Source organism: Podarcis filfolensis (assembly GCF_964270895.1).
Source record: "Podarcis filfolensis genome assembly, chromosome: 13".
Taxonomy (NCBI): Eukaryota; Metazoa; Chordata; class Lepidosauria; order Squamata; family Lacertidae; genus Podarcis; species Podarcis filfolensis.
In genome coordinates, this window is record NC_139615.1 from 1,664,336 (window position 1) to 1,942,801 (window position 278,466).

Consider the following 278,466-nt stretch of genomic DNA (forward strand, 5'->3'; position numbering starts at 1 on the left):
TATTCCAGCCCCCTACAATGCAGGGAGAAGTCCAGCCTTTCACCTGCCCTGGGTTTCCTTAACAAGCCATCCCTTTTCCTAGGGGACTCTGGGGATTGGAGTACGAGGGTCTTCTCAGGACTCTCAGCTGTCCTTAAGGAACTACAACTCCCAGGATTCCTTGGGTGTGGGCGGGGGGGAGGGGGCAGCGTCTTCTTAAAGGGGCCTGAGGCTGGTCCAGGTGGGGCCCTTAGGATTGAGGAGGAGGGAGGGTCAAAGGTCGCAAAGGCCTGCATCAGCCTTGAGGTCACAGAAGGAGCCCTCCCCCATCCCTCCTCTTGCTGTCCTGGCCCCCAGCCTGGGGGCAGGCAGCCCCCACCCATGGTGCCCTGGGCCACCCTGGCCCTGGTGGGCATGAACCTCGCCCTCTTCTGGCACCCTCTCCATCCCCCCGGGGCTGCCTGCCTGAGCGTGAGGACGGTGTGGGACCGGGGCCAGTGGCAGAGGCTCTTCTTGGCCCCCTTCCACCACCTGGGACCCGCCCACCTCCTCATGAACATGGCCACGCTCCTGTGGCTGGGCCACGGGGTGGAGCAGGAGGTGGGCAGCCTGCGGACGGGGGTCCTGCTCCTGGCCTTGGCCCTCGTCGGGGGGCTTTTCCACCTGGCGCTCAACACCCTCCTGGCCGCACTGACGGGGAACCTGTGGTACAGAGAGCACTGCGCCGTCGGCTTCTCAGGTGAGCTGGCTCTCCCATCCCCAACGCGCTGCCCCCGGGGCTCTCCATCTCGCTCGGAGTCATAGGGCTGCGAGAGTCGGAGGGGACCCCCAAAGCTCATCTAGTCCAACCCCCCATGAAATTTTAGAGTTGGGATTTCCGGGCGTTTTCTAGCCACCCCTCCGCAATGCAGAGATCACAGCTGCAAAAACCTCTGGCGGGTTATCACCCCATCTCTTCTGGAAAAGCTCCTGCAAATTTCAGACGTGGGATTTTTAAGAGTTGGGAAGGGCCCTCCAAAGGCCATCTAGTCCAACCCGCCCCGTGCTGCAATGCTGAACCGTCTCTGTGAAAGGGCCTGTGTCCAGAGGCAGAGGTTAGATGCTCCTTTGACGTGGCTCCTCCACCTTCTCCCTCCTTCCAAGCTGCAGGGGTCCTCTTCTCGCTGGAAGCCATGGGCCGGCAAGTGGAATCCGTCCCTGTGGCCACGATGTCCAGCGGGTTCACGGTCACGACCAGGTGGCTCTGCGTCTTGGAATGCCTCCTCCTGGCCATCCTTTATCCCAGGTAAGCCCTGGATGCGAGTCAGGGAAGGGGGAAGAAACCCAAGCAGCAGGGAGCCGACATTCCCGCCCCAAGCGGGAGGTAGAAGATTCCCTCCCCCTCTTCTGAGGTCGTTCCAACACTCCAGACACGCTCAGAGGCACTCTTGTCATCGCCGCTTTCCATTTCCTCTGCTCGCTTAGGGCAGAATCCCAGCACGGAGGTCGCATAGTTAAACTGTGGAACTCTCCGCTGCAGGAAAAGCAGAGAAGCCACCTTTGGTCTTTACCCAGCTGCGGCTGCAGAATTCTCCTTAAGATTTAAAAAAACAGGCCATCTGGCCACCTGCCAGGGGTTCTTGAGCTGTGGTCCCTGCATTGCAGGCAGTGGGTTGGGCTAGATGACCGCAAGGGGACCCCTTCCGACTCTATGGTTTTATGATTCTGTGATGAGCTTGTGCCGTGAGCTCTTCCCGCTAGAAGCAGCTTGAGTCACAGGAGGGAGAGGCTGAGTCAGAGTGTGTGTGTGTGTTCTCCTGCAGGTGCAAGGCTGGCACAATACTTTTTGCAGCCTGGGGCAAACAGCGAGGTGCAGAATAACTGAGGGAACCACCAGCTGGCGACTGGACAGACCCCCAGGGCTTAGTGCAGGTGGGGCAGGGGCATGGGGCACAGCTCGTCCTCATAGAACTGTAGAGTCGGAAGGGACCCCCTGAGGTCATCCAGCCCAACCCGCTGCAAAGCAGGAATCTCAGCTAGATCACACACATGACAGGTGGACACCCTACCTTTTGCTTAAAAGCCTCCAAGGAAGCCACCCACCTCTTGTGGGTCCCTGTTCCGCTTTTGAACGGCTCTTATGGTCAGGTGGTTCTTCCTGGCGTTTAGTCAGAATCTCGACGCTGTGAGTTCGAGTCCTACCCTCCAGGGCAGCGGAAAACAAGCTCGCTCTGCCTTCTATGTGAAGGCCAGGTCAGGGTCGGTACTGTATGCTCAAGCCGCTTTGCCCCAGTGAGAAACCTGGCTTCTGAATTCTGGCCCAGCTGGATGTTTCTGAACAGCCTCTGGGGCAGCCCCACGGATCCTGTGTTGCAGTAATAATAATAATAATTTATTATTTATACCCCGCCCATCTGGCTGGGTTTCCCCAGCCACTCTGGGCGGCTTCCAACGAAACACTAAAATACAATAACCTATTAAACATTAAAAGCTTCCCTAAGCAGGGCTGCCTTCAGGTGTCTTCTAAAAGTTTGGTAGTTATTTTTCTCTTTCACATCTGGTGGGAGGGCATTCCACAGGCGTGCGCCACCACCGAGAAGGCCCTGTGCCTGGTTCCCTGTAACCTCACTTCTCGCAATGAGAGAACTGCCAGAAGGCCCTCAGAGCTGGACCTCAGTGTCCGGGCAGAACGATGGGGGTGGAGATGCTCCTTCGGGTATCCTGGGCCTTTGAAGCCGTTTAGGGCTTTCAAGGTCAGCACCAACACTTTGAATTGTGCTCGGAAATGTCCTGGGAGCCAATGCAGGTCTCTCAGGACCGGTGTTATATGGTCTTGGCGGCTGCTCCCAGTCACCAGTCTAGCCTAATCTAACCTTGAGGTTATATGTCCACTTCTCCATCCTCCAGGAGTTCTCTCACCGGCCACGTCTCTGGGATACTGGCTGGGTTGGCCCTCTCCGCCGTCCCTCTGAACTAGGGCAGTGACTGAAGATGTGAGCCTCTGGAGGAAGACCACCACCCACCACCCGCAGGAGCCGTCGGCGCCAGCCCCCCACCCACCATCTCAATAAAGCTGCCCTCCCTCTCTCCCTTCTTCCTCAAGTGATTCCTGAATCCAGCAGCATCTAGCAGGTTCATAAAGGGTGATGCTGACTCAGCCAGAGCTGTCCGAGGGCCACGTTGGCAACCTGCCAGGGGCCGCATGGTGGCAATAAGCGCCCAGAGCGGGTCAACCATTGTCAATCTCCCTTCTGCGCCAATAGGAGGCGGGCCAGCAGTGCAAACCTTTGAGAGGTTCCCCCACCTCCCTCTTTCTCTATTCTGCGTTGCAGGGGGTTGGGATGGATGACCCCTAGGGGTCCCTTGTGGCTCATGCAGGTGAGCAGAAAGCGCCCAAGGGGAGGGCGAGGCCAACAAGGGGTGGGAGCCTGGGGAGGTGCAGCCCAAAGGCAACATTTGCCCCCGCGCCAGGTCTCCCCCACCCTCTATGATGCAAAGCCTGCCTCAGGCAGGGAAGAGAGTGCCTTTTGCTATGAGGTTCCAGTTTCCAGGGCTAAAATCCACTGCTGAAAATAGGTTCAGACCCTCGGCTTGTAGTGATGCCCAAATTGTGACCGTGGAGATATCTGGTTTCAAGATATCTGCCAGGCCCCTCCTTGCAATTTTAGCAGGTCGGCAGAAGAGCTGATTCACTGCATTTATATCCCTCCTTAGGGACGCAGGTGGCACTGTGGGTTAAACCACAGAGCCTAGGACTTGCCGATCAGAAGGTCGGCGGTTCGAATCCCCACAACGGGGTGAGCTCCCGTTGTTCAGTCCCAGCTCCTGCCAACCTAGCAGTTCAAAAGCACGTCAAAGTGCAAGTAGATAAATAGGTACTGCTCCAGCGGGAAGGTAAACGGTGCTTCTGTGCGCTGCTCTGGTTCGCCAGAAGCGGCTTAATCCTGCTGGCCACATGACCCGGAAGTGGTACGCCGGCTCCCTTGGCCAAGAAAGCGAGATGAGCGCCGCAACCCCCGAGTCGTCCGCGAATGGACCTAATGGTCAGGGGTCCCTTTACCCAGTGGCGTAGCGTGGGTTGTCAGCACCCGGGGCAAGGCAAGTAATTTGCGCCCCCTAACCCGTGGATTTGCGCCCCCTAACCCATGGATTTGCCCTAACCCCAGATGTTGCGCCCGGTGCGGCCCGCCCCCCCTGCACCCCCCACGCTACGCCACTGCCTTTACCCTCATCCCTCCTTTCTCTCCAAGGCGGCCACCCTCCTCCTAATTTCTAGAATAACCCTGCGAGGAAGGTGAAGAGGCTGTGACTGACTCCAAGGTCACCTGGGGAGCTTAAAGATTGAGTGGGGATTCGAATCCTGACCTCCCAGGTCCTAGTCTGACACTCCAACCTAGTGTTTCCCTAACTTGGGTCTCCATCTGTTTCTGGACTACAACTCCCATCCTCCCCTAGCTGGCAGGACCAGCGGTCAGGGATGATGGGAGCTGTAGTCCAAAAACAGCCGGAGACCCGACATTTGGGAAACTTTGCTCTAACCACTTCACCACATTGCCTTCCTCGCGTTCTCCTGCTATGGGGCAGCTTTATCAATTAAGCCAGGGGGAAGCAAAATGCCGTTTAGAGAAGCATCTGAAATGTTTCCCTCGAAGCTTGAACTGGATGGACGTTTTAACTGCTTTGAGACCTTTTTCTTTAAAATATAAAGCAGCAGAGAAATGAAAAAATTAGCAATTATAATAAATTTCAACGGGGGAGAAAAAGTGGTGCCGTTGCGGCGATCATAACCCAGGTTTAAGGTGCCATTTGGCAATGTGGTTATAATATAGCTGAGTTTCTAACGCTGCCACTGGCCCACTTAGCACTACCTGCTCGGACTGGCAGCCACAGCTCTCCAGGATCTCTCTCAACCCTTCCTGGACGCTTCCAGAAACCACCTCTGAGCGAAGGCCTTAGATTTAAGGCTTGCTTTCTTGTTGGGAATGCCTTTGGAGACCGAGACGCAGCCCGCTCCGATCTCTTGGCGACGCTTCTCCAGGATTCAGAGCCCACGAACCCAGAGGCCCCAATCCAGCCGCTTCCAGGCCTGCAACCCGAGAGGCAGGCGTTTGCCGAAAGAAGACCAGGGACCACCATGTTTGTTTTTCAAATAGATTTTTCCCCCTTCCCCATATAGATATCTATAGACATTTTGAGTGCAACAAGTTCTGCGCTTATTATATATTTCGTGAGTATATATAGATATATATCTTTTAAAAACGTAGTCCATACTTTTGTTGAAAATATAAACTCCAGTCTTCCTTAAGGGGGTGGGGGAACGAGTCCGTTCTGTTCCCAGGAGGGGCAATCGAAGGGTTACCCCAAAGAAAGGAAAAAGCCCCGGAGGGCGGCGTAGGGAGCCTGGGATAGGTAGAATACTTGTGCGCGGGAAGGGATTGTGGCCTTTGAAGGAGCCTTGGGTTGAAAGTGTGCGGGCGAAGGAGGAAGCGCGGAGGTGGGAGCCGGGCGGACGGGTGCGAAGAAGTAAAAGAGCTACAGCACACTGAAGGAAGCACAACGAGAGCTGCTGCCATTCGCTTAGCAAAGCCGTAGTTTTCCCTGCTCCCAGGTATCGAGATCCAGCCAGCACATTCCCCAACCCATTTCTGCATTCAGCCAAACAGAATTAAGGAAACTTAACGCTTTGGTCAGATTTCCTGAGACCACGAAAAAGGAGTGGGGGAGAGAGGGGAAGGGACTTGCTTTCGAAAGATGCATAAAACCCCCTTTTGAAATGTTGGGACTCTGCAGGCACTGTCTGACCAGGTGAGGCTGGTGGAAGACCTCCGGGGGGGGGGGCTGGAAAGGCAGCTTTCTGGGGCCCCCCAGGGCGGGAAATGTGGACGTTGGAGGGTTTTTTGGCAGAGACACGGCTCTGAGTCAGCTGGGAGGGGAAATGACAGCTCTCCTGTCTGCCCCCTGCACTTCTCGGATGTTGGGGGGCTGCTCAGAGACCCTTGCCAAGGCTTTCCCAGATGGCTCCCCCGACCCAGCAAGGCAATGCACATTGGCAAAGCACACAGCCGGAAGTGGGGGACCCAAGCGAGGACTGACTGCAAAGTCTGGGTTGCCAAACTTTGGGTTTTGCACGACAGCGCAGACCTCCAAGCCTGGGGAGGGGGCCCAGACCTGTTCCAAAAGAGCCCCAGACCGTACACACTGCCTCTGTCTTTCTTCCAAGCCTCTGGACTTGATTCTGGGGCTCCGGCATTGCAGCCTGGAGCCTCCGTTGCTCTAGACACGCTTCGTCTGCTCACCAGCGGGCAGGTGTGTTTGTCGGCGACCCTGACCGCGTCTCCCTGCCGCCTCGTCTAGTGCAATAAAATGATGAGAGGAAGAGGAATCCTGTCTGCCTTTGGGGCAGCTTCACCCTAGAGGAGAAGGGGGCCTGAAGCCTCCCCACGGCGGCTGGCAAGGGGGCCCGAAAGAAGCCAGAGAGACTTGGAAGGGGGATGCAGACTGGTCTGTGCAGAGCCTGAATATCCTCCTCTTCTCCCCACCTTGGCAATCCCAGACACCCCTGCAACAAGGGCTGCTGGGAAGCTGGTGGGAGGGGTGGCCAAGGAGGAAGCAGTTGACTCACAGGGGCTCCTGGACTTCCTGTTTACCCAGCATGCACACCCACCTCTAGGTACTGAGCTTCCCCAGCATCGCTCAGAACTGCTTGCCGCCCCCCTCCCCAAATCTTCTCCCCAGCAAGCATCACTGCCCTGGTTTCCAGCCAGCTAACCCAGCTCCCTGGCAAGTCACATCGTGCGCTGCTTTCTGGAGGGAGAGGCCATAGGTTCCCCCCCCAAAAAAACCTTCTGAAAAGCACTTAAGCGCCCACCCCCAGTCCAGGGGGCGGGAAGAGTAAAGTGCCCAAGTGGCAAAGACACTCTCTCCTATATGACACACATACACACACACACTCGAGGTGAGTCGGGGGTCTCCGGCGGTCTGTCGTCTAGCCAGCGCTATAAGAAAGGGTTGGTGGGGGGGTGTTTCGCCAGGGAGAAAGGGCCAGCAGGCGAGGAGGCCATCGGGGTCTGTGGGAGACAGAGACAGAGAGGTGGGTGAGTGGGGGGGACGGGGATGGGGGGAGAGAAGGATCAACACAGAGAGAGAGACACACACAAACACCCCAGTCAACTGAACGGAAAGTTCATCTTGAAATATCCAAAGATTCTGTAAGCTAGGGAGGGAAAGCCTATTTATTCCACTGCCACCCAAACAGAGGAAAACACTATAAAAAAATTCCTTCCAGTAGCACCTTGGAGACCAACTAAGTTTGTTGTTGGTATGAGCTTTCGTGTGTATCTGAAGAAGTGTGCATGCACACGAAAGTTCATACCAATAACAATATTAGCTGGTCTCTAAGGTGCTACTGGAAGGAATTTTTTTATTTTGTTTCGACTACGGCAGACCAACCTACAGCTACCTACCTGTAAAAGGAAAACACTGTTTTCCTTGAGTTATTATCAAGAACGTAAGGGCTCCCCTGTCTGTTCCAGGATCCTGTTCCCACAGTGGCCAACCAGCTGCCTCTTCTGGGAAACCCAGAACCAGGATCCGAGCACAAGAGCAACCCTCTCACCTCCTGGGGTTTCTAGCAAATCGGTTTCAGAAGCATTGCTGGGGTTAAAAAGGCAACCGTAGTGACATCTGCCTTTAAAGCCTCCTGCTGGAGGGAGTTCTGCAGTTTAGCGATCAGCTAGAAGGACTTTCTTTCTCCTGCCCTGGATGCCCTCCAGTTAGGAGAGAGGGAGGAAAAAATTTCTCTATCCGCTTTTCCCGTGCTATGCGGAACTTTGAACGCCTTCCTTGCCTTTCCCTCTGAACTGAAAAGTCCCGAACGCTGCAACTTTTCTACGTAGAGAGCCTGTTCCCACCCCGGCCCCTCAAACTGAGGAGAAACCATTGCTTTCTTTGATTAATATCAAGATCACGTGAGCGTCACCTGCCTTTGTACTGGAGCCTTCACGGATGCACACACACACACAGAGATCTAGGGTGTGGAAGGGTGATCGCAAGAGATGGGGAACTGGCAAGCGGGAGAGGTTGGAGGGCTGGAAGAGGAGGGGGAAGGAGAGGGGTGGGAGTTTCCTTACCACAAAAGGGTTGGTGGAGATCCCAACAGGCTGCCCAAGGGGTCTCTGCGCAGCTTTGGCAACAGAAAATCCACTGAACGGGGACCCTGAGGCAGGAGAGACACACAGAGAGAGTGAGTGAGTGTTGAGATGACTTTTGCCGTAATGAGATGAAACTGAAATACTTTCTTGTCACTTGTACAACTTGTATGCAGTGAGATTACATAAGCACCCCCCACTCAGCTCTCTTATTCTTAATTCCCCTCGTTTACTGACGCACACACACCAAACCCGAAAGTCAGTTGCCCTGTAGTTATCTTTTCATTCAGCAGCCTAACAGCCCAGGATAGAAGCTGTTCTTTACCCTGTTGGGTGCAACTAATCCTGCTTCTATATCTTCTGCCCGAGGGCAGGAGATCAAGAAAGTGCCGGCCAAGGTGTGAATCATCCCTGAGAATTTTCCTCACTCTCCTGAGGCAACCTTCTTCCGCTATTTCATCCAGCAGATTCATGGGACAGCCCATAATATCTTGTGCTGTATTCACCACCCTCTGTAGGCACTTCCTATCTGTTGATGTCAAACCAGCGTACCAGGGGCAGGTTCAAGCCCTGGTCTCTCCCAGGTCCTGGCCTGACACTCTAACTGCTATAGACCGCCGCTGGCTCTCTTAAGAGAGTCTGGAGATCAAAGAGGCATGTGCACGGTTCTCTCTGTCCTCATTTAACTCCCAGAGAAACAACCCTGCGAGGGAGGCTAGGCTGAGAGGCAGTGACTGGCCCCAGACCAGGCAAGCCAGCCCTCTGCTTGAGACATATTTACACTCTGCTTCAAATCCTGTGGGAAGCTTTTGCGCTATGTGCTGATTTCAGGGGGCCCCTCTCTGCTGTGCTGGTAAAGGTAAAGGTACCCCTGACCGTAAGGTCCAGTTGCAGACGACTCTGGGGTTGCGGCGCTCATCTCACTCTATAGGCCAAGGGAGCCGGCGTTTGTCCGCAGACAGCTTCTGGGTCACGTGGCCAGCGTGACTAAGCCGCTTCTGGCGAAACCAGAGCAGCGCACGGAAACGCCGTTGACCTTCCCGCTGGAGCAGTACCTATTTATCTACTTGCACTTTGACGTGCTTTCGAACTGCTAGGTTGGCAGGAGCTGGGACTGAACAACGGGAGCTCACCCCATCGCGGGGATTCGATCCGCCGACCTTCTGATCGGCAAGCCCTAGGCTCTGTGGTTTAGACCACAGCGCCACCCGCGTGCTGGTGGAAGGGGCTTAATCGGGGTCACCGAGGTCCTTTCCCCAAAGCATTCTCTTCTTCTCCCATGAGCCCCATGGGGAAAAGGGGCAATGAGCTATGTGGGGACCCTCGACGGCCTTCCTCTAGCCTCGAGAGGTTTTGGCCACGCATGCAGAGCCCGTCAACCTGCCCATCACAACCCCAACGAGGGATAGGACCTTGACTGTCGTTTATTATTTTTTTTCTATAAAGATGAGGCTCAGGCTGCTGAATTCCACAGTGCCTCAAATGTGAAAGCCCGCAGTTTCTCTGAGTGAGTGTGCAATGGCATGTCTACTTCTGGACCGAGTGCCCCCCCCCCCCGCAAAGAAAAGCACCTCTTACCGCCATTCTGCTGCTGACTGAGCATTGCTTGGGTCTGGAACAGAGGCGGTTGCTGGTGCTGCAGTGGGGAGGCGAAGACGCTGGAGAGGGGGGAGGTGGAGAAGCTGCTGGGGGATCCCACCACGAAGGCCCCTGCAAGAAGAGAGAGAGCCAGAGTAATGAGGAAGGGGCAGGAATAACCTGAGGATGGGGGACGCCTGGCTTGACGGCTGCACATGTGAAAAGGATGCAGCGGGTCTTAGGGGGCCACAAGCTTATCAACACGAGCCAGCAGTGTGAGGCAGCAGCAAAAAAGGCTATTGCTATTCTCGGCCGCATCCACAAAAGTCTAGTGTCCAGATCGAGGGAAGGAATAGCACTGTTCCATTCCGCCTTGGTCAGACCACACCTGTCCAGTTCTGGGTGCCACAATTTAAGAAGGGTATTTTGCAGAGGAGGGCAACCAAGGTCAGGGGCCTGGAAACTGGAGGGTGTTGGGGATGCCTGGAAAAGACTGAGGAGAGAGGGTAGCCATCTTCAAACATCTGAAAGATGGAGCGAGCTTGTTTTCCGCTGCTCCACAGCGCAGGACCCAAACCGGCTGGGCTAGATGGGTCCTTGGCCTGACCCAGAACGCTCTTCCAGCTGTGTTCTATCTCCACATGTCAAAGGAGGTATTTCTCTGAATACCGGCTGCTGGGAACTGTGGGTGGGGAGAGCACTGTTGCACCCAGGTGCCGCTTGGCAGCTTCCTCCCGCAAGTATATTTACACAAAGGTGCCTTTTGCTACTCTCTTAAAGCCACCAAAGGGTCGGGTGCTGCCAACTGGGTTGCAGGGAGCAACGGGAGATGCCTGCCTTGCCAGAGGATGGGCTAGATGCGCTTTGGGGGTCCCTTCCAACGCTACGATTCTATGAGTCCTGCAGGGCAGAAGGCGGCTTACAAAACCAGCCCCTACTCCTCCTTTGCCCGACTCGCTGTCTCTCTGGCCGCCCTCCCGCCTCCACTTGAATGATAAGAACCACAGGACTGTAGAGTTGGAAGGGACTATGAGGATGTTGACATTTCCACTGCACCTTAAAGAGCAGGCGTGTGGAACTGTTGCGTGTCACGTGTCTGTTTACATTGATTGAAACGTCCGTTGTGAGTAGCTTTTGCTTTTCCTGTTCTCTCTGAGACGACAAGAGAGACGACACGTTTGTCCTGATTTATGATTAATAAATCTGTAGTTGTAGCATGCTTCCGCAAGCCTCACGCCTATTCTGTGTGTGCAATTCCATCTGCTGACAGTGTGCCCTGGCTCAGAAGCCTGGGTCCATACTTCACAGAGCAGCAAGCTCGGGAAGCGTGGTGTGCACGGCATATTTGTGGGGTATGAAAAAAGGTGTAGACAGAGTGCCACCATTCTCCTAAGAAAGAGGAGATGTGTGCTGAAGACTTGCGTCCAGTACGCAGATCTGAAAGGGCCACAAAGGGCAAACCTCCAAAGAGGTGTGCTGATGAGTTGGCTAAAACAGCAGTAGCTGCTGTTAGTAGCTCAGAGTAGCTGTGGGAACCTTCAAGCTCAGAAGCCCGGATTGCTGATTTACGTCGGAGCAGAGGTGATGGTCTTCGCAGCGGGACGGCTGGAAGGAGGCGACAACAGAGGGCCCTCTAGCCCAAGCCCCTGCAATGCAGGAATCTCCCCCCACCCCCCAAAAAACGGGGCTCAAATCTATGACCCCCAAGAGTCTCAAGGAGGCAGGGAAGGGCTTACCTGGGCCCATGCCATTGGTCTGGAAGGGGTTGGTGGAAGGCAGAGTGGGCTGAGCAACGGCAGAGGTGGCGAAAGGATTGGTGCAGGCTGGACGTCAGAGAGAGAGAGACAGAAAGCGCCCCGAGTTATACCACAGATGAAGCAACTGGCCTCTGCTACACCCCAAGAACGTGCCAGGGGTCCTCAGACTTTGCCATAGTAACTGAAGACTTGTGCCTAGAAACCTGCCCCTCCCTCTAAGACACGCACCGCTCCCCAAAATTTCACCATCCACCATTTTACTTCCTCATTGGATGACACACATGCACAGGCCTCGCTATGTGGGAACAATCAGTTCCTGCTCAACAGTATTTATTCAACAAGGAGAGAAACGCATGTCAAACACAGTTTTCTAGGACGAGGGGCTGACGAGAGGGGAGGAGGCGATTTTATGATGGATGCAGTTGTATAAAATATAATAATAATAATAATAATAATAATAATAATAATAATAATAATATATTTATACGCTGCCCATCTGGCTGGGTTTCCCCAGCCACTCTGGGCAGCTTCCAACAAAATATTAAAATACAGTAGTCCATCAAACATTAAAAGCTTCCCTAAAGTTGTGCATCTGACTCTCTGTATGCCTGCCTGTGTCTATCTGACTCTCATGTGACTCTCTCTCTCTATGTAACATTACGGTACAAATCCTTGGGATGGGGTACTGATTAGGGCAATTAGCCAAGTGCTGCGGACCCCCCGTTTTTCAAAAGCCAAGCGGCGCCACCAGACCCTCCAGTGTGTCCCAGTGCAAAACCAGGGCTCTGCCATCTCCCGGGCTGTGCATCCCTGCAAGTCATGTGACCAGCGTGAGAGCATGGCGCCCCGAAACAGGTGTTTTTTGGGCGCTGTAATCTCACACTCTTTTGGGCACCAGACAGCTGACAGGTATGTGTCACAGATCCCCGGTTGGGTTACGCAGATACCAACTGGGAACCACTGGTTTAGAGGGTTCTTTTGGTGGGGTTTGTTGCTGCTCTCGATATTAACGTTTTGTAGATTTGTTTTTAGATCTTATTATGACTTACGTGAAAATCGTTCCGTTTGGCTGTTTATGACTGCTTTTGTTATATTTGTAATTATGTAAATCTTTCCGTGTTGCGAACCACCTTGAGTTTGGCTTTAACAGCGGAAATGTGGCCTACAATTAAAACGATGACAATCTTTCATGTGTGGGTAACTGAAGGTTCACACAGCAGCACCTGAGTGCATTCTCTTTCCCGTTTAGTTCTTAGCTTATCTGTATTGTTTTCGTATGGATTTATGTTCTGTATATATTATGATTCGTTCTATTTATTATTGTTCGTTTGGTGTGATGCAAGACACTTTGATCACCGCCATGGGAAAAGTGGCCTACAAATAATTTGAAGATGACGACAGCAGCAACCATCAGAACCGAGAGGACGAAGGCAAACTACTTACCCCCATAGGCCGTGGCTGGGCTGGGCGGGGGCAGAACAGGTGACTGGCTCAGGGCCCCAAAGACACTGGCAGAGAGAGGGGGAAGAGGAGGAAGCAGGTAAGTACAAGGCTCTCTGGGAGATGCACCCAGAGGCCACTTAGACTCACAAACACACCCACACCCACACACACCCATTGGCCAAAGGCAGAAATGTCCACAGACCCACCAGCCCCAAACCAGTCGATCCAGAGGGAAACACAGTACCTGCTTGGGACTCCGCCCACTCTGAAGGCCCCACCCATGTCTGGAATGCCCACTCCTGGTTGGCTAGCCGGGGAGGCGGGGAAACCGCCCATGTGGGTTCCACCTGCAAGGAAGAATATTAATTAATATGGGTTTGTTTGGGAGTTATTGGTTTGTGTTTCTTTGTTCTTGTTTTAATCGTGTGTTTTGTGCTTTTATGTTGTATTTTTATGCTGTGAACTGCCCTGAGATCTGCTGGTGAAGAAAGATATACAAAATTAATAGAATTTTTAATTTTCTCTCTCCCCCCCCCCTTTCTGCCATTTTCCCAGACCAGGACTTGAGCTGGTGTACGCAAATTAAAACATAGCAAGTAAAATACAAAAAGCTAAAAGCATATAATATGTAATAGCTTAGTTACATTTTAAACTATCTTTTACCGTATTTTTTGCTCTATAAGACGCACTTTTTCCCTCCTAAAAAGTAAGGGGAAACGTGCGTGCATCTTATGGAGCGCATGCAGGCTTCGCAGCTATCCCAGAAGCCAGAACAGCGAGAGGGATCAATGCACAGCACTCCCTCTTGCTGTTCTAGATTCTGGCTTAGCCCCTAGGTCCCTTCCCCCACCTCCCGGAAAAGCCCCCAAGAAAAAAGGTCCCTTTCACGAGCCGCGTGGAGCATGTGTGCGGCTCTTGGGGGCTTTCCCCCCCAAAGAGGGAGAAGGGCAGCCTGTCAGTGATGGGCTGCCCTTCTCCCTCCTCGGGGAAAAGCCTGCAAGCGCCGCACACACGCTCCATGCAGCTCGTGAAAGGGAGCGCTGAGCAGAGCCTGGGATACATACAGGCTCTGCTCAGCGCTCCCTTTAAAGAATATTTTTTTTCTTGCATTCCCCCTCTAAAAACTAGGTGCGTCTTATGGAGCGAAAAATACGGTATATGTTTTCAGCTTTAATGCAACAGAATCAAAGCAATGCAAAAACAAATCTGTTAAAATGCAGGTAGTAGAAAAAATCTGTCAGTTCCCAAAGGCCTGTGGGAGTAAAACAGTCTCCGCCTGCCGACGAAAGGGGAACGAGGAGGAATAAAACATTGCGAGGATAAAATAGGGGGGTGAGGAACTATAGGGGAGGCGGAATATAAACGGAATGAACAACATAGTAGTACTTACGGGGCATGTTACCCGCTGCCATGGGCTGGCTCTGGAAAGGGCTGTGGCTGGCGGCTAACGCGTCCCCAAAGGTCACTCCAGCAGGACTTCCACCAAAGGCATCGAAACTGGTGAAGGCGGCCTGAGCTGGCACCTGGCCTGAGAGAGAAAGCGCAAGAGGGATTATTTAGCCGCAGTGTTGTGCATGGGTTAAGTTCCTTCTCTGGCCTGTCCTGAATCTACCGCCGATGGATTTCTTCCCGCATCGCAGGGGCCTCCAACCCTCCAAGTCTAGGGCTCTGACCTCCTCAAGCAAATCTGAGGGCATTAGGAGAAAAGGGAGAACGTTCTTATAGAATCGTAAGCGCTGGAAGGGACCCCGAGGGTCATCCAGTCCAACCCCTTGGCAAGGCGGGAATACTCCCCCCCCATCACACCTTCTTCACCCCTCTTTTGTAATACCATAGGAAAGCAATTAGAGCCTGTTGGATCTGCCCAGTGACCCAGCTACTGCAGAATCATGTTCTCACCAACTCGCCAGGTTTGTAAGCACACCCTGCGTCTTAGCGGTCCGTTGTCTAAATCAGGGTTTCCCAAACTTGCCAAAGAGAAAAACAACTACCAGACTTTTAGAAGACATCTGAAGGCAGCCCTGTTTAGGGAAGCTTTTAATGTTTAATAGGCTATTGTATTTTAATATTCTGTCGGAAGCCGCCCAGAGTGGCTGGGGAAACCCAGCCAGATGGGCGGGGTATAAATAATAAATTATTATTATTATTGGCTCTCTGGCTGTTTTTGGACTACAACTCCCATCATCTCTGACCACTGGTCCTGGTACCGAGGGATGATGGGAGTTGTAGTCCAAAACAAACAAACAAACACAGCCAGAGACTGTTTGGGAAACCCTGCTCTAAGTCAAGGAGCCGAAAGCCAGTGTTTTCGTTTTTCTTTCCCCATGGTGGAAAAGGCAGCTCCCCCAACTCCCTGGTTGCTTGGGATCCCGCCCCTCCCCCGATACCCATTTTGAAGCCTCCTCAGTTAACACACTCCCTCCAGATCAAAACTGCCCAGCCAGACACACCCACCCTCTCTCTGGTGTGATAAGGAGGCACAAGAAGTTACTCACTCCCAAAAGCAGGGAAGGCTGTGAAGGCAGGTCCAGGCTGAGGGGCAGCAAAGGGGTCTCCCCCAATGTCGGCCAAGAGGTCCATACTGGCTTTCTTGGCTGGCTGGGGGCCCTGCGGCTGGCTCCTGTCTGCAATCTGGAAAAAGGAAAGCCGGTCAGAATGAAAGGCTGGGATTCTGTCCAGGAAGAGATCCCCCCCCCCCCCCGCGAGAGCCTGGCATGAACCACAAATGCACTCTGAAGCAAGTTGTGGCCCACTGAGGTGCTAAGGGAGAATACTGTGTCCTGGGCTGTATATTGTTGGAACATAAGGAGATAGCTTTATGTGGCATTTGCACGCAGAAAATACACAGCGGCTAGGAGAAGAGGGCGTCGCAAAGGTCTCCCTGGCACGCCATGCTTATTTTGAACTTGAGCAAAGCTTCAAACTTGAGCAAAGTTTCAGAATCTACTGATTCTGTGGGGCAGGATGGATTGTTGGTTGTTGACAGGCACTAGGTGAAAATGTTCCTCTCTAACCAGACCTTTGGCAGTATATGGCCTTTTAAACTGGGGCGAGGGAGCAGTGTTGCTTTTGTCTGTTATAATATTATGCAGTTCTGTGTTTGATATTGTAAACCACCCTGCTATCTTCAGATGAAGGGCAGAATAGAAATTTAACCATCATCATAATCATCAGTGGCCGTTAGCACTGCTCTGCCTCTGCAGCTCCTTCTGAATACCAGTCGCTGGGAACTGCAAGAGGGGAGAGGACTCTTGTGCTTGGGTCCTGTTTGCAGGTTGGTCACTGTGAGAACACGATGCTAGACTAGATGGGCTCCCTTTTGCCTGACCCAGCAGGCTCTTCTTATAATAATAAATAATAAATAAATTTTATTTATACCCTGTCCTCCCCAGCCAAGACCGGGCTCAGGGCAGCTAACACCACATATAAAACAATTGATAGAAATACAACTTAAAAAACAAGATTAAAATACAACATTAAAATGCAGCCTCATTTCAGCAGAAACGCAAAAACTTTTTAGGGGATGAAAATGCCAAGTCTTCACCAAGGCCAACTATCCAGACTGGTCCTATGTGGGCCAGAAAAAAGCCAGGGAAGTCCCCTAACAGGAGTTCCATCACAGAAGGAGAAAGGAAAAAATAAACAGGGGGAGGGGATCAAGTTAATTCCAAGCCAAAGGCCGGGCGGAACAACTCTGTCTTACAGGCCCTGCGGAAAGAAATCAGATCCCGCAGGGCCCTGGTCTCATGAGGCAGAGCGTTCCACCAGGCCAGAGCCAGTGCTGAAAAGGCCCTGGCTCTGGCTGAGGCTAATCTGACTTGCTGGCCACCCGTCTCCTGTGGGAGGGAGTTCCATAGATTAACAGGGCACTGCATGGCAGTCTTTCACCCGCCCTGAATCTCCCAGCATTCAGCTTCAGTTCTGGTGCTATGACGAGAGAGGGAGGAAAACGTTCCTCTATCCGCTTTCTCCAGCCCAATCTTCATCTTATAACCCTCTGTCATGTCAACACTGTGGCTAGCCGCTAGCTGCCACAGAGAGCCTTATCCTCCGTGAATTTCTGGTTTCTCACTGTTCCTTGCTCGTCTTTTCTCCAAATTACACAAGCCCCAAACACTGCAAACTACAGCCCCCTGCCCCCTGCCCTGCTACTCCCCAACAGCTGCCAGAAACCTGATATCAGAGCTTGTGAAATAGGGTAGGGGCCTAGCCTGGGCTGGCCAGTGAATGGAAATAATTTCTGAGCGACTTAGTCGAGCCAGAAGGATGCCCGATACTCCCAACCTGGCTAGGCTTGGCTGCTGTAGGCATCGCCCCCGAGTCTCCCAGCAGCGTCTTCACTTCCACCGTGGAGCTTTGGGATGTCAGCGAGGGCAGGCTTTTGGCTTGCTCCGGGGAGATGTACCTGCAGGGGAAAGCCAGAGGAGAAGATAGACCACCGCCCGGGATAATCTCCCCACCCTCTCATCCCTTGGGTGGGTGAAAAGTCAACATTTCGCCTTTGGAGTAAGACGTGGAAATAAACAGCCCACACCAGTTTGCAGAATTTCATCTGAGTCCTTTACCACCCAGTAAGCTCCTGGGATTTGAGCTCCCCCTGAAGGACAGGCTCCTGTCATTCTCACCATCTCTTCTTCTCATATTTCTCCTGCAGAAACTCCTTCACTTTCTGAGGGTCCTGGGAATCTGGCAGCAGAGACGTCCGCGAGTCAAAGGTGCCCAACCAGATCTTCCGACAGGCCTGGGGTGGGGAGGGGGCCCAGAATTATTTACTTCGTAAGATTTATACACTGCTTGCTTGTAAGAGAAGGGGCAACTCAAAGAGGTATACAGAGAGAAACAACAGAATCATCAAGAAAAGCTACTATATAATTAAAAAAAAAAATAAACTAAAAGGGGATTAAAACACAAATCGACCAGGCAGGCTTGCCTAAACAAGAATGCTGTTTAGCAGGAGCTGGAAAAGTACGGGGAAGCCGCCTGCCTGATGTCAATAGGCAGGGATTTCCAAAGTTTAGGTACTGCCGCACTAAAAGATACGGGTTCTTATCAACGCATATGAGGAATAAGCTGCAATTCAGAACTCTGGAGGTTCTTTGGGAAGTGAGTACAGCAGGAGAGGACTATCACCTGTCCCCTCTCTGAAACCTCCCTTGTGCCTTCCGTTGGCCTCCTCAGTCACCAAACCGAGCTCGCCACCTTGCTATTATAAATTGTCTTATATATACGGTACTTATGAGAAAGCAGGACGCAACTGCCACGAAGGCCCCAGGTGGCCCCCGACTCACCTCGTTCCCACGGGTCTGGAGGTACTGCACCTCGCTCTCCGTGAAGGTCGTCATGGAGATCGACTTGACCCGGTGTGGGGGGTTCAGGCCACGGCTGCATTAGAGTGGGGAGAAGAAGCACAGAACTGTAGACCCCTCGCAAGGGTCATCTAGTCAAACCTGCCGCAATGCAGGAATCACAGCAAAGAGAAAAGCACCTGCTGATTATAGCCACTGAGTAGATACTCTCTAGGGGAGAGCAGGAGAAACCAGGCCTTTGAGTTGAGCAAACTGTGTGTGCTTTTGCAAGAGAGACACCTTGGTGAAGAGAGTGATGTTGACAGCTCTCTGAGCTGCCAGGAGTGCTGTGCATCCTGAGCTGCAGAATCCAGGAGAGGCCTGGGCCCTCAGGGAAGAGAGCCTAGATGTCGACTCTGCCCCAGTGGGCTCCTCATGGCCCTGTCCTCTAGCGCTCTGACCTGCTGAGGCAAGGATTATCTCTGCCCGTGGCAGTTAATTATTAAGAGGGTGGGAAATGAAATATCCAGAATGCCACGGAGGAGGAACTGTGAAGCCCATGTGGGGAGAACTTCCTCAGGGAGCAGACCTGGGTTAGGGATCTGGGGAACCTCGGTGGGGCAGGGGGGAGAGAAATTAAGGACTCATATCACCACGATTTAAGAACACAATCTGGCCCATCTAGCCCAACATCCTGTTCTCACAGAGGCCAACCAGATGCCCATGATGGGAAAATCTGCAAGCAGGATTCAAACACAAGAGCATCTCTCCCTTTCCTGTGCTTTCCAGCAACTGGTGTTCAGAAGCATTGCTACCTCTGACCATCCAGTAGCCATCGAAAGCCCTCTCCTGCTCCATGAATTTGCCCAATGCTCTTTTAAAGCCATCCAGGTTGTTGGCCATCACCACCTCCGGTGGGAGGGAGTTCCACAGTTCAACTATGCTCTGTGTGAAGACAGACTTCCAGTTATCTGTCCTGAATCTTCCAGCATTCGGCTTCATTGGAAGCCCACGAGTACCAGCGTCGTGAGAGAGGGAGAAAAGCTTTTCTCTATGCCAGGCATAATTCTACACACTTCTGCCATGTCGCCTTTTACTCGCCAGGTTGACAACGGCTGGCTTAAAAGTATTCCACAGATTTCCTTTTTTTCCACCCTCCCTCTCATGTCAGCCATACCCCACCATCCAGGGCAACAACCTGAGTTTCTATTTACTTTGGTCAAAAGGTGTTTAACCTGCCTTTCCGCTCAAAGGGGAGCTTATGAAACTCTTATTTGTTTTAGCGAAGAGATGCCTCTGCCTCCCACTGGCTAGCGAAGGCCAAAGAGCACGGCCAGCATCGGGGAGCGGCCCAGGATGCATTGCGCCGTCTTGCAGCAACCAACCCCACATTATCCCAGAGGTCCTTCTGCACCCCACACAAAGCGCAAACAAGGCCTCTTCCAAATCGCTGGTGCCTTCTGCCTGTTTCGTCATCCGCCACCCTCCTTTTAATTGTGTGCAGTTTCTAAAATTTTACTTGCTGCTTTATAACTCCCGCAGTTTGCCGAGGGTCGCAAATGGGCAGAGATGCTGTTGCGCTCAAGTCCTGGTTGTGGGCTTCTTCCATTCGTTTGGGACATCTGGTTGGCCACTGTGGGAACAGGATGCTGCCCTAGAGGAGCCACTGCACTCCTCCTGCAAGACTCTCTCACATCCTAAGCCTCCAGATGATTTTGCCAGGTGGTCTCATGTACGTCACAGAGATGGATGGCACATCCAAAGGTCATCTAGCCTTCAGTCAACCTGGAGCCCCTCAGCCGTTTTGGATTACAGCCCCCAACCCTCGGCCAAGGCTGGCTGTGGGGCTGATATTATTATTTATATTATTTATATTATTTATTAAATTTGTATACCGCCCTTCATCTGTAGATCTGAAGATCGAAACACATAATAAAAACAAGGGCAACAACACAAACAAACCAGTACGTTTCCAAGCACAATTCAAAGTGTTGGTGCTGACCTTGAAAGCCCTAAACGGCCTCAAAGGCCCAGTAGACCTGAAGGAGCATCTCCACCCCCATCGTCCAGCCCGGACACTGAGGTCCAGCTCCGAGGGCCTTCTGGCGGTTCCCTCCCTGCGGGAAGCGAGGTTGCAGGGAACCAGGCACAGGGCCTTCTCAGTGGTGGCGCCCGCCTTCTCATCAGATGTCAAGGAAATAAACAACTATCTGACTTTTAGATGACATCTGAAGGCGGCCCTGCTGAGGGAAGCTTTTAATGTCTGACGCTGTATTGTTTTTAATATTCGGTTGGAAGCCGCCCAGAGTGGCTGCGGAAACCCAGCCAGATAGGCGGGATATAAACAATAAATTATTGTTATATTATTATACCCATTAACCCCTTCCCCGTTGGGGTCCCTGACGCAGATGGAGGGCGCCAGGTTGAGGAAGGGTCTCCGATGCCCCGCCCTTGGGCCCGCCCCCAGGAGGCATTCCGCGTGGAACTAGCCCCGCCCCCGCGCATAGCGGCGTGGCCCCGCCCCCGGCCTCGCGCATAGCGGCGTGGCCCCGCCCCCCGCCGCACTCACAGCGCCCCCGAGCAGGCGGTGCAGACGTAGCTGCCGATGGTGATGTCCACGTAGGTGACGCCTCGCTGGCCGCACTCGAAGCAGAGGCGGCTGGCCGGCTCGGAGCTGACCAGCTCCCTCACCCGGCGGGACCAGACCTCGGCCTCCGAGTCCCGCGGGGAGCTGGGCTTCCTCGCCCCGGACGCCGCCATCCGGGCGCGCACCTCAGCCGCCTCGCTCCCTGTCAGCGCCGCCGCCGCGCATGCGCCCTGCCGACCCCCGCCGCGCACGGCGCATGCTCCGCTCTCCCCCGGCTGGGGCTTCCCCCCGCCCCGCCCCGCCCTCTCCCGGCGACCTTTCGATCCCGCCCCTTTCGTCCTCGCCGCCGCCGCCGCCGCCCCCTGAACCGCTACGCGCAGGCGCGCCGGGAAGCTCGCCACCTCGCGTCGTCTGCGCGTGCTCCGGCTTCCCAAGCCGAGGGAGGCGCTGAACCCGCGCGGGGCGGAAGGGGGCTTCACTTGCTTTCAGTGCGCAGGCGCACCGTCTCCTTCCACTTCGCCGACGGTGGCCTGGTTTTTTCCCCCCCTCTGGAAACGCATGCGCAAATTGTTCCCGCCTTTTTCCCCCTCGCCAAGCGTCTCCTTTGCCCGAGGACGGGCGCTGCGAGAATTTCCCGCCCAAAAGGCCACGTGACCCCCCTCAGGTTTTACCTCAGAATTCAGTTTCGCCCGTCTTACGACTGAAGTTTTCTGCTCAACGTTTCCAGTTCTGCCGTTTAATTTAATTTATTTAAGAAAGTTGATGCATCCTTTGATTAAAAATAACAGATATTAGCAAAGCCGGTTAAAAAAAGAGAACTATTTAAAACATTTCCCCCCCCCCATGCATATAAAGCTAGGATTAAGGTAATAATAGCCTGATGGTAACACATGTCTATGATATCTGGGCAGGTTTGCCTGAAAAAAATGTATTTTAGCAGGTGCCCAAAAGAGGGCAGCCTGATGTCAATAGGCAGGGAGTTCCAAAGTGCCTATTTGCTGGATTTCCAAAGCTGCTGGATTTCTTACCAATGTGGCACCTGTAGCTGCCATTTTCTACCATAAAAATAATAGCCATGATTAAGGGCACGGCTGCTGGATCAGACCAGATGATGGGACAGGAGCAAGGCAAACACAAAGAATATAAAATAAAATAATAGGGTGAGCAGAAGGAAAACCAGGCTGATCCCCCCCACCCCCAATAGCTTGCAGAAAATGTCAAATGATTGAGCAAAGCAGGGAACCGAGAGCTTGCCCAAAGCATAAAAAGGAAAAGAAGGAAGTTAAACCGGGCAATCACTAAACAACAGGAAATTCCTGATAAAGTTTGTTTTAGAAGGGGAGCAACCGAAGCAGAAACCACAAGCTCTGTAGGAAATACCCTAGGAGAAAGACTGTGTGTACACACACACACACACACACACACACATATTTCTAATGGGGTATTTCCTACAGATATATATAGTACTGCATATTTACACATTTTCAGAGAGAGAAGTAGAAAATCTGATGTCAGGCGAATGAGCAAAATGGAAAGCAACCCAGAAAAACAGAGGAAAATGAAGCCCATTTGTGATGGATTTTAAAATTAATTCCGGTGTCCTTTCAAAGCAGGGCTGCCTGGTCCGACTGAGCCCAGGGGCCACATTCACCCATGACTAAACCATCTGGAGGCCACGTAGCAGTGTGGCCACCCATTAAATTGTCAATGTAATGCATAGCTGTCAACTTGCAGATTTGAAAATAAGGGACCAGCAGCCTTGAAAATAAGGGACCAGCAGCCAAAATAAGGGACCTGCAGCCTCCCCTGTTCCAGGCACTCCAGTCTTCCTGTCCTCCTGCAGTCTGGTCAAACTTACGCTGGTAGCTTCAAAAACACTGTCCACCCAACTTTGTAACCAGAGGTTCAGCTGAATAGAATCTGAATCACATGCACCACAAAGCCTATGCAGCCTCAACTTAAGATGGCTCCCCGGCCTGGCTTTGCACTGCAAAGTTTGCAGCAGCACGTGCAACAAAATGGCGTCCAGCATTCAAAAAACCCCTCAGCTTGCATTAACTAGCCACACACAAGGCATGCACGCTCCGCTCCCCAGTCGTTCTTAGACTTCTTATTGGGTGAACAACACAGCCAAGCAACACAAATGGAGCCTCCCTTGTCCCTGGCTGGCGGGGAGGGAGGGAGAGGAGCTGCTTCCTTTGAAATTTAAGGGACACGATTTAAGGGACATCCATCAATAAGGGACAGCGGCGGGACATGGCACTGGAATAAGGGACTGTCCCTTCAAATAAGGGACACTTGACAGCTATGATGTAATGAGCAGGGAGGAAGGGAGGGATTTGTATTTCTGTCATGGCGCTGGGCTGGGCAGGGAGGTTTAACCTTTTTTTGCACATCCCACCACTGTGTTGATATGTTATATACTCTCTCTGTCACCGCTAACAAAATTGGGGGATCTCAGATGGTTAGGAATTTGCGAAGGAACGGGTTCAAATCATGTCCCTGGCATGCAGGTCCTCCAGCCATTTTTCTTTTCTTTTCAAGGGGCTTTCCAGGAATGGCAGAACTGATAACACTTGAACGACGTACCCATTTTATAGCTTGCAAGACCAGCCACATTTTACTGCCCCAACTGATTCCACTGCATCCCAGCAGCCTTTGTGAGCTTAGAGGTAAAAAAAATTTGTGGGGGACACACACCTCCCATGTTATTTTGCTGTCTTCCCTTTAAAAAACATGTTGCCCTGAGCAACAGACAATCCACTTTTAATCGTTTGTTTTATTTATTTGTTTCATTAAAAAATTATAGACTCCTTGGCTGTTAAGGGAAAAACTCAAAGTGGTTTACAAAAAGTTAAAACATTGAAAGCCATATTTAAAAAAACACTGAAAGTTAAAAGCCCAAAGAGAATAGACTAACCAGGCATGTCCAAAGTCCGTTTCGGGGGCCTAATCTGACCCACCGGTTGGTTTAATCTGGCCCTTGTAACAGTTTATTTCCTGGGGTAAAATCCTAAAGAACCCTTAACAACTTCAATCCTAAAAGAAGCTAAACAACTTTGGTTGGCCCTCACGCATGTTCACTTCATCAAATCTGGCCCTCTTTGGAAAAAGTTTGGACACCACAAATTAAAACTCATGCAAGCTTTCTACACAACTGGGTAAAGGTAAAGGGACCCCTGACCATTAGGTCCAGTTGTGACCGACTCTGGGGTTGCGGCACTCATCTCGCTTTACTGGCCGAGGGAGCCGGCGCATAGCTTCCGGGTCATGTGGCCAGCATGACTAAGCCTCTTCTGGCGAACCAGAGCAGCGCACGGAAACGCCACTTACCTTCCCGCCGGAGTGGTACCTATTTATCTACTTGCACTTTGATGTGCTTTCGAACTGCTAGGTTGGCAGGAGCAGGGACCGAACAATGGGCACTCACCCTGTTGCGGGGATTCGAACCATCGACCTTCTGATCGGCAAGCCCTAGGCTCTGTGGTTTAACCCACAGCACCACCCACACAACTGGGTAAACTTGTCTAAATTAAGAATGTATTCAGGTGCCAAAAAGAACAGTGAGGGTGCCTATCTGATATCAATAGGAAGGGAGTTCCAAAGTGTTGGTGCTGCTACACTAAAGTTCTTACAGATGTGGTGGGGGCATTATGTGAAACTTGTAAAAGTGCCAATTTTGCCCAGGCTTGCATCATGCAGAGGTCTCTTCGGTGCTGCTAGCACAGCAGTTTGACTTCCCCCCCGGAGGCGCTTTCCATTGTCTCTTGAGACAGACAGATGCCAACAACAACAAAACCTCTAAACTTTATTAGCACGATGCACATGTTAAAAAAACAATAAAATCCCTACCTGTGTGACTGCAGTCTAAAAGGCACGACCACAAATGTGATGGGAAAGTATGGGGAGGGAAGAGGAAGGTAGCAAATTCAGGTACCGGTTCTTACAAGTTGCAAAGTTCTTAATTTCCACAGGAGGAGCTGTGTGACTCTTTTCCAGCCAAAACAACAAACGGTCTTGCAGAATCTTAAAAGACTGGTACACATTTCTTATGGCATAAGGTTTTTTTTTTTTTTTTGGACCAGAGTCCACTTCATCAGGTTCATCCTGAGTCATAGGTACATAAACCATATGGTTTTGCTGCAGGGTGGGGGTGGTAAAAAGTGAGGTCAGAGGAAAAAGAAATGTGGGGAGACTGCAGGCAGTGATAATCTCATACTTAGCAGTGGTAATTCACAAAACAGTTCTTGATCCTGGCACCGACAAGCCAATTACCACAAAGAGTGTGCTAAAAATCCTTTGACTTGGATAGCCCTGAAACACTTGATCTACCCAGCGCTTTCACAGAGCTTCAGTCTCCCTCTGAAGTTGTTTTGCTGCAGGACGGCTATTTGACGGTCATTTATCCAGTGTCCTGGCAGGTTGAAATGTTCCCCCATTGGCTTCTGGATGTCGTCATTTCTGGTGGCGGGGTGTGTGTGTCTGCTTCTTATTTTGTGTGGCTTGTTTCTGCTATGCAGAAGGGCATTGCTGAGGGGTGATAGGAATCACCTCGGAAAGATGAGCAGGTGAATTAAGCCCTGATGCTGTGGATGGCGTTCCTAGGGCCTCCGACAGGGAAGGTGTGGGGATGGCATCTGGGCCTGATTCAAGGGCTGCCCCCTGGATCTGGATCTCCCCTTGGGGAGGGGGCTGCCTGTGAGCCAATACGGGCCTCCCACCCAAGGACCCATTTGAATGCAATCAATTCAGGAAAAGGTGGAGCCAAACACTCTACATTTAACGCACATGGCTTCCCCAAAGAACCCTGAGAAGTGTAGTTTGTTAAGGATGCTGGGAACTATAGCTCTGCGTGGGGTAAACTACATTTCCCAGGATTCCTTGGGGGAAAGCCTTGCACTTCCAATAGAACGATAAAATCGTAGGGTTAGAAGGGACCCAAGGGGTCATCTGATCCAACCCCTACAATGCAGGAATCATAGATAAATCTTCTTCTTCTTTGGCGATCACTTGTAGCCGAGTAAGATTGTCTTCCATGAACACGGTCATATCAGCAAGGCCGTAAGTGACTGTGGAGGCCAATTCTAGATCCACAGGTGTGGTGTGGATGTGACCTTAGTGCCTCAGATTAGCTTGGCTGTCCCATATCTCTCCCCATCTCTGCTCCTGGCAGGTGGGCTCTTTCCTCTAGCCTTTGATAGGTTGATATGTTCTGTTTTGCGGGACCCACCCTGTTCTTTGGATTTATGCTGTTCTGTTCCATTCGGAGCCGGTTTGTTTGTTTTATAATTATAATAGCTTTATCTGTTTTTCAGTCTGTATGCTGTAATGTTGTTATCTGCCCTTACAGTGAAGGTTGGGTAAGAAATGTTGTAAATAAATAAATAACCTGTGAGTGCATCTGCCAGGAATTAAGCACATTCAGATATTGTTAAGCTGAAGAACTGTGCGCCCTCCCCGGCTGAGCGGCTCTTAGGTCTGGGCTATGGAGTTTTATTACTTTAAAAATAACTGAACAACTGTGAGATGTGAGAGATTCTTTGAATGCCGTCAGGGGGTGGTTACTTTCACTGGTGTTTCCCCACCCCCTCAATTTCCTAGGAGCCTTAATAAGAGAGTTGCTTAATGGATATTTGCAGCTTGACCTACTGGTAAGCTGTATGCATGTTTAACATACATATTTATAACATACATACTTGGGCAGGAATAGCCAGCTGCACAAAGATGGGAGACACCTGGCTTGCCAGTAGTCCGTGCGAAAAGGATCTAGGGGTCAGTAGACCACAAGCTTAACATGAGTCGACAGTGTGATGCAGTGGGAGTAGCTAATTCTGTTAGACTGAATAAACAAAAGTCAAGTGTCCAGATCAAGGGAAGGAATAGTTCTGCTCTATTCTGCCTTGGTCAGACCACACCTGGAGTCCTGTGTCCAGTTCTGGGTGCCACAATTTAAGAAGGGTGTTGATAAGTTGGAACGGGTGCAGAGGAGGGCGACCAAGGGTCTGGAAACCAAGCCTTAGGAGGAACAGTTGAAGGAGTTGGGGATGTTTAGCCTGGAAAAGAGACTGAGAGGAGATACGATAGCCAGATATCTCAAGAGCTGTCACATGGAAGATGGAGCAAGCTTGTTTTCTCCTACTCCAGAAGGGAGGACCCGAACCAATGGCTTCGAGTTACAAAAAGGGAGATTCTGACTAAACATCGTGAAGAACTTTCTGACAGCAAGAGCTGTTCTGCGGTGGAATGGGGACTCCCTCAGGAAGTTGAGGAGTCTCCACGCTTGGAGAGCTTTAAAAGAGGCTTAGACAAATTCATGGAGGAGGAGAGAGCTATTGATGGCTGCTAGCTGCAATAGCTATTGCTCTGTCTGTATAGTCAGAGGCAGGGATGCTTCCATGTACAGTACCAGTTGCTGGAAACCACAGGAGGGAAGAAAGTGCTCATGTGCTTGAATCCTGCTTACAACTTTTTAATCACTGTGAGAATATCGGCCACTGTCCGGCAGGCTCTTCTCATGTTCTTAAATGAACTGTTAATTGTTGGTTATTAATTTTCCTAGTGCTGCATTGCTATGATATCTGCTTTATTATGTTCTAACTACAGCATTACTTCTGTAGTTACTGTAGTTAGACTTGTGATTTTTGTGTGAGCCACTTTGAGCACATATTTGCTTGTGGCCAATGTGGTATGCAAATAATTAGACAATGATTTTTAAAGCCAGTCTTGTGAATTTGGGAAACGGTGTGTGCACTAGGGTGGAGGCATGGAATGGGTTTGATTTCAGATTGCTATTCTTTTTGCTGACCAGCGGGCAGCCCCGTGTTTGTATGAGAATGAGCTTGTGGGGTTTATATTTTGTTGTTGTTTCCTCCTTCATTAAAAATACAGCTTGTTTTCAGAAGCCAGGCTGTTTGCAGCTTTCTCATAACCAAAAGGAAGTAGGCGGCAGTGAGGAACTGTTTAGCTCTTCACACTTTGCTGCTGCGAATAAATTTCCCAGCCCCTAAACCTCCTGGAGGAATTCACAGCAGTGGTGGCAGCAGCGAAGACACCTCCGGGCTGCCCATGCAGAACCTGACACCACCTTGGCACATGCTGGTCATATGTTACCCCAGACCTATTTCCCCAGAAGTTGCTTCTCTTAAGTTTTCTTGTCCACTTTGTCGTTGTGGAAATTTCAGCTTCACGGTCTTTCTGCGGAAAAGGCTTCATAACTTTTAGTGCTGTCAGAAATCGAGGCATCTTGGGGCAGGTGAGCAGAGTGTTTGTGAGGTGCAGACTCAGGGTTCAGGTTAGGGCACTGGGCTACCACGATTGGAGCAGGGGCCCATTCGACTGAAACAGCTTAAAATAGCACATATTTCCCCAGCTTTCCATTAAAAATAACAAGGGCCCCTAACAGATAGTTCAGTCTAGTTCTGTGTCTGTCCCCCAGGTGTTTACCCCTGTGAGGATTAATGGCCTGTAGCAACTCACATTCAGATCCAACATGCCCTGGTGGGCTCTGTTGGGCAGAGTAAGGTAGTTGCCCAAGCAGATGATTTTGGGTGCCATGAAAGGGAAGCAGGTTGCCAGTTGTTTTAATTCATTGCTAGGTGTGCTTTTACTCCGAGGGAGAGATGTTGGTGGGACTTTCAGCCTCAGGTGGACAAAAGTAGCCAGCCTTGGGAACTGCATTCTGTGCCACCATCAGTGCTTTTCTTATAGGAAAAAAAGGTGTCAGTACAGTGGTACCTTGGGTTAAGAACTTAATTCGTTCCGGAGGTCCATTCTTAACCTGAAACTGTTCTTAACCTGAAGCACCACTTTAGCTAATGGGGCCTCCCGCTGCTGCCGCGCCACCGGAGCACGATTTCTGTTCTCATCCTGAAGCAAAGTTCTTAACCCAAGACACTATTTCTGGGTTAGCGGAGTCTGTAACCTGAAGCGTCTGTAACCTGAAGCGTATGTAACCTGAGGTACCACTGTACTCCCCATGAAGTTGTTACAGTAACTGCCACACTTTTAAACAGTGTGTTTCTACTGGGGGGGAAAGGTGCCTGTACTGCGTACCCTTGAGTGCCCCCAGAAAGACAGAAAAAGCACTGGCCGTCATCCAGCCAGTACTGGCCCCTGAAGACACTGTTGGATGAGGCAAGCATGCCCCTGAAACTTGTGGTTTTATTGCTTTTTAGAAGACCTGTTTTAATTGCTATGCTTTTTAGCTCTTTGCTTTATTGTCTGTTTTAATTAAGGCTGCTTGAATGTTAATGTGTGTTTTTAATTATGGTTGTATGCCACTTAGAAGCTGTTCTGGCACACGAGCAGTACAGTGGTACCTTGGTTCTCAAACATCTTGGTACTCAAACAACTTGGACCCCAAACACTGCAAACCCGGAAGTAAGTGTTCCGGTTTGCGAACTTTTTTCAGAAGTTGAACATGCTCCGTTTTGAGTGCTACACTTCCGATTGAAGTGCCACACTTCTATTTTGAGTGCCGCGCTTCCATTTGGAGTGTTACACTGACAATTTGAGTGCCACGCTTCCATTTGGAGTGTTTCGCTGAGGTGAGGTCTGTCTGTTTTTGCTATTTATTTTGCATTTTCGTGGCTCTTTTTTTTTTTTTTGAGACTGTGTGGAACCCAGTTCAGCTACTGATTGATTGATTGATTGATTGATTGTGTGACTGCAGTACATTGTTTATTGCTTTAATTTTATGGATTCATGGTCTCGTTAGATAGTAAAATTCATGTCAAATGGCTGTTTTAGCGGTTGTTTTTAAAAGTCTGGAACGGATTAATCCATTTTGCATTACTTTCTATGGGAAAGCACACCTTGGTTTTGGAACACTTTGCTTTTGGAACAGACTTCCAGAACGGATTAAGTTTGAGAACGAAGGTACCACTTATATAAATTAATTAATAATAAATGCACCTTGTCGTGGTATGGTGGTGGCAGCCGGGATGTGGTGGTAGAGCGGGGAGAGACATCATTTGCTGTTCAGCCTCAGGAGCTGAAATTTCTCAGGCAAGCCCTGCCATTTCCCCCGTCCCCTCCTCTTTTTCACTGTGCTGATTTTTAACTGGCAAGCTTTTGAAAATATTTTAAAATGAATGAATAAACAAACAAACAACAACAACAACTCACCCCCATGCTTCATGCTTTGCAAAGACTAAACTCTTCCTGATTTATTAATGCAGCACGTGCAGATGAGGGTGGGTGGGTGGGCAGGCAGCGCCTCTGTGTAGCTGCTCTGGGGTGAGGCTGGGGGAAGCGGCTGCGTGTGTGGATGTGACTCAGAGAGCTCCTTGATGTGAGGCGGGGATGTGCGGGCATCAAGCTCTCCTGCTGAGTGAAATCTCCCACTCCCTTGTCTTCGCCCTTGCCTTCCCCGCCCTGCTTTTTGATATTCGTCAGGAGGCTGCCTGTGGAGGAAGGAGTCATGCCAACCTCAGCGCCGCCACGCAGTGTTCTTGTGATTAGAGGCAACAAATTGTTCTGTGCATGCTCCATGTGAGAAAACACTCCTCATAGTGAGCAACCTGCCTTGGCAGGTCGGATGGCCAGCAGCTGACACAACCTCAGGTGTTCTGAGACTGGACCGTCTCTCCCTTGGGATGGGGTGTGCTAGTCATTTGGGTGGGAGGGGTTCCTGCAAGTAGTGGAGCCAGAAAGGTCCTTTGTTGTTTAGTCATTTAGTCGTGTCCGACTCTTCGTGACCCCCTGGACCAGAGCACGCCAGGCACTCCAGTCTTCCACTGCCTCCCACAGTTTGGTCAAACACATGCTGGTAGCTTCAAGAACACTGTCCAACCATCTCGTCCTCTGTCGTCCCCTTCTCCTTGTGCCCTCCATCTTTCCCAACATCAGGGTCTTTTCCAGGGAGTCTTTTCTTCTGATGAGGTGGCCAAAGTATTGGAGCCTCAGCTTCAGGATCTGTCCTTCCAGTGAGCACTCAGGGCTGATTTCCTTCAAAATGGAGAGCTTTGATCTTCTTGCAGTCCATGGGACTCTCAAGAGTCTCCTCCAGCACCATAACTCAAAAACATCAATTCTTTGGCACACAGACGTACTGTTGGAGGCAGTAAATGCCTCCACATTCCAGCTGCTGGGAGTCGCTAGTGGGGAAGATCACTGCTGTTATCCTCAGTTCGTTCTTCCAACAGACACTGTGAGCATAGGATAGAACCTTTGGCTCAATCCAGCAGCCAGGCTCTTCTTAGGTTTTATGCTTACCATCACAGCCTTCAGACCTGCTCTAACCATGACACATCAATCATAGCTTGGGGGGGGGGGGAATGTGCCAAGCAGAACTGATTCATGGACGCATGGTGCCTTTTGCATTAGTTTAACTTTGTAAATAAAGGGGCCATGGTTCAGAGATGACTGGTTTCCTGCAGTTGCTGAAAAGGTGTGTTGCTGTCATTGACTGAGTACAGTGCTAACAGCAAGCTCTAGAGGCAGAGGTTCCAGCAGAGTAGAGAGGGGGGTGACAGGAGGAAAGAGGAATTAGGGTGAGATCATCTTCTGAGGCCCTCCTTCGTGTGCCTCCTCATTGAGAGGTCTGGAGGGTGGCAATACGAGAACTTCCCCAGGGAAGTTCACCTTTAGGCGCCAAGCAAAAGCATTCCTTTTTAACCAGGCCGTTGGTTGATTTGATTGACATCCTATGCCCTTTTAAAATGTGGTGTGTTTTTTTGGGGGGGGTGTCATTGGGTTGTTGTTTTTATTTTGATTATATATTTTGTGATATACCACAATTCAAAAGCATCAATTCTTTGGTGATCAGCCTTCTTTTAGTTAATAGAAGACCACTCTTGTGTCCCCTCTTAATGGTTTAAGGCTTAACCTCCTCTTCTCAACTCCCTAGGACTGCGGCACAACCCTCCAGGTGTGATGTGACCAGCCTTGAATAGGTTGGAACTATTAACTATTTAAGAAAGGATGAGGAAGAAAAACGCTTCCTTCCCTCCCTGCGACTCCCCCCCCTCCCTTTCTGGTTCCTAGTGAGATCTTAACACCAGCAGCATTTCATCCAGGGCTGTCTTTGTCTTCCTCCCCTCCTCCCCTTTCTCCCCCCACCTTCGAGGAAGAGCTTTCCACGTTCCATGCTGAGCAGGCAAATATGAAAATGAGCAGCCAGTTATTAACATTGTCAGGGGATAAGAGAGATCAGCATCTCATTCTGCTTGGCTGTGAATCTAGGCAGGCTGCTAGGCCCAGAAACCCTTTCCCAGGGCCAAGTCTTAAGTCCTGGCGCATGTGAAATAAGACCAAGAGTGTCTTCTGAGCGTGTTCGTAGCATTTTCCCCCCATCACCAAGCAACTGCAGCCTGTCTCCTCACATCTTGGATTTATCGGACAGGGTTTGCACAGCCAAACAGGGCAGATTCCAGGACAGCTCAAATGTCCCAGCAGCACCCCCCACCCACCCACCCACCTTTTTAGAAATTAAACTCATCAAGTACCTTGTTCTACCTGGAAGAGTAAAGGTGGTCTCTTGGCACTAGGAGAAAGGGGCTGTGGGCTCTTTTGGCGGCTTTCACAAGATGAACTAATGGTCAACAGAGTTTGAGTGACGGCCACCAACATGGATTGCTTTAAAAGAGGATTAGACAAATTAATGGAGGAGAATAAGGCCATTGATGGCTACTATCCACAGTGGCTAGGTCCTTGGAGGTAGTATCGCCTCTGAAGGTCAGTTGCTGGCAGTCGCAAGAAGGGAGAGTGCTTGCACACTCAGGTCCTGCTTACGGGCTTCCCTTTGGGGCACCTGGCTGACCACTGCGAGGAGAGTATGCTGGACTAGATCCCCCCCCCCTTTGGCCAGACCAAGCAGGTCCATTCTTATGTCTGCATGAAGGCGTATCTATACCTCAGACCTGAGCCATGACTGTTAAAGAGGAACAATCTTATAGTCTACTTAGCGTTGATACAACTAATATGAATCGGCAGCTTCCTAATATGAACCACACCTAACAAAAATCAGGTTTGGGGGCTTTTACAGAGAGCTGGGAGGTTTAGGGTTAACTTCTAGAAAAGCATGCCACAGGCTTGATGTCCTTTCCCTTGCAATTGCCTTGGTGTCCAACTTCCAAGCCTGTTGTGGAGAAAATGCAGCCTGCCTCTTGCCATTTCACAAAACTACCTTCGCCAAACTGGGGCATCAAAGAAGCAGACAATATTTCAAGATTGGTTCTGGAGTTCAGAAAATGGGGGAGCCTCCAATTTGCTCACACCACCTTTTAAAGGGACGTGGGTGGCGCTGTGGGTTAAACCACAGAGCCTAGGACTTGCTGTTTAGAAGGTCAGTGGTTCGAATCCCCGCGATGGGGTGAGCTCCCGTTGCTCGGTCCCTGCTCCTGCCCACCTAGCAGTTCGAAAGCACGTCAAAGTGCAAGTAGATAAATAGGTACCGCTCTGGCAGGAAGGTAAATGGTGTTTCCGTGCGCTGCTCTGGTTCGCCAGAAGCGGCTTAGTCCTGCTGGCCACATGACCCGGAAGCTGTACGCCGGCTCCCTTGGCCAATAAAGCAAGATGAGCGCCGCAACTCCAGAGTCAGTCACGACTGGACCTAATGGTCAGGGCTCCCTTTACCTTTATCTTAACAGCCTGTCTTGGGTGGGGTTGACTCTGAAACATGGAGTGAGGGGTGGAATGTCAGATTAAACCAGTGGTAGGCAAACTAAGGCCCGGGGGCCGGATCTGGCCCAACTGCCTTCTAAATCCAGCCGGCGGACGATCCGGGAATCAGCGTGTTTTTACATGAGTAGAATGTGTCCTTTTATTTAAAATGCATCTCTGGGTTATTTGTGGGGCACAGGAATTTGTTCATATTTCCCCCCCCCCCCAAAAAAATATAGTCCGGCCGCCCACAAGGTCTGAGGGACAGTGGACCGGCCCCCTGCTGAAAAAGTTTGCTGACCCCTGGGTTAAACCTTTTAACCAACTTCTTTTGAAAAACCAAACAGCCCTGCTTAAATCAGGAGATAAAATGTTAGTTAACTTGCATAATTCATTATCACGAGATGTGAAGATGGCCACTAAACGTAGGCTGCTTTAGAAAAGGACTGTGTGAAATGTTTGTAGAGGAGGAGAGGTCTGGCCAAAGGTTAATAACAGACATTGGACAGACCTCTCTAGCTAAACTGGTCTAGAGGCAATCTCTACCTCTTCATATCAGGTACATGGGGATGAAGAAAACTGTGTTCCCCCCCTTGGAGGCTATAGAGGAAGAGGCATAGCTAGGCTCTCTTGTACCCTCGGCAAGGAGCTGTATTGGAACACACACACACTGTCCCTTGTGCCCTTGCCACGGGCTCCTAGTCGCTCCAAACCAGAGTAGAGAGGCGCGTTTTTCGCACCTCCCTGGGCCTGGGCCGTTGGCGGGGGCCAACCTAACCAACCCCTGGGTACGCCCCTGTATAGAGGCAACAATCTGGCGGCTGGCTACTGTCTAGGCTAGATGAAACTTGGTTTGATGCTGCACAGCCAATTCCTACAAGAGGTAAAGATTTGCAGGTGCCTCCTCTAAAAAACAGTGCTCTCGAAGCTACTAACGTGAGTTTGACCAAACTGCAGGAGGCAGTGGAAGACAGGAGTGCCTGGCGTGCTCTGGTCCAGGGGGTCACGAAGAGTCGGACACGTCTAAATGACTAAACAACCACCTCTAAAATATCTGTTAATATTATTTCCTCAGGTGCTTGCAAGCAGGGCTATTCCCGTGAACTTAGCCAGGATTTTGTGGGGGGAGGGCAGGACTTTTTGGGAGGGCAGAACTGACGTGATCGGTCAGTTGGTTAAGTATTTCTATTGTTTTACTTGATCTGGGGGGCAGCTGTCCCCCGCCCCAGTTATGCCCATGGCTATTCCTGTCCATGGCAGTTGTGCTTCAACAGAAGCAGGTCCTTTAAGGTGGCTAAGAGGATGAATCCGTATGAACCACCAGGAAGCTGGCGCCAATCTTTCTACAGCACTTTTCCATGGAAGTTTGTTGGGTCTTGTGCAGCCCCGTCCAAAGCAGAAAAACAAATCCATTTGAATCAATGCAGTTTTGCAATGATGCCCGGGGGTTCCTGTGCATTGCTGAAATCTTTACCGTAACAGAAGATGTCAATAAAAATTGGGACAGGGGTGCACAGATTGGCAAATTCTTTGCTGCAAAACACTGAATTGGTAGCAGATAATTTCCTGTAAATATATATATATATTTTAAAAGGAAAACCCGGCATTGAGTGCAAGAAACTAGTCCTCAGAAGAGCAACCCAGCGTGACAGTTTTATTTTCTTTCCATCATTTTTTAAATATATAAATACCCTCCCATGAATCCCCAGCATAAATATTTTTGCAAAGCAGTTTCATCATCTTGCTACGCTAGACAATCTTGTGAAATATTTAAATCGGGAGGGTTAAGAACATAAAACCCAGGACTCCCAACTGGGTTCCCTCCCCCCAGCCCTACAGTGGTGCTGTATACTTCCCTTCTCCCCCCTCCCCAGTTTGTAACCCTAGTTTCTAATTCATGCCAGCGCCTCAACCGGTCCAGCCGTGTCTTGCGGACGCTAACAGGAAATTGTGGCTAATGGATTTACACTTAGTTGGAAGAAGACATGAGAGAAAGGATGAGTTCAGTGGTGCTGAGATGGATATGAAGAAGACTTGCACCCCCTCCCATAACCCAACTAGGTTGGCAAAGATGAGATTTTAAACACACCAACTAAAAATACTTGTATAGACATCGTTTCAGTTCAACCTACAGACCTCTCCAGCTGAGGTTTCCCATCAAAGCACTGACTGCAGAAAGAGAAGTCATAATCAGTGAGGATATGTTTTGATGCCAGGCAAAGGGAAGGATATGGAAGGGGACACTTATGGGACTGGGAGTAAGAGATGGCGTTTGCGGAGAGGATGAGGCAGGCGGGGAAGTGGCCAGGGGGAACGTGGACCACTACAAGGATGAGCATGATATTGCTTTGACAAAATCCCGCACTGGCCTAGGCTGCTTCCAGACAATGCGTTTATTGAGCATTCATTCACACCAATTTGCTTGCAGGGCAGTTAGGCAGCGCTGCATTGAAGCAAGGGCTTTCCTTATCGCAAGAGGACGGAAAGCGCCCTTCGCGACAGTCTGGAAGCGCTCTTCGTGATCTACATCCGTGTGAGTTTAAAAGGGTTACCAAGTGAATTGGGGGTTGGGGATGGGGGGACAGGCTGGGCAACACTGGCTGGTCTTCTGGAGCACCCCCCCACAATGAGCTCTGTTGACTAGGGGGAAAGTGGGCAATGTCTAAATAACTTTATCCCTGCCCTCCCCCCCCCCCCAACATGAGGTGTTCAATGCATGTCACACTTAGCGTATTATGATGTCTGGCACTAGTTTACATCACGTTCTTTACCCTGTGTTTAACCTGCTATGAATAAAGCCCACAGAGTTCTTGAGTCCTCCAGTGCCCAGAGAGGGCCAGAATCTTCTTGCCACAGCAAGGAGCTAATGTTGAGCTGAGGATGGAGATTCACCCCTCTTAAAAAACGTCAAGAGAGGACGAAAGGCATCAAGGCAGTTCCGCCCAGCTGTGTTTTTCCCATCAGCACTCTTTGAATTGTGGCAGAATCGTCGTACAGTCATTTGAACCTAAGCCAAGTCCTAAGGATATGCTGTTTCCATTGTGGAATCTTCTCCAGGCCCTCTCAGACTTTCCACTTTGCTTTTATTGGCAGGAAAAATTAATCAGCCTAAAGGAATTCTTTAAGTAGACTTTAACTGAGTAGAATCAGTGGGAGATGAGAGGCTGGGCAAGGTCCGTTTTCACGTCTTGGAGTCTCTAAAATCAACCCAACCTGCTGGATGTGGAAAGTATCGGAAATGAAAAAGGGGGAGATAGGAGTACACTATCGCAGGTCACATCTGTAACTATTAAACGTTTTTGCTACTTGAGAAAACATTAGATTTGGGGTTTTTTTGGTGGGGTATGGGGAGATCTGAAGAAGTGCATTTTCCACCAAAAGTCTGTTCCTTTTTCTCAGATCTAATGGATCAGAAAGCTGTGTTTTTATAATTCCACTGCCAGGCTGGAAGTGGCTTGATTTTGCTTGTTTTATTTCATTTTCATAGGCGAATGGGGGCGGGGGGGTCATACCTTTTTAAAAAAAAAAGAGAGCTGAGAACTGACAACAGACAAGAGTCTCCATGTGTGTAGAGAGACAAGGCTCAGCTCTGTGATTTATTTAGCTTTGCTATGAAATTTTTTTTAACCTATCCCTGGCCTAAATAATTGTGTAAAAATACCAGGTAAAATATTACAGGCTTGTCAAAGGTCATGACAACCCAAAGCATCAGGGTGGAACAAGATGGCACCTTCGCTCCTTTCTCTCTCCTTGCTCTCTCTCATTCTCATTTCAGGGGGTTGGACTAGATGACCCTTGGGGTCCCTTCCAACTCTCCCATTCCACGATTCTCTCTCTCTCTCTTTCTCTCCAGAAACTGGCTAACCAAAAAAACTCAGCACAGCAGGTTTGGGAGCTCAGCCACTCTCTCCCCTCCCTCTTTCCTCCTAAATTGTTCAGGAAAAGCAGGAGAAATTTCAGGCACCTCTAGTCAGCCCCCACCCACCCCACCCAATGTGAAGTTGCAGCCCTCCCTCCCTCCCTCCCCCCCCAAAACATCCACTCCCAAGTGGCATTTTCAGAGATGGAAGGGGAAAAACCGTGCGAGCGATTGGAAGTGCGCCTGGCACTTTTAACCACATCATCTTTTGGCAAAAGGAGGAAGCGGCTATCTTTTCGCCCGACACACACGCAACCACAGCACGGCTACACCTGCCGCTCCCCGCCCTCCCCCCCCCCGCCCACAACCTCCTAAGAAAGGCGAGTGTTGGTGTCTTAGATGTCAGTCAGTTGGCATAGATGCAGCTGGCTCTGGCGTGGGGAGGTGGGGGCAGCTGTTCCAAACAGGCAACCTGTTGCTTGGCTCTGATATGCAGCTGCCTCTGTGGTGTGGCTGTGGCCATTGATGCAGGGGTTCCTCAGAGGGAGGCAACAGCAGCGGCAGCGGCGGTGGCGGTGGCGGTAGCTGGCTATCCACCAGGATGGGTGTGTCTTGCCTGGCGTTTCCAGCATCCATCCCTATCTCTTTTCCATCCGTGATATCGCCAAGGAGAAATCCCCCTCTCCTTCGCCAAAAGTCATAGCTCAGCAGGGAGCTCGCCCCCAGGCAGCCCAGGCAGTCTCTGGTTAGTCCCAGGCCAGAAGGGCCCCCCGGGGCAGGCAGGGCACCATGCTGCCAGCAGTCAGCCCTGCAACGACGACGACGATGTGTTCAGCTCGGCCAGCACAAGGCACAGGTTCCTTGGGGCTCAGCCCCCACTCACTGTCATATGGCCGTGTCCCACAGCACCGTCTGCTGGCGGCGGCAGGGCGGCGTCCCGGACTTGCGGTTCTCCGTGTTCCTCCGCCAGCTGGGCAGGATGGGCATGCTCTCCTGCTTGCACAGGCTGCGCTCGGGGCGGTGCCGTGCTTTGATCTCCTTGCAGACGCACCGCTTGCGCTCAATGACCTCCAGCAGCTTCCCGTCCCTCTCGCGGGAGCTCTGGGGGGCCCCCGACGCTGGCAGCTGTGCGTGCTGCAAGGCCTGCAAGGGGGAAAGGGGGTTGGGAGGACATTGTCATTGGAGGTGTCCAATTGGAGGTGTCATTTGCCAACCTGGGGCCTGCCAGGTGTCTTGAGCTATCCCATTAGCCCCACCCGGCTGTAGTCCCATCAGACCACGAGATTTAGTTTGAAGTGATCTGGGGAGCAGCAGGTTGGCAAAGGCTGCTCTAACACACAAGCAGTTAGATCTGTCGCCCTACCCAAATATCCTCTGGAGCGGGGCGGGGACCTAGAACAGATCAGCAAGGAGAGGAGGAGAGGAAGTTCCTCTGCGCAGCCGAAAATATTTGCACTAATGGAAGCACTTCACTCCACGTCCCCTCCTGTCTAAAAATAAACCTTGACGGCTTCCTTTTGGGGGCATCTGTTTGGCCACCCTGAGAATAGGATGCTGGACTAGACTGGCGCTCACCCTGCTCTGATCCGGCTGATGCGGGGCTCTTCTGATGTTCTAACAGACGGGATCCCTATTATTATTATTATTATTAATATTATTATTACTAGTACAGTGGTGCCTCGCAAGACGAAAAGAATCCGTTCTGCGAGTCTCTTCGTCTAGCGGTTTTTTCGTCTTGCGAAGCAAGCCCATTGACGGATTAGCGGATTAGCGCTATTAGCGGCTTTTAGCGGCTTATCGGCTTAGCGGATAAGCGGCTTAGCGGCTTAGAAAAAGGCGGGGGGGGGGGGAGGAAAAAACCCCCCGCAGGAACTCGCAAGACATTTTCGTCTTGCGAAGCAAGCCCATAGGAGATTCGTTTTGCGAAGCAACTCAAAAAACGGAAAACTCTTTCGTCTAGCGGGTTTTCCGTCTTGCGAGGCATTCGTCTTGCGGGGCACCACTGTAGTAGTAGTAGTAGTATACTGTCCTATACCTGAAGGTCTCAGGGTGGTTCACAAGATAAAATCACAATACAAAGTTAAAGGACCTCAAGTAGCAGAGCTGGGAGCCTTGGTGAGATGATGATGATGATGATGATGATGATGATGATGATAATAATAATAATAATAATAATAATAATAATAATAATAATAATAAATTTATTTATATCCCGCCCTCCCCAGCCGAATCCGGGCTCAGGGTGGCTAACAACAATAAAATAGTACAACATTCTAAAATCATTTCATTATAAAATTAATTCAACTCAAATTGATGGCAACCATTAGGCTAAAGTTCTGTGAAGATTGCCAAAGGAGGGAGTCAGGCTGTGCCCGGACCAAAGGCCTGGTGGAACAGCTCTGTCTTGCAGGCCCTGCGGAAAGATGTCAAGTCCCATAGGGCCTTGGTCTCTTGTGGGAGAGCGTTCCACCAGATTGGAGCCACAGCCAAAATAGCCCTGATGGATAGATAGATAGATTATGAGCCCGCCTTGGCATGTCAGCTGCCCATGTCCTGCTGAAATTTGTAGTGTTGGTGGAGCAGCAGAGCAAGGGGGAAACCTCATAAGCGGAGTGGGATGCTTTTCTATCTCTTTACATCCTGCACCTCCTTTTTTAGCCTACGAATTATTATTATTTTGTTGCGTTCCTCGTGAAAGCGACTCAAAGCAACTTACAGAAACAATAGAATCACTCAGACCAATTACAATGAGCACAACCAAGAAAAAAACACAAAAAAAAACACCACCCTGATACAGATAACAGGTGGGTCCTGCCCCACAAAGAGGCGACAAATACCCCAAACCCTTCCAATTAAGTGCCAAAAGCCCAGGTAGGAAGGACAGGTTTTTTGGCACCTAAACATAGACAAAAAAGGGCGCCACGCATGCCTCCTTGGAGAGCATTCCACAAGTAGGGAGCCGCTGTTGAAAAGGCTGTTCTCTTGTCGCCACCCTCTGGACCCCACATGGCTCATGGGGAAGGGCCTGAGGTGACAATGGCTGGGTCTGGGTCAGTCCATGTCGCAACAGTTTGCGTCTTACGTTACTCCTATGCACACCAAAACAGCGCAAGTAATTTTGCAGCTATTTGTTTCCCCCGCAAAATCTGGGAAAGGAGACGCATTTATAAAACTAAGTGTCATTGCTATTTGTTAATATTCATTTGTTGCTTTCCTCAAGAAAATGACCCAAAGTGTATTTACAAGCACAATGAGAAACTCTAACCAATCAGCACAACCCATAAAAACTTTATAAACCATCACTGTACGAATAACGGGCAGATCTTACTGATGCTGATCCTCTAAAAGAGGCTGCAGATACTCTCTAAATCCTTCAAATTAAGGGCCAAAAATCTGAGATAAAAGGGAAAGGTTTTGGCCAGCCCTAAAAAATGAAGATGGCGCCACCCGGTGTCCCCCAGGACCTGATCTCCTGCTGCCATGCCCCCCGTGGCCCTGATACAACAGGCTTCCTCTCTGTCTTCAGAGAAACGCAGGTGTGCGCACACACACACACAGAATCCCTCGGTCTAAGCCACTAGGCCCCAATCCTTTCCAACCACTCAACCCCCACCCCACCGGCCTTCACTTCCAACATACCAGGCTGGCTGGGTCCCGAGCGTGGCTGCACGGTCTCTGTGCGTGAATCACGGCATGTCGGACGCCAGAAGTGGATGCCGAGCGGCCCAGAAGGTAGCCCCCTGTGAAATCTGGGGTGTGCGAGGGGAGAGCAGGAAACAGACCATTGAGCAATGGGACCCCCTACTAAGCACTCCCTCCCCCCTATCATGGCTGGCCCCCGATGTCGCCTGTCTTTCTCTCTAAGAGGAGGCGTGCCAGGAACGTGTCTGAAAGGGAGGAACAGCCTTGTACACTGAATAAAGCAGAAATAATGAAGTCTCCCTCTTCCTTCCTTGGGGAATGTCTGTAGCTCAGCGAGAGAGCACCTGCTTTGCATGCAGAAGGTCCCAAGTTCAAGCGCCGATGGCCTCTCTAGGTAGGGCTGGCAGAGACTCCCTGCTTGAAACCTGGACAAGCCCCTCTCAGTCATTGTAGACAGTACCGGGTTGGTGGACCAATGGTCACACAGTGTGAGGTAGCATCCTCTGTTCCCCCTCAACCCCAACAGCAAAGCAGGATTTCAGGGGAAATGAGGGACCCTCGGGAATAGCCCCCAGCAGAAAAGAGCCTGGCATGATGAACAAGTGAACAAACATCTCTCTCTGTGTGTGTGTTTTCCTCTCTCTCTCTCTCTCTCTCTTCCTCTCTCTCCTCTGCATCCTGCACTTGCTTGCTGCAGTCTGTCCTCATTTGAAGGTCACCTGCTCCTTTCTTTTGCAGCTGCATCGCATACAAGTTCTGCAGCCAAAACGAGGCAGAGAACAAAGAGAGATCCCTCACAACCCCCACCCCGCAAAAGCAAGGCTGTGCCCTGCAAGCCCCCCGCCCCCCGGCAACGGCAGCCTCACCTCCATTACGATGACAGGCAGGGAAGGTCTGGCAGGGAATGGGCAGATTTGTCCTCCCCGCTGGCATCTTGGCAGCCAGGCCCTCTGGCCCCGGGGCGCGGACAGGGATGCCCGACTGCAGGACCACCGGCGGCTGGTGGGCCTTCTCTTCCTTTTCCATTTTCGGTGGAGCGCCATCCCCACTGTCCCATCCTTGGGGGCCTTCTGCAGCCTCTGAAAAGTCAGGGAAAGAAGAGCTCAAGGAGGGAGGCAGGAACGGGCACAAGGAGGTGGGAAAGCCCCCGCGTACACTCACACCTGCCAGACAGGGTCAGCCAGCGCAGGAGGGCGGTAGGCCTGGATAATGTGCATCCCCAGGGACCAGTGGAGCCTCAGGACTCAGCTTTGGGAAGGTTGGGCAGGGAGACATGCCGCCACAACCCCAAACTCTCTGGATCGGCTTCTTGTTAGACGGGAAGCCTCGTTCATTCTGCAAGTGGTTGGAGAAAGGGTCCCCTCGGGAGGAAACCCGCCCTCTCCCAGTGCTGGCAGCTGGGCCCAAAAGGGATGAAAAAACTCAGCCACACTCCCCAATAGAAGGGCAGCCCCTCCAAGCTCTTCCTCACCATGCTCCTCCTCACTGGTTTAGTGCCAGCCTGCGGGTGACCCCAGGCCAAAGGCAGCATTTTCCCCAGGAGAGAAGCTTCATCAGCCTTCGTCCTCCCAACCCCTAGAATACCAGCCAGAATTGTCTCCCTGCCCCCCCCTGCCCCGCCCAAGGGTTGGTGCCTCTGGACCACACTCACTCTCCGGCTCTTTCCCCTTCTGGCTGGCGTAGCCCATCCTCCTCTGCAGGACCCATCCAAAGGGCTCCTCCTCTCCCAACGGGGGCCGGCCGCACTCCTCGCTGGACAGGACGTGGGAGCAGGCGATGCTGGTGAATGCCCGGTCCTGCAGCTGGATCTTGACCGCCGATGAAGCCTTGGCGCCCACATTCTTAACGCTCTCGTATGCCGGCGGGCGCTTCATGCCCACGCAGGGCGCAGGGTAAGTCCAGACCATGCCCAGGGGCGGAGGGTCGGGCAGCGTGCATGCCCGCTGTACCTGCTTGCAGGACGGCACGGTGGACGGGCGGGCGCACAGCAGGCCGTGCAGCACCGAGATCTCCTTCTCCGTCTTCTGCTCGGCCGGAGCGGAGTGCGTGGTGACCTTGACCGCCGAGTACACCATGGTGTAGGAAACAGCCGGCTTCTCTTTCACCGGCAGCATGGAGGGGACGGAGGCGGCGGGCAGCACTGGTGCTGGGGCCTGCTTGGCCGGCGGGCAGATCATGCTGTGGGAGTTGGGGAGCTCCTTCTCTGCTTTGCTCTGGCCTGCGGGCTGTGGAGGGAGCGGCGTGGAGTGGCTGCGGGCACGGCCAGAGGGCCCCAGGGCGGCGCTCTCACCGCTCCGTGGGTGGTGGTGTTGGTGGTGGTGATGACTGGGGACCTGTGGGGTCATGGGGGCGGAGGGCGCCTCCTTGCTGTGGCAGGGGACGGGCAGCTTGGAGCCGTCCTGACCTGTGGGTTTGTACCCCTTCTTCCCCTGAGGGAATGCCAGCAGTGGGGGGCGATGCTGCAGGAGATTGGGGAAGGGCGGAGGGATCTCGCAGGGGGACGTCTTGGCGCCTGGCGGTGGCGCTGCTGCCTTGGCAGCCTCCCGCTTCACAGGGTGGTGGCGCGGGGAGGCCGGGGCCCCATTGGGGCGGGACTCCCCCCCACCTTCTTCAGGGAGCGGGTATTTCATCTCCTCATAAATGGCTTCGCTCTCGTCAGAGTCCTCGTCGGCTGTGGGGGGCGCTTGGGATGGGAGGCCGGGCCCCCGGAAAATGTCCCCGACCATTTCGATGTACACGGGCTCGTCTTCCTCGGCGTCGGAGCCCTTTGCCTGGCTGTGGGAGAAGGCGCGGCCGTAGCGCTGCATTGCCCCGGCCGCAGCGGGGCCTGGAAGTCGACCTGAATACGTCTCGTCGAACGAGACAGATAAGTGGGTGTTGGGGCTGCGTTTTGGCTTCTGCGGGGGAACCTTGCGCCCCGATTCTCGGCTCTCTGCGCTTGACTTATGGGAAGCTGGTGGAGAAAAGTAACAGCGAAGGAGGGAAAAGGGCATGTGTTAAAAGCAAGACAAATGGTGGCCGGATAAGGAGGCAGGGGGCTCAGCTCCAGGACCCACGTGCAATACTCCAGTTGCGTACACACCGTACATCGAAAACATCTGCCAAAGAATCCAGGGAATGGTAGTTTACTCCTCACGGAGCTACAATTCCCAGCACGCTTTACAAGCTACAGCTCCCAGGATTCTCTGGGGGATGCCATGTGCTGCAAAAGGAAGAGAGGTGGCGTCCGGTTTGCAAACTGAGCTGCTGCTGGATCTCCAAGGTCATTCTTTCTCTGGGAATGATGGGCAGCTGCCCAGGCTGCCTTAAGAAATGCAGGGGGGGCACCCAGTCCCCCTGGTGCTTCTCCCAGGGGCCCCCCACTAGCGCTGGACGATATCAGCTTTTCAACATCGCGGTGTACCACCAGCGAAGGCAATAACCTGCGCTGTTGAAAAAACAAGCTGCCTTGGCCTCTGTCCACGAGGTACCTGGTGAAACTGCCCCAGCTCTCACCTTGGGGTCTGAGGCAGGTTCACCCAGGCGCTCGCAGGCTGGGACAACGCAGCTTGTCTGCATCCCCCCCCCCCCCCCCCGTTGAGACAGCTCACAACAAAAGACCAGGCCCAAGGCCCAGCTAGTTCAGCATCCTGTTCTCAGAAGCAGGACCTGAGTGTGACAGCGATTCTTCCTTCCTGAAGTTCACAGCATCCGTACTCAGAGGCGCGAAGCCTCCTATGGTGGTGGAAGTCATAATTAGAAGAGCCTGCTGGATCAGGCCAACGGCTGGAAAACCAGCAGGCAAGACCGGAGCATTGCTTCTTCCAGCTGTGAAGACATAGCAGAGCCATTGTGGCTAGAAGCCATGGATAGCCCTCTCCTCTTCCATGGATTTGTCCCGGCCTCTTTTAAAGCCATCCCAGTCGGTGGCCACCCCTGCCTCCTCTGGCAGGGAGTTCCAAAGTTTACACGCTTTGGCGGGGAGACGGGACACTTTCTTTTATCTGTCCTAAATCTTCCAACATGCATCTTCATTGGGTGTTACGAGAGAGCGAGGAAAACTTTTCTCTGTCCGCTTTCTCCATGCTAGGCATCATTTTATAATCTTCTATCATATCCTCTCTTCCTCACCTTTTCCTTGCCTCAAAGGAAGTCCCTCCATCCCCTCCATTGTTTTCTGTGTTCATTTTCTGAACCTTTTCCAATTCTATTGAGGTGAGGCAATGGGGTCCCTCGCTTTGTCTTCTGCTTGGGTAACCCTGGCTGCCGTGTTTTCTTCCCACCATGTCCCCCCCCCCCCACTGCTGGCTGGTTTTGTAAGTCCAGCAGGCAGCTTGCGCCCCAGGGGTGGCAAGTCAGGCTGGCCTGCTTCTCCAAACAACACGGCCCCACCACCCCAAATGCCACCCTGGGCCCCCCGGCGCATTCTGGCTCTGCTTCCTAGGGCAGCCCCGCCCCCCTCCTTACTTCCTCTCTTGCTCCCCGCCGGCTCCAGGGCGGACTTGGCCTCGGCGCTGAGCTTGGTGCTGGGGTGGCGCTTGGGCTTGGCTGGCGGCTTCCGGGATCCTGCGGCTGCATCCCCTGAGCTGTTGTCCACGCTGCCCACCGAGTGGCAGGAGAGGGAGCGGGGCGCCATGCTGCTGGCGCAGGGGTGCGGGGCATGCTCCTGCGAGGCTGGCATGGTCATGAACCCCATTCTGAAGTGGCGGCGGAAAGAGGCCACGTCCCGCACCTTCCCCACGCTGGGCTCCTTGGCCGAACTGCGGAGGAAGAAGCGGAGAGGGGTGAGGACAAAGCCACCGAGCCCTCAAGTTCCTGAACGGGTGGTTGGGAGGGAAACACACACACACACATCCTCATCTGCACCAGGGCTTACAGTATTTTTTGCTCTATAAGACTCACTTTTTCCCTCCTAAAAAGTAAGGGGAAATGTGTGTGCGTCTTATGGAGCGAATGCAGGCTGCGCAGCTACCCCAGAAGCCAGAACAGCAAGAGGGATTGCTGCTTTCACTGCGCAGCAATCCCTCATGCTGTTCTGGCTTCTGAGATTCAGAATATTTTTTTTCTTGTTTTCCTCCTCCAAAAACTAGGTGCGTCTTGTGGTCTGGTGCGTCTTATAGAGCAAAAAATACGGTATTTATTTCACAAAATTTTATACACCACTTGATTGGGGCGGGGGAACTAACCACCTCAAAGAGGTTTATGAAGAAAAAGAGAAAACAACGATATTATCTGCAATAGCAATGTAAGGCTTTCAAAAAGTTAAAATGTCAGTAGACTAGTAATTCTAGTCTTGAAGTAATCCATGTTATTGATGCAATAAGAGCGCATTGGAGGTGGATTTATCCTGAACTGTGCCCACACATCATTCTGCTTTATTAGCTTTATTAGCTGCGATGCTTCTCCCAATGTTACTGTGTTTTTGCCATATGGACGGGGCAAGTCCTGTAGCAACAAAACTCAGACAAAAAATAATAAACCGGGACGTTTTAGGCGTAAATAGTTAATAAGATTCCAATGGGAACTCATGGAGCTTGCATCGGTTGGAAATGAAACTATCATAAGAGAGTCAGGGTCGGCCTCACCAAAGTCAAACACCTTGGCCACATCAAAACCGAATGTCTGTCCTGAAAGTTTTGCAGACGCCAACCGTATTGTTATTCCTAGTTTATTTTTATGGACAAAAATGCCCCCAAAGTGGGACTTCTGATAATTGTTTATAATGCAAGCACGAGGACAAACCATCACACATCCACAATAAAAGTGAGATGGGGGTGGAGGGCAGATTTGGTGTCATGTGGCAGTTTTGCAAATGAGGAGGGAGATTGTCACAGCTCTGGCTTGAAGCTGCAAGGCTGCCCCCTCCTCAGTTGGCCCCACACCCACCATAAGCTTCTGTTCTTCTGGGGTTTGCCTTAAGCAACACCTTGTGGCGCCTAGCTGACCTTAGAAGAACCCTTCCCCTCAGGGTACCTGCAAGGGAAGCCACCTGACTGCTTCTTTGTGAAAGAGATTGCTAGATAATAGCCCAGAATGGCCCTTAATGGGAGCTAATTGGGAGGAGAAAGTTGTGCAGAAACTTGCACATCTCTGTGTAGGAGAGAGAAACAAACAGCTGTTGGCAGTTCGAAGGGGCAAGAAGGCAGCTCATGCAGAAGATCTAGGTCGGGTCACCTCAGGAGAAGAGAAGACTCCCTGGAAAAGCCCCTGATGTTGGGAAAGATGGAGGGCACAAGGAGAAGGGGACGACAGAGGACGAGATGGTGGGACAGTGTTCTCGAAGCGACCAGCATGAGTTTGACCAAACTGCAGGAGGCAGTGGAAGACAGGAGTGCCTGGCATGCTCGGGTCCAGGGGGTCACGAAGAGTTGGACACGACTAAAGGACTAAACAACAACACCAAGGAGGGGGCAGACATGGTCTCCAAGGAATGTGCTGCAGTCGGGAGCAACAGAGGCAATGCCTTCCTCGGAGACCAGATCTGCTGCCCTGTGGATCCTGCTGCCTGAGGCGGTCACCTCCCCCTGAAGTTTCCAGCAACTAGCATCCCTAAGCATTGCTGTCTCCAACTTTGTAGGCAGAGCGCAGCCATCAGGGCTAATAGCCATTGATAGCCGTATCCTTCTTGAATTTGTCTAATCCTCTTTTAAAGCCATCTGGGTGGGTGGCCACCCCTGACTCTTTCTCTGAACAGAAAGGGCCTGCCGTGTTTCCTCACAGGGGGGAACACCTGCTCCCTTTGCCTCCACTGACGCTCTCCACTTCTCTGACAGGCCAGGCTCCAACAGAGGCTCATGCTCGCTCCACTAAAGGAAGCCGAACCCTAGGAAGTGCCGTGCGTTGACATTCTCACTGCTGGGAAGCCCGGGGGGGGGGTGTCAGTGTGTGTGACCCCACCCTTGCTAGCACAGATGTTTTGGGCTGCAGTTCCCATCAGACAGCTGTGCTACCGAGGGCGGACGGGAGTTGTAGTTTAAAACACCTGGCGATCTTCAAGTGGGTCAAAGCTGTGTTAAGAACTGAACTTCTCATTACTGAAGAATACGATGCCCCCAAAGTCTATGATTCCCTCCCCGCATTCTTCCAAAAGGGTGTCCCCGTTTGCACAAAGAGCCTCTTCTCTCTCCTGCGACCCCAACCCCTTTTCCATTTTAAAAAGAAATCCGATCACCCACTGTGATCAGGACTGTCTCTCAGTTAACTGAGGCATCCAGGGGGTGATCTGAGCCCCTTGGTTTCTGGAATGAGGGCTGGGATGGAGCGTAAGAAGAGCCTGCTGGATCAGGCCAAAGGGGGTCCCATCCAGTCCAGTTCTCACAGCCAGGTGCCTCTTCTGGGAAGCTCACGGCAAACAGGACCTGAGTGCAGCAGCACTCTGCCCACTTGTGATTCCCAGCAAGTGCTATTCAAACGCGTAACTGCTTCTGATAGTTTTGGGTGGGTGGGTGAGAGAACATAGCTGTTGTGGCTAGTAACCAGTGGCCACCTCCCCTTCCTCCATGAATTTGTCTGATCCTCTTGTAGGCCCACCCAATCTGGTGGCCATCACTACAACTTGTGAGAGGCAAAAAAGAGAGCTTTATATCCATGGTATCCATGCATTAATATATACACACCTCTTGTCGTTTATACACCCTTATCCCCCCCCCTAAATATAAAACCCCCAAATGCTGCAACCTTTCCACAAAGTGAAGGATGTTCTAGAGAGGACCTGAGCACAACTCCACCCCTGATTTCCAGCAAATGATACACAGAGTGGAGAGAGAGCAACCAGGGCTGTCATTCCCTCCCCAACCCTGCCTCCATGTACCACATTTTATTTTTTTTAAAAGGCATTTCCCCCTATCTTCCCCTCCCCCCTGCACAGCAACATACACATCACACTTGCCGGCAGCAGAGAAATGTGCTGCAGTGTGTCAGCTGCAGCTGGCAGAGAGCCAAGGGCTGGGAGTGGCTTCTCCCAAACGCCCCTTCATCCCCGATGAGCAGCCCCTTCCCGCAGGCCCCTTCCTCCCTCCCTCTCTCTGTCTCTCTGTGTCTTGGCACAGTGGCAGAGAGAAGACAGGAGAGAAGACAGGGCACGTGCCAACAGCAGATGCTGGGCGAGTAAACAAACCCTCAGCTGCTCCCTGGTTTTCGGAGACGGAGAGACGTTGGCTGAGGCCCAGCCAGTCTGGCATCGCCAGATCCCACCCTCCAGTCATCACACCAGATCTGGGTGAGACGGAGGAAGGAGCAAGTGCCTGCCTGCAGCAATCTCCACAGCCAAGCAAGAAAGGAGCTGGCCAGGCGAGGCAAGAGAGAGAGGGAAGAGCGTATCTCATGCCCATCTGCCTTTGCCCCCCCCCCCCCCCGCTTCCCGAATGGTCCCCTCTTATCTGCTCACTCCACAGACTGCCTTCCTGCATCCTGCCCATCTCCTAAGTTAGTTTTCTTCGCCAACAAGGTGTGCTCTAGATGCTTTGGACTACAACTTCCACCAGCCCCCAGCTGGCATGGTTGGCCAAAGCTGCCTTGAGCCCGTAGCCTAAGACAGCTAGGTCAGCCGCAACGTTTGGCCCAGCCGCAGGCCTTTCCCTACATTGTTAGTGCACAGTTATTACAGCGGCTGCACCAGTACCAGAGGAAGACAGGCCAGACGGAGAATGATTCGCAGGGTACCTTCAGTTGGGACCATTTTTGTTTCGGGAAGGAAGCTAGCAGGCCACTGAACTGCAAGGAATTGGTCTCCAGGGCAGGGTCCCTTAAGAATTCTGTGCAACTGCAAAACTTGCTGCCTTAAGCCACTGCTCCAGGAAGCTTAGTCTCTTCTGTGCTGACTCCCAGATTCAGATTGGGATGGGGACCATCTGCATGCCAAATAGGTGCCATTCACACCTTTCCAGCTGGTCCAATAATGCTCCTGTTGCCCCCAAACCACTTGGGGCTTTGCCTTTCGAAGACCCCTACGCAACCCAACACCTCCCACCCCCTGCTCACCGCCATTCAGCTTTCCCCCCTCCACACCCACCCGCCCATTGACATCGCATCACGATTCCTCCTCCTCACGATGCGCCACCCTCCTCCTTCCTCAGCCACCCTCCTCCTGACTTCCTTCTGGCCACACCTCTCCCAGCCTCCCGCTGGCAGACCTTCAGCATCTCCTCTCTTTCTCTTCCCTGGTTTTGTTCGCTGGAGTGAAGGGTCCTGGGTACCAAAAGTATGAGGATGCAGCAGGATGCTGGCGGATGGCCCAGCAGTTTCCATGGAAACTGCGTCTGGGTGACCTGCAGGAGCCAGGCAACATCAGCCTGCTGGTGCCTTTAACCCTTCACTTCCTGCGAACCAGGGGAGGGGGGAAACAATCCCCACCCCAAGCAGGTTTCATTATCTCTGTTTGGGACAAGTGGGAGTGAGGCAGCTGCGAGGGTAGCTGTGGAGGGGGGCCTCTTGGAGAATGCATCTGGAGGCCAGGCTGAGCACTCACAGCCACCTCAACAAACTGAAGAAGAGGGCAGATCAAAATGGGAATTCAGGAAGGTCAAACAAGCTGAAGGTGGGGGAAGAGGGGCAGAATGGAGTGGGACTCAGGGTTTGATGGCTTGGCTGGTGCACAGGGCAGGACTTGGGCGGGGTTAGGCTGAGCCTGATCCAAGACGACAAGAGAAGAGGATGAGTAAGAGCTCACCCTCTGAAAAAAGTTACAACAACACAAATCCTAGGCAGAGGCAGCCTTATCCCCTCGCCCAGGTGTTCAGCAGCTGGCATCTTTGGGCATTTGCCAGAGCTCCAGCAGGACTTGCTGGTGCCAACACCTGCTCCGGACCCTCCCCACCAGGTGGCAGAAAGCTACAAGCTGCTAACCTCATTTCCCACAAAGCAATGGGGCATCACTTCATTGGGCGCTCCAAGGCATTCTGGGAAATTCTGAATGGCAGCTGGAGGAGCAGCATCAATGAGTGAGCCTGCTGGAGGGGGACAGATCATGGGCCATGCTCAGAACTTCTGAATTACGCAAGCAAGGGAGCAGGATCTTCAGTGAGTTTGTGGGGACAGACCCAGGACAGCGGAGAGCTTTTCCTTCAGGATTGCCTGCCCTGCGAGAGAAGGGTGGGAAAGATTTCCTCACTGAGGCACCTTCCAACCATGGGATTTTGTGCCGGCTTCCTTTGCTAACAGCAGCCTCCCCATCACACTGGTGGCAGAAACCTAGCGTGGATGAATGGTGAAGACCGGAAAGAGAAGATGTCGGAAGCTGAAGAGGCAACAGAGGTTAGTAAGCAGGAAGAGGCTGTGGCAGAGAGAAGTCCAGACTCAGTGGCAGAAGCTGAAGCAGGAGAGGAGCAGGGCCAGGAGACAGGTAGGGCAGGCTGCTGAAGAAGCCAGGGCGTCTCCACCTCCTGCTGTGACCAGCTTCCCTGCCCCCTGGTCTCCCAGAACCAGGAGAGGTATGAAGAGGATGGAGCAAAGCGAGACAAGATGAAGGAGCCTTAGATTGCTTGGGAAGGAAGAAGGGAAGAAGGGGACTTAGAGAGTTGCGGGAAGGCAACTGCCTCATAGACAGCATCTTAAAAAGCAGAGACATCACCTTGCCAACAAAGGTTCATATAATTCATGCTATGGTTTTCCCAGTAGTGATGTATGGAAGTGAGAGCTGGAACATAAAGAAGGCTGATCGCCGAAGAATGGATGCTTTTGAATTCTGGTGCTGGAGGAGACTCTTGAGAGTCCCATGGACTGCAAGAAGATCCAACCTCTCCATTCTGAAGGAAATCAGCCCTGAGTGCTCACTGGAAGGACAGATCCTGAAGCTGAGGCTCCAAGACTTTGGCCACCTCAGGAGAAGAGAAGACTCCCTGGAAAAGACCCTGATGTTGGGAAAGATGGAGGGCACAAGGAGAAGGGGACGACAGAGGACGAGATGGTGGGACAGTGTTCTCGAAGCTACCAGCATGAGTTTGACCAAACTGCGGGAGGCAGTGGAAGACAGGAGGGCCTGGCATGCTCTGGTCCAGGGGGTCACGAAGAGTCGCACATGACTAAACAACAACAACAACAACAACAACAACAACTGCCTCATTTGGGGGTAAGACCTACTGGGAAGAGTTGCTGTGCTCACTGGGCCTGAGCTGTTTTGTTTCTTTCAATAAAGAGTTACCGTAACTTCACTGACACCTTGAGAGTTATTGCTGGCCTTCTCCCGACACCCAGCCCGATTCAGGAAGAAGAGGAGGAAGTACGTAGTCAAACTATGGAATTTGTTTTCAGAAGGTGCAGAGATGGCCATCAACTCTGGACTGTGAAGGGGTGAGACTTTGAATGGAGGCTGTGACTGGCCACTACTAGCTGCTATGATGAGTACCTAGGAAGATAGGGAGCTGCCTTATTCCGAGTCAGAACATGAGCGCATCTTGTTCAAAAATTGTCCATGCTGACTAACGGAGGCTCTCCAGATTCCAGAATGGGGTGTCTTCTGGCCCTACCTGGAGATGCCATTAGGAGCAGGACCTGGGACCTTCTGCACGCAGAACAGCTGCTCTCCCCACTGAGCTATGGACTCTGTTACCTCCGGGATCAAAATTAGCATGCCTCTGGATGTGAAATTGCTGGGGAGTAACACCAGGCCTTTGCTCTTGCCTGTGGGGTTCCCAGAAGAGGCAGCTGGTTAAACTGCAGTGGAAAACGGGAGGTTGGACTAGATTAGTCCCCAGTGGCTACACACATTCTTCTGCTCTGAACCACTGTGGGTTGCTGAGTTTTGGAAAACACACAGTGGTGAACCGAAGACCTTGGTGAAACAAAACATGGGCAAAATTCACCGTTTTCTGTTAGAGCCAAAGCTGGCTGAGATGAAATTGCTTGATGTCACACCCCACCACTCGGGTCCAGGTTTGGAAGGGACATCTGAACCCACAGATTCAAGTTGCAAGAAAGGAGAGGCCAACCGAAAGTTAGGAAGAACTTTGGTGGTAGAGCTTTGGTGGTAAGAGCCATTCGACCGTGAACGGACTCCTTTGGAAAGTGGTGGGCTCTCCTTCGCTGGAGGTTGTCAAACACAGTTTGAACATCAGGGATTCTTTTGCTGACTAGATGAGCTTTGGTGGAACTCTGCAAATTCTATGATTTTGTGACAGCCACTGAGAAAAGCAGGCAATAGCGTGGCCTTAGGCTTAGAGGTACTGTGGAATACAACCTGAGTTCAGATCCCACCTTGGACACGGGCCCAACATGTCATCTGTCACCGCACTCCCTCCCAAAAAAACAAACCCCTCAGCACCTTGCCTGTAAAATGGGACCAGCAGCGGCCCACCTCACAGGGCTGCTGTGGGAGCAAACATGTTCAGGACTGCGCAGTGCTTTGCAACAGGAAGGACTGCATAAATGTTTTCTCTTCAAAATGGCAGAAAGGTTGCCTGTCCGTAAAAGTCAGCTGCCATGTCAAAACTGTTCTTGTGAATCATCCGTCTGGAGCAGAAATCAAAGCCCCTCCAAGGAACTGTTTTTGCTGATGCTCCCTTGAGTCACGCAGTCGCAGGCTGAAGCCAGCAAAGGCTTGATTTGACCCGGAACTCAGCGAGCTTTAGCCCCAGGACCTGTTTTCCAGTGTCTAACAAGTGAGAATTAAAATTCCGTTGTACATATGCAGAGCGCTCTTCCCTCAACCAGCCTCCTCCTCTCACTGTATGCGCAAGGAATTCTAGGCGAGGCAGCACCTCTCGTGGAAGCCGCCCATCTTACCCACCAACATACAAGGGGGATAGAGTCACAGGACAGAGAAAGCCCTTCTTTATGCATCACATATTTAAACTATGGAACTCACTGCCACAGGAGACAGGGATGGCTACCGACTTGGATGCCTTATCATGTACAGACACTTCAGGTTACAGACTCCGCTAACACAGAAATAGTACCTCAGGTTAAGAACTTTGCTTCACGATGAGAACAGAAATTGTGCGGTGGCAGCGGGAGGCCCCATTAGCTAAAGTGGTACATACTTTACCAACTGCACTGGCTCCCGGTGGAGTACAGGGTCAGGTTTAAGGTGCTGGCTTTGACCTTTAAAGCCCTATGCGGCCTAGGACCCTCGTACCTACGGGTCTGCCTCTCCTGGTATGCCCCGCGGAGGACCTTAAGGTCCACAAATGACAACATTTTGGAGGTCTTGTGCCTCAAGGAGGTTAGATTGGTCTCAACTAGGGCCAGGGCCTTTTCAGTACTGGCCCCGACTTGGTGGAAAGCTCTGTCACAAGAGACTAGGGCCCTGTGGGACTTGACATCTTTCCGCAAGGGCCTGCAACACAGAGCTGTTCTGCCTGGCCTTTGGTTTGGACTCAGTCTGACCCTTATGTTTCCCTCCCCTTATGGTTTTGATGAGGCTGCATTTTAAATTGCATTTTAACCTGTATTTTAAATCCCCCCCCCATTATTTTTTTACTGTCAGAGTCGCCCTGAGCCTGGCTCTGACCGCGGAGGGCGGGGTATAAATAAAATTTATTATTATTATTTTATTTTTATTATTATTATTACCTCAGGTTAAGAACAGTTTCAGGTTAAGAACAGACCTCCGGAACGAATTAAGTTCTTAACCCGAGGCACCACTGTCCTCTGTGTTTTCATACTGTATTTTTATGTTGTGTGAACCACCCTGAGACCTATGGGTGAAGGGCGGTATACAAATTTAACAGATAAATAGGAGAGGATTAGACAAATTCACGGAGGTGGAGAGGACCATTGATGGCTTCTAGCTGGAGGCAGCGATGCTCCAGAATACAAGTTGCTGGAAACTGCAGGAGAGGAGAGTTGCTCTTGTGTTCGAATCCTGCTTCTGGGTTTCCCGTAATGGGCACCTGCCTGGCCACTGTGAGAACAGGATGCTGGACTAGGTGGGCCGTGGGCCTGATCCAACAGGCTGCTCTTATGTGGCGAGGACAGGCTCCCACTGCCCGGCACTTCCTGGGTCCTGCCTGAGCCACTGAGCCTGAGATCTCACAGACAATCTGCCCCTCCAAATAATAGCCGATCATTAGAGCAGCTTTTCTGCATCAGATGGGGAAGTCAGGCTTTCATTCACCATCCCACCATTCAGCGAATGCGGCCTGCCCCCCCCCCTCCACCCCAGATTATCTGAGGATAACCTGGGCTTTTTAAACGCCTGTGAAAAACACCAGGGGCTATATATAGAGCACTTAGTCCAGGCAGGGAAACTTCCACCAGGGCACGCGGATTAGGGCCAGAGGGGAGAACATCTGCCAAGAGAGAGCGGGGCGTCTCAAAAATAATGTGTAGGGGAGACAAACCAAGGGGCTTTAAGGCCAGGTGGCTGGCGCTTGGGAAAACCGGTCAAGGGCAGCAAGACGTCACCAGGCACTGGTGGGTTCCAGGAACAGTGAAGTCGTTGCAGGGAATCACTCTCTAAGCCAGGGGTCAGCAACGTGCGGCCCATGGGCCAGATGCAGCCCACAAAGGGCATTTTTACCAGCCCACAAGCCGCCCCTGAACCGAGCTGCCTGCTTGGCAAGTCCCCCATGCGCTGCACTAAATCAGCACAGCGTGGTGTGGGGACTCGCTGAGCGGCACTGGAAATCGCATCTGCGCATGTCCAGACGCCAAAAATTGCTTCTGCGCAGGTGTGATTTTCAGCATCTGGGCATGTGCAAAAGCGATTTTCGGCACCACGGACATGCACAGACGCAATTTCTGGCGTCGCGCTGCACCAGTCCGGCCCACGGACGATCTCCGTGGGAGTGATCCGGCCCATGGCCGTTAAACCTTGCCGACCCCTGCTCTAAGCTCTTTCCTCTCCATAGAATCATAGAATTGTAGAGTTGGAAGGGGCACCAAGGGTCATCTAGTCCAACCCCCCACAACGCACGATGAGCAGCTTATTATGTATCTCTTATTAAAAGCCTCCAGTGAAGGAGAGTCCACCACTTGCGATGGGAGTCCGTTCCACTATTGAACGGCTCTTACTACCAGAAAGTTCTTCCTAACATTTGGTCGGAATCTCCTTGCAGTTTGAATCCATTTGTTCGGTTCCTGCCCCGCAGACCAGCAGGAAACAAGATTGCTCCTTCTTCCAGGGGAGAGGCTTTCAGATATTTGAAGATGGCCAACCTGTCATCTCTTAGTCTCCTCTTCTCCAGGCTTAACATCCCCAACTCCCTCAAAATCATCATCTTGATGGTCCTCCTCCACAGTTTAACCCACAAGCCCCCTGCTTCTTGACGATCTCACGCCTCTGCTATGTGGGAATGTTCAGGGCATGCAGGGGAAATCTGCCCCAGCCCAGAAGGAAACAGGAAGCTTACCTGCTGGCTGGACAAACATTCCTCCCCATGTGTAAACATGTTCACTCTAGGAAGGTTGTACTTGTGTTTCACATCCCACATGCTACCCCTCTCCTTGAATCAGCTTTCCTCAACTTGGTGCCCTCCAGGTGTTTTGGCCTACAACTCCCATCAGCCCCAGCCAGCATGGCCGTGTGATGTTGAGGCTGATAGATGTTGTAATCCAAAAATGTCTGGAGGGCACCAGGTTGGGGAAGACCAGGCTAGCCTGTTTCATTGAGCGAAGAGCATGCTTGAAAAACGCCTGGGAGCACTGAAGGAAAAAGAAGGATTTGGAATTGGGAAGAGGTTCTCAATACGATGCTGCCTTATCCATTTAGTTCAGTATTGCCTACACTGGCTGGCAGCCTCTCTCCATGGTTTGAGATGAGGGCCATTTCCAGCCTAACCTGAAGATGTCATCAGGGATGAAACCTGGGACCTTCTGCATGCCAAGTAGATGCTCTCTGCCTAAGCAAAGGCCCTTCCCTTTATTCAAGGTTCTGCAGCAATCAAGGAAAAGCAGACAACTTATTTCTCCCCTCACTGTTCTGCTATACATCACCATAACAGCGTTGGGAATGAAGATAAGCAAGGTATGATCTCAGGACCTGGGTGGCTAGACCAAACACACCGCAAGAAAAACAGCCAATGCACAAGTAAGCTTTGCATGAGGTCAAATACAAGACCATTACAAGATTGGAACTGGCATATCAAGAGGCCAGCTGCTGTTATTTTCAAACCGGACTTGTAAAAGAGAACCAAAGGAAAAACCACAACATTAAGCGGCGACAACAGTATCCAAACAGGCCTTGCCAGTCATCTGAGGAAAACGGAAATAAAAGCCATCGTCGCAGCACCACTCCACAAAAATAGCAGCCTCAACTTTGCAGGTGACTGAGACATTTAAAAGCACACCAAGTTTCTCTTGGGTTTATTCTGGGCCTGGCTCAAAGCAAGGCATTCTGGGCTTTGGTCCTTTTGTGTTTTGAATCTATTTGGCCTGCAGCCCTCAAAACCTGCCTGTCCACAACATCCTTTAGAGGCCCACTTCAGATCCAAGCTAGTTCCAAGACAGAATCCTGCTTGCCTGAAATGATCTCCCAGCTGTTGAGAAAGATTCTCAGGGGCTGGGCCCTGCCAGGTCTCCAGCTGAAGGGAGTTCCAGTGGTGCCGGGCGGCTACCCAGGTCCCTCCGAGTGTGCCCTTTGCTGCCCAGCACTGGTGGGTGAACTCCAGGACAACCTTTGTATGGACCCCTGCCGAACGCTATACCCCCCATTGCCTTTTCGGCGCCTGCGGAGCACATCAGGGCCCAGCGCCTCCACCCCTTGCCTACCTCTTCTTGGGCTCGTCGTCCTTGCTCTGTTTCCACTCCACCTTGCTCTTGCGGTACAGAAGGTTCATTTCGTTGCGCAGCTGCTCCCGGGGGTGGCACGTCTGGCTCAGGGCCCCGTAGGCCCAGCGGCCACGATCCTCAATGAACTGCAGAAACACGGAGATCAAAGCTTCCTGGGGGCCTGCATTCATCTTCCGGTGGCTGGCAGGCGGTGGGGAGGGGGTGCCCAGAAAGGGGGGGCTCTGCTGAGGGAGAGAGACTATATTAGGGGGAGGGGGGCAGGTAGAAAGGTGTTCCTGCATGAGTGTGTGTGGATCCACCCGTCTCAGGGCTCAGGCCCAGCACGCATTCATGAGCGAAGGAATGTTGGAAGCTGGCTTACGCCGAGCTGAGTGTGTCTGCACTGGTTGGCAGCAGTGATTCTCCGGTGTTTCAGAGGCAGGGAGTCTTACCGTTCAGTAATGCTAGAGAGCGCCTTGCTGACCACTAGCCGACAAACATCTCTTTTTGCTGGGGGGCAACTGTCTCCATTTGTGGCCCAGTCCTTATGGAGATCTGGGCTTGGCTTTAGGGGATGCCACAGTCCAGATGTACCCCAGACCAGTGGCGTAGCGTGGGGGGTGCAGGGGGGGCCAGCCGCACCGGGCGCAACATCTGGGGGTTAGGGCAAATCCGCGGGTTAGGGGGCGCAAATCCGCGGGTTAGGGGGCTCAAATTACTTGCCTTGCCCCGGGTGCTGACAACCCACGCTACGCCACTGCCCCAGACCCTCCTTGGGGATGCCTGTGGGCTTCAGCGGCCCAACGCAAGTGGGGGGGGGCAGCTCTGAGAAGGGCCAGACCCAGAGAGTCTCAGCCCCCCCCCCCGCAGAGGCGGCCCAGAGCTCAGACTCCTGGGTCCCCTCTCAGGCCCCAGATTTTGCTGATGGGACACTTCTGCCTGCTGTGGGGTGCCGAAGAGAGATCAGCTCGGGGCTCATCCAGACTGGTGAGAGCAGGCAAGCAAGGGAGACCCCTATCGGGCGGGGTATGCGTCACACCCCACGACCAGCGCCCCCCCCCCACAAAGCGATGGCTAAGTACCTGCTGGGCTGGAGCCGCCGGCGCCCCTTGCGGAGGGGGCTATCTGGGAGGGCAGCCGGGGCAGGCTGGCTGGGGCATGTCCTCCGCCCGCGGCATGGATCAGGCCCCTGCTTCGGCGCCGGGGGGGCGCCCCTCCATGCGGCCTCGGGCCTCGCTTGCCGGCCGGCCGGGAGGGAGGGAAGGCGGGATGCTGGTCGCGGCTGCTGGGGCCCAAAAAGAGAGAGCGAGAGAGAGAGAAAGGCCTTAGAGGAGGCGACGCGGCGGTGGCGGCGGAGGGGGGGGTCTCTCTGCTTCCCAGCTCCCCCCTCCAAGCCAGACCTCGCCCATTCCCTCCCGCCGCCCCAATCCTCCGCAGGCCCCTCGCCTCCCGGGGCCGACCTGCCTGGGCTAGGAGGGCACCTGCGCCCGCCGCATCCCTGCGCGCTTGGCCCAGCCCAGCCTCATCCCGTTGCCGCGGCGACGGAGATGGGGAGGACCACGCCGGGATCGCGGGCGGGCGGGCGGGGAGGGGGGCGCAGGCAGGCAGGCAGGCAGGCGCGGCTCTGGGGCTGGGGTGGGGGGCTCTCCCTCTCCTCGCCGCCGCCGCCGCCGCTCACCTGGCCTCAGGGCTGCTCCGTCCTCCCCATCGCGGCTCCGGCTGACGCAGCGTCGCGGCGGCGGCGGCGGATCCCTCCGCCCAGCAGCAGCAGCAGCAGCAGCAGCCCGAGAGCGAGCCAGCCAGCCAGCCAGCCGGGGAGCGCGCCCGGCGCGCGGGGTGGGAGGGGGGAAGAGGGAGGGAGATGGCGGGACCCCCACCCCTCGGAGAGAGGGCAGAGCTGCGCGCCTGCGGGGAGGGTGGAGCGCGCAGGGGGTCGGGCGCAGGCGGCCTGGGCGCCCCTCTCGGCCCCGGCAGGTTGGGAAGGGAAACGGGGCGCGCCCTTTTCGCAGCCTCCAGCGCGGACGGAGGCCCCGCCTGCCACGCCCGAGCTGGATACGGCGCCAGGGACACCCGCCGCTTGCCTCGCCCCGCGTGCGCGCCTTCCAAGCGAAGGGCAAGATCAAGGCGCCAGCCCTCATCGAGGAAGACCGGGACGAGGAGAGGCTGCAGCCCGTATCCAACTCAGGCTGCTGGATCGGGCCGGACCAGGCGGAGGTGGGGGTACCTTGAGGGCAAGGTCGGGCTCCCACCGCGGATCCCGGCTCATCTTTGCGCCGGGAACCCAAGCGAGCGCCCACATCCATCCTGTGCCTGAGGGACGTCGGGAGCAGCTTTAGACTGACTCCAGCCTGCTCAGCATTGCCAGCGCCGGCACGGACTGGCAGCAGCAGCTCTCCAGGGTTTGGGGAGGGCGTTCCCAGCTGTACCCAGAGACGCCTTCGGAGACTGGGCATGGGCGCCTCTCCTCCAGAAGCGTGTAGCTTGTGATCTAGGATCCCGGGAAGCTCCTTTGTTATACTGAGTCAAAACAGGGGTCCATCTACTTTAGTATCGCCTACACTGACTGGCAGCAGCGGCTCCCCGGAGTTTCAGGCAGGGAAGCCTCTCCCGACCCTCCTTGGAGATGCCATCCAGGACTGAACCTGCGGCCTTCTGCGTGCCAAACAGGGACTCTACCGCTGAGCTATGGCCCTTCCCCAGTTGAGATCCCTGGCCCATCTAGTTTGGTATTGTCTACACTGAGCGGCAGCGGCAGCTCTCTTCGGGTTTCAGGCAGGAAAAGCCTCTCGCAGCCCATCCTGGAGATCGAACCGCCAGGGGCTGAGCTTTCTGCATGCCAAGCAGGCACCCTACCCTTCCCCTTGCTTTCCACAGCCATTCAGACTCTGCACGGTCGAAATGGGGCTTTCTAGAGGCCGTTATCCCGGAGCGGGGCTGTCCATCTATTCTGCTGAGGCTCTTAGCCTGGGACAAGGATTTATTTGAAGAAGGTTCGGCCTTCCCCCAGAAATCTGCACGTGCCACTCTGGTCTTGTGAACGCGCTGACCCGGAAAGTCTTTGCAAAAAAAAAGGTGGGGGCCAAGCCGAGTCTGACCTGGATTTATAGTTGGGTGTCTGCGGATTTAACAGGGACAGGCAAAGTGTCTGAAAAAGGCGGGCGCAAATAATTGAATAGGTGGAGGAGACGACTGCCTTGCAGACCCAGAAATTCTTACCCCAGAACCTGTTTCTGAGCACCTCGCTAAACGATTCCGCTGAGCATGTACAGAGTGCCTCTCCCTCTTCGTGCGTAGGCCTGCAGCTAAGACTCGCCCATGCGCCTCCCTTTCCAGAAAGCGAAGCAAGGCCCCCCTAGACGGCTTGTTCCTTGCCTGATCCTGCACCCGGGTCCACTCCGCAGCAATCAGCACTGGCCGAGGGGAGAGCGCCCCGTCCCTTCGCAAAGCGGCGCTGCTTCCACCTGCTGGCCGCTCGAGCACCTGCAGCCACGTCCGGCCCGGCCGCCCGCTTTGACAATGGCGGCGCTCTTCCGCCAGGTGGCAGCAGCGCCCTATCTCCCAGGACCTATAGCATCGTGTCTCAGGTGGTGATGCTGGGGGGCTGATGGGAGTTGTAGTCCAAAACATCTGGAAAGCGCCGGGTTGGATGAAGAAGGCTGCCTATTGCTCAAGAGCCCTTCCTAGGGGGGCAGATTTCTCCAGGGGGGTGCGCTGCTTCTTACCCTACACCCCACGGTGCCCTTCGCAGTCTCAATTCCAAGATCTAGGGTGTGTCTTGGGGGCGGACGACTGTTCTCCTGCTCGCTCCAGTCTCTCTACGTGGGAACCTCTCATCTCCTCCCCGTCCCCCGCAGAATGGCGCTTGCCCCCCCTACCCCCTATCAGGTGGCAGGTCCTGTTCCCAGGGAGATAATCCCCCGTTTCCGATCCCCCCTGAGCCTTTAATCGCGTTACTTTCTCCGGGTTGTTACGGATTAGCCTCCCAGCACCTCCCAAGCTCACTTTCCTTTGCCAGGAGTTTTGCGGGTTGGGGTGGGGGACTCTCCAGCCCCACTCCATCTCTGAGCTAGGGGGTCCCCCGAGGTCGAGGGTCCATTCAGGTCTTGCAGAGCTGAGCTGGTCCCTCATCAAGCCTAAGGCCTCCAAGTCCAGGCTGAAGGATGCCTTGCAGGGCTGGCAATGGGGCCGAGGGAAGAATCGGCCCCACAAAAGGCCTGCCAGGTGGCCTAGAAAGGGATCAGGGAGGGGGTGGGTTTTGTAGAGCCCCAAACAGGGAGCCCCGATTCTATGAAGCTGGCGCCCTCCAGATGCAGCAGGGCTGTTTGAGGCAGTCTAAAACTCCCCAGAGCCCAGTCCTGGTGGGGGCACCTGAGGTCAGGGCCAGTCTCAAACCAGCGTTTCTTTCTCAGAGAGGCCACGCAAATGTGTCTGTCCCCCCCCCCCCCCAAGCCTGCAAGGGAAGGAGACAAAGGGAGGCTCCATCAATGTGCAGTGCTCCTCTCCAACCCACAGACTTTGGGGAGGGTCTCTGGACGTGCCCCACTGCCAGCCTTGCACTTTGCAGACTTGCTGGTCCGTTGGAGGTTCAAAAGCTCGGTGCGTTTGCTTCGTCTCCTAGTCTTGGGGACATGATGGATGCCCTGGCGGTTTGTCCCAGCTCTCCACAGGATCTGGTTATTCGGAATGGAGGAAGAGGCACTCCGTGTATGCTCAGAGGCACAGTGAAGACTCTCTTGCTTTATTCACGTGTTCCCTTGAGCCAAAGATTTTTTTTTTAAAAAAAAAAAATAATAATCCAGGGTGGTTTCCCTATGCCTTTCCCTGGGCCAGTCTCTCCATAACGCACAAGTTGTGCTGAAGGCGGAGCAACAGAGTGCTTGGGTCAACCACAGCCCTTAGGCTAGCGCAGGGAAAGCTCAGCACTGGAACTCGTAGAATCACAGAATTGTAGGGCAGGAAGGGACCCCAAGGCCATCTAGCCCAACCCCCTGCAATGCAGGAATAACAAAGAAGATACTGTCCTGGAGCATGTGCAAAGTGCCTTTCCATCACTGATGAGACAACACGCTTCTGGGAATCAGCAGGACCCTTCCAGGTCAGGCCCCTACCCCAGCATTTTAGAAATGAGGCACTTACTGGGAAATCTGTGCACTTACTGGCTCCAACTGTGAGAACGGCTCACTTATTTATTGCATTTCTATCTCCTCCCCCCCCCAAAAAAAGAGCTCAAAGTGGGTCTTCCCCTTTTCCTCATCCCACAACAGCCCTGCTGAGAGGCAGTGATTGGCTCCCAGGGTCACACCTAGAGGGTTTCCTGGCTACCCAGCGGAGAATTTGAACCCTTGTCTCTCCCAGGTTCTAGCTGCTGCGCCACAATATCTCTTGGGGAAAGGCCAGCGGAAAAGGCTCCTCTTCCGTGGTGGCTCCTTTGTTTATTTCATTCATGGATTGCTCTCCATGGGGCATTCCAGAACGACTGACAGTAGTATCTATACACCTATATAGACCTATGTAGATATAAAACAGTTACGTATACAAGAATAGCTTAAGCAGTTGTACAGATAACTGTTAAAAAATAAAATTGAATGTTGCCCACCCACCCACAAAAAGCGATGCTGGAGGAAGCCCCCGTGGAAGCCCAAAGGTATGAGCCATTGTCGTGACGATTCACTGGGGAGGGGTACCCAAAAAAACCCCAGCACTCTGCACATGTTCACCAGTCAGCGAGCCTAACAGCCGCAGAGGATCAGCCCAAAGGCCTAGCTAGTCCAACGCCCCGTTTCAAAGTCCGACACCCCCCCCTTTTTCGCCCTTTCTGGGCGACGCCCGAGTGTTAAACCCGCCTGGGTAAGCCCCGTCCGTGCGCAAGGGAGAGGACCTATTGCGCATCCGCCTCGCCTCGCCCGATCCAGGTGCGCCGGACTACAACCCCCATCAACCCCCAGCCAGCGCTGTCTGGGGGCGGATGGGAGTTGTAGTCCGCCGCCCCTGGAGCTGGGGAGGTCCGCCCAGGAGGGAGACCCCTCCGAAAGCTCCCGAGCGCGCCCCGCGAATCCGCCCCCAGCGCAGCCATCCATCCGAGCGCAGCGCGGGGCACCCAAGGAGGAGTTGGGGGGGGGGAGGATCCGGCGGCGGAGGGGTTAAGGCAGCTCTTGGCCGGCCCCCAGCTATTGTGGGGCGGGGGGGGGCGTGTGCAGGCAGTCAGCTGGTTGGGAGGGGGCCGGACTTCCTGGTGCTGGGGCTTGTCAACAGGCGGAGAGGAAGGCAGGCAGGCAGGCGGGCGAGGGAGGCTGGGCACGCTAGGCAGACGGGGAGCCGCCGCCGCCGCCGCCTCTGCGATCGGGGAGGGCTGCCCACCCACCCGCAAAAAGCAAGGAGCCCGGGGGGGGGCAAACGCCGGGCAACTTTGCTCCTCCGCGCAGCAGGCTCTCCGTTCCTGCAGAAGTGGCCCCTAACGCGCCCCGGGCCCTTGCGGGCACCCCTGGAAGACCGCCAGGATGCGCCAGCGCCTGAGCAGCGCCCTGGCCCCCTAGCCCCCCAGGAGGGAGCCGGGAGCCCCGCCAGCAACCATGCGGGATCGCCCAGCGGCTGCAAGCGCTCGTCCTTAGGCCCCGGCGGGCCACCCCACGCCCAGCCGCGCCGGATGCTGGCATGCGCCTGGCTTGGCCCCCGTGCCTTCTGCCTGGTGGTGCCCCCGAGACTCGACCCCCCTGGCGTCGTCGGTGAGTCTGGCCTGGCCATGGCCCTGGGCTGGTACTGACCACCCCGACGACGGCAAGGCTGGCTGCTTGACCTGGAGAAGCTGCGCTGCTCCTCTGCCCTCCGCGCCCGCTTTCCTCGGGACCATGAGCGGCGGGAAGAAGAAGAGCGGCTTCCAGATCACCAGCGTCACCTCGGATTACGAGCAGCAGAAGGAGGGGGGCTCGTCCCCAGGAGGGGAGGCCAAGGGCCCCTCCAGCCCCAAGGTGTCCCGGGGCGGTGAGGAAGCCGACCCCCTCGAGGACGACGGTGGAGCCTCTGTGCCCAAGAACGGGCCCTCGGCCTTGGGCTCCCCAGGGGTGGCCCCAGCCTTCCAGGGCCCGGCTGGGGGGGCCGCCTCCCGCTTCCGGGTGGTGAAGCTGGACCAAGGTTCGGGAGAGCCCTACAAGAGGGGCCGCTGGACTTGCCGGGACTTCTACGAGCAGGAGGCGGACTACCACCTGACGGGGCGCCTGGCGGAGTCGGGGAGGCACCCCCAGTCCCTGGACTCCCGGCTGGAGGTGGCCGGGCTCCTGGCCAGGCCCCCCAGCCCCTTCAGCCCCCAGCCCCAGCGCCGAGGGGGCTACCTGCAGTCGCAGCTGGTGCTCCCCTCGCCCGGGCACTCTGGCCACCAGGCCCGCTCGCTGGGAGGAGGCTTGCCCGTGCTCATCCGCCCCATCAGGACTCCCCCCAGCCCCGTGGCACCCCGCAGCCCCCTGGTGGCTCTGGAGACCCGCCCGCCAGCTCCCGGCGAAGGCGGCAGGGAAGCTGGCGAAGCGGGCCCCTTGCCCGGCACCATCCCATCCTTGATGGTGGAGGAGCACCTGCTGCCCAAGAGCGTCGCCCAGCTCCTCCCAAGGGGGACAGAGGAGCGGCGCAAGGTGAGAGGCGTTGGCCAGCTGTGGTGGGCATTGTGGGTGCGGGGAGGACGAGGCTCCTGAGTTTGTGTGTGTCTCCATACGCTGGGGCCAATTGGGGACACAGTCAATTTCAGCTGAGCCTAAAGAGGATGGATTTAGGCCTGGGAAAGCCCCCAAGCTCACCTGGACCTTACAGGGTGCTCGCTCTGTGTGTATGTGTGTTTTCTTTGCCCTGCGGAACTCCTCGCTTCTTGAAATTATACATTGCATGTACCAGTTCTCTCTTCCTTTCACCTTCCTGGCTGGCAGCGCTAAAAACCTTTCAGTTCCACAAATCAGGGGTGGAGGAACGGGGGCCTGGGCAAGACTGGCACCCCACAGCGCTTCTGTGGCTCAGCAAGGATTTCATCCCAGGTCGTAGAATCTCCTCCCCACAGCACTTCGGCCACAGGTCCTCTCTATCCTGGTTCTCCAGCCTCTGGATATAGCTGCCCTTTCGTGACCGAGGTGCATGATGGGAGAATCTCTTGGCGGGGCCTGGGTGGCCCCATTGGTCTGTTCTGGGGGTGTGATGGGTGGGAGTGGGTGACCAGACTTTGGCAGCCGGATCCTATCCAGCCAAGCAGGACTTGGGGGTCCGCAAGCCAGTCCCACCTTTCCCACCCCCGTCAGAACAACGAGCCGTGGATTTATTTTGTTGAGGGCTGAGCAGGAAGATAGGAGCCGGACGCCTGGGTCCTTCTGGAGCAAGGTCCCCAGGAACGCGCAGGCCGAGGGGCAGGAGGGCCTCTTCTCCCCACACCATCCTCTTCACTCCACCCCCTGCCCCTCTACCAGCCTCCTTCCTCTCTTCCTAGAAATCCCTCTCTGTTCCTTCCAGCCAGGGCACACAGGGCCTCTTGTTTTCTGCCTCATCCGCCCTGACGCTCATTGGAATAAACCCCCAGTGACCCTCCGCAGCCGTGGGGAGGGGTGTGGGTCTCTCACCACTCACTTAACCACCAGGCTCGGGGAGGGGGGTGTTGGCTTTCCCCAAGTCTGCAGGCCAGCGGAAGGCCTTCCAGCTCTGGTGCCTGCTAGAGGTGGGGTGGGTTGGGGGCAGCAGCTGTGGGTCAAGCTCACATTCTCTCTCTCCCTCCCCACTCTCCCTGCCTCACAGGTCTTGCCCAGAGAGTCCCGCTCTCGCCCATCCTCCCCGGCTCCCCCGCTCTTCCGAGATGCCAGCCCCTGCCGCAGGACCTCCGACCCCTTTGGCGCTGGCCGCTTCAGCCTGGCGCGGTCCATGTTTGGCATGGGGGGCGCCCAGGACAGCGACGACGACAGGTGAGGCATGGGGTGGGACGCCCGGGTTTTGTCTGTGTGTGTGTGTGTGTGTGTGGAGGGGGGAATTCTAAAAACCACAGAACTGCAGAGTTGGGCCCTAGAGTCATCTAGTCCACCCCCCAAGTGATGCAGGAATCACATCCAAGGCGAATTATTATTAATATTAATTTATTGCCTTCACCCTAAGGTCCCAGGGTGGGTTACACCATCAAAACACTGTTTTTTTATTTGAAAAGTGGAACAACTTTAAAGGCTGATTGGCCCAGTCTGGGAGGTATGGGGGCATTGTGCAAATAACAGCCCCTCTTCTCACCCCCCCTTGTCTTTCTCTGGATGTGTGTTGACATGTGGGGGTGAAGGGGGTGCTGGCAGGTTCATAGGAAAGGTAATGCCCCCCCAAGAACTCAAGGGAAGGCTGAGCAAGGAGTAGCTCCACCAATGGATAATGGCCTAATTTCTTAATTTCTGAGAGGGTGGAGACTGAGGGGCCAAAGGCCTTTTCCCCTCCAGGGTGGGGGAGGGAGGGAGCTGCACTCCGCATATGCTCAGAGGCACCACAGCCTATGTGACCGGGCCGAGCCTTGGCAAAGCTTGCCTGGGTTCCTTGGTCATAGCTGTCTTGGCCGGGGGGGGGGGGCGGGGAGAAAGTGTTCAGACTTGGGCAAGAGGAAGGAAATGGGGGGGCGGTTAGGACTCCACGCTCTCCCTCCTCCCTCCAGCAGCCTCCCGCTGTGAGCGGAACAATTTGTACGAAGCAGCCACATCTGTATCTGGTTGCGTCGTTGCAATATTCATTTGCTCCGCGACAGGCCGCCTGCGGAGGCTTCGGGACAGGCGTCTCGGAGGGAGGGGAAGCTGCGGTGCACCCTGCAGCGGAAATTCAGGGGCGGCTCAAAGGGGTGTTTCCACGGGCGCTGAGGACTAGGAACGTGCTTTGAAACGTGGGGAGGTGAAACCTTGAAAACTGAGGTCAGGTGGCCACCTGCCAGTCATTTTCTGGCTGCGATTCCTGCATTGCAGGGGGCAGGCCTGGGCAACCGCCGGGGTCCCTTCGTTTTACAAAAAAGGGAACCTGGGTGGGTTCCAGGCCTTCTGCTCTCCCAGGCAGGTGAGATTCTCCGCACTTCCCTGCCGCTGGGCTATTTCCGTCTCGGCCCTGGGAGTTTGCCAGCCCCTGCAGTGGGCACGGACGGATCTATTTCAAGTGTGACCCTCCATGACCCTCTGCCAGCTCTGCCCAGTTCCACTCTGCTGCCAAACGCCGTCTCCTCTCCAAGCCGAGGTGGGGGGAACACCTCTGCCCTTGTTGCCCCCCAACCGCATCATTTGGCAGGCTGGCCAAAGGCCATGGAAAGCCTCCCATTGCCATGGCTGGGGCCCCCATGCTCTCTGGCTCATGCTGGCACCCCAGAACCACGTGCCACGGCCGTCCCTCCTTCTGCACACATCCAAGCATGCATGGCATTTTTATTTATTTTTAAAAATGTAGCAGGTGGGCTTGCAGCCGCAGCAGGCAGTCCAGGGACCAGAAGCAGGCCTGGGAGGGCAGGGCGGGCAGAAAATGCTGTGCATTTCCTCCTCCCTCCCTCCCAGAAGGGAGGAGATGTCTCCAAACGGGGATGAGAGCATTGGCCCGGAAGAAATAGCAGCCGTGCACTGATGCATTGATCCCACATGGGGAGCCAAGGGTTGCCCCGTGGGGGTGGGGGGCAAGAGCAAAGCAACGAGCCCTCACACCCAGGGGCAGGGGGGCAAGTCAGTCCAAAGTCTCCTCCTGAGCAGGACCCCCAAGCCCTCTGTCCCCTGGCTCCCACACAGGCACATAAGAAAAGCCCTGCAGAATCAGGCCGATAGCCCACCTCGCCCAGCGTCCTGTTCCCACAGCAGCCAACCAGATGCCCCTGAAGAAAACCCACAAGTGGGATTTGAACACAAGAGCCACTCTCTTCTTCTTGTGGCTCCCAGTTCAGAAGCATGGCTTTTCCTGACTGGAAGCTGAGCATAAACACCCTGGCTGGCTAGCTAGCATGTGTGTGTGTGTGTATTTTCAAGGTACATTTAATAATAATAATAATAAATTTTATTTATACCCTGCCCTCCCCAGCCAGGACCGGGCTCAGAATGGCTAACACCAAATATAAAAACAATTGATTAGAATACAGCTTAAAAAAAACAAAATTAAAATACAACAATTAAAACATTGAAATGCAGCCTCATTTCAGTGGAACTTAATCAAAAACTTTTTGGGGGGTAGATTTAAAAACCCTCTTTCCCGCAAAGGACGCCAGGGCAGATTCTTCCCACACCGCCCTCTGTTTATCTCCACAGCAACTCTCCAAGGCGAGTTGGGCCACGTTTGCACCAAACGTTTAAAGTGCTGTGATGCCCCCTTACCCCCTCCCCACAAAAACAGATTCTGGGATTTGTTAAGGGTGCTGAGACCTTCCCCAGGGTGGTTTAAAAGTCAGTCTCCCTTCCCAGGGAACTCTGGGAACTGCCTGTTTAAAGCCGCACCGTGGTGCTTTAAAGATATGAACCAGACAGACAGGACAGACCAGGAGGCTGTGTCTGTGTGGGGATTTGAATCTGGGTCCCTGCCACTTTCAACCGCACAGACCCATCTGCAGCCTCCTCCCTGCTCCTGCAAGCAGGCTGGCTGTTCAGGTCCCACATGGGCAAAAGCCTGAATACAGGCGCATGCTTATTTTCACACTGACGGCCTGTGGCTTCCCCACCACCACCGCATACCTACAGCATCTCCAGCGGAGGGGAGAGGTGTTTGCCTTTTAACACCTTGCAAACCGAGAGCCTGAGCTGCGGAAGCAAGTGCAGATTGCCCTGCATGGTGCCCGCACTTCTCTCCCTCCCGGCGGTGGGAGAGGCTGGGCCAAAGCCACAGCGAGGAGGAGGAGGAGGAGGAGGCTGGTTTCAGCCAGCACCCACCACATTCCTCCCCGGATTTGGCTCTGCTATTCTTAGCCCTGTTTATGCAAGGGCTACCTTGGAGGGGTGCGGGAGGACTCCGTGGAGAGGGGGTGCTGGAGGGCAGCCAGAGGGTGGAGTTAGGGGCAGCGTGGCATTCAGAGCGGGATGCCCCCTTCTGCAGGACAGCCCCGAAATGTGGGGGAAGTTGGCACAGTTGCTACAACCCAGCAGGAGAGGAAGAGACAGGAATAAGGAATAAATCCTTTTGAGGTGTTGGGAGAAGGTGGAGGAGGAGGGTCCAAGGACCTGGTGAGGAGGAGAAGGAGGAGGAGGCCTGGGCTGAGGCGCATGTGAGGCGTCCAGGAAGGAGCGGGTGCAAATCGGAGCAGGCCCCTGTTCCTTCCTGCCCAGCTGGTGCGAACGTGCCCCTGGGCCAAGGAGGTTCCTTCTCCCTGTCACTTCCGAAACCTGCAAGACGGGTTCTTGTGATCACACAGGTTCATGCCCCGCTGACCCCCACCCCACCCCAAACGGTGCCCAGGTCTGGGGTTAACCCATGGGTTGCTGGGCACCCCCTCTCTCCGTTTTTGCCAGGGGTTCGCCAAACTCAACGCCCTCGGGATATCTAGGGCTGCAACTTCCCTCAGCCGCCAGCCAGCTGGAGGGCGGTAGGTTGGCAAAGCACCCGGTAGGCACGGCATCCGCCAGGCTTTTGCAGAGAGCGGTGATTTAGGGGAGAATGAAACCCCACCAAAGCTTTGGACTTCAACAGAGATCTTGGGCTGCGCTCCCAACACGGTTACCGGGGCAGGTTTTTTGGGGAAGGAGGCCTTCCTCAAGTTAGACTCAGCAGGGGTCAGCAACCTTTTTCAGCCGTGGTCCCTCAGACCGTGTGGGGGGCCGGACTATATTTTGAAGAGAAAAAAAAAGAACGAATTCCTATGCCCCACAAATAACCCAGAGATGCATTTTAAATAAAAGCACACATTCTACTCATGTAAAAACACCAGGCAGATGCCACAAATCACCCAGAGGTGCGTTTTAAATAAAAGGGCACATTCTATTCATGTAAAAACACACTGATTCCCAGACCGTCTGTGGGCTGGATTGAGAAGGCGATAGGGCCGCATCCAGCCCACAGGCCTTAGGTTGCCCTACCCCTGAGCCATAGGGTCCATGAAAAGAGGGCAGACCCCACAGCTCAAGAGCAGGCACCCACCCTGCAGAAGAAAGAAGCACCATTTGCAGCAGAACCACAGAATAGCAGAGCTGGAAGGGACCCTAAAGGACATCCAGCCCAACCCCTGGCAATTCAGGAATCGCAGTGAAAGGAGCCCTAACAGATAAGCATCCAACCTCTGCTAAAAAACCTCCAAGGAAGGTGCGTCTGCCACCCCCTGAGGGGTCCGTTCTGCTGTCAAACGGCTTTGACCCTCAGACAGCTCTTTCTAACAGCTTCTGGTCTGCCTCATCCCCAAGACTCGGGGCAGCCGCAGTGGAACACCCAACTTCCTCCCCATTCCCCTGTGCTTTATTTCAGACTCTGTACATGTTTATTCCTGTTTTAAAGCTTAACCGAGCTAGAACGTTTTTTTTTGGGGGGGTGTTAATTAGATTTGGGCAAATCTCCAAAGCAAAGGGAGCGGCAGAGTTTGGGGGGCAGGCAGTGCCCTCTCTGCCTGCTCCACCCCACACCCCACTTGTACACCCGGAGGGCGCAGCTGGCTACCTCCTTGCCCCAGCGAGGGTGGCGTGGGTGGGAAAGCACTGCAGGCCTGCCTTTGGACTCCCACGATCGGCCGGTGGGAGGGGAGGGAAGGAGGTAGGAGGGAGGCCAAGGTCACCCTGCCCTTGCCTCGCAAGGGAGGGTCAGTAGGCTTCCTCTTTGAGCAGGCTTGGGGAAGGGGAACCCAAGTCTCTGTGTCTGACGTCTGGTCTCAGAATCCAAGAACTGTAGCGTTGGAAGGGACACCGCAGGGTTATCTAGTCCAACCCCACCAAAAAGCAGGAATTGCAGCTAAAGAGTTTGAACTGATTTTGTAATGAAATGATTTTAGAATGTTGTATCATTTTACTGTTGTTAGCCGCTCTGAGCCCAGCTTCGGCTGGGGAGGGCGGAATATAAATAAAATTTTATTATTATTATTGTAAGAAGCCCTGGCAGGTGGCCGTGCGGCCTCCGCTTTACAAACCTCCAACGAAGGAGAGTCCATTGCCTCCTGAGGTCATAGAATTAGAAGGGACCCCTCACTGCAATCTAGTCCAACCTCTCCGCATCGCAGGATTTCCCAGCACAAAGCCACCGCCGCAAGCGCCCTACGGACAATCCTGGGTCCCATTTTTTCTCTCCCCTTCACCGCAAGTAGCCCCGAAGTCCCTATGCACACATGTATGTGTGTGTCTGCACATACACACACACACACACCTTCCTTCTTTCCTCCCCCCCCCCTCCAAGGCTGGGCTGGACTCCGGAGCTCCCCCCGCCCCGCCCCCCGCTGAGGAGCGCCTGGTGCTGCGTTATGTAATGCCTTTGGGCTCCGGTCCCAGTTTCCATGGCGACGTCCCCACACCCCCTGGCATTCCCCCCCCCCCGGACCGGATTGGCATAAACAGAGGGTGGCAGGTTTATAAAGGCCCCTTTGTGAGTCCACCCTCCCTGCTGCATCACAGCCAAGAACAAGGCAAGGGTGAAGGGAAGGTGGACTTTTGGGGGGGGGGCAAAGCAAACAGCATTGATCTTGCTGTTCCCCTTCCAGGGTGGGTGGGGGGCCATCTGATTTGAGGGCGCTCCTCAAGGCACAAGTCCTCTGTGTGTGGGTTTGCGGAAAGGGGGGAGAGTGGAGAATGGTGCAGCTGATGTCCCTGGCTGTCATTGATGGGGCGTGGGGAGGAGAAATAAAGGAATAAACACACACACACACACACAGCCACATGGCCTTGGCCAATGGGAGTGAATGAGAGGGGGCCCGAGCGCCAGGCACAGAGATGGCTATTTATGCCCGGCCAGGGAGCACCGCTGGGCATCGCTGCCCAGGGAGCCCATCCCAGCGGTTCAGCGCCTCCTGCTGCAGCCACCACCCAGCCCCCTCACTCCGCCCAGGACTCCTGGGTTCCTGCCGCAGCGCTTCTAGACAGAAGACCACCACCAGCTTGTGCAGGATCTGGGAGCGGAAGAGGACCTTAGCGAGGAGGGATCTGGGCCAGGGGTCAAAGGGCGCCTGAGGACTCTGGCGGCCCAGAAGTGCAGGACCTTCCCCGACCGCCAGCACCCGGAAGACCCGAGGAGGGAGCCGTTATGGCGCTGGACTCCCTGGGGGTGTCTGTCAAGTCCAGGGTGAGCGCCTTTGAGGTGCAGCAGGAGCCCCAGGGCTGCAGGTGCTGCATGCTCCCCGATTCGAGGGACCCCCGGCGCCCCCGGCAGCGGGGCTGCACCTCCCCGGCCCACTCCAGGGACCTGTCCCCTGCGAAGCCAAGAGAGACCCCCAAGGGACGCAGGAAGCTGAACGGACGGAAGAAAGAGGTGGACAAGACCCTCGTCTCCCTCCTGCTTGTCCTCCACAGGTAGTAGAGGGGGCAGATTTCAGGGGTGGGAGTTTGAGGCAAGCATGGGGGTGTTTTGGGGGGGGCATTAATGGTTGGGCAGGGGTATTGAGGCTAAGGAGGGAGTGTGGGGTCAAGGGCATCAGAGGACAACTGTGGGTGGGTCAGGGAGAACCTCAAAACCCTGTTCCGCCGCAAACCTGTTTACTGCATGGCCTTGGAGCAATCTCTCTCCCTGGTCTACCTTGCAGGGTTCCTGGGAGGATAGAGGAGGGATGGGGGAGCTCTCAGGTGCAAGGATCTGAGTGGAAAAATGCAGACGAGCTTGTTGTGTGTGCCAAGAGGAGTGTTCGATTAGCAACAGGTATGGGGAACCTGGGAATCTCCCGCCATTTTTGGACTCCCAGTTCCCAGCTGCCCGATAGCCAGGGATCATGGTGGTAGAGCTCCATGTTAGTCACCTCTGGAGTAGGGGAAAGGCAAGGGAGCTCCCTGGAGCCCTTGACTGGCCACGGGTGCAAGTGGAGCCCTGTGTTGATGGGGAGCTTGGTCTAGTCCTGCCAGGAAACCCTGGGCTGACATTTCAGGAGAGCAAAGCGGTCCAAGCTGGGAGCGTTAAGGCAAGGGTTCCTCTGCAGAGAAAAGCAACTGCTTTCAAATATCTCTTATTGTATTAGTTTCTTTGGGAAAGTTTAAATCTGTTTTAGAAACTTTTTTTTGCTTTTTTATTATTAAGAAAAGGTGCATCTGTTTTGCTGCCCTGGGCTCCTTGGGGGAAGAAGGGCAATCCCTCAATCAGAAAAACAACCCCTCAAACCCACCCGGGTGTGCCCAGAATTAGGGTGCTTATTTTGCAGCATGTCACGACTAAACTGGTAGGGCTCAAATGGGTCTGGAGACACACAGCCTCCCAAGACAGAAGCCTTTCCCTGCTAACCCTCCTCCACCCGTCCCCCAGGTGCAGTTGTCCTCACTGGCAGGTGAAAGGTGCGCTGGTCTCGCTTCAAGTCTCGTTCTCGTTACCACTTAATTATTACAAGCATCACAAGGCATGTGTTTTTTGGGGGTAAAGAATTAGGTGTTGTTGTCTGGGGATGGCGCCTAGCAAGGTCTTGTTTAAGAGATATTTGTGGCTGTGTGACAATACCATTCAATCTCACTGGAAGCGCAGTCCCCCACCCAGCAAGAATTTTGGACACTGTAAGGTTATCCCCCCACCCCCAGTTACAATCCCTAGCGATTCCTGCATTGCTTTCGGCGCCTTCCAATTCTGCTGTTCTATGATTCCACAATTCTACAGCGCCCAGAATACTTTGAGGGGGGAAATGCGCTTTGGAAGTATAGTTTTTATGCCGTCCCTGTGTTGCAAAGGAGAGAGGCGAACTCAAAGGGAGCTGAGCATGCGATGCAGCAGCAAAAATAGCTAACACAATTCCACTGGAGTCTGGTGTCCAGATCGACCCCACCTAGAGTCCTGTGTCCAGTTCTGGACGCCACAATTTAAGAGGGATATTGACAAGCGGGAAGGTGTGCAGAGGATAAAGACCAAGGTGATCAAGCGTCTGGAAACCAACCCTTAACGAGGAATGGTTGAGGGAGTTGGGTATGTTTAGCTTGGGAAGGAAGAGACTGAGAGGGAATGTGAGGACCAAATATTTAAAGGGCTCCCACATGGAAGAGGGAGCAAGCTTGCTTTCTGCTGCCCCAGAGGGAAAGACGCGAACCAATTGATTGAAGTTGCAAGAAAGGGGATTCCAAAGAAACATTAGGAAGAATTTTCTAGTGTGGTCTTCAGCTGTACAGTGGTACCTCGGGTTAAGTACTTAATTCAGTCCGGAGGTCTGTACTTAACCTGAAACTGTTCTTAACCTGAAGCACCGCTTTAGCTAATGGGGCCTCCGGCTGCTGCCACACCGCCAGAGCACAATTTATGTTCTTATCCTTAACCAAAGTTCTTAACCTGAAGCACTATTTCTGGCTTAGTGGAGTGTGTAACCTGAAGCGTATGTAACCTGAAGCGTATGTAACCCGAGGTACCACTGTAGTTCCTGCTTTGCAGGGGGTTGGACTAGATGACCCTGGGGCATATCTTCCAACTCTACAATTCTACAAGTAGGAAAGCCTTGTGAGAACTGAAGTGGTGGAGACTGGCTAAAGAGTGTGTGTGTGTGTGTGTGTGTGTGCGTTGTCTGTCTTGCCTCTTGATCCACCTGTCCGTCTCTTCCTCACAGCGGAACCAACAGCAGCATGATCGCCATAGACAACAAGATTGAACAAGCCATGGTGAGTCAAAGGTGTGGGGGAAATGTGGCAGGCCCCCGCTCCAGGCTGGGACTGTGGCCCTGCTGAGCTCTGCCCAGCCTCTGAAGCCCTCTACACATGGGCAGGAAAGGGTCGTAGGGAGTGAAGAGATGAGCGTCCCTCCCTCCTTCTCGGAAAAAAAAAAAGCAAGGGTCCAGCCAAACTGGCCCACAAAATATGCATTTTATTTAATCTATTTGTTCATACCTGAGCGGCTTACGTTCAGATGTGACTTTAACCCTGGGTTCCCCATCCCTTCTCCTCATTTTGTGCTATTTGCTGCTTCCGTAGAAGCTGCTCCTCACCAAAGTTGCCCACGTAAAAAAATAAAACAGCGGACAATGGTACCCACGGAAAACTGGCGGGAGTGCTTTAAAAGCGGAGCAGGCGTCACATTCGGATTTTCTGAGGGCAGGAAAACTCCAGGTTTAGCAGGGGAGTGTTTGGGACAGCAGCTGTTTCCGGTGAACGCTGCATAGATAAGGTGGGAATTAAAGCGTATAGTTAAGTTATGGAACTCCCTGCCACAGGAGGCAGTTACAGGCGCCAATTTGGATGGCTATAAAGAGGATGGGATAAATCCATGGGGGAGGAGAGGGCTATTGATGGCTGTGAGCCAGGATGGCTTCGCCCTACTTCCTGAGTTGGAGGCAGCGATGCTTCTGAATACCAATGGCTGGAAACCACAGGAGGTTTGCTTGAATCCTGTTTTGGGGCTCCCCATTTGGAAACCTGGCAGGCCACTGTGAGAACAGGATGCCGGACTAGGTGGGCCACTGGTGTGATGCAGCAGGCGCCTCTTATGTTCTTAACAGCCTCTAGGTACTCCTCTGCAAAGGGAGGGTTGCTGTGAGGGCAATGCATGGATCTTTACATGCTGGAGGGTCCCTGTTTCAATCCTCAGCAGCTTCAGGTAGGGCTGAAATCCTGAAGGGCAAGTGTTGCTGAGCTAGCTGGACCAGACAGTCTGGTCTGGGAGGAGGAGGCCGCAAAATCAGAATTAAGAATCAGTTGAGGCACAGGGTTTCTGTGGTTGTGTGTGTGTGGAGGCAGCAACTCTTCGGCTGCGACTCCTTTGTTGCAGGAGTTTTGGCCTATAGCAGGCATGTCCAACCTGACGATCGCGATCTACTGGTCAGTCGCGGGTGCCTTCCAGGCCGATCTTTGGTTGAATTGAAAAACGAACTCAGAAATCGCAGGCTCTTGGGAGTTGGACGTGCCTGGCCTATATGATCTTTAGGGGGGGACTGTAGAACTCTACCGTTCTATGACCTCAGAAGGCAGTGGACTCTCTTTCATTGGAGGTTTAAAAGCAGAGGTGGGCAGGGGGCATCTTTCAGGGATTAAAGGTAAAGGGACCCCTGACCATTAGGTCCAGTCGTGGCCGACTCTGTGGTTGTGGCGCTCATCTCGCTTTCCTGGCCGAGGGAGCCGGCGTACAGCTTCCGGGTCATGCGGCCAGCAGGACTAAGCCGCTTCTGGCGAACCAGAGCAGCGCACAGAAACGCCGTTTACCTTCCCGCCGGAGCGGTACCTATTTATCTACTTGCACTGGTGTGCTTTTGAGCTGCTAGGTTGGCAGGAGCAGGAACCGATCAACAGGAGCTCACCCTGTCGCAGGGATTCAAATCGCCGACCTTCTGATTGGCAAGTCCTGGGCTCTGTGGTTTAACCCACAGCGCCACCCGCGTCCCCTTTCAGGGATTAATTGGCTGCAATACTGCAGAACTGTTGGTTACCGAAGCTGGGGAGGATTTTAGAAAAGACGCTGGGGAGATAAACGGCTTCTTTCAGAGCCTGTGGGAGGGAGTTCCACAGTTGACGTGCTGCATGAACTACATTACAAACGCTACGATCCTGTGCGTGGAGGCTTCCACATGCCTGACGGTGTCCCTGGCCTCTCTCTCTCTCTCTCTGTGTGTGTGCCCCACTCCTCTCTAGGACCTGGTGAAAAGCCACCTGATGTTTGCTGTGCGGGAGGAGGTGGAGATCCTGCGGGAGCAGATCAAGGAGCTGTCGGACCGCAATGCCTTGTTGGAGCAGGAGAACGCCCTCCTACGCTCCCTGGCCAGCGCAGAGCAGCTCAGCCGCTTCCAGGCCCAGCTCCACGCCAACGCCAAGCCTCCTTCCGGCGGTGCCGCGTGACCCTGGGCCAGCAGGAGGGGGCTGGACTTGGACCTTGAGGGGTGTGTGTGTTTGCGTGTTTTGGGAGGGGGCACTCACTAATGGATTTCCCGCAGATGTGAAACGTGGGTGGGGGGGCACTAGCATTGCTGGAAGGGGTGTGTGTGTGTGCGCGTGTGTGGAGCCAGCCTTTTGGGGTGCGGGGTTGGGGTGGGGGGGAGAAAGGGGGCCTACTAACACAGCATGTGCCTTTTCGGGGGTGGAATCAGGACTTGGTTTTACCCCCCCAGCTCTGGGAGTGGGGGGACCTTTTTTTTTGTGCAAAGACACGATTTACCGGCTGCGGAGGGGGACTGCCAGGTTGGTGGGCTGGGGCGGGGGCTTTTGGGGAGGGAAGCCGCTCACAGACTTGGGAGTGATTCCCGCCTGCCCCTTATGGGCCTGACTTAACGCCCCTTGGCCAAATCCCATTGCAGTTGCCCCATTGGAATGGGGAACGGGATGGGGTGTGGGGCCGGAGACACGATTGGGGGCGAGGGGTGCAGGCCAGGTTGGGTTGGGTGCGGGGGGCGGATGGAGCTGGCAATAAATTTTCTATTAAGGACACTTTTGCAGTATTTCAGGTTATTAAAGTACAAGACTGCTAATGTCACTCTGTGTGGCGTGTGGATCTCTGGGCTCAAGGGGGTAGGGGCTGGGGGTTCAGTTCGGAGGGGAAATGCTTTGTCGGTGTTTGATACAAATGTCGAAAGCAGCTACAAGAAGGGTGGTAGAGGCATCACAGGACATTTATAGAATCACAGTGAAATTGGAAAAGGGACCCCCCCTCCCAAGGGTCATTAGTCCAGCCCCCTGCAATGCAGGAAGCGAAGCTAAAGAAGCCCTGGCAGATGGCTGTCCGACCTCTGCTTAGAAACCGCCAATGCGCTCCTCCCACCACCTGGCAAACACACACACACACACACACTGGCCACATTCCCTGGCTGCCCCACCAGGCCTCTGCAGTCCATCCCGCAGTAACCCCCATCCCCAAGATTGCACAATGAGGTAAAGATGCTTGCTGACCTTAGCAACCTCCGAGTGGCTCTGGTAAGCGAGTCAAGCCCTACTTAAAATCCAGGGAGGAATCCCCTTCCTGCCCCCCTCTTAACTCAAAAGAATTTCCTCCTACACCCAAAAAACCCACACACAAGCACAAACTGTCCCCTGAGCATAAGGAACCTTACTTGCCCTCTAGGCACCAAGCGTCCCCCTTCCCCTTTGAAGGAAGCAGGTGGAACCGGCCGTGAGCTTCCCAAAATCTGCAGCTGTTTCTATTATTTATTTTACTGCGTTTGTATCCCACCTTTCCTGCCAAAGGAGCTCAAGGTGGTGTACATAGTTCTCCCCCTTCCTCACTTAATCCCCGCAACAGCCCTGGGAGGTAGGCTAGGCTGAGAGGAGGCAAGGACTGGCCCAGGGTCACCCAGTGAGTTTCATGGCCACCAAATGGGTTTCCCCCCCCCAACCCTGGTCTCTCCCAGGTCTTAGCCCCCCGCTCTTAACCAGCGGCTCCGGTCGCACCCAGGGAAACGCTGGATGCGAGAGGGAGCCTGGCGTGAGCAGCGGCAGCAGTAGAGGGGCACGTGCCACGCAGGCGGAGTGACAAGGGCTATTGTTCTTCCCCGGCCCCTCTCCCCCTTCCTGCGCAGGATCATCGTGTTCCCACAGGGCATGGGACAAACAGCAGCACTGAGCGACGCACAGTTGCTGGGATGAAAAGCACCTTGTTTGTTGTGTCGTGGGCCAGCCCAGTCTGGAAGCATTAGGCAACCCCCCCCACACACACACTGCTGCAATAAAAGCACCCGCCTCACACTTCTTGCAAGAAGCCGAGCAGAGTTGCGATCTGGCACCAACCTCCCGCCAGCTGCTGCTGCTGCACCACCACCTTGGGGTAATTTTCCAGCAGGAGGAAAGAGTATTGCTCCTGTGCCCTAATCCTGCTTGCTGTTTTCCCACAGGCAACAGTTCAGCCACAGGATGCTGGACCAGACGAGCCACTGGCCTGATCCGGCAAGGCTCTTCTCATGTGCTAAATCTTATTTATTCAGTAGGTTTTTAGCCGACCTTTTCCCCACTCCGCTCACAACTCTACGTGATAAGGTTAGGCCAAGAGCGATACAGACTAGCTGTCGGGGGGGGGGGGGCACACCCAGTGAGTTTCACAGCCGAGTCAGGTGCTAGTCTGACACTCTCTAACCACTGTACACCACCACCACCAGCCCTCCCGAGTGAGAACATCATAGTCTGCACGTCATAGGACATCAAAAACTACTTATGGCATTCTCCAAGGAGCTCAAGGTGCCATGTAGATGGTTCTCCTCCTTCCTCATTTACAACAGCCCTGTGAGGAAGGTCAGGCTGAGAGAGAAAATTTTAATTTTCGTATGCATTACTTTAAAGTAATGAAGATTTTTCTTGTTCTATCTTTTTGTAAACTGCATTGAGGTTTGTTTGCCTCTTTTTTTTTACAATCAAGCGCTCTATAAAACCTATTAAATAAATAAATAAGCCCCCCCCCCAATAAAAAATATTAAAGCACTGGTTGATGCTTTTGAATTCTGGTGCTGGAGGAGACTCTTGAGAGTCCCATGGACTGCAAGAAGATCCAACCTCTCCATTCTGAAGGAAATCAGCCCTGAGTGCTCACTGGAAGGACAGATCCTGAAACTGAGGCTCCAATACTTTGGCCACCTCATGAGAAGAGAAGACTCCCTGGAAAAGACCCTGATGTTGGGAAAGATGGAGGGCACAAGGAGAAGGGGACGACGGAGGATGAGATGGTGGGACAGTGTTCTTGAAGCTACCAGCATGAGTTTGACCAAAGTGCGGGAGGCAGTAGAAGACAGGAGGGCCTGGCGTGCTCTGGTCCAGGGGGTCACGAAGAGGCGGACACGACTAAACGACTCAACAACAACAACAAAGCATTGGTAGAGCAAAGTAGCTCCAGGTGTTTCAAGTGAGTGAGCCAAGTCGTATGCTGCTTAGGAAGGCAAAGGTAGGGGAACGTTGCCCACCAACAAGTCAGGAACCTAAATCGATAGGAAATACCATTGGGCTAGTATCTCCCCAGAAAAGCTCAGCCAGGTGGCCGGTCATCCTGGCGCTGGACAACAGATTCAAGCAGAAGTATTCAGCCTAACACCACCCCAGTTCCAGATTTGGTCCCTTGACTTTGTCCCATACTGGTCCACGGAAGCTTCAAACGATGGTCTCCCTGGAAACTGTTCCCTAGCAACCGGCTATCTGCCGCAAATATCCCTGCAAGAATCATGGGGCTGTGGCGTTCCTCCTTGTTCTTCCTAGCCTGGATCTTGGCGACCCCTGCCCACTCGAGGAGGCAGAGGGTCAGCGAGCTGGGCCCGGATCAGGGAGAACCGCAGGAGGGAGCCTGCTCCCTCGGGATTGGTGGGGGCTGGCTAGCCAGCGATGACTGCGCCTTGCCGCTGCTGCTGGTCCTCTCAGGCGCTCTCGCCCTAATTTATGTCTTCCTCTTCAAAGGGCAACGGGTGAGTCTGGGAGGGCGTAAGGGCAGCCTGCCGGCTCAAGCAAATCACCTCTTAGAATGAGGACGCGAGGCAAGCCTTGCTGGATCAGGCCAAAGGGGGCCCACCATCTAGTCCAGCACCTTGGTCTCGCAGTGGCCAAATGCCCCTAAGAATCTAGGAATTGATATAGACTGCCTTGGGACCTGGAGGTTCTGTAAAAGTCTGGCTGATGGATCAGTCCAGTAGCCCATTCGGAACCATTGCTGCCTCCAACCGTGGAGGCCGAGCCGAGCCACTGTGGCTAGGAGCCGTTCATAGTCTCCACCTCCTCCTCCAGGAATTCCTCTAATCTGCTTTTAAAGCCGTCCAAGTGGGAGTGAGTTCCACAGTTTAAGCCTGTGCTGCGTGAATGACTTTCTATCTGCCCTGAATCTCCCAATCAAGTTTTTGAAATTCCTCAGGTACCAGATGGATTTTGCTACTTGGTGTGAGTCCAGTTGCGTCTACGTGGAGATTTTTGGGCACCAGGTTGGTGACCACACTTTAAAAGCCTCTGCCTTAGTCCACAGTTAATAGCATTCCCATTTCCATTGTGTGTGTTTCTCCCTCTTGCATCCTGGGACAAGTGAATTGTTGTAAGAGCGAGCTACAGTCAAGCAATGCAGCTGAGATCATAGAATCGTAGAAATTTAGCGCTGGAAGGGACCCCGAGGGTCATCTAGTCCAACCCCCCGGTGAACAGACATTCCTTTGTGGTGACCGTAACCTAGATTCAAGGTGCCACCTGGTCCCTAGCTTGTACATCTGAATTACTAACACTGCTTCCAATGCTCAGCTTCATTGGACGTCCACATGTTCCTGATTTATGAGAGAAAAAACCTTTCCCTATCTTCTTTCCAGTGTGGTGTAGTGGTTAAGAGCGGTAGCCTCGTAATCTGGGAAACCGGGTTCACGTCTTCTCCTCCACATGCAGCTGCTGGGTGACCTTGGGCCAGTCACACTTCTCTGAAGTCTCTCAGCCCCACTCACCTCACAGAGTGTTTGTTGTGGGGGAGGAAGGGAAAGGAGATTGCTACCTGCTTTGAGACTCCTGAAGGGGAGTGAAAGGCGGGATATCAAATCCAAACTCCTCCTCTTCTTCTTCTTTCTCCGCCTCTACCCATTTCCCCGCTTTACTCTCCTTTTCTCTAAACTGAAAAGCCCCAAACACTGTAACTTCCCCTCCAAGCGAGTCGCTTCATCCCCTCGATCATTTTGGTTGCCCTTTTCTGAACCCTTTTCCAACTCGACAGCATCCTTTTTGAGCTGAGGCAACCAGAACGCTACCGAGTATTCCACATGCGGTCACGCCATAGGCTTGTATAACGGCGTTACGAAATCGGAAGTTTTGTTTTCGGTTTCTTCCCTCACCATCCCTGGCATGGAATTTGCCTTTTGCACGGCTGCCGCACACCAGGTTGACAACACCTTCGCTGAGCTCTCCGCCTGTGACCCCACGATTTCATTCCTGGTCCACACCTCTTCTCGCAGCCAACATGGCGGCAATCTCAATTTCGTGTTCTTGTTGAGGCATGCCTTTGCTTATCTCTGAAAGGGAAGTTGCAGCAGTGCCGGCTCTCCACAGGAAGGCTCAGCGGCCCGCCATGTGTTTGTTTAGCTCTTCTCAGAAAACTATTTATGCTACTGACCATCACAGCGTCTGGTGGCCATGAATCCCCAGGAATAATTGCACGTTGTCTGGGGAAGTACTTATCTTTTTGTTTTGCCTTTCAGCCGCCTGCCTGTCAATTTTGTGTGTGGCTAGACTCAGAGGCAGGGCGAATGATACACCTCCCTTGTTTTTGTTCTAAATGTCTACTCCATGCCCTCGCAGGCCGTGCCGGAACCATGTTTTAACCACCTGTGGAGGAAACGGGCAGAGGAAACTCTTTCTCCTTCTCTCCTAACACCAGAACTCGTGGACATCCCATGGAGCTGAACGCTGGAGATCCAGGACAGATTAAAGGAAATCCGTCTTCACAAAACACAAAGTTAAATTGTGGAACTCACTCCCGCGGGGCGACAATAATGGCCAGCAATTTGGATGCCTTTCAAAGAGGTCTGCACAAATTATAGGAGAGGGCTATTAGCCACAACAGCTACTATTGCTTGATCCATCGGGCTCTTCTCATGTTATTAAGGAAGATTATTCTTATCTATTCCTTTATTCAGTTGGGATCAGGGAGGGTGAAAGGAGCTCCCCCCCAAATCGGCTCACGCCCTCTTCTCTGCCTTCAGGATGTTCTGGGACTTCTAGTAAGGCGGAAGACAGGAAGGGAGAGCGAGTCACCTGCTTACGGGGAGAGTGAGGGGAAATTTGCGCACCCAGGGGGTGCAACTGCTGTGCCACTGAATAGTTGTGATTTCTGCACTGCAGAAGGTGGGCCCAAATACTGTATTTTTCGCTGCATAAGACGCACCAGACCACAAGACGCACCTAGTTTTTGGAGGAGGAAAACAAGGAAAAAAATATTCTGAATCTCAAAAGCCAGAACAGCAAGAGGGATCGCTGTGCAGCGAAAGCAGCAATCCCTCTTGCTGTTCTGGCTTCTGGGATAGCTGCGCAGCCTGCATTCGCTCCATAAGACGCACAAACATTTCCCCTTTCTTTTTAGGAGGGAAAAAGTGAGCCTTATAGAGCAAAAAATATGGTAGCCCTTCAAGCTCTGCAATTCTAAGGAGATGTGTGTCCCTGGAGGTTGCCCCGACCCTCACCGCGGAAATCCTTTCCCTGCTGCGCAGTCTGTCTAGGGCTGCTCAGGGGTGTACAAGGCACTCTGCCTACGCTCAGGGGAGAAACAAAAATCCCTTTTTTAATCTCGCATGTTCCAGGACTGGGCTGCCGCCCTAAAAAACAGGTTCTATTCCCTGGCTCGATTTCTACCTTGCTGGTTGAAAGATGGAAGCCTCCCGCACTTCTTCAGAGGCATGTCAAAGGAAAAGGTAAAGGTAAAGGGACCCCTGACCATTAGGTCCAGTCGTGGCCGACTCTGGGGTTGCGGCGCTCATCTTGCTTTATTGGCCAAGGGAGCTGGCGTCCAGCTTCCGGGTCATGTGGCCAGCATGACTAAGCCGCTTCTGGCGAACCAGAGCAGCGCACGAAAACGCCGTTTACCTTCCCGCCGGAGTGGTACCTATTTATGTACTTGCGCTGGTGTGCTTTCGAACTGCTAGGTTGGCAGGAGCAGGGACCGAGCAACGGGAGCTCACCCCGTCGTGGGGATTCGAACCGCCAACCTTCTGATCGGCAAGTCCTAGGCTCTGTGGTTTAACCCACAGCGCCACCCACGCCCCATGTCAAAGGTACTGTCCCCTTTATGACCCATTTCCTGTGTTCCAAGGCTGAGCCCTTGTGCTTCTCTAGGGATAAACCTGGGAACAGAGCTGCCTTCTTGGTCCATACTGATGCCAGTATTACCCACACTGGCTGGCAGCTTGGCATGCCAGGGTTTAAGGCCGGAGCGCCTTTCCCAGCTTTACCTAGCGACGCTGCTGGGGGTTGAATCCGGGTCCTGCTGCATGCCAAGCAGGTGCTCTTTCGTCGGTCCATCCAGCTTGGTAGTGCCCACACTGACTGACAGCAGCGGCTTTCCAGGGTTTCAGAAAGGGGGTCTTTTGCTGCCTTCCCTAGCAACGCTGCTGGGGATTGAACCCAGGCCCTTCTGCATGCCAAGCAGGTGCTCTCTCGTTGAGCTGCAGACCTTTCCCAACCAGACCCATTGGTCCATCCAGCTCGGTAGTGCCCACACTGACTGGCAGCAGCGGCTCTCCAGGGTTTCAGAAAGGGAGTCTTTTGCAGCCCTGCCTGGAGGTGCTGCTGGGGATTGAACCCGGGTCCTTCTGCATGCCAAGCAGGTGCTCTCTTGTCGGTCCATCCAGCTCGGTAGTGCCCACACTGACTGGCAGCAGCGGCTCTCCAGGGTTTCAGAAAGGGAGTCTTTTGCAGTCCTGCCTGGAGGTTCTGCTGGGGATTGGACCCAGGTCCTTCTGCACACCAAGCAGGTGCTCTCTCATCGGTCCACCCGGCTTGGTAGTGCCCACACTGACTGGCAGCAGCGGCTCTCCAGGGTTTCAGAACGGGAGTCTTTTGCAGCCCTGCCTGGAGGTGCTGCTGGGGATTGAACCCGGGTCCTTCTGCATGCCAAGCAGGTGCTCTCTTGTCGGTCCATCCAGCTCGGTAGTGCCCACACTGACTGCCAGCAGCGGCTCTCCAGGGTTTCAGAAAGGGAGACTTTTGCAGTCCTGCCTGGAGGTGCTGCTGGGGATTGAACCCGGGTCCTTCTGCATGCCAAGCAGGTGCTCTCTTGTCAGTCCATCCAGCTCGGTAGTGCCCACACTGACTGCCAGCAGCGGCTCTCCAGGGTTTCAGAAAGGGAGTCTTTTGCAGCCCTGCCTGGAGGTGCTGCTGGGGATTGAACCCGGGTCCTTCTGCACACCAAGCAGGTGACCTGCCCACTCAGCCACAATGGCCCCCCTTCCCCACGCAGGGTGCAGAAGCCGCCGCGGACCAAGACGCACGGCTGGATGAATCCCTGCTGCGCGAGGTCTCCAGCATCCTCCAAGTTATCCGGCACCGGCTGTGGGAGGTCGTGCAGGACAGACGGAAACAGCGCAGCCCCAAACGAAGAGCGTCCGAGCGCTAGGCCAGAGGAGAAGCACTGCCACGTGGGGCAAGGAGGGTCTTTCCCAGTTGCGCAGCCGGGGAATAAACGGGAACCGGAGAAAAACGGCTTCCCTCTTGTGTTGCCTTTGTGGTGTTCCTTATTACTTTGTAGGGCTGTCGTGTCGGAAGGGACCCCCAAGGGACATCTAGTCCAGCCCCCTGCTGCAAACACAGGCATCGCAGTTGGAGAATCCTTGACGGACAGCTGCCTGAGCTCTGTGAATTTAATAATTAATCGTTAAAAATATGAATAAGGTTATTATTTATACCCTGCTCATCAGGCTTGGTTTCCCCAGCCACTCTGGGCGGCTTACAGCACATATAAAAACATAGTAAAACATTAGGCATTAAAAATTTAATGCATTCAGCTCCTGTTCTAAATATATATATATATATATATATATACACACATATATACACACATATATACATATATACACACACACACACACATATATATATATATACACACACACACACACATATATACATATACACACACACACACACACACACACATATATATATATATACACACACATATATACATATATACACACACACACACACACATATATATATACACACACACACACATATATACATACACACACACACACACATATATATATATATACACACACACACACATATATACATATATACACACACACACACACACACATATATATATATATGTGTGTGTAATACTCTCTCTCTCTATATATATGCGCATATATTCACACACAGAGTTAAAAGTATTAAAGTATTAAAAGTATTTTTTTTTAAATTGATTAAAATCTGCAGCAGCTGAAACACACACAATCTAGTCTGTTCAGGTCTGGACAGGGCTTGTTATTATACTTAGCCAAAACTATACAAAACAAAAAAATTTTTTTCTTCCAGTAGCAAACAATTTTTTTTTGTTTTGACTATGGCAGACCAACACGGCTACCTATCTGTAACCAAAACTATACAGTACACCTCTTCTTGACCCCCAAGAGAATATAAAACAAAATAAAAAATTACATTTTCTATTATTTTTCACAAGTCAGGCGCTGGTATGAAACAGTATTTCAAGGAGATGAAAACCAGCAGCCCCCCCCAAAAAAATCACCCCCCCTCTGAAATCTCTGAGGGAAGCTCGTGAGGGGAAGGACTACGCTTCCCATGATGCTCAGCGCGGCAGGGGGTGAAAAAAGGGCGGGAAAAGCCTCGACGGAGGCTGCGCGCGAGGGAAAGAGCCGTAGACGCATGCGCCCAATTTGGGAAGGGAAAGAGGCGGCGGAGAGGAGGAAGGAGGAGCGCATGCGCCCGGCCGCCCCGCGCTGCTTTTTCCCGGCGGCCCTTGGGCGGTCTCCTCCTTGCCTGGCTTGGGCGCCGCGCTCTCTCTCTCTCTCTCGCTCTTCTCCTCAGGCCGCCGCCAAAGCTTTTCCGGGTCTCCCCGCCCCCTTTCTAGGCCCCGCCCCTTTTCCGCGACCCCTCCCCCACCCGCCGCCGGTGATGTGATGAGTCCGGAGCGGGTAAGTCGCGCGGGGCGGGGCTCGGTCACGTGGGAGGGGCCGGGGGGGGGGGAGCCGGGCCAGGCTCCCTCGCGTGTTTGCGTGCGTAACGTGGGAACGCGTTACCTTGATGGGGAGCGGGGAATTGCGGGGTCCCAGGGAGAGGTGGGGGAGACCTGAAGTGGCAAAGAGAGGGAGGGGGGGAAAGAGGAGGGCTAGCTGGAAGGGGAGCTCCTCCCTCAGGGTCATCCAGTCCACCCCCCCCTGCAACGCAGGAACCAGGTGCCCACGAAGCAGCAGTTCTAAAGCCGCCCCATGAAGTTAAGCTGGGGTGGTTCCCTGCAAGTAGAAACGTAGCCCCTCAGGTTCTAGCTCAGCCCACTTGCTGCTCCTGCTTCCTGAGGTTTCCACTTCCAGCGGCGGATTGTTTTTCGGGGATGCCGTTCCTTTATTTGTTGTTGTTTAGTCGTGTCCGCCTCTTCGTGACCCCCTGGACCAGAGCACGCCAGGCACTCCTGTCTTCCACTGCCTCCCGCACTTTGATCAAACTCATGCTGGCATCTTCGAGAACACTGTCCCACCATCTCGTCCTCCGTCGTCCCCTTCTCCTTGTGCCCTCCATCTTTCCCAACATCAGGGTCTTTTCCAGGGAGTCTTCTCTTCTCATGAGGTGGTCAAAGTACTGGAGCCTCAGCTTCAGGATCTGTCCTTCCAGTCAGCACTCAGGGCTGATTCCCTTCAGAATGGAGAGGTTGGATCTTCTTGCAGTCCATGGGACTCTCAAGAGTCTCCTCCAGCACCAGAATTCAAAAGCATCCATTCTTCGGCGATCAGCCTTCTTTATGGTCCAGCTCTTACTTCCATACATCACTACTGGGAAAACCATAGCTTTAACTATACGGACCTTTGTTGGCAAGGTGATGTCTCTGCTTTATTACCTGGCCATAAGAAAACCTCGTAAGGCAGTTTACGATAATATAAAGAAATAATATGCGCGTTAAAAGAACAAGTCAACAGTAGCTAAAAAAGGATAAAACGCTTGCCTAGGCAGAAAACGCTTTAGGCAGGTGTCGAAAGAGAATACAGTGAAGGTGCATTTCCAGATATCTCTAGGCGGGGAATTCCAAAGTGTGGGTGCTGATCGAAGCAGTCATGCGGGTGCATGTGGGGTCAGGCGACCTCGCAGGTAAACTGATCCCAGGTTGTCGAAGGGCTTTATATGCTAATAGCAACACCTCGAACTTGGCCCCAGAGCAAACCAGAAACCAGTGCAGGTCTAGGACCACAGGTGCTGACGAGGCCTCACTCCCATCAGCAATTGTGCTGCAGCAATAAAAAGCAGAGACACCACCTTGCCGACAAAGGTCCGTATAGTTAAAGCTCTGGTTTTCCCAGTAGTGATGTATGGAAGTGAGAGCTGGACCATAAAGAAAGCTGATCGCCGAAGAATGGATGCTTTTGAATTCTGGTGCTGGAGGAGACTCTTGAGAGTCCCATGGACTGCAAGAAGATCCAACCTCTCCATTCTTAAGGAAATCAGCCCTGAGTGCTCACTGGAAGGACAGATCCTGAAAGCTGAGGCTCCAAGACTTTGGCCACCTCATGAGAAGAGAAGACTCCCTGGAAAAGACCCTGATGTTGGGAAAGATGGAGGGCACAAGGAGAAGGGGACGACGGAGGACGAGATGGTGGGACAGTGTTCTCGAAGCTACCAGCATGAGTTTGACCAAACTGCGGGAGGCAGTGGAAGACAGGAGGGCCTGGCGTGCTCTGGTCCAGGGGGTCACAAAGAGGCGGACACAACTAAACGACTAAACAACAACAACTTTCTGTGCTAGCTGCAGCTTCTAGATTGTGCAAAGCGCAGCCCCATGCAGAACGCGTTGCAGTAATCCAGCCCTGAAGTCACTGAACTAGTGTGGTCCAGGAACGGCCATGCGTGTTGCACCAGTCACAGCGGGTAAAGGTTACTGGGACTGCCTAGGCCTCCAGCGGCAGAGCTGGGTCTTGATCCTAGGCTGCATGCCTACTCCTTCGGCGTGAGTGCGGCCGGGGAAGGAAATGGGCCAATTTCTCAGACGCTCGCCCACGGTGCCTCCATCTGGCCAGGAGTCAAGCTCAGCTTATTTTTCCTTGCATCTTGCACTGCTGCATCCAGGGCCTGCATGGCCTCTCGTGATTAATGTGTTATTGAGAAATAGAGCTGGGTGTCATCAGCGTGAAGCCTTGCTTGTGAAGGCGGTGAAGGTCCTGTGTGAGTGTCTGGAGGCGGTTGGAGGATGGATGGCGGCTAACAGATTGAGGTTGAATCCTGGCAAGACAGAAGTCCTGTTTTTGGGGGACAGGAGGCGGGCAGGTGTGGGGGACTCCCTGGTCCTGAATGGGGCAACTGTGCCCCTGAAGGACCAGGTGCGCAGCCTGGGAATCATTCTGGACTCACCGCTGTCCATGGAGGTGCAGGTCAGTTCTGTGTCCAGGGCGGCTGTCTACCAGCTCCATCTGGTACGCAGGATGAGACCACACCTGCCCGCAGACTGTCTGGCCAGAGTGGTGCATGCTCTAGTTATCTCTCGCTTGGACTACTGCAATGCGCTCTACGTGGGGCTACCTTTGAAGGTGACCCGGAAACTACAACTAATCCAGAATGCGGCAGCTAGACTGGGGACTGGGAGCAGCCACCAAGACCACATATTGAAAGACCCACACTGGCTCCCAGTACGTTTCCGAGCACAATTCAAAGTGTTGCTGCTGACCTTGAAAGCCCTAAACGGCCTCGGCCCAGTATACCTCAAGGAGGTGGTTCTCCACCCCCAATCATCAAGCCTGGACACTGAGGTCCAGCTCCGAGGACCTTCTGGCGGTTCCCTCCCTGCGAGAAGCCAAGTTACAGGGAACCAGGCGGAGGGCCTTCTCGGTGGTGGCACCCGCCTTGTGGAACGCCCTCCCATCAGATGTCAGAGAGAAAAACAACTACCAGACTTTTAGAAGACATCTGAAGGCAGCCCTGTTTAAGGCGGGTGCCACTACCGAGAAGGCCCTTTAGGAGAGGCTGCACCACCACCTGTTTCATGGCACCAGGCTCCTTCCGCCAGATTTAATAAGCCCCGAGTGCGAACGTTCAGAAGTATTGCGGCCTCAGCTGATTGCGTGAGCTGAGAAAAACCCGCGTAGCACATCACCTGCTAAAGCACTGGGCACATCAAACGGAAATGCAATAAATTCAGAGTCAAGGTCGCTCTGAAACTGAGCGGCCTCAAAATGTGCAGCCAGTTTGTCACAGCCGGTCCTCAAGCGCTTCGGAGATATCTCCCCCACTGTGGGAGTTGGTGATCTCTGGACTGTCTGAAATAACTCTGCTCGCTGGCTACTAGAAGGTGAAGTTCAACCAGCAAAATGAGCCTTATTTGCAACCTTTGCCGTCACATGGTAGGCACGATCCTGTGCATTGTGCAGTGTTTGGAGAGCTTCAGAGCAAGACTTGTTATTGTATATTTATATACAATATAAATATTGCGTATGTATGTGGCTTACAGATAAAAATAGGAACAGCTAAAAATATTGCTGTGGGCCATGGAGTCATTAAAAAGTGATTAAGCGCTAATAGATTTAAAACTGTTTATAAATATAAAATACCTATTTGGAACATACAGATAATTACAATAAACACAGCACGGCGTTGAAAGCATTGAGTTCCACAAAGCTACTTGGAATAAGAAGGGTTTTCACCTGCCGACGAAGGATGAGGAGGGAGCCGGTCTGACTTCTCCAGGAAGGGAGTTCCAAAGTCGTCTGGAGAAGTCGCCATCGAGAAGGCCCTCTCTCGCATCCACACCAAGCGGGCCTGAGAGGGGGGTGGGCCTGAGAGAACCCCCCCCCCAAAGTATCAATACCTGGGCAGGTTCATATGAGGGAATGTGGCTTTTCCCAGCAGCCCAGACCTCAGACTTTTCAGCATTTGCGTCGGACCGAAGACCAGCAAATGGTTAAACTATGGAACTCCCTCCCACAGGATTTTAGAATTTTTCAATTGGTTGATGGTGATTTTATGTGAACTGTGTTGCTTTTAATGTTGTTGGCCGCTCTGAGCCCGGCTTCGGCTGGGGAGGGTGGGATATAAATAAAATATTATTATTATTTTGGCTTTAAAAGAGAGGATTTGACAAATTCATGGAGGAAGAGGGGGCAATCAACAGCCACTACTTGCACTCAAATCCTGCTTGTGGCATCTGGCCACTGTGAGAACAGGATGCTCTCCCAGGTGGGCCGTTGTCATGCTCCAACAGCGCTCTTCTGATGATTTTAGGAGGGCAAATGGCTCCACCATCCCAAGCGCTGCAGAATCCTGCTGTGTTCCTGAGCTGGGAGCAGAGGAAGGAAGGAGTGCTGCGCTGTGCCCCCCCTTTGCGCTAGGTCGCTTTCTTGCCTGCCTGCCTGCTACTCCTTACCTGTGGCTACCAGGCTAGTGCTTAAATGCAAGGGGGTGTTAGGCTGCTGCGGCACACGAGGGAGGCAGAGGGACCAAGGAGGCTTGGAGCAGCAGAACTGGGGGTGTTCTGGGTGGAGAGAAGCTCTTGTGGCACCCCCTTGCCGATGGCTTGGTTCACGTGGTGCAAACCGGTGAGAGGCGGGGAGAATCATCTCCGCTGCAACTGTGAGCAGGTATTTGGCAAGGTGTGGAACTTCTACCTGGATCTTCCTTCCCAGGCGGCCAATGCGTGTGGCACCAGCACAAATCGAGGGCCAAAAAGGAAGTTGTGCTGTTTGTTCTGAGTTCCTGGCTCAACAGAGAGGCTTAGTTTGAGGCTTAGCTCCAGAGGCGCTGCCTCTCCCCGTGGGTAGGAAAGGCAGCTGTGAATTTCCACTTGTCAAACGGTGTGAGAGGTCTGAACACCTCTGAGAAAAGGGGAGCGTTGCCGAGGTCCGAGCGGCCTGCCCTCAAGTCAAGGCAGCACACGTCAAGCAGGCGTGGGGTAGGGGGCACCACAGGTCATCTAGTCCGACCCCCCTTGCAGATAGCGTAGTAGTAATAATAATAATAATAATAATAATTTATTATTTATACCCCGCCCATCTGCCTGGGTTTCCCGAGTCACTCTGGACGGCTTCCAACAGAACACTAAAATACAATAACGTATTAAATATTAAAATCTTCCCTAAAGAGGGCTGCCTTCAGATGTCTTCTAAAAGTCTGGTAGTTGTTTTTCTCTTTGACATCTGGTGGGAGGGTGTTCCACAGGGAGGGCGCCACCACCGAGAAGGCCCTCTGCCTGGTTCCCTGTAACTTGGCTTCTCGCAGTGAGGGAACCGCCAGAAGGCCCTCGGAGCTGGACCTCAGTGTCCGGGCTGAACGATGGGGGTGGAGACGCTCCTTCAGGTCTACTGGGCCTTTGAGGCCGTTTCCGACTTTCAAGGCCAGCACCACACTTTGAATTGTGCTCGGAAATGGACTGGGAGCCAATGTAACTCAGGTATATAAGCTAACCACCAAATGGCACCTCAAACCACAACGGGATGTCTGTTCGCCAGGGGGTTGGGCTGGATGACCCTCGAGGTCCCTTCCAGAGCCAAAGTCCTCTGATTCTATGACCTCAGCGACATTGCTTGACTGTCTCTTAAAACAATCCGCTTGTCCCCGCATGCAAGAAGGAGAAACACACACCATGGAAATGGTTTTGAACCATGGGCTAAGGCAGAGGTTCCTAAACTGTGGTCTGTGGATTCCCTTTGCGTGGAATGGCTTCTGCACAGTCGCGTGGATCTGCACCCACCCCTGTCCTCATTTTCCTCGATGTGATGATGGTGGAGGACTGAGATGCCCAGCAAGGGGTTCGTGATTCTCACGGCTGCGCCGAAAACAAGACGTGCGTCTTTTGCTCTGGTAGCAAAACCTGCCTGGTGCCCAGGGAATTTCAAACGCTGAGTGCAAGGGGCAAATTGCAACTCAAATCATCCTTGATCGAAAGCCGTCCAACCTCTGCTTAAAAAACTAGAGATGAACGTCCTCCAGCTTTCCGTTCCACTGTCAGAATGTTCTTCCTGAAGTTCACAGACATGTTTGGATAAGACTGGGAAGAACCTGAAGCCCTGTTGGCAATACTCAGCTTTTGTTGTTGTTCAGTCGTGTCCGCCTCTTCGTGACCCCCTGGACCAGAGCACGCCAGGCCCTCCTGTCTTCCACTGCCTCCCGCAGTTGGGTCAAACTCATGCTGGTAGCTTCGAGAACACTGTCCCACCATCTCGTCCTCCGTTGTCCCCTTCTCCTTGTGCCCTCCATCTTTCCCAACATCAGGGTCTTTTCCAGGGAGTCTTCTCTTCTCATGAGGTGGCCAAAGTCTTGGAGCCTCAGCTTCAGGATCTGTCCTTCCAGTGAGCACTCAGGGCTGATTTCCTTCAGAATGGAGAGGTTTGTTCTTCTTGCAGTCCATGGGACTCTCCAGAGTCTCCTCCAGCACCGTAATTCAGAAGCATCCATTCTTCGGCAACCAGCCTTCTTTATGGTCCAGCTCTCACTTCCATACATCGCTACTGGGAAAACCAGAGCGTTAACTATGCGGACCTTTGTTGGCAAGGTGGTGTCTCAGCTAGGCGGACAGTAAATCAGCTTCCTGGGTTCAAACCAAGAGATACGCTGGGTTTTCATCAGGCCTGTGCTGAGCCTCCACAAATGGAATCTCGCATGCTTGGCAAAACCCCGAGGGCTTGACTGCACAGCTGTCTGCCCTGCAGAGGCCGCACCCTTACCTGTCGGAAGGATGCTCTCAGCCCCCTGCCTGTTGCTGTTCCCTCTTGGAACAGGTGTGTTTCCCTTGTTTAAACCTCACCAGGCTTCCCTGCATGGAGCCGGTGAAGTTCGGAGTGGGAGATGGGGACCTGGCGCACATTCTTGGGCGCCTGCTCCCTAGCGCCACGAGTGTGGTCACTTGGATTTCACAATAGAAGTTTGCAAAACTGCACAGCATGGAGAAAGTGGACCAGGGGTCAGCAAACCTACCGCGCCTCGGGCCGGTGTCTCCAGCACCGATCCAGCACACTTCCGGGTCGGAGGAGCACCGGAAATCGCTTGTGCACAGGTGCACGGGCCTCCTCCAACCTGGATGTGCACTGGAAATAATGCACATGCTCAAATAATGCTTGCGCATGCGCCGCGCCGGTAAGAGTGGGCAGTGGCAGTCGCCGGAGGCCGGATAAACGAGTCCCTTGGGCCCTAACCGGCCCGCGGACCTTAGTTTGGGGACCCCTGAAGTGGATAAGGGGTTGTTGTTTTCTCTCCCCCTCTCAGAAGACCAGAATTTGAACGCTGAATGTTGGAAGATTCAGAACAGATTACAGAAAACAGCACATCGTTAAACTGTGGAACTCCCTGCCACAGGAGGCAATGGCAACCACCAACCTGGATGGATTTAGAAGAGGATTGGGTAATTTCATGGAGGGCTGTTGATGGCTCCCAGCTAGGATAGCTGTGTTCTGCCTCCACAATGCTTCCGAATGCCAGTTGCCAGAGGGGAGAAGGCCAGGATCCTGCTTGTGGGTTTCCCATAATGGACACCTGGTCGGATGCTGGACCCGACCCTTCTCACATTCTTTATCACCGCATCCGTTTGCAGGCTCCCTGTCAAGCTCTGGGTGTTTCGTAAGAGGAACCGGTCATGTAAAGGCATGCCCACTTGCCTGCTGCCGAAAACTCCTAGGATCATAGAATTGTTGGGGTGGAAGGGACCCTGGCGGTCATCCATCCCAACCCCCTGTGATTCAGGAGTCTCGGCTTAAGAATCCCTGACCGGCAGGCCATCCAACCTCTGCTTAAAAACCTCCAGGGAAGCAGAGTCCGTTGTTGAACAGCTCTTGCTGTCAGAAAGTTCTTCCTGAAGTTTGGTCAGAACCTCCTTTCTTGCAGGTTAGAGTTGGCTACCCCTGTGTGTTTTGTGGTGTAGCTGTAGGAGGCCTATTATTATAATTATTATTAAATTTTATTTACACCCCACGCTCCCCAGCCAACACCGGGCTCAGGGCGGCTAACACCACTATAAAACAATTGATTGAAATACAACTTAAAAACAAGATTAAAATACAACATTAAAATGCAGCCTTATTTCAGTAGGAACTCAAATCAAAAACTTTTTGGGGTGATGAAAACGTCAAGTCTTCACCAAGGGCAACTGTCCAGAGCCACTGCAGCCAGCCAGAGTAGTCAGCACTGAACTACATGGCCCGGTGGTCTGTGTCAGTATAAGGGAGCCTACTATTCGGAGTCTCCCCCGGCCTCTCTTGCTAGTTCCAAAGGGCTGTCAGAGGAGAGGCTGGAGTCTCCGGTGGCACAACTTGGGCTGCAGCGCATCTTGTCTTAACCTGCCCGGCTTCTTGGCGCACCTTCGGCTGCCTTGCTGTAGCCCACTCAGACCTGCCGAGAGAACCCAGGTGTCCTGGCAGCAGAACAGAAGAGAGGAGGGGGTGAGCTCAGCCCCCAGAGCGGTGCAGATGGGCTCCCAGCCCAAGCCCAACTGCCGGATCTGTGCCCCCCGAGGGAAAGCCGTTGCGCTGCAGATGAGCGATAAAAGCCGCTCGCGAAATCAAAACTCCCGTCTCCTCGCCTCTCCCAGGAGCAGTTCTGTGGAAGAGCCGTTCCTCTTGAGGGGTGGGAGGGGAACTTCCTCGGCTGTGCCTGCCCTGACTGGGAAACAGGGCTGCAAGAGCAGAGAATTGGCGGCTGACAGATTGAGGTTGAATCCTGACAAGACAGAAGTCCTGTTTTTGGGGGACGGGAGGCGGGCAGGTGTGGAGGACTCCCTGGTCCTGAATGGGGTGACTGTGCCCCTGAAGGACCAGGTGCGCAGCCTGGAAGTCATTCTGGACTCACCGCTGTCCATTGAGGCGCAGGTCAGTTCTGTGTCCAGGGCAGCTGTCTACCAGCTCCATCTGGTGCGCAGGATGAGACCATACCTGCCCACAGACTGTCTCGCCTGAGTGGCACATGCTCTGGTTATCTCCCGCTTGGACTACTGCAATGCGCTCTACGTGGGGCTACCTTTGAAGGTGACTAGGAAACTGCAATTAATCCAGAATGCGGCCGCTAGACTGGTGACTGGAAGTGGTCGCTGAGACCATATAACACCGGTCTTGAAAGACCCACACTGGCTCCCAGTACGTTTCCGAGCACAATTCAAAGTGTTGGTGCTGACCTTGAAAGCCCTGAACGGCCTTGGTCCAGTATATCTGAAGGAGCGTCTCCACCCCCATCTTTCGGCCCAGACGCTGAGGTCCAGCGCCGAGGGCCTTCTGGCGGTTCCCTCATTGCGAGAAGCCAAGTTACAGGGAACCAGGCAGAGGGCCTTCTCGGTAGTGGCACCCGCCCTGTGGAACACTCTCTCATCAGATGTGAAGGAAATAAGCAGCTGTCTTATCTTTAAAAGACATCTGAAGGCAGCCCTGTTCAGGGAAGTTTTTAATATTTAATTCTATATTGTTTTTAACACTATTGGAAGCTGCCCAGAGTGGCTGGGGAAACTCAGCCAGATGGGCGTGGTATAAATAATTAAAATAATAATATTATTATTTTATTATAGAATTGGAGAGTTGGGAGGGGCACTCCAAGGGTCCTGTAGTCCAACCCCTTGCAAAGCAGGAATCTTTTGCCCAGCGCAGGGCTCGAACCCACGGCCCTGGGATTAAAAGTCCCGTGCTCTACCCACTGAGCACCCCCACCCCACAAAGAAAAAGTAGAATCACAGAGCTGTAGAGTCACACGGGACCTTCAAGGGCCCGCCACCTTTTGAGGTGGAGTGTTCCCTCTGCTGCCAAACCATTCTCACAAGCTCTTCCTAATGTTTAGTTCGAATGAATGGGCTTTCAATGGGAGCGGGATTCCTTTATCAGGAGCGAAGATCCCTGCTACCCACCCGTGAGAAAATGAGAGATCAGAGCAATCCCCTCTAGGAGAAAAAAAGAGAGGAGAGCGTTAACCTGTGGAACTCCCTGCCACAGGGGTGGCCGCCAACTTAGGAGGCTATAAAAGAGGATTAGGCAAATTGTGTTTGGGTTAGGTGAGCTATGGCCTGATCTAGCAGGTTTGTTCTTTTAAGAAGACAGAGGGGAACCTTTTTTGCAGATTCCCCTCGTGGGATAAAAGGAGCCGTCAGGTGTGAGGAGTTTGGAAAAGGCCAGATAGGGAGAGGCTGGGAGCCGGGATACCTGAGCTGCTGCCCTTCCCCCCACCCCCACCCATGGGTGCTCTTGAACACATACCTTCTCCCCGCAACACCAGGAAGCTCGAAACGGGATCGCGGACTTCCTTTGCCAAAGCAAACCAGCCGTTGGTTAAACCTGCCCGTCTGGAAATGTCGGTGTTTATATCTCCTTCCCCAAAACCCTGTGCATGAAATCCTTTGGCACTCACCTGGCCAGGGACGGAGTAGTGTTGGCAGGTGCATGCACAGGTGTGTGCGTGAGAGAGAGAGAGAGAAAAGCAGAAAATGTCAGGGCATGGAGAGGCAGCGTGGTGCAATGGCTAGAGCGTCGGACTAGGACCTGGGTGGGAAGGGTTTGAATGCCCCCTACTCAGCCCTGAAAGTCACTGGTTTACCTGGGGGGGCAGTCCCTGCCTTCTCTCTACCTAGCCAACCTCGCAGGATTATTGTGGAGGATGAAACGGGGAGCAGAGGACCACGTTGCCCCACCTTGGAGGGGAAGATGTGGGGTGTGAGTGTAATAAATAATGTGGAACACGGGACTCTGTTCACAGAATCACAGAGCTGGAGGGGACCCCACGGGGTCATCTAGTCCAACCCCCTTTCAGTGCAGGAATTGAACTGTTGCAAGGAGATGAACTTGGGAGAGGGCGAGCAAGGCACCCCTGAAGATGCTTTGGGCTCCATCTTCCAGCTACAACAATGCAATGTCAATATAAACTCATATAATCTATACAGAACGTTGAACAGTATGAAATATATGAAATATGCACTCTCTGCAAAACCAAACAAACAGAAATCTTCTATGTACTTTTGGTTTAACATTATAGTTCATGCGTATAGGTAAAGGTAAAGGGACCCCTGACCATTAGGTCCAGTCGTGACCGACTCTGGGGTTGTGGCGCTCATCTCGCTTTACTGGCCGAGGGAGCCGGCATACAGCTTCCGGGTCATGTGGCCAGCAGGACTAAGTCGCTTCTGGCGAACCAGAGCAGCGCACGGAAACACTGTTCACCTTCCCGCTGGAGTGGTACCTATTTATCTACTTGCCCTTTGACGTGCTTTCGAACTGCGAGGTTGGCAGGAGCCGGGACCAAGCAACGGAGGCTCACCCCGTCACGGGGATTCGAACCACCGACCTTCTGATTGGCAAGTCCTAGGCTCTGTGGTTTAGACCACAGCGCCACCCATGTCCCACTCAGTTCATGTGTATAGTTTATAATGATTTTAGTTGCTGTAAGTTACCATGTATATGCAGGTCATCGTTTCAATAATTCAGTTGCAGTTTATGAAGCGTTTCTGTATCCTTCTGCTGTGCTGAAGAATAATTCCACAAAACAGTGGGTATATCCAGAATCACTGTTCACTACGTCTGTTTGCGGACTACTTCGGCAGCATTGGACGTCATAAAACAAAGCTTTACGGCTTGTTTTCACCAGATAAGAATCTGACCCATTGCTTCTCTCAGAGACTTTCATAGCCCACAAAGACTTTCAGAGACCTAAAAGACTTATGCTTATTTGGTTCTAGGTTTTCAAGAGAATGAAGAGTGCATATTTTGTGACTTTCAGAGATTTAGAAGATTTCTGTTTATTTGGTTTTGCAGAGAGCGCCTATTTCATATTGTTCAATGTTCTGTATAGATTATATAAAGAGTTTATATTGACATCGCATTGTTGTACTTGTTGCCTTTAGATATTACTTGTATTTGTTTGCAACACAGGGGTTTAATTGTTTGGTGACTCCATCTCCCAGCTGGCAGAGCTTTCCGGAACATCTGGAGGGGATAAGCAGAGCTCTGCTGGGCCAGACTTTGGGGCGGGGGGGGGGGGGGCTTTGGCTTTGGCTTCTTCAGGAGGGTGGATCAGATGGGCCTGGTCCTGCGTTGACTCTGTAGTACGAACCCCAGTTCCTGGAAACCTCAGGAGCAGAGAACGTGCCCTCGTGCTTGGATCCTGCTTGCACGACAGGCCGGCCGCTGTGAGGGCAGGATGCCGGCCTGATCCAGCAGCCCTCCGTGCCCTCGATCCAGTGACAGAGCCACACCTTCCCACCTCCTCTAGAGACATTGAGCATTTCCCTAATGCCCGGACGCCCGTCTCTCCTCCTGCCTGCAGCCCTGGCACCCCCAGGCACTGCCCATCAGTCTGCGGCCTTGATCCTGACCTTCCCTTTCTTTCTCTCCCTTCTGCAGTTCCTCAGCAGGCTGCCTGCCTCTCCCTCCTGGATGTGGCCCGTGGACCCGGGACCCTTCAGCTGACACAGTGACAAAAGTTGCCGTGAGTTTGCTCTGGGGGACGGATCCAGACGTGTGCGTTGGGCTTGAAAATGCTGAAAGCAGAACTTCGGCCCTGTCCCTCTCCTCTGCTCCACCAGCCGCCTTTTCGGGCAGGCTCTCCCAACCCAGGAACACGGCATTGTGGTCTGGACTTCGAAACCACAGGCCTCCAGGGGCTGCGAATAGCCGGCTGGGCTGAGGTTTTGCCCACGAGGACAGAGAGAGATCGGATGACTGGGGGGCTTTGTCCCAGGCCTCCTAGAGGGGTGTGTGTGTGTGTGTGTGTGGTTTTGGCTGAAGAGGGGGGTGCGCTGAACAGATGCTTCTGTGGCACTGGGCGGACAGGGGAACCGGCCGAGACGTGGTGTTTGCAGAGCTTGCGAGAGAGTCGGGGAAGGGACGTGCGCGGCGTGATTGCGGTGAGGAGGGCCCCTGGGTGCCCTTTGCTGACCCCTTCTCTCTCTCTCTCTGTCTGTCTCAGGAGCCTGGAAGTGGAGTAATTGCGTGACCCACAGGAAGGAGACATGGAGAGAGCGGCCGAGGCGCACGTCAACCGCCACGAGGAAGACGAGATGGTCAGTGGGTGGTAGGGCTTCCTGGAAAACGCTCCAGAGCGACGGGGCTGCTAAGAATGGGAGGGTCCTCTAGCCCAGGCATCCCCAACCTTCAGCCCTCCAGATGTTTTGGACTACAGTTCCCATCATCCCTGACCACTGGTCCTGTTAGCTAAGGATCATGGGAGTTGTAGTCCCAAAACAGCTGGAGGGCTCCAGGTTGGGGGTGCCTGTTCTAGCCCAACCACCCTGCTGTGTGGCGACTCTATACGCTGCTGCTGCTGATTTATAGTATTTATAAAGGTAAAGGGACCCCTGACTGTTAGGTCCAGTTGCGGGCGACTCTGGGGTTGTGGTGCTCATCTCGCTTTACTGGCCGAGGGAGCCGGCGTACAGCTTCCGGGTCATGTGGCCAGCATGACTAAGCCGCTTCTGGCGAACCAGAGCAGTGCACGGAAACGCCGTTTACCTTCCCGCCGGAGCGGTACCTATTTATCTACTTGCACTTGGACGTGCTTTCAAACTGCTAGGTAGGTAGGAGCAGGGACCGAGCAACGGGAGCTCACCCCGTCGCGGGGATTTGAACCACCGACCTTCTGATCGGCAAGTCTTAGGCTCTGTGGTTTAACCCACAGCGCCACCCGCGTCCCTTTTATTATTTATATACTGCCCTAATACCCGCAGGTCGCAGTTCACAGGATGAAATCATGATACAAAAGCACAACATACATAATCAAAACGCGAACAGGAGCAACCCAATAGCCCCGCCCCCCCAAACACATTTTTAAAAGGCATTGAATGTCTTTTATATATATATATAAATTTGTTTTTTTTTCAGATTAAAATTTTACAGTCACATATCCAACGTACAACCTAAAAACAAGATTCCAGGGAAACTTCCCTCCTCCCCTTCGTGGGAGTCCTGTTGTCAATCATTTCATGTTATAATAATCCAAATCTTTTACCTCTCCCTTGTGTCCAAAATTCACCATTAAACTACAAGTGCTATTCCAGTCCTCCTAATGATTTTAACCGATTACAAAAATGCCCAAAGCAGGGTGACGGAGCAAAGCAAGTTGGGGGCATGGCCTGGAAAGTGTCCTGAGGGCCACACAGAGGGGTGCTGGGGGCCGCATTCGCTCCCTGGTTGCCCCAGGGTCTCCCGCTTCTCCGTGAGAAAACCCTCTGGCTTTTCCTCCCTCCTTTCCCCCTCTGCACAGGAAATCTCCGGCTACAGCCCCTGCTGCTGGAAGCTGGCGCTGGTCTCGCTGGGCACCCTTTGCAGCGGAGGTTTCCTACTCCTCTTCCTCTACTGGCTGCCGGAACTGAGCGTCAAGTGGACCTGCCGCGCCGTGCCGCTGAGGGACGCCCGGGTCGTGCTGTTGAGGACTACGGTAGGCACCTCAGACTCTGACCCCCAACCCCCATCACCCTGTCTTGCTGCTTCGCCCGGTAGTATAGGGTTGCCATGCGTGCAGAGGGTCTCCCAGGGTTTGTTTTTTGCTTTGTTTGTTTTTTTGGATAACATTTTATTGATTTCCCAAAAATAACAAAACCGGGGGGGGGGGGGCGGCAGAGGAAAGTAAATCATAGCCAGATTAAACCATAATTTTCAATCGACTTCACTCCCCCTCTTGGTTCCATTATAATATACGTTCTCCCTTCTGCCTTACTTCAGGGCAGATTTGAGGGTAAACCATACACAGCACGGGTCTGCCCTTGTGGCTCGCTGGAAGTTGAAACTGCTTCACATGTACTATTACGTTGTCATTTCTATGAGGATATACGTTTGACCTTTATTACACCTGTTTTGCAAAAGTCCAGGAAAGAATCGGAACACCATAGTTTAAAACTACTGCTAGAGGACAAGAATCCCAAGACTACATTAAATGTAGCTAAATTCTGTGCGTCTGCAATCAATCGCAGGAAGCAAGTGGTATCCCATAGTGACTAAACCCCTAAATGTTATTTACAGGGGGCACGCTAATAATTAATTTTAATTTTTATATTTAAATCCTTGTTATATTCATATTGTCTTTTGTATTTATGATATATATTTTTATGATCTGTGATATTGTGTGTGTTGACGCTGGTCTGTGACCGTATTAATAAATTCATTCATTCATTATAATATACCGTATTTTTCGCTCCATAAGGCGCACCGGACCATAAGGTACACCTAGTTTTTAGAGGGGGAAATCAAGAAAAAAAAGCCTTTTCCCCTTCTCCCAGAGCTTCTGGGGCTGCCGGGGGAAGCCCAGGTTCACCCCCCAGCCCCAAAGAGCAAAGAAGCCAAGACAGCAAGCGAGATCCATCCCGCTTGCTGTCTTGGCTTCTGCCATAGCCGCGCGCAACCTCTCCTGGCCGGAGGGGCTGCGCGCGGCTATGGCAATTCCCCCACCTCCCGCAAAAGCCCACAGGAGCCGCACACCCTTTAAGGAGCGCACGGCTCCTGCGGGCTTTTCTATGAGGAGGGAGAAGGGACTGACTGGCCGTGTCAGTCGCTTCTCCCTCCTAGGGAAAAACTCGCAAGAGCCGCGTGTAGCTTGTGTGCATCTCTTGGGGGCTTTTCCTGCCTGCCTCCCCCCTGCCTTCGCTCCATAAGATGCACACACATTTCCCCTTACTTTTTAGTAGGGGGAAAGTGCGTCTTATGGAGCGAAAAATATGATACTTGTTCCTGCACGTCCATAAAATCTTACATACTTAACAATCCAATTTTAAAAGCTCCTTCATCTTATTACAAGTGGCTTTTAAAAGTTATACTAATGTAAAGATCTATACCCAAAGCTTCCATTGTTTTATCTTCTTGCTTCTTCTAACGCGCTGGCGTCTCAGGAAAACCATAATAAATCAGAAATAGAGCTCTCTTCAGTTGGCAATGTTGCAAATCCATCACAGTATTTCACACAGTCGGTTCTTTCAATCACACTGTAAAGAAAACCATAAGTTCTTGTTGAAGCCCGGCAAACAATGTTTTCAGTAGGGGCTGAAGCGAGTGTAGCTGAAGGCGTCAATAGGCAGGGAGTTCCAGAAGGCAGGTTTCGCCGCAGCACCGAAAAACCTTGAGTTTGTAGGAAACGTGGGTGACCGCTCACCCTTCCCGCTGCTTCCCTCCCACAGGACGAGTTCCGGACTTGGTCCCGGGTCCGGGTGCGCTCCTTCTTCGCTCCCGGATCGAGCCCGCTGGGCTTCCCGCAGGTGCCAGAGAGCAAGAGGCCTCTCTGCCAGGCCGGCCCCTTGGAGGACTGGGATTGTGAAGAGGGCAATCTTCTGTCCCAACCCGCCTGCGGGGAGCAGGCAGAGGTGAGCTGGGGGCCTTTGGGAGGGGGTGGGTGTCTCTGCTGCAGCCCTCCTCTCTTCCCCCACCCTCACGGACACCTTTGTCTCCCTGCCCCCCCCCCCCGCAGATCCGCTTTTTCGTCCACCAGAATTCACGCTACCTCTGGAGCCCTGAGTCCCAGTCCTTCCAGCGGCTCAGGGCCCTTGATGCTGGGCTGTCGTGCTCCTCCCTGCACACCCTCCACGGGGCTGGCCTTCCTCGCAGCACCCAGGACTACCGGTGAGTAAGGGGAGAGGTGCAAGGGCGGGCTGTGCCCGTGCTGAGCTTCTCTGGGCAGGGGGTGAGACGGTTGCGATGGAGGGAGGGCGCCCAAGGAACCGTTTCCTTCTCCCTTCCTTGCCCAAAGTGAAAACCGCTTGCTCATTTCCCTGGCAGAACTCGCTGCACTCACAAAGACCCAGGAACTCCTGAGTCTATCACCCCCTGCATTTCCCAGGCAGTTCCCTTGAACAGCGGTACTTTGGTTCTCAAACTTAATCTGTTCCGGAAGTCCGTTCCAAAACCAAAGCGTTCCAAAACCAAGGTGCGCTTTCCCATAGAAGGTAATGCAAAATGGATTAATCCGTTCCAGACTTTTAAAAACAGCATTTTAACATGAATTTCATTATCTAAGAAGACCATTGATCCATAAAAGGAAAGCAGTAAACAACGTACTGCAGCCACACAATCATTCAGTAGCTGAACTGGGTTCCATACAATCACAAAAACAAAAAAAGCCACAAAAACGCAAAATAAATAGCAAAAACAGGCAGACCTCAGCAATCAACACAGAAACGTAACACTGAAAACTGAGCACATTCGGGTTCCGAAAATAGTTCGCAAACCGGAACACTTCCAGGTTTGCGGTGTTTGGGTTTCAAGTTGTTTGAATACCAAGGCGTCTGAGAACCAAGGTACCACTGTAAGTTACTCGGAGAGTAAGGGCAGCCCGTGCTCCCCACGTCTCTCCCAGATCTCAGAAGAGCATCCTGGCCTCTTGGCTCTGATCGTAAACTCCCAGCAGCAGGAACTCCAAGCATCTGGGCAGGTGGCGGATCCTAAAAAACCCAAGGTTGGCGATTGCACACACACACACACACACACACACACACACACTCCGGTGGTCAAATTCGTAATAAAAATAATGATGATGATGATAATAATAATAAATTTTATTTATAGCCCGCCCTCCCCGGCCAGAGCCGGGCTCAGGACGACTAAGACCAGTAAAATTACAGTAAAAACATGATAGGAAAAAAACCAATTTAAAATACAGATTAAAATGCAGCCTCGTTTTAAAAATAGCCCGTAGATCAAAACCATAAGGGGAGGGAAACCTAAGGGTCAGACTGAGTCCAAACCAAAGGCCAGGCGGAACAACTCTGTCTTGCAGGCCCTGCGGAAAGATGTCAAGTCCCGCAGGGCCCTGGTCTCTTGTGACAGAGCGTTCCAACAAGTCGGGGCCAGTACTGAAAAGGCCCTGGCCCAATTGAGACCAGTCTAACCACCTTGCGACCTGGGACCTCCAAAATGTTGTCATTGGTGGACCTTATATTCCCCCGTGGGGCATACCAGGAGAGGCGGTCCCGTAGGTACGAGGGTCCTAGGCCGCATAGGGCTTTTTTAGGAAACTTTCTTCAAAATAACTGGAGTAGAGGAAAAGCAGGCAGGTCAGATCAGAACACAAAACGTACCAGAGCTCTGTGGTTCCAAAACTGGACCAATCCTTGCCTATACACAACACCAGAGTTGTGGTTTACTCACAAAGAAGCAGTGAGGCTGGTCAGCTCCATAGAAGGTCCGGTCTAGGTCCCTGGTGGTGGGACAACCATTCAAGGAGAACTCAGGTTTCTTAGAAGCCTCTTTCCCTTCTCCTGGGAGGAGTGACCTCCGGCTCTTTCTGACCAGTGAGATTTGGAGTCCAGTTGCTCAGGTCCAGAACATCAGGTGTAGTGTGCTGGTCCCATGGGTTACCCAAGAGGCAAGGTCCAAATCCGGTCCTTGGTTAAAGGTGCAACGAGGCAGCAGTCTGTAGTAGCTGAAGCTGGGTGCAAGGCAGGGAGCCGGGTGAAGTCAGGAACAGGCATGCAAGCAGGGAGCCAAGACAGGGCAGGAGCTAGCAACCAACAATGTTGCTCCAGCAAATTGGGACTGGGGCTGGCCGGCCTTTATCTGCCCCGAGGCATAGGGCGGCCCCAATCCTCTGGTGACTTGCCTCTCCTGGCCTGGAGGCAAGCACTCCTCCTGCGGGAACTTAGTTCCCTCCGCCTCTCTGCCCTGAGCCTCTGCAGCTAAGGAGAGGCTGGAGGGTTACCGGACCCAGAGGCAACCTCCGCTTCCTCTGACGGGGCTGAGAGTGGAGCACCTGCAGGCAATGGGTCCTCCATCACCTCAGGAGCCAGAGCAGACTCAGCTGGTGCCTGCACCTGAGGATCCAGCACAGGTGAGGACCCTTCAGGCTCATGCCCCAGCCCCGGCTCAGCTGGTTCTGGAGGTGGGGACTCCTGTGCAGGCTGGGATTCTTCAGGTTCAGCATCTGAGCCTGAATCGCAGGCCATCACATGTAGGCAGCTCAAGGACCCTTTATTTTTTGTATTGCATTTGAAGAGGCTGGGAAGGAAGGTAAGCGACCGGCGGGCCGAGAGAAATGGTGGGGGTGTGTGAAGATCAGGGCATCCTCTTTCTGCATTGCTTCTGAGATATTAGCTGGGACATAGGGGCAACGGGGGAAAGATAATTCACCCCCTCTGCTGCCCCCCTGATTCTGAGCACATGCATTCTCCCCCCAATCCAACTTCTGTCTTTAGGAGGCTTTTCTACGGAGCCAACCAAATTGACGTTCAAGTGCCTTCCCTCCCCAAACTCCTCATCAAGGAGGTAAGTTTGCAGAAGGGCGGGTCTTTGTATGTGTGTTTGTGTGCATATCGGTCACCCGGGACATTTGCAGGCAAACCAAAATGCTTGTTTACAAAGCTATTGTACTACCAACCTTACTGTATGCTTGTGAAACATGGACCACTTATAAATGCCATCTCCAACTCCTCGAAAGATTCCATCAACGGTGTCTCCAAAAATTTTTACACATCACTTGGGAAGACAGGCAAACTAATGCCAGGGGACTGGAAGAAGCAAAGATGAAGCAATGGTTCTTCAACATCAACTTCGTTGGACTGGTCATGTTGTGCGGATGCCTGATGATCGTCTTCCAAAGCAACTACTCTATTCTGAACTTAAAAATGGAAAGCGTAATGCTGGTGGTCAACAAAAGAGGTTTAAAGCCTCTCTCAAGGCAAATCTAAAAAAATGTAGTATAAACACCAACGATTGGGAAACACTGGCCTGCGAGTGCTCCAGTTGGAGAACAGCCTTTCCCAAAGGGGTCACGGGGTTTGAAGACACTCGAACTCAGGACGCAAGGGAAAAATGTGCTAAGAGGAAGGCACGTTTGGCAAATCCACACCGGGATCGACTCCTGCCTGGAAACCAACGTCCCCACCACACCCCAGAGCCAGTGTGGTGTAGTGGTTAAGAGCGGTAGTCTTGTAATCTGGGGAACCGGGTTCGTGTCTCCGCTCCTCCACATGCAGCTGCTGGGTGACCTTGGGCTAGTCCCACTTCTCTGAAGTCTCTCAGCCCCACTCACCTCACAGAGTGTTTGTTGTGGGGCAGGAAGGGAAAGGAGAATGTTAGCCGCTTTGAGACTCCTTAAAAGGGAGTGAAAGGCGGGATATCAAATCCAAACTCTTCTTCTTCTTCCCACTGTGGAAGGACGTGTGGATCCAGAATTGGCCTCCACAGTCACTTACGGACTCACGGTTAAAACCGTGTTTATGGAAGACCATCTTACTCGGCTACGAGGGATCGCCAAAGAATTGGTCACCCCTGTCGGAGGCTGTGGTGTGTTTTCAAATGCCAGTCGCTGGAAACCACAGGAGGGGAGAGCGCCGCTCTTGTGTTTGAATCCTGCTTTGTGGGCATCCCATAATGGGCACCTGGTTGGCCAGATTTAGGTTTGATGAGGCCCTAAGCTACTGAAGGTAATGGGGCCCTTTATATGTCCAGCTGTCCTTTGTCAACAACAAATTGTCGCTGCTTTTTGTGTTGAATATATGCTATATGGTAATTTGTGGACCTAATAGGTATCTAAAGCCCCCCGAAGGTCATTTAGACCAACCCGCCAAGATGCAGGAGTCCCTGGCAGGCAGGCCGTCCAGCCTCTGCTTAAAGACCTCCAAGGAAGGAGAACGCGCCACCTTCCGAGGGGGTCTGTCCGATGGCTCTATCCACCACAAAGTCCTGACCTTGCCGGGGGCTTCTCCTTTTCCTCCCCTCCGCAGGTGTTGAACCCTTTCTACATTTTCCAAGCCTTCAGCATGGTGCTGTGGTCCCTGGATAACTACTACCTGTACGCCTCTGCCATCCTCTTCATGTCGCTGGTCTCCATCTGCTCCTCCCTCTACACCATCCGGAAGGTACCACCCGCCAGGGTCACGGTTGGCGGAGGGTTGGGGGTGTGGCTGGGGGGGGCAAAAGGGGAGAGGACGCGATGGCGGGTGGTGGCTTTGAAAGAGTATTAGAGGCCACGATGGCCGCCAGCCCAGGAGTCTTTGAAAAGAGGGCGGGACAAATTCACAGAGGAGGAGAGGGCCATTGATGGCTGCTAGCCGCAGTGGCTATGCTCTGAAGCAATGCTTCCGGGTCTCCGTTTCTGGAAGCCACAGGAGAGGACAGTGTCGCTCTGGTCCCTGGATCCTGCTTGCCGGTTCCCTGCAGGCAGCTTCCACTGCCTGAACAGCTAGACCAGGTGAGCCCTTGGCCCTGCAGGACCTTCTTACGAGAGGAGAACGAAATTGTCACGAGGTCGTAAGCAAGCTTTTGAGTCCCACACGGCTCCTTCTGCACGGGTGGCGCTGTGAGTTAAACCACTGAGCCTAGAGCTTGCCGATCAGAAGGTCGGCGGTTCGAATCCCTGCGACGGGGTGAGCTCCCGTTGCTCGGTCCTTCTCCTGCCACCCTAGCAGTTTGAAAGCACGTCCAAGTGCAAGTAGATAAATAGGTACCACTCCAGTGGGAAGGGAAATGGCGTTTCCGTGCGCTGCTCTGGTTCGCCAAAAGCGAGTTAGTCATGCTGGCCACATGACCCGGAAACTGGACACCGGCTCCCTCGGCCAATAAAGCGAGATGAGTCCTGCAACCCCAGAGTCGGACACGACTGGACCTAATGGTCAGGGGTCCCTTTATCTTTTAGGGCTTCTTCTGAGACAGGCGTAGGGCAGGCACACATCCCAACACACCCTGCACCCCCAAAAAGAGGGCACGGATTTGTGCAGAAAGGTGCTGTTTTGCAGGTGTGAGCAGCACATTTAGAAATAATTGCTGTAATTGCCATAAAACACACATCTTGTCCCCCCAGTTGCTGGAAACCGCAGGGGTGCTGCTATCCCGTTCGAATCCTGCTTGCGGGCTTCCCTTTGGGCACCTGTGAGGAGGACAGGATGCTGGGCTGGACCTACCTGGTGCTCACCCTGTCTGTCTCTCTCCTTCTCCCCTGCAGCAATACGTCCTGCTGCACGACATGGTTGCTGCACACAACATCATCCGCGTGACGGTGTTTCGGGGGCCGTATGGTGAGTGAGCGTCGTGGAAGGAGGGAGGGAGGTCCTGGGGCTCAAGTTCCCTTGGCAGGTGTGGAGGGGCTTCGGGACGCCCTCACAGCTACAAGAAAAACGGTTCAGAGCCGGACAGTTTGGGGGACCCAGCGTGGTTGAATCACACATGGATCATATACACGCGGCCATAGCTGATTCTCTCCACTTCCAGCATCGCTTGGGGCCGTGTGGGCAGTTTGTGTAATAATAATAATAATAATAAATAATAATAATAATAATAATAATATAAATAAATACATTATTGTTTGTACCCCGCCCATCAGGCTGGATTTTCCCAGACACTCTGGGCGGCTTCCAACAAAGATTAAAAATACATTAAAGAAGGGGAGACCTGCACGAAGCGCTCCAAGATCTGGGGTTGAAGGGTGATACACAAATTTAATTAGGAATAATAATAATCTGGTGTCTTTTGTTCTGATCGGACCTGCCTGCTTTTCCTCTACTCCGGTTATTTTGAATAAAGTTTCCTTAAAAAAAAACCTATACGGCCTAGGACCCTCGTACCTACGGGACCGCCTCTCCTGGTATGTCCCACGGAGGACCTTACGGTCTTCAAACAAAAACATCTTGGAGGTCCCAGGCCACAGGGAGGTTAGGCTGGCCTCAACCAGAGCCAGGGCTTTTTCACCTGTGGCTCTGATCTGGTGGAACGCTCTGTCCCAAGAGACTAGGGCCCTGCAGGACTTGACATCTTTCTGCAGGGCCTGCAAGATAAGCTGTTCCACCAGACCTTTGGCCAAGGCACAGCCTGACCCCCTCCTTTGGTAATCCCCACAGAACTCTAGCCCAGTGGTTGCCATTAATTTGATTTGAATTGATTTTAGAACGAAGTGATTTTAGAATGTATTTCAATTAATTGATTGTGATTTTATGTAAACTGCGTTACTTTTACTGTTAGACACTCTGAGCTTGGCTTCGGCTGGGGAGGGCGGGATATAAATAAAATTTTATTATTATTCTTTATTATTGTGGGGTTTTCCAAAGAGGCACCTGGTTGGCCCCTGTGAGAACAGGATGGCTAAAGGGGCCCCCTTTGGCCTGATCCACCAGGCCCTTCTTACGGTTTTCTGCAGCGATGGCTCTCCTTTCTCTCCGCAGAGACAGAGGAGATCTTTTCCACGCAGCTGGTTCCGGGGGACGTCCTGCTGGTGCCTCCCGAGGGCCTGACCGTCCCGTGCGATGCGGTGCTGATGAGCGGCACTGCCATCGCCAACGAGAGCATGCTCACAGGTAGGCAAGGCTGCCTGTCCTGGTCCGGGGGGGGGGGCGGTTACCACACGGCATGGTCTGAGTCTGATCCTAGGTCGAGGGTCTGGAGGCTGTCCGCCAAGGGCGAAGCGGGGTCCAAGGCAAGGAGCCAGGCGTGGTCAGGAACTCTGGAAGAGCAGGACAGGGTGCTGGCAGGAACAGGTTACCAACGATGTTGCTCCCGCAACCTGGGACTGGGCTGACTGGCCTTTATCTGCCCCGAGGCATAGGGCGGTTCCGGCCCACAGGTGACTCGCCTCTCCTGGCCTTAAGGCGAGCGCTCCTACTGAGAGAATTTAGTTCCCTCCGCCTCTCTGCCCTGAGCCTCTGCAGCTCCGGAGAGGCTGGAGGGTTCCCGGACCCAGAGGCAACCTCACCTTCCCCTGACAGGGCTGGGAGAGGAGCACCTGCAGGCAATGGGTCCTCAATCACCTCTGGAGCCAGAGCAGATTCAGCTGGTGTCTGCTCCTGAGGATCCAGCACAGGTGCAGGCCCTTCAGATTCAAGCCTCTGCCCCAGCTCAGCCGGCCCTGGAGGCGGGGACCAGTGGCATAGCGTGGGTTGTCAGCACCCGGGGCAAGGCAAGTAATTTGCGCCCCCTAACCCGTGGATTTGCGCCCCCTAACCCGTGGATTTGCACCCCCTAACCCTAACCCCCAGATGTTGCGCCCGGTGCGGCCGGCACCCCCTGCACCCCCCACGCTACACCACTGGCGGGGACTCCTGTGCAGGCTGGGATTCCTCAGGTTCAGCCTCTGAATCGGATTCCCAGGCCATCACACTGCCTCTGGTATGGGTGGAGGGGGAACTGCCTCTCCTTAGGAGCTGATCTCCTGCCACCCTCTCATTCTGGAGGGATAGAAGGGAGTCCTTCACCCAGCACAGAGAGTTAAAGCAGACTCCCTGCCCCAGGAGGCTGCCAAGCTGGGTGGTTTTATAGAATCCCAGAACTGTAGAGTTGGAGGGGACCCCAGGGGTCATCTAGTCCAACCCCCTGCAATGCAGGAATCTCAGCTGAAGCCATCCGACCTCTCGCTGTAGCGTTCCCAAAGCAAGGAAGGATTGGACTCTGATTAATAAAATACCCATGAGGCTCGACCAGCAGGACTCTTCATATTCTGCAAATACCGTATTTTTCGCTCTATAGGACGCACTTTTTCCCCTCCAAAAATGAAGGGGAAATGTGTGTGCGTCCTATGGAGCGAATGCAGGCTCCCTGGCTTCAGCGATAGCAAGGCAAAGCCTCCGAAGCCTGCGCTCCGGAGGCTTTGCGTTGCTTCCGCTGAAGCCAGGAGAGTCTGCTCTTTGAGGCTGGCGGTGGGGAAAGCAGCGCTTCCCGCATCGCCAGCCTCAGAGATTGGGGGGCAGCGGGAAGGCGCGCAACGCCTTCCCGCTACTCTCCAACCCGGCTTCGAGGCTGGCGGTGGGGAAAGCAGCGCTCCCCCCATCACCAGCCCCAGAGGATGGGGGGCAGCAGGAAGGCGCGCAACGCCTTCCCGCTACTCTCCAACCCGGGTTGGAGGCTGGCGGTGGGGAAAGCAGCGCTTTCCCCATCGCCAGCCCCAGAGATTGGGGGGCAGCGGGAAGGCGTGCGACGCCTTCCCGCTACTCTCCAACCCGGGTTGGAGGCTGGCGGTGGGGAAAGCAGCGCTTCCCCCATCGCCAGCCCCAGAGATTGGGGGGCAGTGGGAAGGCAGCGATGCCTTCCCGCTACTCTCCAACCCGGCTTCGAGGCTGGCGGTGGGGAAAGCAGCGCTCCCCCCATCGCCAGCCCCAGAGGATGGGGGGCAGCAGGAAGGCGCGCAACGCCTTCCCGCTACTCTCCAACCCGGCTTCGAGGCTGGCGGTGGGGAAAGCAGCGCTTTCCCCATCGCCAGCCCCAGAGATTGGGGGGCAGCGGGAAGGCGTGCGACGCCTTCCCGCTACTCTCCAACCCGGGTTGGAGGCTGGCGGTGGGGAAAGCAGCGCTTCGCCCATCGCCAGCCCCAGAGATTGGGGGGCAGCGGGAAGGCGTGCGACGCCTTCCCGCTACTCTCCAACCCGGGTTGGAGGCTGGCGGTGGGGAAAGCAGCGCTTCCCCCATCGCCAGCCCCAGAGATTGGGGGGCAGCGGGAAGGCGCGCAACGCCTTCCCGCTACTCTCCAACCCTCCTGTGGGCTTTTGGGGGAGATGGGGGAATTCCCCCACCTCCCGCAAAAGCAGGCAAAAGCCAGGCGCTCTTTAAAGGGGCTCCCTGGCTTCTGCTGGCTTTTCTAGGAGGTGGGGGAATTCCCCCACCTCCTAGAAAAGCCCGCAGGAGCCGCGCACCCTTTAAAGAGCGAGCGGCTCTTGGGGGCTTTTCCCCAAGGAGGGAGAAGGGACTGACTGGCCGAGTCAGTCCCTTCTCCCTCCTGCGGGCTTTTGCGGGAGATGGGGGAATTCCCCCACCTCCCGCAAAAGCAGGCAAAAGCCGGGCGCTCTTTAAAGGGGCTGCACGGCTTTGCTGGCTTTTCTAGGAATTCCCCCACCTCCTAGAAAAGCCCGCAGGAGCCGCGCAGCCTTTAAAGAGCAAGCGGTTCTTGGGGGCTTTTCCCCAAGGAGGGAGAAGGGACTGACGCGCCGTTTCAGTCCCTTCTCCCTCCTGGTCGAAAAGCCCACAGGAGTCACGCGGGGCTACTGTGGGCTTTTGCGGGAGGTGGGGGAATTCTGCCACCTCCCGCAAAAGCAGGGAGAAGGTTTTGGAGTAGCGCACAGGCTGCGTGCAGCCTGTCCACTGCTCCCAGAGCTGGGGGGGGGGAATCATATTTTTTCCTTGATTTCCCCCCCTGAAAACTACGTGCGTCCTATGGTCCGGTGCGTCCAATCGTGCGAAAAATACGGTAATTTTAAAAAACTATTGTATTGATTGGGGATTTTAATTTTATTATTCCGTACTTTGTGTTTTTTATATTGTAGTTTTATGTTCTGAACTGGCCTGAGATCTACGAGTATAGGGCTGTGTACAAAGTTAATTAATGATAATAATAATAATAATATTTTGATGCTGTACGACACTGAAATGTTTAAATGTTTCTGTGGTGGTCCTTGAGTCTTCCTGCCACCCTCGCCGTCCTTTCCTGCCACACTAGGGGGGTGTGACGCACACACCCCTTTGGGAACCGCCGGCTTAAACAAAGAGCTCTCAGAGCCATCTACAAATTAAACAGCAGGTGAAAACACAGCTGCGGGCTACTAGCCACAATGGCTCTGTCCTCCACAGCCTGAAGCACCAAAGGCCAAAGTCTTGGAGCCTCAGCTTCAGGATCTGTCCTTCCAGTGAGCACTCAGGGCTGATTTCCTTCAGAATGGAGAGGTTGGATCTTCTTGCAGTCCATGGGACTCTCCAGAGTCTCCTCCAGCACCAGAATTCAAAAGCATCCATTCTTCGGCGATCAGCCTTCTTTATGGTCCAGCTCTCACTTCCATACATCACTAAAGGGAAAACCATAGCTTTAACTATACGGACCTTTGTCGGCAAGGTGATGTCTCAACTTTTTAAGATGCTGTCTAGGTTTGTCATTGCTTTTCTCCCAAGAAGCAGGCGTCTTTTAATTTCGTGGCTGCTGTCACCATCTGCAGTGATCATGGAGCCCAAGAAAGTAAAATCTCTCACTGCCTCCATTTCTTCCCCTTCTATTTGCCAGGAGGTGATGGGCCCAGTGGCCATGATCTTCGTTTTTTTGATGTTGAGCTTCAGACCATATTTTGCACTCTCCTCTTTCACCCTCATTAAAAGGTTCTTTAATTCCTCCTCACTTTCTGCCGTCAAGGTTGTGTCATCTGCATATCTGAGGTTCTTGATATTTCTTCCGGCGATCTTAATTCCGGCTTGGGATTCATCCAGCCCAGCCTTTCGCATGATGAATTCTGCATATAAGTTAAATAACCAGGGAGACAATATACAGCCTTGTCGTACTCCTTTCCCAATTTTGAACCAATCAGTTGTTCCATATCCAGTTCTAACTGTAGCTTCTTGTCCCACATAGAGATTTCTCAGGAGACAGATGTATATCTCACTATATACAAGTGACAATAAAGTATTTCAATTTCAATTTATTTCACTTTCTCCTGCCCTCAGGTGAGAGCGTCCCTGTGACCAAGACAGCCCTGCCAGACCCATCCCGAGGGGCCAGCGGGCCGCTGCAGGACCTCGCCTACGACCCCGAGGAGCACAAACGGCACACCCTCTTCTGCGGCACCTGTGTCATCCAAACGCGGTACTACTCTGGGGAGGCTGTTCGGGCGCTGGTCATCCGGACAGGTAAGCGCACCTTGGGGCGGCGACGGGCTCCTGTTCCTGACTCAGAATGTCGAAAGGAAGGAGGGTGTGTTTGTGCGTCTGTTGGTTTTTCGGAGCCCTCACTCGCGTCTCTCCGCCAGGTTTCTCCACCTCCAAAGGGCAGCTGGTCTGCTCCATCCTCTTCCCCAAACCGGCAGATTTCCGCCTCTACCGAGATGCCTACCGGTTCCTCCTCTGCCTGGTCGGCGTCGCCGGGATCGGGATGCTGTACTCGGTGATCCACAGCGTGCAGCAGGAGGTAGGTCTCCTCCCAAGGAGGCTGGGGTACAGTACTATTCCTTCCCTTTGATCAGGACACTAGACTCCTGTTGATGCAGCCTAGAATAGCATTCGGGTTTTTTGCTGCTGCATCACACCGTGGGCTCAAGTTGAGCTTGTGCGCCATTAAAACCTCTAGATCAACGGTTCTCAACCTGAGAGTCCCCAGATGTTGTTGGACTACAACTCCCATCATCTCTGAGCTCTGGCCTTGCTAGATAGGGGTGATGGGAGTTGTTCAACAACATCTGGGGACCCAAAGGCTGCTCTAGATCCTTTTCACATGTACTATAGGAATAATAATTTATTATTTATACCCACACCCATCTGCCTACGTTTCCCCAGCCACTCTGGGCAGCTCCCAACTGAATATTAAAAACACGATAAAACATCAAACATTCAAAACTTCCCTAAACAGGGCTGCCTTCAGGTGTCTTCTAAAAGTAAGATAGTTGTCTATTTCCTCGACATCTGGTGGGAGGGCGTTCCACAGGGAGTGCGCCACCACTGAGAAGGCCCTCTGCCTGGTTCCCTATAACCTCACGTCTCGCATGGAGGGAACCGCCAGAAGGCCCTCAGAGCAGGACCTCTGTGTCCGGGCTGAATGATGGGGGTGGAGATGCTCCTTCAGGGTCTACTGGGCCGAGAGTGTTTAAGGCTTTCAAGGTCAGCACCAACACTTTGAATTGTGATTGGAAACGTACTGGGAGCCAATGTAGGTCTTTCAGGACCGGTGTTATATGTTCTTGGTGGCCGCTCCCAGTCACCAGTCTGGATGCCGCATTCTGGATTAGTTGTAGTTTCCGGGTTGCCTTCAAAGGTAGCCCCATCTGGGCGCATGGCAGTAGTCCAAGCGGGAGATAACCAGAGCATGCACCACTCTGGCCAGACAGTCCATGGGCAGGAAGGGTCTCATCCTGCGTACCAGGTGGAGCTGGTAGACAACTGCCCTGGACACGGAACTGACCTGCGCCTCCATGGACAGCTATAAGTCCAAAATGACTCCCAGGCTGCGCACCTGGTCCTTCGGGGGCACAGTTGCCCCATTCAGGACTAGGGATTCCCCCATACCTGCCCGCCCCCCAAAACTGCTAGTAAGCCAGGTGTCCCCCACCCTGTATTTGTGCATCCAGTTCTCCCTGCCTAAGTGCAGAACCTGACCTTTGTCCCTCCAGGCTAAGCAAACCTATTCCTCTCTTTCTCCCTCCTGACCAGGAGCTGGTCGGTCGCATCATCCTCAAATCCCTGGACATCTTGACCATCACGGTGCCCCCCGCGTTGCCGGCGGCCATGACGGCCGGCCTGGTGTATGCACAGCAGCGCCTCCGGGGGCAGCGCATCTTCTCCATCAGCCCCCAGCGCATCAACATCTGCGGGCAACTCAACCTGATGTGCTTCGACAAGGTACCAGACCCCGACCCCCAATCCTCGGAGGGAGGGAGAGAGAGAGAGGTGGGGAGATCCTCTCCTCTTCCGGCCTCATCCTGGGAACATTCACGGCAACTGCTGCTTTGTCTCTTGCAGACGGGAACCTTGACCGAGGACGGGCTCGACTTCTGGGGTTTCGTGCAAGCCCAAGATGGTTGGTGAGTGAGCAGGAAGAAGCGCCTTCAGCTGGGCTCTGCCTGCACGGTCAGAGGCAGCGATGCTTGTGAATCTCTTGCCCTCAGGTCCTGCTTGAAGGTCCAGCCGTGTAACGCCTCTCATTTCATCGTTGTTTTATTTACACATTCATTCGTTACCCTAAGGCAGGGGTCAGCAACCTTTTTCAGCAGGGGGCTGGTCCACTGTCCCTCAGACCTTGTGGGGGGCCGGACTATATTTTGAAGGGGGGGAAATGAACAGATTCCTATGCCCCACAAATAACACAGAGATGCATTTTAAATAAAAGGGCACATTCTACTCATGTAAAAACATGCTGATTCCCAGTCTGTCCACGGGCCGGATTGAGAAGGAGTTTGGGCCGGATCGTGGGTAGACAAACTCAAGGCTCGGGGGCCAGATGCGGCCCAGTCACCTTCTGTTCATTTTCCCCCCTTCAAAATATAGTCCGGCCCCCCACAAGGTCTGAAGAAGAAGAAGAAGGAGGAGGAGGAGGAGGAGGAGGAGGAGGAGGAGGAGGAGGAGGAGGAGTTTGGATTTGATATCCTGTGCAGTGAAGGGGCCAGGCGGGCCTTTTTCGGGAGGGAGTTCCGCAGTTTGGGGGGCTGCCACAGAGAAGGCCATGTGCCCAAGCCTTTGAGCGCTGACCCAGAGAACCTTTCTCTGCCCTCCTCAGCGTTCGGCTCCCTAGAGAGATTCTCACAGCCCCGTCTTCCTCCCCTTTCAGCTTCCTCCCGGCAGGGCAGGACGTCCGGGGACCCAGCCTGTCCGGCTCGCCCTTCCTTGCCACCATGGCCGCCTGCCACTCTCTCACCACCATCGGGGGACGTCTTTCGGGGGACCCCCTCGACCTCAAGATGTTCGAGGCCACCGGCTGGGTAAGGCTTTTGGGGAAGAGAGATGGCGGGGGCACGGCTGTGTGTGTGTGTTTTGATCAGCGCCGGCTCCTCGCGAGACCGGAGGCCGTGGCTGAGTCCGCTCATGGCTCCGCCACAGCGGCTCGCCTCAGAGAAGGGACGCTCGCGTCCCCCGCTTGGGCCTGGGGCGCTGCCTGAAGCCCCCCTTCTTCTTCCCAGGTCCTGGAGGAGCCAACCCAAGAGGAGACAGCCCTGCACGACCAAATCCAGCCCACGGTCGTGCGGCCCCCTGACCAGACGCCTCCTGCCACCTCGGAGGGGACCCCTGAGGACGAGGTGAGTAGGGGGCTTTGGGAGCCCTCCCCTGAAAGGTCACCTTGCCCACACGGCCGCTTCAATTCAAAGTGTTGGTGGTGACCTTGAAAGCCCTAAACGGCCTCAAAGGCCCAGTAGACCTGAAGGAGCATCTCCACCTCCAAGGGCCTTCTGGCAGTTCCCTCCCTGCGAGAAGCCAAGTAACAGGGAACCAGGCAGAGGGCCTTCTCGGTGGTGGCGCCCGCCCTGTGGAACGCCCTCCCACCAGATGTCAAAGAGAAAAATAACTACCAGACTTTTAGAAGACAACTGAAGGCAGCCCTGCTTAGGGAAGCTTTTAATGTTTAATAGGTTATTGTATTTTAGTCTTTTTTTGGAAGCCGCCCAGAGTGGCTGGGGGGACCCAGCCAGATGGGCGGGTATACATAATAAATTATTATTATTATTATTCAATTGGACAAGCTGGCGTTGCGCCAGGTGCCGCACAACACCCGTTCCGCGTCTGAAAGAACCGGGTCTTTTAGCGCAGCAGCACGTACTCTGTGGATCTCCCTGCCCCTTGATCACCAAGCAGTCCTCTTCGCTGTTATCTTTTCGGCACCTGCTTGAAAGCATTCTTGTTCAGGCAAGCCTGCCCACAGGTTTCAAAAGTTGACATGAGCTTTATTCCGGTTTTATACCCGTTGGAGGCCGCCTAGAGTGGCTGCGGCAGCCCAGTCAGATGTTGTATCTTGGGACAGGGGGAGAGAAGTTCTTATTTTTATGTTTTGTAATGTGTGTGAGAATGTTAAAATGATGTTGGATTGAAGTTAAGTGGCATTAGCAACAAGATTAATAAGAATATGTAAAAATGGATTGGTAACGGATGAAAATATATAGTTATAATATGTTGAGATATAGAGTTAAGATAAATGAAAGAGGGTAAGGATTTGCTGAACTGACTATGTGAACGGGAATACAAAAAAAGGGAGGTGTGAGGAGGTCAGGGAAATAAGCAAATGAAATCCAAGATATGGAAAAAAAATGGATTTGTTTTTAATTTTTTCTATTTATTTTTTCTGTATTTTTTTCCTATGTATTTTTGTATTTTTTGTATTTTTCTTTTTTCTCTTGTTCTCTTTTTATTTTGTAAATTCCTGCTTTTTGTAAAATTCTAATAAATATCTTATAAAATATATATATATAATGTGTGTGAAGCAGAGTAGGCAGCTATAGCAGCTATTGAAAACCGAAAAATGAAACCCATAAAATGAGTGGCTGTAGGAACCCAGCCAGACTGGTGGGGTATAAATAATAAAATTAATTAATAATAATTAATAACAATAACACAGAAAGATCACAGTTGGGTGCGGGTTAAATCCTTGTTTCATCTTTTTTTTTTTTTTGTAAACTGCTTTAATAATAAATAATAATACATTTTATTTATACCCCGCCCTCCCCAGCCAAGGCCCGGGCTCGGGGCGGCTAACAACCAATAATAAAAACAAGTTGATTAAAATACAACTTAAAAACAAGATTAAAATGCAACATTAAAACATTAAAATGCAGCCTTTGAGGTGGTGTTTCGCTTTTTGTGTTTTCAACGATCGAGCCGTGTATAAATTGTACGAAATAAATAAAAAAGTGTACCATGTTTTTCCGTGTATAACATAGAATAGAATCATAGAATCATAGAGTTGGAAGAGACCACAAGGGCCATCGATGTGTAAGACACCGTCTATTTTGGGGGGACTCCAAATTGAGAAAATGGGGGGAGGTTGTATCCGTGTATAAGACGGCCCACAATTTTGAACATAATTTTTAAATAAAAAAAACCCAAGTCTTATACTCGGAAAAGTACGCTAATTAATACTAGCACAATGCCTTTGGGTCTCTGGAGCCTGGATTTGCTGGCTCTTGCGCAGGTTCTTATGCATAAGGTAAAGGGACCCCTGACCATTAGGTCCAGTCGTGGCCGACTCTGGGGTTGCGGCGCTCATCTCGCTTTATTGGCCGAGAGAGCCGGCGTACAGCATGACTAAGCCGCTTCTGGCGAACCAGAGCAGCACATGGAAACGCCGTTTACCTTCCCGCCGGAGCAGTACCTATTTATCTACTTGCACTTTGACGTGCTTTCGAACTGCTAGGTGGGCAGGAGCAGGGACTGAGCAACGGGAGCTCACCCCGTCGCAGGGATTCGAACCGCCGACCTTCTGATTGGCAAGTCCTAGGCTCAGTGGTTTAACCCACAGCGCCACCCGCGTCCCTTCTTATGCATAACGACAGACTATTGACGTCTTTCTTTTTTTTTTTTTTTAAAGGATATTTATTGAAGTTTTACAAAAACATAAATTTAAAAAATCATATAAAAAGAAAGAAATACAAAAAAAAACCATAGAAAAATACATAAAATAAGAGAAAGAAGAATAAAAACAAATCCATTTTTGTAACCCTAACTCATTATCTTATTTCCTTGGCCTCCTCACACCTCCCCTTTTTGTATCCCCATTTAAATAATCAAATCAGCAAATCCTTACCCTCTTTCGTTTATCTTAACTCTATTGACGTCTTTCTTTCTTTCTTTCTTTCTTTCTTTCTTTCTTTCTTTCTTTCTTTCTCTCTCTCTCTCTCTCCCTCTCTCTTTCAGGAGCTGATGGAGCTGATGGTGAGTGGTCCCTGCTTTTCTCCTCCTCCCAGCGCCACTGGAGTTTTCTCCCCCTTTTGGGGGTGAGTTTGGGGATGGGAAGCGCAGGTGCCCCGAGACAGCCTCCCACCTGGCCCCTTCGCTCACCTCCTCGCCTCTTGCAGAAAGTCTACGAAATTGGCATCCTGGCGCAGTTCCCCTTCTCATCCAGCCTGCAGCGCATGAGTGTCGTGACCCGAACATTGGGGGAGAAGCAACTGGTGGCCTACATGAAGGGCGCTCCGGAGACGGTGGGCAGCCTCTGCCGCAAGGAGACGGGTGGGCTGCTTCTTTCTTGAGAATAATTGCTATGGTTAAGATCGTGGCTAGGCAAACTAAGGCCCGGGGGCCGGATCCGGCCCAATCGCCTTCTAAATCCGGCCCGCGGACAGTCCAGGAATCAGCGTGTTTTTACATGAGAAGAATGTGTCCTTTTATTTAAAATGCATCTCTGGGTTATTTGTGGGGCATAGGAATTGGTTCATTTCCCCCTCAAAAAATATAGTCTGGCCCCCCACAAGGTCTGAGGGACAGTGGACCGGCCCACGGCTGAAAAAGTTTGCTGACCCCTGATTAAGATTAATAGTCGTCCCCGTTTCAACCTCGGTTGCAGCCACGTGGAGAATGCAGAGCCATAAACAGTTCAAAGCAAACTGCAGTCGCTATAACAGGGTGGTCCTAATAGTAGTAGTATTTAATAATAATAATAATAATAATAATAATAATAATAATAATAATAATATTTATACCCCGCCCGTCTTGCTGTGTTTCCCCAGCCACTCTGGGCCGCTCCCGACAAAAGATTAAAAATACATTAAAACATCAGTCATTAAAAACTTCCCCAAACAGGGCTGCCTTCAGATGTCTTCTAAAAGTCAGGTAGTTGTTTATTTCCTTGACATCTGGTGGGAGGGCGTTCCACAGGGCAGGTGCCACCACCGAGAAGGCCCTCTGCCTGGTTCCCTGTAACTTGGCTTCTCGCAGGGAGGGAACCGCCAGAAGGCCCTCGGAGCTGGACCTCAGTGTCCGGGCAGAACGATGGGGGTGGAGACGCTCCTTCAGGTATACTGGGCCTTTGAGGCAGTTTAGGGCTTTCAAGGTCAGCACCAACACTTGGAATTGTGCTTGGAAACGTACTGGGAGCCGATGTTCCTTAAATTACGGTATATATTAACCCCAAGGATCGAAAAAGCGCAAACTGCTTAAACCAGTGGTTCTCCCAACTTTCTTCTCTTCCAGAATAAAAAAGCCTCTTACATATGTACCTTAAGTATGTATGCAAACCCAGGGAGAGGTATCAGTTTGCAGTATCCATTGCTGCCCTTGCTCTCGTTTTTAAAATACATCTATTCATGTTCTGCAAATAATTTAAAAGAAAACTATTGGCTTGGTTGGGGATTTTTATTTTTATTACGTACTTTGTGTTTTTTATATTGTAGTTTTATGTTCTGAACTGCCCTGAAATCTACGAGTTTAGGGCTATGTACAAAGTAAATTAATAATAATAATAATATTTTGATGCTATACGACACTGAAATGTTTAAATGTTTCTGCGGTGCTCCTTGAGTCTTTCTGCCACCCTCGCCGTCCTTTCCTGCCACACCAGGGGGGTGCAACACACACCCCCATTGAGAACCACCGGCTTAAACAAAGAGCTCTGATTCGTGTACATATAAAACCAGTAGAAAAAAGACAGCCACGGAATCGAGAAATTACACAAAACAAATGAAATACCATGAAAATCCCTGAAACGAGAAATGGAAATAGACTAAATAATAAAAATCAAAACGTTTAAGGAGAAAATTAGAAAAACCTAAAATTGAGCAAGGCCTTAACTACTGCGCTTTGGAGTTGGATTATAATACTTCAGAATTTTTGGGAGTTCTACCCCCTTTTTTTGAATTTTGGTCATTTAAGGTTTATGATTTTTCTATTTCCTTCTGAGGAAACTGAATAGTTCAGTGAAACGAGGTTTGTAGCCGGCATCCTGTTAAGGCCTTGTTCAATTTTAGGTTTTTCTAATTTTTCCCTTAAACTTCTTTATTTATATTATTTAGTCTATTTCCATAAGACAATATTTCTAGTCAATTACTTCTCGTTTCAGGGATTTTCATTTGTTTTGTGTACAAATAAAAGAGCAGGCGAAACAGTTGCAAGCTACCAGCCACAACGGCCATTCTCTGCCCTCCACAACCTGAAGCACCAAATGTTCCCGAATCCCAGTTCCCGAAAACCACAGGAGGGGAGGCTTTCTCTTGGGCACGGATCCTGCTTGTGGGTTTCCCAGTTGAGGCCTCCGCCTGACCACTGTGGGACCAGGGTGCTGGACTGGGCAGGCCACTGACCCAACCCGTTTGTAAGGAGCCTCCAGGTTCAGTGGCAGTCTATTAGGACTCCTGGGTTCCTAGGGTTACTTGGCCTCTCCGAGATGAGTCGCTGGCCTGATCCAGCCATAGGGCTCCTCTCCTGCCCCCCACCTTTAACACCTGACGTTGCCGCCGTTCAGTTCCAGACACCTTCTCAGCCGTGCTGGAGTCCTACACGCGCCGAGGGCTGCGGGTCATCGCTCTGGCGAGCCGGCGGTTGGAGAGCAAATTCACCTGGCACAAGATCCAGCACATCAGCAGGTCAGACTTTCTCCTCTGTTAGATGTTAACGCCTGTTAAAGGTAAAGGGACCCCTGACCGTTAGGTCCAGTCGTGGCCGACTCTGGGGTTGCGGCGCTCATCTCACTTTACTGGCCGAGGGAGCCGGCGTACAGCTTCCGGGTCAGTGGCCAGCATGACGAAGCCGCTTCTGGCGAACCAGAGCAGCGCACGGAAGTGCCGTTCACCTTCCCGCCGGAGCGGTACCTATTTATCTACTTGCACTTTGACGTGCTTTCGAACTGCTAGGTGGGCAGGAGCAGGGACTGAGCAACGGGAGCTCACCCCGTCGCGGGGATTCGAACCGCCGACCTTCTGATCGACAAGTCCTAGGCTCTGTGGTTTAACCCACAGCACCACCCGCGTCCTGTTAATGCCTGTTAAGCTAGCTGAAATGTTCAGATCTGGAAGAAACACTTGCTGGAAATCCAGGGAGGCTGAAGGCACATAGATCCACATGTGGCGGAACTGTAAAAAAAGCAGACACTTTTGGGAAACAATTTATAACGAGCTGAAGAAATTGTTCAAATGTTCCTTCCCTTAAAAGAAAACCCTGAAGCCTTCCTGCTAGGAATTACGGGAAATGAATCCCCCCCCCCCCAAAACAAAATACAGGAGAGTCTTTGAATGTATGTTAAAGTCTCTGCCAGAATTCTAATCGCAGAAGGTTGGAAGGGAGAGGATAGCCCATCTAAATCAGACTGGCAAAATAAAATAAGTGAATACGCCGAACTGGCGAGGTTATCAGCAAGGTTAAGAGACATTACAGATGAGCCCCCCCCCCCCCCCGAGAGAGGGATATTTACAGAGTTTGTGTAAAAGAACGTTGTTGAAAGATCATTGGCAGGTCTTGATTGAGCTTTAGTGTGCAAATAGGATTTTTATTTTTATTCTGTACTTTGTGTTTTTTATATTGTAATTTTAGGAACTGCCCTGAAATCTACGAGTGTAGGGCTATATACAAAGTTAATTATTATTATTATTATTATTATTATTATTAATAATAATAATAATAATAATAATATTTTGATCAGAAGATCAGTCTGTTGGCAGGTCTTGATTGAGCTTCGGTGTGCAAATAGGATAACTGTACAAAGCAAAATTTATAGCAAGTCAAATAATACGGCGAACGCTCAAGTGCGTATTTAAGGAATTTAAATCGGGAATGCAAGGGGGAAATTGGGGCTCTTGACAAACGTAATCACAAATTGATGCGCGAAACTAGTTAAAGAATGAATAATGGTTTGTTTTTATTTCTCATTTTGCCTATAATCTCTGTTGTACGTTATAAAGTTTTCAATCGAAAAGCACTTAAAAGCAAAAAAGAGAAAGGGAAAAAGACTGTCTCCTCCATCCTCCTCCTCCTCCCTGCCCCTCATTTTCCCTGACATACGCCGGCCACGATCCCCATTTTTCCTCTCTCGCTCTGACACACCCCTCTCCCTTGCAGAGACGTCATCGAGTGCAACATGGACTTCCTGGGCCTGGTGGTTCTCCAGAACAAACTGAAGCCCGAGACGGTCCCGGTCCTGGCCGAGCTGCAGAGGGCCCGCATCCGCCTCGTCATGGTGACAGGTGCGCTGGGTGGGGCCTGGAGGTGGGGTAGCAGGTGCTCAGCAAAGGTTCAGAATCAAGAGTTCTGCTTCCCTTAGTTTTTTTTCGTTTTTTTTAATTGGTTTTAATTCATTTTGCTACATCCAACATTAAAACAACTGAAGAAATAAACATACATAACACATACATACAAAAAAGGAGTACATAAATAAAAGAAATAATAATAAAAAAACAAAAGAAAAAACATCACCTAACATAAAACACCAACTAACTAACTTACATTGACTAAATAACTAAATAACACACAACATTAATTGACTTCCCTTCATCTCAGTTTCAGAATATATTATATGATTTTTTATCTGCAGTTTCTTTTCCTCAAGAGACTCTTTACGTCACAAGTGTTACGTCACACCTACTGTGATTTTTAGATTTTTTACCTCTGTTTCCATGTATGTCATAAATTTATTCCATTCTTTATTAAACTTTATGTCTTTTTGATTTCTTATTTTCTGTGTCATTTTTGCCAGTTCTAAATAATCAAATAGTTTGGTTTGCCATTCATTTATAGTTGGGGTTTTTGATGTCTTCCAATTCTGCGCTATTAGAGTTCTGGCAGCCACTGTCGCATACTGAAAGAGTGTTTGGTCTTTCTTTTTGATTTCCTCCCCAATTATCCCCAGCAGAAAGGCTTCGGGTTTTTTTATAAAGGTATATTTGAGGATTTTTTTTAATTCATTGTAAACAGATTCCCAGAATTTTTTGATAGGCTCACACAACCACTACATATGATAGAAATCGCCCTCCTTGATCTTGCACTTCCAACATAATTTATCACCAGTTTTATATATTTTTTCCAATTTTACGGGCGTTACATACCACCTGTACATCATTTTATACATATTTTCCCTGAGTGTTGTGCATGCCGAGAATCGAGTTCTGCTTCCCTGAGATGGGCTACCTGCCTAGGCTGATGAGCCCCCGTACACACATACACACAAGAATGATTCTTTCTGATACCATTTTAATATATTGACCTTAACATGCATTATTGTTATTTATAATAAATAATAATAATAAATAATAAATTTTTATTTATACCCCGCCCTTCCCAGTTCAGAAAACCGGGCTCAGGGCGGCTAGCAACAAATTTAAAACAACAAAAAACCAGCATAAAATGCAGTATAAAACGTGAACAACAATAAATTCAGAATTCAAAAATCAATTTAGGGGGGTAAATCCATCCAATACACATTAGATGATCACCAGGGCTAGCTGGCTAAATTAGTCCTACTTGGGCCAGCGAAGAGACCAGGGGAGAATTAGCTGTGGGATCCCAGAGCGGGGGATCTTCATAAAAAGGGGAGGAAGAGGAATAAAAGATCAGGCTAAGTTCAAATTGAAAGCCAGGCGGAATAGCTCTGTCTTACAGGCCCTGCGGAAGGAGGTTAAATCCTGCAGGGCCCTGGTCTCCTGGGACAGAGCATTCCACCAGGTTGGAGACACCACTGAGAAGGCCCTGCGAAGCGCCCTGAGATCTTCAAGCGAACTGCTAGATCCCAAAACTAAGATACTTTCAAGAATGTATAACTTGCTGTTAAAATGGAATACGCAGGATGAAACAGTTAAATCTGCTATGATTAAATGGGCACAAGATGTTGGACATAACATTATGTTTGCTGACTGGGAACAGTTGTGGACCACCGGTATGAAATTTACGGCATGTAATGCCTTAAGAGAGAATATTATGAAAATGATATACAGGTGGTACATGACACCAGTTGAGCTTGCAAAAATCTATCATTTGCCCGATAATAAATGTTGGAAATGTAAAGAAAATGAAGGTACATTCTTTCACCTTTGGTGGACGTGCCCAAAGATTAAGGCTTTCTGGGAGATGATCTATAATGAAATGAAAAAGGTATTTAAATATACCTTCCTGAAGAAACCAGAGGCCTTTCTCCTGGGCATAGTCGGCCAATTGGTGCCAAAGAAGGATAGAACTTTCTTTATGTATGCAACAACAACAGCAAGAATATTTATTGCAAAGTATTGGAAGACACAAGATTTACCCACCCTGGAAGAGTGGCAGATGAAGGTGATGGACTATATGGAATTGGCGGAAATGACTGGCAGAATCCGAGACCTGGGAGAAGAGTTGGTGGAAGAAGATTGGAAGAAATTTAAAGACTATCTTCAGAAACACTGTAAAATTAATGAATGTTAAAATGATGCTGGATTGAAATTAAGTAGCATTAGCAACAAGGTTAATAAGAATATGCAAAAATGGATTGATAATGGATGAAAATATAGAGTTATAATATGTTAAGATATAGAGTTGATGAAAGAGGGTAAGGATTTGCTGAATTGATTATGTAAATGGGAATACAAAAAGGGGAGGTGTGAGGAGGTCAAGGAAACAAGCAAATGAGCTTAAAGATATCAAAAAATGGATTTGTTTTTAATTTTTTCCTATCTATTTGTTTTTTTGTATTTTGTACTTTCTTTTTTTTAATGTATTTTTGTATTTTTTGTATTTTTCCTTATTTCTTTTTTTTTTTTTTTTGCTTTCTTTTTATTCTGTAAATCTCTGTTTTTTGTAAAACCCTAATAAATATTTTATATAAAAAAAAAAACAGATGTCAAAGAGAAGACTAACCATCAGACTTTTAGAAGACTTCATAAGGCAGCCCTGTTTAGGGAAGCTTTTAACGTTTAATAGGTTATTGTATTTTGGTGTTCTGTTGGGAGCCGCCCAGCCAGATGGGTGGGGTATAAATAATAAATTATTATTATTATTATTATTATTATTATTATTATTATTATTATTATTTGCTGCATTGCTGTGACGGTCTTTCTCTTCTCCCTGCCCCTCCTCCTCCTCCTCCTCTTCCTCCTCTCCCTGGCCAGGAGATAACCTGCTGACGGCCATCTCGGTGGGTCGCGAATGTGGCATGATCCCCGCCAAGGGCAAAGTGATTCTGACCGAGGCCGTTCCTCCCAGAGACGGGCAGCCGGCCACCATCCATTGGCAGTACGCGGACGAGCTCCCTGCGCTGGAAATATCGGACAAGGCGAGCAAGGAGGTTAGGCTCCTTCAAGACGCCTGCAGCGGCAACACCCCCTTTTATGGCTTGTTTTTGGGGGGGGCAGGCATTAAGAACGCAAGGGGACCCTGCAGGATCAGGCCAACGGATCATCTAGTGCAGCATCCGAACAGTTGCAAGCAGGGTTCCTGGAACCGTAGAGTTGGAGCGGGGTACCCAAGGGCCATCCAGTCTGACCCCGAGCCCAAGAGGCAACTCTCCCACCCACCCCTTCACCCATTTCCAGCAACTGGGATTCGGAAGCGCTTGCTGCCTCCGGTCTCCCCAGGGGGTGCAAGTCACGGGCGCCGGGTCAGGCGTGGGGAATCCTGCTCTCCCTTTGGTAACTTCAAAGACAAAGAAGGAACGAGCAGTTTATAGTCCTTTTTATTTAGTCATCTGGTTGCAAGCAAAAATCCACACCCCTCCGCAAGGAGAGGATTTATTACTCCGAATCGTGGGTAGGCAAACTAAGGCCCGGGGGCCGGATCCGACCCAATCGCCTTCTAAATCCGGCCCGCGGACGGTCCGGGAATCAGCGTGTTTTTACATGAGTAGAATGTGTGTTTTTATTTAAAATGCATCTCTGGGTTATTTGTGGGGCATAGGAATTCGTTCATTTTTCTTTTCAAAATATAGTCCGGCCCCCCGCAAGGTCCGAGGGACAGTGGACCGGCCCCCTGCTGAAAAAGATTACTGACCCCTGCTGAGTGAATCCTCACCTTCTCCTCTCTGCATTCTTTGTTCTCTAATACCGATGGACCTCCTTGTCTTAGGAGAGGGAGGGTTTTCCACACTGTATAATAATAATAATAATAATAATAATAATAATAATAATAATAATAATAATTTATTTATATCCCGCCCATCTGGCTGGGCGTTCCTGTTTTCCTCCAGGAGATCAAGTTGATGCTGGACAAAGAGGACCAGCCCCCTGCGGCCCCCCCAGACACCAGCTACCACTTTGCGGTCGGCGGGAAGTCCTTCTCGGTCATCCTTGACCACTTCCCGGATCTCTTGCCCAAGGTACGTCCTTTGGAGAGTATGGCAGAGTGGGGGGGGGAGGGAAGGTGGCAGGTTTAGACCCTGCTAGGGGCATCTCTGGGTAGGGGGAGAGGTGTCACCTGCATCCGAACCCTTGGAGAGCCGCTGTTGTCAGTCAGTGCAGAGAACAGCAAGCGGGGTGGACTGTGGGCCACAGAGCCAGGATTTGAACCCAGGTCCTTGTCTTCACAACAACCCGGCGAGGTAAGTCACGGCCTAGGACCCTCGTACCTACGGGACCGCCTCTCCCGGTATGCCCCATGGAGAACCTTAAGGTCTATAAATAGCAACACCCTAGTGGTCCCAGGCCCTAAGGAATTTAGATTAACTTCAACCAGAGCCAGGGCCTTTTCAACACTGGCCCCGTCCTGGTGGAACACTCTGTCTCATGAGACCAGGGCCCTGCGGGATCTGATTTCTTTCCGCAGGGCCTGTAAGACACAGTTGTTCCGCCTGGCCTATGGCTCGGAATCAGCTTGATCCCCTCCCCCTCTTTCCTTTTTTCCTTTCTCCTTCTGTGATGGAACTCCTATTTGGGGACTTCCCTGGCTTTTTTCTGGCCCACGTAGGACCAGTCTGGATAGTTGGCTTTCGTGAAGACCTGGCGTTTTCATCCCCCAAAAAACTTTTTTGAGTTTCCATTGAAATGAGGCTGCATTTTAATGTTTCAACGCTGTATTTTAATCTTGTTTTTAAGTTGCATTTCAATCAATTTGTTTTATATCGGTTGTTAGCCGCCCTGAGCCCAGTCTTGGCCGGGGAGGGCGGGGTATAAATAAAATTTATTATTATTATTATTAAAAGCGGTAGCAACAGGGCCTCCAAGGCCACACCCAGCGAGCTTCACGGGCACAGAGTGGGGATTCGAACCCTTGTCTCTCGCAGGTCCAAGTCGGATCCTGCAATCTCCTTTCCTGTAGGTCCGTAGTTCCACATCTGCCTTTGCTGTCCTGGTTCTCCCTGGGTTTTCACGCTTTCCGGAGGGAGCTAGGGTTAGAACTGCTGCCCCAGGTGCGATGCCTCTGGTTTTTGTTCGACACCAGCCTCCTTCTCCCTCCATTGTAGCTGCTCCTCTGTGGCACGGTCTATGCCCGGATGGCCCCCGAACAGAAGACCCAGCTGGTGGAAGCCCTGCAGAAGATGGAGTGAGTAGCTTTCCCTGCCATTGCGGCTCCCCGAGTCCCAGCCCCGGCTCCGGGAGGTTTCGGGGTCTGACCCCGTCTCCGTCCTTATTCTGCCTTCCACAAAACAAAAACCTAGAATTGCACAAAGCCTTAACTGGATGCTGGCTACAAACCTCATTTAACTGAACTATTCAGTTTCCTCAGAAGGAAATAGAGAAATCATAAACCTTAAACGACCAAATTCAAAGAAAGGGGGTAAAACTCCCAAAAACTCTGAAGTATTATAATCCTAGCTTGACCTAGGTGAAGCAAAGCGCAAGTAATAAAGGATTGAGGACTCAGAGGTACGGTTTCTAAACAGCCCAACTGTGTCTAAAACTTGCCTCTGATATTAGATTTCCAGATTGAGAGACATCAGGGAATGGACGGAAAGGACAGGCAGTTTTTGGGACCAGGGGGGTGCTGAGGGGGAAAATTAGGGAAATTCAAAGTGTATAAAATATATATTAGGCTCAAAGTTTAATGTAAAACAAAGTAAAATATTTGCGAGATTGAACAACGGTGGATAGACACTCCCTGGATTTTGTGTAAATGATGTGAGAGTTTATGTAATTATATGTGGTTAATTTAAAGTTTAAACAAGGTTGAGGAAAGTACGCTAAGTATACAGACAAAATTTCTGGTAAAATGGGAGGGATTTGCTGAAATAATAATCTGAAGCGGAATACAAAAAAGGGAGGTGTGAGGAAGTCAAAGAAACAAGCAAACGAAAGTATGACTATGGATGTTTTAATTTGTTTTTATGTATTGTTTATTGTTGGATTTTTCTTTTTTTCATTTTTGTGTTTTTATTTGTTGTTATTGTTTGTGTTTTATCTTTTAAAACTTAATAAATATTACTTTAAAAAAAAACAAAAACTTGCCATTTAGGTTTTCAAACATTTTTTGTAAACTCAGGGGAACGTTTCAACCCTGTTCTTGAATTTGTTTAAAATCTAAAACAGCTTATCTTGTATTCCTTTCTTTGAATTTGTGCCATTTAGGTTTTTTAAACCTTTTTGTAAAGGCAATACAAAAATTTTTCACACCTGAGTCCTCAACTCTTTATTACTGTGCTTGGCTTTCTTCGAGTTGGGCTGTGTCTAAAACTTGCCATTTAAGTTTTAGCCATTAAGGCTTCGTTCAATTCTAGGTTTTTCTAATTTTTTCCTTAAACTATTTGCTTTTTATTATTTAGTTTATTTCTATAAGATAATATTTTTAGTCAATTACCTCTCGTTTCAGGGATTTTCACGGTATTTCATTTGTTTTGTGTAATTTCTCGGTTCAGTGACTGTCTTTTTTTCTACTGGTTTTTATTCTGCCTTCCAGCTACTACGTGGGGATGTGTGGGGATGGCGCCAACGACTGCGGGGTAAGTCGCTGAGGCCGCTTCTGCCTGCGTTCCGTTATGGCAGCGGCAGATTCGCACCCAGGGCCGAGCTCAGGGTGTTTCTGCTTGCATGTAAGGCCCGTTGCAACTCTCCTCCCTTCTCCTCCTCCTCAGGCGCTGAAGCGGGCCCACGCTGGGATCTCCCTCTCGGAGCTGGAGGCCTCCGTGGCCTCGCCCTTTACCTCCAAGACGCCCAACATCTCCTGCGTCCCGGATCTCGTCCGGTAGGTGGCAGCTGGCTGGATCTCCAGGAAATCCGGAGGACTTGCAAATCGGTTTCCTTGCAGCGGTGGTGGGGTGGGTGGCCGGAATGCATGCTGGGATTTGTAGTGCACTCGCCTCGGCATGTTTGCTGACAGCCACACGCCTCTCCTCATTGAGATTGAGGTTGGACCCTGAAAAGAATGGGGCAACTGTGCCCCCGAAGGACCAGGTGCGCAGCCTGGGAGTCATTTTGGACTCACCGCTGTCCATGGAGGCGCAGGTCAGTTCTGTGTCCAAGGCGGCTGTCTGTCAGCTCCATCTGGTACGCAGGATGAGACCCTCCCTGCCCGCAGACTGTCTGGCCAGAGTGGTGCATGCTCTGGTTATCTCCCGCTTGGACTACTGCCATGTGCTCTACGTGGGGCTACCTTTGAAGGTGACTCAGAAACTGCAACTAATCCAGAATGTGGCAGCTAGATTGGGGACTGGGAATGGCTGCCAAGACCACATATCAGTCCTGAAAGACCTACATTGGCTCCCAGTACGTTTCCAAGCACATTTCAAAGTGTTGGTGCTGACGTTTAATGCCTTAAACAGCCTTGGCCCAGTATACCTGAAGGAGCGTCTCCACCCCCATCGTTCTGCCCAGACACTGAGGTCCAGCTCCAAGGGCCTTCTTGCAGGTCCCTCCCTGTGAGAAGTGAGGTTACAGGGAACCAGGCAGAGGGTCTTCTCAGTGGTGGCTCCCTCCCTGTGGAACGCCCTCCCATTAGATGTCAAGGAAATAAACAGCTATCTAACTTTTAGTATACATCTGAAGGCAGCCCTGCTTAGGGAAGCTTTTAATGTTCGATGTTTTATCGTGTTTTTAGTGTTCTGTTGGGAGCCGCCCAGAGTGGCTGGGGAAACCCGGCCAGATGGGCGGGGTATAAAGAATAAATTATTATTATTACTCATCCCCAGCGAAGGCCGCGCTGCTCTGGTCACCTCCTTCTGTGTCTTCAAGTTCATGGCTCTTTACAGCATCATCCAGTATCTCAGCGTCCTGCTCCTCTACTCGGTGAGTAAAATGCGCGAGGCAACCACGGCTGCTGGATCAGGCTCAAGGTGGCCTACCTAGCCCGTCCTCCTGTACAGAACAGCAACAATGCTCCGGTTTCCTGCCTTCCAGTATTCCGGGCTAGACTGCTCTTAGGCGTGGAGGTTCTGCTGTCACCCCAGACTTCCGTACGCAGAGCCCTGCTGGACCGGACCAACGGGGGCCCGTCCAGTCCAGTACCTTGTTCTCACAGTGGCCAGAAGAAGTTTATTTAATAGATGTATTTAATAGAACCGTACTGTCCAAAGGGTTCCTGGGGGTCATCTAGTCCAACCCCTGCAACTCAGGAATCTTTTGGCCAACACTCGAACCCACAACCCTGAGATGCACTGTCTCGTACTCAACGGGCTGAGCTTATTTTGGGGCACCTGCAAGGGGAAAATTCCCAGGGGCAGGTGAAGGAATGGGTTTCCAAAATCTGACTGTGCAGGGAGTCTGAAACGGGCCCCAAAATCCTCATTTTTCCTTCTCCAAGGGTGCATTAGCTAAAAACCATTAACTTGAGCACTTGAGCAAACGCATAACAAGAACACAGCTGTATAAACAAAGCTCTCTCCTTTATCAGTCCGTGACGCCTAATGAATGGCCTTGTCGGTTCCAAAGTGGAGCAGGGATAACATATCTGGGTCTTATCTTACCCCCTGACCACACTGACGCACAGACCTTGTCAGCCCCCCGGGAACAGTGCCAGGAGTACTTTTAGAGTTGGTGACCTTCTTAGATAAGGAATACAGGAAGAGGAACACCCTTTTATGGTTAAGAGTACCGGAGCAGGAACATCTGTGATGTCAACCTGCGTGTATAAGCTGATGTGGGTGGATTCCTGGGGAAGGGGGGAGAGGGTGCCTGGAGGATATATATACTGCATGGAATCTCTCATTTCTTTCGACTTGCTGTGAACTGACCACGCAAGTGCCTTCTGCTATCCGGAGAGCAGAATAAACTCTTTCTCTGAATCAACCTCGGTGTCATTTGAAGCCTTCCTCCCTGTTCTGGGAGCAAAGCTCACCCTACCAATCGGTAAAGTCTAATAAGGCTACACAGGTATTTGCAGGATTGCGTGAGAGCTGAAGGCTGCGTCCGACCTCTCCCTTCTCTTCCAGATCCAGGGCAACCTGGGAGATGTGCAGTACCTCTTCATCGACGTGGCCATCATCATGTCATTGGCCTTCACCAGTAAGTGGTCCAGGGGAGCAGGGACCTTCTAGCACCCTTAACAAACTACGTCACCCAGGATCCTTTGCGGCAGGGGAGCCACGACTGCTTAAAGGGGCATGGCAGTGCAGTAAAAGTCCGGGGCGAAGGTGGCCAGGGACCCCCTGCGTGGGTGGCTTGCAATTACCGTATTTTTTGCTCTATAAGGCTCACTTTTTCCCTCCTAAAAAGTAAGGGGAAATGTGTGTGCGTCTTATGGAGCGAATGCAGGCTGCGCAGCTATCCCAGAAGCCAGAACAGCAAGAGGGATTGCTGCTTTCGCTGTGCAGTGATCCCTCTTGCTGTTCTGGCTTCTGAGATTCAGAATATTTTTTTTCTTGTTTTCCTCCTCCAAAAACTAGGTGTGTCTTGTGGTCTGGTGCGTCTTATAGAGCGAAAAATATGGTAAATCAGCTACGTAGTAACATATTAACTGGGAGCGGCCGCCAAGACCACATAACACTGGTCTTGAAAGACCTACACTGGCTCCCAGGATGTTTCCGAGCACAATTCAAAGTGTTGAAAGCCCTAAACGGCCTCAAAGGCCCAGTAGACCTGAAGGAGGGTCTCCACCTCCATCGTCCAGCCCAGACACTGAGGTCCAGCTCCGAGGGCCTTCTGGCGGTTCCCTCCCTGTGAGAAGTGAGGTTACAGGGAACCAGGCAGAGGGCCTTCTCAGTGGTGGCACCCGCCCTGTGGAACGCCCTCCCACCAGATGTCAAAGAGAAGAACAACTACCAGACTTTTAGAAGACATCTGAAGGCAGCCCTGTTCAGGGAAGCTTTTAATGTTTGATAGGTTATTGTATTTTAATATTCTGTTGGAAGCCGCCCAGAGTGGCTGGGGAAACCCAGCCAGGTGGGCGGGGTATAAATAATAAATTATTATTATTATTGTTAACAACAAAGCGTGTATAAAATTTGGTGGCGTCAGCCTTGCCCTGGTAAAGGTCTGGAGTGGGGGGCGCTCGTAGGGAAGTCTGTGTGTGCCCCACTCCCTCCCCAGGGACCAAGGGTGTAGAATCATAGCTATCAACGTTTCCCTGTTTTTAAGGGAAATTCCCTTATTCCGAATAGGATTCCTCGCAAGAAAAGGGAAAAGTTGACAGCTGTGGTAGAATGGTAGCTGACCTGCTGCATGCAGAATTGGGGGGACGGGACCTCAGCCCCCCAGCACCCTATGTGGGCTGGGCCCCTGGCGGGGAAGGGGCTGCGAGACCCTCCGCCCCACCTTCCCACCCCTCTTCTCCCTCCCGCCAGTGAGCCTGAACCGAGCATGGAGGCAGCTGGTGCCCCAACGGCCTCCCACCAGCCTGGTGTCGCCCCAGCTCCTGCTGTCCGTCTTCACCCAGATCCTGCTGTCCCTGGGCTTTCAGGTTGGGGCCTTCCTCTTCGTCCAGGGACAGCCTTGGTACCACAGCCCGGAGAACGGGTGAGTGGCCGGGGCGAGGTGTCTGGGCAGGGGAGGGCGCAATACCTTGAGGTCCACCTCTTCAACAACGCTCTGAGGCTCCTCCTCGTCCGCCTCTTCCAGAGGGCGGCCTTTTCTGCAGTGGCCCCCCCGTTTGTGGGATGCCCTCCCCAGGGAGACTCGCCTGGTACCTTCATCACACACCTTTTAAGTGCCATACGAAAACTTTCAAGAAATCCTTTAACTGATATTGGTTTGGTTCGTTGCTACGATGCGTGTTGTGTTTTTATATATAATTTTTATTAAATTTTCTGTTTTACAATTTAAAAGACTCGTTTTACGTCCTTAAGATATACATCCCTTATTCTCTTTCCATGGTTCGCTTTCCACATCGTAAACCCCTGGGGGGAAAGGTGGTTTGCTGCATCTGGAATGCATTACTTGTATATTTATATAGCATATAGATGTATTTCATTCTTTCTTTCTTTCTTTCTTTCTTTCTTTCTTTCTTTCTTTCTTTCTTTCCTTTTTTCAAATTTTTTTATTGATTTTCCAAAGAATTTTTAAAACCAACCAACTAACAAACATAAATCTCAACCATATTTAAACCAAACTTAATAACATTGTTAAATGACTTCCTTGTATCCCCCGGTTGAATTTCAGTGTATATCATTTTAACGGTTTTCCAAAACCACTATTCTTATAAAATTAACTTAATCACTTAACATTGTTATATTTTCCTTTCCAATTCAGTATTAGCCATATTGATTCATCCATTACCTAGTTACGTCCTAAGCCTATCTGTATTTAACTAAATAATATTTAAATTTCTTCCATTCTTCCTGATAGTCCTCCTCCCTTCTGGTCACGGACTCTTCCGGTCAGGTCGGTTAGCTCCGAAAAGTCCAACATCTTCATCTGCCAATCTTCCACTGTTGTGTTTTCCAGTTCTTAGCTAATAAAATCCGAGCAGCAGTTGTAGCATACAAGAATAATTTAACATCTTTCTTGGGCAATTATAGATGCCTTTCTCTTTGTCCGCCGCCTTGAGCTTTCGGGAAAGGTGGGGTGTAAGCGAACGAGCTTGACGGGGGTCTCCTCTTCCTCCCTCCCCCAGGACCTGCAGCCTTCTTCCCAACAGCACGACCCCGGCGAACGTCACCGCAGGGTCGGCGCCGGAAGGCAGCGGCGAGGACGGCGAGGACTCCGTGCGTGGCTTCGAAAACACCACCCTGTTCTACGTCTCCTGCTTCCAGTATGTGGCCGTGGCGCTGGCTTTTGCCAAAGGTCGCCCCTTCCGCCAGCCCACACGCACCAACAGTGAGTCCACCAGCGCCACGCCGGGCTCTTGGGGCCCGTTTACGCGCACGCGGTTCGGGGGGGAACCCCAAATTCAAGCAAGGGATCAGGAGGTTAAGCGATTGCTCGACTCCGCGTGGCTTTGGGTTTTCAGGGAACGTGGTTCTATGCCTGCCCGCCGCTGCTCTCTCTTTTAAAAAGAATACCTTTGCATGATAGTTATGGATAATTTTAAATAGCTATTATTTCATTTATTTTTTTTATTAAATATTTATTAAAATTTTCCATCTTAATAAAAAAATCAAAAAAGAAAAAAAAATTAAAAACACATAAAGTTTACAATCCGTATTTTCAATTACATATTTCCCTGACTTCCCCACACCTCCCCTTCTTATATTCCAATTCAAATTGTTAGTTCAACAAGTTCTTATCCCCAATTTTTAACCTTTTTATATTTAGTTCATTTAAAAAAAAAAACCAATTTTAACTTGTTATTAGTATGAAAATTGGGGAATTCGTGAAAGGGAATTTGGGTCGACTTTAGAAAAAGGTTTTAAGAATGAGCACTGATGTACAAATATTGATGTTTATAAGTTAAATAGCTATTATTTCAAAACAACAAGGATTGTGATATTCATTGTTTATTTCACTTCTATTATTCTTTCTTAACTGCTTAGAGGTGAGTTTTTTTCTTCCTTTTTACAATCAAGCAGCGTATAAACTTTATGAAACGAAGTGAGTGTATTTTTGGTTTTTATGGAAGCCGCCCAGAGTGGCTGGGGAGGCCCAGCCAGATGGGCGGGGTATAAATAATAAATTATTATTATTATTATTATTATTATTATTATTATTATTAATCCCGCTGGCTGACGCTTTGCTCCTGTTTTTCAGCGCTGTTTGTCGTCTCCCTCGCAGCCACCTCTGGCTTTCTGCTCTTCCTCCTGCTCTGGCCCATCCCCGCCTTGGATGAATTTTTTGAGGTAAGGGGCCTGCAGTGGCCCCCCACTCACCCCAGAACGCTGTGAGCAGGAGGGGCCCCCTCTGGATTCTGCAACTGGGGGAGGCTCTGCTGTCTCGCACTCCCTGTTGCAGATTTTGGGACACTCCCAAGTCCAGCAGCCTTATCTAGGGCGACACTAAGGTCCTGAGAGCCTGGTTGGGGCTGCCGATTTGGTGGGGCGACTGGTCGGGGGGGGGAGGCTGTAATATTTAATCCATTAATTAAATGATTAATGCTTTAACCTTGTGTTTTTATGCTGTGAACCGCCCCAAGATCTTCAGGTGAAGGGCAGTTTGCAGATGATATTATTAATATTAATATTAATATTAATATTAATATTAATATTAATATTAATATTTATTAATACCCCACCCATCTGGCTGGGTTCCCCCAGCCACTCTGGACGGCTCCCAACAGAATATTGAAAACACAATCAAACATTAAAGACTTCCCTAAACAGGGCTAAGGGACGCGGGTGGCACTGTGGTCTAAACCACAGAGCCTAAGGCTTGCCGATCAGAAGGTCGGCGGTTCGAATCCCCGCGACGGTGTGAGCTCCCGTTATTCGGTTCCTGCTCCTGCCAAACTAGCAATTCAAAAGCACACCAGTGCAAGTAGATAAATAGGTACCACTCTGGTGGGAAGGTAAACGGCGTTTCCGTGCACTGCTCTGATTCGCCAGAAGCGGCTTAGTCATGCTGGCCACATGACCCGGAAGCTGTATACCTGCTCCCTCGGCCAATAAAGCGAGATGAGTGCCGCAACCACAGAGTCATCCAAGACTGGACTTAACGGTCAGGGGTCCCTTTACCTTTACCTTCAAACAGGGCTGCCTCCCGATGTCTTCTAAAAGTCAGATAGTTCTTTAACTCCTTGACATCTGATGGGAGGGTGCCACCACCGAGAAGACCCTCTGCCTGGTTCCCTGCAACCTCGCTTCCTGCAGGGAGGGAACCGCCAGAAGGTCCTCGGAGCTGGACCTCCGTGTCCAGGCTGAACGATGTGGGTGGAGATGCTCCTCCAGGTATCATTTATACAACTATAAATTGGCTGAACGTGAGCCAGGGATAACAGCTTTTCAAAGCTTGGCTCTCAGCGTCCCTCTAAGGAACTCCCCCACCGCTGGAAGGTGCTCTAGCTCATTTTGGGAACCTGTGCCATGGAGAGGAAGCAAGACTCACTGCCCCCTCTTTTTCCAGCTGGCTTGCATCCCCTTTGAGTGGAGACTCATCCTGCTGGCCTTGACGCTGAGCAACCTGGCGCTGTCCCTCTCCCTGGAGGTGAGTCGGGGAGAGGGGAAGGATCCTGCTCCCCTCTTGGGGGTGTTTGCCGAGGGGGCAGGAGGGTGGGTGTGCTCTTTTCCTCTCCCCAATTTGGGTTTCCAACTCTCCGTCCCGTAACAGACCAAGCCTGTCACTCTCTCTGTTCGCCTCCCTCCTTAACCTGTACGGCAAGAGTTTGCTTCTGTTCTGCATTGTTTGTTACACAGGTGAGGGGCCACCTCTTAAATAAAACGATTAATCCATGAAGGACCCTCCCAGCGTTTATTATAGCTATGGCAATAGGGCAACCCTGCCAACCAGTGGCTTGGAAGAGCCGGTTCGAAAAGGCCGCCCAGAGGCATATCAGAATGAAACTTAGGTAGCAGTTTAGACACAGCAACCGAGGAATCCTCAAACGCCAAACACCATTCTCCATACATCAGGTTACAGGCCAAGGGATATCAAGATACCGTATTTTTCGCTGCATAAGATGCACTTTCTTCTTCCTAAAAAGTAAGGGGAAATGTCGGTGCGACGTACGGAGCAAATGTGTGGTCCCTGGAGCCGAATTGCCCAGGGGCAAAAAGCAGATCGTGCTTCCCCCCCCCCTTTTTTTTTTTGAAAGAGGGAAGTGGGTGTTGAAAGGAAGCCGCTGATCGTTTGCGGGGAGAGAGATAAGGGGCACTAGAGATAAAGGAGGCTACCTGGGAGGGGGGAGTTAATGACAGCGAACTTGCAAGGAGAGGAGACAGCAATGAGACTAAAGCAATGAGGAGAGAAGTTAGAAGAAAAGGAGGAGCAAAAAACTCTCCAGCTAAGGAAAAGACACTAAGGCAAACAAGAGAGAAAGGAGTGTTGAAAGGAAACAGCTGATCGGCAAGCGATCAAGAGGGAGATAAGGGAGGCTAGAGATAAAGGAGGCTGCCTGGGAGGGGGGAGGTAAAAGCCCATGGATCCTCAGGATTTTTGCCTTGGGTTACCCCAAATTCACCATCAGATCACATAGCATGTCCATGGCTACAGCCTGCACCAAACACACACACACACACACACACACACACACACACACACACTGTTTCGTGGGGCCGCAATGGTTCAAAAACGTGGTTACAAAGCGCGGATCCACATGGCTCCCAAACTCACCGTCAAATCACATGTCTGTGGCCACAGCATGAACCATTAAAATCATACATCCACTGTTTCGTTCAGAATATTCCCCCCCCCCCTGTTTTTCTCTTCTAAAACCTAGGTGCGTCTTATGGTCAGGTGCGTCTTGTGGAGCGAGAAATACAGTGCATTGGTATCAATTTCCCTGGGGTGTGTCAAAAGGAGGGAGGCGTGAGAGTCACAAAATGCAGGGGACATTTGTGGAGGCATTCAAGCCAAAGGTTCGACGCAATGAACGTTGGGACGTTTTTAAAACAAAATAAAAACCTGCACCCTGGGTCTCTTCGATTCTTATCTCGCCTAGAACTTTGTCTGCGACTGCGACACCCTGTGGCAGCGGGTTTGCTACGCGAGGAGGAAGTACGAGTATCCGAACCGGGCCACCTATCCGCAGGTACGGGCAGAGGCTCCCACCGGCGGTTTGTGGGTTTGTTGCTTTACACCCCTCCTTTTCCCGCAGCGAGCTCAAAGTGGTGCACACAACAACCGTGTGAAGGAGGCGAGGCTGAGAGTCAGGGGCTGGCCGCCAAGCTCACCTCCCAGCGGGTTTCCCCAGGCCCTAGTCCGACACTCTAACCACTAAACCACGCTGCCTCTCTTCCTCTTGTGAGGACCACTAAACCCACGGACGGTCCAGGAATCAGCGTGTTTTTACATGAGTAGAATGTGTCCTTTTATTTAAAATGCATCTCTGGGTTATTTGTGGGGCATAGGAATTTGTTCATTCCCCCCCCCCCAATATAGTTCAGCCCCCCCCCACAAAGTCTGAGGGACAGTGGACCGGCCCCCTACTGAAAAAGTTTGCTGACCCCTGATTTAATGTATTTTTAATCTTTTGTTGGAAGCCGCCCAGAGTGTCTAGAGAAACCCAGCCAGATGGCCGGGGTATAAATAATAAATTATTATTATTATTATTATTATTATTATTATTATTATTATTATTATTAAATACGGGATTCTGCACGATAAGATGGCGCCGGCAGTAAGTCTCCTGTGAGCCTCAACAGAGTGAGTAGGAGCTTTTTACAGAATAATAACAATTAATACAGAAAGACACTCAGAAAAATCAAAGCTTAGCCTGATAAAGAATCCGGGAGCTACCAGGAGGTATTTTTAAACCTCCCCTCTCTCCTCTCCTGAGCTTTTTTTTATCTGCCCTTTGTAATCCCGTGGAAGCCATTCAAACTTTCCAAGGCCATCCAGTGCTATTTTGAGGCTATTTGAGTGCTATTTTGAGGCTATCTGAGGCCAACTATAACCTCTGAACTTACTATTATTATTAAATACTACTACTACTACTACAATTTATTACCCACCCTTCACCTTAAAGTCCCAAGTGAGGTTATCATCATCATCATCATCATCATCAGCTCCTCCCCGCATCTTTGGATCCCCAAGGTTCTCAAAGAGGAAGTCACCGCTAAAGACTCCCTGACAGGTGGCCTTCGAACCTCTGTTACCCCACCCACCCCAAAAACAACAGAGGAGAGTCCACCACCTTCTGAGGTCATAGAATCACAGAACTGCAGGGTTGGAAGGGAACCCCAGAGATCATCCAGCCCAACCCCCTGTCACACAGCAACCGCATTTAAGTGGGAGGGTGCCAGGTGCTGTGTCGCACAAGTCCTGAGAGTGGGGAAAGTCTTTGTAGACAATGTTGCTTAGAGGAGGGCTGACCGGGTGCGTGGGAAACGTAGTTCTCGACTCTCAAGAGTGCCACCTGATGGGGAAAACGGTTCTCTCTCCCTCTCTTTTTTTTTAAAGTAAATTTTATTAGTATTTTCCACACAACAACAGCACAAAAAATATCAAAAAATAACAAAACACAAAAACCAGCATACAAAAAACAACAACAAATCCATATCTTACAAGTTAATAATATAAACACTAAAAACAAAAACAAAAATTGACTTCTACCTATCCCACAGCACCTCCTTTACCTCCCACTGTGTCTTCCTGTTTTCTTGTCTTCCTTATCATCTCTGTCCTAGCATCTTGATATAAATCCCTCTTTCTTATCCTTTCACTTCACAAGGTTATTCTAGACTCGGCCAGATTTCTGTCCTCGAACCTTGGCTTTTAAGGTATTCGTTTAGGCACTCCCATTCCTTTTTCACTTCCCTTTTGGGGTTTTGCCTTATTATATCTGTCAGTTTGGCTAGTTTTAAATATTCTGAAAGCTTACACAGCCATTTTCCCCTAGTGGGTAGCTGATTCCCTTTCCATTACCCAGGCACCAGGATTCTTGCTGCAGATGTCACGTATAAGAAAAACTTATTTTTGTCTTTTGGGGAAAACAGTTCTCAATTCTTGTTGGGTTTTTTTTATACTTTTTAAATTCAAAATTAAAACAAAACATATTATCCAGAAACATCATCCTTATTCCCCCCCATTTTCCCCCCCTCCCCCCACAGAACCCACCCCCCGACTTCCCTCAGTTCCAGTTTTTGATTTCTCTGAGAATGCTGTTTTCTGCATGTTACAAACTTGTATAGATCCTCAAACTATTTAGCTGATTATTATCAATAAAAAGTTTGTGAATGTTTATTCAAAGCCAGCCAGGGAGTCCAGTTCGCTTTGTTGCGTCTTCAAATACTTTGTAAAGGGTTCCCATTCATCTTTAAAGTCACAGTTATCCCGTAGCTTATATGTCAGTTTTGCCAGTTCTGCATAGTCCATCAGTTTTTCTTGCCGTGATTCTTTAGTTGGGGTTTCTTCAGTCTTCCATCCTTGTGCTACCAGAACTCTCGCGGCCGTTGTCGCATACACGAAGATGTTTTTCAGCTTTTTTTGGCAGATTTCTCCCTACAATCCCTAACAAAAATGCTTCAGGTTTTTTAACAAATGTTAAATGGAACATTTTCTTCAAATCGTTGTATATCATTTCCCAAATTTTTTTGATTACATTACAATCCCACCACATACGATAAAATGTCCCCTCCTTTTTCTTACACTTCCAACATATATTTGAACTAGTTTTGTACATTTACCCTAACTGCACTGGTGTCGTGTACCATCTGTACATCATCTTCATGTAATTCTCCTTCAATAGGGAACAGCCTGTAAATTTTAAACCAGTTTTCCATAATTTTTCCCAATCTTCCATCATAATGTTGTGACCTACATCTTGTGCCCATTTAATCATAACTGATTTTACCTCTTCATCTTTCGCCTCCTATTCTGATAGTATGCTGTATGCGGCTGTAATGGGAATTGGGGTTGCTTGTGCGTAAATTCCAAACTGCTCCCAGCTGTTGGGGTAGCTAAACCTTTCCCTGATTTGACAGCCCTTACAAGGCGACTGTCTCAGTCACTGGCAGAATCCGTCAGTGGGCGTTCCCTAAACTTCTTCCAACATAAAAGCTGTTTGACGCCAAGTCTCCTCCTAGCCTCCCTGCGCGGAAGTCTCCTGCGCAGAGTGGGTGTGGCCAGCGGAGGTCCTGGGCTCTCCCCGCTGGACCCTGTGGAAGGGTCTTGGAGCCCTCTCTCCGAAGACCTTCCCTCCTCCCCTTCTTTCCTGGTGTCACGCCGATTTCCTTCCCCAATGGAAGTGTTCTCCCTCTCCCTGCTGGTCCCTTCTCCTGCATCATCGGAGAGCCCTACCTCCACTCTGGGCTCCGATGTCAGTTCCCTGACAGCGGCCTTCAGTAATTTCATTTTCCCTTCAATCACAGTTCTCGATTCTGGGCTCCCAGAGCTGTCCGAAGATACTGACCCCCTTCCCCTCTCCCCATTGCAGTTGGAGCTGGACGAGGGGGTGCCTGGCTACTCCTGCCGCCAGAACGCTCCTCCCCGGGCCAAATACAAACGCCTGGCCCAGGAGCTCCTCTTCGACCCGGACTGGCCTCCCCAGCCCCAGACGAGCACCCGGGCCCAGGTGCCGCCCGCCGAGAGCAGCGCCTGATAGCGGCGACGGGCCCCGCAGGAACCGGGTGCGCAAGGCGAAGAGGCCCTTGTGTTGCTGCAGCCGCAGTCCTTGCCGGGAAAATGCCTCCGAGCTTTTATTATCGTTATTATTTATTTCCTCGCTGGGGCTGCATTGAGGGGGGAAGCGCCTCTTGGGAACTGTAGTTTGCAAGCTGCTATTTCTCTCCGTAAGGTGGGCGTGGCGAGACCCCACGCTCCAAGCCATGCAGCGTTCCGTGTGGCATGGTCGCGTCTCGCGCAGCGGCGGTTCGCTTCCGAGGGTTTTGCGCATACACGGAAATGGCGTGTGTCCAAACCCTGGGAGTCACCCAAGCACTGGGGGGGGGAATCCCCCGTACTCCCAGAGCCCAGCAAGCAACACGGGGGGAGCTTAAAAGGCCCTTAGCCTGCGAGATCGCCTCCTCGCTCCACATGTGCCCACTCAACCTCTTTGATCGGCAGAATCGGGGCTATGTAACCCCCATTTCCTGCGCCCGCATGCCCTCAATCGTTCGGCGCAGTAGCGTCTGCAGACTTTGGAACTCCCCGCCTATTGATCCCAAGGCGAGCGCTTTCAGCTGTGCCCCTTTCAGCGCCTGCTTAAAAGCATTCTCCTTTAGCCAAGCCTGACTAAGCCAAGCTTAGAAACCCAACTTGAAATTTCAACTGGTTTCAGCTTTTCACTACAGTGGTACCTCTGGTTGCGAACAGGATCCGTTCCGGAGGCCCATTCGCAACATGAAAAGAATGCAACCCGCAGCAGAGCGTCTGTGCATCTGCAGGTTGCGATTCACCATGCATGCACGTGACATCGTTTTGCGCTTCTGCGCATGCACGAGCGGCGGAACCCAGAAGTAACCCTTTCCGGTACTTCCGGGTTGCCGTGGGTCGTAACCTGAAAGAACGTACTGTATTTTTCACTCTATAGGACGCACTTTTCCCCCTCCATAAATGAAGGGGAAATGTGTGTGCTTCTTATGGAGCGCATGCAGGCTCCTTGGCTTCAGCGATAGCAACGCGAAGCCTCTGAAGTGCAGAGGGAGCGCTCCCTCCGCGCTCCGGAGGCTTCGCATTGCTTTCATTGAAGCCTGGAGAGCGAGAGGCGTCGGTGCGCACCGACCCCTCTCGCTCTCCAGGTTTCAGGGATAGCCGCCTGAAGCCTTTGGAGTGCAGCGGGACCTTGCGCTGCGCTCCAAAGTCTTCGGGTTCCTTTCGCTGAAGCCGGGAGAGTCTTGCTCTCCCGGCTTCAGTAAAAGGAACCCGAAGCCTTCGGAGGGCAGTGCAAGTTCCTGCTGCACTCCAAAGGCTTCAGGCGGCTATCCCTGAATCCTTTGGAGTACAGCGGGAACTCGCGCTGCGCTCCAAAGGCTTCGCAACCTTGCCGCCGCTCCCGGACCTGTTATGGGGGCTGGGGATGGGGAAAGCTCGGGCTTCCCCCGCCCCAGCCCCACGGCTAAAAACGAACCCAAGACAGCGAGCAGGATCCATCCCGCTCGCTGTCTTGGCTTCTGCCAAAGCTGCGCGCAGCCTCTCCCAGCTGGAGAGGTTGCGGGCGGCTAAAGAGGAAGCCAAGACAGCCAGTGGGATGGATCTCGCTCGCTGCCTTCGCTTCTTTGCTCTTTGGGGCTGGGGGGGGGGGAATAAGATTTTTTTTCTTGACACCCCCCCAAAAAACTAGGTGCGCCTTATGGTCCGGTGCGCCTTATGGGGCGAAAAATACGGTAACATGAAGCGGACATAACATGAGGTATGACTGTACGTTTTAAATTGCTGCCGTTGATCAAGTTCCCCTCGATTTTGCAGTTTCATCTTGTTGGAGAAACCGCTTTGAGGTGCTTGCCATGAAACGGCGCATGGATTTTACGGAATAAATAAGCAGAAACCAACCTTGCGGGCCTCTAGGGCACCTGGGGTGTGTGTGGCAGTGCAGGAACTTGGATGTCAATGAACATACCAGAGCCGGCTCAATGAGCAGGCATCTCACTCCCCAAGCATATCAGAGAGTTTAGAGCAGGGGTCCCCAAACTAAGGTCCGCAGGCCGTATCAGGCCCGAGGGACTCGTTTATCCGGCCCATGGCGACCCCCGCCCCCCACTCTTACTGGTGCTGCGCTGCGCGGCCACCCACTTCCGGGTCGGAGGAGCACCGGAAATAGCTTGTGCGTATGCGCAAGTGTTATTTGCGCATGCGCACAAGCTATTTCCGGTGCACATCCGGGTCGGAGGAGGCCCGTGCACATGCACGCAAGCTATTTCCGGTGCTCCTCTGTCACGGAAGTGCGCCGGAAAAATCGTGTGCGCATGCGCAAATAACGCGCATGCGCATAAGTGATTTCCGGTGCTCCTCCGACCCGGAAGTGGGCGGCCGCGCAGCACAGTGCCAGTAAGTTTCCGGTGCTCCTCCGGCCCGCCGCGCAATCGGCGCTGGAAACACCGGCCCGAGGCGCGGTAAGTTTGCTGACCCCTGGCTTAGAGGCTCTTTACGCCCTGGGTAACCCCAGGTGGACCTGGTGCGAAAACAGCCCTCGAACTCTCCACCTCGCCCAGATTCAACTTGCGCCATTTCAGCTGCGCATGGCTGAAATTGCGCGAGTCAGATGCGCACGGGATCCGGTAGTGCTGCACAGCAACGGTTAGCTGGTACGTTCCCCCCTCTCTTTCCTCCCCGATTCTGGCCCCCATAAACGCCCCACCTGCCCTGTTTTTAACGGTACCAGGAATTAGTATTACGGTTAATTACCTCTGCACAAGAGTCAGGGTTTTTAAGTGGGTTCTTTTGGGGTGGGTGAGGGAAGTTTGACACGGGGCTGGTCTTTTTTAAGGGGGGGTGTCTTTTGGATACCTCGCTCCTCCTCTGGCAATTTGGGGGGCGAATCCTTTGGGTGGGGGTCCTGTGCCCCTCTTTCGGGATCAAGGAACAGGAAGCCGCTGCCTCCGAAGGGGGGATGGCGGCTTTTAAACTACTTTTTCTTTCACTGGCTTTCTTTTTTTTTAAAAGGAAAATAAATAAATAAAGATTATTATATGTAAAACTTCTGTGTTGTTGGGTTTTTTTGTAACTGATTGTTTTTTTAATTTTCAATTACTAAAATTCGATATAAACCACATTTTATCCATTTCAAATTGCAATTCAGATTCAAATATATGTCAGTTATAAAGCCAATTATACATTTTGGGTGGCCTCCCGTGTGGTATATTTCAAGGTGAGATGTTTTTGTTTCATCCAGTTACATTCAGCCTTGATCTTAATCCCTTATCGACAGCTACAGGTGTTTTGATTTCCATTCGTATTAACACATTTAATCAATTTTATTTATTATAAAATTTATAGAATTTTTTTTAAACGTCTCTATATTATTGTTGATTGTGGGAGAAAATCTCTCTCTCTCTCTCTCTCTCTCTCTCTCTCTCTCTCTCATTCTTCTTCCCTTCCAGAAGTTCTGGAGAGATAGTGGGGAAAATATTTTCCCACACTTGTTTTTGCCCCAAAGAGGAATAATGGGAACGGACTAATTTTATTTACGGGCTTGGAAACGACCATTTCTGCATGCGCTGCACCTGACGGGAGTTTGTGCTGACATTGCAGTACTACGGATGACGAGGGCAGTAGATCTTTTTGCAGCCTTGCCAAGCGCAGGGGAATTAGAATGTCAAAACAAGGTGGGACAAAAATGTCAGAATTGCTTTTGGGGTGGGGGACCTTGTGCTTTTTCTGGGCCCTTTCATCTGCAATAAACGAAAATCTGCCCTTATTCCCTTATGGGGGACACAAGAGCCCTTATAGAGTCCTTTGCAGGTTCTCCATCGGTCGGAGAAAATAACAGAGGCCGACCAGAGAATACTGAGAAGCAAAGCAGCTAGTAAGCCTGATCTTTATTGAGCTGTTGCAACAGGGTGCCCCCTTCACACGCAGGAGAGAGGAGGAGGACCCCAGCCATGCGCGCAAGCCTTTATATAGACATTTGAAATTGCCAGCCCTGGAGTCCAAGACCACCCCCAGATACATCATACCTACATCACAGAAAGGGCGGTCTACAACAGAAATCTGAGTGCCTTGTTTACCTCCTGACTGGCAGGTTACCTGTTAATGCTCACTTGACTGGATACCCTGGGGAGCCTGGCCAGTCTTTTGTAATGACAAATACTTAGTTCCTGAGCCAGGTCACAGGCTCACCCTATTCATACACAGACATACCCTTAAGACAGGATTTGTGAAGGAAAAGACAATGGGGAGGCTTTTCCATTTTCCTTGACCTTGCAGAGAAATAATTTGGTCAGTTTGGGGGTCAAAATGGTTCCAGGGCTGTTTTCCTGTTCTGCTTCAGACATGTGGTTTATATATTTATGTAATTTATGTACATGTTTGCTTGGTACATTTATGAACACACACACACACACACACACATACATATATATATATATATATGGTAAAGGGACCCCTGACCATTAGGTCCAGTCGTGACCGACTCTGGGGTTGCGGCGCTCATCTCGCTTTACTGGCCGAGGGAGTCGGCGTACAGCTTCTGGGTCATGTGGCCAGCATGACTAAGCAGCTTCTGGCGAACCAGAGCAGCGCACGGAAACACCGTTTACCTTCCCACCAGAGTGGTACCTATTTATCTACTTGCACTTCATGCTTTCGAACTGCTAGGTTGGCAGGAGCAGGGACTGAGCAACGGGATCTCACCCCATCGCGGGGATTCGAACCACCGACCTTCTGATCGGCAAGTCCTAGGCTCTGTGGTTTAACAGCGCCACCCACGTCCCATATATATATATGGGACGTGGGTGGGTGTTCGAATATATATATATATATATGACCTTAATTTTTTTATTTCAGCGGAAAACCCCAAACGCTGCAATACTTTCCTGCTAGGCTAAGAGGGAATCTCCATTCGTTTTGGTGGCTGTGTTTCGAAAAAACCCCCCCCGCCCCCGTTCTACAACAATCTGCCTTCGTACTAGGAGAAATACGGTAGCCCTTGGTGGCGTCGGGGAGAATTCGGCCCTTCTACTAGGTGGCGGCGGTACTGTGGGCAAAGGCCAACATGGCGGCCCCCTGGGCGGCGTCAGGAAGCTGCGCCTGCGCGGGGAGGAGCCGGGGTGGGGGGTGGGAAAGGAGGCGGCCCCCCGCCCAAGGCGCCACGACAACAGCGGCAGCTGCTCCAGAGGTGGTGGTCATTGCCCACCCCCCCACTTTGACCAGCCCCCCCCCAACTCGCCGCCATGTCTGGGGTGCAAAGGATGAAAGTGGCCAACGAGAGGCACAGCAAGAGCATCACGCAGAGGGGGGGCCTCCATCGGGCCCCGGTATATGGGGGGGCTGGGGGGAGTTTGCAATGGGTGGGGGGTGATCTAGGGAGGGGGAATCGGAAAGGGGAGAAAGTGGGGAAGGGGACTTTGCAATGGGAGAGTGAAAGTGGGGAGGGGGAGTTTTCAATGGGGGGTGAAAGTGGGGAGGGGGAGTTTGCAATGGGGGGTGAAAGTGGGGAGGGGGAGTTTGCAATGGGGGTGAAAGTGGGGAGGGGGAGTTTGCAATGGGGGTGAAAGTGGGGAGGGGGAGTTTTCAATGGGGGGTGAAAGTGAGTAGGGGGCGTTTGCAATGGGGGTGAAAGTGGGGAGGGGGAGTTTTCAATGGGGGGTGAAAGTGAGTAGGGGGCGTTTGCAATGGGGGGTGAAAGTGGGGAGGGGGAGTTTTCAATGGGGGGTGAAAGTGAGTAGGGGGCGTTTGCAATGGGGGGTGAAAGTGGGGAGGGGGAGTTTGCAATGGGGGGTGAAAGTGGGGAGGGGGAGTTTGCAATGGGGGTGAAAGTGGGGAGGGGGAGTTTTCAATGGGGGTGAAAATGAGTAGGGGGCGTTTGCAATGGGGGGTGAAAGTGGGGAGGGGGAGTTTGCAATGGGGGTGAAAGTGGGGAGGGGGAGTTTGCAATGGGGGGTGAAAGTGGGGAGGGGGAGTTTGCAATGGGGGTGAAAGTGGGGAGGGGGAGTTTTCAATGGGGGTGAAAGTGAGTAGGGGGCGTTTGCAATGGGGGGTGAAAGTGGGGAGGGGGAGTTTGCAATGGGGGTGAAAGTGAGTAGGGGGCGTTTGCAATGGGGGTGAAAGTGGGGAGGGGGAGTTTGCAATGGGGGGTGAAAGTGGGGAGGGGGAGTTTGCAATGGGGGGTGAAAGTGGGGAGGGGGAGTTTGCAATGGGGGGTGAAAGTGGGGAGGGGGAGTTTGCAATGGGGGGTGAAAGTGGGGAGGGGGAGTTTGCAATGGGGGGTGAAAGTGGGGAGGGGGAGTTTGCAATGGGGAGAAAGTGGGGAGGGGGAGTTTGCAATGGGGAGAAAGTGGGGAGGGGGAGTTTGCAATGGGACTGGAGCACCTGGGCTTGGGGGGAGATGAAGAATTGGGGAAGCAATGAATTATTAATTTCAGAAACACCCCCCCCTTGTTTGAGATATTTGCAAAGATGGGGGGGAGCAGCTTAGGTCAGGAGGGATGAGGTTTGGAAATGAGGTTTGGAGGGGAGGGAGGAGAGGATCACCTGAACTCTTCCCCACCCCAAAAAAACCACCACAGTTAAGTCTGAGGCTGCAACCCCATTCATGCACCCTAAATTCCCTGGGAGTAAAGCCCCCCCATTTGAGCACCCTGGGGTCTTCCGTGGAAAGGGGAGCAGAGTTGCACCCTGACCGGTGGAGGAGTTGCTTAGGGAAAGCCTGATTTTTTGGGGGGGGTTGCAATTTTCTCTTAAGGGGGCTGGAATGGGGGGGTGTCTATCCTTGGAAAGACTCCCCCCACCCCTATTAGTTTCTATTAATTTCCAGGGCCTCTTCTGCCAGTTTTCTGATTTTGCCCTGTGCTTTTTATCTGCGTTTCAATAAACCTACAAGAGTTGCAGAAAGCTAAAAACGCATGGAACGTAATTGTAGCTAAACAGTTATATTTTCTACATTTTTAGCTACCTGTATTTCATCTGCGTCAATTTAGTTTGCGTAAGCCGCCTCGAGTCCCAGTCTGGGGGGAAACGGGGGGGAGGTATAAATAAGTATTATAATAATAATGGTCTCTGAGCCCATCTGTGTATTGCTGTCCTATGATCAAATTGGGGGGGGGCGGAGTATTAAAAGGGAATTTTGGGAATGTGGGGGAAGTCACTTAGGAAAGATGTGCCCCCTCCTGTCCTCACAGGTGCTTCCCCCCCCCCGGACCTCAGATTGAGGCTGCAGGAAAGGGGGAAAGGCAGGAATAAGCCCAGATTTATCCCACAATAAGCAAATAGAAGGAATCGCAGGTGGTAGATGATCTCTCTAACCCTCTCCTGGTCTCTTTCCCTTGTGCGAAGACACCCCAAGAGGAAAAAGCCCCTGTTGGCCCCTGGCTCCTGGCCCTCTTCGTCTTCGTGGTCTGCGGATCAGGTGATTTATTAACCGTTTCTCATAGAATTGAAAGGGACCCCCAGGGGTCATCCAGCCCAACCCGCCGCAGTGTTTCTCTTTTCCTTAAAAAGCTCAGGGTGGCAAATGCAACTCCCCATTTTATCCTCACAAAAATGAGGATAAAATGTGTGTGTGTGTGTGTGTGCAGAGAGAGAGCAACTAGTCCAGGAAGAACATTTTTACTCATTTATTTCAACAATTTAGATATTGCTTAAGCAGTGTACACAAAGGCTATGAAAGAGGCATGGAAAGATAAATTCACTTAACATGGACAAGAAGGTAAAAGGTAAAGGACCGCTGGACAGTTAAGTCCAGATTGCGACGCTCATCTCGCTTTCAAGCCAAGGGAGACGGCATTTTGTCCACAGACAGCTTTCCGGGTCATGTGGCCAGCAGGACTAAACCGCTTCTGGCGCAGTGGGACACCGTGACGGAAACCAGAGCGAATGGAAACGCTGTTTACCTTCCCGCCAGAGCGGTACCTATTTATCTACTTGCACTGGCGTGCTTTCGAACTGCTAGGTTGGCAGGAGCTGGGACCGAACAACGGGAGCTCACCCCGCCGCGGGGATTTGAACCGCCGACCTTCTGATCGGCAAGCCCAAGAGGCTCAGTGGTTTAAACCACAGCGCCACCCGCGCCCCTCATTGACAAGAAACACTTACTGAAAAGGTCTGGTTAAATTATTATTATTAATTATTATTATTGTTATATTTATTACCTGCTGTTTCCCACAAGGCCCTCCAAAACATTTTTAGTTAATTTCATAAAATTCACACACCGCTTGATGTGCAGGCAGGGGGAATGAACATCAATAATTTAAGATTACGGTGGTACCTCGGGTTACATACGCTTCAGGTTACAGACTCCACTAATCCAGAAATAGTACCTCGGGTTAAGAACTTTGCTTCAGGATAAGAACAGAAATGGGCTCCGGCGGCACGGCAGCAGCAGGAGGCCCTGTTAGCTAAAGTGATGCTTCAGGTTAAGAATAGTTTCAGGTTAAGTACAGACCTCCGGAACGAATTAAATACTTAACCCGAGGTACCACTGTATTGAAAGGTAAAGCTGTTCTGCCCTGTGTGAACAGGATCCTGGAATGGGTGAGACCACTGGCCGGATCCAAGCTTGTTATTCTTACGTTTCTCCCTCTTACTCTTCACAGCCATCTTCCAGATTATCCAGAGCATCCGACTTGGAGGTTAATGGGGAGAAGACGGGATGGTTTTCCAACCGCCGCCACCAATCTTCCTCTCAGGGAACTGTGGGATCTTTTCTGGACCTCCCAAGTTACAGCCATGACAGTCTTCCTCTGCTTGCTGCCAAGAACCAGATCTCTCCCTCCCTGCCTGCTCCTTTGAGATCCCCGAACCGATTCCCTCCCCGCTCTTTGTCCCTTGAGCTGTTGACCACTTCTGAGGGACGCTGGACTGAACGGGGGCGATCCGTCTCCTCTCCCCTTCGCCTCGTGGAAGCGCGGGGCTTTTTCCTTTGGAACTGAAACGATGCGTTGCAACAAGGAGGAAGGTCGACAGCCGGTTTGCGGCGTTTGGGGTCGGAGGACGGGGTGCAGAGTTGGGGAGGCTTGTTCCGGATCCCACATTCCTCTCAACCTGTTATCAACCTGCAGTTCATTCTCCCTCGCCATTCCGGTTGAGCCGCTGAATAAATGAAATAAAATCGCCTTGTTGGAATCTTTGCCACAAACCCAAGTAATTCTAAATTTCTTAATAAATAGTGTCACCATAGAGAGGGGTGTTTGCGTGTGTGTGTCTGCAAATCCATTTGCCTCGTCTGCCGTTCGCCAGGCCAGGAAATGACAGACCCAGTTGCCCTAGAGATCCATCATAGACCAGTCAGTGGAAATTATTATTACAGTGGTATCTCGGGTTAAGTCCTTAATTCGTTCCGGAGGTCCGTACTTAACCTGAAACTGTTCTTAACCTGAAGCACCACTTTAGCTAATGGGGCCTCCTGGTGCTGCCGTGCCGCTGGAGCACGATTTCTGTTCTCATCCTGAAGCAAAGTTCTTAACCTGAAGCACAATTTCTGGGTTAGCGGAGTCTGTAATCTGAAGCGTATGTAACCTGAAGCGTATGTAACCCGAGGTACCACTGTATTATTATTAAATTTTATTTATACCCTGCCCTCCCCAGCCAAGACTGGGCTCAGGGCGGCTAACACTGGTATAAAAACAATTGATTGAAATACAACTTAAAAACAAGATTAAAATACAACATTAACATGCAGCCTCATTTCAGTAGGAACCCAAATCAAAAACTTTTTTGGGGATGAAAACGTCAAGTCTTCACCAAGGCCAACTATCCAGACTGGTCCTACGTGGCCCAGAAAAAAGCCAGGGAAGTCCCCAAATAGGAGTTCCATCACAGAAGGAAAAAGGAAGAGGCTGAGGGGATCAATCTGATTCCAAGCCAAAGGCCAGGCGGAACAACTCTGTCCTACAGGTCCTGCGGAAAGAAATCAGATCCCGCAGGGCCCTGGTCTCATGAGCAGCATGTAGGTGGAAAGTCCCCTTGTGCAGTGCATAGTTAAACTGGAACTCGCTCCTCCAGGAGACAGTGATCACCACCAACCTGGATGTCTTGAAAAGAGAATTGTACAGATTTGTGGCGGACGGGGATTTCTGTGGTTTACTAGTTGTGATGGCTATGTTCTGCCTCCACCATCCTTCCCCCCCAAATTTTTATTTTTTATTTTCACATTTATCACATAAAAGATAAAAAAGAAAAACATTACAAAACACACAACAAAAAAATGACACAAAGAATATTGCTTCAAATTCCTAATTTCATTACATTAATAACTGACTTCCTCAAATCCCCTCTGACTGAATTTCATTATATCCCCAGTTTAACAGTTCTCCAAATTCATATTTCTAATAATATTAACTTCTTTCATTTACTAACCTCATCTCCTTTATTAATATTCAAATCCATAATAATTACTAACACGTGTTCTTATTCTACCCCTAAGCCTATTTATTACTTCCAAGAATTTTCTATTTATCTTATATTACAATATTTAGCTAGATATTCTTTAAATTCCTTCCAGTCCTCTTGTATCTCCTCTTCTTTCCGGTCGCGGATTCTTCCAGTCAGGTCGGCCAGCTCCAAAAAGTCCAACACCTTCATTTGCCATTCTTCTATTGTTGGTATCTCTTGCAATTTCCAGTTTTTGGCTAATAAAAGTCTTGCCGCTGTGGTGGCATACAAAAGCCTCCACCATCCTTCTTGAAATGAACAGAAGTAAACAGATTGAGAGCGGTGCTGTTTACTTTCTTCACCTTTGCATAATACGAAGGAGGCTGAAATCCGAAGCAGCCGAGAACGTCTGAAATTACCTTCTTCAAACTGGGGGGACAGACACTAGGCTTTCAAACGAGAGTCAAGGTAAGCAAATACAATGGGATCCAGAAATCCTATTGGATTGGAATGCAGTCTTGGGGTTGCAGTGGGTGGTTGATTTTGGAAACCCCATCAGCTCAGCACAAAGGAACAAAAAATAAATGGACAAAGCAAATTGGGTTTCGGGCATTGTCAAAAATTAAACAACTGTCATAGAAAAAAACCTTTTGTACGTTTCCGTTGTGCTACCCTTTGGTCTGACCCTTCTAAGAAAAGCACTGGGAGAAGTTCAGAAGAGGATGAACATACCGCAGTGAAAGGAGGACCAGGAAAGACCCACTGCCTGAAAATATGGGGAGCTGCTGCCAGTCAGTGTTGGAAATGCAAGAGCTAAGTGCTCAAGGCAAGGCCAGCTGCTTCTGTGCCTATATGATGTTTAGTGGTGTCCGCCTCTTCGTGACCCCCTGGACCAGAGCACGCCAGGCTCTTCTGTCTTCCACTGCCTCCCGCAGTTTGGTCAAACTCATGCTGGCAGCTTCGAGAACACTGTCCCACCATCTCGTCCTCCGTCGTCCCCTTCTCCTTTCGCCCTCCATCTTTCCCAACATCAGAGTCTTTTCCAGGGAGTCTTCTCTTCTCAGGAGGTGGCCAAAGTCTTGGAGCCTCAGCTTCAGGATCTGTCCTTCCAGTGAGCACTCAGGGCTGATTTCCTTCAGAATGGAGAGGTTGGATCTTCTTGCAGTCCATGGGACTCTCAAGAGTCTCCTCCAGCACCAGAATTCAAAAGCATCAATTCTTTGGCGATCAGCCTTCTTGATGGTCCAGCTCTCACTTCCATACATCACTACTGGGAAAACCAGAACTTTTACTATACAGACCTTTGTTGGCAAGGTGATATCTCTGCTTTTTAAGATGCTGTCTAGGTTTGCCATCGCTTTTCTCCCAAGAAGCAGGCGTCTTTTAATTTCATGGCTGCTGTCACCATCTGCAGTGATCATGGAGCCCAAGAAAGTAAAATCTCTCACTGCCTCCATTTCTTCCCCTTCTGTTTGCCAGGAGGTGATGGGCCCAGTGGCCATGATCTTAGTTTTTTTGATGTTGAGCTTCAGACCACATTTTGCGCTCTCCTCTTTCACCCTCATTAAAAGGTTCTTTAATTCCTCCTCACTTTCTGCCATCAATGTTGTGTCATCTGCACATCTGAGGTTGTTGATATTTCTTCCGGCAATCTTAATTCCAGTTAGGGATTCATCCAGCCCTGTGCCTATATAAGAAAGTGACACCTGGCTTGAGAGCAGTACATGTGAAAAGGATCTAGGAGTCTTGGTTGACCACAAACTTGACATGAGCCAACAGTGTGACGCGGCAGCTAAAAAAGCCAATGCAATTCTGGGCTGCATCAATAGGAGTATAGCATCTAGATCAAGGGAAGTAATAGTGCCACTGTATTCTGCTCTGGTCAGACCTCACCTGGAGTACTGTGTCCAGTTCTGGGCACCACAGTTCAAGAAGGACACTGACAAACTGGAACGTGTCCAGAGGAGGGCAACCAAAATGGTCAAAGGCCTGGAAACGATGCCTTATGAGGAACGGCTAAGGGAGCTGGGCATGTTTAGCTTGGAGAAGAGGAGGTTAAGGGGTGATATGATAGCCATGTTCAAATATATAAAAGGATGTCACATAGAGGAGGGAGAAAGGTTGTTTTCTGCTGCTCCAGAGAAGCGGACACGGAGCAATGGATCCAAACGACAAGAAAGAAGATTCCACCTAAACATTAGGAAGAACTTCCTGACAGTAAGAGCTGTTTGACAGTGGAATTTGCTGCCAAGGAGTGTGGTGGAGTCTCCTTCTTTGGAGGTCTTTAAGCAGAGGCTTGACAACCATATGTCAGGAGTGCTCTGATGGTGTTTCCTGCTTGGCAGGGGGTTGGACTCGATGGCCCTTGTGGTCTCTTCCAACTCTATGATTCTATGGATCTTTTCTGGCTTAGAAAAAACACACAACTGGGAGGCAGATCTGTTATGCAGGCTGAGGCAGCCAGCCTGAACTTGGTGCAAAAATTGGAGATCTCCATCGTAAGAGCTTTTAAAATAAAATAAATATCAAAGACCACATTGCAGGGCTGCTGTTAGCAGGGCACCCAGGGGGAGAGCATCCTGGCGCAGCCTTCCCTGTCCTGCATAGCTGTCAACGTTTCTCTTTTTTTAAAGGGAAATTCCCTTATTCTGAATAAGATTCCTCGCAAGAAAAGGGAAAAGTATGCTGTCCTGGTCCTCTAAAAAGGGAACATATCCTTTTAATAATAATAATAATAATAATAATAATAATAATAATTTTTATTTATACCCCGCCCTTCCCCAGCCAAGACCGGGCTCAGGGCGGCTAACAAGCAAAAATAAAAACAAGTTGAATGAATACAACTTAAAAACAAGATTAAAATACAACATTAAAATATTGAAACATTAAAATATTAAATTCCAGCTTCATCATAGGAGGAGAAAGAAAAAAGAGAACATTTCCTTTTAAGATTACAACTCCCATCATCTCTCCGACTGCGAGCCTCGCCCAGCTGTCACTGGCGGGAGTGGAGTCTCTGGAGGGCGCCAGGTTGGGGAACGGGGGCGAAAGGGAGCCGGGACTTTCCCCTTGCCACGCTGCTCTAGCCTTTCACCCAGCTCAATGGTCGCGCTGACGACACTCTAGCCACCGGCGGCCTCCTTGCCGGAAGACGCAGCGTGTGACGCTCTAGCCATCTCCTCTTTCGCGCCTCTTCTCCCCAACATGGCGGAGCGCCACAGAGCGCCCGCCTCCTAGAGCGCCCCACCCAACCCCTTACCTAGTCTGGGTGGGGTTTTTGGTTCCTTTCCCCCCCCCCTTATGAATTTCACGAACGCTGCTTTCATCTAATAAGTCGTTACTTGTTTTCCACACAAGCCCAATTATCATATTTAAAGGAAGGAGTGTTACCGGAAGTCCCGCCTCCACACAAGCCCAATTATTATTGACGGGAGGAGAGTTACCGGAAGTCCCTCTCTTCGTCTCCCATTGCACATCCGGGTCACATCTCCGTGCCTCGCAGCCTCATTCGCTGTCCGGAGAGGAACCGGAAGGGGTGAGTGACCCGGAGCCAGGCTTCCGGCGCGGGGGAAGGAGAAGGAGCGCGAGGCTGCGCGGGCGAGCGAGGAGAGAAGGAGGCGGGAAAGGAGGAGAGGAGAGGCCCGGCCTTCCTCCTCCTTCCTCTTCCTCCTCTGGCCGGGGCGGGAGGCGGCCCCGTCGGTGAGTGAGGCCCCCTCAGGGGAGCCAAGGCGGGCTGCCCCAAACCAGCCTCTCTCCAGCCTGTGGATCCCCAGGGGCGCGTGGACTACGACGCCCATCATCCTTGACCAGGCATAGGCAAACTCCGGCCCTCCAGGTGTTTTGGGGACTACAATTCCCATCATCCCTGACCACTGGTCCTCTTAGCTAGGGATGATGGGAGTTGTAGTCCCAAAACATCTGGCGGGCCGGAGTTTGCCTGTGCTTGCTCTAAAGGGAAGCCCAAGACTCCGGCCCTCCAGATGTTTTGGAACTACAACTCCCATCATCCATGACCACTGGTGCTGTTAGCTAGGGATGATAGGAGTTGTAGTCCGAAAAACATCTGGCGGGCCGGAGTTTGCCTATGCTTGCTCGAAAGGGAAGCCCAAGACTCCGGCCCTCCAGATGTTTTGGAACTACAATTCCCATCATCTATGACCACTGGTGCTGTTAGCTAGGGATGATAGGAGTTGTAGTACCAAAAACATGTGGAGGTCTGAGTTTGCCTATGCCTGTCCTAAAGGGAAGCCCAAAACTCCGGCCCTCCAGATGTTTTGGAACTACAACTCCCATCATTCCTGACCACTGGTCCTGTTAGCTAGGGATGATGGGAATTGTAGTTCCAGAACATCTGGTGGGCCGGAGTTTGCCTATGCCTGTCCTTGACTGTTGGGCTGAGCTGGCCGTAGATGATGGGACTTGTAGTCCAAGACCACTGGAGGGCACCAGGTTGGGCCAGGACCAGTGGTCAAGGATGACGGGAATTGTAGTCCCAAAACAGCTGGAGAACCAAATTTGGAAAACCCTGGACTAGAACAGTGTTTCTTCAACCTGGGTGAAGTGGGCTAGGCGTGGGTGGACCACAACACCCATCATCCGTGGTCGTTGGACTGAGCTGGCCGTGGACGATGGGATGTGTGGTCCAAGACCACTGGAGGGCACCAGGTCAGGGAAGATTTTTCTGCAGCAGGGCTTCCCACACTTGGGGCTCACGCTGTTTTTGTGACGGCAACTCCCATCCCTGGCTGGCCATCCTCTGCCTTAAAACCTGGAGAGCAGCGGCCAGTCACCGTAGGCCAGGCACCCCCAAACTCGGCTGTTTTGGGACTACAATTCCCATCATCCCTGACCATGGGTCCTCTTAACTAGGGATGATGGGAGTTGTAGTCCCTAAACAGCTGGAGGGCCAAGTTTGGGGATGCTAGATAGACCAGAGGCCTGACTCAGTCTAAGGCATTGGTTCCCAATTGGTGCTCTTTGGACTCCAGGAAGTCTGTGGCACCATTCGCATAACAAAAATTGCCATAGGTATATCAACAATTTCAAAAGTAGGGGATCCATGGCTTGGCTTTTGAAAAAGGGGGTCTGCAGTACTTAACTAATTGGCAGCCACTGATCTAAGGCATCTTTCTACGTTCCTAGAGTTTTCTAAATGTATTTCCTTTTAACATCACTGACTCTAATGCCACGCAACCATATGTAAATGACTATCCGTCTTTAAAAATCTGGCATCACTGGATCGAATTCCTCAATTTTGTTAATTAAACAGTTTTAACTGGATTGTGAACAAATGTGCAGTTAATATTGTTTTGAATTTTATTGCCATTCTGAATAGTGCTTTTTAAAGGGGTTGGGTTCCGGAAATGTTTGGGAACAAGTGTGGGCATACTTATTTTTCTTTTCCTTGTGCTTTGCCAGGGGTCTTTTCGCCCTGAAGACAGCTGTGCTGGACCCCCTCAGAATAACTGCCTCTTGTCTGCAGCACCAGGGATAGTCGCATCCTGCAACTATGGGTGACAGTGATGACGAATATGACCGCAGGCGCAGAGACAAATTTAGACGTGAAAGGAGTGACTACGACCGTTCTCGAGAACGGGATGACAGGCGGCGAGACGACTGGAGCGACAGGTAGACCCCAAGTGACCTGGGGAATGGAAGCAATGGCGGATGTGCTTAGAGATGCCTTTCTTTTCTGTGGCTGCAGGAAAACCCATTAATTCTTAGGAGGGTCTATAAGATAGGAAGGAATTCTATATTTATTGTTTTGTTTATTTCATTAAAATGATACACCGCTTGATTGTTTAAAAAAAACCACACAAAAACACATCAAAGTGGTTTACAAAAAAAATATAAAGCTATAAATAAAAATTAAACTAATAATAGGCTAAATACAGGTTAAAACCTGCACCAGCTTTCTAAACACCTGCTTGTCTTAACAAAAATGTTTGTAAAAGTAAAGGGACCCCTGACCATTAGGTCTAGTCGTGGCCGACTCTGGGGTTGCGGCGCTCATCTCGCTTTATTGGCCGAGGGAGCCGGCGTACAGCTTCCGGGTCATGTGGCCAGCAGGACTAAGCCGCTTCTGGCGAACCAGAGCAGCGCACGGAAACGCCGTTTACCTTCCCGCCAGAGTGGTACCTATTTATCTACTTGTACTTTGACGTGCTTTTGAACTGCTAGGTTGGCAGGAGCAGGGACCGAGCAACGGGAGCTCACCCCGTCGTGGGGATTCGAACCACTGACCTTCTGATCAGCAAGTCCTAGGCTCTGTGGTTTAACCCACAGCGCCACCCGCGTCCCTACAAAATGTTTTTAGCAGGCACCAAAAAGAGTACAGTGAATCTGCCTTCCTGATGTCAATAGGCAGGGAGTCCCATAAGTGCTGCTGCACTAAAAAATTGAGTTCTTACAATTGTGGAGCAGGTATTTTGTGTAACAGCAGCAGTTCTGTCCATCTAGGTAGGCTTGTCTGAACAAAAATGTTTTAAGCATATTAGAATCCTTAACCCATGATGGTTGATTGCTGATTGCCCTGTTTTTGAGGGGGCAGTGTGGAATCCAGGTAGAGCAGGTCCTGAAATATTTCTCAGGCACTTCAGCTCATGGCACAGAGGGCTGGTGGAAAACCCAGTTGGGCTGATTTCTGCCTGTCAGTTATGCCTGCCCTCCTTACCAGCTCTGTGGTGTTTGCATCCAGGGATTGGGACAGGGGCCGAGAGCGCCGCAGCAGAGGCGAATACCGCGATTATGACCGGAACAGGCGGGAACGCTTCTCCCCACCTCGCCACGAACTGAGCCCCCCGCAAAAACGGATGCGGCGAGACTGGTAGGTGGCCGTTCAATCTCCTCTGGGTTGCTTCATCCATTCTTGTTCTGCATTACGTGGCTCTTCAGTCTGCAGTTCCCAAGAGGAACTGCTCAGCAGAAACAGCATATTGGATCAGGTCTGGGGAATCCATGACCTTCCAGAGCGTGAAGAACGTAAGAAGAGCCCCTCTGGATCAGGCCAGTGAGTGTCCCATCTAATCCAGCCTCCAGTTATCACAGTGGTCAGCCAAATGCCCCATTGGGAAATGCAGAAGCAGGACCTAAGCAGAAGAGTGTAGTGTTCCCAAAGCAAGGAAAGATTGGACTCTGAAGAAGAGTTTGGATTTGATATCCTGCCTTTCACTCCCTTTAAGGAGTCTCAAAGCGGCTAACATTCTCCTTTCCCTTCCTCCCCCACAACAAACACTCTGTGAGGTGAGTGGGGCTGAGAGACTTCAGAGAAGTGTGACTGGCCCAAGGTCACCCAGCAGCTGCAGGTGGAGGAGCGGAGACGCGAACCCGGTTCCCCAGATTACGAGACTACCGCTCTTAACCACTACACCACACTGGCTCTCTGATTAATAGAATACACACGAGGCTTGACCAGCAAGACTCTGGGAGGGATGCGTATAATCCTCTCCACCCCTCAGCCCAGGTCGTTTTATTCACAAAAGAACTTTTTACACAGCGTTCGTAAGAACCAATCAGGTTTCCTCTGAGCATTTCAAAACCCCCACGTGGGACAAAGTCAGATCAGAAGAAATTCTTCTAACTACAAAGAAAGTATTTCCTACTTGAGCATGCATATGTAAATAAAAGAGGAATAAAAGGAGGAATGCATTCAGCAAAACCCTGGAGGTCGTAAACAGGAGAGACAGGATGGCAGTATTTACCATCTCTTTGTGAATTCTCTTCCTGGCCCTTAAGATCTATCTAAAGATTAAACTACATCAAAGTAACCTACTAACTTTATGGCCTAGGATGCCTGGTGCAGCAACCTGCAACTGGTCTGTGTCCTGGAATGCTTATATTGTCAGACATAGAGAAATGGGCAGTAGAGAAAAATGGCAGAGATGAAGAGGCCTGTGGGATTTGATAAGAAATTATTGTCGGTGAATCAAACCCAGTCAACACAATGCTTTCATTGCGGACACAACGGCTTGATGCGTATTTTATAATTCCTCGTAGTAATCCCATCTGATCACTACACAAGAGCAACTCTTTCCAGCAACTGGGATTAGCTGTTCTCAAGGACCTTGAGTCCTTGTCAGGGGAAAAGGCAGGGTATCAATAAATACATAACAATAATTCAAAAGCATTGCTGCCTCCAACTACCGAGGCAGAACGTAGCAGTCATGGCTAGTAGCCACCTTAGTTGGTGACTGCGGGAGGGAGTTCCACAGTTCCACTGCATTTCTTTTATCAGTGCTGGCTCTCCCAGCGTTCAGCTTCATTGAATGTCTACGAGTTCTAGTGATACGAGAGAAGGAGGCAAAACCTTTTCTTTATCCAGGATAACCTGGGTGGAGGGGGAAGGATGCTGGAGGTGGAAACGATTGTCTAAGTTTGAAAAGCTGGTATCACTGGATCCAGTTTGTCCATTTTGTTGAATTAATCAAGCTAAATGGTTTGAATTACCATATTTTTCGCTCTATAGGACACACCGGACCATAGGAGGGGGAGAACAGGGGGAAAAAAATTATCCCCCTCTCTGCTCAGTGCCCCTTCAGCGAACCAACAGGAGAAACGGAGCCCCTTCCATTTCTCCAGCCGCTTCACTGAAGGGGCGCTGCGCAGAGAGGGAAAGCTGTGCAGCGCCTCTCCAGCGAAGTGAAGCCTGGAGAGCAAGAGGGATCGGTGTTCACCGACCCCTCTCGCTCTGCAGGCTTCAGGCGGCTATCCGCAAGCCTTCGGAGCACAGCGGGAACTCCTGCTGCGCTCTGAAGGCTTGTGGATAGCTGTCTGAAGCCCCCGGAGCACAGCGGGAGTTCCGGCTGCGCTCCGGGGGCTTCAGGCGGCTTCAGCGAAAGCAACGCGAAGCCTCCAGAGCGTGGGGGGAGTCTCCCTCTGCGCTTCGGAGGCTTCGCGTTGCTATCGCTGAACCCAAGGAGCCTGCATTCGCTCCATAAGACGCACACACATTTCCCCTTCATTTTTGAAGGGGGAAAAGTGTCTTATAGAGCGAAAAATACGGTAGATTTTGAATATATGTGCAGTTAGTGGGCACCATTCTGAATTTCACTGTGCCGTTACCGTGGGTTGTGCAGACTGGTATTCTGAATATTGCATTTTGTAGGGTAAGGCAGAACGCACTGGGGATGAGGTTGTGGCACCAAGGGTGTGGACCGGCCAGAAACAGTTTGGGAAGAGCTGGTTTTAACACCTATCCCCTTGCTCCAAAATAAATCGGGATCAATTAACACTTTGGTTCTTTTGGTGGTTTTAACTTTACCCCCTCCCAAAAAAACTTCTGCAGGGATGAGCACACATCAGACCCCTACCACAGCGGCTACGAGATGCCTTACAGTGGCGTCACCTCCGGCCCTACCTACGGACCTCCGCAACCTTGGGCTCACCCAGAAATGCACGTGACGCAGCATCACATCTTGCCTATCCAAGCCAGGTAAGCTGCTCTGAGCACATCCTTCCTATTCAAGCCAGGTGGCCTTTGCCACTCAGGTGAGGGCTCCTCTGCCTGAAGACTGTGAGAGATGTTGGTCAAATCGTCTGCCCAAGAACAGGTGCCTACAAATACCGAAATGCCTCCCTGTTGCTTTCCGTGTGACGAAGTAGAATAATAGGATTGTAGGGGCGAAAGAGACCCCTGAAAGTCATCCATTCTTACCCCTTGCAGTGCAGGATAATAACAGCTAAATAAAAACTAGGCCTAGGTCCCTCGTACCTACAGGATCGCCTCTCCCGGTACGCCCCACGGAGAGCCTCAAGGTCCATAAATAGCAACACCCTAGTGGTCCCAGGCCCTAAGGAAGTTAGATTAGCTTCAACCAGAGCCAGGGCCTTTTCAACACTGGCCCCGGCCTGGTGGAACGCTCTGCCTCATGAGACCAGGGCCCTGCAGGATCTGATTTCTTTCCGCAGGGCCTGTAAGACAGAGTTGTTCCGCCTGGCCTTTGGCTTAGAATCAGTTTGATTCCCTCCCCCTCTTTCTTTTTTCTCTTTCCTTTCTCCTCCTGCGATGAGGCTACATTTTAACATTTTAATGTTTCAATATTTTAATTGTTGTATTTTAATCTTGTTTTTAAGTTGTATTCAATCAACTTGTTTTTATTATTGCTTGTTAGCCGCCCTGAGCCCGGCCTTGGCTGGGGAGGGCAGGGTATAAATAAAAATTATTATTATTATTATAAATAAAAACAGCTAAATAAAGAGCACTTCAAACAGGCTCAACCCTGGGCATGAAAAATCAGATGATAAGGCAGCATTTGATCACCTGTGGATGGGCCCTGGAGAAGGCAGACTTGGCACCCGCCATCCATGCTTCAGTTACTTCCAGGGGCGGCCCTGCCATGCACACAATGTGGGGCTCACTTTGGAGATAGTCTGAGAGCTTTCGGTTTCTTCAAATGCAGCAGCCAGGCCTTTGCCTAGTGCTCATAGGCTGGGGAACATAACTAAGCTTTCATCAGCTCCATTGACTTCCAATTTCCACCTGGGCTCCTTTAAAGCTCTAAGTGGCTTAGGGCCAAGTTGCCACGTGGTCTTATAATTCATGTTGCGCCGCTCCGGGTACTTAACAGTAGAAAGTACCCAGGCTTCTTAAGTAATTACAGTTAATTAAATAATTACAGTTAATTAAGCCTTGCACAGGCTTCTTAAGTAATTACAGTTATGTTGGATTTAGCAGGGTTTGGATTGGTTACGTCATGTTTACATTGGGTTTGCCGTTAATCCTGTTGGTAAAATAAAAGCAATACTAGCTATTCGTTTAGCTAATGCCCACTTTTCACAGGAGGTCCCAGGGCGGGTTACACCTTTAAAACAAAACGTTGTAAACAGTTTAAAACAACAATCATAAAATTAAAGTGGGGCTTAAAGATATGCCCCTCAAGTGTCAAAAACCAGGGGAAAGAGGTGCATCTTCAGCGTCCTCCGGAATGCTGTATGATAGAGGTGAAAGGTGAACCTCTGCAGGGAGGGAGTTCCACATCTTGGGGGCCACCACAGAGAAGACCTTCCCCCAATCCACCTTTAGAACTTTGAACTACAGGTGGTACCTTGGTTCTTGAACTTAATCCGTTCCGGGAGTCCGTTCGACTCCCGAAACCATTCGAAAAACCAAGGCGCAGCTTCTGATTGGCTGCAGAAGCTTCCTGCACTCAATTGGAAGCCGCGTCGGACGTTCGGCTTCCAAAAAAGTTCACAAAGCGGAACACTTCCGAGTTTTGCGGCGTTCGGGAGCCGATTTGTTCTGGAGCCAAGCCGTTCGAGTTCCAAGGTACCACTATGTCATGTCAGCACCTTGAATCTGGTCTGAAAACAAACTGGCAACCAATGCAGCTGCTTTGAAACAAGGGTTATATGGAATCCCAGCCAGTAATCTGGCCACTGAGTTTTGGAGCCGTTGAAGTTTCCCGGTCGTCTTCAAGGGCGGCCCCACGTAGAGCATGTTGCAGTAATCCATTCTGGAAGTTAGCAGAGTCAAAGTCAAATCCAGGAGCAGCCCCAAGCTGCAAATATTTTTTTGGAAGTCACCCAGAGTGGCTGGGGAAGCCAGGCAGATGGGCGGGGTATAAATAATAAAATTATTATTATTATTATTATTATTATTATTATTATTATTATTATTATTCTGAGGGGGTGCGACCCCATCCAGGGCAGGCCACCTCTCCCATCTCCTGCACTTGACAACTCAACTGTGCCCTTGAAAAGCCTCTTTGCGCAGGGAGACGTCAAATTGCGAGAACACACATCTTTTTATTTCCCTTTTTCTCCTTCCCTCCCAGGCTGGGGAACATCGCGGAGGTGGACCTGGGCATCGCCCCTCCCGTGATGAAGAACTTCAAGGAGTTCCTCCTCTCCTTGGACGACTCCGTCGACGAGACGGAAGCCGTGAAGCGCTACAACGACTACAAGCTGGACTTCCAGCGCCAAAAGATGCAAGACTTCTTCCTGGCCCACAAAGATGAAGAGTGGTACGTCTCTCGTGGGCTGGGCCTTTTTGCCTTGGACTGGGGCGGGGGGGGAGGCGGGAGGTGGAGCAAGGAGAGGTCTGGTTCCCTCAGGGATGTGTATCTGTAGTTATGCGTGACTGGCAACCTAAATAAGAGGCCTTCAGAGCGGAATATAATTCAGTAACCAGTTGGTAGATATGTCAGGCGTTAGAAGGTGGCCGCTGCCTGGCCTTCCGATGGGTGTAGCTTGCTGGAAAGCTCAGGGCTTTAAATGACTTGTGTGAGTTAAAAAAATTCAGTGTAGCATGAAGTCTCCAGCTAATTGAAAGAATATTCTGCACATATCCTTGTGAAGTCCTTGCACCTTTTCTCCATGGGGTATATGAGCCCCATCCCAGACACACACAGAAGAAGAAGCACGCACACATCCATTCTGGGTGCTGGCCTTGTTCCTGAGGCCCCCTCTCCCATAAATAGGCCCCCCTTTCCCCTTGGGCTGCCAGATTCGGGTGCTAATTCACCCTCCCTAGTCTACGTTTCCGGTTTACAGATAGCAGAGCAGCATTAGTGGGCGAGTGAGCTCTGTTACAACCAGCGCAGCTGTTCTCAGCGAAGTAAAGATACTCAGCTCCGACTCCCCCAGCCTGGTGCCTTCCAGATGTTTCAGACCACAGCTCCCATCATCTCTCAGCCGAGCCGGCTGTGCCCGTTGTCTGGAGCATCTGGAAGCTGCCAGGTTGGAGTTGGTTGGTTTAGTTCACACAGCGGCCTTTGACTTGACGTGCTCGGGTGTGCTCTACAAAACGGAGAAACTGCTTAGAAGGATGTGGTGGTTCAGGGGGTCAAAAAGGGGTGCTGAGGAATATTGAATGTGTGGAAATAGGAACGAGAGAGGTGGGAACTGAGAGACGTGTAGAAACCACACCTCTCTCGTCGTTCCTCTCTAGAAGTCTTTGTTGTTCTCCTGCTATCTTCATCACCTACATACCGTCTTTGCTCCCTTGACATGTTTCCCACTAGTTCTGTTTCGCATCAGTAAGCATAAAAACTTCTTCCACCACCGGCTGGGTTCACACATGACTCAATTAGCATGTGTGTGGCTTGTTGGAAGTCCCAAGCCCAGCATACTAACCATGGTTTCTTCTCTGGCAGCAGACCATAACGTGAAGCTGCGGCTTGTTGCTGGCTTGTAAACCATGGTTTGTTCCAATTACGGTCTAACCCCAGGGGTCTAACCCCAATGATCTCGCTTGACCCCTACCCTAGACGCTCTCCAAACTTCAAGGCAAGCACAGCTGGGGAGCAAAGCAAGCTTTGGAGAGAACAAACCATGGCTTGTTGTCATGTGGTTCATCGAACAAACCATGGTTTAGCATTGTGTGCGAACACAGCCATGATATCTGAATCCAGATGGTAACGGGCTGTTTTGCTCTCACTTGTAAAATGCAGCTTTTCATCATTTAGATGTCTTCTGTTTTTTCCTAATACCTGTCTGCTTCTCAGCTGACTTGCTTGCATACTAAATACTTTTAGAATTCCAGTTTGGAAACCCCAGTTCCTCTTTTACTTGGGTTCGCCGCTCAATAGCTCCAGCAGCTTGTTCGTCAGCTGTTGAAAGCACACGGGCGCTTTTCAGCCGAATCCTTGAAAACTGAGCAAACGCAAAATAAAATTGAGAAAGAAAACTGCCAGCACTAGTCAGGGGAAGTGTATTGATCTTGTTAATTATCTGTTGCATTTATATCCTACTTATTTATCCAAAGAGCTCAAGGGGGCGTGTTCATGGTCCTCCCGCCTCATTTAATCCCCACTGTAACCCTGCAGGATAGGATAGGCTGAGAGGCAGTGACTGGCCCCCAAGGGCCGAATGGGAGGATTTGAGCCCTGGTCTCTGTCAGGTTCTAGTGCAACACTCTGCTTTTGAGGGCAGGTGCGGGTGGGGCTTGGCGCATCGGATGGGGACGTTTCTGGTTTTTTGGTTTTAGTTTCTACAGAGCACGACCGCAGCTGCTATTATTGAACCATCCGAAATCAGTTTACCAGGGTGGCAGAATGGGTGGAGCAGGCTTCAGGTCAGGCCCACGGAGAACCGGGAGGGCACCCGGTTAGCGAGGGTTGCTCCAGGGCAAGGGAAGGAGGCTGGGGACGAATGGTAGCCTCTGGATGGACGTGGCCGAGGTGTTTGTGTGCCTGGGGAGCGGAGGGCCGCTTTGCCGCAGCGCTGGATGGGGGAATCTCAGCGAGGGGAGGCGGTTGTGTGTGGTTCCTCTTCCCTAGGCAACTGGGTATCTAACACAGCTGTGTCTCTCTCTGTGTGTGTGTTCACTTTTGACCATTTTAATTTCCTTTGATAGATTTGAACTTCTTTCATTTTTGTTAATTGGTTGTTGACTGTAATAACTTGGCCTTTTCTCCCCTCCTCCCAAGAACCTCTCACAGGAGACTCCAAAAACCATCCGTCCTCAGCCTGGAGAATCCATAAATAAGCAAAACAAACCAAAGAGCCTTGAATGTGCTTTTTTTTTTTTTCAATTTTACCCCCTTCCTCTCTCTGCTGGTGGTGGCGATTTTTTTTTTCTTCCTCCGTAGCGCAGACAGTCAGGGTCTTCACTGTGCACAATGCAGTGACTAGCTGAATGTGAGTTGGCAGGATGTAGGCAGAGCAGGGCGAAATCGCAGGCACCAGAGCCTCCTCTCTCTTTTGTTTTTGTTTTTACGAAGTCCTGCGGCCCAGCGAGAGAGAGAGAGAGATTTTCCAATCTTTTGGGGTTAAGCCCGTGCTGCTTTTTCTTAAAAAATCCGCCGAAGAAAACTCTCTTCGCTTGGAAGGCTCGGAGTGTGACTCCTCTCAGTGTATGTATGACGTGTTCTGTCTTCTTAAATCAGAGCTGAGAGCAAAAAAAAATAAAAATCTAAAAACGCATATCTTGTATTTGCAAAAGGTAAAAAAAAAAAAAGACTGTAGAAGGCGTGTTTTGGATTTGGTTGTATTAATTTCCACCCTTCCCCTTTTTAACTGCCTTCCCCCATCGAAGCTGCTTTTACATCTCCCCCCCACCCCATCTCCAAATCCTGAGAGCGTATCACGTCCCAAATAGGGCGAGGCAGGATTGGGCCAAAGGGGAGAGAACTGCGTCCTGTACTCACAGTAGCTGAATGTCCCAAAGAACCTAGGAATCTAGGTAGACAGGCTGTGGAGGCTGCAGTGTCCATAAGAGCGTAAGGAGAGCTTTGCGGGATGAGGCTCATAGCATCCTGTTCTCAGGTGCCCATTATGAGAAACCAGCAAGCAGGATCCGAGCAACTCTCCTGTTGTTTCCAGCAACTGGGATTCAAAAACATCGCTTCCTGCAACCGTGAAGGCAGAGCGCAGCTGTTGTGGCTAGCGGTCTTCGACAGCCCTCTTCTCCACGAAAATGGAGTAAATGGCTGCCTCACAAGCAGGGACCCCCCAGATCTCCCCGCAGAGTTTGACCTCTTTGAGAGGAGCGACCCCCGTGGAGCTAGCCCACCCCACACTCTGAGCTGGGGGGCAGGCTGAGGCTTTCTTCAAACAGGGCTCTACTTCCTTATAACACATAGTTAACATCTGCGAACAAAAGAGGGCTTACTGTCCCTGCCGGGCAGGCGAGGCTTGAGGTGTGGGGACATTTTAGCAGTGGGGCATTTTAGCGTGGCAGCTGTGCCCTGGCCATGACGGAGGACCAGACCAGGGGAGGCTTGAGGAGAAGCCCGTGGTGGGCCTTGAGAGTGAGGCAGGAGGGGCCTGGAATAGTTGCTGCTGCTGCTGCTGCTGTTATTATTATTATTACAATTTATGACCTACGTTTCACTCCTAAAGTCCCAGGGCTTGCAGGGCGTGACAATGAAAATCCAATCCAAGGTGCTTGTGTTGGCGTTTAAAGCCTTAGAAAGTTACCTGGAAGGTCGCCTCCATCCCTACAGACCCCTTCGGGTGCCAGGATCTGCGGAGAGGTCCCTCTTGGCAGTTCCTCCACCCTCAGAGGCTCAGGGTTGGGGTGACCCAGGGGGAGAGGACCTTCTCTGTGGTGGCCCCTAAGCTGCAGAACTCCCTTCACTGTTCTGCTCCCGGTGGGTGCTGAAGACGCCCCTTTTTCCCCTGGCGTTCGACACTTGAGGTGTACATTTTTAGGGCCTGCCTTCCCTTTGCGGTGGCTAAGTAGATTTGATCACCGCAACCTTTCTCTGGGACCTTAAGGAGGGCAGGCGGGGAATAAACTTGACAACAGCAGCAGCAGCAGCAACAAACTAAACCCAAAGAGAGAAGGGGAAAGGATTCTGACCCGAGCCAAGCTGTTGAGGAGCAGGAGGCCCTTTCTTAGACCAAAGCAGTCTCCCCGAAGCACCCACTCTGCAAAGAATCTCGCTGGCACACCCGGCTTCCCTGTGGCGGGAGACAGCGAGCGAGCGGCGCCCCTTTTTGTGGAAGTGGGCTTTGGCCTGGCCTGCCAGCGACCGAGAAACTCCTCAAGCAGCGCTCCCCTCCCCTCTACACTTCCATTTCCACAGAAACCAAACCTAAAAGGCACCTGGAGTTTCCTCCCTCCTTCCCTCGCTTTGCATGTGTGAATTAGCGACCGAGAGGGTCGTGCTTCCCTTTCCCTTTTTCCTGGCTAACGCATTTCTTCCCCTCCCCTCCGCCCCTCCTTTTCTGTGTCTTTCTCCTGCCCCTCCCCGCCCCCCACCCTTCTGCTAATTTGGGTTCCGTTCAGGTTCCGGTCCAAATACCACCCGGACGAAGCCGGCAGGAGGAAGCAGGAGTCTCACAGCGCCCTGCAGAACCGCCTGAATGTCTTCCTCTACCTCATGGACAATGGCTGGTTCGAAAACTTGCAGCTGGAGATTGACAAGGCCAACGCCATCATCAAAGTCTTGGATGCCGGTACGGTTGCTGTCCTTGTTGTCGTTGTCGTCGTCCTTGCTTACACCATATTTTTTGCTCTATACGACTCACTTTTTCCCTCCTAAAAAGTAAGGGGAAATGTGTGTGCGTCTTATGGAGCGAATGCAGGCTGCGCAGCTATCCCAGAAGCCAGAACAGCAAGAGGGATTGCTGCTTTCTCTGCGCAGCGATCCCTCTTGCTGTTCTGGCTTCTGAGATTCAGAATATTTTTTTTCTTGTTTTCCTCCTCCAAAAACTAGGTGCGTCTTGTGGTCTGGTGCATCTTATAGAGCGAAAAACGCGGTATTTATTTGTAACAAAAAGCAACAGAAGCTGGAACAAGGCAGAAGTGCAGTGAAACCACACATGTACAGACAGATTTCCATGCCAAAATCCCACGTAATAAGTTAATATCTCAAAGTTCCGAGTAGCACAGACCACCTTTCTCGAGAAGATCAGGAAAAGACTCTGTTTCTCTCTGCTTCTCGCCATATACAGTGGCACCTCGGGTTAAGTACTTAATTTGTTCCAGAGGTCCGTTCTTAACCTGAAACTCTTCTTAACCTGAAGCACCACTTTAGCTAATGGGGCCTCCTGCTGCTGCTGCACGATTTCTGTTCTCATCCTGAAGCAAAGTTCTTAACCCGAGGTACTATTTCTGGGTTAGCAGAGTCTGTAACCTGAAGGGTCTGTAACCCAAGGTACCACTGTATGCAACCTTAGCCAGATATACAACTTCCCACATTGAAGTTACCCATGCTCTCATGTTTGGTGTTCTCATCCCCCCGTCCAGTTTTGACAAATAATTCTGGCAGTAGTTAAGAGACGTTGCATTGATTCCCTGTCCTCTGTTAGTGCTATTTCCTTAACATAACCAGATAGCAAAATTAGAGGATCCATGGGTAAAGCCAAGCCAGTTATTACTTCAACAGTAGGGTTCGATTTACCTGATTTTCCCTCAAGATTTCTAGCGGAGGAGAGTTCTTGCTTTGGGTGCCCAGAAGGCCATTGCGTCTGCCCTCATCACAAGCCAAAGCCTGCTTCACCTCCAGGCTTGACTACTGTAATTCGCTCTACGTGGGGCTGCCCTTGAAGCTGACCCAGAAACTCCAGCGGGTGCAGAATGCCGCGGCGAGGCTCCTTACGGGGTCCTTGCCGCGGGATCGCATTCATCCAGTGCTTTACCAACTGCACTGGCTCCCAGTGGAGTACAGGATCAGGTTTAAGGTGCTGGTTTAGACCTTTAAAGCCCTATGCATCCCAGGACCCAGGTACGTATGGGACCGCCTCTCCTGGTACGCCCCACGGAGGACCTTAAGGTCCACAAATAACAACACTTTGGAGGTCCCGAGCCTCAAGGAGGTTAGATTGGTTTCAGCTAGGGCCAGGGCCTTTTCAACACTGGCCCTGATGTGGTGGAACGCTCTGTCGCAAGAGACCAGGGCCCTGCGGGACTTGACATCTTTCCGCAGGGCCTGCAAGACAGAGCTGTTCCACCAGGCCTTTAGTTTGGACTCGGTCTGACCCTTATGTTTCCCTCCCCTTTTATGGTTTTGATTTATCGGCTACTTTAAAATGAGGCTGCATTTTAAATTACATTTTAACCTGTATTTTAAATTGTTTTTTTTTTTTAATTTCCCCCTATTACGTTTTTACTGTGAGAGTTTTTATTTGTGTTAGCCACCCTGAGGCCGGTTCTGGCTGGGGAGGGCAGGGTGTAAATAAATATTATTATTATTGTTACTACTAATACGATTATTATTATTATTATTTTACTCGAGACAGCCTATCTCCAGACACATAGGCGTTGACATATTTTTAATCTTCTAGGCTGCCGGTTTTAATTATCTTTATAAACAGTTGTGAAGAAAGGTGGCGGCATTTGGGGCAGCCTGGGCTCCATGTAGATCTTTTGCTGAGTTCGAAAGCTGCTAATCCCCCCCCCCCCCCAGAATTGCCTCCACATGCCATAGTTAAGAGCCTGTCAGGGCCTTGACGGTGGTGGCTCCCTCTCCCCCTGCAGCCGTCATTAAGATGGAAGGCGGGACTGAGCACGACCTGAAGATCCTGGACCAGGAAGAAGAGGAGGAGCGTCAGGAGAAGGCAGAGCCGGGGAAGAAGGAAGAGAACCGGCTGCAGGAGCTGGACCGCAAAGCCTCGGAGAAGGACGACAAGAAGGAGGAGGCCAAGAAGGTAGGTCTTGGGGAGGCGGGTGCGATCCTGGCTGGGCCTTCCTTGCTGCTGCCAGCTGGGCAGGGGTGCCTGACGTGCCTCGCTGCTCTGTCCTAGGCTGGCGATGAGGAAGCTGTCGAGGACAAGGCGAAGAAGGGCTCGGAAGAGGAGGAGAAGAGGGCTGAGAAGAAAGAGGAGACGGACAAGGAGGCCAAAAAGGTGCAGGGCAATCCGTGCTTCCCTTCATTGAATCAGGGCAGGCGGGAAGTGGATGAGCTTCCAGAGTAGGGTGTTTGTGGAGGCAGGTCTGTGCCATTCTGGAGGTTAGATAGGTGGGAGGGACGCGGGTAGCTCTGTGGTCTAAAAGATATAATAATAATAATTTATTATTTATACCCCGCCCATCTGGCTGGGTCCCCCCAGCCACTCTGGGCGGCTTCCAACAAAACAGTTAAATACAATAACCTATCTAACATTAAAAGCTTCCCTGAACAGGGCTGCCTTTAGATGTCTTCTAAAAGTTTGGTAGTTATTTTTCTCTTTGACATCTGGTGGGAGGGCGTTCCACAGGGCGGGCGCCACCACCGAGAAGGCCCTCTGCCTGGTTCCCTGTAACTTGGCTTCTTGCAGTAAGGGAACCGCCAGAAGGCCCTCGGTGCTGGACCTCAGTGTCCGGGCAGAACGATGGGGGTGGAGACGCTCCTTCAGGTATACTGGACTGAGCCTCTTGGACTTGCCGATCAGAAGGTCGACGGTGCGAATCCCCGCGACGGGGTGAGCTCCCGTTGCTCAGTCCCAGTTCCTGCCAACCTAGCAGTTCAAAAGCACACCAGTGCAAGTAGATAAATAGGTACCACTGTGGTAGGAAGGAAAACAGCATTCCCGTTGCGCCAGAAGTGGTTTAGTCCTGCTGGCCACATGACCCAGAAAGCTGTCTGTGGACAAACGCCGGCTCCCTCGGCCTGAAAGCGAGATGAGCGCCGCAACCCCATAGTCGCCTTTGGACTTAACCCTCCAGGGGTACTTTACCATTTTATATATATATATAGATAGGTGGGGAACAAACCTCCCTGCCTCTTTAAAGAAAGGCCGAGAGCTATTCCAGGAGTGAATGGTGCAAAGGAAGGAAATTAGAGCCTTGTTGGGTCAGGCCAAAGGCCTGTTCCTCTTTTGTCAGTCAGCGGAGGAGACCTTATTCTAACAGGTCTTTTGTGAGCTGACTGTTTTCTATTAAAGAAAGGGCTTTCAAGTAACGCCGCGCTGTTCTCATCACCTGTGTTTTAATAGACCTGCCTTTTATATTTATTTTAAGTCTCTCGTAGTTTAACTATTTCCTATCAGGTCTCTCTTAAGACGTTTTTATCCGTCTTGCGTTAATTTGTGGCAAGCCGCCCCTGAGGCTGGGGGGGGGGGGAGGCGGGATTTAAAGATAGCGATGATAATATGCACCAGAAATGAGATTTTGGGGGTAGCAATGACTGCTCCCTTTCTCTCGCCCCACCCAGATCGGCCACAAACACAAACGGAAGCGCAGCGGGGACGACAGCTACGACGAAGGCAGCGTTTCTGAATCTGACACAGAGTCAGAAGGCGGGCGCCCCGAAGAGGAGGACAAGGAAGGTGGGTGGAGAGATCCAGTAGAAAAAACAACAACGAATGGATGTACTGTATTTTTCCGTGCATAACACATCCCTGTGTATAAGACGCCCCCTATTTTGGGGGGCTCCAATTTAAGAAAATGGAGGGAGGATTGCCCAATTTACTCACCTGCCTGACATACGCTGCCACTCGCACGCGTCGCAAAACCCACCTATTGACTGTCCTCTCAACAGCAGAAGCAGAAAATCGCTCGCCAAATTGCCACAGTGACAGCCAATCAACACCAGCCCTTGCCGCAGCCACCAATAACATGCCCCAAAGTCGCTGACAATCTCCGGCTCCCGGGAGCAACCAATCCCATGTTCCCACTATGCGCTATCCGTGTATAAGATGACCTCCCCCCCGCCCACTTTTTGTCATAATTTTCTAAGAAAAAACACTCGTCTTGTACACGGAAATGTGCGGTATACATTTAAGATGCATGAGCAGTGAAAGAAAGGATTGCGAAAGGGCGTTTGCCCTGGCGCTCAGGTCCAACGCTGGCATACCAATATGGCCATCTGGTCGGCCGCTGTGAGAACAGGATGCCGGGTAGATGGCCTCATCCTGCAGGCCCATCTTACCTTCTTAACGTTTAGAGGTCTCCAAATTAGAAAAGAGCGAAGGGTTTTGCCTCTGTGGCTTTGCTGAAGCCTCTGTAGCCTGAGCTGTTTCTTTCCTGAGTCTGGGGTTTTTTTTAAAAAAAGAGTTGCCTCTGGTAAAGCAAAGCTCCAGTTCTTTGGACCTAGAGATGCAGGGGTTTGTTTGCTTGCTTGCTTGCTGAGATGTGTAATTCCAAGAGCAAAGCACACCAAGAACTCAGGCCAGTGTGAGTTTCAATAATGGGAGTGGTCCCTACTCACAAGTCAGTTTTGACAAGAATTACAAACCCAAGTAGAGATTAAACTCTAACAGAGATCACAAACTCAAACTCATAAAGATACTGTCAGGGAACTGCCATCGGAACTAGAGGAGGAGGCGAGGCTCCACAGCGATGCTGGAGAGGGGCCAAGCAGGGAGAGAGGCAAGTCTCCTGTTTGGGAAGAAAATCAGCGCAACACCAGGGATAGAGGGGGGCCAATGGGGGAAGCAGAGAGGAGGCTCCAGGACTCTTCACTGGACACCAGCGGGGAGAGCACAGGTCCTCCGCTACCCACGCCCTCCCTGCGCAGAAGACTTCCGCGCAGGGAGAGTAGGAGGAGACTGGGTGTCAAACAACTTTTATGTTGGAAAAGGTTTAAGAAACGCCCACTGACGGATTCTGCTAGCGACTGAACAGCCACGGAGTGGATGGCTGTCCAGCGAGAAATGGTTTAACCAGCCAACCTAGCCCAGAGCGGCGGCAACTTACGCACAAGCAACCCCTAAAGGCATTACAGATACGTATAACACAGTAATTTGTTAGAAAGATTTTTTCTTTCTCACTCTCTTAAGAGTTTGTAATCTCTACTTGAGTTTGTAATTCTTGTCAGAATACATACTTTTCAATGGATTAGTTTTTGTTACTATTGACTTGTCAGAAGGGACCACTCCCACTCTTGAAACTTAACATTGGCCTGAGTTCCTGGTGTGCTTCTTTCTTGAGATGTGTAATCCGGCAGCTGGCAAGAGTCAACTTGCTCTTCCGGCGCCTTGGGATTCGCAATTCCCTCGCCGCCGGTTAGCCGGAGGAAATCCGCCCCAGAGGCCTTGCTCAGAGTTCTTGGCCGTCTCTTTTTCGCAGACAAGAAGCCGAAGGAGGAGAAGGCCGGGGCGGCAGCAGGGGCAGCCGGCGCGGCGGCGGGGCCAGCGAAGGAAGGCGGCGAGGAGCCCCCCAAAGCCAAGGAGAAGGACGGGGAGCCCAAACCCCGCCCCCTGCACAAGACCTGCTCCCTCTTTGTGCGGAACATTGCCCCCAACATCTCCCAGGCAGAGATCGTGGCGGTGAGTGGAACCCAGCTGGCGTGGCGCTGGCCTCTCAATATATTCTGAGATTCCTCCGGAAAAACAATCTCTCAAAGGACCTGTTGATGGCATTTTACCATTGCACTGTGGAGAGCGTATTAACTTATGGTCTGTGTGTGTGGTTTGGGAGCTGCATGGCCAGGGAAAAAACAATGCTGTCCAGGGTTGTGAAGACTGCGGAGAGAATAATTGGGTGCCCTCTTCCCACCTTGGATCAAATCTATGCTGTCAGGTGCCATAAGAAAGCTGCAGAGATAGCGCAGGACAGTGCGCATCCCGGAAATGATCTCTTTCAGCTTCTGCCTTCTGGAAGAAGGGCCAGGGTTATAAAGACCAGGACTAGCCGCCTGAGAAACAGTTTCTACGCAAATGCAATTCTGGTTCTAAACGCAGCATAAGAGGTCTCCATAGTATAGTGTATTTTAAAATGGGGTTTCAGAGTTTTTAGGGGTTTTTGAATGTTTTATGTAGTTTTTCAATTTCATTGTTCTGCATGGGACAAGGACAATAAAGATATTGTATATCGTAGTGGCGCTGCAGGGTAGAGCAGGTGTCTCTGGGGTGGGCTGTAAGACCCTAGGAGGCCCCCCCAGGGAGAGGGCAGGCTTGGGAAGGCTTATATGGAAAATAGGAAGTCAGGCCAATGGGGAGTCCTGTCTATTTCATTAATCATATCATTGTACCTAGCTCAGTGATGTCGACACTGGCTGGCAGCTGTGGCTCTCTGGGTTCCAGTCTAGGTGTGTTCTTAGCCCTGCCGCAGCCCTTTTGGATATATGTGGTGCTCAGAGCTTTCCAGACAGCCTTCCTCCCACCTATCAGTCAACCTACGATACGATAATCTTGATTGTCATTGTCCCATACAGAACAACGGCATTGAAAAAATCTACATCAGACATTCAAAACCAACAAGCCTGCTATCCCAACCTGGTTAACCCCCCTAAAAACTCTGATACCCCATAATTAAATACAATATACTCCCATAGAGACTACCTTACACTGCGTTTAAAACCAAAACCACATTTGGGTAGAAACTGTTTCTCAGGCGGCTAGTCCTGGTCTTTATAACCCTGTACCTTCTTCCAGAAGGCAGAAGCTGAAAGAGATCATTTCCGGGGTGTGTACTATCCTGCGCTATCTCTGCAGCTTTCTTATGGCACCTGACAGCATAGATTTGATCTAAGGTGGGAAGAGTGCACCCAATTATTCTCTCCGCAGTCTTTACAACCCTGGACAGCATTGTGTTTTCCCTGGCCGTGCAGCTCCCAAACCACACACACAGACCATAAGTTAATACACTCTCAACAGTGCAATGGTAAAATGCCATCAATAGGTCCTTTGAGAGATTATTTTCCCGGAGGATTCTCAGAAAATATAACCTCTGCTGTGCTCTCTTCATCAGGTCTTTACTGTTTTCTCCCTTGGTATCTCTTTTCCCACCACACTCTGGCGGGCAGCCGGACACTGCCTCTGTCAGCCTAAACTACCTTGCAGAGTTGTTCTGGCGACAAAACGGAGAGGCAGGGACGTGCGTATACCGCCTCCAGCTCTTGGTGGGGTGTCAGTGTAAGAAACAAGTGGATCGTAGGGTTGTAGAAGAGCTGGACGGGACCCCGGAGGACATCTAGCCCAACCCCCTGCAATGCAGGAATCACAGCTGAAAAGTCTGACAGCCACCCAAACTCTGTCCAAAGGCTCTGTCCAACAAAGGAGAGCACACCACCTTCCAAGGCACCCTGTTTCGCTGCCAGACGGCTCTTGCCACCAGAAAATTATTTCTCATGCAGAAACATTTGAATCAATGGGTTCGAATCCTAAGACGGGCTGCCCGTCTGTGATAGAGGAGCTGACTCGGCAAGGTTTCTTATTTATTCTGGTGCCGGGGGTTGAGCAGGGTTTTCTGCCTTGTAATAAACAAAAATCTACCCGTATTCCCTTACGGGGGACACAAGAGCCCTTGTAGAGTCCTTTGCAGGTTCTCCATCGGTCGGAGAAAAGAACAGAGGCCAACCAGAGAATATTGAGAAGCAAAGCAGCTAGTAAGCCTGATTTTTATTGAGCTGTTGCAACAGGGTGCCCCCTTCACACGCAGGAGAAGGAGGAGGACCCAGAACGAAGGTGTGTCCGCCCTTATATAGACATTTTAAATTGCCCGCCCTCGAGTCCAAGACCATCCACCAGACACATCATACCTACATCACAGAAAAGGCGATCTACAGCAGAAATCTGAGTGCATTGTTTATCTCCTGTCTGGCAGGTTACCTGTTAATGCTCCCTTGATTGGATACCCTGGGGAGCCTGGCCAGTCTTTTGTAATGACAAATACTTAGTTCCTGAGCCAGGTCACAGGCTCACCCTATTCAAACACAGATAGACATACCCTTAAGACAGGATTTGTGAAGGAAAAGACAATGGGGAGGCTTTTCCATTTTCCTTTGACCTCTCAGAGAAAATAATTTGGTCAGTTTGGGAGTCAAAATGGTTTTCCTGTGCTGCTTCAGACATGTGGTTTATATATTTATGTACATGTTTGCTTGGTACATTTATGAACATTTATTTTATATTTTTATATATATATATATATATATATATATATATATATATATATATATATATGACCTTACAGTGGTGCCCCGCAAGACGAATGCCTCGCAAAACGAAAAACGCGCAAGACGAAAGGGTTTTTCGGTTTTTGCGTCACTTCGCAAGACGATTTTTCCTATGGGCTTGCTTCGCAAGACGAAACGTCTTGCGAGTTCTTGCGAGTTTGTTTCCTTTTTCTTAAAAGAGCTTGCAGGGCAGCAGCTGAAGAAAAAGGGTTTTCTTGTGTGTGTTTCTTGTGGCTGATTAGCTGCTCTCCCTGTGCAAAGGTCAGAGGGGGCAGGGTTTCTGTTGAGGCAGGTGATTAGCTGTGGGAGGAGCTTATCAGAGCTTGCAGGGCAAGTTGCAGGGCAGTTTGATCCATCTTTTAGATTTAGGGGAGCTAGTCTCAAACGTTTGTTGGGGGAGACCTAGGTTTTTTGGGGGGGATTTATTTGTCCTGTCTTCACGCTTTTTATGATGGAGGACCGCTGTAGTCACCCCCAACGACACGTTCTCAAGATGGAGGGTGAGGGAACAGCTGCAGTCGCCTGCGGTTCCTGCGCAATGTTTACCATCTTGCCAAAGGTTGCAGGCAGCTTTACCTGCAGCAATTGCATGTTGATTGCCCTCTTAAAAGACAAAGTCCAGCAACTGGAGGAACGTGTAGCTACGCTCCAAAGAATTAGAGAGCTGGAGCTCTTCTTGGAAGCAACAGAGCACACCGTCTCCACCAAGGAGGAGACAGGGGACTCCCCTGAGAAGGAGGCTAGTTCACCAACACAGGAGCCAGATATATGGAGAAACGTGACTCAAAGAAGTAGGAGGCCCAGGGTTCGCTCTGATTGTTTAGAAATACACAATCGCTTTGAGGTCCTCTCCCCTAGCATGGAAGATGAAGAGCAGACTCCATTTGAGGATCTCTCCCTCATTACAGTCGATCAGGTATATGAAGACGAGCAGCAAAGTCAGTCCTCAGGGAATGTGCAGGCGACCTTGGAACGGATAGCTCACGGAAGAACCCCGACCAGACCTAAGAGGAGGCGTGTAGTGGTGATAGGGGATTCCCTACTGAGGGGAACAGAAGCAGTGATCTGTGGGCCTGACAAGATGTCTCGGGAAGTGTGCTGTCTCCCCGGGGCTAAGATCCAAGATGTAACTGAAGGACTGCAAGGAATCATAAAACCCACTGACAAATACCCCTTCCTCTTGGTTCATGTGGGAACCAATGACACTGCAAGCAATAGCCTCCAGAAGATCAAAAGAGATTACGAGGCTCTGGGCAGGAAATTGAAGCAATTAAATGCACAAATTGTCATCTCATCTGTCCTCCCAGTTGAACGACGTGGCCCAGGGAGAGAGGGAAAAATAGTGGAAGTGAACAACTGGCTTCGCAAATGGTGTAAACAGGAACGGTTTGGATTCTTAGATCACGGACTGCAGTTTCTTGAAGATGGACTTCTGGCAAGCGATGGGCTGCACCTCACAACGGTTGGGAGGAATGTTTTTGCAAAAAATCTCAGAAACCTGATCAGGACGGCTTTAAACTGACTAATGTGGGGGAGGGAGACAGTGCTCCTGAAGGTAGGAGTCTATCAATTGATGAAGATGATCATCCAAATGTCATAGACCGAATGGAGCAAACAGCACGCAGACCTAGTGGTGGGAGGAAAAAATCCTTAAATAAGAGACATGGGGGAATGATTAATGGACTTCAATGTCTGTACACTAATGCACAAAGCATGGGAAATAAACAAGATGAGCTTGAGCTCTTGGTACAGCAAACTAAATATGACATAATAGGCATCACTGAAACCTGGTGGGATAAGTCCCACGATTGGAATGTAATAATGGAGGGATACAATCTATTTCAGAGAAACAGACCAGACAAGAAAGGAAGAGGAGTGGCGTTATATGTCAGGGATGTGTATACCTGTGAAGAGATCCAAGATTTAGAACCTCAAAGCCAAAGTGAGAGCATTTGGGTCAAAATTAAGGGAGAGAAGAATAACAGAGACCTCATTGTGGGAGTTTACTATAGATCCCCAAGCCAAACAGAGGACATAGATGATGCCTTCCTGGGACAGATGGCCAAGCATGCAAAAGGAAGGGAGATAGTAGTAATGGGGGACTTCAATTACCCGGATATTTGTTGGATGTCAAACTCAGCCAAGAGCATAAGGTCAAACAGATTCCTCACTGGCCTTGCAGACAACTTCATTGTCCAGAAAGTGGGAGAAGCAACAAGAGGAACAGCCATTTTAGATCTGGTCCTAACCAATGTTGATGACCTGGTTAGTGGGGTAGAAGTGGAAGAATCATTAGGCGCGAGTGATCATGCTCTTCTGAAGTTTACTATACAGCGGAAAGGAGCAGCCAAGCATACTAGGACTCAATTTCTCGACTTTAAGAAAGCCGACTTCATAAAACTTAGGGAAGTGCTGGGTGAGATCCCATGGACAGTAATACTAAAAGGAAAGGGAGTTCATGATGGCTGGGAGTTTGTTAAGAGGGAGATAGTAAAAGCACAACTTCAGGCAATACCAATGAGACGGAAACATGGAAGGTGCCTAAAGAAGCCAGGGTGGCTATCTAAAGAACTTTTAACTGAGTTAAGATTAAAAAAGGATGTGTACAAAAAATGGAAAAGGGGGGAAACCACCAAAGAGGAATTCAAACAAATAGCCAGCACGTGTAGACACAAAGTCAGAAAAGCTAAAGCACAGAATGAACTCAGGCTTGCTAGAGAGGTTAAAAGCAACAAAAAAGGCTTTTATGGGTATGTTCGTAGCAAAAGGAAGAACAAAGAAACCGTGGGGTCACTCAGAGGAGAAGATGATGAAATGCAAACAGGGGACACAGAAAGGGCTGAACTCCTCAATGCCTTCTTTGCCTCAGTCTTCTCCGATAAAGAAAACAATGCCCGACCTGAAGAATTTGGAGCAAATGATTCAGCAGAGGAAACACAGCCCAGAATAACTAAGGAGATAGTACAAGAATACTTGGCTAGTCTAGATGTATTCAAGTCTCCAGGGCCAGATGAACTGCATCCAAGAGTATTAAAAGAACTGGCAGATGTGATTTCAGAACCACTGGCAGTCATCTTTGAGAATTCCTGGAGAACAGGCGAAGTCCCGGCAGACTGGAGGAGGGCAAATGTTGTCCCTATTTTCAAAAAGGGGAAAAGAGAGGACCCAAATAATTACCGCCCAGTCAGTCTGACATCAATACCAGGGAAGATTCTGGAGCAGATCATTAAGCAGTCTGTGAGCACCTAGAAAGGAATGCTGTGGTCACCAATAGTCAGCATGGATTTCTGAAAAATAAGTCATGTCAGACTAACCTGATCTCGTTTTTTGACAGAATTACAAGCCTGGTAGATGAAGGGAACGCAGTGGATGTAGCCTACCTTGATTTCAGCAAGGCATTTGACAAGGTGCCCCGTGATATTCTTGTAAAGAAGCTGGTAAAATGCGGTCTTGACTATGCTACCACTCAGTGGATTTGTAACTGGCTGACTGACCGAACCCAAAGGGTGCTCATCAATGGTTCCTCTTCATTCTGGAGAAGAGTGACTAGTGGGGTGCCACAGGGTTCTGTCTTGGGCCTGGTCTTATTCAACATATTTATCAACGACTTGGATGATGGACTCAAGGGCATCCTGATCAAATTTGCAGATGACACCAAACTGGGAGGGGTGGCTAACACCCCAGAGGACAGGATCACACTTCAAAACGACCTTGACAGATTAGAGAACTGGGCCAAAACAAACAAGATGAATTTTAACAGGGGGAAATGTAAAGTATTGCACTTGGGCAAAAAAAATGAGAGGCACAAATACAAGATGGGTTGACACCTGGCTTGAGAGCAGTACATGTGAAAAGGATCTAGGAGTCTTGGTGGACCACAAACTTGACATGAGCCAACAGTGTGACGCGGCAGCTAAAAAAGCCAATGCAATTCTGGGCTGCATCAATAGGAGTATAGCATCTAGATCAAGGGAAGTAATAGTGCCACTGTATTCTGCTCTGGTCAGACCTCACCTGGAGTACTGTGTCCAGTTCTGGGCACCACAGTTCAAGAAGGACACTGACAAACTGGAACGTGTCCAGAGGAGGGCAACCAAAATGGTCAAAGGCCTGGAAACGATGCCTTATGAGGAACGGCTAAGGGAGCTGGGCATGTTTAGCCTGGAGAAGAGGAGGTTAAGGGGTGATATGATAGCCATGTTCAAATATATAAAAGGATGTCACATAGAGGAGAGAGAAAGGTTGTTTTCTGCTGCTCCAGAGAAGCGGACACGGAGCAATGGATCCAAACTACAAGAAAGAAGATTCCACCTAAACATTAGGAAGAACTTCCTGACAGTAAGAGCTGTTCGACAGTGGAATTTGCTGCCAAGGAGTGTGGTGGAGTCTCCTTCTTTGGAGGTTTTTAAGCAGAGGCTTGACAACCATATGTCAGGAGTGCTCTGATGGGGTTTCCTGCTTGGCAGGGGGTTGGACTCGATGGCCCTTGTGGTCTCTTCCAACTCTATGATTCTATGATTCTATGATTCTAAAGCCGCTAAGCCGTTAATAGCCGCTAAGCCGCTAATAGCCGTGCTTCGCAAGACGAAAAAACCGCAAGACGAAGAGACTCGCGGAACGAATTAATTTCGTCTTGCGAGGCACCACTGTAATTTTTTATTTCAGCCTTAACATACCTTGTACCCACCCCCCAAATTTCCAGCTTTTGACTCCCCTCCCTTCTTTCTCCTCTCTCAGCTTTGCAAAAGGTACCCTGGCTTCATGAGAGTGGCTCTTTCAGAACCCCAGCCGGAAAGGAGGTAACGTTCGTTTTTCTAACACCCACCCACACCCAAAGATTTCTTGCGTGTGTTCGTGTGTCTGTCTGTGTCATATCAGTCATAATTCCATAGGATCCCGTCTGTAGAAAAGCATAAGAAGGTAAGAAGAGCTTGCAGGATCAGGCCAAAGGGCGCCCATCTAGGCCAGCCACCTGCTCTCACAGGATTCGAACACAGGATCAACACTTGCACCTCCTGCGGTTTCCATCAACTGGAACCCAGAAGCATCGCTGCCTTCCAACTGCGGAGGCAGAGCCATTGTGGCTAGGAGCCATCGACAGCCCTCTCGATAGAATTTGTCCAGTCCTTCAGGCGTGTGGCATCAACTTGGTTTTTTTGCTAGAACCACTAACTGCAGCCGGGTGGGAAAGGCTCTTAGAGATTAAAAAGGAATACAGACCCTCCCTGCTGCTCCAAGCTTTCTTCGTTCTGGCAATATACTGAAGGCGTTGTGGGGGGAGTCATTTAAGTTGGTGCCTTCGTTAAATAGTTGGGAGTCAGTAATCCTTCCTGGTCTGTTTCACATCCCTGGGAGATCCACTGGTCCTCCTCCTGCTCTCTAGATGGTGGGGGAAGAATTCCCCTATTTTCAAATCTCTGCAGAGCCGTAAGCCTTAACTGAGTGGCTGTGAGCAACTTACTCATCATTTCTGCTCTTTATAAAAGGGTTACTCAATTGCAGATCTGCTTTTAAACAGCGCAGAACGTTCCTTTGTCAGGCCAGAACAAGCATGCTAGCAATTTGGCAGCCGAGAATTCCTTTCTACAGAGAAAAGCAAGGCAGTTGCTGCATCTCAGCCTCTAGTGTACCTTTCAGGGCCCTTGTGTGGCTGAAACGAGAGAGCCCTTTGTGAACTGGCTTGGAGGAAAGGCAGGGTGTGTGTCAGGCTTGTGTGTGTTTGTGTGCTTGCGAGGGTTGGAGGGCGTTTGAAAAGCCCGGCAGCCGAACACCTTTCTCCTTTTCAGGTTTTTCCGAAGAGGCTGGGTGACCTTTGACCGCAGCGTCAACATCAAGGAGATCTGCTGGAACCTCCAGAACATTCGGGTAAATGGGCGATTCCCAAAGGGGGCAGGAGGCAGGGGGATTCCCTAGGGGACCCTAAGAGGCGAGGGGGCAGTGGGGAGGGCACCGGGGGTGCAAAACGACTATCAAATTTTGAGAAGCTCATATCCCTGGAATCGAGTTCATCTGTTTTGTTGATGAACTGAATCGGTTTAACTGGATTTTGAATGAACTCTGCTGTTGCATTCCCAAAGCAAAAGAAGGATTAGACTCTGATTAATAGAAGACACACAGAGGCTTGACCAGTAAGATTCTGGGAGGGTGCGTATAATAATCTTGTCTGTCCACCCCTTGGCCCAGGTCGTTTTATTCACAAAAGAACTTTTTGCACAGTGTACGTACGAACCAATCAGATTTCCTCTGAGCATTTCAAAACCCCACGTGGGGACAAAGTTAAACTACAAAAACTAATAATTTAAGCATGCATACTTCTGGGGTAAATAAAACAGAACTAAAAAGGAAGAATGCATTCAGCAACGCCGGAGGTCATAAACAGGAAGGAAGGAAGGGTAGAATTTACCATCTCTTTGTGAACACTCTTCCTGGCCCTTAAGACCTATCTAAAGATTAACAAATCACATCACAGAAGCTACCTGCTATCTTTTATGACTCAGGATGTCTGACGAAGCAACTGGTCTGTGTTTTAGAATGCTTTACGTGCCTGTCAGGCGTAGAAAATGAACAGTAGAGAAAATGGCCAGAAATGCAGAGGCTTCCGGGATTTGATCAGAAATTATTGTCAGTGAATCGAACCCAGTCAACGCCATGCTTTCATAGCGGACACAATGGCTTGATGCATATTTTATAATTCCTCATAGTAATCCCACCTGACCACTACAGACTACAACTCCCATCATCCCTGAACTCTGGCCTTGCCAGCTAGGGGTGATGGGAGTTGTAGTTCAACAACATCTGGGGACCCGCAGGTTGAGAAAGGCTGCCCTAAGGGGACCCTAAGAGGCGAGGAGGCATTGGGGAGGGCACTGGAGGTGCAAAACGACCGTCGAATTTTGAGAAGCTCGTATCCCTGGAACCAAGTTCATCTGTTTTGTTGATGAACTGAATTGTTTTAACTGGATTTTGAATGAACTCTGCAGTTAATCTTTCCTGTTTTGAACTGCATCACGTTGTTATCTTCTTGAACAGGCCGTGCAAACCACTTTTCTGAATACAGTGGACGCTCGGGTTGCGAATGTGATCCATGTGGGATGCACGTTCGCAACCTGCAGCATTCGCAACCAGCGTCTGCGCACGCGCGGGTTGCAATTCGGCGCTTTGACGCATGTGCGACCGCCAAAACCTGGAAGTGACCCGTTCCGGTACTTCCGGGTTTCGGCAGTCCGCAACCCAAAAAAATGCAACCTGAAGCGTCTGTAACCCAATGTATGACTGTAATGCTTTTTGAAGGGGGCAGTGGGGGGTGATGAAGCAGAGGCGAGGATGGTCCCCAAAAGTTTGGGAACTGTGAGAGACCAATCCCACCTCATCCTTCTCTTAAATTGTATATCCCGATCTGTAGGGTTTTTTCCCCCTGGGGTAGAGAGGATAAACAATGCCTGTGTATTATTAAAATGCGATGCCTGGACACAACTGCATGCCAAGAGCGGGGAGGGGGTCCCTCCCTGTTTCAGCAAGGTTTGGGGAGCTGTTCTGGCATTGACCCTGCCCTCCGCCCTCTCCCCAGCTGCGGGAATGCGAGCTGAGCCCCGGCGTCAACCGCGACCTGACCCGGCGCGTCAGGAACGTCAACGGCATCACACAGCACAAGCAGATCTTGCGCAACGACATCAAGCTGGCGGCCAAGCTGATCCAGACGATGGATGACCGCACCCAGCTGTGGGGGGCCGGGGAGGCCCGCCCTGCCTCCGAAGTCTCGGTCAGTTCGGGGCCCGGGGTGGGGGACTGTATGGGAGGTGCTCGCGGCCCTTGGGTTTTTCTGCCCTTCGGATTTCTGATTGTCTCATCAGATGGCCAAGTGGATGGAGCCTGCTGTACGCGATCCCCGGAAACTTAGCTGTGCCGCCTGCCTTGCCGGGGGTTGGACTAGATGACCCTGGGGGTCCCTTCAAACTCTGCGACTCCATGCAAAGGGCTCCCCTCGCAAGCCAGTTCTCAGCTGAATGTCTACATATGATGCAGGAAGTCGCCTATGTTCTTATTGCACTTTCCTTGAGCTAGTGTTTCTCCTGCTGCTTTGGACTACAATTCCCATCAGCCTCAGCTAGCATGGCTGATGGGAGTTGTAGTCCAAAGCAGCTGGCGGGGCACCAGCTCAGGGAAAGTCTGCCCATAGAGAAACACAGTGGCTCAAGCAGATGGGTTGTTGGTTTTCTTATTAATAATAATAATAATAATAATAATAATAATAATAATAATAATAATTTATTTATACCCCACCCTCCCCAGCCAAGACCGGGCTCAGGGCAGCTAACACCCAATATAAAAACAAATTAATTGAAATACAACTTAAAAACAAGATTAAAACACAACATTAAAATATTAAAATACAGCCTCATTTCAATGGAAACTCAAATCAAAAACTTTGGGGGGGGGGATGAAAACGTCCAGTCTTCACCAAGGCTAACTTTCCAGACTGGTCCTACATGGGCCAGAATTAAGCTAGGGAAGTTGGACCCATAGCCGTTGGAAGGAAGGCTTGGCCGTCTGTCTTTTAGAGAGGCATTTACTCTCGGGAGCAAAGCTCACAGCGGTCTCTCTCTCTCTCTCTCTCTCTCTCTCTCTCTCTCTCTCTCTCTCTCTCTCTCTCTCTCTCTGCCACCCCAGAGCCTGCCTTCCCAGAACCCCATCCTGAAGAACATCACGGACTACCTGATAGAAGAGGTCAGCGCTGAGGAGGAGGAGCTGCTGGGCAAAAGCGGGGAGCCCTCCGAAGAGCCCCCCAAGGAAGGGAACCCCGCTGAGCTCAACGTGGAGAGGGACGAGAAGCTTGTCAAGGTGACTCTTGCGTGAGAGCGGCTCGGTTTGAGGATGGGGGAGGTTGGAGGACTAGAGCTTTCGTTTTTGGGAAGCTGGGGACCTAGGAAGCTGCCTCCGACCAAGTCAGACCATCAGGGTCCGTCCAACTCAGTGCTGTCTTACACACTGGCCAGTGTGACTTTCAATAGTGGGAGTGGTCCCTACTCACAAATCAATAATCAATAGTAACAAAAACTAATCCATTCAAAGGTATGTCTCCTGACAAGGATTGCAAACTCAAATAGAGATTACAAACTCTAACAGAGATTACAAACTCAAACTCATAAAGATATCTATAACACAATAATTTGTTACAGAATTAGAGATAAGAGCTTATGAGTAGAGATAAGTTTATGTTAGTCCATAGTCTGATTCGACGTGAAGGTCTTAGTTTCAATCATACAGAAGTCAGAAATCAGTTCTGGATTAGAAGCCATTACAGGGCCCTGTTTCGATGTCTCCACCTTCATCAGCTGGAAGTATCAAATATTACATGAAAATACATTTAAATTCTAAATTATCATAAATTATAAAACAGTATTATATAACATTTTGTTCCTTACCTAATTTTTAAAGGGTCGTTTCAGTTTGAAGACTTTCAGATAAATATATCCTGTTATTTTCTACATTTCTCAGCCATAATAACTGAAAATAATCAATATTAATCATAATCACATGCATTGAATCAAATTTAAAACTCTAAGGCAGCAAATAATCATATGATTCCTCACCTGCGTGTGAGTAGATCAACGTGTATCTTGAGCTTTTCTGTGTGTTTTCAATTTGGAAGTGAGCCTATTACCTTTTATACGCACTTAGATGAGATCCCCTAGGTCTTCTCAAAGGCATAGAGTTCTAAAGTTCAGAGGACAGCTGCAGTTTAATTTGAGGTCTTAAAGAAATGATGTATAATCCTGATAGCTATTCAGACCCATAGGGGTCATGGTCTTAAGTAGATGGATGTACCGGGCTTCTTTTGTAATAACAGTTTATTGATATCTCTCCGATTGAATGGGTCTACTCTAGGTTTCCAAATAATGAAAAATACGAAATCATCTTCCTGGTGTTTCTGTTGTATGTAGTGTTCTACTAACGGGGCTTCTAGTATTTTATTGCGGATTCGTGAGCGATGTTCATTTATGCATAATTTTATCGGTCTGGTACTCTTGCCAATGTACGGCTTCTTGCACGGATACATCCATACATATACCGTATTTTTTGCTCTATAAGACTCACTTTGTCCCTCCTAAAAAGTAAGGGGAAATGTGTGTTCGTCTTACGGAGTGAATGCAGGCTGCACAGCTATCCCAGGAGCCAGAACAGCAAGAGGGATTGCTGCTTTCACTGCGCAGCGATCCCTCTTGCTGTTCTGGCTTCTGAGATTCAGAATATTTTTTTTCATGTTTTCCGCCTCCAAAAACTAGGTGCGTCTTGTGTGTCTTATAGAGCGAAAAATACGGTACACAGTTCTTGGTATTATAATTACTAAAATGTTCAATCCGGAACTTGAAACCAGTCTATTCATCGACAAATTCCTTTACTTGGAGTGCATATTTACAGATATTGCAATTTCCGCATCTATGATGCCCCTTTACTGTTTCTGCTGGGTACAATTCCAGAGATCCATAAACTCCAGGGGCTGCTGTGAGCTCAGCCTCCCCCTCCACCCCCGGTGGGCTTCCCTTGCAGACCCCCCACCCACCCAGGGCCAACTTGCCTCCTTCCTTCCCTTCAGGTGCTAGACAAGCTGCTTCTGTACCTGCGCATCGTCCACTCGGTCGACTACTACAACAATTCGGAGTACGTCAATGAGGACGAGATGCCCAACCGCTGCGGGATCATCCACGTGCGGGGGCCCATCCCCCCCAACCGGGTCACCCATGGAGAAGGTGGGCGGCATGTGTGTGAGAGAGAGAGAGAGAGAGAAAGAGAGCATCATCATCACTTTTAACTTGTGCACCGTCTTTCTATCTTACAATACCCCAAGGCGGTTTTCAAGCTGAAGAAACAAAGAATGCACACCTTATAACAATCTAACACAATGCAAAAATGTGCTAATAAAACATAACTTTAAAATAAGCAACCTACATCAAATAAAGTAACATTCAACAATCGTTAGAATAGTATGGAATAATAATTTCAGCATATAAAAATTAGAGATCCACTCTTAACAATTACAATACAGTGGTACCTTGGGTTAAGAACTTAATACTTAATTCGTTCTGGAGGTCCGTACTTAACCTGAAACTGTTCTTAACCTGAAGCACCACTTTAGCTAATGGGGCCTCCTGCTGCTGCCAGAGCAGGATTTCTGTTCTCCTCCTGAAGCAAAGTTCTTAACCCGAGGTACTATTTCTGGGTTAGCGGAGTCTGTAACCTGAAGCGTCTGTAACCCGAGGTACCACTGTAAATAATTTCTAAACTACAATCAATAAAACAACAGCATGCCACAGAGCATAAAATAATATGATACAAATTGAGAAGCAGGGACTGGAGGATGGGGCAAGTCATCTGGCTGGGTTTCCGCAGCCACTCTGGGCGGCTTCCAACAGAGCACTAAAATACAATAACCTATTAAACATTAAAAGCTTCCCTGAACAGGGCTGCCTTCAGATGTCTTCTAAAAGTCTGGTAGTTGTTTATCTCTTTGACATCTGGTGGGAGGGCGTTCCACAGGGCAGGCGCCACCACCGAGAAGGCCCTGTGCCTGGTTCCCTGTAACTTGGCTTCTAACAGGGAGGGAACCACCAGAAGGCCCTCGGCGCTGTACCTTGGTGAGGATAACCATCTCTGCTTCTGAGAAGAAAGAGGGTCATTTGGGTGAGGAGACAGGGACTGGTACCCGGAACTCCTGGCTCCTCAGCTCACTTCAATACTATAAGAGTTGCCTTTCAAATGGCCCATCCAATTCAGCATCCTTGTTCTCTTGGAGGCCCCACGAGCTCACTTTGCCCTCCCTTTGCAGTGTCTGACTGGCAGAAGACCTTTGAGGAGAAGCTGACCCCTTTGTTCAGCGCCCGGGAGTTCCTCTCGGAGGAGGAGGCCCAGAAGATGGGCAAGAAGGACCCCGAGCAGGAAGTGGAAAAGTTCGTCACGGCCAACACCCAGGAGTTGGGGAAGGACAAGTGGCTATGCCCTCTAAGCGGGAAGAAGTTCAAGGTGAGCCCCGTTTCCCAGCTCCAGGTCTGACCAAGGGGAAGGCCATGCTCCCTGATGCACGTGCACAAACGCCCCTCTCCTCCCTCTCTAGACCCCCAGCTTAACACGAGCCTGCGGCATGATTCAGCAGCAAAAAAGGCTCATGCTATTCCAGGCTGCATCAACAGAAGTCTAGCGTCCCAATCAAGTGAAGTCATAGTGCTGCTGTATTCTGCCTTGGTCAGACCCCACCTGGAGTCCTGTGTCCAGTTCTGGGTGACAGAATTTAAGGAGGTTGTTGATAATAATAATAATAAAATTATATTTATATCCCGCCCTCCCCAGCTGAAGCCGGCCTCAGAATGGCTAACAACAATAAAAGTAACACAGCATTCTAAAATCAATTCATTCTAAAATCAATTCAAAATCAAATTAATGGCAACCATTGGGCTAGAGTTCTGTGAGGACTACAGAAGGAGGGGGGTCAGACTGTGCCTTGGCCAAAGGCCTGGTGGAACAGCTCAGTCTTGCAGGCCCTGTGGAAAGATGTCAAGTCCCGCAGGGCCCTGGTCTCTTGTGACAGAGCATTCCACCAGATCGGAGCCACAGCCGAAAAAGCCCTGGCTCTGGTTGAGGCCAGCCTAACCTCCCTGTGGCCCGGGACCTCCAAGATGTTTTTGTTCGAAGACCGTAAGGTCCTCCGTGGGACATATCCGTGGGTACGAGGGTCCTAGGCTTTAAAGGTCAAAACCAGCACCTTAAACCTGACCCTGTACTCCACCGGGAGCCAGTACAGTTGGTAAAGCACCGGGTGAATGTGATCCCGCAGCATGGACCCCGTAAGGAGTCTCACCGTGGCATTCTGCACCCACTGGAGTTTCTGGGTCAGTCTCAAGGGCAGCCCCACGTAGAGTGCGTTACAATCAAAGCTGGAAGATGTGCAGAGGAGGGTGACCGAGATGATCAAGGGTCTGGAAACCAAGTCTTATGAGGAACGGTGGAAGGAGGTGGGGATGTTTAGCCTGGAAAAGAGGAGACTGAGGGGAAAATGAGAGCCTTTCTCATCAAATACCTGAAGGCTGATGCACGAGAAAGGGAGCAAGCTGCTCCAGAGGGCAGGACCTGAACCAAAGGACTCCGATTGCATGAAGGGAGATATTCTGATTTAATCTTAGCAAGAACTTTCTGACAGTAAGAGATGTTTCACAGTGGAACAGACTCCCTCGGAAGGGAGGCTCACTGGAGGCTTATAAAGAGAAGGTGGGTGGCCACCTGCCAGGGTTTCTTCAGGTGCGATTCTTGCATTGGTGTTGGACTAGATGACGCTCAGGGACTCCCTTTCTGACTCCCCGATTCCATTGCTCTCATTCTTCTTTTAAAGAACTGGTTGTTCTTCTTCTTCTTTGACTTTTTAAGCCCTTCACGGCCTAGGACCCTCGTACCTATGGAATCGCCTCTCCTCGTATGCCCCACGGAGGACCTAAAGGTTCATATATAGCAACACCCTAGAGGTCCTGGACCCTAAGGAAGTCAGATTAGCCTCAACCAGAGCCAGGGCCTTTTCAGTGATGGCTCCGGCCTGGTGGAACGCTCTGTCTCATGAGACCAGGGCGGGATCTGATCTCTTTCCGCAGGGCCTGTAAGACAGAGTTGTTCCGCCTGGCCTTTGGCTCAGAATCAGTTTGATTCCCTCCCCCTCTTTTTTTTCCCTTTCTCCTCCTATGATGAGATTGCTCCCTAATTGTTTTAATATTGTATCTTAATCTTTTAAATTGTATTTTAATCAACTTGTTTTTATTATTGGTTCTTAGCCGCCCTGAGCTCGGTCTTGGCTGGGGAGGGCGGGGTATAAATAAATTATTATTATTATTATTATTATTATTATTATTATTATTATTATTACTATTATTACTATTATTATTATTATTCTCTCAGGGCCCTGAGTTTGTGCGCAAGCACATCTTCAACAAGCATGCAGAGAAGATTGAGGAGGTGAAGAAAGAGGTGTCCTTCTTCAACAACTTCCTCATGGACGCCAAGAGGCCGGCCCTTCCGGAGCTCAAGCCCAACCAGCCGCCAGGACAAGGTAAGGCAGAGGGGGACAGGCGGAACCAGGGGGCTCAGCAAATGCACAGGGCAGGGGTGCTTTTCAGAAGAGGACACTCATCTTGTCTCAAAGCCCAGAAGCTTGCAAACATTCGGAGGCAGCAGTGCTTCTGAATCCCAGTTGCTGGAACCGCAGGAAGGGAGAGTGACTCTTGTGCTCGGGTCCAGCTTGTTTCCCGCAATATTTTTATATTGAGGCTCCTAATGCAGCAAAAACAATGCAGGAGGCAGCAGTTACGAGTTGCCGGGGCACTAGAATTCTCGAGCCGTTTGGCTTCACCTCCGGAGGCACACTCCGTTGTCTCTCGAGACAGATGTACTGCCACCAACAATGCACCGTATTTTTCGCCCCATAAGACGCACCTGACCTTAAGACGCACCTAGTTTTTAGAGGAGGAAAAGGGGGAAAGCCTCGTTTTTGGGGGGGGATCAGCTCACAGTTGTGCAGCTTCTTTTGCAAAGGTGAAAAGCCCCGTTTTTTGAGGATCAGCTCAAAGTTGTTGAGCTTACTTTGCAAAGGGAAAAAAATCCTGTTTTTATGGGGTTCAACTCACAGTTCTGCAGCTTCCATAGGAAAGGAAAGGGAGCCGTTTCTACAGTTTCCAGACAGATAATCTAATCAGCTAGTCACAAGTCGCTGGGGAAACTAACAGCCTCCATCTGCAGAACATTCAACAATGGAGTCCTGGGCAAGGGGGCGGAAAGGGAGGCAGCGATCGACCACACATTTGCTCCATAAGACGCACAGACATTTCCCCTTACTTTTTAGGAGGGAAAAAGTTTGTCTTATGGAGCGAAAAATACAGTATTTATTCTTAAATTCGTAAGGAAAAACCTCAAAGCAGTTTAAAAACCACAGTGAGAGCAAGGTGCTGGACTACGGAGGGGGCCCCTGGCCTGACGCAGCAGCTCTCTTCCTCTCCCCAAGCGTCCCTTCCGCCTCTCTCCCGCAGCAACCGCAGCGCTTTCCCTCTTCCTCTTGCAGGCTTGGCTCCAGGGTTGCCCTACCCTCCACAGGCCCCCCAGGGATTGTTGCCCTACGGACAGCCCCGCCTGCCCATCCTGGGATACGGAGGTACGTAAAAGCTCCTGGCGCAGCCCTTGCGAGGCCTCCCCACAAGGGGGCACCGGGGAGCAAGCAGCGCTGTTGCCCTGGGAGTAGGCTTTGTCCCGGAGAGCCTTGCAGGAAATGCTATTACACAGCACATGGTTAAACTATGGAACTCCCTTCCCACAGGAGGCAATTGTTGCCTTCCGGAGGCAAGGAAGGATTGGACCCTGATTAATAAAATACACGCGAGGCTTGGCCAGCAAGACTGTCATTGGCACTTACTCCCGGAGTCTTGCTGGCCCAGCCTTGTGTGTATTTTATTAATCAGGGTCCAATCTGCCACACCCTGGCCCAGTTCCCCTTTATTAACAAAAGAACTTATAACACAGCTCTTGTAAGAACCAATCAGATGTTCTCTGAGCATTTCAAAAACATGGGACAACGTTAGATCAGAGAAATTCTTTTAACTACAAAGACTACTTGGAGCATGCATACATGTTCTCAGACTAAATGAAACAGGAATCAAGGAGGAATGCATTTTGCAAACCCCGGAGGTCATAAACAGCAGTAAACAGGAAAGGAAGGACAGGTAGTTTTTACCATTTCCTTGTGAACTCTCTTCCTGGCCCTTGAAGATCTACCTAAAGATTAACAAAATCTACATCAAAGTTACCTACTGTCTTTATGGCTCAGGATGTCTGGTGAAGCAACCGGTCTGTGTTTCAGAATGCTGATACGTGCCTGTCAGGCAGAGAAAATGAACAGTAGAGAAAATGGGCAGAGATGCAGAGGCCTGTGGGATTTGATCAGAAATTATTGTCAATGAATCAAACCCAGTCAATGCAATGCTTTCTTTGCTGACACAATGGCGTGCTCCATTTTTCATAATTCCTCATAGCAATCCCACCTGATCACTACAGGCAAAGACAGCTGTCTTCTGGTTTTACCAGAGGACTGGACAAATTCATGTAGGAGAGGGCTACTCACCGCAGTGGCTCCGCTCTGCCTCCACGGTCAGAGGCAGCAATGCTGCTGACTACCAGTTTTTGGAAACCTCGAGAGCGGAGAGTGGCTCTTGGGTTCGAATCCTGATTGTGGGTTTCTCATTGGGGCAAATGGTTGGCCCCTGTGAGGACAGGATGTTGGACTAGTTGTTCCGCCTGGCCTTTGGCTTAGAATCAGTTTGACTTCCTCCCCCCTCTTTCTTTTATCCTTTCTCCTCCTGTGATGAGGCTGCATTTTAATGTTTTAACGCTTTGATGTTGTATTTTAATCTTGTTTTTTAAGTTGTATTTCAATCAACTTGTTTTTATTATTGGTTGTTAGCCGCCCTGAGCCCGGTCTTGGCTGGGGAGGGCGGGGTATAAACAAAAATTATTATTATTATTATTATTATTAGCCTGATGCAGCCAGACTCCTCTTTCTTTCTTATGGAAAACAAACACATTAATTTTTGTTTCGGAACAAACAGTTTAATAAGGTGTACTTAAAATGGCTTTATCAACTACAACAGAAACGAAAACCCTCCCAGCACCTTCCGAAGACACCCCAATAATAACACAGTGTGTCGGTTTCTGATGATCTCCCCCCCCTTTGGTCTCTCACAGGGGGCCCTCCTTACCCACCGACCCCATACGCTGCCGGCAGGGGGAACTACGACACCTTCCGAGGGCAGGGCAGCTACCTGAACAAACCACGCAACAGGTAGGTGTTCGTGCATCTAATTGAAGCCAGAGCAGAGATGGGCCGCCGCAGACCCATTGTGGAGGGGTGTGGGGCTGTGCCTTACAGGGGGGTCAGAGAGGGCACAGCCGGGCCCCAGCGCCCCCATCTCACCCCCAATTCTCTCCGCAGGATGGTGCGAGGCGACCCGCGGGCCATAGTGGAGTACCGAGACTTGGACGCCCCAGAAGACGTCGATTTCTTTTGAGCCGGGAGTCGTCCTTGCAAGTTGGGTTTCAGTTCTGCCCCCCCCAGCTTTTCTTTTTTTTAAAAAAAATGAAGCCGCTCAATCCTGCTTGCCCCCCGCCCCGCCCACCCGTGTGTTAGTCTCTCTTCCACCCGCCCAAATGCTGTGTCCTTTTATGGGTATTCATGTTAACTTTTCCAACGAAATTTCAATAAACGTCCCTGTTTGAACACTGTTTCGGGGTGGCATTCCTGGGTTTAGTTGGGTCACCTATCTCGCCCTTTTAATTCCGGAGTTCTGCAAAAATTGACTCCCCCCCCCTTAAGGTAGGGGGTTGGCTGGGGGAGCTTTTTTTTTGGCTCTGGGAGCCAAATCTTGCAAGGCCAACTTCGCCGCGGGGAATAGGGGCAACCCACCTGTCCATCGTGATGTTGCCTGATTTGACAGGTCACCAGCCCCACCCCACCCCACGCCGAAATCCCTTGCGAGGGCTGTGGAGCCTGAAAAGAGGAGGGGGCTTTCCAAGCTGCCCCCTCCTCTGACGAAAGATCAGCTCTTGCAAAGAGCTTCTTCCTGTTAGGATTTTATCTATCCGAGCTGCTCCAGTGAGTGGTTCTGGGCAGGCAGGGAAAGATAAGCCTGTTTATAGGGCAAGCAGGTGTCACCTCTGACAGAGACAGCCTAGCAATGGGAGGAAAAATCTGGACCTGTCTGTTTTGGTGTCTGCTTTATGACATTTGCAGCTTGGAAGACGGGACACACGAACTCGCAGCCAAACTGAGCAGGATTTGAACCCGTGCCTGTCGATCAGGGGTTGAATCTCGCTGCTTCAGCAACGGGGGCCTGTTCCTCACCAGGAGCAGGCACTTGCAGCAGTGCAGAATTGAACCCAGCCCCCCTCCACAAGTGACACCAGCAGGGCAGGGGGAATTGGACCAAAATGGTTATTTCTGGGGTTATATCTGCTCCAAGTCCACTCTGAGGAGCGAAGGGAGGCTTTCAGGCTGCCGCAACGCCACCGTTCAACCCAGGTAACTTTAAAGAACTCTGAACAAGAGGGCTATTAAATCAGCCAGCCCCTCTGTGGGGCATGGGGCGCACCCTAGACACCTGAGCCCAAACCATGAAACTGGGGTATGTACCTAATTCAGGTCCCATCCCCTTGGGGGTCGCCTAAAACGTTGGGCTCAGTCCCAGAGCTCCTTCCACACTTCCTCCATCCTCTCCATCGAGACCCCGTGGACGGTCAGGGACTCCTTGTACGCTTCGGGCTCGTCCTTGACGACCCCCCACACCTGGAAGCGCCCCTCGTGGCGAAGGGTGATGCCGGCCGCCAAGGCCAGGAACCCCAAATACGGCTCGTCGAGAGGGAAGACGGGCAGCTGCAGGGAGACTCGGTAGAGCTCCGGGATCAAGGCTCCGGGCAGAATGGTTCCCCCCGCGATGAACGGCGGGTAGTGTTCCAGCGGGTAGAGGAGGCAGGGCACCGCGGCGTCCCCGGTCCTCACAACGGGCTCCTCGTTGGCCAGGTTCCCGTGGATGAAGTCGGAGGCTCTGGGGGTGTCCTTCAGGTACTGCGTCAGCTCATAGGGGTTCACAAAGATGTCGTCGTTCGCTGCAACAGCAGGACGTAAGGGTTAGTGCTCGGTTTCCCGTTAGCACAGTTCCTACCATTGGGGTATTGTATTCTTTAACATCGTACCATTCCTGTATGTTTCCGAGCACAATTCAAAGTGTTAGTGCTGACCTTGAAAGCCCAAGGTAAAGGGGTAAAGGGACCCCTGTCCATTAGGTCCAGTCGTGGCCGACTCTGGGGTTGCGGCGCTCATCTCGCTTTATTGGCCGAGGGAGCTGGCGTCCAGCTTCCGGGTCATGTGGCCAGCAGGACTAAGCCGCTTCTGGCGAACCAGAGCAGCGCATGGAAACGCCGTTTACCTTCCCGCCGGAGTGGTACCTATTTATCTACTTGCACTTTGACGTGCTTTCAAACTGCTAGGTTGGCAGGAGCAGGGACCGAACAACGGGAGCTCACCCCGTCGTGGGGATTCGAACTGCTGACCTTCTGATCAGCAAGTCCTAGACTCTGTGGTTTAACCCACAGCGCCACCTGCTTGAAAGCCCTAAACAGCCTCAAAGGCCCAGTGTACCTAAAGGAGCATCTCCACCCCCATTGTTCAGCCCGGACACTGAGGTCCAGCTCCGAGGGCCTTCTGGCAGTTCCCTCGCTGTGAGAAGCCAAGTTACAGGGAACCAGGCAGAGGGACTTCTCGGTAGTGGCACCCGCCCTGTGGAACGCCCTCCCACCAGATGTCAAAGAGATAAACAACAACCAGACTTTTAGAAGACATCTGAAGGCAGCCCTTTTCAGGGAAGCTTTTAATGTTTAATAGGTTATTGTATTTTAGTTAAACATTTTAGTTAAACAAACATTAAAATGTCACACATTAAAAACCTCCCTAAGCATGGCTGCCTTCAGATGTCTTCTAAATGTCAGGTAGTTGTTTTTCTCTTTGACATCTGAAGGGAGGGCGTTCCACAGGGCAGGCGCCACCACCGAGAAGGCCCTCTGCCTGGTTTCCTGTAGCTTTTCGCAATGTTCCTCTTCTGCATCAATAACTGGATATCAATAACTGGATATCGGCACGATACTCCCAAAGGAAAAAAGGGAGTTCGTCAGTCGCGCATGTGCAGAAGCACTAAATCACGCTATGCGCAGAAGCGCCGAATCGCAACCCGCACGTGCCGTTGGTTGCGAACGTGCCTCCTGCACAGACAGCGTTCGCAACCCAAGCATCCACCGCAGTCCCAATGCTACAATTCTCGGGATTCTCCACTGAAAGAAAAGACCAAACCCCGAAAGAAACAGGTGTGTGGCCCCTCCTCACCCCCCCAACCCATAGCTGTCAACCGTCCCTTATTTGGCGGGAAAGTCCCTTATCCCAGCGCCGTGTCCCGCTGCTGTCCCTTATTGATGATGTCCCTTAAATTCCCCGGGTTTCAAAAGAAGCAGCTCCTCTCCCTCCCTCCCTGCCGGCCAGGGAGGAGGGAGGCTCCAACTGTGTTGCTTGGCTGCGTTGCTCACCCAATAAGGAGTCTGAGAACGCCTGGGGGGTGGAGCTTGCATGCCTTGTGCTGATCAAGTCGGCCGCGTTGCCTGGGGACTCGCCTTTGCTCAGCGCTTCCCAGCGGAGAGGGGACAGTGCTTTCCCTTCCTGCATCCCCTTTGCCGGGTTGCTGCACTGTGGGAACCACCGCTTGAGGCTTCGTTTGGCTGCTGGCTGGGCTTTCTGAGGGGCTCAGAAGTTGAACATACCTGTGCTCGGACAATCCCTTATTTTGGCTGCTGATCCCTTCTTTTTGAGGCTGCTGGTCCCTTATTTTCAAATCTGTAAGTTGACAGCTATGCGCCCACTCACCTTTGAAGACGTAGGCCACCCCCTGGCAGTGGTTGTGGACCCATTGGAGCAAGCAGCGCTCCTTCAGGGACTGGTTTTGGGGCGACTCCCCAAAGTCCCACCACAGGATGTCGCTGAACACTTGGATTTCCTGCAGCAGTGCCTGGGCCAGACTGTCTTCGGAGGCCGTGGCCACCAGGAAGACGGGCTGGAGGAAGAAGCCGTCCATCGGCCTCTGCTGGGCCCAGGTGCGGCGCAGGACAGCTCTCCTTTCCCAGGACGCCGGGTGCGACTTGATGGCCAGGAGGAGCAATGGGGCAGGCCAGGGGCCGCGGCACCAGGCGTCCTCAGAGACCAGCTCCCGGCAACGATATCGCTGCAGGTGCGGGTACAGGGCGAGGTGGACGCCGAGGTCCAGCTGGAAGCGGCAGCTGCCCATCTGCAAGACGACGGACCTGCGGGTGGCGAAGACATTCTCCCAGTGGGTCAGGCCGATGTACAGCATGATGGAGACCAGGAGCCCTACTGCGACCCCCAGGTGGAGGGTCCTTCGGAAGGGGAGCTGTGGAAGCCTGTAGAGAGCCAGGAAACCATTCTTCATTACTTAGTTTCGTGGGACCACAAGGACCAGCTATTATTATTATTATTATTATTATTATTATTATTATTATTATTGATACAACAAGAAAAGAGAAAACACAAATACCAAATTTCACACAGGAATAACCATAGGCACGTAATTTTCTTAACAAACGATAAAATATAAATTGGTCTTCACACTAAAGACCCAACCTCCTGTCTATTCCACATTTCGATTCCATATTACTTATTGCCAATACACACTTTTATCATAATTAAACCTTTTCTTAATATACCTTAATGCTTATAACGACCTTGCAACTGTTACTGAAGTTCCTCGAATGCTGCAACAGAGTTTAAACTACTATACAGTGGTACCTCAGGTTACATACGCTTCAGGTTACAGAATCCGCTAACCTAGAAATGGTGCTTCAGGTTAAAAACTTTGCTTCAGGAGGAGAACAGAAATCGTGCTCCGGCAGCAGCAGGAGGCCCCATTAGCTAAAGTGATGCTTCAGGTTAAGAACAGTTTCAGGTTAAGTACCGGCCTCCGGAACGAATTAAGTACTTAACCTGAGGTACCACTGTATTTATATTTCAAATATTCTTTGAAAACCTCCCATTTTGAGACAAATCCCTGTTTTGATTTATTCTTTATTTTTTCTGATAGACTGTCTAATTCGGCATATTCTGTCAGCTTTTGGATCCAATGTTGTATAGAGGGGATTTCATTACTCTTCCATTTTGCCGTGATAAGATTATTATTATTATTATTATTATTATTATTATTATTATTATTATTATTTGAATTTATATACCGCCCTATACCTGGGGGTCTCAGGGTGGTTCACAAAATAAAACCAAGATATAAAACCACAAAATACCTAATGAAAACAAAAGCAACGACCCAATAGCCTCCCCCTTCCAAAGCACATTTTAAAAGGGCACAGAATGTCAACCAAATCACCCAAAGGCTTGGTTGAAAAGGAACATTTTTGCCCAGCAAACGCTTTGGAGAGAATGCCACAAATGGGAGCCACTGCAGAGAAGTCCCTGTTCTCTCCTTGCCATCCTCCAGACCTCTTGAGGAGGCGGCACACGAAGGAGGGCCTCAGAAGATGATCTCAGGGTCCGGGCTGGTTCATATTGTTAACGGAGAAATCTGAGGGCTCCCTTGGACAAAAAACAAGGACACCAGCCAGGAATACCAGAGCAAAACAGCAGCCAGTCGGCTTGGTCTTGATTGAAGACTGTCGCCACCGGACTCCCACCTGCCACCAGGTGGAACAAGGTGGAGGCCCCAAACAAAAGAGAACCCAAACTTTTATTAGCGGCTAATCCCCGTGTCCCCCCCCCAAACTACATCACGGTTACATCGTGAAAGGGGAGGTCTGGTGGCAGGAATCTGAGCATCCTGGACCCTGCCCCATGGTTCTCCTTGCCCTCCACCAAACACCCATCAAGTGAAACAAAAGAGATATTTACATTTCCCTGTTTCCCAGCCAAGTTAATCCCACCCTTTTGTCTTCATCTGGGTTTGTTCTTTCTGGAATGGCTACCTGTCTGGCACTCAGGTATCAGGAGGCCAGGGATTATCACTCAGGCAGAGGGGCTGCTGAGGAGCTGAGCTCACAGGTCTATATGGATTTCTGAAGTTTTCCCAGTGAGCCAGTACAGAGACACATTGATCAGTGAATTCTTACATTTGGTATCGTGCAGCAGAGGCCCTTTGAATAGATAGGAAGAAACTGTGATGAAGTGTTTTGTGGGGACAAGTCACAAAAGCGATTGTGCTGATTTTGGTAGTGGGCTGCATGTGCATGATATCTGCTGGACGGGCAAACACCTCCCCAACCTATACATAAATTCCTGCAACAATATGGAAAGAAGCGGTCTTTGAGGTCTTGCAGTCCTGATCCGTTTAAGGCTTTGTAGGTCAAAACCAGCACTTTGAATCGGGCACAGAAACTAATCAGTAGCCAGTGCAGCAGGGCCAGGATCAGTGCAATATGCTCAAACCGTCTTGCTTCGGTTTGCAACCAAATTCTGCACTAGCTAAAGCTTCTGAACTGTCTAGTGTGATAGGAATTTTATGGTCTTAGACATATGTTAAATGTTCATAAGTGTACCAACCAAGCACATACATAGATCAGCACAGGAAGACCGACCTGGAACCATTTTGATTCCCAAACTGTCCCAAACTGATCAAATGTTTTCTCTGCAAGGTCAAAGGAAAATGGAAAAGCCTCTCCATTGTCTTTTCCTTCACCGATCCTGTCTTAAGGGTATGTCTGTGTTTGAATAGGGTGTGAGCCTGTGACCTGGCTCAGGAACTAAGTATTTATCATTACAAAAGACTGGCCAGGCTCCCCAGGTAATCCAATCAAGTGAGCATTAATAGGTAACCTGCCAGACCAGCGATAAACAAGGACAGGAGAAAAACAACATTCAAATTTCTGTTTTAGACCGCCTTTTCTGTAATGTAGGTATGATGTATCTGAGGGGTGGTCTTAGGTTACACCCCTTCTGTGGTGTATGTATGATGTTTCTGGGGGTGGTCTTGATCTACAGGGTGGCAATTTCAAAAGTCCGTATAAGGCCTTGCGCACCATTTTTCTGGGTCCTCCTCCTCTCCTGTGGGTGAGGGGAGACCCTGTTGCAACAGTTCAATGAAGATCAGGCTTACTAGCTGCTTTGCTTCTCAATATTCCTCTGGTTGGCCTCTGTTATTCTCTCCTACCAATAGGGAACCTATGTAAGGACTCTATATGGGCTCTTGGATACCCTATAAGTGAAAAGGGCAATTTTTGTTTACAACACTAGTTCCATTGCATGTAAACCGATCCTAATGAAAACAGACAGAGGTTGGAAATTAAAGCCTTACAATTGTATCGAGGATGTTTTAACAGGATGGCTGCAATTCCACCAAGTGAATGATGTGCTTATGAGTGATAAAGAAAGTAGGATTTAATGATTTAAAAAAAATATCCAGATTTCAAATTGAATTGTTGGAATGCAGCACCAAATTATTACCCAAAATGTACAATTTTTTTTATTAGAACGGTACACCAAAGACGAACAAAGGAGGTGATGATAAAATGGGCAATAGATTTTGGGTACAATATCGAGCATGATGCGGGGGTGAGATTGTGGAATGAGAGTCTAAAATTTATAGCATGTGCCACCCTGAAAGAAAATATAATGAAAATGATGTACCCCTGGTACTTGACATCTGTGAAATTGGCAAAAATGTATAGGATGAGTAGTAAATTACCGTATTTTTTGCTCTATAAGACTCACTTTTCCCCTCCTAAAAAGTAAGGGGAAATGTGTGTGCGTCTTATGGAGCGAATGCAGGCTGCGCAGCTATCCCAGAAGCCAGAACAGCAAGAGGGATTGCTGCTTTCGCTGCGCAGTGATCCCTCTTGTTGTTCTGGCTTCTGAGATTCAGAATATATTTTTTCTTGTTTTCCTCCTCCAAAAACTAGGTGTGTCTTGTGGTCTGGTGCATCTTATAGAGCGAAAAATACGGCATGTTGGAAATGTAAAGAGAAGGATGGCGATTTTTACCACATGTGGTGGTCATGTGAGGAAACAAAATCATTTTGGGAACTGATTTACATCTAATTGAAAAAGATGCTTAAATATACCTTCCACCCAAAAAGCCGGAAACTTTTTTTGCTGGGCTTGATGGGAGAGGAAATTGGAAAAGCAGATCAAAGTCTATTTATGTATGTGACGACTGCTGCTAGAACTTTGTTTGCCCAAAAATGGAAGGTACACGAATTACCAGCGGTGGAGGAGTGGCAGACGAGAATGATGGATTACGCAGAACTAGAAAAAATAACCTGCAAGATCCGAAACCAGGAGGAAGCAAAATTACAAAGAGACTGGAGTAAATTTATGAATGATATAAATAATAACTGTAGAAATTTGAAGACACTAGTAGGACTGAAATAAATCTTACGACGTGGACTTGATAAAATAAGAAGAAATTGCGGGAAGTAGACCGAAATAGGAATTGAAGGAGGGAGGGAAGTCATAGCTTGGCAGAGTGATGGACAAGGAAGCGTGTGGATGATTGTTGAAATTGTATAGTTCAAGCTATGGTTTTCCCAGTAGTGATGTATGGAAGTTGAACCATGAAGAAGGCTGATTGCCGAAGAATGGATGCTTTTGAATTCTGGTGCTGGAGGAGACTCTTGAGAGTCCCATGGACTGCAAGAAGATCAAACCTCTCCATTCTGAAGGAAATCAGCCCTGAGTGCTCACTGGAAGGACAGATCCTGAAGCTGAGGCTCCAAGACTTTGGCCACCTCATGAGAAGAGAAGACTCCCTGGAAAAGACCCTGATGTTGAGAAAGATGGAGGGCCCAAGGAGAAGGGGACGACAGAGGACGAGATGGCTGGACAGTGTTCTCGAAGCTACCAGCATGAGTTTGACCAAAGTGCGGGAGGCAGTGGAAGACAGGAGGGCCTGGCGTGCTCTGGTCCAGGGGGTCACGAAGAGGTGGACACGACTAAACGACAACAAAATGGAAAATTAATTTTAAAAGCATTTGGGAAAAAAGGAATGCTCTCCGCAGGGAGGTTTGCCTGGCACCTCCGTTATTTATTTTTAGGCGCCAGGCGAAAATGTTCAACCAGGTCTTTTGGCTGAGTAATATTCTACAGCCAGAAACCCCAATGCTGGTCTAAGCTGCATCCACAGGTGTCCAGAACAAGGGAAGTCATAATCACACCGTATCCTGCCCTGGTCAGACCCCACCTGGAGTCCTGTGTCCGGTTCTGGGCACCCCAATTTAAGGAGGACATGGACAAGTTGGAAGGTGGGCAGAGGAAGACGACTGAGATGATCAAGGGCCTAGAAACCAAGCCTTATGAGGAACGGTCGAAGGAGCTGGGTACATTTAGCCTGGGAAAGAGGAGACTGAGAGGAGATATGAGAGCCAACTTCAAATATCTAAAGCGCTGTCACACGGAAAATGGAGCAAGCTTGATTTCTCCTGCTCCAGAGCAGAGGACCTGAACCAGTTGATTGAAATTGCAATAAAAGAGACTGACCAATAATTGCAGCCAGGCAGGTTATAGCGAGTAATTGGAAAAATGCAGAAGAGCTAGGGGTGAACCAATGGAGGAATAAACTGAAACATATTATAATTTTAGAATACCTGACTGTGAAGATACATAGAATGAAAGGGCTTAAGGCCACTGAGAAAGAGGAGGATTGGTTTGAGAAGATATTGAATTATTTGAGTAGGTTTGAACAATTTGGGGCAATTAAAATGTTAAAAGTTAAATAAACCTTGTGGAGGGAGGAGTGTTAAGGTTTATATAAGTGTACATATGGTTAATTTGAATATGATATGATTGAATATGTATATTATTGAATAAGTATATTATTGAATATTTTATACCCAATGTATCAGCCGCCTGGGGTATTTCACTGTTTGTGTTTTGGTGGTTGGTAAAAATTATATATACCCTATTTTTCACTCTATAAGACGCACCAGACCACAAGACGCACCTAGTTTTTGGAGGAGGAAAACAAGAGAAAAAAAATTCTGAATCCCAGAAGCCAGAACAGCAAGAGGGATCTCTGCGCAGCAAAAGCAGCAATCCCTCTTGCTGTTCTGGCTTCTGGGATAGCTGTGCAGCCTGCCTTCGCTCCATAAGACGCACACACATTTCCCCTTACTTTTTAGGAGGGAAAAAGTGAGTCCTATAGAGCAAAAAATACGGTGTGTGTGTGTGTGTGTGTGTGTGTGTGTGTGTGTGTGTACACACATAAAAAGAGACTGACCAAACGTTAGGAAGGGCTTTCTGAGGTTGTTAAATCTTTTATTGGGTTTGAAATTGCTGGCTGGCTACCTCGCCTCAACCCGAGATTGTTTTATATACATTTTTACTGTTGATGTTTGTATTGTTAGATTCCTTTGACGTGTTTTACGGTCCCGGGGGCAGGGTGCAAAAATGGAAACCCAGTATTAAAAACAGTTCAAAACAACTTTATCTGCGGAGAGGAAGGCTTCTTGAGAGAGGAAATGAAGCAGATCATCTCGTAGGAACGGCTTCCGCTGATAAAATTGGTTGCTTCTGCAAAGTTGCCAGAGTTAAACCAAGCCCAGATTCTGGCTGGGCCCACGACGTCCCTGCAAAGCGGTCCAGAGGCCTAACCTCTTCGTCAGACCCGCTTTGCAAAAGCTGGGGACAAGGAAGCCCCTGCAAGAATTGCACCCCCTCCTTTGTCTCTGCACCCCACTCCTGCCCCCAAAAGCCCCCCCCCACTGCCCCTCTACCTACCTACCTGCCAGCAGCAAGCAGCACCTCCCTGAACTTCAGGGCAGCCATCTTTGTTGAGGGCAGCAAACGGGGCCCGATCCTGCAAAGATCAGGCCTGGCTTGAGCCGTCGCGGTGCGTCAACATGCAAGGCCCTGGATTATTGCAAAGCAGATATATTGCCAGAGGAATTTGGGAGGGTGTGTGTGGTGTGATCCTGGCCCCTCAAATAGTCATTGCAACGTTTTATAAGGGAAATCTCATTGAAATGGCTGCGCATGACATAACCGCCAACATTTCGGCAATGAAAATAGGGACGTCCTATTCCATAATAATCATAATCATAATAATCATAATGAAATAAAGAAATTAAGGTCTTATATATATATAATAAATGTTAATAAATGCACCAACCAAGCACATACATCGATATATAAGCCACATGTCTGAAACCCCACAGAAAGTCCTGAAACCATTTTGTCCCTCCCAAATTGACCTCAAACATTTCTCTGCAAGATCGAAGGAGAATGGAAACGCCTCCCCATTGTTTTTTTTGTTCATAAATCCTGTCTTAAGGGTATGTCTGTGCATGAATAGGATGTGAGCCTGTGACCTGGCTCAGGAACTAAGTATTTATCATGACAAAAGACTGGCCAGGCTCCTCAGGGTATCCAATCAAGTAAGCATTAACAGGTAACCTGCCAGACAGGAGATAAACAATGCGCTCAGATTTCTGTTGTAGACCACCCTTACTGTGATGTATCTGGGGGGTGGTCTTGAGCTACACCCCTTTCTGTGATGTATGTATGATGTTTCTGGGGGTGGTCTTGGACTCCAGGGCAGGGAATTTAAAATGTCTATATAAGCTGCTTTGCTTCTCAATATTCTCTGGTTGGCCTCTGTTCCTTTCTCCGACCGATGGAGAACCTGCAAAGGACTCTATAAGGGCTCTTATGTTCCCCATAAGGAAATAAGGGCAGATTTTTGTTTATTACAATAACAATAATAATATTTATACCCCGCCCATTTGACTTCCCTATACAGGGCTGCCTTCAGGTGTCTTCTCAAGATTGTATTTTTACGTATCCCCTTGGCTTGGGGCGGGGTGTGCGGTCACATAACTCCATACCCTCCAACATTTCTCTGATGAAAAACAGTGACGTCTTAAGGAAAAGGAGGGCATTCTGGATCAAATCAGAAACCGGGACGGCTTCTATAAATCCAGGACTGTCCCTGCAAAAAAGAAGACCGCTTTTCAAATGTCCAAAATATTTTCTTCCATGTCACCGAACTGTTGGGTGGGGTTTGCAATAAACTTGGTAAATAGTTTCAGAGAGGTAGCCGTGTTGGTCTGATGTAGTCGAAATAAATGGTCTGATGTAGTCTGTTACGGTAAAAATCTGGGTGGGAGGCTGCTCTGCCACCCAGCTCGTCGGACTAAGTCCGCGAGTCCCTGCGGAGGAAAAATGAGCTCAGCCGGAGACAGGAGCAAGATGCAGAAGATCCACGTTTATTGCGCAACAGGTTCAAGGCGAGATTGAACAGCGGGAAAGGGGTGACATGAGCTTTTGAAACTTCCCTCCATGTCCCAGAATACAGTGCAAAATACATCCCAGTTACATCATGAATACATTAAAGAGAGGTTGGGTTACACAGATTACATCATGAATACATTAAGAAGAGTTACAGATAGGTAGCCGTGTTGGTCTGCCATAGTAAAAAAAAAAAAAAAAATCCTTCCAGTAGCACCTTAAAGACCAACTAAGTTAGTTCTTGGTATGAGCTTTCGTGTGCATGCACACTTCTTCAGATACACAGTGTATCTGAAGAAGTGTGCATGCACACGAAAGCTCATACCAAGAACTAACTTAGTTGGTCTTTAAGGTGCTACTGGAAGGAAATTTTTTTTTTTGTTTTGACATTAAGAAGAGGTTGGGTTACACAGGATTAACATATGGAGGAGGGAGGGGGGAATATGCAGAGCTGGAGATATGCGCAGATAAGCACATCCTGATGAGAAGACAATGGTCCATGTACTGGCATTTCCTGGAGGAAAGGCTTGGCAGAGTGATTTGACAGGATTAGGGTCTTGACACCTTGCTTGAGGGATTATGGAGGAGAGGGGAGGTGTCATGGAGTCCTAGAGAAATTGAGCAAATTGGCACGTTGATTTTCTACGAATTTTATAGATTTTAGTCCCTTTTGACATTGACAGTTGGAAATAAATTGATATATTGTAGCGAAGAAGAAGGTGAAGAAGACATGCCCCCCCTTCCGTATCAAGTCGAAATAAATAAATAAATAAAAATTTAATTTCCAGTAGCACCTTAGAGACCATCTAATTTTTTTCTGGGTATAAGCTTTTGGTAAATAGTGATCCTTTGCAGTGGGAATGCAAGATGGGGTGAGGTTTTGGAATCTGGGTTTCAACAGAAACTGCAACGGCAACATATTACTAAATAAGGTATTGTTTGCCATCCAGAATTAGTGTTATGGACTATCTTGGCCCCGCTCACTCTGACAGAGCGATAGTGGATAAAATGACACATAATTTGATATTTCAGCAGAGACCAGAAACTCCACACGTTTTTATGATTTAGCATTCCTTTGTGACTCATACGGCAGAACCATCATTTCCAGGCCAAGACTGGCAAATCTGGAGATTGTCTTGTTAATTTATTTGTAAGACACATTTATGTGTTGTAGAAATACATTCGCAGCAGCAACGTAGAAATATAAAATCTTGAAAAACCTGCACTGGTCTCTATGGTGTAAGAACTTAGGCACTTTGGCTATTGTGGGGAAAAATTATACCTAAACTGTGTGTTTCCAGTGGGATGATGGGAGTTGTAGTCTGAAAACAACTGGAAACCCAAGATTGGGAAAAGTGATTTAGAGTGTGATAAGAATATTAAGGTCTTAGATATGTAATAAATGCAAACACATACATAAATATATAAACCACACATCTGTAAACCTCACAGAAAAGAAATCCTGAACAAATTGACCTCAAATATTTCTCTGCAAGGTCAATCTGGGAACCTCCCCATTGTCTTTTTCCTTCACAAATCCTGTCTTAAGGGCACATTTAAGACATGAATAGGGTGTGAGCCTGACCTGGCCCAGGAAATAAGTATTTGACATTACAAAAGACTGGCCAGGCTCCCCAGGGTATCCAATCAAGGGACCATTAAACAGGTAACCTGGCAGACAGGAGGTAAACAAAGCACTCAAATTTCTGTTGTAGACCACCTTTTCTGTGATGTAGGTATGGTGTATGGAGGGGTGGTCTTGAGCTCCAGGGCAAGGAATTTAAAATGTGCATATAAGGGCAGGCACACCTTTGTTCGGGGTCCTCCTCCGTCCTCCTGCGTGTGAGGGGAGCACCCTGTTGCAACAGATCAATAAAGATCAGGCTTACCAGCTGCTTTGCTTCTCAATATTCTCTGGTTGGCCTCTGCTATTTTCTCCTACCAATAGGGAACCTATGCAAGGACTCTATATGGGCTCTTGGGTACCCCATAAGGGGTGGGGGGAAAGGCAGATTATTGTTTACAAGAGGAAGAGGCGACATGATAGAATCATAGAATCATAGAGTTGGAAGAGACCACAAGGGCCATCGAGTCCAACCCCCTGCCAAGCAGGAAACACCATCAGAGCACTCCTGACATATGGTTGTCAAGCCTCTGCTTAAAGACCTCCAAAGAAGGAGACTCCACCACACTCCTTGGCAGCAAATTCCACTCTCGAACAGCTCTTACTGTCAGGAAGTTCTTCCTAATGTTTAGGTGGAATCTTCTTTCTTGTAGTTTGGATCCATTGCTCCGTGTCCGCTTCTCTGGAGCAGCAGAAAACAACCTTTCTCCCTCCTCTATGTGACATCCTTTTATATATTTGAACATGGCTATCATATCACCCCTTAACCTCCTCTTCTCCAGGCTAAACATGCCCAGCTCCCTTAGCCGTTCCTCATAAGGCATCGTTTCCAGGCCTTTGACCATTTTGGTTGCCCTCCTCTGGACACGTTCCAGTTTGTCAGTGTCCTTCTTGAACTGTGGTGCCCAGAACTGGATAGGTGTTTGTAAAATTAAAATTGTAAAATTATGCACAGCCTAGAGAAAGTGAAGAAATGCTTTCCTTCCTCTCTCATAACTTGTGGGCAGTCCATGAAGCCCCACATCACTTCCCAAGGAATACAGAGAAGTGTACCGTATTTTTCGCTCTATAAGACGCACCAGACCACAAGACGCACCTAGTTTTTGGAGGAGGAAAACAAGAAAAAAAATATTCTGAATCTCGGAAGCCAGAACAGCAAGAGGGGTCGCTGCGCAGTGAAAGCAGCAATCCCTCTTGCTGTTCTGGCTTCTGGGATAGCTGCGCAGCCTGCATTCGCTCCATAAGACGCACACACATTTCCCCTTACTTTTTAGGAGGGAAAAAGTGAGTCTTATAGAGCAAAAAATACGGTATTTTCAAAAAGAGCAAAGCGCCATCTCAAGGTTAGAGCTGGTCTATTTGGTCAAGCATTGAATTGCCATTGCACAGTTCCGTTTCACGCCGACCAGAAGAAGATTTACGAAACAGGATTTCCGTCGGCAAATAGACACAGAGAGTTATTCTCTCGGACTTATTGCGAGAATTTTGGACCGCTTGGGATATTGAGTAGTGTGTGTTCTTGCTATTATTTTGGCCTTGTAAATATCATTTAAGAAGGTGTTGGATTTCTGTACATTGCTGTTAATGAATTTTTGTAAACCACATGGGGAGTTATTTAGTTAAAAATAAAGAAATTGTGAAAGAAATAAGCCAGAGATGCATTTTAAATAAAAGGAGACATTCTACTCGTGTAAAAACACGCTGATTCCCGGACCGTCCGCAGGCCGGATTGAGAAGGCGATTGGGCCAGATTCGGCCCCCAGGCCTTATGTTGCCTACCCCTGTGCAAAACGTTCGGACACCAGCTTGGCTGTAGATTTGCGCAGGGTTAACTCCCGAAAATGTCCTGCGAGGCAAGTAAACATATGCAAATAAAACCATATATGACCGTCTCCAACGACCGTCATTAAGGACTGGGAAGCCCTGGAATCTGTCGCCAGGGTAGCAATATCCTGCACAGTGTGTTTTTGAGAAATATTTCTTAGGAAAGATGCCACCAATGGTCTTGGGTTGCCAACGAGTGAGGTCACTGCCACCCGTTGATGTGAGATTTCTTAATAATAATAATAATTTATTATTTATATGCCGCTCATCATCCGACTGGGTTACCTCAGCCATTCTGGGCAGACTTCCAACAAATTAAAACAAAAGAAGACGTCAAGCATTAAAAACTTCCCTGAACAGGGCTGCCTTCAGATGTCTTCTAAAAGCCAGATAGTTATTTATTTCCTTGACATCTGACGGGAGGGCGTTCCACAGGGCGGGAGCCACCGCTTGTATTTCGGCTTTGTGAATTGCTGACCCGTTAAATATCTCTGTGTGTGAAACAAGATTTTAAGAATGGCATGTTGTTAAAGTGTCAAAGAGGCTGTTTGGCTTGCCTCAGCAAGACTTCTTCGTGATCCGTTGAGCCGGATGACGAAACCACAGACTGGGAGCAGCCGCCAAGACCACATAACACCGGTCCTGAAAGACCTGCATTGGCTCCCAGTACATTTCCAAGCACAATTCAAAGTGCTGGTGCTGACCTTGAAAGCCCTAAACAGCCTCAAAGGCCCAGTAGACCTGAAGGAGCGTCTCCACCCCCATCGTTCTACCCGGGCACTGAGGTCCAGCTCCGAGGGCCTTCTGGCGGTTCCCTCCCTGCGAGAAGTGAGGTTACAGGGAACCAGGCAGAGGGCCTTCTCGGTGGTGGCGCCCGCCCTGTAGAACGCCCTCCCATCGGATGTCAAGGAAATAAACAACTACCAGACTTTTAGAAGACCTCTGAAGGCAGCGTTTAGGGAAGTTTTTAATGTTGGATGTTTTATCATGTTTTTAATAGTGTTTTAATAGTGTCTGGGTGTTGGGAGCCACCCAGAGTGGCTGGGGAAGCCCAGCCAGATGGGCGGGGTAAAAATAATATTTTTTTTATTTTTATTATTATGAAGACAGCCCTGTTTAGGGAAGTTTTTAATGTTTGAAGTTCTATTCTGTTTTTAGTGTTCTGTTGGGAGCCGCCCAGAGTGCCTGGGGAAACCCAGCCAGATGGACGGGGAATTAATAATAAAATTACTGTTGTTATTATTATGAATCAAAAGCAGAACCAGATAAAGGAGAAGGGAGATCCATGGAACCATGGAACTTTAGGGCTGGATGTCCCACAAGGGTCAGCTAGTCCAACCCCATCTCTCTGAAATGCGGGGATCACAGATAAACAGTCCCTGACAGGTGGCCAACGAACCTCAGCTCTTGACTTCTGGAAGTCCCCAAGAAGACGCATTTCGCCAACTTCATGCCCTCCAGCTGTTTTGCACTTGCAACTCCCAGCCGGAGGGCACCAGGTTGGCAAAGGGTGTCCTAAGAACAGCCCCACAGACTCCGGGAGACGTTTTGCGGCCAAAAAGAGTCACGCCTCTCCTTCTTTCACGTTGAAGGGGTGGAGTGGAACCGCTCTCCCGGACGCCACACCTGCCGAAATTCCTTCTCCCGTGTCACAAACGTCAATGGGCTTCCACCCGCTGCCACGCAGCAATCTCAACTGAACTCGATGCAGCGTTAACCTGCGGAACTCACTCCCACAGGAGACAATGGTGGCTGCTAAGCTAAGTCGGCTTTAAAAGAGGACTGGACAGATTTGTGGACAGGCGTTACAGGGGGCCAGTTGCCACAGTGTGTGAGGGTTTCCCATTGGGGCAGCGATGCTGGACTGTTGTTGTTAGTTGTTTAGTCGTGTCCGACTCTTCGTGGCCCCCTGGACCAGAGCACGCCAGGCACTCCTGTCTTCCACTGCCTCCCGCAGTTTGGTCAAACTCATGCTGGTAGCTTCGAGAACACTGTCCCACCAACTCGTCCTCCGTCGTCCCCTTCTCCTTGTGCCCTCCATCTTTCCCAACATCAGGGTCTTTTCCAGGGAGTCTTCTCTTCTCATGAGGTGGCCAAAGTCTTGGAGCCTCAGCTTCAGGATCTGTCCTTCCAGTGAGCACTCAGGGCTGATTTCCTTCAGAATGGAGAGGTTTGATCTTCTTGTAGTCCATGGGACTCTCCAGAGTCTCCTCCAGCACCAGAATTCAAAAGCATCCATTCTTCGGCGATCAGCCTTCTTTATGGTCCAGCTCTCACTTCCATACATCACTACTGGGAAAACCAGAGCTTTAACTATACGGACCTTTGTTGGCAAGGTGGTGTCTCTGCTTTTTAAGATGCCGTCTAGGTTTGCCATCGCCTTTCTTCCAAGGAGCAGGCGTCTTTTAATTTCATGGCTGCTGTCACCATCTGCAGTGATCATGGAGCCCAAGAAGGTAAATTCTCTCACTGCCTCCATTGCTTCCCCTGGATGGGTCCAATTTGGCCGGATCCTGCAGCCAAGCTCTCCTTAGGCTCCTGCCTCTCTCGGCTCACCACCACTGCTTGTGCATTCTCCTGAAGGGCCCCAACCCCAACACTGGGGTCAGGATCGCCTTCGCTGCTGCCACGTCACCCGTCAGCAGTTGTCAGGTTGGACCAGTTTGCCCGAACTTATTGGACACAGCAGAGAGGAATTCTGCAAAATATATTTGTTCTCGGGGTGGGGTTGAAAGAAACCGTTTGGAATTTATTGGTTTCCTGGAAATGTCTAGACTTGTCTGTACTCGCTAAGTTTGCATACAGAAGCAGAGAACCGTAGAGTTGGCAAGGGCACCCCAGGGGTCATCCAGACCAACCCGCCGCAATGCAGGAATCTCGGCTAAAGCATCCATGGCAGACGGCCACCCAACCTCTGCTTAGAAACCTCCAAGGAAAGAGAGTATGCCACCATTTGATGAAGACTGTTCCCCCTTTTGAACCGCTCTTGCCGTCAGAGAGGGGCTCTGTGCCAGAGTGGGGGGCTGGTAGCTAGAAGGACAAAAGCCAGGGCTGTGTGGGGTAAGTTGGAAGCGGAGAGAATAATTGGGTGCCCTCTTCCCATCTTGGATCAAATCTATGCTTCCGGGTGCCATAAGAAAGCTGCAGAGATAGCGCAGGACAGTGCGCACCCCGGAGATGATCTCTTTCAGCTTCTGCCTTCTGGAAGAAGGTACAGGGTTATAAAGACCAGGACTAGCCGGCTGAGAAACAGTTTCTATCCAAGTGCGATTTTGGTTTTAAACACAGTGTAAGGAGTCTCTGGGACGCGGGTGGCGCTGTGGGTTAAACCACGGAGCCTAGGGCTTGCCAATCAGAAGGTCAGCGGTTCGAATCCCCGCGATGGGGTGAGCTCCCGTTGTTCGGTCCCTGTTCCTGCCAACCTAGCAGTTCGGAAGCACGAAGTGCAAGTAGATAAGTAGGTATCCTCCGGCAGGAAGTTAAACAGCGTTTCCGTGCGCTGCTCTGGTTCGCCAGAAGCGACTTAGTCCTGCTGGCCACATGACCCAGAAGCTCTGCGCCAGCTCCCTCAGCCAGTAAAGCGAGATGAGCACCGCAACCCCAGAGTCGGTCACGACTGGACCTAATGGTCAGGGGTCCCTTTGCCTTTACCTTTTAAGGAGTCTCTATGGGAATATATTGTATTTAATTATGGGGTAACAGAGTTTTTAGGGGGCTAACCAGGTTGAGATAGCTGGGATAGCAGGCTTGTTGGTTTTTGAATGTCTGCTGTAGATTTTTTCAATTTCATTGTTCTGTATGGGACAATGACAATAAAGATTATCGTATCATATCGTATCGTAAGCAGGTGCTTCTGGGGAACCAGAGCAGCCCACGGAAACGCCGTTCACCTTCCCGCCGCAGTGGTACCTATTTATCTACTTGCACTTTGACATGCTTTCGAACTGCTAGGTTGGAAGGAGCAGGGACCGAGGAATGGGAGCTCACCTTGTCGCGGGGATTCGAACCGCCGACCTTCTGATCGGCAAGTCCTAGGCTCTGTGGTTTAACCCACAGCGCCACCCGCGACCCTCAGGTTGTTATATATGTATGCAAATAAATCGTTTATCCCAGGGGTCAGCAACCTCTTTCAGCCGTGGGCTGGTCCACCGTCCCTCAGACCATGTGGTGGGCTGGATTTTATTTTGAAAAAAAATTATGAACGAATTCCTATGCCCCATGAATAACCCAGAGGTGCATTTTAAATAAAAGCACACATTCTACTCAGGTAAAAACACCAGGCAGGCCCCACAAATAACCCAGAGATGCATTTTAAATAAAAGCACACATTCTACTCATGTAAAAACACGCTGATTCACTGACCGTCCGCAGGCCGGACTGAGAAGGCGATTGGGCCGGATCCAGCCCCCGGGCCTTAGGTTGCCTACCTCTGGTTTATCCTAAAGACACCAATGTCTCCGCTGTCTGTCCCTTGTTCCTTGGAAACTGAACCCTGGCTAAGTACCAAAAACCCCTGGAGTCTTGCACCTCTCAGAGACTGGGATGACTCAATGCACTCAAGAGGTATGTATAGAATGCGGCAGCTAGACTGGTGACTGGGGGCGGCCGCCGAGACCATATAACACCGGTCTTGAAAGACCTACATTGACCGGTCTTGAAAGACCCTACATTGGCTCCCAGTACGACAGTGGAATTTGCTGCCAAGGAGTGTGGTGGAGTCTCCTTCTTTAGAGGTCTTTAAGCAGAGGCTTGACAACCATATGTCAGGAGTGCTCTGATGGTGTTTCCTGCTTGGCAGGGGGTTGGACTCGATGGCCCTTGTGGTCTCTTCCAACTCTATGATTCTATGATTCTACGTTTCCGAGCACAATTCAAAGTGTTGGTGCTGACCTTTAAAGCCCTAAACGGCCTCGGTCCAGTATACCTGAAGGAGCGTCTCCACCCCCATCATTCTGCCCGGATGCTGAGGTCCAGCGCCGAGGGCCTTCTGGCGGTTCCCTCATTGCGAGAAGCAAAGCTACAGGGAACCAGACAGAGGGCCTTCTTGGTAGTGGCGCCCGCCCTGTGGAACGCCCTTCCAGCAGATGTCAAAGCGATAAACAACTACCTGACATTCAGAAGACATCTGAAGGCAGCCCTGTTCAGGGAAGTTTTTAACGTGTGATATTTTACTGTGTTTTTGGTTTCTATGGAAGCCGCCCAGAGTGGCTGGGGAGGCCCAGCCAGATGGGCGGGGTATAAATAATAAATTATTATTATTATTATTATTATTATTATTATCTTCCCATATGCATAAAAACGTAATGCTGTCGTCACGCTGCAGTCAGCACAGTCGCCAGTTAGGCCACGCGTGGAAACACCAACCTTCCCCTTGTAACATTACTATTCTCCAGGTGTATTCCTCCTCATTTTACACAGGGCAAAGGGAGAGAATGGATTCAGGGCATCTATTTCGTGCCTGAAGATTGAGGAAAAGTCCAGTTTCGTGTCGCCCACGAGCGACGGGATCAGACAAATCGTTTCTGGAGCTGTCTACGGCATCCTCCCCCAACATGCTGCAATGTTTCAAGCTGTGCGCAGGCGCCACCTGTGCACATACGCACTGTTCCCAGGGGAGGTGGGACGTGGGGTGTGCAGGCGAAACTTTGTCCAATCTAGTCTGCGTAGGTAGGACACTGAGGTCCAGCTCCGAGGGCCTTCTGGCGGTTCCCTCATTGTGAGAAGTGAGGTTACAGGGAACCAGGCAGAGGGCCTTCTCGGTGGTGGCGCCCGCCCTGTGGGAACACCCTCCCTTCAGATGTGAAGGAAATAAACAACTATCTGACTTTTAGAAGACATCTGAAGGCAGCCCTGTTCAGGGAAGTTTTTAATGTGTGACATTTTAATGTATTTTTAATCTTTGTCGGAAGCCGCCCAGAGTGGCTGGGGAAACCCAGCCAGATGGGCGGGTTACAAATAATAAATTACTATTACTAGCTGGTCCTTCTGAGGAGCAGGCCAATGCAGCAACGGCCATGTGGATCCTTCCTAGCGTCTGAGGGTGGCACGGCGAGCCTCTGCGAGACGTCCGATGCCCCTGGGAGCAGACTGTCCAGCTCGGGTACGCGAGAGAGGCTGGCCCCCCACTGCCTTCTGACCCAGGGGCTCGGGCACAGACGCATAGCTGTCACAGATTTGAAAATAAGGGACCAGCAGCCTCGAAAATAAGGGATCAGCAGCCAAAATAAGGGATTTTAGTCAACCACCTGAAATACAAAGTTTAAAAGGACCAGATAATTTTGGAGAGCGGCACCGGTTTTTAGCCCTCCGTTTCCAAAGGTTGCTGTTCAAGCTGATGAAACGCTGCAATTAAATAACTACAAGCAGCAACCACTTTTCACGCAAAACGAAGTCCAAGCTACGAAGATGGTACCCCAGGCAGAGACGCTCAGTTCGGCGGCCGCGAGGAGGATGGCGGTGGAAGGGTCCGAGGCTCCCGCCAGTCCCGGCGGGGAAGGGCTCCCGGGGGCCGAGGCTGGTGAGAGGAGGCCAGAGGGGGTCAGGCCGGGCAACCAAGCAACACAGTTGGAGCCTCCCTGGCCGGCAGGGAGGGAGGGAGAGGAGCTGCTTCCTTTGAAACCTGGGAAATTTAAGGGACATCATCAAAAAGCGACAGCAGCGGGACACGGCGCTGGGATAAGGGACTGTCCCTCCAAAGAAGGGACAGTTGACAGCTATGCACAGACAGGCGGCCGCCACTCAACTGACCCAGAGCTCCTGCCACACCTGCTCCATCCTTTCCATCGAGCTCCCGTGCACCGTCAGGGAGTCCCGGTACAACGCAATGTCGTCCTTGGGGATGCCCCACACTTTGAAGCGCTTGTCGTGTCGGTGGGGGATCCCGGCAGCCAGAGTTAGGAACGCCATGTAGACGTCGTCGAGGGGGAAGACCGGGAGCTCCAGGGATGCCTGATGTAGGGCGGGGATCAGGGGGCCGGGCACTATGAAGCCCCCACCGGAGGCAAAGTTGGGGTAGTATCGCTGCGAGTAGAGGGCAGTGGAGACGGCGTACTTCCCTGTCCTCATCACAGCTGAGTGGCGCTGGATGTTCCCATGGATGAAGCGGGAGGCATTGGGGGTCTGAGCGAGGTACGCGGTCAGTGCCGGCAGGTTCACAAAGAGGTCATCGTCCCCTGGAAAACAACAGTGCTTTCGTATAATAATAATAATAATAATAATAATAATAATAATAATAATATCTGTGGCGTCCTGCCTCATGGGAACCCACCTACATTCCGGGATCAAATCAGAAACCGGCTTCTCTTAATAATAATAATAATAATAATAATAATAATAATAATAATAATATATTATTTATACCCCGCCCATCTGGCTGAGTTTCCCCAGCCACTCTGGGCAGCTCCCAATCAAGTGTTAAAAACAATACAGCATTAAATATTAACTGGGTGACCTCAGCCATTCTGGGCGGAGTTCCAACAAATTAAAACAAAAGAAGACGTCAAGCATTCAAAACTTCCCTAAAGGTTCCCTCGGCGCTGGACCTCAGTGCCTACATAGCTCCATCCTTATGTCAGGCATTGTGGTATATTGGCGTGATGCCATGTTTAGCTGGCGATATATCATGCCATTGAAAACGAGATATCGCCCTGTGTTTGTGGGATGTGCTTATGGGACCTTGAACATTACTTTGAATGTCAAAACACGATGTGGCGCATAGATTTGCTTTTACCTGCATTTGACCATTGGGATGGCACTGGGGCCTGGAAAAAGTGGAGGGGGGGGACCTCTCCGTCTAGAGGGGCTGGGAGCTGGGGGCACTGTCATACAGTGGTTCTGCTCCTTCCCCGGGCCATGTTCAGAAAGTGGGGGGGGGTGAGTGTTCAGACCCCTGAGCTCTCACTTGTGGGGTGCCTCAGGGTTCCGTCCTCTCCCCCATGCTTTTCAACATCCACATGCAGCCGCTGGGAGATCATCAGGGGGTTTGGGCTGGGTGTCCATCAATATGCGGATGATACCAAGCTCTACCTCTCTTTCAAATCAGAACCAGTGAAGGCAGTGGAGGTCCTGTGTGAATGTCTGGAGGCAGTTGGAGGATGGATGGCGGCTAACAGATTGAGGTTGAATCCTGACAAGACAGAAGTACTGTTTTGGGGGGACAGGAGGTGGGCAGGTGTGGGGGTCTCCCTGGTCCTGAATGGGGTAACTGTGCCCCTGAAGGACCAGGTACACAGCCTGGGAGTCATTTTGGACTCACCGCTGTCCATGGAGGTGCAGGTCAGTTCTGTGTCCAGGGCGGCTGTCTACCAGCTCCATCTGGTGCACAGGATGAGACCCTATCTGCCCGCAGACTGTCTGGCCAGAGTGGTGCATGCTCTGGTTCTCTCTCGCTTGGACTACTGCAATGCGCTTTATGTGGGGCTACCTTTGAAGGTGACCCGGAAACTGCAATTAATCCAGAATGCGGCAGCTAGACTGGGGACTGGGGGCGGCTGCTGGGACTACATAACACCGGTCCTGAGAGAACTTCTTTGGCTCCCAGTACGTTTCTGAGCACAATTCAAAGTGTTGGTGCTGACCTTGAAAGCCCTAAACGGCCTCAAAGGCCCAGTAGACCTGAAGGAGCGTCTCCACCCCCATCGTCCAGCCCAGACACGGAAGTCCAGCTCCGAGGGCCTTCTGGCGGTTCCCTCATTGCGAGAAGCAAAGCTACAGGAAACCAGGCAGAGGGCTTTCTCAGTTGTGGCACCCGCCCTGTGGAATGCCCTCCCATCAGATGTCAAGGAAATAAACAACTATCTGACTTTTAGAAGACATCTGAAGGCAGCTCTGATTAGGGAAGTTTTTAATGTTTGATGTTTTATCGTGTTTTTAATGTTCTGTTAGGAGCGACCCAGAGTGGCTGGGGGAACCCAGCCAGATGGGCAGGGAATTAATAATAAATTATTATTATATTATTATTATTATCAATTTGCTGGCTTCATGGTTTTTCCCACATTGCAGTTTTTGAATAACACCCCCCCACACCCCATAATTTGCAATCATTCTTGGTCACCCACCTCTGCCCACCTTCCAGCTTGTCAACATCCTTCTTAAATTGTGCTGCCCAGAACTGGACGCAGTATTCCAAGTTGGGTCTGACCAAGGCAGAATACAGCGGCACTATGACTTCCCGTGATCTGAACACTATACAGTGGTACCTCGGGTTAAGAACTTAATTCGTTCCAGAGGTCTATTCCTAACCTAAAACTGTTCTTAACCTGAAGCACCACTTTAGCTAATGGGGCCTCCTGCTGCCGCTGCACGATTTCTGTTCTCATCCTGAACCAAAGTTCTTAATACAGATAGGTAGCTGTGTTGGTCTGCCATAGTCAAAACAAAAAAATTTTTTTTCTTCCAGTAGCACCTTAAAGACCAACTAAGTTAGTTCTTGGTATGAGCTTTCGTGTGCATGCACACTTCTTCAGATACACTGAAACAGAAGTTGCCAGATCCTTCTATATAGTGAGAAGGTGGGGAGGGGTATTACTCAGAAGGGTGGTGGGAATGGGTGATTGGCAGATAGCTGTGATGAGCCTGTTGACGACTCTTTACAAAGGAATTTCAGAAATAGACTGGAAAGAGAAGCTGCTGAATTGCAACTCATTACCAAACTTAAAACCATGGAGAGACCTGGTCTGAACAAAGACATTGGATTCTTATCTCATTATACACGACAAAGCCATTTTTCACCTTCTCACCCCTTGCTTTTTCCTGTAAGACCTATTGCAGTCGTTAAGAGTCGTCAACAGGCTCATCACAGCTATCTGCCAATCACCCATTCCCATCACCCTTCTGAGTAATACCCCTCCCCACCTTCTCACTATATAGAAGGATCTGGCAACTTCTGTTTCAGTGTATCTGAAGAAGTGTGCATGCACACGAAAGCTCATACCAAGAACTAACTTAGTTGGTCTTTAAGGTGCTACTGGAAGGAAACAAAGTTCTTAACCCGAGGTACTATTTCTGGGTTAGCGGAGTCTGTAACCTGCAGCATCTGTAACCCGAGGTAACGCTGTATTTCTGTTGATGCAGCCTAGGATAGCATTAGCCTTTTTTGCTGCTGCATCACACTGGTGGCTCACGTTCAGCTTGACCCCTAGATCCTCTTCCCATGCGCTGCTAGTAAGCCAGCTGGCCCCTATCCTATCTTCGTGCATCGGCTTCTTCCTGCCTAAGAGCCAGGCCTCCTTCTCGGCACACCTGCCCTGCACCTTTGGCCCCCAGCAAGCCCGTGACGTACCGTATTTTTTGCTCTATAAGACTCACTTTTTCCCTCCTAAAAAGTAAGGGGAAATGTGTGTGCGTCTTATGGAGCGAATGCAGGCTGCGCAGCTATCCCAGAAGCCAGAACAGCAAGAGGGATCGCTGCTTTCACTGCACAGCGATCCCTCTTGCTGTTCTGGCTTCTGAGATTCGGAATATTTTTTGTCTTGTTTTCCTCCTCCAAAAACTAGGTGCATATTGTGGTCTGGTGCGTCTTATAGAGCGAAAAATACGGTTCAGAATATATATTTTTTTCTTCTTTTCCTCCTCCAAAAACTAGGTGCGTCTTGTGGTCTGGTGCGTCTTATAGAGCAAAAAATACGGTTCAGAATATTTTTTCCCTTGTTTTCCTCCTCCAAAAACTAGGTGCGTCTTGTGGTCTGGTGCGTCTTATAGAGCGAAAAATATGGTACCTTTGAAGATGTAGGCCACACCTGGGCAGCTGCTGTGTACCCACTGCAGGAAACATCGTTCCTTCAGGGACAGGTTATGGTGCGACTCCATGAAATCCCACAACAGGATGTCCCCGAACTCCTCGTTCTCCTCCGTCGCCAGGTTCATCTGTTTCTGGCTGGGCGACACGGCCATCAGGAACACATGTCGGATCCGGAAGCCCCCCATCTCCCGCGGCCGCACCCAGGTGCGCCGCAGGGCCGCCCTCCTTGCGCTGGACCCCGGGTGGGACTTGATGGCCAGGAGAAGCAGCGGGGCGGCAGAGGCCCCCGGGCACCAGCTCTGTTCGCAGGTGAGCTCCCGGCACCGATATTGCTGCAGGTGTGGGAAGAGGTCATTGTAGATGCCCGGGTCGAGGCGGTAGGTGTAGGTGCCGTCGCTCAGGGTGGTGGCGTTGGCCAGCGGCGGGGGCTGGAAGGTGGCGCAGCAGGCACATGGCGAGGGCACCCACTGGGGCGCCATGCGGGTGACCTGCCAGTGCAAGGCAGCGATGGTCAGGAAGCTCACAAGAATCACGATACAGAGTATGTGGGTCTTTCGCATCCTGAGGCGGGGGGAAACCTGTCCGGAAAAAGGAGGAGGCAGCGGGTCAGCTGGGGGGACTGAGGGCGCTCTTGAGCCCCCGAAGGAACCGGGCCCAATCCCAGACCCCCGTCCCCATTTCCCAGGGATGTCGCTGCGAGAAGCAAAGCTACAGGGAACCAGGCACAGGGCCTTCTCGGTGGTGGCGCCCGCCCTGTGGAACGCCCTCCCACCAGATGTCAAAGAGATAAACAACTATCTGACTTTTAGAAGACTTCTGAAGGCAGCCCTGTTTAGGGAAGCTTTTAATGTTTAATAGGTTGCTGTATTTTAGTGTTCTGTTGGAAGCCGCCCAGAGTGGCTGGAGAAAAATTATTATTTTTATTATTATGAGAAGCCGGTTTCTGATTTGATCCCGGAATGTCCCTGAAGTGTAAGTAGGTTCCCACGAGGCAGGACACCAGAGGTAACAGCGAGAACCTAGTAAATATACGAACTATTTGAAAAGTAATTGTAATGAACCAATTACGCTAGTAGGACTGCAAGAAGTTTTGTAAGGAGGGCTGTCTGAAATATTGCAAGAAAGACTATGAGGAGAATTACTAGTTAATGAGAATTACGAGTAATAGAGAAGTTATTGCAAGAATACATTGCAAGAAAGACTATGAGGAGAATTATAAGTTAATGATAATTAAGAGAAATAGAGAAGTTAAGAAATGCAGAATAAGCGATAAAGAACGAAAACTCATCAGAGGTGTTGGCGGAAGTCTAAAACATCGTATAAGAGAAGAAGTTATGTTATACGATTGTCGGAAATGATATGTTAAAAAAACTAATAAAAATTTATATAAAAAAATAGAATATGTATTTTTTCACTCGTTGTAAATCACCTGCCCCTTTCGCTCTCTGCCCTGCTTCGTGCGGCGCAGGGTTGAACTGCGGGACTCCCTGCCACAGTATGTCGACCTGAGTGGCTACAAAAGAGGTTTGGGCGAATTCCCGGAGGAAGAGAGGGCCATCGCCTCCACAGTCGGAGGAAGCAATGCTTTTCTGGAAAGCCGATTTCTGGAAATCGCAGGAAGGGAGGGTTCCTTAAATGGAGGCCCGTTAAGGAGCTGCGGTGGACTCAGGCCAATTATTACTGCTATTATTCTTATTATATATTTATTTATACCCTGAATTTTCCCCCTGACGGGAGGGCGTCTTACAGACACAAACAGGAACAGGCTACAAATATGGGGGTAAATCTTTCATGAAAAGACAATTAAACATTGATAGAATTAAAACCAGTCCTTCCCCCCCCCCTTTTAAAAGAAATGTTCAGGGGGACTCTCATTTATTCCTGCTCCTATTGAAATAGTGCCCCTCAGTGAATAGAATAGAATTTTATTATTATGGTCACAGACCAAGTTCCGGCTCACTTACAATATCAGGAAAAGCATAAAGCACAACAGGAATGCACTGAATTGCAATTGGGTATAACACAGACAAATCAGATATAGCGGCAGTTAAAAAAATATATTAAATCTTCATCACTAAAATATAACCTGAAATTGTCATTTAAAACCTTAATCGTTTTAGTAGTACAGCTTGTTCCCTAAGTTTTATGGCAGTCGCACAGAATTTGGCCACCCTGAGCGTGATCTCTAGATCCTTGTCCACTACCAGGAGTTTTAGACATTCGAAGTTCAGACCCATTTGGAGATTTTTGTATAACAGGAGTGATAAATACCGAGCGTATATCCCCCTAGAAACGGCACCCCTCAATGAGGCCAAACTTAGATTCGAAAAATGTTTAGGGGTATGCGTTCCCCCCCGAAAAAAGCACCGATTAAAACTATAATAAATTCTATTTAAAACATACCGCTAATTAGAGTAAAAGTAGACCACCAAAAAGATGCCTGCAGTCAGGATTTGAACACAAGACCGCTCTCCCCTCCTGAGTTTTCCAGCAATGGGCATTCAGAAGCATCCTGGCTAGCAGCCGTCGATAGCCCTCTCCCCCTCCATGAATTTGTCCAGTCCTCTTTCAAAGCCATCTAAGTTCGTGGCCCTCATGTGGCAGGGAGTTCCGCAGTCTAATTACGTGCCGAGGAGCCGAGGTTTTGCAAGGGGACTCTGCTTTGACTCTGTCTTATTTACCTGGGGAAGCCCTCGCCATGCAGAGTTCAAAAGCAGAGCAGACCTCTCCTTCATGTTTTATCAGAGGCCGGGTGGCCTCCCGTCAGGGATTCTCCAGCTGCGATCCCCACATTGCAGGGGGTCAGGCTGGATGACCCCCAGGGGTCCCTTGCAAGCCTACAATTCTGTGAAAGTTGGAGCTTACCGGCCTAATTAGGCTTTCAAGGAGAGGCCTTGAGGAGGAAGCAGATGTTCTCTTCGCTGCGGTCCGATTTTGACTGAAAGGATGTAGCGGGAGGGAGAACAATGATTATTCATCACGGCACGATCTCATTTCGAGAAAGAAAGTAAATCTCAAAGAGGCAGGAAGTCTCAGCGCCTGCGGTTGGACCAGTCTAACGACCGCGGATATTACGATCTACACACAGCAAAGCAAGGTGCCGTTTCTTCTGTGCAATTTAGGCACCTTGGACAAACGCCACCTGGAATCCTGTGTCTCGTTCTGGGCACCCCAGTTTAAGAAGGAGATCGACAAGCTGGAGGTTCGACCGAGATGATAAAAGGGTCTGGAAACCAAGCCCTATGAGGAACGGTTGAAGGAGCTGGGTTTATTTCGCCTCGACAAGAGGAGAGTGAGGAGGGGAGATGGTATGCGAAAGGCTTTCTTGTGGAGGAGGGAGCAAACCCGAACCAACGGATTCAAATCGCAAGAAAGGAAATTCCGCCTGAACAACAGGAAGAACTTTCTGGCGGCAAGAGCTGTTTCCCGGGAGTAGAAGGAAGCAGTGGTGCGTCCGCTCTTAAAGAAAACATCCCTAGATCCTTTAAAGGTAAAGGTAAAGGGACCCCTGACCATTAGGTCCATTCGTGGCCGACTCTGGGGTTGCGGCACTCATCTCGCTTTACTGGCCGAGGGAGCCAGCGTACAGCTTCCGGGTCATGTGGCCAGCATGACTAAGCTGCTTCTGGAGAACCAGAACAGCGCACGGAAACGCCGTTTACCTTCCCGCCAGAGCGGTACCTATTTATCTACTTGCACTTTGACGTGCTCTCGAACTGCTAGGTGGGCAGGAGCAGGGACCGAACAACAGGAGCTCACCCCGTCACGGGGATTCGAACCGCCGACCTTCCGATTGGTAAGTCCTAGGCTCTGTGGTTTAACCCACAGCGCCACCCGCATCCCTTAGATCTATCCAATTACTGCCCGGTTTTGAATCTTCCGTACCTGGGTAAGGTAATTGAGAGAGCAGCTGCCAAACAGCTAGGTAGGTTTCCGGATGAAACATCGACTCAGTCTGGACCCATTTCAGTCCGGCTTTCGCCCTGGTTACGGGACCGACACGGCTTTGGTCGCCCTAACAGATGATCTCCGTAGACAGCTGGATCGAGGTGGGTCAGGACTGCTGATTCTCTTAGATCTGCCAGCAGCCTTCGACACGGTCGATCACAAACTTTTGGGCCAACACCTTGCTGATGTAGAGATTCAGGGCAAAGTACAACAAGGGCTGTGCTCTTTTATCTCTGGTCGGGGACAGAGAGTGGCGCGAGGGAGTTGTCGCCGCGGCACTCCTTGGTGTGTGGAGTGCCACAGGGCGCAATCCTTTCCCCGATGCTTTTTAATATCTTTATTGATGCTTTTGAATTCTGGTGCTGGAGGAGAGTCTGGAGAGTCCCATGGACTGCAAGAAGATCAAACCTCTCCATTCTGAAGGAAATCAGCCCTGAGTGCTCACTGGAAGGACAGATCCTGAAGCTGAGGCTCCAAGACTTTGGCCACCTCTTGAGAAGAGAAGACTCCCTGGAAAAGACCCTGATGTTGGGAAAGATGGAGGGCACAAGGAGAAGGGGACGACGGAGGAGGAGATGGTGGGACAGTGTTCTCGAAACTACCAGCATGAGTTTGACCAAACTGCGGGAGGCAGTGGAAGACAGGAGTGCCTGGCGTGCTCTGGTCCAGGGGGTCACGAAGAGGCGGACACGACTAAACGACTAACATATACCCCCTTGCCCAGATTGTCTGGAGCTTTGGGCTGGGTTGTCATCAATATGCCATCTGCTGATGGACGGCCGCCCTGACTCGGCCCCGGGCACACTGACCAGGTGCTTGGAAGCTGTGGCTGGATGGCTGCGTGGGAGCCTGTTGAAATTAAATCCTTCGAAGACAGGGGTCCTCTGACTGGGTCGGGACGACATGGGGTTGGGGGGCCAACTCCTGTCTCTTGCGGGGGGTCAGTTAGTGCCAGCGCCTTCTGTCAAGAGCTTGGGTGCAAACTTCGACGCCTCCCTTTCCATGGAGCCACAGCAAAGGTGGCATTTTTCCATCTCTGCCGTGCTAAGCAGTTGATCCCTTACCTTTCCCTCCCTGATCTGGCCACAGTGATCCATGTGACGGTCACCTCCAGGCTTGACTACTGTAACTTGCTCTATGCGGGGCTGCCCTCGAAGCTGACCCAGAAACTCCAGCGGGAGCAGAAGGCTGCAGTGAGGCTCCTTACGGGCTCCTTGCCGCGGAATCACATTCACCCAGTGCTTTACCAACTGCACTGGCTCCCGGTGGAGTACAGGGTCAGGTTGAAGGTGCTGGTTTTGACCTTTAAAGCCCTATGTGGCCTAGGACCCACGTACCTACGGGACCGCCTCTCCTGGTATGCCCCGCGGAGGACCTTAAGGTCCACAAATGACAACATTCTGGAGGTCCCAAGTCACAAGGAGTTTAGGTTGGTCTCAACTAGGGCCAGGGCCTTTTCAGTACTGGCCCCGACTTGGTGGAACGCTCTGTCGCAAGAGACCAGGGCCCTGCAGGACTTGACATCTTTCCGCAAGGGCCTGCAAGACAGAGCTGTTCCGCCTGGCCTTCGGTTTGGACTCAGTCTGACCCTTATGTTTCCCTCCCCTTATGGCTTTGACATTTAAAATGAGGCTGCATTTTAAACTGCATTTTAACCTGTATTTTAAATTGGGTTGTTGTTTTTTTGTCCGTCCCCTCCATTGTAATTTTACTGGTGTTAGCCGCCCTGAGCCCAGCTTTGGCCGGGGAGGGCGGGGTATAAATAAAATTTATTATTATTAGCAGGGATTCCTGCATTGCAGAGGGGGTTGGGATGGATGACCCTCAGGGGTCCCTTTCAGCTCTGCCATTTTAGCATTCTACTCACAGCGAGTCGAAGGTGTGAGCCTGGCTGCCGTCTTCCTCCTTTTCTTCTTCCTCCTCCTCCTCCGTCTTGACGTCCCCCTTGTAGAAGAAGACTGCAAAGACAGCAGGGAGGAAGGTAGGGAGAAGAAAACAAGGATGAGTTGCCTCGGCTGCTCATTCCTGGGTCTGGCGCCACCTCCTGTTGGCCTCCGTGCCTTCTGCCCTACCAGTCCCAGGTCAGGGGGTCCACCAGGCCTGCTACTGTTTGCAGGCACCCAACTTTCCTGGAAAGCACAGCAGAAGCAGCACCTAATTCTTTTGCAAATACGGAGCCTTCTTCGCCTTATCTCTTTGCTAAAATCAACTCAATAAGATTCTGGAAAGGGTCCAAGCAAGCGAGCTGTAATACGATAATATGATTTGCAATTCTCTCCCTTGCCTGGAAATGGCCGCGGGATGGAGAACGAATGGTGCCTTAATGGGCCCTTAATAGCCGGAAGGGAGGAAGTTGCTGGATCAGGCCGGAGCAGTGCCTCAAGGATCCCCATCATTGTTCATTGTGGATCGGAGAAAAATCACCGGTTGTGGAGCTGGAAAGGGACCCAACGGTCATCCAGCCCAACCCCGCTGCAACGCAGAAATCTTTTGCTCCACGTGGGTCTCGAACCCGCGAACTTAAGATTGAGAGTCTCATGCTCTACCGACTGAAAGGAAAGCAAGGCAGGCCTTTATGTTCCCCTCCCTGTTTTACAATGTTACAGGAAAATCGTTGGGCTCACTTGGATTGCCAAACAAAGACACCATCCAGGAATAGAGGAGCTAAACAGCAGCCAGTAGGTCTGGTCTTTATTCAAACGACTGTTGCAACAGGACTCACACCCAGCACATGGGAGAAGCAGGAAGAAGCGCAGAACAAAGGATGGCTCTTGCTTTTATCAGTTTTACAAAGGTACCCACGACACCCCTGAAATTACATCATGCACACATCACAAATACATCACAAATTGGGAGGTTCTGGCGACAGAAACCTGAGTATCAGGGCTTGACCCCACCCTTCCCTTGACCTCCAGCTCCCACCCACCAAGTAAGACAAAATAAATATTTACAAGTTCCTGGTTTCCCTAACATAAATTCTTGCAACAACGTAAACTGCCCCAAATGTCGCGAGACGGGTTGCGCACGCAAAACAGATCATGCTCAAGAGTTCACAAGCCTGTCACTCAGGGCAAATTGAGCAATATCTTCTATTTGCTTTTCCCACCGGGAGCAGCCTATGGAAAAGGAGATGTCTTTGATGTCACAGTTTAATTGACGCAGACTGGCCCCTGTTCCAAGTCCAGAATTTGCATTCGCTTTTCTCTGAGTGGTTTGCAAGTTGTAAAGTTTAGGTTTCCTCGATAACTTCCTGCTGTCTGCTTCGGTCTCAGTGTTCAGCCCAAGGCTAAATATTATAAACTCAAATAAAGTGCCTATTTGTTCAAGGGATGTTTCCTAATTTTTGAAGGGTTAAGTACTGGTTATCTGTGGAGTGTGCGCTGTCAGGTATTATTCGTATTTTTTAAATATTAAGAGTGTGACTTCCAGTTTAGCTCTGCAAGGATAGGTCATGTTCCATCACTAACTAAGCCTAGGAATGATGGGTGCCTGACACCCACAAACTCTGGAACCCAAAACTCATAGAACCACAGAATTGTACATTTGGAAGGGACCCTGTGGGTCATCTAGTCCAACCCCCTGCAATACTAATATTACAATAATTTATTATTTATACCCCACCCATCTAGCTGGGCTTCCCCAGCCACCCTGGGCGGCTTCCAACAGAATATTAAAATGCAGTAATGCATCAAACATTAAAAGCTTCCCTAAACGGGGCTGCCTTCAGATGTCTTCTAAAAGTCAGATAGTTGTTTATTTCCTCGACATCTGATGGGAGGGCGTTCCACAGGGCGGGCGCCACCACCGAGAAGGCCCTCTGCCTGGTTTCCTGCAACCTCACTTCTTGCAGTGAGGGAACCACCAGAAGGCCCTCGGAGCTGGACCTCTGTGTCCGGGCTGGACGATGGGGGTGGAGACGCTCCTTCAGGTATACTGGGCCGAGGCCGTTTAGGGCTTTAAAGGTCAGCACCAACACTTTGAATTGCGCTCGGAAATGTACTGGGAGCCAATGTAGGTCTTTCTGAACCGGTGTTATGTGGTCTCGGCGGCCGCTCCCAGTCCCCAGTCTGGCTGCCGCATTCTGGATTAGTTGTAGTTTCCGGGTCACCTTCAAAGGTAGCCCCACGTAGAGTGCATTGCAGTAGTCCAAGCGGGAGATAACCAGAGCATGGACCACTCTGGTGAGACAGTCCGCGGGCAGGAAGGGTCTCATCCTGCGTACCAGATGGAGCTGGCAGACAGCTGCCCTGGACACAGAATTGACCTGCGCCTCCATGGACAGCGGTGAGTCCAAAATGACTCCCAGACTGCACACCTGGCTGCGCACCTGCAGGAATCGAGGGTAAGAATCCCTGGCAGGTGGCCATCCAGCCTCTGCTGAAGAACCCCCGACAACAGAGAACCCACATGCTTATGAGGAAGTCCATTCATAGCAAAATATACAGCGTATGACCAGAAGCCCAACAAACTAAAGGGAAGATCGAGAAAAGCTGGAGGGGAAATATTTAATGTTGGGAAAGCCAACATCAAACAGTCCATAATACAAGATCCCAAATGCCGTATGGACATCACAGCATTAAAAAAAAATAAATAAATCTGGATTTTCCCTTACCTGAGAACATCTGATAAGCAAAATAAACTCTGTTTACAACTGCAGTCTCTGCTGTCGTCGAAATGTTTTCTTTCGTGGGTGGGACCGATTCGGATGGTCCACCCCCGCCACTTAATGGATCCGAATGGTTTCCAGAGAGTAGTAGGGGATGCTTTATCCCATGTTGATGGCCTTTCAGCTGATTCCCTGGTGGCCCGCTGGAATGTGGAGTTAACCAGGGCTATTAACTGTTTGGCTCCGAAGCGCCCTCTCCGATTGCATGGAGCCCGGACAGCCCCGTGGTTTTACACGGATCTGAGGGCAATGAAACAATCGCTCAGATGGCTAGAGCACTGGTGGTGGATAACTCATTCTGAAGCTGACCGGACACGGGTTAGAGCTCAACGTCGAGCCTACCAAGTGGCGGTAGCGACGGCGAAGAAGAATTTCTTCACCGCCTCTATTGCATCTGCAGAAAACAGCAGCAGGAGACTTTTTCAGGTGGTTCGCAATTTAGTGGAACCACCTGCAACATCAGGGCCCAGTACGGGCCACATGATCTCCTGCAATGATTTTGCAAAGTTTTTTGCAGATAAAGTTGCTCAGATTTGGGAAGAGGTAGACTCCACCGTGGGAGCAGGGCCGGGGCGGGAGAGTGCTAGAGTTCTGTCTAGTCAAGTTGAGTGGGATCAATTCCAATCTGTTACCTCCGAGGATGTGGACAGGCTGCTTGGACGAGTGAAACCAACCACCTGTCTCCTTGATCTTTGCCCATCCTGGCTTATAAATCTAGCCAGGAAGAGCTGGGCGATGGGCTTCGTGGGGTGGTGAATGCTTCCCTCTGTGAGGGAGCCTTCCCAGAGCCACTGAAAGAGGCGGTTATCAAACCGCTTCTTAAAAAAAAACACAACTTTAGACGCTGCCAATATGGCCAACTATTGCCCAGTCTCAAATCTTCCATTCTTGGGCAAGGTGATTGAGTGAGTGGTTGCTGAACAACTCCAGGCACGCCTGGAAGAAGTGGACCATTTGGATCCCTTCCAGTCGGGATTCAGGCCTCACCATGGGACTGAAACTGCCTTGGTCGCGCTGGTTAATGATCTCCGGCTAGCGAGGGACAAAGGTGAGAGCTGTTTCCTAGTTCTGCTGGATCTCTCAGCGGCCTTTGACACCATCGACCATAACATCCTTCTGGACCGTCTAGAGGGGCTGGGAGCTGGGGGCACTGTCATACGGTGGTTCTGCTCCTTCCTCCTGGGCCGTGTCCAGAAAGTGGTGGTGGGGGATGAGTGTTCAGACCCCTGGGCTCTCACTTGTGGGGTGCCTCAGGGTTCTGTCCTCTCCCCCATGCTTTTCAACATTTACATGCAGCCGCTGGGAGAGATCATCAGGAGGTTTGGGCTGGGTGTTCATCAGTATGCGGATGATACCCAGCTCTACCTCTCTTTTAAATCAGAACCAGTGAGGGCGGTGAAGGTCCTGTGTGAGTGCCTGGAGGCGGTTGGAGGATGGATGGCGGCTAACAGATTGAGGTTGAATCCTGTTTTGGGGGGACGGGGGCGGGCAGGTGTGGAGGACTCCCTGGTCCTCAATGGGGCAACTGTGCCCCTGAAGGACCAGGTGTGCAGCCTGGGAGTCATTTTGGACTCACCGCTGTCCATGGAGGCGCAGGTCAGTTCTGTGTCCAGGGCAGCTGTTTACCAGCTCCACCTGGTATGCAGGCTGACATCCTATCTGCCCACGGACTGCCTCACCGGAGTAGCGCATGCTCTGGTCATCTCCCGCTTGGACTACTGCCATGCGCTCTACGTGGGGCTACATTTGAAGGTGACCAGGAAACTACAATTAATCCAGAATGCGGCAGACAGACTGGTGATTGGGAGCGGCTGCCGAGACCACATAACACCAGTCTTGAAAGATCTACATTGGTTCCTAGTACATTTCCAAGCACAATTCAAAGTGTTGATGCTGACCTTGAAAGCCCTAAACAGCCTCGGTCCTGTATACCTGAAGGAGCGTCTCCACCCCCATCGTTCTACCCGGACACTGAGGTCCAGCTCCGAGGGCCTTCTGGCGGTTCCCTCCCTGTGAGAAGTGAGGTTACAGGGAACCAGGCAGAGGGCCTTCTCGGTGGTGGCGCCCGCCCTGTGGAACGCCCTCCCACCAGATGTCAAAGAGAAAAACAACTACCAGACTTTTAGAAGACATCTGAAGGCAGCCCTGTTTAGGGAAGCTTTTAATGTTTAATAGACTATTTTATTTTAATATTCTGTTGGAAGCCGCCCAGAGTGGCTGGGGAAACCCAGCCAGATGGGCGGGGTATAAATAATAAATTCTTCTTAAAAAGTTATGAGTCGTGACATTTTTGGAATCGCCCTCTATTGCCCCAGGGGCTCCTTCCAGGTGCTCTCCGCCAAAGTGCAACCTAGCCGCTTTATTTATTTAAAAACGCCACCCATATATCGTTGAAACATGTGCCGCGATTCCTGCACTGCAGGGGGCTGGACTGGATGACCTTTGGAGTGCCCCCACAACCCTCCACTTCTGTACGATTCCGTAACGACGAAAAGCACGCGCTAAAACCAGGCAGCCAGAATTATTTAAAAAAGGCAGAATTATAAAATTATGAATTAATTATAATTATAAAATTAGGCAGAATTATAAAAACCACACTGAAATGGATAAAAAAGGCAGAATTATAAAATTATGAATTAATTATAATTATAAAATTAGGCAGAATTATAAAAACCACACTGAAATGGATAAAAAGGGCAAGGAAACAGACCTCTGGAGGATTTGAACTCGTGAACGAGGATCTTACGGATCAGGGCGAGCCTGGTCTCAAAGGAACATCTCTGCAGGACTTGCCCGGAGCGACAGATGGCTGGTGTTTGTTCTGCAAGCAGCGGAGGGAGTGGCAACCAGAGAACGGCGACTGGTTTGTATAATCTGCAGGGCGCAGCACCACAACCAGAGCATCCTAGACAAGACCTAACGTTGGGTCAGAGCACTGAGCGTTCATCTAGGCCAGCAGTGCCCACACGGGGTGGCAGAGGCTCTGAAGGCTTCAGGCCCGATTCCTACCCAGGTTTTTTAAATTATTTTTTAAATAACTTTTATTCAAAATTAAAACAAAACATATTATGCAGAAACATATCATCCTTATTTTCCCTCCATTTTTCCTCCCTCCCCCCCCACAGAAACCCCCCCCGACTTCCCTCAGTTCCAGTCTTTGATTTCTCAAAAAATGCTGTTTTCTGCATGTTACACAGTTGTCTAGATCCTCAAACTATTTAGCTGATTATTATCAATAAAAAGTTTGTGAATGTTTATTCAAAACCAGCCAAGGAGTCCAGTTCGCTTTGTTGTATCTTCAAATGCTTTGTAAAGGGTTCCCATTCATCTTTACAGACACAGTTATCCTTGCCCCGTAGATTCCTACCCGGATGTTGAACCCGGGACCTTCTCACGGTTCAAAGGAAAGGCTGGTCTGAATTATCGAGCGTTCGGAAGCTGCTGAGCCGGACCCTTCGGTCTCAGGGCTGCCCTGCTTGGAGATTGAGGCAGGGGCTTTCTGCATGCCAAGCAGGTGTTCCGCCCAGGTGCTTAGCCCAGGTGATCTCCCAGGTCTGAATCCTTATGGAAATTATACAGGCTTTGTCCCGATTCTAAAATCGCAAAGCGGGACGTTTATTTTTCTTTCTTCTTTCTTAAATTTTTTATTGACAATTTCAACATAACAGTAGTACCTCGGGTTAAGTACTTAATTCGTTCCGGAGATCCATTCTTAACCTGAAACTGTTCTTAACCTGAAGCACCAATTTAGCTAATGGAGCCTCCTGCTGCTGCCGCCCCGTCGGAGCACGATTTCTGTTCTCATCCTGAAGCAAAGTTCTTAACCTGAAGCACTATTTCTGGGTTAGCGGAGTCTGTAACCTGAAGCGTATGTAACCTGAAGCGTATGTAACCTGAGGTACCACTGTATATCAAAACATATCATATTCAATATTCTCTCCCCCCTTTTCCCCATTCCCCATCAAACCCTCCCTCCCCCCCAAAGACTTTCCTCAGCTCCTCTCTCTGATTTCTCAACACATGTTATTCTCTGCATATTATAAAATTATTTCAATTCTTATATTATGTATCTTCCATGTTATCAATCACTAAATTTGTGTATGTTTATTCAAAACCTGCCAAGGAGTCCAGTTCATTTTGTTGTCTTTTTAAATACTTTGTAAGAAGTTCCCATTCTTCTTTGAAGTCACAGTTGTCCTTATCTCACAATTTGTATGTCAGTTTAGCAAGTTTAGCGGGACGCGGGTGGCGCTGTGGGTTAAATCACAGAGCCTAGGACTCGCCGATCAGAAGGTCGGCAGTTCGAATCCCCACAATGACCGGGTGAGCTCCCGTTGCTCGGTCCCTGCTCCTGCCAACCTAGCAGTTCGAAAGCACCTCAAAGTGCAAGTAGATAAATAGGTACCACTCCGGCGGGAAGGTAAACGGCGTTTCCGTGTGCTGCTCTGGTTCGCCAGAAGTGGCTTAGTCCTGGTGGCCACATGATCCGGAAGTTGTATGCCAGCTCCCTCGGCCAATAAAGCGAGATGAGCGCCGCAACCCCAGAGTCGGCCACGACTGGACTTAATGGTCAGGGGTCCCTTTACCTTTACCTTTAGCTCTGCATAGTTCATCAATTTCTCTTGCCACTATTCTTTTGTCGGGATTTCCTCATTCTTCCATCCTTGTGCTATCAAGACTCTTGCAGCTGTTGTTGCATACATGAATAACTTCCTTGTTTTCCTTGTAGGACAAGACCTGCCAAGGAAAATAAAGCGGGACAAAGTTTCTAATCCTCTTGCCCCCCAAGGGCCCCCCCAAGGAATCCCCCAAGCACTCTTAAAGGTCTATTATCTTGTCACCCTTGCAGGAAGTTCCCATATTTACTCAAATCTAATGCTCACCTCTTTTGGCCAGGTTACGTTGCAAGAATCAAGGTGCGCGCATTAGATGCGAAGGCACATTTGTGTTTGCCAGCAAGTACCTTTTTCTTTTTGGTTTCAAGGTTCTGAAAACCGAGGTACATGCTAGATTCGATGGCACATTTGTTTAGTCGTTTAGTCGTGTCCGCCTCTTGGTGACCCCCTGGACCAGAGCACGCCAGGCACTCCTGTCTTCCACTGCCTCCCTGGTGCTGGTAGCTTCAAGAACACTGTCCTACCATCTTGTCCTCTGTCGTCCCCTTCTCCTTGTGCCCTCCATCTTTCCCAACATCAGGGTCTTTTCCAGGGAGTCTTCTCTTCTCATGAGGGGGCCAAAGTCTTGGAGCCTCAGCTTCAGGATCTGTCCTTCCAGTGAGCACTCAGGGCTGATTTCCTTCCGAATGGAGAGGTTGGATCTTCTTGCAGTCCATGGGACTCTCAAGAGTCTCCTCCAGCACCAGAATTCAAAAGCATCAATTCTTTGGCAATCAGCCTTCTTTATGGTCCAGCTCTCGCTTCCATACATCACTACTGGGAAAACCAGAGCTTTAACTATAAAACGGTATTTCAGGCAGGTGAGCAGAGGATATTCTTAAGCCAAGGCAGGTCCAAGTCCACTAGCCGCATTGCTTCTCAATATTCTCTGGCTGGCCTCTGTTATTTTTTCCTACTGATATAAAACCTATATAAGGAGTCTATGTGTGCTCTTGGGTACCCCATAAGGGGGAAAAGGAGCAGTTTTTTCTTATAAGACCTGCCTCCAATTGTGGGGGCCAGCCAGAGCACAGACAGGCTGCCACTGACTATAAGAGTTGTAGATTCAGCATTCTTCTCACCTGCTCACTCACCTGCTGAGGCCCAGAGCAAGAGGCTGGTCTGTCCAAGGAGGTGTAGGAATGAGAGGGGCGTGCAAAGCCAAGGCTCCGCCCCCTAATAGCCAGAAGAGATGCTCTTCTGACTCCGCCCATCGCTGACTCCGCCCATCCCCCTCTGACCCCCACCTGCTTGCTAGAGAGGTTAAAAGCAACAAAAAAGGCTTTTATGGGTATGTTCGTAGCAAAAGGAAGAACAAAGAAACCGTGGGGTCACTCAGAGGAGAAGATGGTGAAATGCAAACAGGGGACACAGAAAGGGCTGAACTCCTCAATGCCTTCTTTGCCTCAGTCTTCTCCGATAAAGAAAACAATGCCCGACCTGAAGAATTTGGAGCAAATGATTCAGCAGAGGAAACACAGCCCAGAATAACTAAGGAGATAGTACAAGAATACTTGGCTAGTCTAGATGTATTCAAGTCTCCAGGGCCAGATGAACTGCATCCAAGAGTATTAAAAGAACTGGCAGATGTGATCTCAGAACCACTGGCAGTCATCTTTGAGAATTCCTGGAGAACAGGCGAAGTCCCGGCAGACTGGAGGAGGGCAAATGTTGTCCCTATTTTCAAAAAGGGGAAAAGAGAGGACCCAAATAATTACCGCCCAGTCAGTCTGACATCAATACCAGGGAAGATTCTGGAGCAGATCATTAAGCAAACAGTCTGTGAGCACCTAGAAAGGAATGCTGTGATCACCAATAGTCAGCATGGATTTCTGAAAAATAAGTCATGTCAGACTAACCTGATCTAATTTTTTGACAGAATTACAAGCCTGGTAGATGAAGGGAACACAGTGGATGTAGCCTACCTTGATTTCAGCAAGGCATTTGACAAGGTGCCCCATGATATTCTTGTAAAGAAGCTGGTAAAATGCGGTCTTGACTATGCTACCACTCAGTGGATTTGTAACTGGCTGACTGACCGAACCCAAAGGGTGCTCATCAATGGTTCCTCTTCATCCTGGAGAAGAGTGACTAGTGGGGTGCCACAGGGTTCTGTCTTGGGCCCGGTCTTATTCAACATCTTTATCAACGACTTGGATGATGGACTCAAGGGCATCCTGATCAAATTTGCAGATGACACCAAACTGGGAGGGGTGGCTAACACCCCAGAGGACAGGATCACACTTCAAAACGACCTTGACAGATTAGAGAACTGGGCCAAAACAAACAAGATGAATTTTAACAGGGAGAAATGTAAAGTATTGCACTTGGGCAAAAAAAATTAGAGGCACAAATACAAGATGGGTGACACCTGGCTTGAGAGCAGTACATGTGAAAAGGATCTAGGAGTCTTGGTTGACCACAAACTTGACATGAGCCAACAGTGTGACGCGGCAGCTAAAAAAGCCAATGCAATTCTGGGCTGCATCAATAGGAGTATAGCATCGAGATCAAGGGAAGTAATAGTGCCACTGTATTCTGCTCTGGTCAGACCTCACCTGGAGTACTGTGTCCAGTTCTGGGCACCACAGTTCAAGAAGGACATTGACAAACTGGAACGTGTCCAGAGGAGGGCAACCAAAATGGTCAAAGGCCTGGAAACGATGCCTTATGAGGAACGGCTAAGGGAGCTGGGCATGTTTAGCCTGGAGAAGATGAGGTTAAGGGGTGATATGATAGCCATGTTCAAATATATAAAAGGATGTCACATAGAGGAGGGAGAAAGGTTGTTTTCTGCTGCTCCAGAGAAGCGGACACGGAGCAATGGTTCCAAACTACAAGAAATAAGATTCCACCTAAACATTAGGAAGAACTTCCTGACAGTAAGAGCTGTTTGACAGTGGAATTTGCTGCCAAGGAGTGTGGTGGAGTCTCCTTCTTTGGAGGTCTTTAAGCAGAGGCTTGACAACCATATGTCAGGAGTGCTCTGATGGTGTTTCCTGCTTGGCAGGGGGTTGGACTCGATGGCCCTTGTGGTCTCTTCCAACTCTATGATTCTATGATTCTAAAGCCGCTAAGCCGTTAATAGCCGCTAAGCCGTTAATAGCCGCGAAGCCGCTAATAGCCGTGTTTCGCAAGACGAAAAAACCGCAAGACGAAGAGACTCGCGGAACGAATTAATTTCGTCTTGCGAGGCACCACTGTAATTTTTTATTTCATCCTTAACATACCTTGTACCCACCCCCCAAATTTCCAGCTTTTGACTCCCCTCCCTTCTTTCTCCTCTCTCAGCTTTGCAAAAGGTACCCTGGCTTCATGAGAGTGGCTCTTTCAGAACCCCAGCCGGAAAGGAGGTAACGTTCGTTTTTCTAACACCCACCCACACCCAAAGATTTCTTGCGTGTGTTCGTGTGTCTGTCTGTGTCATATCAGTCGTAGTTCCATAGGATCCCCTGTCTGTAGAACAGCATAAGAAGGTAAGAAGAGCTTGCAGGATCAGGCCAAAGGGCGCCCGTCTAGGCCAGCCACCTGCTCTCACAGGATTCGAACACAGGATCAACACTTGCACCTCCTGCCAGAATTATCATCTGCCAGAATAGGCGGGTGTGAGGAGATAGAAGGGACTGGGGTGGGGGTATTGCATACGCACAACACAGATGTTAAATGCTGCTTAAACATGTGGCACATTTATTTGTTTTAAATCCTTTATTGAAATTCATAGATACCATACAGTATCTTAAACCCACACACACAAAGAAAAGAAAATAACCTTTCATAAATTTACAGTTAAATATTAAATTACTCTTTCCACATATTTTCTAACTAAACTAAGATAAAGTAAAATAAAGTAAAGTAGACTTCATTTCCCAATGTAATTAACGTTTGTAGTATAGAATGTACTTATAATTATAACCTTACTCTTAATATGTTTTCTAATACTTTTTTACAACATTATACCATTTCCCTTTATTTCTTAATATTTACCCGTATTTTTCGCTCTATAACACGCACCAGACCATAACATGCACGTAGTTTTTAGAGGAGGAAAACAAGAAAAAAAGTATTCTAAACAAAACAGTGGATGTATGATTTTTGTGGTTCATGCTGTGGCCACAGACATGTGATCTGACAGTGAGTTTGGGGTAGCAATGCAAAAATCCTGAGGATCCATGTGTATCCATGCTTTGTAACCACGTTTTTGCACCACTGCGACCCCAGGCAACAGTGGGTGCATGATTTTTTTGGTGCAAGATGTAGCCATGGACATGCCATGTGATCTGATGGTGAATTTGGGGTGACCCAATGTAAAAATCCTGAGGATCCATGGGCTTTTACCTCCCCCCTCCCAGGCAGCCTCCTTTATTGCTAGCGTCCCTTATCTCCTTCCTGATCACTTATCGATCAGCTGTTTCCTTTCAACACTCCCTTCCCTCTTGTTTGCCTTAGTGTCTTTTCCTTAGCTGGAGCAGTTTTTTGCTCCTCCTTTTCTTCTAATTTCTCTCCTTATTGCTTTAGTCTTCCTGTTTCCCCCCTTTGCAAGTTTGCTGTCTTTACCTCCCCCCACTTCCAGGCAGCCTCCTTTATCTCTAGCCTCCCTTATCTCTCTCCCCGTAAATGATCAGCGGCTTTGTTTCAACACCCACTTCCCTCTTTCAAAATAAAAAGCATGATCTGCTTTTTGCCCCTGGGCAATTCAGCTCCGGGGACCACACATTCACTCCGTAAGACGCACAGACATTTCCCCTTACTTTTTAGAAAGAAAAAAGTGTGTCTTACGGAGCGAAAAATACGGTAAATATTTATTGAGATTTACGGGACAAATAGAGCTCAAGGAAACGTGGGAACAGGAGAGATCAAACAGGAACATCATGTAAGTGAGACTCAGTTGGATCCGGTCTTCTTACTCACCTGCCTGCCCCCTCTGCCCTGGGCAAGTTTGCCAGCGTGCCGCCCTTCCTTCTCTCCCTGTGCCAGGCGCTGCCCCTGGTCTCAACCACCGAGTAGGAATGAGAGGAGGCAAACCCAGGCAGCGGTTGGTGACTCAAAACCCACCTCACCCACAAAGGATGTATGTGAATTGCATTGACCATCATGGAAGGAGGCCATGGGATATGATACTTTATTAATGCATCCTCAACTCTGCTTGAGGAGCCAGCATGGTGTAGTGGTTAAGAGCGGTGGACTCGTAATCTGGTGAACCGGGTTCGCTTCCCCGCTCCTCCCCATGCAGCTGCTGGGTGACCTTGGGCCAGTCACACTTCTCTGAAGTCTCTCAGCCCCACTCACCTCACAGAGTGTTTGTTGTGGGGGAGGAAGGGAAAGGAGAATGTGAGCCGCTTTGAGACTCCTTCGGGTAATGATAAAGCAGGATATCAAACCCAAACTCTTCTTCTTCTTCTTGGAAGGAACAATGGCAGCTGGGACCAAAAGCATCTGGAGGGCATCCCAGGGTGCTGCCTGAGGCTGATGGGAGACACAGTCCTGGCAAGCTCCACGCTGGGTGTGCTATCCAAACATCACCCCCGTCATAAAATAAAAATAATTTATTTATACCGCGCCCGTCTGACTGGGTTTTCCAGGATACTCTGGGTGGCTTCCAACAGTGAAATATACTCAGAGTCGCAAAGTGATTTCATGCTCTTTATTCAGCTCATAGTGGTGAGGAGGAATGAATGAAAGTCCCCTCAAGGTATCTGCTTTATATACATTATTTACACAATGGGCTGCACATGATTGGCTAATTCCGGAATTCTACTGTAAGCCAATCAGGTTGTGGATTCACTTCTATCTGGAGCATGATTGGGTGGTTCCTGCCAACCAATCATATTGCTGCATTGTTCTAGGACCAATCTGACTGCTGCATTCTGAATCCTATTGTTCTAGGACCAATCAGACTGCTGCAGTTTGGATCCTATTCAACTCAGTACATAACACCCCTCCCCTCTAAGTTCCAGTCCTGCCCGGGAGGTCGCATTCATAGTCCTCGAGGTACGCCGGTGGCCTACGTGTGCGTTGCGGCCTGGGGTGTTCCCTGGTCCGGGGTTCAGGTTCTGGCTCGTGTTCCAAGGATGCTGGCTGTGATGGGCCTGTCTGGTCTGGTGCAACCGGCTCGCTCAGTCGTGGTTCTGGTTCCGGTGTCCTTTTGGCTTCGCGGGTCCTCTCTGTATTTACTGATTCTGCCTCTCCTGCTGGCCCCTCCTGCTCTATGGGCCTCACTGCCCCTCTGTTCCCTTGGGACTCCTCTGACCTTTCCTCCTCCTGGTTTTCTCCCGGGAATCGTCGCCGTATCTGGTCGCAGTGGCGGCGCCAGCATTGCCCCCCATCCGTTAGCACCTCGTATGACACGGGACCAGTGACCCTGGTGACTGTGGCGGGTACCCATGCTGGGCCTGCCCCAAAATTCTTTGCGTACACTGGGTCCTGGGCCTCGAAGGTCCGGGGGTTCCTGCCTTCCCCCACCACTACCTCATCCTGAGCTCTATCGGGGTGAAGGCGGTCCAATCTGATTGCAAGGCGCCGACCCATTAGTAGTTCAGCGGGGCTCCGGCCAGTCGTTGAGCTGGGGGTGCTGTGTTGTGCTAGGAGGAATGTGGCAAGGCGGTACTCCCAATCCCCTTGCGTCATGCGGCGAAGGGTGTCCTTGGTGGTCCGCACCATGCGTTCTGCTTGGCCATTGGTGGCAGGGTGGAATGGCGCCGAACGGATGTGGCGGATGGCGTTCTGCGCTGTGAAGGTTTGGAATTCTCCTGACGTAAATGCAGTCCCGTTGTCTGAGACGAGAGTGTCAGGGAGCCCGTGGGTTGCAAACAGCCTGCGTAGTACCCGGATGGCTGCGGACGTAGAAGTGGACGGTACCAGTGCGACTTCCAGCCATTTGGTGTAGGAGTCCACCACTATGAAGAATGTTTTCCCCTGAAAGGGGCCAGCGAAGTCCACATGCAGGCGTGACCATGGTGCTCGGGCGGACTCCCAGGACTGGACTGGGGCCCTTGGGGGATCTGGGCAGGATTCTTGGCAGGCCTGGCAGTGTTTGACCCAGGCCTCTATCTCTCCGTCGATCCCCGGCCACCACACATAACTCCTGGCAAGGGCCTTCATTCTTACTACCCCTGGGTGTGTCTCGTGTAGGGCTGTGAGGACCCTTTTGCGGAGGGGCTGGGGAACAACGACCCTGCTTCCCCATAACAGGCACCCCTTGTGGGCTGACAGTTCATGTTTGCGGGTTGTGTAGCCGGCGAATTCTGGCCCGGGGCTGCTGCTGGGCCATCCCCTCCACACCCAGTCCAGGACGCGGGAGATGACCCTATCTTTCTTGGAATGGTGTGCAACTTCTTGTGCCTGAATGGGGCGGTCGGGAAGCAGCTCCAGGCTCATAACCTCTTGTGCAGGTGCTGGGTCGGGGCCTGTTTCCGGTAGTGGTAGCCTGCTGAGGGCGTCCGCATGGCCCATCGCCTTCCCAGGGCGGTGAATCAGTGCATACTGGTAGCTGGCAAGGAAAATTGACCACCTGAGGACACGAGGAGACAGCACTTGGGGGGTCTGCTTTTCGGAGGCAAACAAGCCAAGCAAGGGCTTGTGGTCAGTCACCACGGTGAAGGGCCGCCCGTACAAGAAATCATGGAATTTTTTTACTCCCTTCACGATTGCCAGACCCTCCTTGTCGATTTGCGAGTAGTTCCGCTCGGTTGCGTTGAGTGTCTGGGAAAAGTATGCCACCGGTACCTCTCTTCCATCCGGGAGTTGGTGTCCCAGGACAGCGCCAATGCCATAGGGTGAGGCGTCGCATGCTAGCACCACCGGCAGCCTCTCGTCGAAGTGTGCCAAGACCGAGTTTGAGACAAGCAAGTCCTTGACTGCCTGGAATGCGGCCTCCTGGCGCTGGCCCCACACCCAAGGGGCCCGCTTGTCCAGGAGTCTGTGTAGGGGCTCCGCTACCGCCGCCTTGTGGGGAAGGAAGGAATGGTAAAAGTTCAATAGTCCCAAGAAGGCCTGAAGTTCAGTCTTGTTCTTGGGCGCTGGGGCATCACAAATGGCCCGTACCTTGTCCCCAGTCGGGTGGACCCCTTCTGCGTCCACCATAAATCCCAGAAAGTCCACCTGAGGCACTCCTAGTAGACATTTTTCCCGCTTCACCTTGAGACCCGCCGTCTGGAAACGGTGCAGAACGGTGCGGAGGCGGTCCTCAAACTCCTTTGGTGTGGGCCCGGCAATCAACACATCATCGAAGAAGGGGGTGACGCCAGGAATCCCTTTAAGGAGAGAGTCCATTAGATTCTGGAATATGCCTGGTGCCACGCTGACACCGAATTGCAGCCGCTTTACCCTGAACGCTCCTCTGTGCGTCACAATCGTCTGTGCCTCTGCTGTGGCCTCATCTACTGGCAGTTGTTGATATGCTTGGGCCAAGTCCAGCTTGCCAAAAATTTTCGACCCAGCCAGGGTGGCAAGGACATGGCTGACCACTGGCACTGGGTATGCATGGGCCGTGAGGGCCTTGTTTATGGTACATTTGTAGTCTGCGCAGATGCGGACCGAACCATTCGGCTTGACGGGTGTGACGATTGGGGTTTCCCAGGGGGCATTAGGCACCGGCTCCAGCACGCCTTGCTCCACGAGTCGGTCCAATTCCTCGTCTATACGGGGTTTCAGGGCGAACGGGACCCGGCGGGCCTTGAGCCTGACTGGTCGTACTGCGGGGTCAAGCTGTAGAGCAATGGGGGGGCCCGTATACTGTCCCAATTTCCCATCAAAAACCCCCGGAAATTCCTTGCATATGGCGTCCACGTCCACTTGTAAGCTCGTGTGGTTCACCCCGGTGACGGCTAGCCCCAGTGGTCCAAACCATGCCAATCCCAGTAAGCTAATGTAGGGGCCCTTGACCACAAGCAAGTCCAGTTGCCGCGTCCGCCCTCGGTATTGCACCCTGAAGGTCCCCACCCCCATTGTGGGGACCTTACGTTTCTGGAAGTCCCGGAGGGTGAATGGGGCCGGCCTGAGTTTGGGACCCCCAGTAGGACACAGTTTCCTTAAGGTCCTTGCCGAGATTATGGATAGAGTTGAACCCGTGTCAAGCTCCATGCGGCATGGGGCCCCCTCTATCTGTACCTCTACATAAATTTTCTCTACGTTGGGGTGGGGCAACTGGTATACCTGGAAGTCCGTGAGCTCCGTCGAGTTGCCTTGGTGTGTTGGGCCCCGGGACCTGGGGCTCTTGGATTGGTCATCTGATGCCTGGCGTCGGGTGGGCCGAGCTCGACACACCCGGGCGATGTGTCCCAATTTTCTGCACTGCCTGCACTCTGCGTTGCGGAAACGGCAGGTCCTCCTCTCGTGACTGTCTCCACAGCTTGCGCAGTTCCCTGCTTCTCGTCGAGGCAGCTGTGGTATGTGGGCTGCTTGAGTGCGCTGCTGTACTCGGTGCACCTCCTCCCTGTTGGATCCTGAGTCGTCGGTGAGGTCTTTGTGGTGGACCCTCGGTTGGGACGGCTGGCTCGGCCGTGCCTCTTGCGTCGACCTCTCGGCAGCTTCCGTTGCCAGGGCCTCCTCCAGAGCGACCTGGAACGTTAGGTCCTTCTTAGCGTAGAGGCGTCGTTGCAGCTTCTCATCCTTCAGGCCACCGACGAGGCGGTCACGAAGCATGTTCTCCAGCTCTGAGAAGTTGCAGAACCGGGCAGCTTGGCGGAGAGAGGTCACAAACCCAGTTATGGTTTCCCCAGGGGCTTGCCGCTTTGCATAGAAGGCATTTCGACGAGCCACCACAGAGGGCTGTGGCGAAAAGTGCCCCTTCAGCTGTTCCATTATTGTTTTGTATGGAACAGTAGCGACGTCTTCGGGTGCAAGGAGAGCCCGGGCGATTTCAAACGTCTCCTCTCCGCAGACGCTGAAGAATATCGCCCTCTTCTTGGCGTCTTCTTCATCGGTGACCCCTTTGGCTTCTAGGAGGAAGGTGAAACGGGAGGCATACGCTTCCCAGTCTCCAGATGCTGGGTTGAACGGCGAGAAGCTGCTGTCGGTTGCCATTCTGAGTTCCTTGTGTCCCGGAGCTGAAGCCTGGATACACGGTGCGAGGCAGCGGTGCGGCAGGTGGCGGTGCTGCGGTGCTGTGTGTGGCAGTCAGCTCAGCGGGATCCCACCCTCGTCGCCAGTGAAATATACTCAGAGTCGCAAAGTGATTTCATGCTCTTTATTCAGCTCATAGTGGTGAGGAGGAATGAATGAAAGTCCCCTCAAGGTATCTGCTTTATATACATTATTTACACAATGGGCTGCACATGATTGGCTAATTCCGGAATTCTACTGTAAGCCAATCAGGTTGTGGATTCACTTCTATCTGGAGCATGATTGGGTGGTTCCTGCCAACCAATCATATTGCTGCATTGTTCTAGGACCAATCTGACTGCTGCATTCTGAATCCTATTGTTCTAGGACCAATCAGACTGCTGCAGTTTGGATCCTATTCAACTCAGTACATAACAAACAGGATATTAAAAACACAATAAAACATCAGACATTAAAAACTTGCCTTCAGATGTCTTCTAAAGGTCAGATAGTTGTTTATCCCTTTGACATCTGATGGGAGGGCGTTCCACAGGGCGGGCGCCGCCACCACCTGGTTCCCTGTAACCTCACTTCTTGCAATGAGGGAACCGCCAGAACGCCCTTGGAGCTGGACCTCCGTGTCCGGGCTGAATGATGGGGGTGGAGACGCTCCTTCAGGTATACTGGGCTTTTGAGGCCGTTTAGGGCTTTCAAGGTCAGCACCAACACTTTGACTTGTGCTCGGAAATGTACTGGGAGCCAATGTAAGTCTTTCAGGACCGGTGTTATATGGTCTTGGCAGTCGCCCCCAGTCACCAGTCTAGCTGCCGCATTCTGGATTAGTTGTAGTTTCAGGGTCACCTTCAAAGGTAGCCCCACATAGAGCGCATGGCAGTAGTCCAAGTGAGAGATAACCAGAGCATGCACCACTCTGGCCAGACAGTCTGCGGGCAGGGAGGGTCTCATCCTGCGTGCCAGATGGAGCTGCCCTGGACACAGAACTGACCTGCGCCTCCATGGACAGTGGTGAGTCCAAAATGACTCCCAGGCTGCGCACCTGGTCCTTCAGGCACACAGTGACCACAGCGTGGTGTAGTGACGACATTATTACATGAGCACTGTTCCACAGCACTTGATATTTTAATTTACATACATTCATTCAAAAGAAGATGGGTTTATGAAGCAATTCTAAATCCTCCTACCATTCTGACGAAGAATTCTATGAAACAGTAGGCTATATACGGAATCGCTGTTTAGTGTTACACATCATATTTGCTGAATACACAAAGCTTCACAGCTTGTCTGTCACAAAGTCTGGTACCTCACTTCATTTAAAGATTTTCAGAGACTCTGAGACTAAAGATTTTATTTTGGACTTGTTATGGTTTGAAGGAATTCTATAAAAGATATTGCGTATTTACGTGAGGGTGAAAGAGAGTGCGAAATATGGTCTGAAGCTCAACATCAAAAAAACGAAGATCATGGCCACTGGGCCCATCACCTCCTGGCAAATAGAAGGGGAAGAAATGGAGACAGTGAGAGATTTTACTTTCTTGGGCTCCATGATCACTGCAGATGGTGACAGCAGTCACGAAATTAAAAGACGCCTGCTTCTTGGGAGAAAAGCAATGACAAACCTAGACAGCATCTTACAAAGCAGAGACATCACCTTGCCAACAAAGGTCTGTATAGTTAAAACTATGGTTTTCCCAGTAGTGATGTATGGAAATGAGAGCTGGACCATCAAGAAGGCTGATCGCCGAAGAATGGATGCTTTTGAATTCTGGTGCTGGAGGAGACTCTTGAGAGTCCCATGGACTGCAAGAAGACCAAACCTCTCTATTCTGAAGGAAATCAGCCCTGAGTGCTCACTGGAAGGACAGATCCTGAAGCTGAGGCTCCAATCCTTTGGCCTCCTCATGAGAAGAGAAGCCTCCCTGGAAAAGACCTTGATGTTGGGAAAGATGGAGGGCACAAGGAGAAGGGGACGACGGAGGACGAGATGGTGGGACAGTGTTCTTGAAGCTACCAGCATGAGTTTGACCAAACTGTGGGAGGCAGTAGAAGACAGGAGTGCCTGGCGTGCTCTGGTCCAGGGGGTCACGAAGAGGTGGACATGGCTAAACAACAACACATGGTCATCGTGTTGCCTAGACATAGCTGACGCTCCTGACACGAGACACCCCTGCAGCTCTTGGTTTGGAGAACGGCACCGCCTTTCTCAAATCATACAGGACATCCTTTTGCCCTGAACTGGGGGAAGCAGAGGTTGTAGAAGGAGCCTGCTTCGAAGAGGGCAAGCTCCCTCCAATGGACCCATCGCTTTGCCTGAAGCTCCTCCCTCGTCAGAGACCCTGCCTGGCCATAGTAGTGAGGGTCAAGGACCAGGAGATGGTGGCGCCCTTCCGGGCCAGAGCAGACCCCCAGCAGCCCCTTGGAAGAGTTGTCCCTGTCACCCCCCATCATGACAGGGCCGCCGCCTCCCTGGAAATGGCCATGCAGAGCCTCCAGCTCCCTCTCCAGCTCCCACCCGTGGGGAACGTGGACCACCTTGCCCGGCACGCTGTAAAAGTGGTCCAGGCACAAAGCCGCTTCTACGGTGCCAATCCAGTCCCGGGAGCCGGCGAAGGAGGCGGGCTTGTCTCCTATCTCCACCAGAGCGTTTTGGATCTCCTGCAGGGAAGGGACCGGGCGGGGAAGGGTTTTTCCGACACCCGGCGGCAGCCAAGAACACACGGTCTGGAGGGTGCGGTACCCGCAGCCCCAACCCCGGTCGTCCACACCGTCACAGCCGTAGTGGTAGTAGCAGTAGGAGCCGGAGACGAGGGCCAGGCGGTGAGGAGGAGGGTGCGGGAGAGGCAGCCCCAGGTGGACGTCAGAGAGTAAGGGCATCGTCTGCAGGAGAGAGGAGAGGCGGGCCTGCGGGGGACAAAGAGAGAAGGAATCATTATTCATTATAATTATTTTTGGTTCGTTAGACCGCGTGGACTGCAAGAAGATCTAACCTCTCCATTCTGAAGGAAATCAGCCCTGAGTGCTCACTGGAAGGACAGATCCTGAAGCTGAGGCTCCAAGACTTTGGCCACCTCCTGAGAAGAGAAGATTCCCTGGAAAAGACCCTGATGTTGGGAAAGATGGAGGGCACAAGGAGAAGGGGACGACAGAGGACGAGATGGTGGGACAGTGTTCTCGAAGCTACAAACATGAGTCTGACCAAACTGCGGGAGGCAGTGGAAGACAGGAGTGCCTGGCATGCTCTGGTCCAGGGGGTCACGAAGAGGCAGACACGACTAAACGACTCAACAACAACAACAGACCGCGGTGCTGGCAGTGCCAAGGCTGCAGGCTCGATCCCTGTAAGGGGCAGCTACATGTATTCCTGCATTGCAGGGGGCTGCGTTAATGAACCTCAGGGTCCCTCCCAAATCTATGATTCCATCATTCTCCCGGCCTACCTCGCAAGGTTGTTGTGGGAATTCAATGAGGAGGCACCTTGGGGGAAAAGGTGGGCTATCAGTCTAATAAAATAAATAAAGGACTGTTTCTATGAGCAAAGCAATAATAATATGTTTGTGTTCAAATGTGTTTGTGCTCAAACTCAATAATATTGAAAAAGAGCTAACTAGCTCCTTGTCGTAAGGTCAAGCGGAAATCTATTCCTTGTCTGACCAGGGTTCTTGCAAACCTGAATGGCACCTTGGCATTCCTCCAAAATCAGCCAGCGACGCATGGTCACCAAGCACCCTCAGCCCTGATTGGTCTGTTTTGGGGGCTCTCTCTTTCTTGGGGTCCCCCTCCCGCAAAGGCTCTCCATACTTCTGCAAAGTTCGGGGGGGGCAGCCTGCTGGCATCTCCCTCATGCAGAAGCGGGGTGTGTGTGTGTGTGTGTGTGTGTGTGTGTGTGTGTGCTTCTGCTGCTGTCCTTTGGGCTTCAGTAGCATTGCTGCTGCTCAGTGACAGGGCTATAAGAATTTTAAGGTCTTAGATATATAATAAATGTACCAAGCAAACACATACATATAAATATATAAACCACATGTCTGAAACAGCACAGGAAGACAGTCCTGAAACCATTTTGACTCCCAAGCTGACCAAATGTTTCTCTGCAAGGAGGGAGGAGGTGAAAAAAACCTTCCTTGTTACAGGAATCGGGTAATCACCATTTCAAAGGAATGGACAGACTACCAGGACAGGCAATCAGATAAGGCATTATCAGATAATCTGGCAGACAGGAAAAACACCAACATTCAAATTTCTGTTGTAGACCGCTTTTTCTGTGATGTAGGTATGATGTATCTGGGGGGTGGTCTTGGGTTACACCCCTTCTGTGATGTATGTAGGACGTATGGAGGGGTGGTCTTGAGCTCCAGGGCAGGGAATTAAAAATGTCTATATAAGGGCAGACACACCTTGGTTCTGGGTCCTCCTCCTTTCCTGTGTGTGAGGGGAGCACCCTGTTGCAACAGCTTTAATAAAGATCAAGCTTACTAGCTGCTTTGCTTCTCAATATTCTCTGGTTGGCCTCTGTTATTTTCTCCTACCAACAGGGAACCCACTTAAGGACTCTATACGGGATTTTGGGTACCGCGTAAGGGAAGAAGGGCAGATTTTGTTTACAACAACAAAGAACTGGGGACAGGAGGAGTGGAACCTGGAGCTCAAAGGAAAGCCGCCAGGTCCCTGCATTGCAGGAATGGATTAGATGCCCTTGTGGAGGGGAAACCTTCCAGCTCTGCAATTTTGATTCCAGCACTGCACATTTCCTCCTGCATTGCAGGGGGTTGGGATAGATGACCCCCAGGGATCCCGTTCCAACTCTGAAATGGTTTATGGGCAAGGCCTCCTTCCACCTGCATTGCCCCACTCTCGGCTTCTCAATGTGTATTGTATTGTTTTATTGATCATAGTTTAGATATTATTGTAACTGTTGAGCGGGTTTCTGTTTAACTTTTATATGTTGATATTATTATTTTATACCATTCTAACGATTGTTGAATGTTACTTTTTTGATGGAGGTTGCCTATTTTAAAGTTATGTTTTATTATCACATTTATGCATTGCATTGGATTGTTACAAGATGTACATTTTTTGTTTCTTTGGCTTGTAAACCGCTTTGAGTATTGCAAGACAGAAAGGCGGTATACAAATTAAAAATGATGATGATGATGATGCCCATCACTGTTTTTTTGAAGGGAAATTCTGTCCCTCGACCAAATGTCACCTCCAGAGGACCCCTCTCCCCAGGTACAGGCTACAGCTACCTCCGACCCCTCCCTCGTTTATGGGCGGGGTATAAATAAATTATTATTATATAATAAAGATGACGTTTTCATTCCCCAAAAAAGTTTTTGATTTGAGTTTCCATTGAAATGAGGCTGTATTTTAATATTTCGATGTTTTAATGTTGTATTTTAATCTTGTTTTTAAGTCGTATTTCATAGAATCATAGAATCATAGAGTTGGAAGAGACCACAAGGGCCATCGAGTCCAACCCCCTGCCAAGCAGGAAACACCATCAGAGCACTCCTGACATATGGTTGTCAAACCTCTGCTTAAAGACCTCCAAAGAAGGAGACTCCACCACACTCCTTGGCAGCAAATTCCACTGTCAAACAGCTCTTACTGTCAGGAAGTTCTTCCTAATGTTTAGGTGGAATCTTCTTTCTTGTAGTTTGGATCCATTGCTCCGTGTCCGCTTCTCTGGAGCAGCAGAAAACAACCTTTCTCCCTCCTCTATGTGACATCCTTTTATATATTTGAACATGGCTATCATATCACCCCTTAACCTCCTCTTCTCCAGGCTAAACATGCCCAGCTCCCTTAGCCGTTCCTCATAAGGCATCGTTTCCAGGCCTTTGACCATTTTGGTTGCCCTCCTCTGGACACGTTCCAGTTTGTCAGTGTCCTTCTTGAACTGGACACAGTACTCCAGGTGAGGTCTGACCAGAGCAGAATACAGTGGCACTATTACTTCCCTTGATCTAGATGCTATACTCCTATTGATGCAGCCCAGAATTGCATTGGCTTTTTTAGCTGCCGCGTCACACTGTTGGCTCAATCAATTTGTTTTTATATCGGGTGTTAGCCGCCCTGTGCCCGGTCTTGGCTGGGGAGGGCGGGGTATAAATACAATTATATTATTAATAATAATAATAATAATTATTATTATTATTATATTTATTGTTGTTGTTGTTGTTGTTGTTGTTGTTGTTGTTGTTGTTGTTGTTATTATTATTATTATTATTATTATTATATTTATATTTATATTTATATTTCATGCATTTTACACCCCGCCTTCTCCTCCAAAGGAGCTCAAGGCGGCATGCACGGTTCTCCTCTCCCCCCTCATTTAATCCCCACTCACAACAGCCCTATGAGGTAGGCTCCAGACTCACCCTCCAGAAAATCCGACTTTCCTTGGTCTCTAGACAGGTCTAGTCCTCCCTTACCATAGAGACGGGGGCGGCAAATCCTTTCTATGCGACTCCTAGAGCGGCCCCTCCCTTTTCCCGTATGTACGACCAACAGAAGGGAATGGATGCACTCTATGATGAAGGCGGGGAAGCGGGCAAAGGGTGACGACGCAGCGGAACATCCGCTTCCGGAAATCTGCTGCCCAACTTCGAAGGCGTGGCGGCCATCTTAGGTAAGGCTACGGGGAAATTCCGGCCGCTCTTCCGCAGTAATATGGCGGGCATCCGGAAGTGAGGTAAGGATAAACTTCCGGCTAACTCCCCCAAAGGAAAGGGGGCGGTGAAAATGATATTTAAATTTTAATACCTATAGAAAAGCTTAAAATTCCGAAGCCAACACGTAATTGGTCATTGGGGGTAAGCGGTAAGCTGCCATTGGTCTGGTTGCAATAGGTGGGTGGGTGGGTGCCGCTCTAGGCGTTGGCATCTCCATGATGAAACGCCCTCTGTGCGTTGCACTCACGAGATAGGAAAAGTATAGAGGCGCCATTCAAGTGTCAAAAGGCGGGAACCCATTGGCTTCCTCGTTCTCTTTAGAGAAGCGATGGAGAAACCCAAGATTTTATTATATCCGGGACATTATATCCAAACAACAACAAAAACAGAAAAGGTGGCAACTAAGAGAGAAGTCCTCATATCTGTAATTCAACTCTTGATTTATTTCATGTGAAAACACTTTAAAAATAATAATTTTGCCCTGCAAATCCCTTATCCTTGTATTATCAAGATAAGTCCATCTCAAATAAATTAAGGGGAAAAATGCAGCGTAGATCTAATTCATAAAGTCATTTGATTACACGTGAAATATAAGATTCTCTATCCTGTTTGTATAATATACTGCATTTTGAAGAAACTATCGGGGGTTGGACTAGATGACCCCTGGGTGTCCCTTCCGACTCTACGACTCCGTGATAATAGGAATCCTGAAATACTGTTTGAGAAGGGACGGGGCCAGGCTTGATCCATGTTATTTTTATAATGGAGGTTGGCATGGAAGTGAAAAAAGGTAGTGAAAAGGATCCGAGGGTGGAAAACGTTTCTCTGTCTCCTTTTTCTTTCTTTTTTTTTAAAAAAAGATATTTATTGGAGTTTTACAAAGACATGAATTTAAAAGATCATATAAAAAGAAAGAAATACAATAAAAGAAACAGAAAAATACATAAAACAAGAAAAGGAAAATAAAAACAAATCCATTTTTGTAACCCTGACTCGTTATCTTATTTCCTTGGCCTCCTCACACCTCCCCTTTTTGTATTCCCATTTAAATAATCAAATCAGCAAATCCTTACCCTCTTTCATTTATCTTAACTCTATATTAACATGTTGTAACTCTATATTTTCATCCATTTATCAATCCATTTTTGCATATTCTTATTAACTTTGTTGCTAATGCCACTTATTTTCAGTCCAACATCATTTTAACATTCATTAATTTTACAGTGTTTCTGAAGATAGTCTTTAAATTTCTTCCAGTCTTCTTCCACCAACTCTTCTCCCAGGTCACGGATTCTGCCAGTCATTTCCGCCAATTCCATATAATCCATCACCTTCATCTGCCACTCTTCCAGGGTGGGTAGCTCTTGTGTCTTCCAATACTTTGCAGTAAGTATTCTTGCTGCTGTTGTTGCATACATAAAGAAAGTTCTATCTCTGTCTCCTTTTTCTCCATGTCATGCATGATTTCATAAATTTCTATAATGCTACCTCTTGCCTTTTCTCTAAACAGAAAAGCCCAAACACTGCAATCTTTCTTCATAGAGGAGCTGCTCCAGCCTTTTGATCATTCTTGTTATGTACTGAGTTGAATAGGATCCAGAATGCAGCCGTCTGATTGGTCCTAGAACAATAGGATTCAGAATGCAGCAGCCTGATTGGTCCTAGAACAATAGGATTCAGAATGCAGCAGTCTGATTGGTCCTAGAACAATAGGATCCAGAATGCAGCCGTCTGATTGGTCCTAGAACAATAGGATTCAGAATGCAGCAGCCTGATTGGTCCTAGAACAATAGGATTCAGAATGCAGCAGTCTGATTGGTCCTAGAACAATAGGATCCAGAATGCAGCCGTCTGATTGGTCCTAGAACAATAGGATTCAGAATGCAGCAGTCTGATTGGTCCTAGAACAATAGGATTCAGAATGCAGCCGTCTGATTGGTCCTAGAACAATAGGATCCAGAATGCAGCAGCCTGATTGGTCCTAGAACAATAGGATTCAGAATGCAGCAGCCTGATTGGTCCTAGAACAATAGGATTCAGAATGCAGCAGTCTGATTGGTCCTAGAACAATAGGATTCAGAATGCAGCAGCCTGATTGGTCCTAGAACAATAGGATTCGGAATGCAGCAGTCTGATTGGTCCTAGAACAATAGGATTCGGAATGCAGCAGTCTGATTGGTCCTAGAACAATAGGATTCAGAATGCAGCAGCCTGATTGGTCCTAGAACAATAGGATTCAGAATGCAGCAGTCTGATTGGTCCTAGAACAATAGGATTCCGAATGCAGCAGCCTGATTGGTCCTAGAACAACAGGATCCAGAATGCAGCAGTCTGATTGGTCCTAGAACAACAGGATCCAGAATGCAGCAGTCTGATTGGTCCTAGAACAATAGGATCCAGAATGCAGCAGTCTGATTGGTCCTAGAATAATAGGATCCAGAATGCAGCAGTCTGATTGGTCCACAGGAGCCACCCAATCCAGCTCCAGGTGGAAGTGAATCCGCAACCTGATTGGCCTACAGGTGAATCCCAGAATTAGCCAATCACGTGGGGGCCATTGTGTAAATAATGTATATAAAGCAGACATTCTGGGGGAACTTCCATTCCTCCTCACCGTTATGAGCTGAATAAAGAGCATGAAATCCACTCTCAGCTCCAAGCTGGGAATCGTAGCTCTGGGGTGGAAATATGGGGGGCGGGCGCCTCCACACAGTCCTCAACACCCTTAAGAAGCCAAAGCACCCAGAGTATATTTCAATTCTGGTGGTCCTTTTCCGAACTTTTCCCAACCCTACAATATCCTTTTTGAGGTGAGGCGACTGCACACAGGACTCCAAATGCAGCCACACACCAGATTTCTATAATGGCACTATGGTATCAGCATATTTATTTTCACTCCCTTTCTTCCTAGCAACCCCTAGCATGGAATTTGCATTTTTCACAGCCGCCACACTCTGGGTCGACATCATCAAACTGTCTGTTGCGACCCCAAAGTCTTGCTCCTGGTCCATCACCCCCGGTTCAGCCCCACGTTGGAGAAGAGGCATCCCCAAAGACCTCACCCCCCCAAAAAACCCAGACACAACAACGCGCCATCTGTTCTTGCACTTTCACTTTTATTGCAGCGGTCACTAAAAAGTAGAAATCACCCCACTTCTCCTCTCCCCCCTCAAGCCCTGTTAGTGTTAGTACCCAAAAGCACATATTTAGCCCCCAAAAGGGGGACCACAAACACCCCCACCCCAGTGGCTGTCCAGCTAAAGAGGCACAAAAAAATAAAACATTTAAGTCGGCCAGTAAACAATTAGTAGAAGCACCTTTGGGGCAACGAGGGTGTTAGGAAATATTTGGGGAGTCCCAATTTAGGAACAACTCGCTTTAAAAATAGCCTGTTCTCTATGGTTAGCTGGGTTAATGGCAGGGATGGGGGAGACGGACCCCCCTGTCTGGGGAATGTAATGAACGAAGCTCATCTTCCACTCAACACAGTCGAAAGCCTTTTCTAACTTACAGCATCCTCCAGAAGTTTTGGATTACAGCTCCTGGCTGGAGATATACTACAAAATATTCGGGGGAGGCGCCAGGTTGGGGAAGGTGAGGAATGACTTTTAAAATGGGGGGGGGGGGGACAAAGCAATATGGCAGCTATCAAAGGGAGTGAAATGAAGGAAGCGTCCTCAGGGTCTAGATTCATGTGTAAGGAAGAAGTTTCACCTCCGTCCTGAAAGGGACATGGCCTCTAAAACAACGGCAGGGGACCACCTTGCCAGTAGTCTGGGTCGCGGGGTTGACCCAGTGTCCTAGAGAGACCCCTTAACACACATACACACCCACACATTCAAAAGATGCCTTGTGGAAGTTGGAAAGGTGCCAAGTAACTTCTGTGTTTGGGTCTCGGGCCACATTCGCACCGGGCAGCTAAAAGCGCTAAAAAAACCCACTTTAAACAGTCATGGGTTCCCCCAAAGAACTCTGGGAGATGTAGTTTTTTTTTAAGGGTGCTGAGAGCTGTTGATCCCCCTCTCCCAGGGCTACAACTCTGTTCCCTGGGAAGAGGGGCTGATTGTTAAAACTGAAGTTTGTTTGTGTGTGTGTGTGTGTAACAGGGGGTTTCCCAACAACTCTAGGCCCCCTTAACAAACCGCAGATCCCAGGATTCTTCCGGGGAAGCCATACCTGTTTAAAGTGATATCACGGCGGTTTAAATGGTGCGAATGTAGCCCTAGAGTCAAGGTAGCATGCGCTGAACAAGTGGACTTGGGGCCCAATCCACCGTTTCTAATTTCAGGAGTAAGGCTGCAGGGGCGTTGCCTGAAGGAGCAAATCTTAGAGCCGAGCAGCAAAAAGGCCACCCTATTGCTACTGTTGGGGCACTGCCTTCGTTTTCCCTGAGGAGGTGTCTGTGCGGGAGAAGAATCCATGGCAGGCGGAAGAGCATCGATGTGCCTGGCAAACTGGTCTGTGCGTCTCATATGATCCCTGATGGAGCAGCTTGCAAAGGACAGGTTGCAAGGGAAATATATACGTGCAAGAACTGCCCTGTCTAACAGATCCCGGTGGTCCAAGGCTTCTGCTACATGTTGCGGCTAAGAAGGCATTCCCGAACCGTGTGTGTGTCCAGGGGAGTCCCTCTCCTTAAAAACATAAAAAGAAGCAGCCCCCGCCCAACCTTTCTCTTCGCCCCCTTCAAGCTTGCTGGGCCTTCACTCAAGACTCCCCAAATCCACCCGGGCCTTGCAAGGTCCTCTCTGCCCTTTTCCAAAGCCACCGCTCCAAAACCACCAGGGCAAATTTTCTCACCACTCACTTCACTCGAGAGACAAGGCACCTTATTTCTTTTGTAAAAATACCAAAACAGAAACAAAACCACCTAGATTTTCCACCCCTCTGCCCCCGCCAAACCCCAAGTCCTCCTCAGAGCTCCGTACAGGTGACGGGCGTCAGGCCGTGGATGAGAAGAGTGGGACCCAGGTCTGTGGTCAGGATCGCCAGCTGCTCCAGGTAGCGCTCGTACTGCGAGGTGTCGGCCGGGGGGCGCGGGAGGTAGAGGAAGCGCACGGCTGTCTGCCCCCCTTGCTTCAAGAGCAGGTCATTGACGGAGGCCAAATACTCGTCGGTCACCTGGAAGGTGGCGGCGTTCAGGTAGGTCTCTCTCGCCGGTTTCTCGGGGCAGCCTCCCGCCCCGGAGGGAGGGTCCGGCCTCTCAGGGTCCCCCCGGGGCCCCGCGGCATGCTGGGGGTGGCCGTGGAGGGCCACCACCTGGTCCCACGTGACGATCTTGATGGTGGCCTTGATCCTCAGCTTGGTCAAGAGCTCCCTCAGCTTCTCCTCCTTGCTGACCCAGCCCACGTCTCCCGACTCCACGCAGAGGAAGATGCGGAGCCTCGCGGCCTTCCAGGAGCTGACCATGGTGAGGATGCAGGCCATCTGCAGGAGGAAGAGGCTGCAGATGTCCACGTAGGTGGGCGAGTTGGGGCGCAGGAGGTTGAGGGGCCAGACGTCGATGTAGCGGCCCTCGAAGCGCCGCTTGGAAGAGGTCGACGAAGACGAGGGCGGCAGGTCCTTCTCCAGCAGGTGGAAGTAGCGCGCCAGGCAGACGTTCTTGTGCATCTTCACCGCGTCGGAGATGATGGCCACGTACTCAGAGGGTCTCAAGGCCCGCTGGCTCTCCGCCTCCCTCACCGGCGGGAAGTGGGCCTGGAGGGCCGGCAGGTCCACACCGAACTCGTCGTTCTCCCGCGCTTGGCTGAAGGCCGGGTCTTGCAGGAAGTAATCCTCCGGGACGCAGTCGTCATAGAAGCCAAGGACCAAAGTGTTGGGTTTCATCCCTCCTGGAGAGGAAAAGGCACACACATGCAAGGAAAGTTGAAGTCAGTTTGTGGGCTTGGGAGAAAGACACATCGCCAGGTTCAAAGATGGAGGGGGAAAGATGGAGCAGAGCAGAGGTTATCTTTTCTGAGAATCCTCCGGAAAAAACATCTCTCAAAGGACCTGTTGATGGCATTTTACCACTGTACTGTTGAGAGTGTGTTAACTTATGGTCTGTGTGTGTGGTTTGGGAGCTGCACAGTCAGGGAAAAAGCAATGCTGTCCAGGGTTGTAAAGACTGCAGAGAGAATAATTGGGTGCACTCTTCCCACGTTGGATCAAATCTACGCTTCCAGGTGCCATAAGAAAGCTGCAGAGATAGCGCAGGACAGTGCACACCCTGGAAACGATCTCTTTCAGCTTCTGCCTTCTGGAAGAAGGTACAGGGTTATAAAGACTAGGAGTAGCCGCCTGAGAAACAGTTTCTACCCAAATGCGAGTTTGGTTTTAAACGCATTGTAACAAGTCTGTATGGGAGTATATTGTATTTAAAAATGGGGGTATCAGAGTTTTTAGGGGGTTAACCAGGTTGGGATAGCAGGCTTGTTGGTTTTTGAATGTCTGATGTAATTTTTTTCAATTTCGTTGTTCTGTATGGGACAATGACAATAAAGATTATCGTATCGTATCGAAAGATAAGAGATTGAAGGATATTTTTTTGGGGTGCCTCTAAGTACACAGCTCCTTGTACGGGACATGGGAGTCTTCTCCCTCTCCTTCTGGGGGCATTGGGAATTCTCCCCAATATGAAAATATAAGGAGAGCCGGTTGGGTCAAGCCAATGGCCCACCTGGTCCAGCTACCTGCTGTCAGAGTGGACAGCCAGCTGTGCATTATGGGAAACCCGCAAGCTGGATACAAGCACGAGGGTGCTTTCTCCCTTCCTGAAGTTTCCAGCAGCTGGTATTCAGAACCATCGCTGCCTCTGACTGTGGAGGTGGTGGAGCACAGCCACCGTGACTTACATAGGTCAGTAGTCAACCCGTCCTAAAAAGACATAACACGTAAGGAAAAAGGGATGCGGGGGGAGAAGGAAAAGTGCAAGCGTGGGCACCAGTTCCGAGAAGTTGGAGGTTCCTAATTGAACCAGCTGGGATTGAAAGGATTCATGCAGCTTAATGGTTTTTTTTAAAACTATTTTTAATTCTGAATTTTAAATAGTTGTAACCCGCCCTGGGACTTGCTGGTGATAAATAAAGTATTAACAATAACAATGTTGGTTTGTAGTAAGTAGTAGAGGGTTGGGTGCCTTATATGAGAAGCTAAGAAGAGCGCGGCTGCTGGATCAGCTCAAAGGGGTCCTATCCAGCCCACCCTCCTCTTCTCAGGGTGTCCAACCAGATGACTCTTCTGGGGAGACTGCAAGCAGGAGCTGAGCTCAGCAGCAGCTGCTCTCTCCATCTGCCATACCCAGCAACAGAGATCCAGTGGGATGCAGCTGTTAAGAGTGCTGGACTGGGACAGGGTGAGGCCAACACTATGCCCATAGCTTTTGGGATTTTAAGCCCGTGAGGACAAGGACTGCCTTGTTAAGCCTGCTCTGGAAGGCCTTTTTTGGCTGAAGTGTGAGCTACAAATGCTCTAAATCAGATAAATAAATAAAGAAGCATCTCCACCCCCATCGTTCTGCCCAGAGGTCCTGCTCTGAGGGTCTTCTGGCGGTTCCCTCCCTGCGAGAAGCGAGGTTGCAGGGAATCAGGCAGAGGGCCTTCTCGGTGGTGGCACCTGCCCTCTCATCAGATTTCCAGGAAATAAACAGCTACCTGACTTTTAGAGGACATCTGAAGGCAGCCCTGTTTAGGGAAGTTTTTAATGTTTGATGTTTTATTCTGGTTTTAGTGTTCTGTTGGGAGCCGCCCAGAGATGGGCGCGATATTATTATTATTATTATTATTATTATTATTATTATTATTATTATTTGCAGATGAGTGGAATAGAGACCCAGGTCATCCTGGGGCTTTTCTTTCTCTCTCTCTCTCTCTCTCTCTCTCTCTCTCTCTCTCTCTCTGCCCCCTCCCTTCCTCACCCAAGCCGGTGATCCGGAGGAGGTGCTGAGTCCCTTGGCGGACCGAAGGTGAGAGGGTGAGGTCCACGAAGGCCTTGATGCTCAGCTTGTCCACCAGGCTCAGCCAGAAGTTGTAGTGGGCTTGGATGGGGTCGGAGGGCATCGTGTCTGCGGAGGGAAAACCACAAAAGGCAGGCAGGAAGTTACCAACAGGAGGGGGACGGAAGAGAAGAGGATGGAGCCAGTTAGAGGCAGCAAGGCCTCTGAAGGACCTCTGAAGGACCAGGTGCACAGCCGGGGAGTCGTTTTGGACTCACAGCTGTCCATGGAGGCGCAGGTCAGTTCTGTGTCCAGGGCAGCTGTCTACCAGCACCATCTGGTGCGCAGGATGAGACCCTCCCTGCCCACAGACTGTCTGGCCAGAGTGGTGCATGCTCTAGTTATCTCTTGCTTGGACTACTGCCATGGGCTCTACGTGGGGCTACCTTTGAAGGTGACCCGGAAACTGCAATTAATCCAGAATGTGGCAACTAGACTGGGGACTGGGAGCAGCCGCTGAGACCACATAAAATCGGTCCTGAAAGACCTACATTGGCTCCCAGGACGTTTCCAAGCACAATTCAAAGCGTTGAATCTGACCTTCAAAGTCCTAAACGGCCTCAAAGGCCCAGTAGACCTGAAGGAGCGTCTCCACCCCCATCGTTCTGCCCGGACACTGAGGTCCAGCTCCGAGGGCCCTCTGGCGGTTCCCTCACTGCGAGAAGCAAGGTTGCAGGGAACCAGGCGGAGGGCCTTCTCAGTGGTGGCACCCGCCTTCTCATCAGATGTCCAGGAAATAAACAGCTGTTTGACTTTTAGAAGACATCTGAAGGCAGCCCCGTTTAGGGAATTTTTTAACGTCCGATGCTTTATTGTATTTTTTAATATTATTATTATAATTCTACAATGCCTAGCGTGCCACAGGTCCTTCACTGAGGCTGTCTGCCTGTAGGGCAACTGGGGGCTGGATTCACAGAACTGCAGCGCTGAGCGAGAGTAGGACCATCTTTCCTTGCCGTTGGTTTGGGGAGCGGTCTGGACGCCTGCCCCCTTGCCCTCCGCTTCCGCCCCGGGTGTCCCTCTTACCAAGGTCCCCGATCTCCACGTGCCCCAGGACAAAGAGGCCCCCTTTCTTGAGGTGGTTGATGAACTTCATGAGCTGGGAGCTGCCCCGGGGGTTGGCCACCATAAGGAGGATCTGGGGCCGCCAGAATTTGACGTGGTCCTTCCGTATGTCCAGGAGGAGCAGATACTTCCGGACCTGTTTCGGTAGAAAGGGGGAAAGTGAGACGGTGGAGGGATACCCGTCAAGTTGCGGAGGACAGCTCCCTGATAATAGTAATAATAATGAAAAATAAAATTTCATATCCCGCCCTCCCCAGCTGAAGCTCCCAACAGAGCAGTTTAACCACCAATCTGTCTCCCCCAGGGAATTGTAGTTCTGCGAGGGGAATAATGGGGAGGTCTCAACCCTCAGACCCTTAATGAAGCAGCGCTCCCAGAATCCTTTGGGGGAAGCCATGCTTGTTCAAAGGGGCGCCATAGTGTTCTCTGTGAGAATAGGGGTCTCCTCAGAAATCTCAGCGCCTGTAAAAAGCCACAGCTCCCAGAATCCTTTGGGGGAAGCCATGCTTGTTCAAAATGGGCACCATAGTGTTCTCTGTGAGGGGAATAGCGGGTCTCCTCACAACGTTCAGCATCTTTAACAAAGTACAGCTCCCAGAATCCTTTGTGGGACGCCATGACCATGGAAAGTGGTATCACAGTGAGCTCTGTGATGGGATTAGGCGTCTCTTCCTCTGGGGAAGCCATGATAGTTCAAGGTGGTATTATAGTGCTTTCTGTGAGGGGAATAAAGGGGTCTCCTCAGAAATCTCAGCACTCTGAACCATAGCCGTCAACGTTCCGCTTTTTTTAAGGGAAATTCCCTTATTCCGAATAGGATTCATCGCAAGAAAAGGGAAAAGTTGACAGCTATGCTCTGAAGAAGCCACAGCTCCCAGAATCCTTTGAGGGAAGCCATGACTGCATAGATATATCCAGGGCTTCTTTTTCACACGGAACTTGCCGGAAATCAGTTCTGGCACCTCTCATGTAGGCGCCATTGCCATCCTTGAGAGAAAAAGGGAGGTGTTCTTGGCGAGTTCCAGCGCCTCCTTTTTTTCTAGAAAAACTATATATAGTGCTCTGTGTGAGGGGAGTAAAGGGGTCTCCTCAGAAATCTCAGCACTCTGAACAAGCCACAGCTCCCAGAATCCTTTGGGGGAAGCCATGACAGTTTAAATTGGTGCCTTAGTGCTTTAAGTGCACTGGGCGAATGTGGCCACTTGCCACTGCTCCCTCCAGAAGGTCTCAGGTTCAACCCTCAGCATCACCAAGTGAGGATCAGGAAGGGCCAGTGCCTGAGACCCACAGAGCCGCTGCTGCCAGTCTGTGCAGACAGCACTGAAGGAGGTGGGCCTATGTTCTGATTCAGTGCAAGGCAGCTCCCTCTGCCCCCAAATTTATTTATTAGCTGAGTTTTTAGGCGGGGAATTTGAACCCTCGTCTCTCCCAGATCCTAGTCTGAAACTCTAACCACTATGCAACACCACCGCCGACTATTGGGCAGAGCAGTTGCTCCACATATAGAAGGTCCATGATGGCATCTCAGGTTTTAAAAACAAGTAACAGGTGACAGAGCAAAATCTCTGCAACAATTATGGGCTAGAGGCAGCAACGTGTGCTGGGGGTGTAGACTGACCCTGGAGGATGTCTGAGAAGGCCAGGGAGACCCGCACGCAGGTGTAAGGAGGGTACCTGGTGGAAGATGAGGGCCTGGCTGATGTAACCCCAGGAGGAAGCGGCGGAGCGCAGGTGGATGAAGCCCAGAAGCAACAGCATAAGGCCCAGGCTGCCAGAGGCGCCGGCCGCACTGATCAGGAACATCATCACCAGGCAGGAGACGATGCCCAGGAGGCAGGTGTGCCACGAAAACACCTGGAAGGTGGGGCTGGGGGAGGGAGGGGGAAAAAGAGGGGAGGCAGACAGGGGGTGCGCTCAGTACAGAGTCTGACAGTGAGGGTGGGGACCCTCAAATGTGGCCCCCCCCACATCTCCCCATCTGGCCCTCAGTGATATCATCTTTACCTTAGCCACGCCCCTTCATTGGCCACGCCCTCTCTGCCCTGGCCACGCCCTCTCCACATAGGCCACTCCTCTCCCTCAACCACACTCCTTTCAGACAAGGCCACACTCCTTTCTCAGCCACATCTTCTCCACCTAGGCCACACCCATCTCCCCCTAGGCCACGCCCCTTCCACGGCACACCCTCAACGCCCAGGCCACACCCCTCTCTTCTCTGGCCACACCCCTCTCTACCTAGGCCACTCCTCTCCCTCAACCACACCCCTTTTAGCACAGGCCACACCCCTTTCTCAGTCACACCGCTTTCTCAGCCACATCTTCTCCACCTAGGTTATACCCATCTCCACCTAGGCCACACCCCTCCCTCAGCCACACCCACAACACCCAGGCCACACCCCTCTCCACATAGGCCACTCCCCTCCCTCAACCACACCCCTTTCAGCACAGGCCACACCCCTTTCTGAGCCACACCTTCTCCACCTAGGCCATGCTCCTTCCTCAGCCACACCCTCAACATCCAGGCCACACCCCACCCTCAACCACACACCTCTTTCAGACAAGACCACACCCCTTTCTCAGCCACACCCACAACACCCAGGCCACACCCTCTCCACATAGGCCACACCCCTCCCTCAACCACACCCATTTCAGCACAGGCCACACCCCTTTCTGAGCCACACCTTCTCCACCTAGGCCATGCTCCTTCCTCAGCCACACCCTCAACATCCAGGCCACACCCCTCTCTGCTCTGGCCACACCCCTCCCTCAACCACACCCCTTTCAGACAAGACCACACCCCTTTCTCAGCCACACCCTCAACATCCAGGCCACACCCCTCTCTGCTCTGGCCACACCCCTCCCTCAACCACACCCCTTTCAGACAAGACCACACCCCTTTCTCAGCCACACCCTCAACATCCAGGCCACACCCCTCTCTGCTCCTACTTTGCACACCTGGCCTTGAACAGCAACAATGCCTCTTGCTTGTCTGAACAGGGAAGAGTGCGCAAGCGTGTCTGTTATAAAGGTTAAAATCCACACCCATTGCCCTGCCCTCTGGCCTCTCCCACCACCGGAATATGCCCCCCCCAAAAGGCAGTGCGTCCCTCCGGCAGAAACAGGACCTCCCCTCTCCCCAAAGCAGCCTGGCTCCACCCCCTCCCGGGAGACCACACCAGTGGTGTAGCGTGGGTTGTCAGCACCCGGGGCAAGGCAAGTAATTTGCGCCCCCTAACCCGTGGATTTGCGCCCCCTAACCCGTGGATTTGCGCCCCCTAACCCATGGATTTGCCCTAACCCCAGATGTTGCGCCCGGTGCGGCCCGCCCCCCCTGCACCCCCCACGCTACGCCACTGGACCACACCCACCGGAAATTGGGGGCGGAGGCCCACTCCAGCGCCAAGCAGGCCAGGTCCACGGCGGCATAGGCCACGAGGTAGAAGACGGTGACGATGCCGGCGATGGTGTTCAGTTTCCCGACGAAGAGGACCAGCTGGGAGAGACGCCGAGCGGAAAAAAAGAGTCAGGGCGGCAGAGGAACCGAGGGGGCTCCAGCTACGGGGCAAGAAAACCCTGCCCTGGCTCTGGCACTGCCCGAGCCCCCTTCCTGGCATCACTTATTGGGGTTCACTGGGTCCTTGAGACCAATTTTTTCTTTTATCGTTTGCTGTGAGTCCCGCTCACGGCTTTCCCACTGGAAAGCACCCTGGACTAGGTGAGCCACTGGCCTGATCCAGAATTATTATTATTATTATCATTTATTAATTTTGTATACCGCCCTGTACCCGCAGGTCTCTTACGCTCTTACAACTGTGAGCCGGCAAAAGGCAGGATAAAAATGATCCTATCATACCAGTCTCTAACCTGGAGCCACCCATGTTTAAGGAAATTTTTAACGTTTGATGTTTTATCATGTTTTTATAATACAGTGGTACCTTGGGTTAAGTACTTAATTCGTTCCAGAGGTCCGTACTTAACCTGAAACTGTTCTTAACCTGAAGCACCACTTTAGCTAATGGGGCCTCCTGCTGCCGCCGGAGCACGATTTCTGTTCTCATCCTGAAGCAAAGTTCTTAACCCGAGGTACTATTTCTGGGTTAGCGGAGTCTGTAACCTGAAGCATATGTAACCTGAAGCGTATGTAACCCGAGGTACCACTGTATTCTGCTGGGAGCCGCCCAGAGCGGCTTGGGAAACCCAGCCAGATGGGCGAGGTATAAATAATCAATTATTATTATATTATTATTGATGTCCAGTTGCTTTGGACTGCGACTCCGAACAGCAGCTGATGGTAGCTGTAGTCCACACCACCTGGAGGGCTCCAGGCTAGTTTATATATTTTTAAAATCCCTTGCTCAAAGGCCACCTCACTCTATAACTGACTAGCTGCAGATTCCTGCATTGCAAATGGGCTGGACTCGATGATCCCCGGAGTCCCTCCTAGATAGATTCTATGAATCTATGAAACTGCAGCTAGGACCGCTGCTCTCCTGTCTTGCCCTTCAGCATCTATGCCAGGGGTCAGCAAACTTTTTCAGCAGGGGGCTGGTCCACTGTCCCTCAGACTTTGGGGGGTGGTGGACTATATTTTGGGAAAAAAATAAAAATGAACGAATTCCACAAATAACCCAGAGATGCATTTGAAATAAAAGCACGCATTCTACTCATGTAAAAACACCAGGCAGGCCCCACAAATAACCCAGAGATGCATTTGAAATAAAAGCGCACATTCTACTCATTGTCAAAACACCAGGCAGGCCCCACAAATAACCCAGAGGTGCGTTTTAAATAAAAGGGCACATTCTACTCATTGTCAAAACACCAGGCAGGCCCCACAAATAACCCAGAGGTGCGTTTTAAATAAAAGGGCACATTCTACTCATGTAAAAACACACTGATTCTCAGACTGTCTGCGGGGCGGATATAGAAGGCGATTGGGCCATATCTGGCCCCCAGGCCTTAGTTTGCCTACCCATGATCTATGCCCTTCTTGTTTTCTCATTTTCCGATGTTGGCCGGGACAGAGCAGCTCTGGGGTTCCCCTGTGTGGCACAGGGTGAAAGGGGAAGGAGGAGGAGAGGAGAACGTACCTGCACAAGCCCCCAGGTGTAGAGGACGGCCACCCACGGGTTGCCCCCTTTGGAAACAATCTTCGCCGGAGCCAGGACGATTCCTGCCGTGAAAAGGCAACAAGGGGATCTTCGGTTATGCCTTTATAAAGGCTAGATTCAATGTTTTCCCATCAAACGTGTTGGGTAACAGACTCTCCAACGGACAGATCTCACTCCTCTGTGACTGTAAAAGTGGATCTATAGAATCGTTATATCATATAATCTTCTGTTGTCCATTACATTCGGCTTCACGGTCCAAGTTTCTGGCCCCATATTTATCGAGAATTGCTGACGGACCTCAGGAAGCCCAAATAATATACTTATTAAACGACGAAGATACAAGTAGATCCCTTGCAGTCGCTAGATACCTGATTAATGTTTTATTTCAAAAGAGGAGAAATGGATCACTGTATGACTCTGACAGCTTAGCTAAACTTAAGAACCATCAATAAGTGCCAGAACTAAGACGCATACCCCCCAAAATCTGATGGATTTGAATTGCGGTTTACATAGAGGGAGCTTATTGTGTATAGTGTTTACTTAACTGAAGTAAAATTGGTTTTATATGGGTGTTTTAACTTGGAACTGTTTAAATTGTATTGTTTATGGATAAATTTTGATGTATTGTTTTCGATATGGGCCAATGGCCGCAATAAATAAATCTAATCTAATCTAATCTGGGATCTTCGGCGAGGGAAGGCAGGCTTGGGGAGACGAGGCGGGGAACGCCTGTGTATCTTCTCCAGAATTTTCTGGACCCCCAACTCCCCTCAGCCACCACGGCCAACGGGCAGGGACGACGGCGGGAGTTGTAGTGCCCGGTGGGAGTTGTAGCGCAGCGGCACCCAGAGAGCTATGGGTTCCCCCCCTGCACTCATGTAAAGGGATTTTTCTGGAGAGGAAGGACTCACCAAACAGGTCGTCCTTTGCCAGGGCGTGGAGGATCCGCGACGCACCGATGAGGTTGCTCATCGATGCCGAGAGCGACGCAGAGTAGATGCCGATCAACACAAAGGGGGGCCATACATTGATAGCCCGGAAGAAGCCGTAGTCCCCTTTCAGCAGAGCCCTGTGGGGTAGGTAAGAACACAAGAGGAGAACTGGCACCGTTGCAAGTGCCACACAGTGCCCATTCCGCATTTGTAAGAAATCAAACTTTCACCTAGACTTTGGAACTCCCTGCCAATTGACACCAGGCAAGCGCCTTCACTGAATTCTATTTTCGGCACCTGCTAAAAACATTTCTCTTCAGGGAAGCCAATCTAGAAATTTCAATCTGGTGTCCAGCTTATCGCTGATTTAATTTAAAAAAATGTTTTAAATGGTTGGTTTTAAACCGATTATTTATTAATAATTCTTATTTATTAAATTTGTATAGCACCCTTCACCTGAAGATCACAGTGCGGTTCACAACATAAAAATACAAAATGAGGATGCAAAATTCACAATAAAACACAAACAATACGATATCCCGCCCTCCCACAAACACACTTAAAAAGTCATGGTTGAAGGGCGCCTAAAGATATATAATGAAGCTGCCAGCGAAACCTCCCTGGGGAGAGCATACCACAAACGGGGAGCCACCACAGAAAAGGCCCCTTCTTTTGTTGCCACCCCCCTGGACCTCTCATAGCGGAGACACACGAAGGATGTCCTCAGAAGATGATTTCAGGGTCCGGGGTCAGTTCATATGGGGAGAGGTGGCCCTTGAGGTACTGTGGCCCTGAGCCATTTAAGGCTTTATAGGTCAAAACCAGCACTTTGAAACCTAATTGGCCGGCAGTGCAGTAGGGCCAGGAATTTCTTCCTATATATATAGAAATGAAGGGTGTCGTCACGCTCTGCAGTTGGCACAAGACCATGCCAACTGCAGTGCGAGGAACCTCAGGCAGACCCAAGTGAGCTGTTTAATGGGGAGGGAGGGGAGGCTCTGTGAAGCTCCTCCCACTCCCAAAAAGGGGTGGGGCTTGGGAAGGAAGGGAGGGGCTTGGGTGAGCTGTGTGGGAGATAGGGGAGGGGGTCAGTGAGGTGTAAAGGGAGGGGGGAATTTGTCATTTGTTGGGGAAGAGTAAAGGGGTATTAGTGGGGCCTGCCCCTAGCAAAATATTTATTTGCTCTATTTCATTTCATAAAGTCCATACGCCGCTCGATCGTTGAAACCCACCGAAGCCGGTTTGCAAATGAACTACCACCCACCTCTCGCAGGTGAAGCTGGTCATGAAGAAGAGAAGGAAATAGATGACAAAAGTGTAGACCACGGCAATGATGGTCCCTTTCGGGATGGAGCTGCTGGCGTTTTTGAGTTCCCCTATTTTTTTAAAAAGAGAGGTGGGAACAGCTGCTGGTTTAAGGCAAATTAGGACTTTGGTTTTGCATTCCAAACCCATCTCGTTTTTGTCATATATTGGAAATTAACAAAACTACTGTATTTTTTGCTCTATAAGACTCACTTTTTCCCTCCTAAAAAGCAAGGGGAAATGTGTGTGTGTCTTATGGAGCGAATGCAGGCTGCGCAGCTATCCCAGAAGCAGAATATTTTTTTTCTTGTTTTCCTCCTCCAAAAACTAGGTGCGTCTTATTGTCTGGTGCGTCTTATAGAGCGAAAAATACGGTACGTTTTAAAAAAAGGCTCTCCCTGCAAAATGGGCGCAGGGTCCCAAGCGCCGCCCCCGCCCCGGCCACAAGAAAGGAGTGCATGCGCCCCCAAAACCCACCTCCTGCTGCCCCCCTCGCCCCGGCCCACCCTCCAAAAACCTCACCTGACATGTTGGACCCGGCCATGATGCCCGTGCAGCCGTTGAACATGACGGCGAAGACCGTGGCGAAGGACATGATGTTGTTGGTGGTGTAATCGCGAGAGTACATGGCTGCGGAGGGAGAGAACTGTGTTCGTAGAAGACACACACACACACACACAATGTATGCGCCCCCACAACTGCTTCGATCAGCGAGATTGGCACTTTCACATTGTGCCACACAATGCCCTCACTGCATCTGCAAGAACCTGGGCGTTTAGTGTGCCCATTGATATCAGGCTGGCACCTTCGCTGCATTCCTTTCCTACCTGCCCGCAGACTGTCTGGCCAGAGTGGTGCATGCTCTGGTTATCTCCTGCTTGGACTACTGCCATGCGCTCTACGTGGGGCTACCTTTGAAGGTGACCCAGAAACTACAACTAATCCAGAATGCGGCAGCTAGACTGGTGACAGGGAGCGGCCGCCGAGACCACATAACACCGGTCCTGAAAGACCTACATTGGCTCCCAGGACGTTTCCGAGCACAATTCAAAGTGTTGGTGCTGACCTTGAAAGCCCTAAAAGGACTCAGCCCAGTATACCTGAAGGAGCGTCTCCACCCCCATCGTCCAGCCTGGACACTGAGGTCCAGCGCCAAGGGCCTTCTGGTGGTTCCCTCCCTGCAAGATGTGAGGTTACAGAGGGCCTTCTTGGTGGTGGCGCCCTCCCTGTGGAACGCCCTCCCATCAGATGGCAAGGAAATAAACAACTATCCGACTTTTAGAAGACAGCCCTGCTTAGGGAAGCTTTTAATGACTGATGTTTTAATGTATTTTTAATCTTTTGTTGGAAGCCGCCCAGAGTGGCCCAGCCGGATGGAAGGGGTAGAAATAATACATTATTATTATTATTATTATTATTATTATTATTATTATTATTATCCTTTTGGCATCTGGCAGGCATTCCGCCTGCCCGCTTGCTCAGAAAGTTTGCAGGAGTTTCTATTTGTTTCCTTTTTGCTTTTAGCTCTCTGTACATTTGCCTGGTTGGCGAAGTTCTGCTCTGGGCCTCCTCCCTCGGTCGTTCTGCGCACGCCGTAGCCTTACCATACATGTTGTCCCTGAGCGTGGAGACGTTGAACCCGGTGAAGGAGGCGTTGAAGCTGTGGTTCCCGTCCCGGGAGACCGCGATCTCCCGAGGCGACACGGCGAAGAAGCTGGCGAAGATGGTGATGAGGACAGCGTTGACCACCAGGAAGATGAAGAAGGCCGCCCGGGAGTAGATGTGGGACCCCACCAGGCAGACCAGGAGGCAGACCAGAAGGACGACCGAGCCGTAGAGGAAGCTGTACAGGTAGCCCTGGGGGAGAGCCTTCGCCCCGGGAGGGTCGGATCCGTCTGCAGGCGTTGGGGAAGGGAGGTTAGGAATCACAGAATCACAGAACTGTGGATTCGCAAGGGGGACCCCCAAAGGTCATCCAGTCCAACCCCCCACGATGCAGGAATTTCAGCTGATAATCTCGTTGTTTTGTTCTTTCGTAAACGGCTTGGAGGATGTTTCTTTCCCCCGCCGATCAAGCAGAATATAAATTGCACGACATAAATACTGTATTTTTCGCTCTATAAGACGCGCTTTTTCCCTCCTAAAAGGTAAGGGGAAATGTGTGTGCGTCTTATGGAGTGAATGCAGACTGCGCGGCTATCCCAGAAGCCAGAACAGTGAGAGGGATCGCTGTGCAGCGCTCCTTCTTGCTGTTCTAGCTTTGCCGTGCGACGCCTCTTCAGGGCACGGGCAGCCTCCGGGCAAAAGCCTGGGATAGCCGCGCTCCCTTGGAGGAAAAGCCTGCAAGCGCCGCACACACGCTTCTCACAGCTCGTGAAAGGGAGCCCTGAGCTGAGCCCGGGGTGCATACAGGCTCCGCTCTGCGCTTCCTTTAAAGAATTTTTTCCCCTTGCATTCCCCCTCTACAAACTACACACATCTTATGGTCAGGTGCGTCTTATGGAGCGAAAAATACGGTAAACACCTCTTGACACCCACCTGCTCCAAAGTCGTCCAGAATGGCTTCCACCAGCCCAAGGACATAGACGCCGCAAGCGCAGACATTAGCCAGGTAGAACATGAGCCCGATGCTGCCGCCAAATTCGGGGCCCAGGGTCCGACTGATCATGACTGAAAGCAGCCGGGTTGGGGAGGGGGAGGAGGGTTGTCAGTTAAGGCAAAGTTTCAAAAGAGGAGAAGTTGAGGAACTGCCACCCTCCCAAACTCACAGAGGATGAGCATAGCTGTGGAGCCTCCATGTGCGGTGGAAGTCTACCTCCAATTACCAGGCGGCATGGAGCAGGAACTAGCGAGGGTGCCCTCTTCCCACCTTAGATCAAATCTATGCTGCCAGGTGCCACAAGAAAGCTGCAGAGATAGCGCAGGATAGTGCGCACCCTGGAAATGATCTCTTTCAGGTTCTGCCTTCTGGAAGAAGGTACAGGGTTATAAAGACCAGGACTAGCCGCCTGAGAAACAGTTTCTACGCAAATGCAGTTCTGGTTCTAAACACAGCATTAGGGGTCTCTATGGTATAGTGTATTTTAAAATGGGATTTCAGAGTTTTTAGGGGTTTTTGAATGTTTTATGTAGTTTTTATGTAGTTTTATGTAGTTTTTCAATTTCATTGTTCTGCATGGGACAATGACAATAAAGATATCGTATATCGTATATATTGATGGCCGACTCCATTCGGGCCACAAATCAAGGACCTCTTTCTGGGATGGTCAGAGTTGGAGCAAGTTCGGGTGGGGGGCAGAAAGAACAAGACCTTTATTGTAGTCCCAAGAGTTTCAGAGCGACATGCACCTCCTTTGAGAGCTTGAAAAAAGCTTGCCAGCTCTTTAAATCCTTGCGGGATCAGGCCCATCTACTCCAGCATCCTGTTCTCACAGATAAGTGGAGGCGGAGCGTAGAGCAGGCTTCCTCAACTTCGGCCCTCCAGATGTTTTGGGACTACAACTCCCATCATCCCTAGCTAACAGGAGCAGTGGTCAGGGATGATGGGAACTGGAGTCTCAAAACATCCGGAGGGCCGAGTTTGCCTATGCCTGGCATAGAGAAATCCTGGCCACTAGCCACCAACAGCTCCTCTCCTCCTCCATGAATTCGCCCAATCCTAAAGCCGTCCAGGTTGGTGGCCATTGCTGCCTCCTGTGGCAGGGAGTTCCATAGTTTAACTGTGTGCCGTGTGAACAGATGAAAAAGCAAAAGAGGAATGTAAATGGGTAAAACTGATGGTAATTGCAGCCAGGCAGGTTATAGCGAGTAATTGGGAAAATGCAGAAGAGCTAGGGGTGAACCAATGGAGGAAAAAACTGAATAATATTATAGTTTTAGAATATCTAACTGTAAAGATACATAAAATGAAAGGGCTTAAGGTCAGTGAGAAAGAAGAGGATTGGTTTGAGAAGATACTGAATTATTTGGGTAGGTTTGAACAATTTGGGGCAATTAAAATGTTAAAAGTTAAATAAACCTTGTGGAGGGAGGAATGTTAAGGTATATAAAGGTAAAAGTATATAAAGGTAAAGGTATATAAAGGTAGAGGGACCCCTGACCATTAGGTCCAGTCATGGCCGACTCTGGGGTTGCGGCACTCATCTCGCTTTATTGGCTGAGGGAGCCGGCGTACAGCTTCCGGGTCATGTGGCCAGCAGGACTAAGCCGCTTCTGGCGAACCAGAGCAGCGCACAGAAACACAGTTTACCTTCCCGCCAGAGTGGTACCTATTTATCTACTTGCACTTTGATGTGCTTTCGAACTGCTAGTTTGGCCGGAGGAGGGACCCAGCAACGGGAGCTCACCCTGTCATGGGGATTTGAACCGCCAACCTTCTGATCAGCAAGTCCTAGGCTCTGTGGTTTAACCCACAGTGCCACCTGCGTCCCTACAGCGCCACCCGCGTCCCTATGGTTGATTTGAATATGATATTATTGAATATGTATATTATTGAATATTTATACCCAATGTATCAGCCGCCTGGGGGGTTTCACTGTTTGTGTTTTGGTGCTTGGTAAAAAATATATAATTTTTTAAAAAAATAATTGTTTTTGCTTTTTTCCCACCCGCCCACTCTCCCCCCTTGCTCCATCCAAGATCACCCAAAGTGCGTCGAATTGGCCCCCCCAAAAAAGGATACAGTAAGCCCCGCCTGCCTGGACCGCTCCATTGGTGGAGATGGCACAGACGGACAGGACGGTCAAGGAAATGATGACATACGCCACAACCAACATCAGGAGAGACTGCAGGAAGCCTGCGTGGCCGATGACAAACCCTGCGTGGAGACACAGATCAAGGTCAGGTTTTGTTTTCTTTATAAAAGGGGGGGGGGTGCAGAGAAGGACAGCCGCCTTGGTGCCTCTCGAACCCAGAGCCCGACTCACCCACACGCATGAAGACCACGATGCTGAACATGGAGAGGACTGTGGGGACGATGACCCCGAAAAAGGTCGACAGCTGCCGGGCCGGGTCATGGTGGGAGCTCCCCGAGGCCGACCCCGCCACCCCCACCACCAGGGGGGCCTCTTCCTGGCCACCCCCCGGCATCTCGCCCTCGCTAGAGACCCGGAAGAGCCGGTAGCTGAGCAGAGGGGAGCTCTCTGTAGACATGGCCTGGGGGGGCCACAAGCTCCCCGGTTTATCTAGGGGGGCAGAAAACAGGAAGGATGGGGAGAAAGAGAGAGGTGTTAGCTGCAGCAGTTGTCACCCTCAGCTCCAATCGCTGAATTAGGCCAATGGCCCATTTTTTAAACAATATAATTTTTATTAAGTTTTCCATATTTTATTACGTTTCCATATCAAAAAATAATAATTCATGACTTAAGACATTGCTTAAATAAAGTATCCGCCTCCTTCCTTCCCCCTAGCAGACTTTCATATCTCATTACCAATTTCTCCACATTCCTAAATCCACTTTTTTACCTTAAATCAATCTTTTAACAATCGCCTACTTCTAAGTAAGTCAGCTCCTTCATTTCCCATTACCAAACATTTCAACTTAAACCTACAAACGTATTCAACCGTTTGCAATTTTCTTTCGTACAGAGTATAAATTTGCCCCAGTCCTTTTGGAACAAATCGTCACAGCGATTCCGAATCTTCCCCGTCAGCTTCACCAGCTCCACGTATTTACTCGCCAATCTTCCAATATGGGGAATTCTTGTTGCTTCCATTTCTGGGCCAGGAGTATTCTTGCACACATGAACAAATTTACATCTTTCATTTGGATTTCCTCAATTAACCCCTACAGGAAAGCTTCTGGTTTTTTGCTGAAATTATACTTAAATCTCTTTTTCAATTCATTATATATGGTATCCCAAAAGGCTTTAATCTTGGAACATGCCCACCACATATGCAAGAAATTTCTTGCCAATGGCCCATCTTAGTCCAGCATCCTCTTCTCACATTAGCCAACCAGATGTGCATTACAGTGGTACCTTGGTTCCCCAAAGCCGAAAACCCAGAAGTTCCGTTTTTCAAAAATTGGACGTCCGATGAGGCTGTCAAGTATTGTTTCCGGGGCGGCTGCACCTGCCTTGGTTTTCGAACATTTCGGAAGTCAAGTGGACTCCCAGGATGGATTAAGTTTGGCGCTTTGGTTTTGCTGTTTATTTTGCGTTTTTGTTTTTTGAGGCTTTTCCGGTTAATTTGTTTTTTGCGATTGTGTGGAACCCAGTTTGGCTAGTGATAGATTGATTGTGTGTGACTGCGGAAATGGATAAAAGCCCCCCACCCAAACGATGACTATCATCCGCGCAGGTAAGGAAAAAATAATAATTTTAATTTCTGTCATCTACAATACTGCCTTGTTTATTTTATAGTGCAGTATACCGATTATTGCTTTCGTTTTATGGATCAATGATCTCGTTAGAGAGTAAAATTCATGTTGCACTGCTGTTTTCAAAAGTCTGGAGCGGATTAATCGGTACAGCATGAGACTCTTAATCTCAGGGACTTGGGTTCGAGTTCCGGGTTGGGCAAACGTTTCCTGCATTGCAGGGGGATTGGATTAGGTGACCCTAACTCAACAATCCTAAGATTCTATGGATCCGAGGCCAAGAGACCTCTGCTCCTCTGCGAATTTGCCAAACCCATTTTAAAGCCATGCAGGTCAGTGGCTATCCCTGCTTCTGTCATGTGGGAGTGAGTTCCATAGGTTAACTCTGCATGCCAAGCCAGAGCTCTCCCCCTGAACTACACAGGCCCATTCCTCAAGGAAAGGTGTGTTGGGGGGGTAGGTGCTGGAACAGGGAGGGTCCTTGGGGGGGCTTGGGGGAGACTGCTGGGCCCCACAACCCATTGGCATGGAAGCAAGCTCTCTCTGTGGATCCTGTTTGTGACCATTCAATGGTGAGCACAGAATCATAGCTTTGTTGTTGAGGGCCCCCCAAAGGTCATCCAGCCCAACCCCCCACAATATAGGAATTGCAGTTGAAGAACCCTTGACAGGCGGCCGTCCGACCTCCGAGGAAGGGGAGTCCACGACCTCCCGAATAAGGAAACTGGTGCATGCTCAGAGGAGCCCATGTGTCTATTGTTGCACAACCAGGACAAAAACAAGTTATTATTATTATTTATTCAATTGAAATAAATTGACCCCTGACCATTAGGTCCAGTCGTGGCCGACTCTGGGGTTGTGGCGCTCATCTCGCTTTATTGGCCAAGGGAGCCGGCGTACAGCTTCCGGGTCATGTGGCCAGCATGACTAAGCTGCTTCTGGCGAACCAGAGCAGCGCACGGAAACGCCGTTCACCTTCCCACCAGAGCGGTGCCTATTTATCTACTTGCACTGGTGTGCTTCCGAACTGCTAGGTTGGCAATTGATCCTACACAGCCCTTTATCCAACGATCCCAATATCAAGAATGTAGTTTATGCAGCCTAACAATGAATAGCATAACACGGGACATAATAATAAAATAGTCATAATAACAGTGGGTTAAATTTTTTTAAGGGGAGTGGGCAGAGGGGCGTTCAACCAACTCCCGTTAAAAAAATTATACGAGGGAGGACAGGAAAACCAGGTTATAATTTGTAACACCCCCCCCCAAAAGAGAGATGTGCTAAAAAGCACCCCTAATTCTAGATCAGGAATGATCCCTTCCTAAACTCCCCCCCCTGGGAATCTGGCTGACCAAGCTTGGGGGGGGGGAGAAAGATTTGGGAAGGGCATCCCTAGAGCAGAGATTTTCCCATCAAGCCCAGGGGCGCAGCGGGGCCCCTTATCAGCCCCAGGGGTGATGCTGAGACGGGGACCCGATCCTCGCAGGGACCCAGGAGTCCGAGCCAGCCTCAGCTCTCCCTCCCAGCCTTTCTCCTCCCCGCCCCCTCTCTCCCGAAGAACCCAGGCGTCCTGGCTCCATCCCCCGGGGGTGGGTGGGGCCCCCGCTTCCTTGCAACACCCCACCCCCCACCCGGAGGGACCCAGGCGTCCTGGGCACCCACCTGGCCGGGTCCTTTGCAGCAGCCCCGGGAGGCGACATGGAGCTTCGGCCGGACCGGCTCCAGCGCCGGGCGGGTCACGGGCTCTTCATGTGACCGGCCCGGCTTCCTCCTCCTCCTCCTCCCGGGATGCGATTGCATCCGCCGCCGCCGTGAGCTCAGATCCTGCCCGGGAGGAGCCTCGGCTGGCCGGCGAGGAAAAGGAGGAGGAGGAGGAAGAAGGCAGAGAGAGGCAGCTGCAACCCACCCCCCCCATAAAAAGAAAAAGGCCAGGCAGGCTTGACACGCGTCGACCCACTAACCCGGATCCGCGCCACCCACCGTTCTCACGTTACGCGTGTACGCGGGAGGCCATGGAGCGCCGCGCTTCTTGCCTCCCCCGGACAAAGGAAAGGGCTTGCCTTCCTGGGCTGCCCTGTGTATGCACAGCAACCGGATTTCTTGCAAGGGCAGACACGTGTTTTTGGGGTTGGGTGGGGACGGGCGGGTTGCGTGGCTGGAAAAAGCCGGCCCTCGGGCTGGTTCTCTGCCTACTCAGGGCGTGTGTTTGCGTGTTCGCCTTCTTCCTAACATTTGTCACCCTGGACCTGAGCCTCTGGCAACAGAGATTTCTTTTAAGAGTGTTTTTGTTAAGGTGCTACTGGAAGGAAAATTTTTGTTTTGTTTTGTTAAATTTTGTCCATTATAACCCAAACAGTCAAATGCATAAAAAGTTGTTTTTTTTAATGCTTTTTATTGAGTTTTCATTTTAAATACACCAACAAAGAAACGGCTCTACGGAGCATAAAGTAGGATACATGTAAAAAGACCTGATGTTTTTGTTTGTAGGCAAATGCATAAAAACTATACCAAACTAGGGTTGTCGTAGGCTGTTGACATTCACAAGAAATGTATATATATATAAAGCTGGTTATCCGGATATTTGTGATAAAATACAGGCAGGTAAGGGGGGGGGGAATAGATTTATTTTTAAAGGGGAGGGGAGGATATTCCTCCAGGGCTCTGCTCCCCCCCCCAACCCCCCCAAAAAAACCTTAATTGGTTAAAGGGGCGTCAAGGTCCTGCTCAAGGTTTTCCTTCCCCAAAGGAGCCTTTCACTTCCCTCTGCAAAGTTGCGCCATTTGGCCGCATTCTATCGCTTGCAGAGATTACGGCCATCAGTGGGTTTTTCCACATGGAAACAGATGTGTGATTCACTTAAAGGTTGATAGCCGTAATAAGATAGCCAGCAGCACTTGGATCCTTAATAACGGGACCCCGAACCACTTAATTCAGCCTCTCCCACCACAACCTGGTGCCTTCCAGGTGTTTAGGACTACAATTCCCATCATCCTCCGTTAGTTCAAAATGCACCAGAAGGTATACAGTATAGGGACTGGGAAATATTCAAAGAATATCTAAAATCGTACTGTACGAACAATAAGACACTGGCAGAAATAGAGTGATACTGGTAAGCAAGAAATGCATAAAATATTATATATATATATATACACACACACACACACACACACACACACACACACACAAAACAAAATAATATGGATCTGCAAGGAATACAGATAATATAAGTAGTATGAGAATTATTGGAAGTTATATATTTTAATTTGTCGTGTAAGTGAAATATGTCTTACTTTATTCTTTCTATTCATTTGTAGTGGGTTTTTTTTGTTTTGTATGTTATGCAATTCATGTATATTTGTTTATGTGAAAATTAATAAAGATTTTCTAAAAACAAAATGCCCCTGGAGATCCAGGAAGTTGCTTCCGCAGCCATTATGGGAAGGT

The 278,466-nt window shown here is 50.7% G+C and overlaps 11 protein-coding genes and 2 long non-coding RNA genes across 22 annotated transcripts; 6 read left to right on the plus strand and 7 right to left on the minus strand.

Moving 5' to 3' along the window:
* The first annotated feature begins 299 nt into the window (after window positions 1-299).
* LOC310746977 (rhomboid-related protein 4-like) lies at window positions 300-3,045 on the plus strand. Of its 2 annotated transcripts, none has more exons than XM_083581256.1 (3): window positions 300-718; window positions 1,123-1,264; window positions 2,866-3,045. In XM_083581256.1, the coding sequence occupies exons 1-3, from the start codon at window positions 361-363 to the stop codon at window positions 2,933-2,935; spliced, it is 570 nt and encodes a 189-aa protein (XP_083437382.1). In that variant the 5' UTR covers window positions 300-360; the 3' UTR covers window positions 2,936-3,045. The 2 variants fall into 2 exon arrangements, with proteins under 2 accessions (XP_083437382.1, XP_083437383.1); XM_083581257.1 differs by having other exon boundaries at window positions 1,129-1,264.
* A 2,050-nt stretch (window positions 3,046-5,095) lies between these two features.
* Window positions 5,096-21,023, minus strand: AGFG2 (ArfGAP with FG repeats 2). The gene is made up of 12 exons (XM_083581136.1): window positions 20,738-21,023; window positions 18,172-18,265; window positions 17,509-17,624; window positions 17,168-17,288; window positions 15,379-15,514; window positions 14,274-14,411; window positions 13,128-13,230; window positions 12,884-12,948; window positions 11,420-11,506; window positions 9,684-9,815; window positions 8,088-8,173; window positions 5,096-7,025 (listed from the first exon to the last, which is right to left on the minus strand). Exons 1-12 carry the CDS (start codon window positions 20,926-20,928, stop codon window positions 6,954-6,956), a joined length of 1,341 nt encoding a protein of 446 aa, XP_083437262.1. The 5' UTR covers window positions 20,929-21,023; the 3' UTR covers window positions 5,096-6,953.
* A 256-nt stretch (window positions 21,024-21,279) lies between these two features.
* On the plus strand, window positions 21,280-36,673 carry LOC310747017. 3 transcript variants are annotated; one of them, XR_014540837.1, is made up of 3 exons: window positions 21,280-21,621; window positions 23,269-23,427; window positions 35,263-36,673. It is a non-coding gene; the product is annotated as an uncharacterized lncRNA (long non-coding RNA). The 3 variants fall into 3 exon arrangements; XR_014540838.1 differs by having other exon boundaries at window positions 23,278-23,427; XR_014540839.1 differs by lacking the exon at window positions 21,280-21,621 and having other exon boundaries at window positions 23,072-23,427.
* Window positions 36,674-37,395: 722 nt separating this feature from the next.
* NYAP1 (neuronal tyrosine phosphorylated phosphoinositide-3-kinase adaptor 1) lies at window positions 37,396-59,198 on the minus strand. 3 transcript variants are annotated; one of them, XM_083580905.1, is made up of 8 exons: window positions 59,161-59,198; window positions 58,565-58,764; window positions 57,483-57,727; window positions 45,306-45,598; window positions 42,511-43,812; window positions 41,726-41,938; window positions 40,857-40,966; window positions 37,396-38,360 (listed from the first exon to the last, which is right to left on the minus strand). In XM_083580905.1, the coding sequence occupies exons 3-8, from the start codon at window positions 57,671-57,673 to the stop codon at window positions 38,103-38,105; spliced, it is 2,367 nt and encodes a 788-aa protein (XP_083437031.1). In that variant the 5' UTR covers window positions 57,674-57,727; window positions 58,565-58,764; window positions 59,161-59,198; the 3' UTR covers window positions 37,396-38,102. The 3 variants fall into 3 exon arrangements, with proteins under 3 accessions (XP_083437031.1, XP_083437030.1, XP_083437029.1); XM_083580904.1 differs by lacking the exon at window positions 59,161-59,198 and adding an exon at window positions 58,943-59,017 and having other exon boundaries at window positions 57,483-57,724; XM_083580903.1 differs by lacking the exon at window positions 59,161-59,198 and having other exon boundaries at window positions 57,483-57,724; window positions 58,565-59,020.
* A 4,505-nt stretch (window positions 59,199-63,703) lies between these two features.
* TSC22D4 (TSC22 domain family member 4) lies at window positions 63,704-77,945 on the plus strand. The gene is made up of 4 exons (XM_083581084.1): window positions 63,704-65,101; window positions 66,240-66,403; window positions 75,100-75,151; window positions 77,111-77,945. The coding sequence occupies exons 1-4, from the start codon at window positions 64,328-64,330 to the stop codon at window positions 77,312-77,314; spliced, it is 1,194 nt and encodes a 397-aa protein (XP_083437210.1). The 5' UTR covers window positions 63,704-64,327; the 3' UTR covers window positions 77,315-77,945.
* Window positions 77,946-86,819: 8,874 nt separating this feature from the next.
* LOC310746763 (polyamine-transporting ATPase 13A3-like) lies at window positions 86,820-144,879 on the plus strand. 2 transcript variants are annotated; one of them, XM_083580798.1, is made up of 33 exons: window positions 86,820-87,048; window positions 99,403-99,487; window positions 99,968-100,061; window positions 101,261-101,434; window positions 103,164-103,346; window positions 103,451-103,602; window positions 106,170-106,239; window positions 107,700-107,834; window positions 108,917-108,989; window positions 110,130-110,261; window positions 114,376-114,558; window positions 114,678-114,835; window positions 116,071-116,259; window positions 116,380-116,441; window positions 117,185-117,335; window positions 117,534-117,650; window positions 120,256-120,273; window positions 120,417-120,570; window positions 122,798-122,918; window positions 124,387-124,511; window positions 127,401-127,576; window positions 128,474-128,602; window positions 129,686-129,765; window positions 131,116-131,158; window positions 131,291-131,400; window positions 132,344-132,440; window positions 133,583-133,655; window positions 134,933-135,104; window positions 136,201-136,403; window positions 137,274-137,362; window positions 138,582-138,662; window positions 140,116-140,205; window positions 143,551-144,879. In XM_083580798.1, the coding sequence occupies exons 3-33, from the start codon at window positions 100,011-100,013 to the stop codon at window positions 143,713-143,715; spliced, it is 3,756 nt and encodes a 1,251-aa protein (XP_083436924.1). In that variant the 5' UTR covers window positions 86,820-87,048; window positions 99,403-99,487; window positions 99,968-100,010; the 3' UTR covers window positions 143,716-144,879. The 2 variants fall into 2 exon arrangements, with proteins under 2 accessions (XP_083436924.1, XP_083436925.1); XM_083580799.1 differs by lacking the exon at window positions 86,820-87,048 and adding an exon at window positions 96,992-97,445.
* A 3,946-nt stretch (window positions 144,880-148,825) lies between these two features.
* LOC310747010 (stress-associated endoplasmic reticulum protein 2-like) lies at window positions 148,826-152,884 on the plus strand. Its single transcript, XM_083581302.1, has 3 exons — window positions 148,826-149,026; window positions 151,044-151,116; window positions 152,303-152,884. Exons 1-3 carry the CDS (start codon window positions 148,943-148,945, stop codon window positions 152,341-152,343), a joined length of 198 nt encoding a protein of 65 aa, XP_083437428.1. The 5' UTR covers window positions 148,826-148,942; the 3' UTR covers window positions 152,344-152,884.
* Window positions 152,885-157,604: 4,720 nt separating this feature from the next.
* Window positions 157,605-196,577, plus strand: SRRT (serrate, RNA effector molecule). Of its 2 annotated transcripts, none has more exons than XM_083580858.1 (20): window positions 157,605-157,778; window positions 159,498-159,707; window positions 160,777-160,905; window positions 163,363-163,509; window positions 165,851-166,039; window positions 170,752-170,921; window positions 172,945-173,114; window positions 173,211-173,312; window positions 174,599-174,713; window positions 176,455-176,654; window positions 184,022-184,083; window positions 185,071-185,149; window positions 186,852-187,043; window positions 187,952-188,122; window positions 189,879-190,032; window positions 191,109-191,302; window positions 193,217-193,367; window positions 194,373-194,462; window positions 196,046-196,142; window positions 196,293-196,577. In XM_083580858.1, the coding sequence occupies exons 2-20, from the start codon at window positions 159,589-159,591 to the stop codon at window positions 196,366-196,368; spliced, it is 2,607 nt and encodes an 868-aa protein (XP_083436984.1). In that variant the 5' UTR covers window positions 157,605-157,778; window positions 159,498-159,588; the 3' UTR covers window positions 196,369-196,577. The 2 variants fall into 2 exon arrangements, with proteins under 2 accessions (XP_083436984.1, XP_083436985.1); XM_083580859.1 differs by having other exon boundaries at window positions 159,562-159,707.
* Window positions 166,639-170,745, minus strand: LOC310747021. The gene is made up of 2 exons (XR_014540843.1): window positions 167,298-170,745; window positions 166,639-167,249 (listed from the first exon to the last, which is right to left on the minus strand). It is a non-coding gene; the product is annotated as an uncharacterized lncRNA (long non-coding RNA).
* On the minus strand, window positions 195,889-206,896 carry LOC310746900 (acetylgalactosaminyl-O-glycosyl-glycoprotein beta-1,3-N-acetylglucosaminyltransferase-like). 2 transcript variants are annotated; one of them, XM_083581137.1, is made up of 3 exons: window positions 206,629-206,896; window positions 199,764-200,314; window positions 195,889-197,962 (listed from the first exon to the last, which is right to left on the minus strand). In XM_083581137.1, exons 1-3 carry the CDS (start codon window positions 206,670-206,672, stop codon window positions 197,535-197,537), a joined length of 1,023 nt encoding a protein of 340 aa, XP_083437263.1. In that variant the 5' UTR covers window positions 206,673-206,896; the 3' UTR covers window positions 195,889-197,534. The 2 variants fall into 2 exon arrangements, with proteins under 2 accessions (XP_083437263.1, XP_083437264.1); XM_083581138.1 differs by having other exon boundaries at window positions 206,625-206,859.
* Window positions 206,897-217,801: 10,905 nt separating this feature from the next.
* On the minus strand, window positions 217,802-228,176 carry LOC310746901 (N-acetyllactosaminide beta-1,3-N-acetylglucosaminyltransferase 4-like). Its single transcript, XM_083581139.1, has 4 exons — window positions 228,135-228,176; window positions 225,185-225,257; window positions 222,297-222,897; window positions 217,802-218,753 (listed from the first exon to the last, which is right to left on the minus strand). Exons 3-4 carry the CDS (start codon window positions 222,877-222,879, stop codon window positions 218,320-218,322), a joined length of 1,017 nt encoding a protein of 338 aa, XP_083437265.1. The 5' UTR covers window positions 222,880-222,897; window positions 225,185-225,257; window positions 228,135-228,176; the 3' UTR covers window positions 217,802-218,319.
* A 19,372-nt stretch (window positions 228,177-247,548) lies between these two features.
* Window positions 247,549-252,135, minus strand: UFSP1 (UFM1 specific peptidase 1). Its single transcript, XM_083581236.1, has 2 exons — window positions 252,022-252,135; window positions 247,549-248,545 (listed from the first exon to the last, which is right to left on the minus strand). Exon 2 carries the CDS (start codon window positions 248,516-248,518, stop codon window positions 247,853-247,855), a length of 666 nt encoding a protein of 221 aa, XP_083437362.1. The 5' UTR covers window positions 248,519-248,545; window positions 252,022-252,135; the 3' UTR covers window positions 247,549-247,852.
* A 3,277-nt stretch (window positions 252,136-255,412) lies between these two features.
* SLC12A9 (solute carrier family 12 member 9) lies at window positions 255,413-277,136 on the minus strand. 2 transcript variants are annotated; one of them, XM_083580855.1, is made up of 14 exons: window positions 277,003-277,136; window positions 273,626-273,883; window positions 273,382-273,516; window positions 271,239-271,370; window positions 270,305-270,595; window positions 269,223-269,330; window positions 268,660-268,771; window positions 267,375-267,532; window positions 266,443-266,525; window positions 264,721-264,845; window positions 263,027-263,219; window positions 261,314-261,488; window positions 260,210-260,356; window positions 255,413-258,146 (listed from the first exon to the last, which is right to left on the minus strand). In XM_083580855.1, exons 2-14 carry the CDS (start codon window positions 273,849-273,851, stop codon window positions 257,230-257,232), a joined length of 2,802 nt encoding a protein of 933 aa, XP_083436981.1. In that variant the 5' UTR covers window positions 273,852-273,883; window positions 277,003-277,136; the 3' UTR covers window positions 255,413-257,229. The 2 variants fall into 2 exon arrangements, with proteins under 2 accessions (XP_083436981.1, XP_083436980.1); XM_083580854.1 differs by lacking the exon at window positions 277,003-277,136 and adding an exon at window positions 276,685-276,972.
* Between the last annotated feature and the right edge of the window lie 1,330 nt (window positions 277,137-278,466).

Excerpts from the sequence above, each read along its gene's own strand:
- TSC22D4 (XM_083581084.1), top strand. The coding sequence starts at position 64,328 with ATGAGCGGCGGGAAGAAGAAGAGCGGCTTCCAGATCACCAGCGTCACC. Across the intron at positions 66,404-75,099 it reads CAGGACAGCGACGACGACAG|CGGAACCAACAGCAGCATGA; the intron begins GTGAGGCATGGG and ends TCTTCCTCACAG. Across the intron at positions 75,152-77,110 it reads ACAAGATTGAACAAGCCATG|GACCTGGTGAAAAGCCACCT; the intron begins GTGAGTCAAAGG and ends ACTCCTCTCTAG.
- LOC310746763 (XM_083580798.1), top strand. The coding sequence starts at position 100,011 with ATGGAGAGAGCGGCCGAGGCGCACGTCAACCGCCACGAGGAAGACGAG. Across the intron at positions 129,766-131,115 it reads GAAGCCCTGCAGAAGATGGA|CTACTACGTGGGGATGTGTG; the intron begins GTGAGTAGCTTT and ends TCTGCCTTCCAG. Across the intron at positions 131,401-132,343 it reads TGCGTCCCGGATCTCGTCCG|CGAAGGCCGCGCTGCTCTGG; the intron begins GTAGGTGGCAGC and ends ACTCATCCCCAG.
- UFSP1 (XM_083581236.1), bottom strand. The coding sequence starts at position 248,518 with ATGCCCTTACTCTCTGACGTCCACCTGGGGCTGCCTCTCCCGCACCCT.
- LOC310747010 (XM_083581302.1), top strand. The coding sequence starts at position 148,943 with ATGTCTGGGGTGCAAAGGATGAAAGTGGCCAACGAGAGGCACAGCAAG. Across the intron at positions 149,027-151,043 it reads GGGGCCTCCATCGGGCCCCG|ACACCCCAAGAGGAAAAAGC; the intron begins GTATATGGGGGG and ends CCTTGTGCGAAG. Across the intron at positions 151,117-152,302 it reads CTTCGTGGTCTGCGGATCAG|CCATCTTCCAGATTATCCAG; the intron begins GTGATTTATTAA and ends TACTCTTCACAG.
- LOC310746900 (XM_083581137.1), bottom strand. The coding sequence starts at position 206,672 with ATGGCTGCCCTGAAGTTCAGGGAGGTGCTGCTTGCTGCTGGCAG. Across the intron at positions 200,315-206,628 it reads GTGCTGCTTGCTGCTGGCAG|GCTTCCACAGCTCCCCTTCC; the intron begins GTAGGTAGGTAG and ends GGCTCTCTACAG. Across the intron at positions 197,963-199,763 it reads GGTGGCCTACGTCTTCAAAG|CGAACGACGACATCTTTGTG; the intron begins GTGAGTGGGCGC and ends CTGCTGTTGCAG.
- LOC310746901 (XM_083581139.1), bottom strand. The coding sequence starts at position 222,879 with ATGCGAAAGACCCACATACTCTGTATCGTGATTCTTGTGAGCTTCCTG. Across the intron at positions 218,754-222,296 it reads TGTGGCCTACATCTTCAAAG|GGGACGATGACCTCTTTGTG; the intron begins GTACCATATTTT and ends GTTGTTTTCCAG.
- SLC12A9 (XM_083580855.1), bottom strand. The coding sequence starts at position 273,851 with ATGTCTACAGAGAGCTCCCCTCTGCTCAGCTACCGGCTCTTCCGGGTC. Across the intron at positions 269,331-270,304 it reads GCTCAGGGACAACATGTATG|CCATGTACTCTCGCGATTAC; the intron begins GTAAGGCTACGG and ends CTCCCTCCGCAG. Across the intron at positions 263,220-264,720 it reads GCCTCCGCCCCCAATTTCCG|CCCCACCTTCCAGGTGTTTT; the intron begins GTGGGTGTGGTC and ends TCCCTCCCCCAG.
- AGFG2 (XM_083581136.1), bottom strand. The coding sequence starts at position 20,928 with ATGGCGGCGTCCGGGGCGAGGAAGCCCAGCTCCCCGCGGGACTCGGAG. Across the intron at positions 14,412-15,378 it reads AGCCTTCCCTGCTTTTGGGA|GCCAGGTGCCAGCTCAGGCC; the intron begins GTGAGTAACTTC and ends TTTCTCTCTCAG. Across the intron at positions 11,507-12,883 it reads CCCAGCCACGGCCTATGGGG|CCTGCACCAATCCTTTCGCC; the intron begins GTAAGTAGTTTG and ends TCTGACGTCCAG.
- NYAP1 (XM_083580905.1), bottom strand. The coding sequence starts at position 57,673 with ATGAATGCAGGCCCCCAGGAAGCTTTGATCTCCGTGTTTCTGCAGTTC. Across the intron at positions 43,813-45,305 it reads GGCGGGGAGCAAGAGAGGAA|CTTCCCATAAGTCAAGCGCA; the intron begins GTAAGGAGGGGG and ends TTTCTCCACCAG. Across the intron at positions 40,967-41,725 it reads TGCCTGTCATCGTAATGGAG|ATTTCACAGGGGGCTACCTT; the intron begins GTGAGGCTGCCG and ends CGCACACCCCAG.
- LOC310746977 (XM_083581256.1), top strand. The coding sequence starts at position 361 with ATGGTGCCCTGGGCCACCCTGGCCCTGGTGGGCATGAACCTCGCCCTC. Across the intron at positions 719-1,122 it reads CTGCGCCGTCGGCTTCTCAG|CTGCAGGGGTCCTCTTCTCG; the intron begins GTGAGCTGGCTC and ends CCTCCTTCCAAG. Across the intron at positions 1,265-2,865 it reads CTGGCCATCCTTTATCCCAG|GAGTTCTCTCACCGGCCACG; the intron begins GTAAGCCCTGGA and ends TCCATCCTCCAG.
- SRRT (XM_083580858.1), top strand. The coding sequence starts at position 159,589 with ATGGGTGACAGTGATGACGAATATGACCGCAGGCGCAGAGACAAATTT. Across the intron at positions 170,922-172,944 it reads CATCAAAGTCTTGGATGCCG|CCGTCATTAAGATGGAAGGC; the intron begins GTACGGTTGCTG and ends CTCCCCCTGCAG. Across the intron at positions 174,714-176,454 it reads CGAAGAGGAGGACAAGGAAG|ACAAGAAGCCGAAGGAGGAG; the intron begins GTGGGTGGAGAG and ends TCTTTTTCGCAG.